This window comes from Nothobranchius furzeri, chromosome 17, assembly GCF_043380555.1.
Source record: "Nothobranchius furzeri strain GRZ-AD chromosome 17, NfurGRZ-RIMD1, whole genome shotgun sequence".
Classification (NCBI taxonomy): domain Eukaryota; kingdom Metazoa; phylum Chordata; class Actinopteri; order Cyprinodontiformes; family Nothobranchiidae; genus Nothobranchius; species Nothobranchius furzeri.
The window spans coordinates 38,336,300-38,583,475 of NC_091757.1; the positions used below are offsets into that span (position 1 = coordinate 38,336,300).

General features: G+C 42.5%; 8 protein-coding genes and 1 long non-coding RNA gene across 22 annotated transcripts; 6 read left to right on the top strand and 3 right to left on the bottom strand.

Annotated features, from left to right (window-relative positions):
* Positions 1-13,066: 13,066 nt before the first annotated feature.
* LOC139063766 (uncharacterized) lies at positions 13,067-14,280 on the bottom strand. The gene is made up of 2 exons (XR_011517112.1): positions 14,182-14,280; positions 13,067-14,064 (listed from the first exon to the last, which is right to left on the bottom strand). It is a non-coding gene; the product is annotated as an uncharacterized lncRNA (long non-coding RNA).
* Positions 14,281-24,613: 10,333 nt separating this feature from the next.
* On the top strand, positions 24,614-38,322 carry LOC139063593 (uncharacterized). Of its 2 annotated transcripts, XM_070545932.1 has the most exons (8): positions 32,716-32,872; positions 34,958-35,132; positions 35,268-35,344; positions 36,698-36,878; positions 36,983-37,231; positions 37,314-37,485; positions 37,676-37,821; positions 37,917-38,322. In XM_070545932.1, exons 2-8 carry the CDS (start codon positions 35,114-35,116, stop codon positions 38,027-38,029), a joined length of 957 nt encoding a protein of 318 aa, XP_070402033.1. In that variant the 5' UTR covers positions 32,716-32,872; positions 34,958-35,113; the 3' UTR covers positions 38,030-38,322. The 2 variants fall into 2 exon arrangements, with proteins under 2 accessions (XP_070402032.1, XP_070402033.1); XM_070545931.1 differs by lacking the exons at positions 35,268-35,344; positions 36,698-36,878; positions 36,983-37,231; ... (1 more) ...; positions 37,676-37,821; positions 37,917-38,322 and adding exons at positions 24,614-25,061; positions 31,682-31,805; positions 32,046-32,280 and having other exon boundaries at positions 32,602-32,872; positions 34,958-35,118.
* Positions 38,323-40,816: 2,494 nt separating this feature from the next.
* LOC139063795 (beta-microseminoprotein-like) lies at positions 40,817-41,774 on the top strand. Its single transcript, XM_070546614.1, has 4 exons — positions 40,817-40,936; positions 41,133-41,214; positions 41,287-41,395; positions 41,500-41,774. The coding sequence occupies exons 1-4, from the start codon at positions 40,934-40,936 to the stop codon at positions 41,624-41,626; spliced, it is 321 nt and encodes a 106-aa protein (XP_070402715.1). The 5' UTR covers positions 40,817-40,933; the 3' UTR covers positions 41,627-41,774.
* An 11,504-nt stretch (positions 41,775-53,278) lies between these two features.
* On the top strand, positions 53,279-154,622 carry LOC139063594 (zinc finger protein 665-like). 9 transcript variants are annotated; one of them, XM_070545935.1, is made up of 6 exons: positions 82,498-83,940; positions 84,024-84,134; positions 125,957-127,136; positions 128,203-128,288; positions 147,361-147,436; positions 151,474-154,622. In XM_070545935.1, the coding sequence occupies exons 4-6, from the start codon at positions 128,220-128,222 to the stop codon at positions 153,450-153,452; spliced, it is 2,124 nt and encodes a 707-aa protein (XP_070402036.1). In that variant the 5' UTR covers positions 82,498-83,940; positions 84,024-84,134; positions 125,957-127,136; positions 128,203-128,219; the 3' UTR covers positions 153,453-154,622. The 9 variants fall into 9 exon arrangements, 5 of the variants coding, with proteins under 5 accessions (XP_070402037.1, XP_070402036.1, XP_070402035.1 ...); XR_011516973.1 differs by lacking the exons at positions 128,203-128,288; positions 147,361-147,436; positions 151,474-154,622 and adding exons at positions 53,279-55,005; positions 56,076-56,161; positions 75,500-75,575 and having other exon boundaries at positions 80,736-84,134; positions 125,957-126,682; XR_011516972.1 differs by lacking the exons at positions 128,203-128,288; positions 147,361-147,436; positions 151,474-154,622 and adding exons at positions 55,058-55,920; positions 56,076-56,161; positions 75,500-75,575 and having other exon boundaries at positions 80,736-84,134; positions 125,957-126,682.
* On the bottom strand, positions 108,455-110,179 carry LOC139063730 (general transcription factor II-I repeat domain-containing protein 2-like). Its single transcript, XM_070546430.1, has 3 exons — positions 109,828-110,179; positions 108,812-109,768; positions 108,455-108,663 (listed from the first exon to the last, which is right to left on the bottom strand). Exons 1-3 carry the CDS (start codon positions 110,177-110,179, stop codon positions 108,455-108,457), a joined length of 1,518 nt encoding a protein of 505 aa, XP_070402531.1.
* Positions 111,319-115,652, top strand: LOC139063790 (uncharacterized). The gene is made up of 9 exons (XM_070546607.1): positions 111,319-111,346; positions 112,772-113,251; positions 113,370-113,598; positions 113,706-113,866; positions 114,066-114,172; positions 114,267-114,413; positions 114,523-114,749; positions 114,863-114,990; positions 115,082-115,652. The coding sequence occupies exons 1-9, from the start codon at positions 111,319-111,321 to the stop codon at positions 115,504-115,506; spliced, it is 1,932 nt and encodes a 643-aa protein (XP_070402708.1). The 3' UTR covers positions 115,507-115,652.
* Positions 154,623-168,853: 14,231 nt separating the features above from the next.
* Positions 168,854-239,679, top strand: LOC139063599 (zinc finger protein 585A-like). Of its 3 annotated transcripts, XM_070545952.1 has the most exons (5): positions 168,854-170,071; positions 196,151-197,330; positions 200,008-200,093; positions 232,508-232,583; positions 236,615-239,679. In XM_070545952.1, the coding sequence occupies exons 3-5, from the start codon at positions 200,025-200,027 to the stop codon at positions 238,507-238,509; spliced, it is 2,040 nt and encodes a 679-aa protein (XP_070402053.1). In that variant the 5' UTR covers positions 168,854-170,071; positions 196,151-197,330; positions 200,008-200,024; the 3' UTR covers positions 238,510-239,679. The 3 variants fall into 3 exon arrangements, with proteins under 3 accessions (XP_070402053.1, XP_070402052.1, XP_070402054.1); XM_070545951.1 differs by lacking the exons at positions 168,854-170,071; positions 196,151-197,330 and adding an exon at positions 199,047-199,849; XM_070545953.1 differs by lacking the exons at positions 168,854-170,071; positions 196,151-197,330; positions 200,008-200,093 and adding an exon at positions 199,048-199,849.
* LOC139063731 (uncharacterized) lies at positions 181,016-185,325 on the top strand. The gene is made up of 9 exons (XM_070546432.1): positions 181,016-181,043; positions 182,445-182,924; positions 183,043-183,271; positions 183,379-183,539; positions 183,739-183,845; positions 183,940-184,086; positions 184,196-184,422; positions 184,536-184,663; positions 184,755-185,325. Exons 1-9 carry the CDS (start codon positions 181,016-181,018, stop codon positions 185,177-185,179), a joined length of 1,932 nt encoding a protein of 643 aa, XP_070402533.1. The 3' UTR covers positions 185,180-185,325.
* On the bottom strand, positions 232,015-234,573 carry LOC139063622 (uncharacterized). Of its 3 annotated transcripts, XM_070546016.1 has the most exons (3): positions 234,139-234,573; positions 233,795-234,023; positions 232,015-233,723 (listed from the first exon to the last, which is right to left on the bottom strand). In XM_070546016.1, exons 1-3 carry the CDS (start codon positions 234,322-234,324, stop codon positions 233,698-233,700), a joined length of 441 nt encoding a protein of 146 aa, XP_070402117.1. In that variant the 5' UTR covers positions 234,325-234,573; the 3' UTR covers positions 232,015-233,697. The 3 variants fall into 3 exon arrangements, with proteins under 3 accessions (XP_070402117.1, XP_070402116.1, XP_070402115.1); XM_070546015.1 differs by having other exon boundaries at positions 232,015-234,023; XM_070546014.1 differs by having other exon boundaries at positions 233,795-234,573.
* Positions 239,680-247,176: the final 7,497 nt, after the last annotated feature.

A 247,176-nucleotide genomic window follows, 5' to 3' on the forward strand; every position in this document is an offset into this window, starting at 1 on the left:
CTCTCGAGCATCGGGGCAGGCTTTGTTCAAGAAGATGTTGAACTCAGCAGGTGAGTTGGAATAACCAAAAGGACACCGGGTGAAGGTGTACTGTCGGTTGGCAAAGGAGAAGGCAAGTTTGTGTTGGTCCGATTCGTGGACGGGAATCGTCCAAAATCCGGACGCAATGTCAAGTGTGGAAAAGTACTTAGCATCTTTCACTCGTGGAAGCTCCTGCTCCAGGCGTACCATAGGCCACCTAGACAAGGGAACCTGTTTGTTGAGTTGCCGGTGGTCAATGGTTAGCCGCCACTTACCATTGGGCTTCAGTACCGGCCACAACGGAGCCGAGTAGGTGCTATTGCAGGGTCGAATGATCCCGTTAGCCAAGAGGCTGTCAATGATTTCCTGGACGGGTCCTTGGGACGCCAGGGGAATCTTGTATTGCCGCACAAAGGTCGGCGGTGCATCTGGCCTTGTAGGAATCCGGACTTCATGGATGGTGGTCAGACCACAGTCCAAGGAGTCAAGCGAAAGAAAATCCGAGTACTTCAGCAAAAGTTGTCGTAGTTTGTCTCTCTCGACCTCGTTGGTGAGAGCATCAGCTTGTTCTATGACATTCTCAATCTGGGACAGAACTTCAGGTGGCTTTCCGGGTGGCTTTGAGCGTGGTGGTGAGCCCGTAGTCGCGGCCTCACCCGAAAGACTGGCCACAGAGTAGTGGAAGTCCTTGTCGGGCGGCGGTTTGTACGGCTTAGGCTTTCTCACACGCGCAAACAGTTCCCCGGACTTGTAGCTGATTTTAGCGTTAAGGCGCCGTAGACAGTCCAACCCTATGAGCATGGGAATGGGCATGTTTTCATCGATGTACACGGGGTGTTTTAAGGACATGGCCCCTATAGAGATGTTCACCTCAGTCTTCGAAGACGCGGTTGCTGGAGCGCCACCGAAATCAGTGAAAATCATCGGGCCTGTAATGGGGGGGGGGGGGGGGGGGGTGAGAGGCCCTCCCCCCTTTTGTCGCACATGCTGTTGTAAAAACCTCCGCTCATGAGCGTAATGTCCGCACCTGTGTCCAATAACGCGACACAGCGATGTCCCTGATGTACAGTGACCTCAACTGCGGGCCTATCAGACCCCGTCCTCACAACCAGAGGTGCGAGCAAAACTTTGTCAGTCACGGCGATAGCGGTACCGGGGTCGTCGTCCATGGGTGCATCGCCTAACATCGCCACGGATGGAACGACCGGTGAGGTGTTGTCGCTTTCCTTTGAGGTGTTGTTTGTTTCCTGCGAGTCAGAACCTGTGAAAACATCAGCCTGCAGCATCTTCGTCTCATCCGGCGGCTTATCGGCCAAACACGTGGTTGCTGCCCGTGTCGCCCGAAACTCACGCACAGACTGTTTGACGCCCTCGACGTCCTGCTGAAGAGTGCTGAACATGTTCATCATGTTCCTCATCTCAGTCATCATCGGTAGGAAAGCACTTTGCATCATCGGTAGGAGAGCACTTTGCATCGCCGCCTGAAGTTGGGATGGTAATTGCATCGTGTCCTCTGAGCCCATCTTCCAAATCAGTAATGTGTTCTTTAAAGAGCAAGTCACCCCCAAATCAACTTTTTTTTCCTGATAAACTACATAAGTGTGTGTCTAATCGTGCTGCAGACACGTGTAGTCAATAGTTTTGCACTTTAGTGCATTTTAGTTAGAATTTTAATTTTCTACCTAAAACTGTCAGTGTTGTGCTGTTGTCAGGTAAAAACTCTTAACTGCATTTGAATTTAAATCTGCCACCGCTATTGGCTAAGAGGTATGCTATGATGTAAACTGGTACATTATGATGTCACAATGCCGTTGTGAGCCTGTGTGTGTGTATTTATTAGTGGCTCCACCCTCTCGGTCTGCTAGGCAACAGCATTTGTTGCATTTTTCAAACATGAAGAGGGAGTGAAGTAAGTTTCTTGTAGGGGGTGACTTGCTCTTTAATTTACTAATTTCCAGAAACAACCTTACCTGTAGACTTATTAAAGGATCAGTTACAGGGAAGCTTGGCTTTTGAATGAATATTTTGGGCAAACTCGTTTAGTAATGCCAAAAATAACATTCTCTTTTGACCTACCCAAGATGGCGGGTCGAGCTACGTGTCGGGTTACCTAAGATGGCGGATCGCCGCGCATGCGCCATCCGTGACTCGGCGTTTATCCCGGTAGCAAGATCACGGTTTTACACACCGGAGCGGTTGACAATAGTCACCGCGAACGTAACCCACTGTACTCCGAACCGGAAGGTTTAGCGGATTTTAGGACGCAGAATCGCTGCGTCGGAACGGTTTTGACAGCTTATCGGGAGGCGTACCCGAGGCCAAACCGAGGTGGCTAGTTAGCTCGTCGGCTAATGCTAGCTTTTGTCTGGAGCGACCAGTACTAAAAAAATGCCCGATTAACCAAACGTCTTTAGTACGGTAGTAGTCGGCAGGAGATCGCTCATTCCAGGCCGTCGCTCCTAAGCTCTGGAATGAGCTACCTCTGTCTTTACGCTCAATCGACTCAGTTGATGTTTTTAAGAGCAATCTTAAAACCCATTTGTTTCTCCAGGCATTTTAAACTTAGTCTCATTCGGATTGGTTGTATTTGACACTATGTATATTGTGGCTGTATTTTACTGTATTTATATGTTGTTGCCTTTTAACTTGTGAAGCACTTTGTGACCTTTTTGTCTGTGAGAGGTGCTATACAAATAAAGTTACTTACTTACTTACTTAAGCGACGAAGTAATTAGGGACTTTAACAACTGCACTCCTGTGTGCAGAAGAGGCCTGCGGTTTCTAACCACGGCTTACAGCGGATAATATTAGCAAGTTAAGCTAACTATTTTGCTAGCGCGGTCACCGGAAAAGGATAAGTGTTTTTTTTTTTTGTTGTTTTTAGTAAATTTACAAACAAACATGGCACCTTGACAATGTTAAGTTCAAAACTTAAATTCAAAAGGAGCAGTTAATATAACATTTGTAAGTATCCAGTAAAACAGAACAACAAGAGACAAAAGAACATGAAGAACAAGTACAGCTTTCAATGAGGGTACAGCATATATCATACAGAATTATGAAATCACTTTGGAAGTTCAGCTAACATGTTATATAGATTTTCACTATATTTGTTGAGTTGTTTCAGGGATTTTAAATATAATTGAAATTCTATTAAAAAAACATTGAAGACAGGGGATGATTGCAAAATTCGTTGTTTATGGATAAAATAATTTGGCTAAACAGAGGATGATATTATAGCAGAGTTCTTTATCTTTATTATTGAATATAATCCCAAATATTATCATATCTTTAGTGATGTGAACTGGGAGTGGTATTTTAGTTCTGATCCACATCTCTAGCTTTTTCCAGAACAATTGTGTTTTCTGACATTCATAAAATATATGATCTATAGTTTCTTTGTGATTTTCGCAAAAAGAGCAGTTGTTGCTATCAATATTAAAACGAGCTCTTAACAACTCTTTTGAAGGATAGATTGCATTCATTATTTTAAAGTGGGTTTCTTTAGCTTTCGGTGGTATAGGTAATTTTAGGTAGATAGTTCTTATTTTCTCAACAGATATTTTATCAAATTTGTAAATTATGTTATTTTTGTTTGTTTTTACAGGAAAAAGAGATTCATTTAAGGCTGATCTTATTGTAAGATTGTTGCATTTTCTGTCAGTTAACAGAAGACCTTTAATAGATAAGATAGGAAGGATTGGAATAGAACATTGATGTTTTAGATATTCTTGGGCTTGGATGATAAACTGTTTTGGAAGTGCATTATGTAACCTGTTAAAGTCAAGCTCAGAAGCCTTAAAATTGTATCTTCTGCAGAAATTGTCATAATTCAAGAGCTGACCATCTACATCCATTAAGTGTATAATAGACCATATATTGTTATCTAACCAATCTTTATAGAATAATGATTTGTTTCGGTGCAATATAAATTGATTGTTCCAAATGATTATAGAGTGTGGTGAGTAGTTATGTACATATATCATTTTCCAATACAATAAAATTTGTTTATGGAACTCTGAAAGTTTAATGGGGAGTTTGTTTATATTGTAGTCAGTTAGGAGAAGAATTTTTAAGCCACCAATTTTGTTAAAGATGTAATTGGGGATACTATACCAAAAGACGTCTGGGTGATTTAACCAAAATTTTAACCAGTTAATCTTTAGGGTGCCATTAAGACATTCAAAGTCAATGGCCTTTAAACCTCCATCTTTTATTTCTTTAGTCATATGAGCCTTTTTAAGGTAGTGTGGTTTGTTTCTCCAAATAAAGTTAAAGTTTGTTTGATTTATTTTTTTAATTAGGTCGTTTGGTAAGGCAAGGTTACAGGTTGGGTAAACTAATCTTGATAGACATTCCATTTTGGTGAGATAGATACGACCTAGAATAGAAAGGTCACGTTGGAGCCACAGGTTAAGTTTAGAATTTCCTTCTTTAAGTTTATTTTCAAAGTTTAAGACTGAATTAAGTTTAGGGTTTTTGTTAATGGTCACTCCTAGATATTTAACCTCAGATTTTATAGGGATATTATGTATTTCTTTTAACATTGTGTCGTGAATTGCTAGAAGTTCACATTTTTTTAGATTTAGGTTCAGACCTGAGGCCTCAGAGAAGAGTTGAATCTTTTGGATGGCTATAGAAATTTGTTTAGAATCCTTTAAAAAAAGCGTGGTGTCATCTGCAAGTTGACTTATAATTAGATCAGTGCCTAGAACATTTAATTTTGCAATGTTATCACAGTTTTTTAAGTACAATGCCAACATTTCGGTAGCCAGAATGAATAGATATGGTGAGATTGGGCAACCTTGTGGGATTCCAACATTAATATTAAATCTAGGGGTGGTGTTTTTTGGTAGGATGACACAGCTGTTTATGTTGTCATATAGGCCTTTAATTAAGTTGATAAAGTTGGTACCAAAACCCAGGCGTTCTAAGACTGAGAAGATGAACTGATGTTCTACAGAGTCGAAGGCTTTGTAAAAGTCTAAGAAAAGTATGAATCCATTGTCAGTAATCAGATCTTTGTATTCAATTAAGTCCATTACCAATCTAATGTTATTATGGATCGATCTGCCTTTTAGAAAACCGGATTGTGATTCACTGACAATATCTGAAATTCCTGACTGGAGGCGTAAGGTAAATATGGAAGTAAGCAATTTATAGTCCGAATTTCTAAGTGTGATGGGTCGTCTGTTTTCAATATTTCTTGAGTCTTTGCCTGGTTTGGGGATAGATATGATGATGCCTTGTCTCATCGTGGGTGGAAGAGTAGAATTATTAAAGATTTCCGAAAAAACTTCAAAGAGTAAAGGTTTTATGTCCTCCCAGAAGTGACGGTAGAAGTTACCTGTAAGGCCGTCTGGGCCAGGTGCTTTATTAATCGCTAATCTTTTGACTGCCTTATCTAGTTCGCTCATTGTAATTTCCTTTTCACAGGTATTTTGGAAGGAGTCATCTATTTTAGGGATGAAGGAATCAATATGGTTTAGAAAAGCATTAGAATTAGGGGCTGAAAATTTAGAAGTATATAAATTTTGGTAAAAGTTGAAAATTTCTTGTCCTATTAATTTTTCATCCGTGGATTCAACATTATTTATTAGTAAAGAGTTTATAGAATTTCTTTGTTGTCTTCTTTTTTCTAGGTTACAGAAATAAGCAGTGTTTTTCTCACCTTCCTCAATCCATTTGGCTCTCGATCTAATGAAGGCTCCTTTAGTTTTTTGTATGTACATGTTATCCAACTTTATTTGAAGGGTTAGGACATTTTGCTTGTCTATCTCAGATGGATTAGGTTTATTGCAATATAAGTTTAATTTTTGTATAATGTCTAATTCTAAAACCTGAAGTTCGTTTTTAAGTTGCTTACTAAATGAAATGGAAAGTTGTCTGATTTTGTACTTTAAAAATTCCCATTTAGTGGTTGGACTGTTTAACTCTTTTGAGTTTACAATATCTGTAATAAGTGACTTTATTTTTTTACAGTAATGGTCATTTTGGAGAAGGCAAGAGTTAAATTTCCAATATTTGTTTATTCTATAAGTGTTGTTTTTCGGCTTAATTTTAAGTGATATAAGGTAATGGTCCGTTAGTGGGGCAGCAGATATATCAGAGATGAAGTCATATAATAAAAGTAAGTCATTAGTAATAAGCCAATGGTCGATCCTTGATTTATTAGTTGAATTAAACCATGAGAATTTCTGAGTGACTGGGTTAAGGTGTCTCCATATATCCATAAAATTATGTTCAAAACAGAAGTTGGTAAATAATGGATTTGGGTAGCTTATCTCATATTTAGATGGCCATCTATCCAGAAATTCATCCTGAACAAGGTTGAAATCTCCTCCAATAAGGACATTATTGGTGGAATGTTTGGCTTTTAGATGGTCTAACCGTAAACCTATTTCTTCCAGCAATATTTTATTTTGAGTTAAGGTATTATATCCATAGAATTTTCTATGTTTATGGTAAGAATTAACCAACGGCCAACAATATCATTCTCAATAGAAGTAATTTTACCTCGAAAGTTTTTCAACAAGATGGCAACCCCAGCTGACCTTGAAGAGCCATGAGAAAAAAAGGCTTCATCTCCCCATTGCTTAGTCCAAAAGTTGCTGTCTTCATGTGTTGAATGAGTTTCTTGTAAAAAGGTAAACACAGAATTTTTCCCTTTGCAGAATAAGAAAAGGCTTTTCCTTTTAGTGATATCTCTCAACCCTCTTGCATTGATAGAGATTAACGAAAGTTCGCTGTTTATAATAACCATATAATGAACAAAAAAGAACAATATAGGATGAGCTAACCTAAAGCAATAAGAGAACCTAGGTAGCAATCCCCAAAAACTATAATCTGAGTGAACAACATTTATAACATTTGCGGATCTGTATCCTCATACAACTACAACTACATACATATGTAAATAATCATAAGTGGTCTCATTTTCACTTACACAGGTTTATGTTAAACTGGCTAGGGTGTAACCCGCTGTCCATTGATGAAGGCATATGGACCTTTAAAGGTGGTTTTCAGCCCTGCTTTTCTCGCTTGTTCCACCCTAGGCCATACCGCAAGACGTGCTTCACGGTCCTCCTTGGTGAGGTCCTCGGCGAATCGGATGTTGAGCTCTCTGCATGTGGGATGTTGTTTAGTGGATCTCCAAAGTTCATCTCTGTAGAAACGGCTGGTGAATTGTATGATGACTTGTCTTGGGTGATCAGGGTTTTTAGGGCCGATACGGTGAACAGAATCCAGAATGAAGTTAACCTTCTCCTTCCAGCTGGGTTGGATCTTTTTAATGATGTCCGATACACTTTGTCTTGTGTCCTCCTCTTTGTCCTCTTTTAACCCTTTGAGCCGTAGGTTCCATTTTCTTTGGTATCGGTCAAGGTTTGAAGCTTTGTTTTCCAAGTTGTCAACTTTTTTGGTTAACACTTCATTTGTGGTTTTCAGCTGAGTTATTTGCTTTTCCATCTGCTTATTTTTCTCTTTACAGTCTTGAATTTCAGCGCTGTTAAATTCAACCGCTTTGGCAATGTTAGAGATGGAGAGTGTATTTTGTTTGAGGTCAGCGCCAAACACTGCTGGACTGACCATAGGGCATAGCGGGCAACTGCCCGCTGGGCCGACCCTTTCATCTTTTATGGGCCAGTGTCTGTTTTTTTTTTTTTTTTTTTTCCCTAGTCTCTAGTTGTTGCGGACAACTTGTCCGCGCCGCCCCACGCGACGCCTCGTAAAAGTTGGTGGATTGGCCAATTGGTAATAATACACTCTGGGCTGGACCAATAGCCAGAGGTCTGATGCACCCGCCAGTTGTTTGTGAATCTCAGTAAACAGACAGACGAGCTTTACAAAATGGAGAACAAAAAACGGAAAGCAGGAGCGGAGAAAATTCGACTAAAAAAGAAACTGACCCTTCAGGCTGATGCTGGCACATGTGTTAAAATCTCACAGTTGTTTGGTAGTGAAGGTTCAAGTAAAATCAATTTAGGAAGTGATGGAGCCTCAGCCCAGCGACAGGTTAGAGAAGAAAAGAGGGAGGAGGAGGAGAAACCCGAGCCGGTGTTGTGCCATTAATCGTTTCGCTGCCAAAAAATGATTAGCCACCGCGGGATCGCGCACGGTTAGGTAATTGCATTTCTAGACAAAATTCCCCAGGATTTCGCCCTAAAACTCAGCATATCTAGCAATATGGACATTCAGAAAGCAAAGATAACCTCTTCCGGTACTTAAACAGATGTTTATCGCGGATATTAGTGTGGCAGTGTTTGTGGCACCCTGCGCGGGAGCACGAGGACGTGCTTGTGGAAAGAGGGAGGAAGATGTGGCAGTGAGCATCCTGTCACAATGTCTTGATTGATCTTGCGCCCTGGCTACTTGGCCAAGGGGATGTCCATTTGGCTGACTGGTTAGAGCGTATGACTCTCACCCCAGAGGTCTGGGGATCGAATACAACCCGGGCCGTCGTTTATCCACCTTGCCACGTTAGTTTTTCCAGTTCGGAAGTTGTTTTAAGTGTTGCTAATTGTCTTAAACGTTCACAATGAGGATATATTAATCCTTTTTGCAATATTTGCGATTGAAAGATGGTTTGTGGTAAGAACTGGCTTTCTTTATGTTACAGCCTTGATACTAAAAAAATAAATAATGTAAAATGGCACCCTGTATTGAATGTAAACGTTGTATAAATGTAAATAAACAATTCTCCAGCGATTTAATTTTTTCCCCTTCCTTTCTTTAGTCCACTTGACATGGAGCCACAGTTAACTAGTTTGGGGCACATTTTTACTTGGAAAAATAGTATTTAAACTGATCAAGCTTTGGCTTTACAATGACACTGTGTAGGTTACTATCTATACATTACGTTGCTCTATTTAAAAGTAACAAGATAAAAGCTCTTCAGCACATACGATTAAGATTGGTCACTTGCCAAATAGACTACACCCTCCCGTTTACCTATAAGAAACGCCTCAAAATATCTTTAAATTCTTTATTGATGATTTAATTGTAGACAACTAAAATGGCATTTTACTTGCCAAAAAGTGATTGAATCGCTCAGATTTTCATGGAGGCTAAAATTGACCAAATAAGGGTTTTATGTATTATCTGTTGATGTTACTGTACTCATACTGCCTACTGTGTCATCAAAACACCCCAAAAATGGCAACAAAAAAAAAAGATAATTTCCCTTGCCAAAAATTGATTACAGTGTCCTGGTCACCTGTAAAGGGTTACATTTACCTAAATATTACCTTATTTATTATCTCTTGATGTTATTAGTGCCATCACAGGTTGCTGGGTCTCTTCATAAACACCTCAAAAATGGCAACAAATGATCATTTCCCTTGCCAAAAATTGATCACAGAGTCCTGGTCACCTGTAAAGGGTTAAATTTACCTAAATATTACCTTATTTATTATCTCTTGATGCTATTAGTGCCATCACAGGATGCTGGGTGTCTTCCACATTCATAAACACCTCAAAAATGGCAACAAATGATAATTTCCCTTGCCAAAAATTGATCACAGTGTCCTGGTCACCCATAAAGGCTTAAATTGGCATAAATATTACTTCATTTATTATGATGCTGGGTGTGTTCCACAATCATATTCGAATAAACATGAAAATATTCCGTCCGAATATCTGTTTCTTGTTATAAATATAACAGCTAGAAGGATTTACAGTTAAAATAGGAGAAACATTTCAGGGAACTATTGTCAATTAACCACAGAAATAAGGACTAATAACATCAAGAGATAATAAATAAGGCAATATTTAGGTAAATTTAACCCTTTACACTTGACTCCCCAGGAAGGGTCGTAACACCACTTGCCTCATGCACATAAGTGACCAAATCAAAGCAGCATGGAGACACTCCGTCTCCAACCACCTCTCAGGCAGCAGCCTGCACTCCCAAGTTCTACACGTCACCAGAACATAAACAACCGCAACACAATAAAAGCAGTGTTATACAAAATGGAAGGCCTGTAGTGTTTATTCTCTTACAGTAACAACTTATCAATTTTTTGGAGGAATTTATTTAAGATTTTTTGGTTTTTATTAATTGTGCAATAGAAAAATAATCGCTAGATTAATCATCTAAATAGTCATTAGAATAGTCAACTATTCGATAAAAGAATCGTCAGAATAATCATTTTAAAAATAATCATTTACCCCCAACCCTACTTTTTTAGAATACCAGGATAGGAAGGATGGTGTAGGTTTACGTTTATTAGATTGATACATAAATATTACCAATAAGAAAGTGTACGTTGGTGTGTGTCAGAAACAGCGTAAGGCTTAATGTCTTTTCCAAAAAAACCAGGTGATGGGCCGGTCTCCAATCAAAATGCCCAAGCTGAATTTTTGTCCCAGTCCAGCCTGGCGCCAAAGCTTTCCATCATTTTTTGTAGACCTTCAATGGCGGCTAGTAGCGCACTGTTGGATACATTAGAGTCGGTTTCTTCTTCTCCTTTTTGTTTTTTGTGTGATGTTGTGGCTTTGCAGGGTGATGAAAGTGGGTTTTTATTACCTCTTGAGTTGGTGTCCATATTTTCCGAACCAAGGTAGTCGTGAGTTAGCAGGGCTTTGTGAGCTTTGCTTTTAGCTTTAGCCATTTCTTCGTGTTTCACGTATGGCCTCATCCACTCTTGTTTAGCTAATACCAGTACTAGTTGTAGAGGGTAGTTTTATATTCCTGATGAGATTTTTCATTAAACATTAAGTAATAATAGTTCTTAAATTAGACCATTCTTTGAGGTTGCTACCGGAGCTCCTTACAGAACGTCTGCTCCTTCCACCATCTTGCCTCCCTCCGAAAAGGATAAGTGTTGATCAGTCGCCTACCGAGCGGAAGTAATTCCGACGGGGATTAACATCTCCGATTTCACAAAAAACGTTCACACAGTGTCACAAACACAGCGACAAACAATAAAATAGACAGTTTTCAATGTACCAAGACAGGAAAAATATACCTTCATATGTAGGCCTCAAGATGGCCGCTAACCACGTCAGCTTTAAGGTGTTTTGATGAAACAGCGCCTCCTTTGGAGGGTGATGAATGTGCAACCCCCCTTCAAGATAAAAGCTGTCTCTAAGCTGAAGGAGGAAAAGCTCGCCTTTTCCTTCCACTCTGAACTCACACTGAACAAAAATCCCAAATATGTCTCAAAATCGGCACAAAGTGTAATAAACTGTGCAGATATCAGGCTTAGCTCGCCAAAAGTAATGATCTGAAGTTGTATATTTATACACTGTAATTAGATAATGTAATGATCTGATTTTGTATATTTATACACTGTAATTAGATCTAAGTAAATAATCAGAAGTGGTCGTTTTTATCATCAGGGAGTTTACTCAAACACTCTGTATTGATTAAGAGACAAGAAAAGAGAGAGTTGGGATCGTTTAAGAATCTTTAATTTCTATAATTATAAATTCTTACAATCTACCAGGACTATCTCAATGATGAATGCATATGGATTTGGATGTTTCATGTTGGTGTGTGTGTGTGTGTGTGTGTGTTGTTCAGAATCTCTAGGCTGACGTAGCGAATCTGGTTGTTGTGACTAGGCTACCACGAGGCTTCAGAAGCTGATGACATGAGCCGCCATTTTGTGCCGTGACCACGTACCTACAGAGTCTCCCGTGTAGTTCAGGAAATGCCAGGTCCTAGGACCTCGAATGTACTGGAGCTGGTGAAACAGCGGTCGCAGCACTACAAAGCCCGTCTGTGGGTCGGCTCCGGTAGTAGTCGCCAGGCGTCGGCAAGTTCACTCTTATTTTGAAGGAACGTCGTCTCGTTGATTCAAACGACGGAAATCTCCAGCTTGCCAGTTCTCAGCTTAAAGTAGAAAGTGTACTGGCCAGCTACACTTCTCTTAGTGATGACGAATGAGAGCTGGTGGAAATACTACGTTGGGAGTATGATGTAACTCCTTAGGAGCTCGGATCAAACAGAGCTGATGTTAACGTGGAACTCTTAACGTGGAACTGAATATAAAATGGCGTTGCCTTCTTTTATATGTCCTAATTGTTTACCAATCTTAGTAAACCGGATTGGACACATTAAGTAAACATCCCAGATTCTCTCTACGACAGACGAAAGTTCTGACTGGTTGAAAACAATGTGTCATGCGTTTCCATGGTGATGTAGATCAGTCTGTCTGGTGCAGCCCTGTTTATTCATTTAAACACATAACTCATGACATCTTTATTTCACAGATCATTCACCTGATTATTAATGATCAACATATGCTTTGATTAGCTTATCACAAATAAAGTACTTTGATTAATCAATGAAAAGCGTTCTTCTTCTCTTCTTCTGTCTCTTCTCCTGGAATGTAAACATACTGAACCAAGCGTCCGACCTTGGTGATGTTACTGTGTGAAGGGGCAGCTGTTAAGGCAGACCATTATAAGATTCATAACGGTACAACCTATATAAGTCAGACACCCATTTTTCTCAACAAAAAAACTGCTAAAAATATATTCAGCCTTGATTGTACACAGCAAGATTTATTATTTACAGTGATATAATTAATAATGCTCGATAACGATCAATACTAGATGTCATTTTATTGTGTTCAATGTTATATTACGTTTATTTATTACAATTATTAATAGCTTTTGTTTCATTTTTGTTCTCTGATGATTTATTTGGAAATGACTGATTTTTGGTTTGTGTTCTCAAAGCTACATAAACAAATTATATCTTGTAAAACCTCCCATAATTCAGTCAGATTCAAAACATTTCATTTCAAGGTATTTAGTAGATGAAGAGTTTTTTTTTCTTGTATGGTGCCTTCAAAAAGGTGCTTCACATTAATAATCTCACAGTAACTTATGTTACATTAACAGACTAAATAACAATGCTTCAACCTGCCCAGCATCAACAACAATCTATACATTTTTACTGATTGATATATATAATTATCATTATGTGGAAAAACAATGTGTTTATCACCAAAAATAGCCTTTTTATATTCCTTCGTAATAGTACTGATAGAGAAGAGAGCCTTAAAGGCCCAATGTGTGATATTTCATCTTATAAGTTATCAAATTTCTTGTATCACATTCTCAAATTTGTTTTTTTTAATGATAATTCAAACAAGCATTTATTCTAAGCATTATTATTAGCTTTATATTTTAATATTTTAGACAAAAGAAGCAGACCGGTGCTCCATATGGCATGCGCCATCTTAAAATACAGTGACCTTTTAGGGACATACAACCTATTAAGCTTCGCATTTGATGTTTGCGTTTTTAAATGATGTAACCTCAAAGAAACAGCAGGGGGCAGAAGTGCGCCTTGTAAGCATGCAGTCTGACATATTTAATGATTTAACGATCGCTACCACACCGCTCGTTTTTGGAGATTACCGCATGCTCCGTGACCGTGACGAGCAACCAGAACAGAAACACAACATTATCGGCTGCCCGCTCCAATTACACAACACACTTTGTGTAATCATTGTCACAGGTTCGTTACCGACGGTCACACACACAGAACTAAAATGGCAAATAGAAATATAACATTTCTCAAATAAAATGAACAAAATATTGTCATTTTTTGTAGTCAGAAGTCATCACTAACTAGCTGCCGTTTGCTATTAGCAAACATAACTGACATAAAAAAGTTTTTCTTATTCAAAACCTATTTAGATTAAATTAATAAAATAAGTTAGATGAAAACAACTAACCTGTTCGCTGACTTGAAAGCTGGAATTAGATGATGACATGCTGCCGTTTACAGCAACACGATTTTGTATTGTATTTGTTATATTTGTTAATAAAGTTTTAAATAATGATAAAAAAAAAACCCTTTTTGATCCTCGGGGGCTCCAATAGCTGCAATACCGACTCTAAACTGCGTGGTGCTAAAGAGTCGGATCTTTTTACTATGATTTCTGTGAATTTCACACACGGGGCCTTTAAGTGATTCCCACAGACCCCCTTAAATGAGGCTGCTAACTAACATGCTACATTCACCTTCGTGAGGTTCATTGGGTTGTGAGGAGACACCTGCTGACATATCACCAGCTGCTGATTCTATAAGGACAAGGACAGCAACCCATTTACCATAATTAGACGAAACATAGTTCCTCTCATTGTGGATATCAAAGCTAGCTAACAGGTTGAATTTAACCAATCACTAACTAAACCCACCTTCCTTTGAGAATAACTGTGCGACATACTGACGCTCTCTCTTCTGCCTGTCCTCTTTCTCCTTTCATTCTTTCCTTTACTGTGACCCAGACGCGTTGCCCCGCCCGCGTTGCAGCCTGCGGCCATGCGCCTCATATGGCAAGCCAAACCCGCCACAATACGCCACTTTCCCAACCCGTCTAGTTAAGAAATGGCGAAAAAAACGCCGTTTGATGTGCCAAGACGTCGTAAAATACGGCGAAAACTCTGCCAGAACGCCGTAATTTACGCCGTTCTGAACGGTCCCGTAGAACGCCCGTAAAATACGTCGTTTTTTCCGGACATTGAACGCCGTTTTTTACGTCACCCTAATCCCAGACGCGTTCTCTGTGTGGGTGGCGTAAAATACGGCGTTTGGTACGGACATTGAACGCCGCTTTTTTCGCCGTTCTGTGACATAAAACGCCGCTTTTAACGCCACTTTGTGACAGTTTTAACGCGTTTAAAATTCAACTTTACTCTCATTTATGCAGAACCCTCCCCATGGGTTTCTCATCCACTTAATTTAAACTCCAGTGACCCAATGAAAGACGAGGAGGTTGAGGCAGCACTAATTCATCCCAGATTCGCCGGGCTGTCGGGCTGTGCGGATTGCTGTTTTCTAATACAACTCGGCTCTGTTTCAACTAATTTCACTGTATTGAAAAAGCCTTGAAATGTAGTAATATTATCAACAATGTGTCAACATTATTATTTTTTCTGTCCACCTGTAAAAGGCAGAAACGCTGTTTCAGTCAGACCTGATGATTACTTAAAAGTGTGGCTGCCGTATCAGTCTGTCCTCGTGGCTCGTGAGTCCAGCTGGAACATCAGTGCTCTTTCTGTCCAAAACTCCATTCTTAAGTTCATCCACTTTCAGTATTTACTATTGTGACAGTGTGTGTGTGCTGTCACAATGTCCCGATTGATGATGCGCCCTGGCTATTTGGACAAGGGGATGTCCCTTTGGCTGACTGGTTAGAGTGTATGATTCTCACCCGGGAGTCTGGGGATCGAATCCCGCCCGAGCCCTCGTTTATCCACCTGGCCACACTATTGTTTTTTTTTTTTTTAACGACTGTTATACTTGTCTTACAGGAGCTTCTGAGGATGTTCTGTCTTGCTTCTCCATCATCACTCTCCAGCTCCTCAGACCAGCCACTCCAGAACCTTCCCAGACCCAGGATCAGAGCACTTTAATTAAAGTTTGAAACATGTCTGCTTGTTGTTCTCCTATAGAAGTCTTAAACTAGAATTTGCTAATGAGCTTTCTTGGCTAAAATATGCTCTTAAATGTTTTTATTTACATAATCAAGAAACACGTTTTTCATTGCTGCTTCACCAAGACATGACTGAAAATGTTCTCATGATCCTGAAACGCTGGTTAAAACAAATTACTTTTAACCTCTTATAAAACAAACGTGTCTGTTGATGATTATGCCCACTACAATACTGAAGCACCTGCATACTTGCTACCGATTTGCTAACTTTCTGTAATATTTTGATATTTAAGTTGAAAACATGAACTGCTGTAACACAAATTCCAAATGTTCTAGTTGAGCACTTGTTTCTAATCAACTAATCATTATTTCTGTGATTAGTCAGCTTTTTCCTTTTCAATAAACACATGGAAAAATTACAATTATCTCACTGAAAAATGGTTTAACAGTGTTGCACATGTATAATAATCTGCACTGGTTTTCACAGTTACGGCATTCTTCAAACTATAATAATAAAATAAAGTGAAAAGATATCTACAATTGATTACTTCTAGTTCCTACTATTTACATTTTATGCATCGGTACTGTAAATGGCTGTTTACTAAGGCATACAAAGTCAGTGCCTGTACTTTTATTGGACTGGCTTAGTGTCTGCTGCAGAAGCAGAACAGATCGACTGAAGCAACTGTCTCTTTAGGTTTTGAGCACTACAATTTATGAAAAATATTTACAAATTTATAATTAGATATAGATTTAGGAAGACATCGAATGAATGCAACATATCAGCTGGAGTTGTTCCTTCTGTAAGAATCTCTGGATGTTAATTAGGTTTCTCGTGTTTGCACCTTATGACACAAAGCAGATCAGACTGTCAGGTCTTTGAAGTGATGCTTTTGGGCCTGGTCCCTGGTGGTTTCCAGACATGATTTAGTTTACAGATCTTTAGCTGCACATGGAATGTTCTCATACGGGTTCTTGCCTAGTAAGCAGGGGGTTGCCTCCTGTAAAAATGGAGATGATCAGCCTCATTGTTGTCTTTCAGCACACTCCGTAAAGTCCTAAATTTAAAAAATGTGGTTTGTGGGAGAGGCTCATCTACTTTCTAAGGCTAACACTTTTAAACTCCTCTTAAGCACACACTCAACTTGTTAATAACTAAAAGGATTGTTCAATACCTGCTCAAATAAACAAGGCAATTCTACAGACTCGTGGATTTGTAAGTAGCATTAATGAAGAATACAGGATCATATAGAACAGAAATATGTAGATTTACAAGCAAACTACCTGTGTACAGGCACTGACTTTTATAGTAAACAGCCATTTACAGTATCGATGCATAAAATGTAAATAGTAGGAACTAGAAGTAATCAATTGTAGATATCTTTTCACTTTATTTTATTATTATAGTTTGAAGAATGCCATAACTGTCAAAACCAGTGCAGATTATTATACATGTGCAACACTGTTAAACCATTTTTCAGTGAGATAATTGTAATTTTTCCATGTGTTTATTGAAAAGGAAAAAGCTGACTAATCACAGAAATAATGATTAGTTGATTAGAAACAAGTGCTCAACTAGAACATTTGGAATTTGTGTTACAGCAGTTCATGTTTTCAACTTAAATATCAAATATTACAGAAAGTTAGCAAATCGGTAGCAAGTATGCAGGTGCTTCAGTATTGTAGTGGGCATAATCATCAACAGACACGTTTGTTTTATAAGAGGTTAAAAGTAATTTGTTTTAACCAGTGTTTCAGGATCATGAGGACATTTTCAGTCATGTCTTGGTGAAGCAATGAAAAACGTGTTTCTTGATTATGTAAATAAAAACATTTAAGAGCATATTTTAGCCAAGAAAGCTCATTAGCAAATTCTAGTTTAAGACTTCTATAGGAGAACAACAAGCAGACATGTTTCAAACTTTAATTAAAGTGCTCTGATCCTGGGTCTGGGAAGGTTCTGGAGTGGCTGGTCTGAGGAGCTGGAGAGTGATGATGGAGAAGCAAGACAGAACATCCTCAGAAGCTCCTGTAAGACAAGTATAACAGTCGTTAAAAAAAAAAAAAAAAAAAAAAAATAGTGTGGCCAGGTGGATAAACGAGGGCTCGGGCGGGATTCGATCCCCAGACTCCCGGGTGAGAATCATACACTCTAACCAGTCAGCCATAGTAACATCCCCTTGGCCAAATAGCCAGGGCGCATCATCAATCGGGACATTGTGACAGCACACACACACTGTCACAATAGTAAATACTGAAAGTGGATGAACTTAAGAATGGAGTTTTGGACAGAAAGAGCACTGATGTTCCAGCTGGACTCACGAGCCACGAGGACAGACTGATACGGCAGCCACACTTTTAAGTAATCATCAGGTCTGACTGAAACAGCGTTTCTGCCTTTTACAGGTGGACAGAAAAAATAATAATGTTGACACATTGTTGATAATATTACTACATTTCAAGGCTTTTTCAATACAGTGAAATTAGTTGAAACAGAGCCGAGTTGTATTAGAAAACAGCAATCCGCACAGCCCGACAGCCCGGCGAATCTGGGATGAATTAGTGCTGCCTCAACCTCCTCGTCTTTCATTGGGTCACTGGAGTTTAAATTAAGTGGATGAGAAACCCATGGGGAGGGTTCTGCATAAATGAGAGTAAAGTTGAATTTTAAACGCGTTAAAACTGTCACAAAGTGGCGTTAAAAGCGGCGTTTTATGTCACAGAACGGCGAAAAAAGCGGCGTTCAATATCCGTACCAAACGCCGTATTTTACGCCACCCACACAGAGAACGCGTCTGGGATTAGGGTGACGTAAAAAACGGCGTTCAATGTCCGGAAAAAACGACGTATTTTACGGGCGTTCTACGGGACCGTTCAGAACGGCGTAAATTACGGCGTTCTGGCAGAGTTTTCGCCGTATTTTACGACGTCTTGGCACATCAAACGGCGTTTTTTTCGCCATTTCTTAACTAGACGGGTTGGGAAAGTGGCGTATTGTGACGGTTTTGGCTTGCCATAGCCTCATTCTGCGCATGCGCGTTCCGAACGGAACAACAACGCAGAGGTGTCATGGCGTCGTGCAGCACAGTGGCTCAGAAACAGAAACACAACTAGCTGGCTCAGAAACAGAAACACAACTAGCTAAGGTTCATTTATTATGACTCGCAGACCGTGAATAAACATAGAATAAAGACCCCGGAAGAAGAAATCAGGTAAGGATCTGGAAAAAGTTTAAATATCACTTTTTCTTCTCTAATGATGAAGGTTAGCGAACTAGTGCTGTATCATTATGTCCACGTGCTGGCGGTTTGTTCATTTCTAGCTGGAATTAAGTATTTTTTTCGTAGTGGGACGGTAGATAAGAGAAACGAAAACCAGTTTAACCGTAGGAAAGTTTTCAGTGGTAACCAGTAGTCTGACTGCAAGTGAAGAAAGTTCTGTTTCGTTCCCTCCTGACTGCCAGTGGCAGTAAACAGAGTGGATGTATCTCCTCGCGCTCTGCGCAGGTCGAGTACTAATGTAAACTAAGTCACGCACGTGACACGTAGCGCACCTGGTCGCGAGTCTATAAATTACGCGCCGATAGCTACGTTCGGGTCTCTTTGATCTTCTCGCTGTTGGCCTGGCGTGCTTCGCTGGTCAATCGCTCCGTAAGTCCGTGATTCGGATCTTATCGGTCTTGAGAGGTGAGTACTGTTTTTACTTGGCGTCTTCCTGCCCGGGACCGTGTGGTCGGAGCGCTCGAAGGAGCCCTCTGGGGCGGTGGATTGACGTTGTTATTTATCTGCTAATTGTTACCGAGCGCGGGTGGTGCGGCCGGCTGGCGCCGTTCGGACCGCCGCTGCCGGCTCGGATAGGGCTCGCTGGCGGTCGCAGGTTTTCCCCTGTGGAAAGGGGAGGTGGGTGCGGCCGGCGAGCGCTACAGGTAAGTGGGGCTGGACGTTCTGACCGTGGTGGTGGCACGCTCAGATTACCTAGCCGACACACACGCACGTGTGTTGTTTTACAACGTTACCGGTGAGTGGGGATGGACGTTCTGACCGTGGTGGTGGCACGCTCAGATTACCTAGCCGACACACACACACGTGCGTTGTTTTACAACTCCAGGACTGAATCGCGTTCTTCAGTTTTCCTCGAAGTCCTCGCTCAGTTCCTGTGGAGTCGCTGGCGTCTCCCACACCGGTAAGGATGTTGGAGTGTACGTCATGCGGGGCTCCCCTCCAGGTGGAGGACGGCCACGACTTGTGTCCTAAGTGCCTGGGCGTCGGTCACCTCAGAGAGGCGCTGACTGACCCGTGCATGAACTGCAGCATTTTGCCGCTGGCGGTGCGGGAGGACAGGCTACGTCAAGTGGAGTGCCTCCTGTTTGAGTCAGACCTGCCGCCCTCTGGTGTCCCTCGCCCGTGTTCCGGGAGACGGAGGGATAGACCGGCTGAGGAACGCGGCAGCCCGAGGCGCAAGAAGCGGCGTGTGGCGCAACCCTCTCGCCAGGAAGTGGACTCTTTGCGGGCGGAGGTGGAACAGCTCAAAGCGCTGCTGACCAGAGCCCCGGACGAGGGGGGCCCGGACGACCTGATCTCTGTGAGGGCCTCAAATTCGGAGTTTCAGTCCCTCGAGGAGGAGGGCCCCTCTCCTGGCCGTAGTCAGGGGCTGGTGATGGAGCCCCCGGGCCTGGGAGCTCACGGTGACTCGGGGATGTCTCTCCATAGCTCAGCAAGCTCGGAGCTGGCGGAGGACCCCTGTCAGTTGCGGGCGATTTTGCGAGCGGCACTGGCCAGGATTGGACTGGACGACGTGCCGGTGGCCCGTCCGGCGGGGAATCCCTTCTTCCGCCGGGCTCCGGCGGCGCCCCCGTTTCAGGTCCCACCATCGCCAGCCTTTGTGGAGGAGCTGCAGCGGTGCTGGGGGGACCCGAGACAGCTCTCCCACCATGGTAGGGATGCCAGGACCCTGGCATCGATGCGGGAGGCAGGAACCTACGGGTTGGACCGCATGCCCCCGGTGGACCACTGCGTTGCCTCGCTGGTGCTCTCCCCGGATGAGGCATTGAGGGACAGGGTCCGCTGTCCGAGCACCCAGTGTCGGGTGACCGACAGCTTACTGTGCCGGGCTTACGACATCGGGGCACGGATGGCACGCACCAGCAATTCGCTGTCGGTGCTGTTGCTAGCCCAGTCCCAGATGCTGCAGTCGGGCGCAGCGGGGATGGCACTGGGCGATACGAACGACGCAGCCCTGCAAGCATTTGGGCTGATGTCCAGGGAGCTTGGTCGGTTGTTGGGCACGCTGGTAGTGGCTCGCCGTCAGGTCTGGTTGGCGCAGGCTCCGGTGTCGGATGATTGCCGACAGAGCCTGCGCGGTCTGCCCGTGGTGCCGGGCCAGTTGTTCGGGCCCGAGGCTGAGCGGGCGTTGGAATGTCGGCGGCAGTCTAGACAAGCCGCAGAGGCCTGGAGTGGGCGGAGCGGGGTAGGGGTCCTCCCCATGCCACAGTCCAGGCCACGAGGGGCACGGGACCCTCGGCGCCGGTTTCGTCCGGCCGCCCCCGTGCAGGTCGCCCAGCAGACCGCGGCTGCGGCAGGGACTTGGAGACGCTCGGGGGCACGTCAGGCACCGCCCCGGGGATCCTCGGGGCAGGACAGGGGCCGCCGCCCCCCCCAGGGCCCCAAACAGGCGTCGGGACACGGCCTGAGGGCTGTGGGCCGGCGGCGGGCAGATTTACACCACAGTACCTGGCCCTCTGGGAGGCCCAATGCGGAGACGCTTGGGTGGTTCGAACTATGTCCCAGGGCTACAGGTTGCAGTTCCGCCGTCGGCCCCCACCCCCTTCGGGGGTCAGGGTGACTTCGGTCACAGATCCTGCACGGGTCAGCATCCTGATGCAGGAAATAGATGTGCTCCTGGACAAACGGGCCATAGAGGTCGTTCCGCCGCATTTGCAGGCGGACGGCTTTTATTCGACGTATTTCTTGGTGCCCAAGAAGGACGGGCCCCTGCGGCCGGTACTGGACCTCAGGGGTCTCAATCGGTTCCTGAAGGTGCTGCCCTTCCGCATGCTTCGGACTCGCGATGTCCTTCAGGTGGTTTGTCCGGGAGAGTGGTTTACGACCATAGACCTCAAGGATGCATACTTCCATGTCCCGATCCATCCGGGGCACAGGAAGTACCTGCGATTTTCTTTCCTCGGGAGGGTGTACCAGTTTCTGGTTCTGCCATTCGGCCTGTCTCTCGCCCCCCGAGTTTTCACGCGGTGCGTGAAGGCAGCCCTGAGCCCCCTGTGTCGGGCGGGGTTGAAGGTCCTGCCATATCTCGACGACTGGCTCGTCTGCGCGCCGTCGTGTCGCGAAGTGGGTCTGGCCACGGCCAGGGTCCTTGCCCACGTCGAGGCGCTGGGGATGACGGTGAACCTGCAGAAGAGTTCTCTGGTTCCGACTCAGCGGGTGGATTTTATCGGCATTGCCATAGATTCTGTGGCCATGCGGGCGAGGCTGACCGAGCAGAGGAGGGTCCGGATTCGGTCCTTGCTCCGGGCCTTTCGCCTTGGGGCGGCACCCCCGGTCCAGGTGTGGCTGCGACTGTTGGGGATGCTGGTCTCGGCTTCTGCACTGGTGCCTCTCGGGCTGCTCCACCTTCGGCCCTTGCAGAGGTGGTTCAACGGCTTCCGCCTGGATCCCCGGCGACACAGGCGGGTCGAGCTGGAGGTCACGAGCAGCTGTGTGGCTCTTTTGCGTCGTTGGGACGATGTCCCCTACCTGAGTCTCGGCGTCCCGCTTGGCGCGGTTCCCGCCAGACGGGAGGTGGTCACAACGGATGCGTCACCCCGGGGGTGGGGGGCGCATTGGCAGTGCAGGTCGGTCCAGGGGTTGTGGAGCCCCCGTCAGGCACGGCTTCACATCAATGTCCTGGAGTTGAAGACCGTCTACTTGGCGCTGAGGCGCTTCTTGCCCTTTCTGCGGGGCAAGCACGTGCTCATCCGAATGGACAGCACCTCAGCGGTGTTCCACATAAACCATCAGGGGGGCACCAGGTCGTTGCGATCGTTGAGGGAGGCTCAGACGCTGCTGACCTGGGCTTACCCTCGCTTGGCCTCCATCAGGGCGCTGCACCTTCCGGGGTGGAGGAACTCGGTGGCGGATTGCCTGTCCCGGCGGGGTCTTCCCCCGGGCGAATGGAGGTTGCACCCTCAGGTGGTGCAGAGGGTGTGGCATCAGTTCGGAGAGGCCCAGGTGGATCTGTTCGCCTCGAGGAGCAGCACACATTGCCCTCTGTGGTTCTCCCTGGCAGAGGCCGACGCCCCTCTGGGGATGGACGCCCTCGCCAATGCCTGGCCGTTGGTTCGGCTGTACGCTTTCCCGCCGTCTCCGTTGCTCTTACCAACCCTCCATCGGGTGAGGGACTCGTCACACGAGGTCCTTCTGGTGGCGCCAGACTGGCCCATGAGGCTCTGGTTTCCATTGCTTCTCAGTCTGCTGAACGGGGAGCCGTGGCGGTTGCCGGCGAGACGGGACCTCCTGTCTCAGATGGAGGGGAGGATTTGGCATCCGTCCCCAGATCATCTTCGGCTCACGGTGTGGCCATTGAAGGGGGCAGGCAGCCCCCAGTCGGCTTAGAGCCCTCCATCCAGCAGGTGCTGGATAGTGCCAGGGCTCCATCTACAAGGGCCACGTACTCTCGCTGTTGGCAGCGGTTCTCTACCTGGTGTTCCGGCAGGGACGTGGACCCTGGTTCTTGTTCCCTGCATGAGGTTCTGCGGTACCTCCGGCAGCTGTTTGACAAGGGCCGGGCTGCCTCGACCCTTAAGGTACACCTGGCGGCTATTTCGGCCAACCACCTCTTGGTGGATGGCAGGAGCATTGGGGCTCACTGTTTGGTGACCCAGTTTCTGCGGGGCGTGAGAAGGTTGCGTCCTGCCTTGTGCAGGCCGGCACCTGCTTGGGACCTTCCCCTGGTCCTGCGGGCCCTGTGTGGGCCACCCTTTGAGCCAATGACTACCGCCCCGTTGGCAGTGGTGTCTGTGAAAACCGCCTTTCTCTTGGCAGTGACGTCGGCTAAACGGGTCAGTGAGCTGCACGCACTGGACATCAGCCCCGCCTGCCTGCGGTGGAAGGCAGATGGGTCGGGGGTGACGCTGTGGCCCAACGTCGCCTTTCTTCCCAAGGTTCTGCCCGCGGGCTACGTGAATGCCGCAATCGAGCTGGGGGCGTATTTCCCTCCCCCATTTCTTTCGGAGGAACAACGGCGGGCGAATTTGCTGTGCCCGGTCCGGGCACTGCAGCTCTATATTTTGGCCACAAACACTGTCCGGCAGTCGAACCAGCTGTTTGTCTGTCACGGAGGAGTGAACAGGGGTCGGGCCCTCTCGAAGCAGAGGCTGTCGCATTGGGTCGTGGACGCCATTGCGATGGCTTACGCGGCAGTGGGTGCCGTGGCTCCCCCTGGGATCGTGTGCCATTCCACCAGGAGTGTTGCTACATCCTGGGCGGCGATGAGAGGTGTGCCACTGGCGGACGTCTGTGCTGCGGCGTCCTGGGCAACTCCGTGCACGTTTGCACGCTTCTACCGCCTCAACGTTGGCCACGGGTCCACGCTCGCTTCGGCGGTGCTGCCTCTGGCGGCTACCTCCTGAGTGACGGTGAGTTTTATGTTCCTCGTGACATTTCTGGCATAAGTCATCCACTCTGTTTACTGCCACTGGCAGTCAGGAGGGAACGAAACAGAACGGACGTTACGGTGTAACTATGGTTCTGTGAGTTCCTGGATGACTGCCAGTCACAGGGGTCACTCGGAACTTCTCGGGCGAGAAGATCCCGGGAGACCCGAACGTAGCTATCGGCGCGTAATTTATAGACTCGCGACCAGGTGCGCTACGTGTCACGTGCGTGACTTTGTTTACATTAGTACTCGACCTGCGCAGAGCGCGAGGAGATACATCCACTCTGTTTACTGCCACTGGCAGTCATCCAGGAACTCACAGAACCATAGTTACACCGTAACGTCCGTTCTCCAATGTTGGGAACGAACCGGAAACATACGAATGGGTTTCAAACAAACTGGCAACCCACTGAGTGGCGCTCTTAGACAATGCTGGACACAAACTGGATTACTGGAGCTCACAGAAGGAATGCTGTTTCTTTAGCGATGAGAAATCAGTGATTCGTGTAGTTGATGGAATTATTATAATTGACGTTATTTAATTATTTGGTGGTTTAGTATTTCCTAGTGTTTAATTTCCTGGTTCCAACTCCAGTATGTGGCGATAATGCACCTTGAAGTTGCTAGCCAAAATCTATGCAGACCGATGCAGACTCGTCTCGTGGCTAACCGTTAGCATTACTGGGTTTGCAACACAAACATATGTCTATAGTTTGCAATATGGCTGAACGCGCACGGGCTTGTATTATTTGCGGAGATCAAAAATCTACGTTACATTCTTTACCAAAGTCAGAAGAGCTGAAGAAGAAATGGCTGGAATTTGTCTTTGGAAAACCACCAGTGCTTTACAGCGGTGGAATAGTGATTTGTTCAAATCATTTTTACGAGAGTGACTTTACCAACTACGGGGCCTACATTGGTGGTTTTGCTTCAAAGTTATGCTTAAAACCTGGATCTGTACCGTCACGACGATCGCCTACCAGCGCACAGGCTGTAAGTGCAAAATAAACCTTTCACCTTTTTCTTCTTCTGCCTGTTCTAACTCCTCATGAGGGCATGCATAAACCAACACAATCAACGGCCCAGGCTGCTATCAACACAAGGGTTATTGCTAAATTACGGAGGGGTTAGTTTGGTTTTTGCTGCAGGATTAAAACGTGCACAAACTGCGTTAGCGAAAATGTACTTGCTGCATATTCAAGCTTCTACTGTTTTCAAGACAGTGCTCCCTAAAGGAAGAATGTTTAACTTCAACTGTAGATTCAAAACATGCCTTTAGGTCAACTTAAAAAAAATAAGTAGATGTTAGAAATTCAAATGTCGAGTCATCGCCTGCAACTTTCACTTGAAAAAATGTATGAAATGGCCTATGGATTTTCCACTGACTGATACCTCACTGACATTTTTTATGTCCACTTCTTCCTCGCTACGAATTAGCAAGGAGGGTGGCATGGTGAGACACTCGCTCCTGCTACTCAGAGAACTGGGGTTACATTAGTAACCTAAAGTTCTTTTTCATAGCATTCATTCCATGTGTCACTATGGGAAAATACTGACTCTCAGATTGCGAGGCAGAACATAATCCAGAAACCGATTATCCCAAATAACATAACACAACATAACATGCACACAGCTCAGACAGCACCAATTGAGCACCAAGCGAGCCAATGAAGGTGTTGTAACATCCAGGTTGTAGAACCGAACAAATGTGAGAGGGGAAGTCCAGCTCGCCGGATCACATATTACCAGGGTAGACAGCGCCCATGAGGAATGGGCACGAAGGCCCTCAGGTGGTCGAACCCCTCTGGAGCCGTAGGCTAAGAGAAGGCTCCCACAATCCAGTGGGAAAGTCCTTTTTAGAGATGGGCTTTCCCAACCGATTTTTGGCCCAGGACTGCTCTTTCGCAGATTATCCGTCCTGTCCATATATATGCGTAATGCACACACTGGACAAAGCATGTCCACCAAAGAGAAAGGAGGAGGGCAGAAGGAAGCCAAACAAATAGGGGATCATGCTCCCAGCACCTTTGGCATAAAGGTGGGGTTTGGGAGCAATGTCACCTCAGTGTTCCTCAGATGTATAACGAGTGAATAAAAAGTGCATGTATTTCACCCGTACGTTTTGCTGAGGCAAACGCAAACACACCATTTTCAAAGTAACCACCTTCAAATCCACCTGCTCCAGTGGTTCAAAAGGAGAAGTAATTAGGGCCTCCAACACCAGTGGGAGGTCCCATGTGGTGTGGGAGGCCCCATGGTGGGCCAGATATTTGGAAACAGGCCTTCGCCTTCTCACTCCCCTCAAATCCACACACAAGAGGAAGTTTTCCAACCGACATCCCCATAAAACCAGTATGGCAAGCCGATATTGCAGCCAAATATACCTTAATAGTGGAGATTGCCTTCCCTTTATCCATCAGGTCCTGTAGGAAGGCCAGTATGACCACCACTGAGCAGCACTCAAAAGAGATTTATTGTTTCTCTTCACACCACCTTTTGAAAATAGACCACTTACAGTCATACAGAGATCCGGTCAAGGGAGCTCTGGCATCCTGAATGGTCTCAATGACACTTTGCGGAAGACCTACAGCCTCTAGGCTGGACTGCTTACGGGCCAGGCTCAGAGGGACAACTTCTCTGGGTGAGGGTGGAAAATCTCCCCTTGTGCCTGATATAGCAGGCCTCTGCGTGGGGGCAGGAGCCATGGTTCTCCATTGAGCGTGGGGGCTTAGGCTTGAGACAGGGGTTTTTGAACACCAGGTGGGTCTCGTTTCGCTTGAAAAATGAGCCACCGCCCCCTGATTCATTGAACTTTTGCTTTCAACTTTTTTAGCTGCACCGTCGGCAAACTGCCTGGATGCGACAGTGTAACAGAATGAAAGACTGTTTTCCACCAAAAGTCATTTCCCCCTCTCCTCTGACACAGGACTAGTCTGCATGAGATATGGCCTCAAGGTCTCATGCATTTGCTTATAAACTGCTTCTTTTCAGCTCAACAGAAGAATGAAGAATGGAGTATTTTCTTTTAATTAATCAAAGAACTCTATTTTAATAAAGCTAATCACGCAAAGTCAATAAATAAGATGTGACCAATCTGTGAAATCAAAATATTAATTACTTTATTATAAATTACTATAGAATATAATGAGTAATATGTCTTTAAATGTTCCAATAGGACTGATCTCACATAGTGTTAAAAGACATGACACATTGCTTTCACTGATCCAATCAGAATCTGCCAGATCTGATGGAGGCGTGGTTTTGGTGGTGCTTGGTAAATCTGTCATCTTTTCATTCAACCATAAACCAAAACATCCGAAGTATAAAACTATGCCCACGTCATCTCTAACGCCAGTTCAAAGCGTTCTAGAGAAGTTGTCGGAGCGGCCAATCCGTAACTTTCCTCTTCAGCCGAAAGAACCAACGACAAGCTGGATAAAATCTGTTGCTGTTCCAACTGCTGCAACGGTTACTTTCAGAATAAAAGCTGAACCATCAAGACCCAGGTTTGGGTCTCGCTAGACGCCAACAAAATCGTCGTGACCCGGAAGTATCTCACAGACTGGTCTGGTCAGCAACCACTGCTTTTCCTACCGGCTTCGGTTCCTGTTCTAACGGGGACTTCCGCTAAGGGTATGTAGGCCGGCAAAATGGCATCAAATGTGTTTATGAATCTCCTAATCAAAGCTTAGCGCGAAGATATCACCTTCAGTTCCCATCAGAACTAATCGCTTTGCTGGTTCTGAGCAACATTACACCTCACCCTATTCTCCGTCTCATCCCCCTTAGTTACACCATACATTTAGTGTTTAAAGTCAGTCTAGTTTAATTTGTTTTAATAAATCTTTAAACTTTTAAACGCGACTCTCTCTCTTCTGTTGTCTCTGAGTGAATACGAAGCTGTTATCTAATCCCTGCATTAAAAAGTTCCAATCTTCTGGTTTAAAATAACCTCACATATCCTTAAGGTGGATTTCATATTTTCCTATGGAATCCTACACCTTATGGGTTATTAAATAACATGTAATTTAAATCATTACAACAGCTTTAACAATTTTAATGTTTTTTAACATAAAACCATGCTAGAGTGACATGTCACCAGGCCACCTTGGTTGCCTATGGGAAGAACACACCGTCTTTTTGGGGCGCGTGGAGCAGGTTCTAACATCCCCTCTTTCATGCATCAAACTTCCAAGCACTCAGCTGGTGGCAGCTTGCTCTCCGTGTCCTCGGAAGCTGTCAGGTTAATTGCTTCCTTCTCCTCCCCATCTGAGTGGAGGCTAATTCGAGATGGCAGCATTGGGCCACTTTTTTCCACAGTCCTTTAGCAGGAGCTAAATGAGATGCTGTAGGAGCAGACTGTGGGTTCTCCACCTTCAGGGTCTTGAAGGTGGAGGGCAGACGTGCTGCAGCTTGGACCAAATTTGGCGCTGAGGGGGAGGAGTGGTTACTGGATGCACCAGTACTGGTTTGGGGAGGCATAATTTCAGGGCCTCATCATCCCGTTTCTTTTCCTTGCATCTTTTCTGCATCGTGTGATGAGAGGAGTTGTTTCCTGACCCGTTTCGCCTTCGGCAGTTTCTTCCATCATAGCGAGAGCATGCCAATTCCACTTGGACCTCGGGCCACTGGATGTTAAGCTTTTCTGCAGTGAGTTTGCACACGTCCTGCAGGTCCAGATCCAGGGCAGGCGACACCAACTCCCCGTCGCTGGCGCGGCCAGTGCTCAGGGGCCATCTTGGGACCGTCATAACAGCTAGCGCTAACCTGGTGTGTGTAGGTGGGGGAAGCATTGTGGCTCTGCTCTCTGTAGCTGGTTTAACGGTAGATATGTTGGGAACTTTCGTTTGCTAAATGGACCGCTATAAGGTGTGTTGCTACTCCTCACAGTCGGCAACTCACACCACTGCTTGGAGACAGGTTAGTGTGAGGCTTTCCCTCGTGTTAAGTTGTAAGCCCAGAGCAAAGCGCCCAGCGGTAGAGTTTGCCCTCCTCCTTTGGACAGTTTAGCTAGCTCCAGTCAGAGTCAGCAAGTGAGAGTTTTGGGAACTTCTGTTTGTAGCCAGAAGAGGTTTTAGAATAAACTTTCTGTGAGGACTCGGCCCAATGTATAGGGGGAGGGTTCCCACCTCCTGCACACTGATGGGTTTGTTCCAGCCAATCAGAGCTGGAATAAGAGCTTCTGATGAGGTCACGTCTAGGGCGTTCCCATAATGAGACTCGAAACGAATGCAATCAAAGAGAGCAGACCTGCTCCACACACACAACTCCCCCCGAAGACACTCACCTGTCTATGGGACTTTGGAACTGCTAATCAGCTGTAAACAAAGCAGACTTCATTACCGCATATGCAAACCACCTGTCACTCGATGCACTGGCTTTCACTGAGACCTGGATCAAACCATGTGACAATGCTACACCATCTGCTCTCTCAGTTAACCACACTTTCTCCCACACTTCTTGTGCATCTGGCCGAGGTGGTGGAACGGGCATGTTAATTTGTAACAAATGGTATACAGTCAGTTGCTACCCATCACCCGGGTAAGGCGCACACGGTTGTCCTGTGTACTCATCTTTAATAACCTCAATGCTTGAGAGCCAAGAGATAAAACAGTGTGATAAATGCAACAAGATTTATTATAAGTGCACATTTTATGTTTTTCAGTTTTTTTAATTAAAGAAACATAAAAAAAACTTTTGCAAAACACTACAGAATGGTTTTTACAGCGCTAAGTTCTCTTTTTCTTTACAAAACTTGCTAAATGAAATTGCCAATTTTAGTAAAGCCCTTCTAGCCAATCAGAGGCGAGAAAGGCGGGACCTTCCTTGGGCTTCCAATGATTCCAAATGATGCTGCCCATCGCATTTTGGAGAGATACTAAAGCGAAATCTACGGTGTCAACACCCCAGCTTCCTTCAACCAATCAATAAGCCTCTCATTTGCATTATCACGTGTGCTCTTGCGAGAAAACATATCCTTTACAGAAAAGGGTCAGAAAAGCACTTTTTAATTTATTTTTCCAATTCAAATGATTTTTATGGCCAAAAAGACGTTAATATGATGTAGATATCCACAGTAGTAACAGGCGATGACTCCTTTAACATGTATGCTTATTAGGGTTGTCACGATACTAAAATTTCAAACTCGATTCGATACTGGGGGGGGGGGGGGCTCGATACTCGATTTCGATACTATTTAAAAACACCAATTTATTGAACAAGTTTATTCAAAAAATAACATTCCTCAATTTATATTGCAAAAATTAAATGTTAAGAATTAAGTGTGTAAAGTGCTTAAACCTTTCAAGTATCAGCATTTTTTAAAACGTGCATACAAAAACTGGCGAAAGTTAACACTTTAAATCATGAATTGTCTCACTATATATACACTATTTGCAGAGTGATGTTTTGCTGCTTAAACTCTGTTTAAGGTGCATTTTTGTCATAAGATGTAATGCCATATGTTTTGTTCTGTACTTTTGAACAACTCTGTTGGTCAATAAAGGGAGAAAACGAATTTCTCCACAGTAGGACAAAGGTACATCTACCGGTAATCTTAATAAAAACAGATTGGCGCACGGCAGTGACGTCATTAAAAGCGCCGGTTAGATTAGCCGCGGCTAGTCTGTTCACGCCTAGAAATCCCAGACCCGCTCCAAACGAACAGGGGAATCATGTTAATGATTCCTAACAAAACCTTTCGACATTGAGATGTTTTGGTGCAGATAATGTCTTCTTTCGAGGCTGCACCATGGGTGCCCGTCCGCACCCGTTATATGGATATACACTGATGGCGATTCGCCGATGGATGTAAATACCCCGGGGAATCCAAGTAGCACCAAAGTTGTCAGCGGGAGTAAACAAACGTACTGCATGCTAGAAATTAAGTCCGGGTTGCAATAAACGGGAGTTTCCTTTAAGCACATAAGCGTGAATATACAACTACGTGTCAGACTTGGTATGCTAATTAAGTTGGTCTGTGAAGCGCCTCCCAAATTCGCTGTTTATGTTTTTGTTTATTTATTTGGCAGACAAAACTTGGATCAGAGACAACTCGCGTGGGAAAAAGCAACGTAGCCATGCGGCGTCTGCTTCTTCTGTTTGTCTGGGAGGCGGAGGCTGCTTTACGGCATCTGGCTGTCGTGCGTGTCGGTGTACTTGAAGAAGGCTGTGTATAATAGTCCATAATATCGATACCACAGGGATGGAATATCTAATTTAGATACCACGTTTAGTATCGATTTATATCTAGGTATCGATTTTTTTGACAACACTAATGCTTATCTGTAAAGTTCTGCAGCACACACAATTCAATTTATTACTTACTGTTTGAACAGAGCCTTTCTTTAACTTTAGCTTTTTATGCAATAAAAATGAATCTTTAGTCTAAAGTAAACTAACTTCTTTATTTCTGTCAGAAAATAAGAACAATTTCATTCTTTTCATCCACAGTTAAAGTAATACTTTGTTTAATTTGTCAAAAAATGAATGATATAATCTGACTAAGCTTGCAGTTCTGACCTGTTATTTCCAGTCCTAGCGTAGCCTACATGTGGTGATAGATTGCATCAACTGACTTAAACTGCATGTTATTTTATGTTTCTTATATTTAGAGCACATCCGAAACACTGATGACATCCCGCCTTCATACCAGCACACAAACAGACTCACCAGACCGTTCGACACGAGCAACACAGCTTTCGATGGGTACATTGGGTCATCGTTTTCGAAGCAAAGGTTTGTCACGTAACTCATTTTAATTTCAAATGTGATGTTTTGTAGTTCTTTTCCGATGAATGCACATGTGCTTATGCAATATGCATTACAAATTGAATAATATGTGTGCTACTTTGTTATTTTTAGAGTTCTCAACAGTCATGGACTTGCTTTTCATTCAGTCATTGTGGTTTTATGTGAAATCCTGGAAAGCTCTTATTATCTTTGTAAAGTCGCAGTAACACATTTATTTTAATTTAGGTACCAAAACAGAATTCTACATAACAAGGAAGAGCGTTGCCACAAGCACTGCTGATGCACCATGGGGGCCTGGTACTCCAACGCCTGTCAGGCCTGTTCATCTAAGGCCAAGTAAAAGACCTCGGTTAGATGAAGAGGATGAAAGTGAAATCTCCACATTAACACCTGAACCCCATGACTCCATCTATGATCCAGCACCCTCAATGAGCAATGTTGCTGAATCCTCAGAGCCCACGTATGTTTTTGCTTCTAACTTCATCTAAATATAAATGTTTTATTTTGACATAGATTATGTTTAATTATATATGTTAAAGTAACCTTGTACTATATATATATATATATATATATATATATATATATATATATTTATATATATATATATATATTTATATATATATATATATATTTATATATATATATATTTATATATATATATATATATTTATATATATATATATTTATATATATTTATATATATTTATATTTATATATATATATATATATATATATATATATATATATATATATATATATATTTTGTCATTTCTCTAAACAGTGATACATCTTCAGGATACAAAGACTCCAAGTACATAGTATTTGAGAAAAACCTCATGGAACTTTTCGAAACATGTCCAGTATGCAGCCGCATGTCGGAGGTGAAGACCTACAGACGAGGAACCTTTCTTTCTGTCCACCAAAAATGCCATCACTGCAGTTTTTCAAAGAAATGGAAGAGCCAGCCAGTGATGGGGAGCACCCCTGTAGGAAATATCCAGCTGTCTGCTGCCATATATTTCACCGGCTCTTCTTATTTTAATTTGCAAAAGGTAAACTAATGTATATTCTAACACAATGTTTTCTACCAGGGAGGTGTCCAGGAGGCATTTTAGCCAGGTGCCCAAGCCATCTCAGCTAAATAGCAAATCTACTCCGAGCTCCTTCCGGATGACTGACCCTCCCACCCTATCTCTATGGAAGAGCCCAGACATCCTGTAGAGAAAACTAATTTCAGTCACTTGTAATCACAATCTTGTTCTTTCGGTCACTACCCAACGCTTGTGACCGTAAGGGTAGAAACATAGACCAACCGGTAAATCAAGAGCTTCACCTTCCGGCTCAGCGCTGTCTTCACTACGAAAGACCGGTACAACACCCGCATCACTCCAGACACAGACCCAATCCGCCTGTTGATCTCTCGCTCCATCTTTCCCTCACTCATGAACAAGACCTCTAGGTACTTAAACTCCTCCACTTGAGGCAGGACCTCGCCCCTGCCCTGGAAAAGCCGTTCTATCCTTTTCCGACTCAAGACCACGGTCTCGGATTTCTTTTTGTCATATTTATGCATAATGATGATTGGACTGACTCAGCGTCTGTCAGACCTCCACGAAATGGCGCTCATATTCAGAATCAGAATCAGCTTTATTGCCAGCGCTCCAGCGACCCAGAGCATAGGAACTTGACTCCGCGAACACAACCTGACCAAGGTTAAACACACACACATGTAGACAAAAACAGGTACAGGCAGTCACGAGAGCAGCCATAACGGCGCTCATTTCATTAGATGAAAAGGGTGTTACATGAGGATAATTGGGGTAAGGTAAAAAAAAAAGGCATAGCAGAGTTAGACCCAGCGGGGAGTAACTCTATAATACAAAAAAACTCCTCAACATAGAAGCACGAACATCACAGATACAAAACATCAGAGTCCGATGGGGAGGTGGGGTTGGGCGGGATCCTGAATCCTCCAACGGGAGCTGTCATTACGGCGCTTCACCAGCTGCAGTCGACAGGTGGGAGGGAGAAATGAGGAACAGAGAGCGCATTGAGTTCCTGCAGGTCGATGACCTCGAAGCCAAAGTCACAATCTGAAGGCGGGGGGAAGGTCGGGACACAGCATCTGTTAGCATTCCTCCTTTCGTGGGGGTGAGTTGAAGGCAGCCTTGGAGGCTGCTTGGCGTCAGATAAGGATAAACAAGACTTTGTTTAGGGCAGACAGAGATAATTTTCCTCTCTGCCTTGGAGTCTATTAAGTGGTCATTCATGTCCACCAGTGAAGCCAATTTATGCGTTCTAAACATCCCCACACCGCCCGGCGAGATGACATCCATCTTGCGCACTAACACAGGCAACGCCGCGAGGATATTGTCCAGCTTACGGTTCACCTCGAGTAACGTCCCGGTCTGTGAGGTCACCGCCCGGGCGGCACATTCCGTGGGTGCGGGTTGCACTCCAATCGCTCCCGTCTTCCCAAATTTCCAGAAAACCAGATATCCTCGCACTCCAATCTGAAGAAATCCAGTGATCATCAGGCCGAATATCCACAAATCTTCCACGTCCTCGATGGACAACTGAGAGAGGCACACGATACGCCAGACCACCCAAGAATCGAGTGCATATCCCGCTGTGAATGTCCCCTCGGGACAGGTGGGAGCCCCCTTCTCCATTCTCATCGTATAAAAAATCTTATCAATCGCATTGAATGACCAGTTAATTAAGTCCATATTTCCAAAAAAGAGTAGTGATTTCAGGAGAAATGCAGAGAAGTGCTCTGTAGGCAGACAGGACAAGAGCCTTGGGGAAGCAGATAAGGGAGCTGAAGAAAAAGCGTCTGTGCTCTCTGAGTGCTGGAGAAGAAAAAAAATCGATTCGCCTCTCGCTTTATCAGAAGAGTAAAGCTGCGAATAAATGCTGTCACAATTTGACAGCTATGACTAATATATGTGGTTCTGTGTCAGAGAGGCAAAGGCAGAGAGGATTTGTTGAAATAGGCACTTTGATGAGGACTACATGAACTCTGATGGAAAATTGAATGTTGTCATCTGTTTATTACTTGGACTAAATATTGACAACCAACACTCCTGGTTGATAGTGTTATATATTGAGCCCTTGCAGATTATTTTATTTCGCAGGTGTTTCAAGCCATGCATCTGCAAAATATGAGCTACTAAGCTTTTCAGAAGCTTTCTAACAGTTATCTGCAACCAGCTGTGATCCACAAATGGCAGCAGTACCAAGAAGAACAACTACGAATCCTGAGCCAAAAAAGAGTCAAGGTTGGAGGGGACATGCGAGCAGATTCAGCTGGTAATGCTCTGTTTTATAAGAATTTTTATACAGATTAAATTGTGTCAGATTGTGCTTTAACACAGTAACAGCATGCTAATATAACAAACATTAACATGACCTATTTCTAGTAATTCATCTCTACTGTATTTGAAGGTCACTCTGCAAAGTATGGAAGTTATAGTTTGATGAATCTGGAGAACAACAGCATAATCGACATTCAGCTTGTACAGGTGAGTGCGTTCAAACACGTCTGACAATCAGTGTTGAGAGTAACGTGGTACAAAAGTAATAAAATTACTGTAATGCATTGCTTATTGCTGTAATGTGGTAATGTAAGGCATTACAGGGAAAGAAAATGGTAATATTTACTCGGTACAGTTGTCAGTAACGCTGTAATTACAATGCATTTTTAAACCCAGAATCAAGACGTGGATTTCTTAAAAATTCAAAAAAGATCCAGTATCCACATATATTACGTCATTTATGTACTCGGCTTTGCGGGCATTCTATGAGCAGAGAGGACGCAGTGCACAGCAGTAATGGCTCAAATATTCCAGCTACGTCCTGTGCGCGGCCGCTGTAACAGTCACAAAATCGCTCCACCAAAACATAATAATTCACTTGCGATCGTTCATATCAGCCCATATTCTCTGGTACTTTCTGTGCTTTTCTGACCTGCTTTGCCTCAGCTGAGTTCATAATCTGTGCCCCGGTTATTTCAACTCATTGCTGCTGGAGTGCATATTAAGCTTTTTTTGCGTTCAGTAGATCCCTTTGTCTGATTAGTTAGAAAGTAGGAAATCTAGGAAACTGTTTTTCTGGAAGACGGAGAAAACATGCAGCATGCAGGAAGGTTTGAGAGAGAAAGGGCAGGAAATGATTCAATTAAAACCAAGAAAACAAAACAAAGTGCTTGAAAAGAATAAAAAGTTGGTAGATTTATTCCCAATACACATTTTACCAGTGAAAAACAATAATATATAAGCATTTAATATTTATACATGTGATAGAATCAGATCACCCCAGAAGTCAGTCCCACATCCAGGGCCGTATCAAGGCATTTGGGGACCAAGGCAAAATAGGCTTGGAGCCCCCACCACCTCACTCCCTGCTCAGTTAATATAAGATGGCAGCATGCTGAGAGAACAGTTTGCTGTATTTATTTAATAAACAATCATTTTAAAGAATTGTTATCATATCTGACTGTTTTTAACAGCAATCCTAGCTCAGATACCATATCCCTTTCAACTGGATGTGATTACCAGATTCATATTGAAGTTGTTTTGGTGAAAGTAACAAAGTAGTGCAAAAGTAGTGTAATGCCTTACATTTTAAAATCAGTAATATTGTAATGTAATGAATTACTTTCAAATTAGGGTAACAAGTAATAAATAATGCATTACAGTTTTGAAGTAACTTGCCCAACACGCCTGGCAATTCAGAGCAGTATTAGTGGCTGTTTTTGTTTCACTCTCACAGCAAAATGTCATTTCCTCCATAAATTCACACACACCAAAACGTGGTGTCCATCAACTGCCTGACAGTGTGTGGGTGTTTGTTTTATTTTATTTTATTTTTTACAGAGCAATGAGGTTGGTGGAAGCCACAACATGGCGAAAGAAGGACTCTCAAGGAGCCTTGGGCTTTTGGAGTCAAAGGGTGTGGCAGTCGATTACATTGTCACAGACCATCATCCCCAGATCCAAAACTTCCTCCAAGAGAAAAAGATAACACACTACTACGATGTCTGGCGTTTAGAAAAAAGTATGTTTGATTTATGCAGTTGAACTATTGGGAAGCAAGTATACATAACAAAATAAAAAAGATGTACACATCATGTTTTTTTAAACCACTTATATGACCTCCAGGTATTTCTAAGAAACTGGCCAAAGTGGCTAAAGATAAGGACTGTGAGGTGGTGAAGAAGTGGCAGTGTGGAATCAGCAACCACGCGTATTGGTGTGTGACATCATCGTCCTCAGGGCCAGAGAAAGTTGCCAAATGGACTTCCATGGTGAACCACATGCAAGACATCCACGTCCACGACAACCCTCTCTTCCCACGATGCCAACATCCAGTCCGCCGGAGCACAGATCGCAAGAAGTGGTTTCAACCAGGTTTGTACCTGACCGGTTTACTCAATGTTTAGTGGCAAAATAACTTTGGAAGTTTTATTAACTTTGTGCTTTGTGTCTGTAGGTTCAAAAGCACTTTTCAAAGTGGAGAAAATCTTGACTAATAAGAGGGTTCTCACAAATGTTGCACGGCTAATCTCGCAGTACCAGACCTCAACGCAGGAGGCTTTCCACAGCGTAGTGCTGCGCTTCATGCCCAGAAACGTGCTAATTCCGCTCACTGGGAGGCTGTGCAGGTAGGTTTAGTCACATCTACATGTGCTACCATGTGGGAAGCAGAGACACTTTGGTTTTTAAAGGAGCTCATTTAAGTAAGAGAGGTATAGTGTTCTGCACAGTAATGTGCTACCATGTGTGATGTAGACAATCTGGATGCAACCAGTAAATGTAGGAAGCAAAATTCTCATCCTATGCTTTTTTTGACAGATTATATCTGGCAGCGATGCATTTTAATGAAAATTCAAGTCACATTCAGGCAAGAAAAGCTACAGGGAAACGGAGGTATGCCATACGTCTCCCTAAAGCAAAGAGAGGACACACTGTAGAGCCGGTGGAGATGCCAACAACACAATGTAAGTTACTCAATAAAAAATGTAAAAAAAAATTGTGTTTATGAAATGTAGAAATGCATTATTAAATATCCATATTTGCACTCAATTTCTTCCAGGCTATGTGCAAAGCCTGATTGCTGATGTCTTTGAAGAGATTGTCCCCCACCCCCAGCCGTATTTAGAAAGGATCCAACACACCTGTCATCAACATTCTACCATCCTCCACTGACAGACGCTGGGGCTGGGCTGCATACAGGTCTCGCTTTAGGCAGGTGCATCTCTAAAGCCAACAGACTGACCATCTGTGTCTGGGAGTTCGCTTTGGATCCGCAGGACAGCACAAGCTGGAACATGTGACCCCTCTCCCCATAAAACCCCAGCACCGACTCACAAAGCATCTGTAGGCCAGATGTTTGTGTCGCCTGGAGAAAAGAGGACATTTAAGAGATTGTAGATAGCTTTGAAGAGCACATTGTGTTTTAAATTTATTTTAAATAAAGTAGATTATAGATTCCAGATTAATTTTTCATATTGCCTTCAGACAATTTATTTTCCTTTTAATTATCAGACCAGAGGTTTGCATATTGTCAATATATATTCACAATATATTTCAACCCCTGCAGCACTGGTGTCTAGAAACTGGAGTACTGGTGTTGGTCAGTCTTCTAATTACCTGAGGGGTAACAAGTGAATGTCAACCATTTTTCCTAAGAAACAACAACAGCTACCAACTTTCTCATTACCTGAGGAAACTTCCAGCACACATTCACTGCCTCTTTTGGCATCGTGGTGCAATTCCTGTACATGCACCTATAAAACGTACATTAGTGTGTTTTTTGTGTATGTCTTATAATTCATGCATCTTATAAAATATGATACACAATACAGATGAAAACTTTAGGATAAGGTGCTGAACTTAATTTATGTCAGTAATTCATCTAAAAAGGTTAAACTAATGATTGAGACAGATTCATTACAGATATTTTAGGCCTTTATTTGTTAAAGTGGGGATGATTATGGCTCACAGCTTTTGAAAACTCCACATCCAAACTCAAACAATTTGAATATCACATGAAATCAATAAAACAAGGATTTGAAGTAGAGATGACATCTGAATTCCACGCATGTCATGCATATGTACTCAGTTCTTGGCTTGGGATCCTTTTGCTTTTTCAGGAATAAATTAACTTTTGCACCATATTCGAATTTTTTGAGTTACACTAGTGAAATCATTAAAATAATTATTGATGACATTTTTATAGAATTATGGGCTGAAATTAAGAATACAGCTACAGCAGTTGTAGAAAAGTTAGACATTTCTTTTGAACTGATCTGTCAATGGTGAAATTTTATGGTTTCAAATAAAATAAACGAATAAAAGCAAAAAATGTGTATATGTGTCTATATACTGTATGTACATATATACACACACACACATATACATATGTATGTACCGTATATATTAACACACACACACATATATATGTGTGTGTTTGGAAGAGGGAGTAGATGTATGGTGGCCTCCTGGAACAGCTGTTACCTACATTTAGGTAAGAGTTTGGATCATCCTTTCTCGTCTGCTTATCCAGGCTTGAGTCCCGGGGGCAGCAGCCTAAACAGAGGCCCAGACTTCCCTCTTTCCAGCTACACTGTAAAAAAAAAAAGTCCAGTGAACTTAAAAAGTAAAGCAACCAGTTGCAATACAATTTTAAGTTCAGTCTACAACTATAACTGTTTTTTCTGTATTAACTTAACATTTTGCAAGTTAAAACGTTCAACTGACTTAAAACTTTAAACTCTCCAAACAGATTGCAAGTTGGATTTTTAACTGTGTACTTGGGCCAGCTCCTGGAGAAATCCTAAGGCGTTCTCTGGCCAGCTGAGAATAGTCCTTCCAGCGTGTCCTGGGTCTTCCTTTGGTCTTCCTCCAGGTTGGATGTGCCCAGAAAAATTTCACCAGGGAAGTGTCCAGAAGGCATCCTAACCAGGAGCCTGAGCCCCTCCCAAATGATCGAGCTTCTCACCCTATCTCCAAGGGAGGGTCCAGCCACCCTGCGGAGAAAACTCGTTTTGGCCACTTATATTTGCAATCTCATTCTTTTGGTCATTACCTATTAGCTCATGACCATAGATAAGGGTAGGAACCTAGATCGACCGGTAAATCGAGAGCTTGCTAGCTCAAAGGCCTTCTAGCTCAGGCCTCACAACTGCAGACAGGGCATCAATCTGCTTATTGATCTTGTGCTCCATCTTTCCCTCACTCATGAACAAGACCCCGAGATACTCAAAGTCCTCCACTTGGGGCAGGACCTCATCCCATGAGCTATTTGTCATCCCAGCTGCTTCCTGTGCGGCTGCGAACTGCTCCAGTGAAAGCCTGAGAGGATGATCTGATGAAGCCAACAGAACCACATTGTCTGCAAAAAGCAGAGACCTGATCACATTTGGACCATTCAACTTTAAATTTAGTGCAGAGTTAATGGAATGTTTTAAACTAAATATTTTCATTTTAAATAAGACACCAAGACTACACATGTCTGCAGCGCTAATAGACACTCATTTATATAGTTGGTCAGTAAAGAAAGTTGATGGGGGTGACTCGCTCTTTGTTTCTTTGTTTGATTTTTCTAAAGTAGCTTAAAACTGTTTTTGAAGAAGGTTTTGGCTCGACACACAGATGACCAATGAAATTAACCCTTAAGGACCCATAGTGACACTTGTGTCACAACCCATTTCAAACATCTGTATAATTGCTTCTTGAGTCAAATATTCAAGATTGAAAACCCCAAGTGGCATTTTATCCATACATATATCTAAAATGATTCTACTTCTTCATTTTATTTAATTCATTTCTACATTTTGATATATTTATTCCAATCTGTTTTCTAATTCAAAGGGTTTGGACTTTAAAGGGTTAAAGTACCCCCAGCACGCACGCACGCACACACACACACACACACACACACACACACACACACACAGTTGTGATACCTATTCAATTAAGTCCTAGTGTAATTGCCCCTTGCTGTCCAATAGTCCAAACGCCCCCCCTGTGCTCACAACCTTTAAAAGAGACTGTCCCAAAACACCCAGCAGAGTGTTTGACCTGAACTCTGCTAGAAGGACAGCCACAATGGTGAGTTGTAACTGACAAATAGTGTTTAGTTGATGACAAGATGGAGAGGAACTGTAGAAAATGTGTTAAATGTAACCATAGTTTAAGCATTTTTAACAAAATTGTTTTTTCCAAACTATTTTGAACTTTTGGACTCAAAAACGTTGCACGCTCCAACTGTCTGCTGAGTAATTCTTGTGATTTCATTCCTGTGAAGAAATATTTGGCTCCAGCTTTGCTGCTCTGGTGTTTGGTGTCACTGTCAAACGCTCAGTGCTTCTTCAAGCCCTTGCCCCCTGGTAAAAGACACACACACGCGCGCACACACACACACAATGACAGTGATTTATTTTTTCTTGATGCATCGACAGGTGATCAGACTCATTGTCAGGATGATGTAGATATGACGTGGCATCCACTTGGTTCACATTGGAGAAACAGTAAATGCATGGACTGTGACTGCTCTTCATGTTGTGCCGCGTATGTATAAGAATCACAGTTCCATGGGTCAAACTCAGTTTGATGATATTCAGTGTTTTGTTCATTTTTCTTAATAAAATGCTATTTTTTGTGTGTAACTGCAGGTATTATATCCCAACACAGTTCCCCAGTGACTGTGTGTCTGTGTTTGACCCAACGGCATGTGAATACATCGTGCACAAGAAGAACGACCCATCAGAGATTTGTCCAATTTACTCTGCTGTGGGATAACAGCTGATGATGATGGTATTTGTCCATTAAAATAAAGTTTGGAAGGTTCATGTTTATTTTGTCAATCAGAAATCTAATCATTGCTTTCAGTTTGCACCTTGCAGCAAACATGAATGCACTTGGACCTGCAAATAAAAGACCAAAGTAACGGTGGTGGTGTAATTTTGTTGTCAAATAAAATGAAGTAACTGCAACAAAACTAGGGCATCTTCTTTGATGTAACCTTTGACCCTCTTTCTTTTTTTGAGGTTTTATTTTACATTAGTAAAGAGGGGTTAGGTGCTTTGATAAACTTCAGATAGACTCCAGATGTGAATATTCAACACATGCAGACACATTTCTTTCTTTCCTGTGTGTCTCGTAAAAACATGACTGCAGATAATCACATATGTTCTCAGAGTTAAAAGCAGGTATACACCACTAGGTGCATACCACTAGGTGGTGTGTAGAGGTAGGTAACTCTTGTGTTTCGGCAACATTCTTCATCACTCTTCCTACTCAGAAGCAGAGAGAAAACACAAGCTAGGGACGTTCTGCAGACTCATTCAGGGTTTGAGGATCTTTCTGTTTAGATGACTGTGACATAAACAGAAATCAGGATCAGACGAATGATTGTGGACCTCCTCTCATCTTTGTTGGACCTCTGCTGCACACATCCCTTAATGTTTGAGTTCAATGGTCCAAACACCATCATACTCACAACCTTTAATAAACTGTCCCGAAAAGTCCACCTTATAATTTGTGGTCAAAAACAGCAAAAGTGCTTCTTGGGTGTCAAACATTATAAGACCCTCTGGCGTAATTCAGATGAGGGATCCACAGAAAAAAAGGGGTCAGAGGCACTCAGGAGGACGATAATTAAAAAGCCTTCATTATTCCATCTGAAGGACAAGAGGAGTCTGAATGGGCGCGTATTTTAATGTGCATGCTTAATTTCGGATTGTTTTTGACTCTCCTTGTCTAAATTTCTTTTTAGGGTTTTCAACGTGACATTCCCTCCCTTTGAGCGCTTTCAATATTTGCTCTGCTTTCTTTTTCCTGTCAGTGCTCCTGAGCTTTAGCCTTAGTTATTTTTTTTTTCTATTTTCCATTCTGGTCTATCCCTTGAAACATTTTCCATTGTCTTTCCTTCCTGTTTCCTTTTGATGTTTACATAGAAAAACGACGTCACTTTCAGAAGTGAAAATTAAAGCTTTTATGAAGCAAGCTGCTTCTTTCTCTTATTGGAGCCACTAGGATAACTCCATTTCATGCTTCATGTTTTGACTATCGCTTCGAGTTTGTTACGAATGCTCCCGCCTCTCTTCTTCTTATTATTTGCGGTTTTATGACACTTGGCAAACAACCATTTGGTGCATTACCGCCACCAACTGGATTGGAGTGGAATGACTACCAATCACTTCCAGTTTGTGCATCGCCGTCTTAATAACCCTCTTATGACCATAATTATAACAGCCGCCTAGTATTATTTGAATCTTATGGCTGTAAAATTGTTTGAACCTTGGTATCTTTTTAGCAGTTTTTAAGACAATTTATTTTTGTAAACTTTCAGATGTTTTTATTTGATGTGGTAGGCCTTGAAGCAGTTTCTCTCCAGCTGCAGGCAGAGCGCAGCTCTCACGGCCATGGGGTGCTTCTGTCACGATGGTCGACTGGGTAGGGAGTTGAACTTGGTAAAGATGTTTGATATCTGGATTATTCGGTAGAATTACGGACCAGATTGTAGGCGCTCCGGAGGTCCAGCCTGGGAGATGGCGTCCAGGGCAGATGTGAGGAGTGGTAGAGGACGGTCTTTGACTGTGATTTTGTTCAGACCTCGGTAATCGATACAGGAGCGGAGATCACCCTCCTTTTCCTGACAAAGAAGAAGCCTGTGGCACCCGGGGAGGAGGAAGGTCGAATGAAACCCTGCTGGAGGGCCTGGTCAATATATTCCTCCATGGCTCTGGACTCGGCGGGAGAGAGAGAAAAAAGGCGCCCCCGGGGTGGACTGGTTGCTGGTTGCAGCTTGATTTCCATGTCGTACGGGCGGTGAGGCGGCAGTGTGGTGGCGCGCCGCTTGTCGAACACTGCAGCCAGGTCCCGGTAGGGCAGTGGCAGATTGGGCGGTGTTTGGCCGGTGTCACCGTCCGGGCGGTCTGGCATGGATGTAGGAGGAGAGAGGTGGGCCTGGCACTGGGTCCCCCATTCCAAAATGCGGCCCTGGGACCATAATCCGGGGGTCGTGGAGACGGAGCCAGGGAAATCCCAGGATTAGAGGAGAGGAGGGAGCACATATGATCAGGAACTGGAGGGTCTCTCGGTGGCCTTGGACAATCTGGAGTGGCTGGGTTCGGTTTTGGATCGGATAGGGTTGGAGGGGCCTACCGTCCACCGAGGTCACTGGCACAACTCTCTCCAAGGGGGTCATGGGGATCCGTAGGCGCTTAGCCAGATCCATGTCCATAAAATTGTCAGCGGCCCCCGAGTCCAACAGCGCGTGCATCTGAAGTGAGGTCTCACTATGAAGGAGGGTAACATGAAGAAGGAGTCGATTTGAAGAGGCGGGGGCTGAAGGTGACCCAGGCTGAGCGACCCCGACACTCAGTGGGTTCCTTCGTTTCCCAAACGTAATGGACAGTTCAGGCGTGTGGTGGGAGGAGCCACAATAGGCACAGAGACTCTCGCGCCACCGTCGCTGTCTCTCCTCTGGAGGAAGGTGGCCTAATTGCATAGGCTCATCAGTAGAAGCGGGTCCGGGAGCAGGCGTGGGGGAACGACGAAGAGGTCCAGGCGCCCTGGATGGGCGAGTGAAGGGCTTGGGCCGAGCCAGAACCCGCTGATCCATGCGCAGCGCCAAATCGACCACTTCATCCAGGGTCTGGGGCAGTTCCTTTTCTGCCATCTCATCACGGATGTAGGTCGCCAGTCCCTCCAAGAAGACGGCTCGGAGGGCAGAGTCATCCCACCGCAGCTTGGCAGAGATGGTGCGGAACTCCGACGCATAAGCGCACACCGTGCGCTCCCGCTGGCGGAGCTTTAGGAGTTGTGTTTCTGCTCCCACTTCGCTGCTGGGTGGAACAAAAGTCTTTCTGAGGGCGGACACAAAAGCAGCATAGTCATTGCAAGCCGGTGATTTGGAATTATAAAGCGCAGCGGCCCACTCAGCCGCGCGTCCGGAGAGCAGGGAGGTGAGATGCGCCACCCGAGAGCGCGCAGTGGGGAAGCGCCCTGGCTGGCACTCAAACTGCATGTCGAGGGTGGCGAACAGACCGTCTGGGCTCCCCGTCTCTCCGTTCCACCTCTCTGGGAGACTAAAGTGCGGCCCCTCTGTTGGTGGAGCGAGGGCTTGCTGCTGGAGAGCATGGAGGGCTGTCGTCTGGGAGTTTTGTTTGGTGTGGAGCCGATCGATCAGGGCGTGGAGCTGAATGAGTTCATTTTCCAATTGCTCCGTCTTTCTTTTCATGCGCTCGAACTCCGCTGGATCTACGGACTCTGTCATCCTGTTACGATGGTCGACTGGGTACGGGAGTTGAGCTTGGTAAAGATGTTTGATATCTGGATTATTCGGTAGAGAACTCTGATCAGGGGTTTCAATGAAACGATGACTGAGTGAAGAGCCGGTGCGGCGTCTTCCATATATAGGCTTGGGTGTGACTGGGAGAATGCCGGGAGTTCCCGCGAGGAGCATGCTGGGAAATGTGGTCCAAGATGGAGGCCGGTTAGCTGGGAGAGGCCGGTCTGGGGGCTTGGGTTCTGACAGCTTCTCTGGCACACCGTGCACTGTTATACCAAAAACTTTTGTTTTAGCAAATGTAATTATTTATTGTAAAAAGATAAATAATGCTGGAATGAAGCTGAATCTTACAATTAGCAAATAGTTGAGGGTTGTTCAACTAAAAAAATAAAAAATAAAGACTGAACAAACCTTCATACCCTGTTCACTGGAGATCTGTCCTTCTTTCGTGGTCACTGTCTTCAGATATAAGCCTTCTGGGACACCTAATGGATCGTGTTGATTTTCTTTGAGGCATTTCCACAATTTCATGCTGGCTTTGTAGCTTCCCCATTCCGTTGTCCGCTTTCACCATGGCGATGCGCTCCGTTTCAATCAGGCTGTACAGCAGGATTTCCCCTCGTAGGCAGCGATATTTTTCATAACTCCGATTGCTTCATGCTATAGATCGTTGGAAAGCTGCTTTTATGTACTTTTATGAACCATTGGAATTATTTGAATCTGATAGCCATTCAAAAGTTATAAAACGGAGCATTTTGGATGACAAACTCAGCACGTCTCTGAATCTGTGTTGTGATTTGTTGCGCTCAAGACAGGGAATCCCGGTGGCTACCGTAATGTATTGTATATGCTGTCATGGTCTGTGTCGGCGTCTCATCTCATGTGTCTCCTTTTGTCCTCCATTTGTTCTCTAGGTGCTCCTTTTGTGTCCTCTAGCGCCCTCATGTGTCATGTCTGCGTCTCTATATGGTGTCTTCTGTTTGTAGACCTTTTTATCATCCCCTCAGGTCCAGTGTTCATTTAGTTATCCTCTGTGCCCCAAGTTGCAGCTCCAGCCTCTTTGTCCCCAGCTGTGTGTGGGTGTGTGTCCATTCCCCAGTTCATTGTGTGTGTGTGTGTGTGTGTGTCCATTCCCCAGTTCAATGTGTGTGTGTGTGTGTGTGTGTGTCTGTGTGTGTGTTAATTCTTCCCGCAGCCATTAGGTTTAGTTTGCCCTCTGTTTCTGTTTGCCCATTTTGATTATTAGGTTCACCTGTCTTCCCTCCAGCTCTCACTCCACACACCTGCCGCCATTTTCCCTAATCACTTCTCCCTGTGTATATAAGCTCTGTCTTGTCTGTGTCTGGTGTCGGTTCATTGTTGTATGTTGTCAGCGTTGCTCGTGCTCTGTTCTGAGCTTTTGCCTTCAGGTCTTCGTGCTCTTGGTTGAGCTGTGTCTCCAGGTTTTTGTGCTTTAAGAAGAGCTTTGGGTGTTCCTGTTCCCCAGGACTTATTGGACTTTGGCTCGCTGCCTTTGGATTACTACCTTAATAAAGGATTTTTACTTTATCCTCCACCTCTGCCTCATTCATCTGGTATCTGCATTTTGGGTCCTAAAACATCCTCCTACACCAACTCATGACATATGCATGCAAAGCCCCATTTTTAGTCTTTTCAGCACTTTTGGAATTTTAATGATATCTTGAACGGTTCAGGAATTATGGTAATGAGAAGTGCGCATGTCCAATCCCGTCTGCGGCCACTGGTTGGTAATAAGAATATTGTGGCATTAACAGAGGGGTGTCGGCGGTCAGGGCTAGGGGGCCCCCCAACACAAGGGGGCCCCAGGCGGCTGCCTACCTATGCCTAATGGCAAGGCCGGATTAACCATACGGGCAACTGGGCAATTGCCCAGGGCCCACGATCTCTAAAGGGCCCAGGGCAGCAAGGGCACGAGCAAAATACTGTAGGCCTATCTGTAATCTCCCGCTTTATATTAAACTAGGGTGACCGTACGTCCGGTTTTCCCCAGACATGTCCACTTTTCACTTTCTGTCCGGGCGTCCGGACTGGGGGTTCTTGTATTGATGAAAATGTCCGGCTTTTCATCCAGGAGCAGGGATCGAATTATGGGGGAGTTAGATATCCTACACATCCAGGGGAGCCGGAAAAAAGTTTTCTACTGATATTACATCATTTATGGACTCTTCTGAGCAGAGAGCGGCACAGCGCGTTGTTGCGCAGCGCTCCAGGCAGCTGCTTCCAGCGCACGGTCCATTCTCAAAGTGGCGCAACCAAAAAAAAACTATAATTAGCACACGATCGTTCATGTCCGCACATGTTCTCTACTTTCTGTCTTATTTGCGCCTGAAGCGCTCTGTTCCTGCGGACCTCATCACCTGTGCTGCGGAGATTTCACCTCACTGACGCAGCATCGAAACGCGCTCTCCGCTTTGCGGTCAGGAGATCCCTTTGATCTGCTCAAAAATAACTGATGTGGTGAAAAAGTAAGAATCCAGGCAGCAGTTTTTCTGGAGAGTTTAGAGGAGATGCAGGAAGATGAGAGACAGACAGGACAGGAAAATAGTTCAATAAAAACAAGAAAACAAAACAAAGTGTTGAAAAGTAAACTGTAGGTAGATCTATCTCCACTACACGTTTTTACCTGTATAAAGCAATAAGTTATACACATGTAGTATTTATACATCTGATACAATTCAGATCACCTTCAAAACTCAGTCACACACCCAGGGCCGTTTCAAGACATTTTGGGGGCCAAGGCAAAATGACCCCACCCACCCCCACCCCCCATAACTGGGCTCCCCAGAAGCCTCTGTGTAATTCATACCCTGTCCAGTAGTGTTAGTTATACAGTGTTTATAAAAGCTCCTCAGACATTACTGACATGTTATCAGATGAAAAACTAAATTATCAGACATGCTGTCTCATCTGCTGCTTTTCTAAACTTGCAAAAAGTAACAAAACCATTTGAAAGCCACTTTGTGGATTCTCTGAAAGTTTCCATGGAGTGTGTGACAACTTATTTTATCATTGATCCTATCGTCTAATCTCACAGCTGAAACAAGCATCCTTAATAATCTGTGCACAGGAAGCTTACCGATGCTGTAGTAAAACTAAAGGTATAATAATTTATTATTAATAAAACCTTGTTGCAGCACTAAAGCAGAAAAATGAGATTTAGCAATAAATATGCTAAACATTTACATATGAATTGTTTTGGAGCCCTTTTATTGGCAGAATCTGATATCAATTTAGTTCTTACAAAAAATGAGTCCCAACGTGGTTTGTGTGGCGTTGCCATAGTGTGACGTCATAGGCACAGATTTCCTGTCCTCTTGTTTGGAAATGGAAATATGATCACCCTATATTCAACAAACTGTCCACCCGGGCTTTTGCACTGCACAGAGACGCTTCGCTGCCTTAGACTTTAAACGTCAGTTGAGAGTCAGTCTCATGCAGACTGACCAATGAAGAGAGGGCCTCAAGTTAAGACCCTCTCCTCATTGGTCAGTCCACACGAGGTGGGTCAAAGGTTACCCTGAGCGAGTTACGTGATGTCAGGCATTCAAGTATTGAGTATATTTACTGCATATTGCAGTAAAATATTCTGTATGTGACCATATTATGGTGATCCTTGGGTCGTGATGATGGGGCCCTTGAATATTGTTGCCCAGGGTACAACAAAGTGTTAATCTGGCCCTGCCTAATGGTAAAACCACCTCTGATACACAGTCAGAAAAATAAATTACGCTGAGAGAGGTGAAGTACCCGAGTCACAGGCTGTTCCTTCTCCAAATGTGCATTTCGTCCATCACTGTGTGACTCAACGTGGTCTGACACAGCAGTGTGTTGAATTTTGACAAGCCTGACAGATGAATCAACGTTGTCATTTGACTATGCAAATATTTCACCCACTTGGTCTGTGTTCAACAGATACTTGGGAATTGGTGAGGGCACCATTTCCTGTCAGCGCAGATGACAGCAAGCCTCAAGCCCAGCCTCCATTTGCATCATGTTCAAGCAAAATCATTTACGTCAGAGGGGTAAAGGCAGGAACAGTCATCCACCGACCTTTAAATATTCGTACAATTAAGTAGTTTCACAGCAGTAGAGAAGAAGATTTTGAGAAAGAAAAGCCTAACATGCCACTGAAAGGCATTCAGCTGTTAAGACGGCTTCATTTAGCTGTCTTCTGACTTTTTACTTTGTCCATATTCTATGTTTCAACAAACCTACATAAAAAAATATTGTGAGTTTATAACTATTAGAAGAAATGCAACATGCACATCCACAACACTGAGCTCTGCCCAGAAGAAACCCACATACACTTCTGTAACAGAAGGATACCCCTGATGGGTTTCTTCTGTTTTCAATGTTGTCAGAATTAAATGTTTCAGAAATTCAGTTTCAAACAAATATAACCTGAACAAATACAAAAAGCAGGTGAGACGGGCCTTCGTACCTTTTGGTAATAAAGCTCTACAGTGGAAAGAGTGATTGTCCCTGCCCACTTGGCCAGAACAGGAATGGTAGGCAATTTGCCCTGATGTGTGTGTGTGTGTGTGTGTGTGTGTGTGTGTGTGTGTGTGTGTGTGTGTGTGCGGCACAGCTCCAAGAGCCGCTCAAGTCACCGCGTCTCGTTATTGGCGCTATTTAAACCAATGTTGTAAAATTACTTCTGCTCAGCCCAGATGTGCTCACTTGTGCACCCGTGAGCCGTGATTCCACTGGAACGCGTCTGACCTTTGACAGACGCACTCTGAACTTCAGATCTTCAGCTCGCTGTTAATAGCCTGAATGGGAATTATTTCTTGATTATTTTGTTACATCCACAATGTTCTGTGTGTGAGGTTTACAATGTCAGAACACCTGCATGAGACAGGGTGTTAATTATAATCTGCCAGAATGACTCACCACCTTCAGATTTCTCCAACACCGTTAAAAAAGATCAAATGCGGAACATATCGGCGTGCGCAGGCCAGAGTGCTGAAGCTCGGCGCACTGTTATTATGAAGCTAGGGCACATGCGGAGGACACGCGCGCAACAATATACTTGTTTTCAATTACATTTATTGTGCCAACTTACTTTTTCTTAGGCCCACCCACAAATGAGTTTCTGGCTACGCTAATGGTGACATATGACAGACTTCTCTGAGCTCTGCAGCCATTACACTTTTCACCTCGCGCACCCCCTAGCGGCAGCTCGTGCACCCCGAGGGGTACGCGTACCACACTTTGGGAATCCCTATCAGGGATTTTTATTAGTAAACCTGCTAATATGTTTCCCCTGCTAAATTCTCACCCCCTTACACTTATGTGTCAAAAAAGCAAATACTGCTGCTTTTCCTCTGCAGTCTAATCATGTCCAAACTCACTTCAATAATCTCCTCTGGAAAACATTTCGACCGTCTCTATAAAAATCCCTGCCTCTGCATCATTTCATCAGTAAAATGGAGTCAAATCCACATTCTGTCATCTGCTAAATAAGGAAATGTTGCAACAAATACATGATCCAACATCCACAATGAGGTACACAAGCATGGAGCTGCAGAGCCGAGGTCAGCACTTATTACCCAGAGACAATCAGCACTTGTCATTGTTTTTCATACTCAAAGAGCATAACGTGACTTCCACTAATCCACAAAGTAATTACCAAGAAGCTTTTCACAGGTGCCAAGGATCGCGGCTTACATTTTAAATAAAATATAAACAAGGGAAAAATATCAAACCCATTAATCTTTCATTAAGCTTGCCGGATAAAAAAGAATCACTTAAAGTATCATTCGCTACCATCACTGCAAGGGCAGAAGCCCCCCGCTAACATCAAAGGCTTCTCAGAGAAACAGAGCGGGAGCGAGTGAGTCAGTTAGCTGAATTTGGCTGAGAACCAGCTCCTTGTTGGCTTTTAATGTGAACGCACTCATAATGGCAGCAGAGAAGGCACCAGCGCTCTTTAGTGGGCTTTGTGGCACACCAAACAATTCACTGTTGTTGTTCAAAGAACAGCTGATTCAGGCTGAATGTTGACAAAGGTGGAGGACTCGTCTTCAGCTGGGGCCCATCTTTGTGTCGCTCAGAGATCAGAGGCTTCTCATGGCCGAAGAATGGGAAGACTTCGTTTGAAACACACACACATATATACACACACTTGTGGCGCAGCAGGAGGAGTGGCTGACATATTTGTCGGGCCTATGTAAAAGCACCCTCTGACTCATTTGTGTGTCTGGGTGGGGCATTTCCAAACTATTTAGCAACTCTTAAACGTAAGATGAGGCAGTGGTTTTCTATCGTACGTATTAAACTATCGGATGGTTTGACTTTGCAGATGTGGCTGCTGTGGTTAACGACAGCAAGGCCACAGACCACCTGACAGGAACACAATGCTGGCACCGACGTCCCATCTTCTCAATAAGTCTCTCACAGTTGTTTAAATTCGCTTTATCATCCTGGCGGTGATGCCAAGTAGGTTAATAACATGCAGTGGATTAAGGTTGTAGCATTGGCAACGCCGCTAGACCGAAGAACGGGTTCAGCGGGGAGGAAAATAAAGCTATCACAATAAATGTTCCTAACAGGCCTGTGCTGCAGTGCTTCGCTTTCAGGATCCAGTGGCATGTTCGTTTCTGTCTCCGTGTACGCTACACAAAACAGGTGATGTGCTTCACAGGCCCGCTACATTACATGACTTAGTCATGGCTCCCACTGAATTAAACACAGGGAAAGACTTTCTTTTTATCTTCTGCCAAAGAGCTAAATCTGACCACTGCAACCGACGCTCGCCCTCCCCTTTGATAGTGAAAGCATAGGAGCCTCACACGTATCAGCTCAGCCTCGTTGACAACAACAACAAAAGTAAAGCAAAGAGAGGATTCCCCCTGCAGAGCAAACACTCCACATTTACACGGGTGTTCTGTTTGCTGCACAGGTGAGCAGCTTCCTGGTGTAAATAACTGGACTGGACGTGTGTTATCCGTAGCTGGATGCAGCGCCTCGGCTCAGAGAACACACCAGAATGTTTTTCTGGGTTTGAGCGACTCATCTTTGCTTGTGGGGCATTGTGATATTCTTGGACAAGTAGGGATGAAAGTCTAAGGTCCTGTGGCTAATGAGACACTGAGGCAGTGGGAATGATGGTTTTAATTACTGCCCAGGACTGGTCCACAGGGGGCGATTGCTGAAGAGCATGCTGAGTGTCCTGGGTTGGGAGTTCAGACTGATGCCAGTCATGCTGCGCCTGGCTGCCTTTGATGCTCACTTCCCTCTGCTTTATTCCCACATTGTGCTTATTAGATTCTTTGCTGCAGATGCTTCACTGCACCTTTGCTCAGAGCGACGCTTTGGACAAAGAAGGGCATGGTGACTGAGAGTTAAACTTTAAAGCCCCGGAAAGTTTCAGCGATGCATGACATAATCTGCTCTGGATTGCAAATCTGCATTGTGTCCATTCAACTGTGGATGTGTAGTAGAAAAAAACGCATCAAAAAACAACTACAACAATCTGTAAATGACATAGTAGAAGGTCAGATATGAGGCTAGAGGGGGTACTGTCTGTTTCTTCAGCTGCTGCATGATCTCTGTCGCTGTTGTCCTGCAGCTCAGCTGTGGACCAACCCTTGTTGACTTTTCAGAGATCACAGTGAGGCATCCTCATGTGTGTGTGTGTGTGTGTAAGTGTGTGTGTGTGTGTGTGGGGGGGGGGGGGGGGGGGGGGCTCTGACTCCACTGTGGTCAGACACCCCCACACACACACCTTGACCTCATACCCCTTCAAAATAAAATAAACAGTGTGGCAGACACATTTTTTCCGATCATCTATAAACGTATGATTTTGTGAAGATTCCTTGGACAAAACTTCTCTTGCCTTCCACATTTAGGTGAGCTTTTCAGTGCTCTTTTTTATATATATTTATATATATTTTTTTGCATTTATTCAGCCTGTAAACACAAGCTCTGCACCTCAAGGCCATCAGCTAGTTGGTTTTGTTTTCAGCAGAGCAGGAAAGTTAAAGTTAAAGTCCCATTAGTCGTCACACACACTGATGTGTGTGCGAAATTTGTTCTCCGCATTTGACCCATCCCCTGGGGGAGCGGTGAGCTGCAGACACAGCCGCGCTCGGGAACCTTTTGGTGGTTTAACCCCCCAATCCAACCCCCTTAATGCTGAGTGTCAAGCAGGGAGGCATTGGGTCCCATTTTTTTAAAGTCTTTGGTATGACCCGACCAGGAATCGAACCCTGATCTCCCAGTCTCAGGGCGGACACTCTACCACTAGGCCACTGAGCTGGTATGTTTGCAGAGCTGCATGGGAACCCACTGGAACTGTGTCCTCGGTGCTCGGATTGTCAGGAAGTGAAAGATAAGGGCTGAAGCATTTCTAAAAAGGAGGATTGATACTTTTACACCAACATGGTGGAAAAGGGAAACTCCTGATTTTATGCCATTGTGGGATTATTTGATGATATCTAGCTGTCAGAAGTGAACGTCTGACACATTTTCAGGCTTTTTTCAGGTGTTTCTAGAGTACAGATCCCCACATTCATGAAATACGTGTTAGTGCAAGTAAAATACTCAAATTTAATGTTTTAACATGAAAATCCAATGAAAAAAAAAACAAAAATATTGGGAAAATCTTTGTTTGTTTTAGGTTTTTCACTAGGAATGGAAGGCAGATTGAACATAATATATATATTTTTTTTTACAGCACAATGGGCTCATTAAGCACGCTTCCACAGCAACCAAAGGATGTAATTTAAATTTTTATCTTCTTCCCTTTCTGTTTTTAACCCAGTAGCTGAAAGCAGCATGCTTATCCCTCACAGAGGACAACATTTCCTCTGCAGTGTTTGTCAAAGGAAGTGATCTCCACCTTCTGGTGCAGGATAGCCGTGATCCTTCTCCACCATCACTGGCAAAGTCAAGCTGCACAACAATAATGTCCCTATAATTGTAGCTCCAGCTCTGGCCTATATTCTATTGGAAACGGCGTGCGTGTTTGATGTAATGGCTGTGTTGTGTTTGTGGGGAACTCTCTGATGCCGAGCAGATTAGGTTCCACAAGAGATTAATCTAATTTTCGTAACCCGCTTACTGATACCGCGATGGAAGATCTTTATTTTTTGGAATTCCCTCTTGCTCTGGATTTGCAATCAGGGGTTCAAGCTTAATGGAGTCACTATGAATTAAGTAAAACGAACGCTTTGATCTAGTTTTGTTTTTAATGAATGAAGCAGGAAATTAGGTTGAAAACAAATGCCATGGATCCACACAGAAACGTGTTGGTGAGAAGTGTGTATTTTGGGGAATATGCAGCCAGTTTGATATACTAACTGTGTGCCATGTTTCCTTTCATCAGCTTTGGGCCGTAGTATCTCACAGAGCGTGATTAGCGTAAGCGTGGAATCCGTGCTGCTGGAGGCTGTGGGGCAAGCTTGAAGCCTGAAGCGCATTCATCAACGTCCCTGGCTGGGTGCACCTTTCTCAGCCTCACACCACTCAGCTTGCAGTCCTCTCACTGACACCATTTTCTTCTTTTTCTTTCATTTTTAATCTTTTTTTCCCAATAGTCTTTGTTGTTGTCTCCTTCTGTTAGAAATAGCTTTACTTTGAAGAAAACATTCTCCCTTTTCTATCAGAGCTTTAAAGGTGCAGCACCATTGTGGAGGTGGCACATTGTTCTGTGTGGAATAATGCTGAATGCTCTCTGCATGCACAAAAAATGTCACTGTACATTTTTGCTTCAAGCTTTTGCTCCTTATCTTCCTCCTTTTTTATGCAACAATCCGGCTTGATGACATTCATGTTCTGCTGTTTGCTTCATCTCTCCACAGTCTTCCTCCTGCAGGTAACAGTGACTAAAACAGATCCTCCCAGAACCGTCCCCCAGGTCTGAATTTATAATCACTCTTAGATCTCAGACATGAAAGACTTGCATGCATCCTCCTAAAATGCCCTCTGAGGTGGCAAGTTCTTTTTTAAATAACAGAATGTAGAGTTTGGCAAAAAATTGCAACTATTTGTGAAGCTTCTCTTGAAAGAATGGCATAAAATGCATTTCTGACTTTGTGAAATTATTTCATGATTAAACTGTTAAGTTAAATTCTCACAAAGTCTCCATAGGTTGGAACCCTTCATGTTTGCTCCAGATCTGATGACAGTGACTTTCATTTTGTTTCTCAGAGTTTAGCTCAAAATGGCATAAAGAAAGTCTTGAAAGTATATCATGTGACAAATAAGAGACCACTGCATCATTTATTAATTAATAACACTTTATTTTAACAGGAATCAGAGGTCATTTAACAATGAGAAGCATGTTCACTAGGTTTTTAAGAAACTCAGCAAAACTGCTGTATTTGGTCGAGGACACGTCCTGTGAACTGAAGTATTTACCTCCATCTAGTGGTCATAGTGGAGATTGCACCATATAAAAGAAAAAAACGGGAAAAGGAAAATGTGCCCTACGTAAAATGAAATCACTGCGCCATGAAAAGTAGTACCAAAGATAAATCTTATTTATTTGTCAGGAAGTCAAATAAATAATATACATACAATTATTGTTTAAAGTATATACTTATAAAATAAACATTTTTACCAAATAAAGTAAAATACTATCAAAGAAGGCTGATCAATTTGTGAAGGCGTAGGAATTTGTCAGTTGACTTTATTGAACAATAGCTCGGCGGTAACTACGTCGTTTGGTCTTTTTCTGCCGCCTGAAACTGGTGCTGGGAAGTTTCATCGATTAGAACGTGTAAATATCCAAAACATACGACTTTTCTGTTAAAGTGGAGTAAGGGATACCGTAAGTATATATTAAGTTACATCTTTTTTTGGGACTTACACGTGCTTTTGATAACATTTGAACGGCCAGCAAATGGTAGCCATTTTATCTAACATTTTTTGTTTTAAATTTGAATAAAGCGCGTGTTTTTTATTCTATTTATTTTTACTTTTCAGTTGAAAACCGTTGGAAAATGACTGGTCGGGCACGAGCAAGGTCACGTGGAAGAGTACGTGATCAGGAGACTGCAGTTCCAGGAGCGGTAAGTAAAGCTAATATGATACAGGTTATAAGCAGGCATTTAAAATGTTTGCAAGTTGATCCGCCATTTAACCGGAAAGGAAGGAGAAGAAGAAGTTTGCAAGTTGATTTCTCTAGTTGCTACACCACTCCTGACGGGGCAGGTTTAGATCGGTCTCATTGACATGTATACTGGACAATTCGTTTCCATAGGCTCCAATAAGTTTTTAAGGCAAAATGGGAGATGGCCACCACCGCCATTTTGACCGTGTCACAGATTCTGTTAAGCACAGACAATTCCAAAAAAAGGGAAGAGAGTTGCAGCTGAGGGTGGGGCTGTAAGGCTGGGATCAAATGACGACACCCATCGAACTGAAGCGATGTGGCTACAAGCTAACTCAAAGCTAACGCGGAGGTGGAAGCTAAGCTAACGGAGGTAGCAACCTAGCTGCAACCGTAGTCCTAGCTGCAACCGTAGTTAACTGTGCACAACACCAGAGCTTCTGAGTCACAGATACGCTGGGCTGACCGCTGGGTAAAACCGGGTGGAACACAGAGGTCTCCCGAGAGCTCCACAAGCCGGCATCCGCGCAGCAGACTAGCGATCAGAGCTGCCGCTGGGAGTGGTTTCGATCCGAGAGCTCCACGATCAAAGATGCGGGAGGGGACCATACCAATAGTCGGAATCCAGCTCCTCCCAACATGTTATATTTCAACCCATTTTCTAAAATGCAGCGGTATGTTAAATGCATTGGGTTTTACCCTATTACATTTAAGTTTCATGGTTAAACAGTACATGTTAAAATCTAAGCTCAGCTAGTGCAAAAGAGGCAGTGACCTAAAATACATAAATATAATTTTACTTACCGAAAAAAATGAAGTGGAGACTCATTGGACGCTCTATTAGTGCAATTAATACCACAGCAAGTCATTTTGTCCAACAATTGCACAAATAATATCCAAAAAGAATGCACAAACGCTACAACTAATGGTCTAAGTTGAGAGACTTAAAATCGCAGAACAGTTTTCAGGCGAGGCCGAAGCTCAGACTGAGCCTTTCCCCGTGGTCTGATGCTCATTAATTATTCAGAATTTTAGGCATTTAATATGCTTAAACAGAAGAGTGACAAAAAAATTCACCCCCTCAGAGTTGTCATGAGTGTAAACTAGATCTATTAAACCTAAAACATGTTTTGGAACCAGGCTGTAAACATGTTTATTTCTGCAGTGAAATTGGTATTTTTAACATGGGAGTCGATGAGGATTTGCTCCCTTCTGACACCAGCCTCCAGCGAATGAGGATGGAACTGCAATTTTTGCCACTTCCATGTTGGCTTAAATTTCAGACCCGAATTATGGGGTCTTGGATCAGTCTCTTAAGAGTGTGTCGGCGTCCAGGGGCAGGATGCTGTTGTAAGCATGTCTTAATGGCTAAAAATTGATAAAGTAGGGCTGCAGCTATCGAATATTTTTGTAATTGAGTACTCTATCAAATCTTATCGATTAATCGAGTACTCTAATAAATTAGTCTTTTGTGTTTGTAAACCATTATATCAAATAGCATGTTATAAAATATGAAAGACCTCTTAAAATGAGCAAGCCAGTTAAGTTTTATTCAAAATTAGTTTTCAAAACTTCAGCGCTTCAACTTTATTTCACAGTAAACCAATGCGAGCGGCTGCGGCCCAAACGGCACCTGAACCGCTCACGGCACATGCGCAAACATTTCTCGCTAGCTATTTCCCTATTAACACATGTCCGTTTTAATTTCTACACTTTTTTTTCTCACACAATAACAAGGATTGCCGAGAAAGCATGTTTGCCATGGTCATGTCAAGCTATACTGATCACAAAACATTAATTTACTTTTGTTTTCCTCTGCCACTCTCATAAATACCCGTGTCCTCCTGCAGCAATCCCGAGGGACAACAGACATCAATAACAACACAATAAAAAGTCAAGATGTGTAAAAACTGCTATTTTTAGCACATTTTAAGTCTGACGTATTGCTACCAGATGCACAGTGTGAGCTGAAACTGAGTGCTACAAATTAAAAAGTCGCACAGTGTACAGAGAATATATAGAAATACAGGCTAAAATGCATTATCTTGTAGAGGCTCTGAGTCAGCTTGCATAAGTGACATTTACATGTGGATGTCAGGTGCTGCAGCATCGAGGATGTGGTGTTGTGGTAGGCTAAATCCATTTTACAGTATTTACACTGGACGACGTTTTCTGCCTTGGTCCCACACCTTTGACATCTTCTGTCTTTTTTGCGCTCTACCAGTGTCCACGTTGTTCGCCATGGCTTAAGAGAAAGTTAAGTTACATTCGCTACTCGTGTGTGCATTCAGTGCAGTGTGTATGTGCATCACTTATTTCGGTCCAGGTGAAACATGACCCCGGGCGATTGCAAAGCTATGAATTTATTAAGCATGAATTAAACGAAGCCTTGAGGCAGAGAATTTCACTCAAGGATTTTTTGTACTCAAATTATTCGAGGTACTCAAGGAATTGTTTCAGCCCTAATGACAAGCACTTACAGTTTGATTTAATTAAAGGTTTACGACCCTAGTCACAAATAAAGTACATTTTTCCCCATGTTTTTTAATCACTATAAATTTAATGCTTACAACTTAACCTGTTTTGTTTGCAATGCTTAGCCTACATCTTTATTAAATGTGTTTAGCTGTAACTTATAATTCTCTAACATGTACACAGGTTGAAATCAGTTCTGCAGAGAAATTCTCAAGATCAGTCTGCTTTGTTTACAAATGTAGTTAAATCTTACCTGCATTCTAAATAAATACCATAAGGTTAAACCCAAAATGAAGGAAGGATTTAGCCAAATAAAAAGCATGCTGGGTCATCCTTTTACAAGTAGAAGATTTTGTCCTCCAATGACTCAAGTGTATCGTAAATTAAAGTGAAGCCTGAGGATTAAATAATGCTCCCAAACTTTTGAGCTACTTTGCCGACTCACCATGTTTTCTTTCTCCGATGATGAAGGCTGATCTGGATGGCTACTACTGCGCATGCTGCTCAGCAGCAGAGGCGGGAAGCAGCTGCCAAATGTGCAGCAGCAGGCAAGACTAAAAAAAGTTTGTAAAATATAAAATGTGTCGACTATTAAATCAACTACTATGTTGACGTTGCCTTGGCGAGTCATGGCAGCCCTATTGCGTAATCAACCCGGCCAGGCTGGGCAGAGTGGAGAGGAGCAAACCCGATGCTAGAGCTGAAGTTGAAATCTTCATCCAGCTTTTTTTCATTCGCACTAGGGCTGGGTGATGTGGCCTACATTCAATATTACGATATATTGACTATTTCACCACAATAACGATAAATGGACTATAACGACTGGTATGCACAGAAACCAAAGTTGTCCACTAGATGGAGTTGTCACATTTATTACGTTGAGTCACATTTCTACGTGACTCTCTAATTTCTCTCCAATAATTAAAAAAACTCAATCTAAGTTAAATCAGTGGTTACAAAGAGATTTAAGTTTAAGAGGACGAGTGTTGCTCTCCAAAGCAGAAGGTTTGTCTCGCCTGACTTATGCTGCCATATCTCTGCATGTGGACAACAGAACTTGTGGGGAAATTGACCGAATGCTCTTCAACTTCTTGTGGAAAAACAAAACACATTATATTAGAAAGAGTGTAATAATGAACGACTATCAACATGGAGGACTCAATATCTTGGACTTCACTACCTTAAACAACACATTTAAAATTAACTGGGCAAAACATTTTCTTAAAAATCCTGTCTCCATTTGGAATTTTATTCCTCACTATATTTTCTCTAAATTTGGTGGTCTAACTTTTATCCTGGGTTGTGACTACCATGTAGGAAAGCTTCCAGAAAAACTTTCAATGTTTCACAAACAAGTTCTATTAGCCTGGTCACTGATTTATAAACATAATTTTACTCCCCATACATACTTGATCTGGAATAACAGGAACATAGTGTATAAAAATAAGTCATTGTTTTTCTCTAATTGGGTTGAGAAACAGATCATTTTTGTGAATCAGTTGTATAATACTAATGGACAGCTTATGTCTTACACAGAACTCCTAAACACATATAAATTTCCGGCAACTCCCAAAGAATATGCCATACTGTTTGCTGCAATACCTATGGGTGTTAGAATGCTTTTTAAAGGTGTTCTACCAGTTGTACCACCTATTTCTCTTCCCGACCCTGTGAACACATACGTAGGAAAAGTTTGTCTTATCGAGCATAAAAACAGTAATAGGAATATTCGTGCTTTATTTCAGAGAGAATCCTTATCTGTTCCATATGTGATTTTTTATTGGAATTCCTTTGTCACTGACATCAGTTGGGAAAGAGTATGGACCATTCCTAATAAGTATTTTGTGACAAATAAGGTCAAAGAAGTTTCATTCAAAATACTTCATAAGTGTTACCCAGCTAATCACTATATGACAAAGTTTAAGAGGGACATTGATGTGAATTGCTGTTTTTGTGGAAGCCACCCAGAGACCGTTCAGCACCTCTTCTGGATCTGTTCACATGCTACAACGTTTTGGAAAGACTTTAGCAGATTTATTATCGGACAGCTCTGCAAGGACTTTGTTCTAAAATGGGAAAATGTTGTATTTTGTTTTTTTCGCAAGCACAGAAAGGAAGATGTATACTTTGTTATAAATTTGTTAATTATTCTAGCTAAATTCTATCTCCACAAATGCAAATATAGTAAACAAAAACCTAATTTCAAGCACTATTATAGTGACACTCTATATTACATAAAATTGATTAGTGGATCACTAAACAAAAAAGCTTTAAAAACTGTAACTATTTGCACCACCTATAAGTTATTTGGATGTGTGTAACATTTCTGTAGTACACCCCCTGGCATATGTTTCATCTTTGTTCAATTTTGTATGCAATCTGATTGTATACTTTCACCTTGTTCAATAAAGTTTAAAAAAAAAAAAAAAAAAAAAAATTCAATATTACGATATATTGACTATTTCACCACAATAACGATAAATGGACTATAACGACTGGTATGCACAGAAACCAAAGTTGTCCACTAGATGGAGTTGTCACATTTATTACGTTGAGTCACATTTCTACGTGACTCAAGGTGGTAACTCCTTTTAAAGGGACATGAATGTTGCCAACATATACACATCTTTTCTTTATCAAATTTATTGACACAGGGAACATTTTCGATAAGTCAGAAATATTGATAACAATAAATTTTCGATTAATTGCCCAGCCCTAATCCACCTTAGTGATGTGCGAGTCATGAACAAATAATTAAATACTCGAGAATCACTTAACTGACTAGTGAATCACGATTCACTGCCCCAACTGACTCATGCCTGTTACTGTTGGCAAACTAATTTCATAAGTAGAAATATATCTGGCTCATCATTAAAATTGTTACAAAAAACAAGAGCAAGTTTAACAAAAGCATTTTCTTACCTTTTCTGGGCTGGGAGCTCATTAATTCACAGTAGCAATGCTTTTCTAACAGCACGTTTGAGTCACTCCTGCCCTGTCTGAGAGCTAGCTTGCAGTGCTAATTGTAGTGTGACAGTGTGAGCATCCTGTCACAATGTCCCGATTGATCATGCGCCCTGGCTACTTGGCCAAGGGGATGTCCCTTTGGCTGACTGGTTAGAGTGTATGACTCTCACCCGGGAATATGGGGATCGAATCCCGCCCGGGCCCTCGTTTCTCCACCTTGCCACAGTAGCATGATCAAGTAGGGCTGCTCAATTAATCGAATGTTGATCACGATTACGATCTGAGTTTTGAACGATTATAAAAAACAAAACAAGCCGATTATTTGCTCCTCCCGCTTGCGCTGCCCTGAGTTGCAAATGAAGCGCTCCTCCCACAGTGTTGCCAACTTAGCGACTTTGACGCTATTTCTAGCAGCTTTTCAGACCCCTTTCTTGACTTTTTAATCCTAAAAGTACCTAGCGAACATCTCAGAAACATCGCTGGTAACCCTTAGCTACTTTCTGGATAAATGTCGTCGACATTTCCTGCAGGTTAGCTAAACACTCCGCCTGTGCTCCGGACCGTTCTTCACAACATTAGGAAAGGGAATGATGCAGTGATGTGTCGGTCGCTAAAGACAGCTCTCGGAGCCGGCTCGTTGTTGGATTAACCAGAGTGACACACACACACCGCACCTGCGGACTCCTGAGCAGCTAAAAACAGCTAAATGTGCGCGTGCAGCGTGCTAAACACACGTGCATCTTGCCCGATTGCTGTGAGACCGGGTTGGGGGGTGGGGGGGTGCAGCAGTGGTTGGGACAATTACTACATTAACTGATGGACTTGTAAATAAATAGTTTATAAATAAGGTAGAAATAAGTTCCTCACGCTGATAACTAATAACTAATCTCTCTGAAGACACGGTGCTAGTGCACGCTCCTACAGCATCTTGACACGACTCAATACATGTTATGCAACATTTTGTGAACATCAATTTATTTGCATTTATTTGTTATAAATGCCACTGTGTAATTCTTACTGTCAGTATTTGCAAGATATTGGTATTTGGGTCTGTACTGGTTAGACTTAAATGAGTTAAACCAAGGTCTATAGCCCTTGGGTCATAGACTATGAGCTAAAAGTAAATTGGTCTTTTTATCCTGGGAATCAGGAGTTATTTTAGTGATCATCTTGTTTCTTATTTTTGTCCTGATTGTGCCCTGAGCAGTTTTATGACTGAATAAAAACAAATAAAATCAACATAAATTGAAAAATCGTCCTAAATAATCGTGATCTCAATTTCAGTCACCATAATCGTGATTATTATTTTTGCCATAATCGAGCAGCCCTATGATCAAGTCACTATTACTCTGTAGCTTGCCTCACTCAGAGGACAAATAACTCACTCACCCCCTCCCTCACGTATTTCAGCTCATAGGAATCACTCAGTGGAAGCTTGCGGTAGTACACGACTCAAAAACCCCTAACTGCTGTCTTATGAGTCATGACACATGCCAGCCTGGCCTGCCAGACTTCTTTGTTTATTTCTGCACAGAGAAAGGGTCTGGGAACTCTCCTATTCAAATAACCCCACCCCGTGAGAATTCTAACCGAGCCAATCAGCGCTGAGTAGCATATGTCACACCATAATGCTGAGTTTGTCAAACATGGCAACTGAACCGGAGTTTGCTGCGGCTTTCCTCTGTTCTAAATGACTTGAAGTCCTTTAAAACCACATGTAGAAGCGCTAAAAGCCTTTCTTGTAAAGGAAGATGTTTGTGCAGTTGCCAGACGCCTTTTTTTTATTTTTTTACTGCAGCTAAAAAACTACATCACGCGGTTCAGTCGGCATTTCCGTCTTTTTTTCTGATTGGTTATTTTTGAGCTGCCTAGTCCAGCCCCTCATGTGCCTCTCTGCCTGTAAGTTACCAGACTCTTTCTCTGTGCAGAATTAAACTGAGGACGAGTCTGGCAGGCCAGGCTATCCCTCTGTAGGTTTAAGTCTTCCCTCAAAACACACTTATTTTAGCCTGGCTTATCCCACGACTGTCTTCATACTTCAGCGTGACACTTCTCTATTAGTGGCAGCTTGTGACATTCTTCTGTACTTTTTACCTCACTAACATTGCTCATTTAGTTTTTACTTGTTTCTCTGTCTCTTTCTCTATGCTATTTTTAAATGTGCTTTATAAATAAACTGGTATGGTATGGGATAGGAGTCACCCAGTGGAAGCTCGCAGTAGTACATGACTCACTAACCCAGTTTTCAGGTCATGACACACAACTCACAGTACGAATCACTATCACCCCCCACCGGGTTTCAGCTCATAGGACTCACCCAATGGAAGTTTGCAGTACTACACAACTCATTCTCCCCTCCCTCACGGCTCTCAGCTGCAGAAATTCAGTTTTGTAGTGAAATGAACTTTGCCCTGTCTTAATTATAACCAATGAGATGTGATGATTCCATATGAATATAACATATCAACCTGATTGATCTTTGAATGTTTATTCAGAAGATTATAGTGTTTTTCTCTTTCCCTCAAAAAATCTTAATTTTCTCCTGGTTTGGCCCAGCACAGTTCACTTCCCAATTGTAGCAACAGCCTTTTATCATAACCACATAAGTGGAGAAAATGTTCTGTAGCAGTGAGTGAATTTGCTGTTGCATTTAAGTGATGCTAACTATTGTTTAACATTTGAACTTATTTTCTGATTTTTTTAAATTTATTAAAAAAAACAGGTATGGGATGTTTTTCTGTTTTTGGAGCATCAGAAAATGTTTTATGGTGGAGGTGATGCTTTAAAGTCACTGAGAAACAGCATGCATGCAGTTTGTTGTTTTGCTGCTAATACAGCAGCAGGTGCAGCTGCATATTTTTTCAATAAAAACAGAATGTTGTAATGGAATTCATGCATTAGTTTTTGTTTACTTTGAACCCAGAGCAGACATCACACGACAGACAACATCAACACTGCATACTTTAGTATTTGTTTGTTTATTGCGCGCAATATCGATATCGCAATATTAAGCAATGTTATCGAATATTGCAGGTTTTCATAATATCATGCAGCCCTATCAGGAAGTAGTTCTTGTTTTAATAAACTCATTGTTTATAAATTTTGGCAAATCAGGATTTGAGGGCTTTACTAAAAATTCATCAGAAGACACGCCTTAAGATACAAAGGTGTTAACACTTTGTGAATGAAAGTGTTAAAAACTCTTATGTGAGTTGAATATTAACATTTAAAAGTATCTTATTGTAATGTGTATGAGTGTAAACATTGATTAACTTGTTAAATCAACATATACTGATCTGGTGTATATATCTGAAATGGAACATTGTAAGAACAATATTAATTTAAAATTAATTGATTTAAGCACAGATTATTCAAACATTTGATTTAAACATCTTGTTCATTAAACACTTGATTATTTAAGCTTATGAGTTGTAAAGTCATGTAGGCTTCAAGTAGGTTCACTTTATTCAGAGTGAGGAATGTTGCAGTCTGACTTTACGCAGAGTAGGGATGGGTACCGAATTCGGTACTTTATAAGGTACCGACCGATAGGGATGGGTACCGAATTCGGTACTTTTTAAGGTACCGACCGAATTCCACAGTACCGACCGAGCACCGATTCACGTCATTTCAAACGGTGCCTCGTTTCGGTACCCGTCCTTCTTAACGAGAACTTGCCAAGACAACTGCGCATGCGCAAGAGCGTTATGTCGTCGGTCCCTGCGAGCGAGTTGTAAACAGAGCAGCATGGTAGAAAGAACGAACGCTAAAGCTTGGGTCCACTTTACTAAATGTGATGGGTAACTGGGTGATGATGAAACCAGCGACAACGATCTAAGTGAAACATCCTCATCTTAATCTTCTCCGGTAGGCAAATAAAATGTTTAAGATAACGTTAGCTTGATTTGTTAGCTTCTGTTTCACTAATGGTGCGTTCGCTTTCTCCTTGGAGCTCCGAAATTCCGACTAGAAGAACATGAACGCGCACTAAAGTTTGGCTTCACTTTACTAAATGCGACGGGTGATTGGGTGAAGATGAAACCAGTGACAACGATTTAAGTGTGAGGCATCATCGTTTAAATCTGCTCCAGCAGTTAAATAAACTGTTTAAGATAACGTAGCTTGATATGTTGGCTTCCTATGCCACCATTGTTATCATCTAATGGTGCGTTCGCTTTCTCCTAGAAAATTCTAACTTCCCAGTAGGAAAAATCAATTGAAAAAGGACGGTAAAGGAATGAAGATACACAGTAAATTTAGTTCACAGTAAAGATGTTTGCTTCAGTTTAATTATCAGCTTATAAAACTACAAGGACGATGTTAAAATACAAACAGTTGTATGTTATTTATCGTGATATTTATCAAATATGGTTATAAATTGAGAAAAATATATATCTAATTATAAAAGAGAATTAAAATATTAAACACTCAAAAGTATCGAAAATTGGTACCGTTAAGTACCTGTATCGATTCGTAGGTACCAGGAATTAGTACTGGATCGATTCAAATGTCAAAGGTAACCATCCCTACGCAGAGATTGCAGGACATTTGCAGGAGATCTTGAGTGAGACTATATGTCTCTGTGGAAAAATAATTGTGGCAAAGGTTTGTTTTGGGAATTTGGGCCCAGACACGGTGTTGTCCTGTCTGTACATGAAAGGTTATCTTGTGTCAGTTAGATGGTAAAAAATTGACCACTTGGATACGTAACAGTTTCAACTTTTTTTTTTTCTCCAGAACAAATTCAAATCCTTTTACTGTTAAATGGAGTTGAATTAGAACTAATTGTGCAAAATATATTGTCTGTTTACTAGGGCTGGGCGATATAGCCTAAAATCAGTATCACAATATATTGAGGGTTTCACCTCGTTAACGATAAATGGACAGGTATGCGCAGAAACAAAAGTTGTCCGCTAGATGGAGCCGTCACATGTATTAAGTCATATTTTTGCGTGACTCAGTGTGGTACAGCTTCGTAAGGAGACATGAATGCTGCAAACCTACAAACATCTTTTCATTTTTTTATTATCAAATTTATTGACGTGAGAAAAAATTATAACAATATGAGTCAAAGATTTTGATAACAATATATTTTCGATTTATTGCCAAGCCCTACTGTTTACAAATATTTGTTTAAGTTTTGATGCTCCTTTTATTCCATGACTTCTAGGGCTGTAGTGAAGCCTCGATGACGTCGACGGCTCGATTCTAAAAATTTGTCGACGTCAGATCTGGTAGTCGACGCACCACACCCACTTGTTACATCCCCAGGAGTTTGTAAATAGAGGTGGAATCTGCTAGCCTGGCAAGCCAGACTAAATAAATGTATTATTTAGTCTGGCCACGCTCCATTGACAGCTCTCGGTTGTGGGGCGGGTTCTACCGTTGTCTTTCAAATGATCTCCGCATTTCACTGGACAATGAATGTGACATACTCTTGTTTCACTCTGTTGCATCATCCCACCCACCAGGCATATAGAGTGCCCTGATTGGCCCACAAAGCGGATAAAGCTCTGTGATTTGTTCACTAAGCAGATAGAGCACTATGATTGGCCCACCATTATGGACCAATCACAGCTCTTTATGTGTTTGAAACCCCTCTAGAGAGCTGTGATTGGCTAGCCAGAGTCCTGGTAGGAGCTGCTGAGGTTCCAATGGAGCATGCCTAGACCATTCTTTGCAAAGCAAGAATTTGGTCTAGTTCACTAGGCTAGGAATCTGCCTGTTTTTCCTGTAGTTCGCCCTCTTCTCCGCCTTCACTAACATCTCCGCCAAATACCGAAGACCCGGAACAACGTCCGTCCGCTACTAGAATCCTTTCCTGTTTTGCCCGTCTTCGTCTCCCGGCAACGGACAACAACTTCCGGGGTCTGATACGCTGCTCAGTCTCTTATCGCAGATGTGGAAAATCACCGGGAGCGTTTTCATAAAGAAGCTTCTTTCAGACATTAGGAAAGCTGTATTTGTGGTAGCAGTCTCTCCTCCATGCTGATCTGTTTGCTGGGTGGTGTTTGTTTATTTAAACTTGGTAACTTGAACTTAACGTTGGTAAAGATACTGTTATCATTTCTGCTAACGGCTTCTTGCGTTTGGATAAGCTGTTACGTTTTGGTTTAGAGTTAATCTTTTTTATGGTGTAGATCTCCCTTTTATTACGTTTAGAGTGTTGTGGGTTTTCGGTTTAGTTAAAAATATCACCTTGAGTTTGGTTTAACCACCCAGTTTAGAGTTTGGACCTTTGGAGATCCCAGTGGGACATCCCTAGTTATTTGTACTTTTGTTTTAATTCCCCACAGACAGAATTATTATTATTCCCACCTCTGGATGGAAAGATTTGTTTTTTTTGTAGTTGTAAATAAACCTGATCATCATTTTAACTTTTAAATCCCGTGTTTGTTAATGTCCCTTCCTTTTTGCACACGAGCCAAACTCGCCAGGAAGGGTTGTAACTAGGGATGAGCGAGTACACCACTATCTGTATCTGTATCTGTTCAACCAACTAAATTATCTGTATCTGTACTCGGAATGGGCGTGGCATAACCCGGAAGTGGGCGTGATTTAACTGGAAGTGGGTTTGGTTTACATCAATATATTATTTTAAGTCTGAAATTGATATGGATTGATCAGAAGTTGCTTTGTGTATTGTTTATTTGAAAACTATTTACAGAGCAACCTCAGAATTGAGATTAAATATTTTTGATCACAATAGTGAAGGAACTATTTCAGAACAAGTGTTTCAACAAAATCAGAACATTAATATTTAAGTGCATGGATTAATAAATCTGAACTCATGCAGTAGGAACTAGAAAATATGAAATGCTTGAACCAGACACAACTTTATGTATATTTTTTAATTTTAATTTGATTAAACTGATTTTTTTCTTAACGTTCTTGGCATTTTCCCACACAAAGTTAAACAAAGCAATGTTGATTAATGTGTGTGTGTGTGTGTGTGTGTGTGTGTGTGTGTGTGTGTGTGTGTGTGTGTGTGTGTGTGTGTGTGTGTGTGTGTGTGTGTGTGTGTGAGAGAGAGAGGGAGGGAGGGAGGGGGAGAGAGTGAGAGAGAGAAGGGGGGGGAGAGAGGGAGAGACAGGGAGTTCAAAAAAATAAAAAACCCGACCAGAGCGGAGGTAGTGACAACAGCATGTCAGCTCTGTCTTGTCAAATGCACCATGTCAGTTACGAAAAACGTAACTTTAAATATTCAACCGAAAAAGAGGCGAGCTGAAGAAAACCTAGGGAAAACTGAAGAAACGTGAGAAACAGTGAAGCCATCACAGCGCGATCCATTACTGTCTGTGTGTGTGCGTGGATGAGCCAGACGGACTGCGCTCCCGGCCGGCTAGAGCAGGGGTGTCAAAGATGCGGCCCGCGGGCCGCATCCGGCCCGCAAGTGGGTTAAATCCGGCCCGCGAGATGGTTGTGTAAACTTTATTTTCATACTTTACAGTGTAGAGTGAAAATAAACTTATCATTGTGAGCAAGTTTTCTCTAATGAGTATAAATAAAACAAAGCTGCACTCAAGGCTCACACAAGAACTTGAATCACATCCTGAAGTTGGCCGCCACTCAGGATGTGACTTCTGATATTGATGTGCTGGTGAAAGCTAAAAGATGTAAAGTAAAGTGAGTCGAATATACTTTTAAGTGCTACGTGAAACTGATCTTGCCATGTGATCTGTAAGCTCTTTGAATCACTAAGGAATGTTTTTTTTATTTGTTGATTTTTTTAATTTTTTTCAAATTTTCAAGTGCACTTCAGGTGTGGTACTCATACTACTACACTGTCCTCAGGCTCCAGCCTTGTTTTATATTGATTGTATTAAAACAAAGAAAACAATCAGAAGTTGTTTTTTTTCCCGGTCCGGCCCACTTGGGACTAGATTTCCCTCAATGTGGCCCCTGAGCTAAAATGAGTTTGACACCCCTGGGCTAGAGAGTTTTGTAAGTAGGGAGGGGCGGGCGCTCTATGTGACTGGCCAATCACAGAGCGTGAAGACAGTCAGTTACCCAATGAAGTTTTTCCTTCAGCACGATTACAGATATTGACTCGTTTTACTCGTTTCACGCTCGTATTCGACAAAAATGCTTTATCCGTACCGGATACTCGTCTGAAACGAGTATCCGGCTCATCCCTAACTAATAACTCCATGGTGCATGACCCATGTGATCTTCAGTAGATGCAATTACATCATCGTACATTTAGCTTAACATGATGGATTTTTTTTCTCTGGACAAGACCTATACAATATGGGCCACCTCTAGATGAAATTTAAATAATTTTACATTAATTATAAATATATAATTAAAAAGTGCCTGTGGGACATTTGATACTCCTCTGGCTCTCAACTGTGTGTGTGTGTGTGTTTGTGTGTGTGTGTGTGTGTGTGTGTGTGTGTGTGTGTGTGTGTGTGTGTGTGTTAGCAGACAGCTGTACCTGTGTTACTGAAGCTCAGACTGGTAGAGAATAGGCACTACGGTTAAAGTTTGACCAGAATCAATACATTTTTATGCATTTAACCTACTGATTTATTCATATAATTTCTCAAGAGCTTGAAGTGAGTTAACTTGTCAACAGTTTACAGGAGGAAAAATATCGAGATATATTTCGTATATCGGAATTCAGCTTAAAGATATCGAGATATAAGTTTTGGTCCATATCGCCCAGCCCTACCTCACGCACATAAGTGACCAAAACAAAGCAGCATGGAAACACCGTCTCCATGCTGCACTCCCAAGTTCTACACGTCACCAGAACATAACCAACTGCAATACAATAAAAGCAGTGTTATACAAAATGGAAGGCCTGTAGTGTTTATTCTCTTACCAATTTTTTGGAGGAATTTATTAGATTTTTTGGTTTTTATTAACTGTGCAATTGAAAAATAATCATTAGATTAATTGTCTAAATAGTCATTAGAATAGTCGACTATTCGATAAAATAATCATCAGAATAATCGTTTTGAAAATAATCGTTAGGCGCATCATCTTCAAATCGGAAGAAGAGGCTGAGGACTACATTAAAAAAAATAAAATGACAACCAGCGACAGACAACGGGGCTGACTGAGTTCGGGGACTGCCTGGTCTTATCCCTGTCTCTCCCCCTCTGAGAGGGGAGTGGATCACACAGTGAGGCAAGAACCGAACACTATATTATTGGTTATGGTGGTTCTAAAAGCAAGTAAGGTTCTATTTTATTTTATTTGATTATTTCTATAAGAGTTCTACGTTATGAATCCTATTTTGTTATCTCTTACTTATATCCCGTTGAATTATATACCGAATGGTTAAGTCTTTTATTACTATCATAATTATTGTTGCACTGATCAGGGATCTCCTGTGGGGGGCGATATGGAACTCTGGTTTTTTTTTTTTTTCCCCTCCTGCTGGCTGATGCTGACTCTTGGGGGAGTCTACTGTAGAGACGAGCACACCGGAGCTGATATTAGCAGTTGTACGCTACCCCCACTGGGGATGGAACGTCTTAAGTAACCCGAGGTCTTAGGTTTAGAGGGTTTGGAGCCACGTTTTGTTTGGGGAAACGTGGGGGGGGGGGGGGGGGGGGGGTTGCTTTAGAAACTTCACTCAGTATGATTTAAATCAAGAGTCTTTACTCAATATGAAAGCGAAAGTCAAAAAGGTGCAGCCACGATCCTTTGGCACTATCATACTAAAATTAATCATGATGGGTAGATCTGCTATAACAGTACTTACGTGGAATGTGCGCGGTTTAAATAACATGGTTAAACTTAAGCAAGTATTAGGCAGAATAAAACAGTTAGGGGCCACAGTATGTCTTTTACAAGAAACACACCTGTTGGAGAAAGATATCAACCGAGTAAGAACCAGATGGCCTGGACAAGTATTCTCCTCTGGATTCTCCTCCCACTCTAGAGGGGTCATAATTCTGGTTCATAAGTCGATTCCGTTTCAGTTAACAGAGAAGTATTAGATCCCTCAAGGAGATTTATTATACTGAATGGCACTATAGTTTCAACTCTAGTAAATCTGGTTTGCTTATATGCCCCTAATGGAGATGATCCTACTTTTTACCAGCATTTCTTTTTAACTATTTCCTCCTATACTGACCATTACATAATAGGAGGTGATTTCAACTGTGTGATTAACCTTGTGGTTGATAGATCAAACACCCATGTTACTCCCTCTCACCAACAAACTAGAACAATGATTGGGAAATTTATTAAGGACCTCAACTTGATGGAGGTGTGGAGACTATTACACCCTAATAAAACTGAGTTCTCGTGTTTCTCTAGCACCCATAAAACATATTCACGTATTGATTTTTTCCTGATCTCAACAAATCTAATGTCTCTGATACAAAAATGCTGGTATGAAGCTATTTTACTTTCCGATCATGCCCCAGTCATTTTATCTCTTCTACTGCCGAACCTTTTACTCCAGCCACTCCCATTTCGTTTCCAAGCAAAATGGTTGAGATATACAGAGTTCGTAAAATTCATAGATGGGAAGATAAATGATTATTTCACTTTTAATACGAACCAAACAAATGCATCAATAAAATGGGAAGCCTTTAAGGCCTATATAAGGGGAGAAATGATAAGCTATATTAGGAGCAAATCCAAAATCCATTTGAACAAACTAAAGGAACTTGAAGAACAAATTAAAGACTTACAAGACCACTTATATCACCACAATGATGTTGGAAAATACAAAAAACTCCTTCTGTTAAAGTCAGAATATAATGAACTCAGCACAAATAAGATAGCTACAAATCTAATGTGGTTGAAGCAGTCCTATTATGATCAAGTGGAGAAGGCAGGGAAGCTCTTGGCTTGGAGGCTAAAAAAATACAATCAGAAAGAACCATAAACTCAATTATATTGGACGATGGAATAGAGATCACGGATCCGGAAAATATAAATAACACTTTTGCCAACTATTATGAAAATTTATATAAATCAGAATACCCTGAGAATGAAAATGAAAATGCACAAAACCAGTTTTTAGACCGATTGGAATTTTCGACCCTTCCCGAAGAAGCCAAACAGGCCCTTAATGCTAAGTTGAGCATAGAGGAACTCAGAGAAGCACTGGGTCTTATGAACAGCGGCAAAGCCCCAGGTCCGGACGGACTCCCAATTGAAATACATAAACATTTTCTGACAAATTATTGCCACACCTGCTTGAAATGTTTAATGAGTCCTATGAAAGAGGCATTTTGCCACCATCTCTGAGAGAGGCATCTATTTCAGTCATTTTAAAACCTGGTAAGGGCCCAACAGATATGAGCTCATACCGTCCCATATCACTAATGTCCTGTGATACTAAAATATTGTGTAAGGCCCTAGCTCGTAGGATTAATTCATACATTCCAAAATTAATTTCTGATGATCAAAATGGATTTGTTATGGGCCGCCAGGCCTTTTATAATACTCGTCGGCTTCTGAATATACTGTGGGATAAGCAATCTGCTACTGACCATGCCTTTTTATCATTAGACGCTGAAAAGGCGTTTGATAGAATAGAGTGGAGATACCGTTTTGAAACCCTTAAGAGATTCGATTTGGGAGGAGAATTTCTGAAATGGGTCCAATTGTTATATACGGAACCGATAGCCAAAATCGTAACAAACAATCAGATATCAAGGCCTATACAACTTGGTAGGTCTACTCGACAGGGCTGCCCACTCAGTCCGTTATTGTTTCTTTTGGCCATTGAACCACTTGCTATGGCGATACGCAATTCCTCTGAATTAACTGGAATAAGAATAGGTCAGGTCGAACATCGGGTATCATTATTTGCAGATGACATTCTGTTTTTAACTAACCTAGAGAAGTCGGTTCTGGCAGTGGGCGATATTCTTCAGAATTTTGGGTACTTCTCTGGGTACAAGATTAATCAGAAGAAAAGCTCCCTGTTATTTCTAAATAAAAACAATCCTCATATCCGGACACAATTCACCAGTACCTGTGAAGGCTTTACCTACTTGGGAATACAGATTGTCCCTGACATAAAGAAAAATGTTCCCATTAATTATGACCCCTTGATACAAAAAGTTTCAGAGCTATTGGTAAGGTGGGATGGGATGCCGATTTCTATGATAGGTCGCATTAATATGTTGAAAATGTCAATTCTACCAAGATTTCTCTACTTATTTCAGTCCATCCCCCTATATACCCCAGACTCTATGTTTTCATCACTGAATAAACTTTTCTCCAGTTTTATTTGGAACAACAAACGACCCAGGCTACGCCTCTCCCTGCTATACTTACCTTATGAGCGTGGAGGGCTTTGGAGTGCCCAATATGAAGATGTATTATTGGGCAGCCCAGTTAAGGGCAGCTACTTGCTATTTTCCAACTAGGGAGACTCCTTCCTGGGTTAAAATTGAGAATACAGGGTATCCGCGGGTCCTTAAAAAGTCTTAAAACGTCTTAAATTTGCTTTTCAAAATTTAAGGCCTTAAAAATGACAAATAATCCTTAAATACAGTTTCCAAAGGTCTTAAATTACCAAAGGCCCACCAAACAAGATTCTTTTATTTCTATAAAAGTTTCGTGAATTTCTAGTTAGTGTTCAGCATTTTTTGTGTATGATGTTGGCGTAAGCGGAACCGTACACATTCAGCTGGTTGTGAAAGGGGGCTATTTTTAGATGAGCACATTAGCTGGTTAAGCTAGTGGGAGTTTGCGCCATGGGGAATTTTAATGGTATAACTGGATGGCTAATCCCACGTTCGCGATGTGGTTAGCACCAGTTCCAGGCAATAGCTGGAAATTAGAGCTTAAATTTAATTTTTTAAATAGCTTAAATTTGGTCAAAGTGGCCTTAAAAAAGGTCTTAAAAAGTCTTAAATTTGGCTCCCATAAACCTGCAGATACCCTGGAATAACAACATAGGACTGCCATTACAATCTTCTGTTTATTCAGATACAGCTAAAAGAATACTGAAAAATACAAAAAACCCTATGGTTAGAAATACGATTTCAATCTGGCACCAAACACATATAGCTTTAAATGAAGAGTCACAACTGTCAGCTTTGTCGCCGATGTGTGTGTGTGTGTGTGGGGGGGGTTGATGTTTTTTGTTCTGTTTTAATCTGAAAATCATAAACATATTTTGGAAAAAAAAGGAAAAATAATCGTTTACCCCCAGCCCTAGTTTGCCTTTCACTGTTCTTTATTTATTTATTTTTTTTAAATACATGCCCTCTCGGTTCTTTTATTATAATTTATGTTGTCTGTTTTTGTTGTCCTAACAAGCAGTCTAAAAAAATACTCAGTTCCACCACTATTTAAAAATAAAAAATAATTTCTGTATGTCAAATTTTTTTTTTTTTTTTATCACTCAGTGGTACGATGTACAAGGAAAGAGAAGCAAATTAGGTTTGAGTGATTTTATTTTATTTTGCACTGACTAAGACTCAAATGAATAAAAAAACTTGAATAATTTTGGTGAGTGACTCAAACTCAATTTAATAAATTGAACAGGGTTTTCCCCAGAAAATTTTATAAGCCACACGTTCCGCTGCTGTTTCTCACAGTATCAGCTGATGGAGGGCTCTAGTTTCATTGCGCCATTCGTGTCAGCGGACACAGTAGGGTCGGGGAGGGGGCGGGGCATGACTCTTATCCTGGCGGGTGGCCAAGCAAAGCCTAGTGATCTGCCAGGCATATAAAGCACTGGGGGAAACCCTGATGAATCAATTTTTACCGTCACTAATCCAAACAACTAATCTAAAGTGAGCTCAAACTTAAGAATAGAAACTTGCTGGTGGATTTCGTTTTCTCACCTTTTTCACTATTGACACATTTTCATGTCTGGTAGTTTGTCCCACCCATATTGATTAAACTGTTATATTTTTCATTGCAGAGCAAGGCTAGTGAGCCTGCACCTGTACCGGCTCCCTCTGCTGAAGCGGGGCTGGTTGGCAGAGGCACTGAAGAAGGTAAAGGCAAAAATCTAATTCGGATGTATGTCTTGCGTGAACGACCTCAAACAAAATGGTTTGAAATAAACAAATAATACTAATAAGCCCACATAAGAATTATTAATCTATATTCTTTAAAACATGTGTTGTACATGTAGAGGTGTAGTCTGGTTACTTTTAAAAAGACATTAAAGCAAGCAACATTTTGAGGAAAAAAGATTTCAAAGATCCGACCACTTTCTTTAGGATGCCTCCTAGAGCAGTGGTTCCCAAACTTATTTAGCCGCGCACCCCCTTCTATAGGGCTGCTCAATTAATCGAATTTTAATCACGATTACGATCTGAGTTTTGAACGATTATAAAAAACAAAACAATCCGATTATTTGCTCCTCCCACTTGCGCTGCCCCAAGTTGCAAATGAAGCGCTCCTCACAGTGTTGCCAACTTGGCGACTTTGACGCTATTTCCAACAGCTTTTCAGACCCCCTTCCTGACTTTTTAAATCTTAAAAGTACCTAGCGAACGCCTCAGAAACATCTCTGGTAACCCTTAGCTACTTTCTGGATAACTGTCGTCGACATTTCCTGCAGGTTAGCTAAACACTCCGCCTGTGCTCCGGACCGTTCTTCAGGACATTAGGAAAGGGAATGATGCAGTGATGTGTCGGTTGCTACAGAAACAGCTCTCGGAGCCGGCTCCTTGTTGGAGTAACCAGAGTGAGTGACACACACACTGTACCTGCAGACTCCTGAGCCGCTAAAAACGGCTAAATGTGCGCGTGCGGCGCGCTAAACACACGTGCTGTGAGACCGGGTTGGGGGGTGCAGCTGTGGTTGGGACAATTATTACATTATCTGATGGACCTGTAGATAAATAGTTTATAAATAAGGTAGAAATAAGTTCCTCACGCTGATAAATAATAACTAATCTCTCTGAGTTCACGGTGCTAGTGCACTCTCCTACAGCACCTTGACCTGACTCAATAAATGTTATGCAACATTTTGTGAACATCAATTTATTTACATGTATTTGTTATAAATGCCACTGTATAATTCTTGCTGTCAGTATTTGCAAGATATTGGTATTTGGGTCTGTACTGGTTAGACTTAAATGAGTTAAACCAAGGTCTATAGCCCTTGGGTCATAGACTAGGAGCTATAAGTATATTGGTCTTTTTATACTGGGAATCAGGAGTTACTTTAGTGATCATCTTGTTTCTTATTTCTCTTTGTCCTGATTGTGCCCTGAGCAATTTTATGACTGAATAAAAACAAATAAAATCAACATAAATAGAAAAATCGTCCTAAATAATCGTGATCTCAATTTCAGTCACCATAATCGTGATTATTATTTTTGCCATAATCGAGCAGCCCTACCCTTCTATGTCCCGACCATGTCGACACACCTCCCCAGCCCCCACATCAGGGCATGGCTATATATATATATATATTTCAGCCATCAAGCTAAACAGACAGGGTTAAAAAAAATATGATCGACCTTTTCCCCCATCACTTTAATTTTTTAATAAGGGGGATGCGCGAGGTGAAAAGTGTAATGGCTGCGGAGCTCAGAGAAGTCTGCCATATGTCACCATTAGCATAGCCAGAAACTCATTTGTGGGTGGGCCTAAGAAAAAGTGGGCACAATAATTGTAATTGAAAACAAGTATATTGTTGCGCGCCTGTCCTCCATATGTGCCCTAGCCTCATAACAGTGCGCCAAGCTTCAGCACTCTGGCCTGCGCACGCCGATATGTTCCGCATTTGATCTTTTTTAACGGTGTTGGAGGAATCTGAAGGTGGTGAATCATTCTGGCAGATTGTAATTAACACCCTGTCTCATGCAGGTGTTCTGACATTGTAAACCTCACACACAGAACATTGTGGATGTAACTAAATAAATCAAGAAATGATTCCCATTCAGGCTATTAACAGCGAGCTGAAGATCTGAAGTTCAGAGTGCGTCTGTCAAAGGTCAGACGCGTTCCAGCGGAACCACGGCTCACGGGTGCACAAGTGAGCACATCTGGGCTGGGCAGAAGTAATTTTACAACATTGGTTTAAATAGCTCCAATAACGAGACGCGGTGACTTGAGCGGCTCATGGAGCTGTGCCGCACGCGCGCGCACACACACACACACACACACACACACACACACAGATTCAATAGGCGCGCACGCTGCGCAAACTCCGGCAGCTTGAATGTAGCTGAGTTCTTTCATAAAGGGAGCCGGTGCAGGAAATCTGTGGACAGATGGGAGTTAGATCCAACTCGAGGGGGAAAACAAGGAATCTGAATTGTGCGGGGGACTTACAGTCTGTAGAGGGGGGAAAGTAGCTTGAGGGAGGAGTGGTCCGGTCTGGGCTGAGAGGGGATTCCTGAGACTGAGATCCAGAAGGGGAGACGTGGAGGGAGCTGAGTTTGCTGAGATCCAGGGAGCTTAGGTGGGCAGCTGGAGGTGGTTCTGGCCAGGGAGAAGCTGAGAGACAAGCAGGTTGGAGTTCCAGAGAATAGCCAGTCGGGGATGAAGGTGGAGGTTTGATCTGGTGAACGAGAGCAGGAAGGGTAAAATGCTAAATCCAAAATCCAATACACATCTAAAATCTCAAAAGGTCCTAAGAGCTCGAAAATACTGTGACGAGGTGGCTTAGAAGGTACCCAGGTAGAGTAATCATCCAGCGAAGTGTAGGAGTCTCTCAGCTGCTTAAATACCCCTGGCTGGCTGATGAGCAGATCTGCTGCAGCTTGGTTAACCTCCAGACACACCTACCTGCAGAGGGAAAACTCAAGAGAAAGGGAGTGACAGCAGGAATACACCTCAGACCGTGACACACGTGTTTTCATTTGGTAGACACAGCCACATTTTCACATGACACACATACCATTCATTGCTTAAACACAAGTAGCCTTTGGGTGAACACTACCAAGCATGGAAAGAACACTGAAGAGCAAAACTGAAAACACAATTGTCGAAAGGCAACACAAGGAATTACACACTGAATGTATGACAGTGCCCACTTTTCTCTGAGAGAAACATTAGACATCACACAAATTTTGAGACAAAACATTAATTTTTACAGTTAACACCCCCCCCTCCCACACACACACACACAAATTTTGAGACAAAACATTTTATTTTTACAGTTAACCCCCCCCCCCCACACACACACACACACAAATTTTGAGACAAAACATTTTATTTTTACAGTTAACTCCCCCCCCCCCCCCCCCTTCCCCCAAGCATAATCATGGGGCATCATGCCGCCGGTCTCTCTCTGGCCAGAGGGCCTCATCAACATCACAGGCGATGTCCTACTGGTCCAAACAGCTCTGGAAGTACCGCCTCGAGTGCCTCATGAAGCCCTGACAAGCCTCAAAGGCCACATCTCTACAAGGCTCCTCCATGGCTTGAAGCAGTGGGACCTTGCTCTGTGGATTCCTTTCGAACACCTTCCACCTCCAGGCTGAGAACAACTCCTCAGTGGGATTGAGGAAGGGGGAATAAGGTGGATGTTATAAAATGGAATACCGTGGGTGGTCCTGAAACCACTCATACACCTGGGTAGCCTTGTGGAAACTTACTTTTATGCTGCAGTCCTTGATTGCAAATTGCTCGCCAGACCCGAAAGTTTGGAGATTTGAATATTTGTGTGTTGTTGATTGAAGCTTTGAGAATTTATGTGGAAAGTGTGTGTAAACCTGAAAATTGTGTGTTGTGTTTTGACAGCAAGGTAATGTGAAATTGACATCAGAGTGTAAAGGAGGAAAATCAGAGTTCTAATATGATAAGGAAATCTTAAGTAGTGATAAATTGAGTCAAGCAATTGGGAACAGAAGTAGAGGTTGTGAAAATTGTGCCTCATTTTTGCTTTTTGAATTTTAGCAATCGAAAAAAACTGCAACTGCTACAAGTTCTGTGTCCAACGTTTCAATTTCACAGTCTGCCAAAAATAAGTGAAGCTAACAGCACTTGCTTTATCCAGATGTGTAGCAATACACGTTTTAACTTGTTTATGAATCTGGGGTATGGTCTTGTTGACAATGGAGTGGCGGCTGGGGGCATTACGTAGCGAGGCTCGAGGTGTTCAATTAAGCATCTAAACCCGACATTACTCACCACCGACGGGCTAGTCATCAAGCACAATAAACTGGCATATCTTCTCTGTTAGGGTTAATGCCTTTTTGGTATCTCTCGGGAGATTCTCATGCTTTGCAAAGGTTTCAGGCAGCGTTTGTTGTTTAACGCCAGGGAATTGTTTCTTCGCCTCCGTGGTCTTGTGAAAATCCTCATGCAGCTTTGTGTGATGCTTCTTCAAATGCGCAATGAGGTTCGATGTATTAAATGTCCCTGGGTCTGTCCCACAACGGGAAACTTCTCCATGACAAGTGTTGCACTGAGCAACACTGTCTTTTTCATGCTTCAGTGAAAAATACAGTTACAGTTTTGACACATTTTAACGAGCTTCCTCCGCGCCGTGTACAGCACTCTCACAAAGGTTCAGCAGATATGTTTACATTTTTGCCGCTGCGCGCCTTCAGTGTTAGGGAAAGGAAGGGAGGGGCTGATGCGATGCTGCTGTCAGGGTCTGTCATGGATTTTATCAATATGTTTATCAATAACCCATTTCCTGTAGTTGGAGGGAGGAGACAATGATCAACAAGTCAAACAGTTATAACTGTGGCAAGATGCACGAGGGGGGGGTGGGGGAAGAGAGGGGGGGGTGAGAGAGAGAGAGAGAGAGTGTGTGTTTGTGTGTGAGTGGCTTGTGTGGGTGTGTCTGAATGAGTTCTGAACTAGTGGGCATGCAGAGAGGAATAGAGAAATACATATTACATTCATTTGATGGAGTCCATGATCAAGAATTAATAAACATAATTTTATCTCTAGGCTCCACAGTAGCAGCGACGGACGGCTGGTTTGACTGGCTCTGAGAAGCGTTAATCAGAATTTGCAGTTCGCGTTTTTTTTCCTTCTACCAATCGCATAGTGATGTCTGGGCTTAAAAGCAGCTCATTAGATTCATAGTTATTTGTAAAAGTAATGCATTACCATAAATAGTAATGTGTTTACCAACATTGGTTATGTATACTACTGATTGCAAAAACACCCCTAGGTATTTTGTCTTCTCTTTTTACTGAATATTTTTATGTTATATATTTCTGCTTGGTTCACTGCAGTTTCAAGGAAGAGAGAAGAGACGGATGAGAAACCTCTGCTCTTACATTTCCACAACCATCAAATGAAAGATGGAGGTGTCCCAACCAGCAGCTTGGCTGGGCAGATGACAGCAAAAGTTGGTGGAGGAGCAGAAACTAGCAAGAACCTAGATCTGGACCCTAATGAAAAGACGTCTGATTCTTCAGAGATTGAAGTTGGTGGAGAAGATGAAGATGATGTGAATCTAGACTCTGAGCATTCAGACTCTGGGCCAGAACCTGGAAACGGAGACCATGGCTGTAATGAGAACAAGTCTTCGAAGTCAGATATTAAGACAGTCAACAAATCATTTAGCTGCCCTGTGTGTGGTATACGGTTCCTCCACAAGTGGTCTCTTCAGAAACATGTGAGAATGACAAGTCATTCAGCAGTAAAGTCTTCAGAGTGTTCGGATAATACAAAATGTGTGAAAGAGAAGCAACATGGAGGCTCATGCAGAAAAGTCATGAAACAACCAAAATCATTTTGTTGTGATGACTGTGGAAAAAGATTTAGCCATAAGTCCAATTTAACCCATCATATGAAAGGCCACACCGGACAGAAGCCTTTTGCCTGTGAGCTCTGTGGATACAGATGTACCCTAAAGGCAAGTTTAAACAAACACATGAGAGTTCACACAGGAGAGAAGCCTTTTGCCTGTGAGCTCTGTGGATACAGATGTACCCAAAAGGCAAGTTTAAACAAACACATGAGAGTTCACACAGGAGAGAAGCCTTTTACCTGTGAGCTCTGTGAATACAGGTGTACCCAAAAGGCAAGTTTAAACAAACACATGAGAGTTCACACAGGAGAGAAGCCTTTTGCCTGTGAGCTCTGTGGATACAGATGTACCCAAAAGGCAAGTTTAAACAAACACATGAGAGTTCACACAGGAGAGAAGCCTTTTGCCTGTGAGCTCTGTGAATACAGGTGTACCCAAAAGGCACATTTAAACACACACATGAGAGGTCACACAGGAGAGAAGCCTTTTGCCTGTGAGCTCTGTGGATACAGATGTTTCCAAAAGGCACATTTAAACGAACACATGAGAGTTCACACAGGAGAGAAGCCTTTTGCCTGTGAGCTCTGTGGATACAGATGTACCCAAAAGGCACATTTAAACAGACACATGAGAGTTCACACAGGAGAGAAGCCTTTTGCCTGTGAGCTCTGTGGATACAGATGTACCCTAAAGGCAACTTTAAACACACACATGAAAGTCCACACTGGAGAGAAGCCTTTTGCCTGTGAGCTCTGTGGATACAGATGTACCCTGAAGGCACATTTAAACAGACACATGAGAGTTCACACAGGAGAGAAGCCTTTTGCCTGTGAGCTCTGTGGATACAGATGTACCCTAAAGGCAACTTTAAACACACACATGAAAGTCCACACAGGAGAGAAGCCTTTTGCCTGTGAGCTCTGTGGATACAGATGTACCCAAAAGGCAAGTTTAAACACACACATGAGAGTTCACACAGGAGAAAAGCCTTTTGCCTGTGAGCTCTGTGAATACAGATGTACCCAAAAGGCAAATTTAAACACACACATGAGAGTTCACACAGGAGAGAAGCCTTTTGCCTGTGAGCTCTGTGGATACAGATGTACCCTAAAGGCAAGTTTAAACAAACACATGAGAGTTCACACAGGAGAGAAGCCTTTTGTCTGTGAGCTCTGTGGACAAAGATTTCACCAAAAGACACATTTAAAGAGACATACGAGCATCCACACAAGTGTGTGTGTGTGAGTGGGTGGAGGAGTGTTGTGATGGGGTTTTTATTGTCAGGCTGTTTTTAAAATTCTGGGGATGGGAGGGTATGTGGGGCCTTTTTAATTTGTTAACACTTTGAGTTGCATGTATTACAGGATTAAGTGGTGTATATAAATAAAGTTGATTGATTGAAATGCAGGGCCATGAACGTGAATACCAAAATCAACAATATGGTGTAACCATCAAGCTTGGAGCAGATCTTTATCTTCACCAGGTTTGAGACATGAGTACCTATTGTTACCATCACGCCATTGAAGCCGGACTTCATTGTGCTCTAATAGCAGTTAGTCGATGATGAGCTTGCAGTGGGATAGATGAATCCAAGATGGCCTCTCGGCAATCTTTACAGCAGTGGGGTGGTAAGGAGAACTTGAAACGGGCCTTCCCACTTCAGGCAGCGCCAGTTGTCTCATTTCAGCACCTTAATCAGAACCCAATTTCCTGATTTCATTACCTGTGAGGGCGATTAAGCACACGAGGGTTCTGGGAGATCATTGTTTATTTTGACTTGTTTATCAGTAAACAATTTAACCATCCAATCTGCTAAAGTATTTTCTCTGCCACTGTGGACCACAGGATTCATGATATGGGGAACAGGAAATCTTCCATAAACCACTTCAAATAGTGTTGGTCCACCAGAGGGAGCTGTTACCCTCATCCACAGTTTTACTAGTGAGACACACTCTGGCCATGGACAGCCTGTCTCAGCCACTGTTTTCGCCAATCTATTTTTAATCGTTCCGTTTGTACGTTCAACCAAGCCGGCTGAAGAGGGGTGATAAGAACGATGTTTCAGCTCAAACCCTAATGTTTCAGAGCACCTGGTCAATACCTCATTCACAAAATGTGTCCCATTATCTGATCTAATAACCAATGGAATTCTGTAAGTTGGAAAAAAAATGATTGCACAACACCTTTGCCACTGTTAAAGCGTATTTTTTCTTTGTGGGATATATATTTCTGGCCACCTGGATAAAGCATCTATTACCACTAAACAATATTTTGTTTCTTGCATCTTTGATAGTTCAATAAAGTCCATGTGTGAAATGGATAATCAGGTGTTGGGAAGTGTCCCCGTTTTGTTCTTAATCGCCCTTGAGTAGGAATGGGTACAGAATTCGGTAGTTTTTAAGGTACCGACCGAATTCCATAGTACCGACCGAGCACCGATTCACTTCATTTGAAACAGTGCCTTGTTTTGGTACCCGTCCTTCATATCGAGAACTTGCCAAGACAGCTGCACATGCACAAGAGCGTTATGTCGTCGGCCGCTGCGAGCGAGTTGTAAACAGAGCAGCATGGTAGAAAGAACGCACGCTAAAGCTTGGGTCCACTTCACTAAATGTGATGGGTAACTGGGTGATGATGAAACCAGCGACGATCTAAGTGAGACATCCTCATCTTAATCTGCTCCGGTAGGTAAATAAAATTTTTAAGATAACGGTAGCTTGTTATGTTAGCCTCCGTTTCGCTAATGGTGCGTTCGCTTTCTCCTCAGAACTCCAAATCACTGACTAGAAGAACATGAATGCGCTCTAAAGTTTGGCTTCACTTTACTAAAAGCGACGGGTGACTGGGTGAAGATAAAACCAGCGACAACGATCTAAGTGTGAGGCATCATCGTTTTAATCTGCTCCAGCAGATAAATAAACTATTTAAGATAATGTTAGCTTGATATGTTAGCTTCCATTGCCACCGTTGTTATCAGCTGATGGTGCGTTCGCTTTCTCCTCGGAAATTCTAGCTTCCCAGTAGGAAAAATCAAATGAAAAGAGACGGCAAAAGGAATGAAGATACACAGTAAATTTAGTTCACAGTAAAGATGTTTGCTTCAGTTTAATTATCAGCTTATAAAACTACAAGGACAATGTTAAAATACAAACAGTTGAATGTTATTTATCATGATATTTATCAAATATGGTTATATATTGAGAAAAATATATATTTAACCCTTACCTCACATTAGAGCATTTTTTTGTGCTGACACGTGTATTTTTGTGAATAACTTTGGCTATGTTAATGCAATTTATCTAATTTTTATGGAGGATGTGTATTTTGGAAGGAATTACAAAAAAAAGTTTGAAAAAATATTCAACCTACTTTTTTAAAACGTGGAAATCATTTTGTACAGTTAAGCAAATTGAAGCATTTTTTGTGCCATTGACTTTCATGTAAATCATATATTTTGAATTAGCATATATATTGGCATAATTTTAAAAAATTATGATTGTGCCCATGTATACAGTCTCATCACAAATGTAAGAAGCAGTTTTTACCGTTTTTCACTACATGGCATACTTTCTCCATATATAGCAGGGCAATGGCTGACCCAGCATTTAAACTGAATGATTTAGCTGTATTTCTTTACCTCTGACTGCCCATTATATTACATATTTTGCAAAAAAATGGTTTGTGTGTTATTTAGAGATGCCATACAATAGTTTGCATGTGTGTGTTCTGAATTTTTTTGTAATTGTGCTTTTTCAGTGTTCTTTCAAAAAATAAGCCTGACTGAATGTACAAAATTAGCTCATTCTGCAAAATAGCATTTTGACATGTGTTCCTTTGTGTGTGATTGTGCAGGCATGCGTGTATGTAGGTATCCAAGCACTTTACAGATCTTCAAAAGACAGATCTGTGATCATTATCTGGAGTGGTTGAGCAGGTGTGGGCAATGGGAGTGTATGGGGGGGGGGGGGGCACAGGTTCTCACACTCTGTTGACTTCAGGATTTTCTGCTAAATTTCAGATACTCATTCATGATTTTACTTTTGCAAAATGTTATTTCAATAAGTACAAAGCATTTGCATGGATGAAAGCTAAGATGAAGGCTGAAAAACTTCAAAGGCGTACATTTGTTTTTCAAAACAAATTCCTGCAGAATCGAATTTTGTTTACATTCAGTAGGGGCAGCTTACACAGGTGCACCAATTGACTAAAAGTACATATATGAGACTCAGATCAGGATTCATTTCTTTGAACCGCAACCATGAGAAGAAGATTCAACGTGAATGAAGCCCTGGAGGTGTTTCAGCAGCTTGAGGAAGAGGGAGAGTCAGCCTCATCCTCATCCACGGATGACAGCTGTTCTTCGGATGAAGAGGCTGAAGATCAGGCCTTTACCCCAGGGCCTGATTCAGGGGAAGAAATGGAAGAAGGTTCAGATGAGGAGGTGGTTGCCGCAGAGGAGAGATGGGACCATCCTTTGTGGCAATCAAAGAGCGGGATCGCCTGGTCCCCGACACCAGGATTCCCTTTCGGGCTCCAGACGTCCGCCATTGTGGGATCACCCGCCTCGCTGTCAGCTACATCCAAACTATTGAGGACAGCTCGCTGGTTCTTGGAGAGGAGCTGCTAAAAAAAAATCTGTCTTGTGGGAACAGTTAGGCGCAACAAGCCAGAGTTGCCCCCACAGCTGCTCCAGATGCAAAGCAGAGCGGGTCTGTCCTCCCTGTTCGGCTTCACCTCCACCGCCACCGCGGTGAGCTACTCCAAAGCGCCGGCAGAACATTCTGCTCCTCGGCACCAAACCCCATCAGGTTCAGATCCAGGAGGGACCGCAGCAGAAGCCGACCGTAATCATCGATTACAACCGCTGCAAAGGGGCAGATGACAACTTGGACAAGGTAATTTATTTATTTTATTTTGTTTTATTATAATTTACCAACCTAATTGCATATGTAATTTATTTATTCATTTATTTTTATTCCAGCTCAGCTGCCGCCGCAAGACCAGACGTTGGCCCATGTCGCTCTTCTGCAACATGTTAGATGTGAGCGCCTACAATGCCCTGGTCCTGTGGCTGTCTGGAACTGGCCTGGAACCAGCAGAAGAGGAGCATCTGGAGCTCCATGGTGAGACCAGCCCAGGCGAGGTGCACTCGCTTGCCGCGGTCCAGCAGCGCTGCAGCTTTGTTGCAGGTGCAGCACCAGCCCAGGAGCAGACAAAGAAAAATGCCACCTTTGCAGAGGGAAGAGGAGCGTGCATGCACGCTTTTGCCAAGCATGTGGTCAGGCTGTGTGCAAGGAGCACTCAACAGTTGTGTGCTCAGCCTGCAGCTGTTAGCTCACTCCCCTCTGTGTTTCTCTCTCTTTCTCTCTCTCTCTCTCACACACACACACACACACACACACACACACACACACACACACACACACACACACACACACACACACACTTTTTCTTTGTTCGTGTGCTTTAATAAAGTGTTCAACTGGTTATCTTTGTAAGTGCATTTTTTTGTGCTCTAATGACTTTAACGTGAGTATTTTAGAAAATATGACATTACACAAAAACTACAAAGTGAGCAAAAAATATTTTTATGCCTATTTGTGACACTCCAAGGCTGTGAAAACTTACCCACAAAAAAGGTCATCTGGACATAACACACAAAAAATGATTTGATTTTTTCATTTTTTGTACAGTTTTCAAACTTCGGGTTTTGCTCATAAACCTGGCAATAAAGGGGTTAAATCTGAGAAACACACACATATTTTATTATATTTTGTTAGGGCTGAAGCCAAGGATGAAATTCATGTAAAAAAATTGGGAATTATGAAATATTATATAATATTTCTAAAGGAAGCTTTCTAAGTGCATTTTTTTGTGCTCTAATGACTTTAACGTTAGAAAATTTAAACGTTGGGTAAGGGTTAATTATTAAAGAGAATTAAAATATAAAACACTCAAAAGTATCGAAAATTGGTACCGTTAAGTACCGGTATCGATTCCTAGGTACCGGGAATTAGTACCGAATCGATTCAAATGTCAAAGGTACCCATCCCTACCCTTGAGCGTTGTTTTTCATACAGATTAAACATTTTCTGCAATAGTCATTTGCAAAAGTAGAAAAATGAATAGTGTGGAATGTACTATTGATTAACTGAGCCATCCCCCCCTTCGAGACATGAGATACATGACTCATAAGAACAGCAGTGGGAAACAAAGACCTAGGTAAACTAGGTTTGTTATTTACATGCAACACATCATCACTATTTACAGGTTTAAATCTAAGCCAGGTCCGCTGTTCCTGATCAGGAACAGAAGTCTGTGTCTCACGGAGGATGTCATAAGAAAGTGTTTCGGAGCAGTAACATGAAGCTCCAAAGGTGAGAAGCATGAAGGCTGCAGCCGTAGCTGCTTTATCTGCAAAATTATTGCCTCTCGTAGTGTCAGAGTCATCTGTTTGATGTGCAGGGCATTTGCACAGCGATAACTTGCATGGGAGTTGCACAGCATCCAGAAGCTCCAAGATCCTTGAAGCGTGAGTCAGCTGTTTACCAGTGGAGGTGACCATGCCTCTGTTTTTCCAAATCTGGGCAAAGTGGTGCACTGAAGAGTGAACATACTATCAGTGAAAATGTTTATGTCTTGTCCTGAGTGAAGCTGGCAGGCTCTAGTCACAGCTGCTAATTCAGCCACCTGGGCAGAGCAATGAGAGGGCAATGGTTTAGCTTCAATGACTGATGTCTGAATGGTCACTGCATAACCAACTAAGTTTTTTCGAGACGCATCTTTTTTAGCTGAACCATCAACATAAAGAGAGATATAGTCAGGCTGAGGAGTGTCTAAAACAAGGCTGCCAACTCGTACGCACTGAGCGTGAGACACACGCATTTGACCCTCTTCACACGCTCTCACGCCACACCCCTGTGGAAAGCCAAAACCATCACAATACGCCACTTTTCCAACCCATCTAGTTAAGAGATGGCAAAAAAAACGTCGCAAAAACTCTCCCAGAACGCCGTATTTGACGCCGTTCTTAACGGTCCTTGTAGAACGCCCGTAAAATACGACGTTTTTTCCGGACATTGAAAGCCGTTTTTTACGTCACCCTAATCCCAGACGCGTTCCCTGTGTGGGTGGCGTAAAAAACGGCGTTTGGTACGGACATTGAACGCAGCTTATTTCGCCGCTCTGTGACACAAAACGCCGCTTTTAACGCCACTTTGTGACAGTTTTCACGCGTTTAAAATTCAACTTTACTCTCATTTATGCAGAGCCCTCTCCATGGGTTTCTCATCCACTTAATTTAAACTCCAGTGACCCAATGAAAGAAGAGGAGGTTGAGGCAGCACTAATTCTCTATATAAAAGTGTTTCAGAAAAAAATCACTAATGCGCTAACAAACTATGTCTTAAACGTTCAAATTTGAAGTACAAAATCATCGCAAGTTGTAAAAATATAAATCTGTCTTTACCTGAACCATCATTTCCATCTGTTGCAACACGCATGCGAGTTCTCGTCTTCGTACATGCACGCGTGTTTTGTACATAGGGGTGTGTTTGGCCGGGGGCTGTGTTTTGTACATGGGGCGTGTTTGGCCGGGGCTGCGCCTGCAGCTAGGTATTATTGGCTGTGTTCGAGATGAGCCAGCTCTGCGCAGATTCGATCACCGGTGATCGGCGCGTAGTGCATGCCGGTTAGATTTGTGTCCAACTTGACGCCGACTTGCTCTGACATCATGCATACGTAGGCAACGATATACTCGTGAGATCAAGGCGGCCGCAGATTTTGGAGCAAGGCATTGCAGTTGCTCTCCACCGGCTGCAAAACCTAGGGGATGACGGGAAACGCCTGGCTCTCACCTGATCTAAGATCTGATTGGTTCATATTTTGATCCAAACATCCGGTGGTAGAACATGAAATGTTAGTTGGTCACATGTATTCTGTAAATCATGTAACGTTGATGATGACAACTATATAGGCCATAAAGAGGAATATGTTTTGTGTTCTTTTGTCACATTTCCTATGAGCACACTAAACCTGCAGCTGATAACCTTTACTTATTATTACAGTCATGTCTTCATATGCAATATATGATATCCAGAAGCACATGAGGATGTGTTTCAGCTGCTAACAGGCACCATAATTACAATTGAAAATTAAACAAGTATGAACTCTTAACGCGATATCTTCATCCATCGTCACCCGTGAGCTACACATGTAGGGAAATCTGTCCGACTTAAACGCCGGCTTTCAGCCACTCCCCCTGCTGCTTCCGTCTGCTCTCGTCTGTTTTCCAGGTGAGGCGCAGCTCAACTCGAACACGGCCATTGCCTCTATAACCAGGTTACTGGTACGGAAGCCTGGAAAGGCCAAAATTCCTCAAACGTTTTTCCCCCTACTGGCTGATATGAATTAATATAATACAATAGAGTAAATTATATTAGTCCCACAGTGGGGACATCCACTCATTACAGCAGCACACACACTTAGAGACACAGATTACAGTAAAACTGACTGCAGCCATGTTTGATAACTTCAATAACTTCATGCTGATGACCACATGAACATAATCCTGTGTTTAATGGATGCAAGTACATCATGAAGTTAGCTTAACATGATAGATTGTTTTTCTTGGAAGGAAATAATAACGGTTAATGTTATGAATGACATGATATTGCCCACCCCTAGATGGCATTTAAAAATAATTACATTAATTATCATTTAAAGTTCCTGTGTGACATTTGTGACATGTAGCTGTAACTCTTTACTGCAGATAGATAGATAGATAGATAGATAGATAGATAGATAGATAGATAGATAGATAGATAGATAGATAGATAGATAAATAGATAGATGGATAATGTGAAGAAGTTCAGGAGAGTTGGATGTTAAATTGTCCTCACGAAAAAAAAATTTGTGTTAAACAAAGGTCAGTTCCCTCTGTAAAGTCAGAGGTACGGAAGAGGATTAGGGCCACTGAAAAGAAAAAAAAAGAAAAGAAAGAGAATTCTGACTTTTTCCCCTCAATTCCCTGTCAGAATTCTGAGATTAAAAGTCATAATTTTGAGAAAAAAAGTCAGAATTCTGAGAAAAATGCAAGAATTCTCTTTCTTTGATTTTTTTCTTGTCAGTGGCTCTAATCCTCTTCCATACAGAGTAGAAATGAAAAAATAAAATGTAGAGCACAAAATGACCCCGTCTCACTCTTTGAAATGTTCAAAAGTTGGCAGCCCTGGTCTAAAATGTCAACACGTGGTTTTATCATTTCATTCGTGAGTGTTTTGCAGCAATAGTGTTCTCCATCCATGTCAGTAGGTAAAAGTGAAGCTGGGTTCAGGCTTCCACAGCGCACTATTTCAATATGTGGCTACGACAACGATGTAGAGACAACGCCTTCATGTGCCTCTCTGCTGCATCCACAGAGAGAAAAAAGTCTTTGGAGTAGTCAGGCAAGGATAGAACAACATTTGTTTGTAGAAGTTTTCTTTTACTCCACAAAAGCCTTTTCTGCCTCAGGAGTCCAACTGATTTAGTCATATAGAGCTAGGTCTTTGCCATAAATGATAATCTGAAGTGGCGACACCACGAATGCATAATCAGGTATCCAGGTTCTGCAAAAGTTGCAGAGACCCAAAAATGACATCATTTGTTTCTTTGTTTTAGGTTTAGCTGCGTCTTGAATAGCAGTTTTCCGAGTATCTAAATAAGCTTTTCCTTCACCGGAAAGAGTGTGACCAAGATACGTCACTGAAGGTCTCCACAACTGCAATTTTGAGAGTGAAACCTTGTGGCCTTGTTCATAGAAGTGTTGCAAGACCTGTAATGTGCTTTCTTTACAGTGAGCTTGTGTGTCAGATGTGATCAGTATGTCATCTACATAAAGTATCATCTGAGTGTGTGCAGGAGGTACACAGCTGGACATGGGATGCCCTGAGTGCTTGTGTGTATTCATGTGGACTGTTAGCATACCCCTGAACTAACCTTGTGAATGTGAATTTTTTCCCTTTAAACATGAAACCGAACCAATGTCAAGAGTCTTATGTAAAGGTACTGAGAAAATGCGTTACTTAGATCAATAACTGAACCATTGTTTGTCTGGGGTAATTTGGCTCAGAAGTGGAGGACTTGAATGATCAGTTACAGACTTTAAGGCAGAGAGGAAAATTATCTCAGCCTGACCCAAACAAAGTCTTGTTATCCGAATCTGACGCCATGGCAGCCTTCAAGATGCCAACAACAAACCCCCACGAAGGAATGCAGACAGATGCTGTGAACCCCCCCCCCCCCCCCCTTCGGATTGGTGGACTTCAGCCTAGCGAGGTCATCAACCTGCAGGTGTCAATGTGCTTTGCGCTCCTCCCAAGATCTCCCTCCCACATGTGACTACAGTGGCTGAGCGCCATACAGGGCTGCTTCCGCTTGGGAAACAGGATCCCAGCCCCCCCGCCTCCCTATCGAAGTCTCATGTTGTGACTGTTGATGTTCGTGCTTATATGTTTGAGGCAGTTTTTTTTTTTTTTTTTGCATAGCAAAGCTAAGCCCTGCCGGGAGTAACTCTGGTATGCCTTTTTTTCCCTCCCCCAATTTATCCTCATGTAATTCCCTTTTAATCTAAATGAAATGAGCGCCGTTCTGGCTGCTCTCGTGGACTGCCTGTATCTGTTTTGTCTACATGTGTGTGTGTGTGTAACCTTGGTCAGGCTGTGCTGCGGAGTCAAGTTCCTATGCTCTGGGTCGCTGGAGCGCTGGCAATAAAGCTTTTTCTGATTCTGATTCTGAACTGTGTGTGGGTTGGGCACATCAGATGCCACTCGGACTATTGACTGGTTCACGAGTCTCAGGTCCTGTACAAGCCTCCACTCATTCCTGCCACTTTTCTTAACAGGAAAGATAGGAGTATTACATGTTGACTCAGGAGAAAGTCTGATGATTCCTGGCTCAAACATGCTTAGAATTACTGGCATTATACCGTCTTCAGCCTCTTTGCTGATTGGATACTGCCTTATTAGTGGTCTGTAGTTTGATTTTGCATGCACTTGAACAGGTAAACAATCCTTAATCCTACATCCGTAGGACCATTGGACCATAAGTCAGAAGGAATATTTTCAAGTTCAGGAAAGTCCTCCAAAACTGTTGCATACAGGAACGTATCGACGTCTCATTCATGCAGGTGTGTTTGGGGAGAAACCTTCAACTTCCAGCCTAGTGTAAATCTACATGTACCAGATAGTGAACTGCTCTTCCAGCCATCAGAGTCATCATTATCAAGGTCTGTGTCCATCGCACAAGCAAGGACATGACCCAAGCTTTTCCAAGGGCGGTTTGGTTCTTTCAGTATAGATAAATGTGCGGGTGTGACGTGGGAGAGATTGCGTTGTTCCGGAGACAAGATAACTGAACAAACAGCATTCCCGGTTGGTGTGACATACAAGTGCTGGAGGGTGATAGAATAATCTCTCTTCTTGTGGAACTTAGTGTCATAGGTCATGTCAGGTCCAGGTTCTTTTTTGTATCTTGAGTGTAACATGGAACTCCTCAGGTGGCATAAGATGAGATATTCCAAAACAGTCATAATTCTTCTCTTTTGATTTGTCAAATGCCAGCTTAGTTAACTCTTTAGCTACAGAGGTGGATGTGAGGTCCAGAGACCACCAATAGCAGGGTGGTCCATCACCCTTTAAGACAAATATGTCTTGTGCGTCAGGTGGGTTTATTTCAGAAGTCATGCCCTTAGGTGTGCAGACAATTGAAATACCCATTTTCACCATGAGATCCCTACCAAGAAGATTGACAGGGCAGGTAGGATCAATTAGAAGGGCTACTTGTGCTTTCCTCCACGTTACTTTGTGTTAAACATTTACTGGATTTGTTAATTTGTGCTGTTTTGCATGGCCAGCTGCAGTTTTTATGAGAATCTTGTCAGATGAGAAAGCAGCTTCAGGGGGAGTTGATGTAAGAACCGTTCTGCAGGCCCCTGTGCCACATAAACAACTATAAGGCTTTCCATTAAACAAGATAACGCATGTGGGAGCCTTGGAGAAATCCGACCATTTTTTGAGTGCAGCAAAAATGTCAACGGTCATGTCATCTTCACCTCCTCCCTCAGTTACAATGTCATCTGGCTTTGGAACTGTATCCCATGTCAGCCTCTGAGTCTAGCCATGCCTGAAACCCAGGATAACGATTATTAACACTGTTTGGGTTATCAATAATCTTGTCATCCGTGACATTTGATGAGTTGTGCATGCAGTTACGGCTTAGATGTCCCTTCTTGTGGCAGATCCAGCAACTAATATCTCTGCCATTATAGAATCCTCTACCTTTGCCTCTGGGCCTAGGATTTTTTCTGCCTCTTGATGCATAACGTGACTGATATCCTGCAAATGCTAATGTGTCATCTGAGCTAAGGAATGTGTTGTTTGTACTGGTCGAGGTCATGTTTTTCGTAGCGTGTGTAGCTTTCTCCACTGTGTCTGCAACAGAACCTCTTGGTCTGTGGACCCAATATTTCTCTACAAATGTATGAACTGGGGGAAGCAAACCGTCCAAAAATGGCTTTTTAAATTCCTGCTGATAAGCTTCTCTCTCGTCAGCATTAAAAGGGATGCCTGAATTGTATTCGAACACAGGTTCCAACCTGCTTAGAAAATCTGACGGGGTTTTATCAGGTTTCTGCTTAACTTCACTAATTTTACAATAATCAGCTGTTTTTCTGAAAGCTGTCTTTAACCTGTCTAGTAAACAGTGTTGGGCAAGTTACTTCAAAACTGTAATTAATTATTTATTACTTGTTACCCTCATTTTAAAGTAATTCATTACATTACAATATTACTGATTTTAAAATGTAAGGCATTGCACTACTTTTCCATTACTTTAAGTTACTTTCACCAAAACAACTTCAGTATGAATCTGGTCATGTGACACTCAGTGAGCTCATGACATATATGTGGAAGGTGATGTGGTATCTGAGCTAGGATTGCTGTTAAAAACAGTCAGATATAATAACAGTGCTTTAAAATAATTGTTTATTAAATAAAAGCAACAACAATCTGTGCTCTCAGCACTCTGCCATCTTATATTAATTGAGCAGGGAGTGAGGTGGTGGGGGCTCCAAGCCTATAATTGCCTTGGTCCTCAAATTCCTTGATACGGCCCTGGATGTGGGACTGACTTCTGGGGTGATCCTATTCTATCACTAGTATAAATATTAAATGCTTATATATTATTGCTTTTCACTGGTAAAAATGTGTATTGAGGATAAATCTACCTACTCTTTTTGTTTTCAAGCACTTTGTTTTGTTTTCTTCATTTTATTTGAATAATTTCCTGCCCTTTCTCTCCCTAACCTTCCTGCATGCTGCATGTTTTCTCCGTCTTCCAGAAAAACTGTTTCCTAGATTTCCTAGTTTCTAACTAATCAGCCAAAGGGATCTACCCAACGCAAAAAAAAAAAAAAGCTTAATATGCGCTGCGCTCCAGCAGCAATGAGTTGAAATTACTGGGGCACAGATAATGAACTCAGCTGAAAAGTACATGAAGTACCAGAGATTTGGGCTGATATAAACGATCGCAAACAAATTACTTTGTTTTGGTGGAGCGATTTTGTGAATATAACAGCAGCCGTGCGCAGGATGCAGCTGGAGTATTTGAGCCATTACTGCTGCGTCCTTTCTGCTCATAGAATGCCTGCAAAGCTGAGTCCATAAATGACGTAATATATGTGGATACTGGATCTTTTTTCAGGCTTCCCGCAATTTGAATTTTTAGGAAACCCACATCTTGATTCTGGGTTTAAAAATGCATTGTAATTACCACGTTACTGACAATTGTACCGAGTAAATATTACCATTTTCTTTCCCTGTAATGCCTTACATTACCACATTACAGCAAAAAGCAATGCATTACAATTAATTACATTTGTACCGTGTTACTCCCAACACTGCTAGTAAACCATCTAGTTGTGTAGTGAGATCTGCAGATCCAGCAGGTAATGGTTTCCCTTGTGCATCAACACCTGTATACCTTCCTGCTACCCTGCCCCAACGGTGCCCTAAAGCAGTTTGGACAACTTTCATGATTTCTAGACCCTTTAGACCAAAGCTGTTTCTCAACTCGTGTAAATCAGAGCAGAATTGTTCAACATCATTATTATATGGGGTCAAACCTTTGGCTGCCTGCTCTGTATCAGTCTTGAGTCCAAGGTCGATAAACAGATATTGTCGGACGATTGTCCTCTCCTACACCGAATCTGGGGTTAGCTACTTCAACCAGAGGGTAAATCCCTGCCGATGAAGTATCGTCTTTAATTTGGTCAGTGCTTAATTCTTCATCTTTATTTCTAGTTACATAACCTTCAGGCCTCAACTGTTTTGCCTACAAGGTCCTGAGCTCAGCAGCTGTTGTTTTTGGTCGTGTGACAGCAGGCACGTGCAGGGGGGGGGGCTTGCTTGAGACCCTGCCCCTTTTGTCCGAAGTGCCCAAAGTGCCCTTTTTCCGGTCGTTCGTCAGATTTTACCATACAAAACTGTTATACTGTGATACAAATTGGGCACTAGGACCATGCGGAGGCAGCCGCCTCAAGCTGAAGGCTATTTTCCCTTAGACCCACCTACAAGCTCACTGATTGGCTCTGCCGCATCATACTAACGTGTGATTGGTTGTCCTTACTGTCGCTCTACCTTGTAGCCATGGAGACGACAGACCGGTGTTTTCCCTGCGGACAGGAGTCTGCGTTCATCTAACTGTAAGTTTTTTTTCTGCCTGCTTCACGTCAGCTGGATAGATTTTAATATCAGAGCTTTTGTTTACGTGCGTTTGAGTCCGTGGTTAGTGTGTGTGGGGCAGAGTCAGGTAGCTGCATGTCTGGGACAGAAAATGAGACATGAGAGAGACTTCTCCTGAAGTGTTGAAGAAACTCACAAAGAATCACGGATGTTTCTCACTCTAGATTCTCCGGGTCATAACTTCTGAATTACTAATCGAATAAGAATAATTCAAACGGTTGCTAAAAATACATAAAACCAGCTTTCCAACGAGGTATCACATGATGTAATTCATTTTACTCCAAAAATCGCTATTAGAGGGAAACCAGCTTTGCAGCGTCACTGAAAGAAACGGAGCGAACCGCGACGGGAGAGCAGAGAACCAAAAGGAGGAGAAAGTCTGATCATCTTCAACAGCAGCTTTTATAAAATTATGGAAACGTCACAAATAAAGCCCACCTGGTTGGTCAGGTGTCCCAGAAGACTGTTTCTGTAGATGGTGACATGAGGAGGGACAGTTTACAGTCACACTGGTTTTTATTTGAACACTCAACTGTTTACTAAATGATTCAGCTTCATTCCAGCATTATTGTGAGGTTGTTCTGAAAAAAGGAGCAGAGTTACAAACATTTTACACTTTATTACAATTTTAAAGCCATAAAACAAAAGAAAATACTTGTTATATTTATGGTCATAAGAGTGTTAAACATGATAAATTTTCTGCCTCCCACAAAGAGATGGTAAAAGTGAATGTGAGCATAATTATATACGTTTTATTACTTTATTATGTATTTTTTATTATTGACTATTACTCCAAAGAGTTCAGATGAAGGCAACTGGACTTCTTTGGTTTCTTTAAAACATTTCACTTCTCCTCTGAGGAGCTTTGTCAGTTCTAACTGGAATATGGGAGAGTCAAGCTCATAAGCTGTAGCTTTCTGTTGTTATTTAAAGAGCAGAAACTACTCTGAGTACCCCGCCTCTTCATCTCCTGATGAGCCTTTAGCCTCTATTGATGGTGAGTCATCATGTTGATTAGATGCAGGAAGATGTGACCTAGACTGAAACTGAATGAGATTCAAAAAAAAGTTTTAATCTTTTAAACAACGCTGTTGGTCCACTTGGTCCTTGTTCTGGTTTTCTAAAACCCTGTGTTAAAAACCTTGGTGTGTTTTTAGACGGTTCTTTTAATCTTTACAGACAGGTGAGTGCAGTGGTCCAATAAGGTTTTTATCATTTAAGGCAGATAGCAAAGGTGAAGCCATACCTTCCTGCTAATGTCCTCGAACATGTCATCCACCTGTTCGTGTCTTGCCGATTGGACTACAGCAACTCCCTGTATTCTGGCCTGGACCAGTCCTCCCCACACCGACTTCTGCTGGTCCAAAATGCAGCGGCTCGCTTGCTGACTGGAACCAGCAAGTGGGATCACATAACCCCGGTTCTGGCCTCTCTCCATTGGGCTTCCTGTCTCTTACAGGGTCCGTTTCAAAATTTTATTTTTTGTTTTTAAATCCCTTCATGGCCTGGCCCCAGTTTACATCTCTGAGCTGCTGTCCGCTTACGTCCCTGCCAGAACCATTAGGTCCAGTTCTCAAGCTCTTTTAACAGTTCCAAAAACCCGCCACAAGACTCGCGGCGACAGAGCGTTCTCTGTGGTTGGTCCCAAACTGTGGAACAAGCTACCTCTCAACATCAGGACCACACAGAATCTAGAGCATTTTAAATCCCTTCTTAAGACGCATTTTTTTGATTTGGCTTTTAATGCAGGTTTACTTGAGCATCTTAATAGTTTTTAACAGTTTTTATCATAGATTGTGACTGTTGTGTGCTTATCTTATTTTAGGTTTTTATTGTTGATTTGTTTTACCTTGTACAGTGATTTGGTGTAGCTTTGCTGCTGTAAATGCGCTCTGTAAGTAAAACTGACCTTGACCAAAGCTGCATTATTGGTACTGGAAAGGTGAAATCTAAGCCCCGCCCCTATTTAAAGTGGGCTTTTCATGTTTTTACATAGATAACTTCTTTTACTCCTCTCTCAAATCATCTATCTTCTCTGTCCAGAATGCGGACTTTGTCATCTTCAAAGGTGTGTCCCTTGTCCTTCAGGTGAAGGTGGACTGCAGAGTTCTGACCTGAAGAGGTGGCTCTCCTGTGTTGTTTTATGTTCTTGTGTACTTGTTTAGTTTCTCTAATGTAAACATCTGGACAGTGTTCCTACAATGGACTGCATAAACGACCCCACTGAGATTCTGTTTGGGTGTTTTGTCTTCTGGATGGACCAGGTTCTGTCTGAGGGTGTTGTTGGGTTTAAAGTTTACCGGGATGTTGTGTTTGGAGAAGATTCTTCTAAGTTTCTCTGAGACTCCTGCCACGTATGGGATGATGGTGCCTTTGTGTAAAGGATGTTGTTGTTAGGTTGGTAGCAGAGCTCTCATGTTTAGTGTTAAGTTCAGTGAGATCATGGAATGGGATCAAGAATTTTCTCCTGACAGGAAAAAGATCTCAGCTAACATAGCTGTAGATCACACTGGCTAACTCTCTGTGGTTGCATTTATTTTACATTTATTTTACTACCTCTTACTAGAGCTGTCTTTAGTAGGCACAAAATATCTTTGGTTGTACACCTGTGCAATAGCAATAAAGTATCTTGATTTCTGTTAAATGTACTTCCTGAATGAGTGACCTTTTCAGGCTAAAATAACAAAATGACAAATACAGACAGAAGGACGACCTATTTCTTCTTTTATAATGCGTTGCATCACCACCTGGTATCAGAACAGGACTCAGTATTGGAAGATAATCAAAAATCAAACAACTTGGACTCGGATCAGGGGCAAAAATGTGGTTGTAACATCTCTAGATATAAGTCAGCTTTATAAACTAAAACTATTATTTATGAACTAACATTAACACTAATGACACTAATTTATATATTTTTATTATGTTGTTTGAACCCAAGGGTCCCATTATCTGAATTTTCTAACTTGTTGGATTGCTCTATAAGTGCCCCTTTTTTTACTTTGAGCACCCGCCCCGTCAAAGGTCTCTGCACGGCCCTGTGTGACAGGCTGTAACTCAGTCGCTGCTGTGCTCACATGCAAGGTGGACAGAGGTTGGCCTACTTGTCATCTATATTATTAAATCATGATCACTTATTAAAGGCTTTTATTTTGTTAGGAGTTGGGAGTTTTGGAGCCATTCTACATTTTCCTCTGTTTCCATCTCTTGCCCCTCCCCATTTCTGCCTCCTGTTTGTCCTTTTAAACGCTTTGAGAGTAGAAATGAACTCTGTCACGTAAATCAAAGTAAGCGTGTAAAGAGTGTGTGCCAGGGGCGCTTCTAGCATCAGAGGTTTAGGGGGACTGAGCACGCAGAGAGCTAAAAACATTTTCTTCTACAGTAAAATACTGACTTCAGCACCATTTTTAAACGTAAAAATAACAATAAACACACCTTCTTACTGTAAAAGAAAAAAAATACCTGTAATTTTACGGAACTATTTCGGCAACCCCGGCTGTCGCCGTTTTACCGTAAAATCTACGTTTTTTTTTACAGTGTAGATGATGAAAGATAACCAATAAGAGGGGAACCACCACCAGAGAAAGACAGGGGTCAAAGGTCATGGATACAAAAGGGGACATGGAAGGAAACAGGAGGTCATGGACAGGACAGGACAAAGACATGTTGTCGTTCTTTTTTAAAAACAAGATACATGGAATTAGAAGTAACGCACAGCAAGAACACACCTAAGATGTTCAAAGAGGACAAAGACAACATGACAGGATCAGAAAAGAAAACACTAAGAAACCTGATTGTGTTTCTGGTTTTGTCAGAGCAGACGCCTGGTGGCTGTTAGGTTTCCTGAAACAAGGATCAATTTAGGATCTGGTCTGGATTCTGATTCTGTACTTCTCTCATTGGTTTTGATCAATTTAACTGAAAGAAAAGTTGAGTTTTTACAAGCAGGTGAAAAGCCAACGAGTAAAAAAAGGCATCTCATCTAGAGACTAAAGCTAAATAAACACACATTGTTTCTGCCTCTTTTTTTACAAATGCTCCATATTTATTAGCTGTAATCATTTCTCCATCACAACTGCTAAAAGCTACATGCTGGTCACTGGTCGAGTCATTAACCCAGGTCTGACCTCTGGATTTAATATAAATCGAGGAATTTGACAGGGATGCCCTATATCCCCAAAGATTTTTTATATCGGCAACTCAACTTTTAACATCACTAATTAAAAATTCTAACTCCATTAAAGGAATATCAGTCTTCGTCTTCCTCCACTTATCCGGGTCCGGGTCCGGGTCGCGGGGGCAGCATCCCAATTAGGGAGCTCCAGGCCGTCCTCTCCCCGGCCTTGTCCACCAGCTCCTCCGGCAGGACCCCAAGGCGTTCCCGGACCAGATTGGAGATGTAACCTCTCCAACGTGTCCTGGGTCGACCCGGGGGCCTTCTGCCGGCAGGACATGCCCGAAACACCTCCCCGGGGAGGCGTCCAGGAGGCATCCTGACCAGATGCCCAAACCACCTCAACTGGCTCCTTTCGATCCGGAGGAGCAGCGGTTCTACTCCGAGTCCCTCCCGAATGTCCGAGCTCCTCACCCTATCTCTAAGGCTGAGCCCGGCCACCCTACGGAGGAAACTCATTTCGGCCGCTTGTATCCGCGATCTCGTTCTTTCGGTCATTACCCAAAGCTCATGACCATAGGTGAGGATTGGGACGTAGATCGACCGGTAAATCGAGAGCCTGGCTTTCTGGCTCAGCTCCCTCTTCCCCACGACAGATCGGCTCAGCGTCCGCATCACTGCAGACGCCGACCCAATCCGCCTGTCGATCTCCCGATCCCTCCTACCCTCACTCGTGAACAAGACCCCGAGATACTTAAACTCCTCCACTTGAGGTAGGACCTCTCCCCCGACCCGGAGGTGGCAAGCCACCCTTTTCCGGTCGAGAACCATGGTCTCAGATTTGGAGGTGCTGATCCTCATCCCAGCCGCTTCACATTCGGCCGGGAACCTACCCAGCAAGAGCTGAAAGTCAGAGCTGGATGAAGCTAGGAGGACCACATCATCCGCAAAAAGCAGAGACGAGATTCTCCTGCCACCAAACTCGACACACTCCACACCACGGCTGCGTCTAGAAATTCTGTCCATAAAAGTGATGAACAGAACCGGTGACAAAGGGCAGCCCTGGCGGAGTCCAACCCGCACTGGGAACAGGTCCGACTTACTACCGGCTATGCGGACCAAACTCACGCTCCTCTGGTAAAGGGACTGAATGGCCCTTAACAAAAAGCCACCCACCCCATACTCCTGGAGCGTCCCCCACAGGGTGCCCCTGGGGACACGGTCATAAGCCTTCTCCAAATCCACAAAGCACATGTGGATTGGTTGGGCAAACTCCCATGCCCCCTCCATCACCCTTGCAAGGGTATAGAGCTGGTCCACAGTTCCACGGCCAGGACGAAAACCACATTGCTCCTCCTCTATCTGAGATTCAACTATCGATCGGACCCTCCTCTCCAGTACCTTGGCGTAGACCTTTCCAGGGAGGCTGAGGAGTGTGATCCCCCTATAGTTGGAACACACCCTCAGGTCACCCTTCTTAAAGATGGGGACCACCACCCCGGTCTGCCACTCCCTAGGAACTGCCCCCGATGACCACGCAATGTTGTAGAGACGTGTCAACCATGACAGCCCTACAACATCCATAGCCTTGAGATACCCAGGACCAACCTCATCCGCCCCCGGGGCTCCGCCGCTGTGTAGTTGTTTGACTACCTCAGCAACTTCTGCCCCCGAGATCGGACAGTCCATCCCCAGGCCTCCCAGCTCTGGTTCCTCCTCGGAATGCGCATTGGTGGGATTGAGGAGCTCCTCAAAGTATTCCTTCCACCGTCCGACTATAGCCTCAGTTGACGTCAGCAGCTCCCCATCCCCACTGTAAACAGTGTGAGCGAGTTGCTGCCTTCCTCTCCTGAGGCGCCGGACAGTTTGCCAGAACCTCTTTGGAGCCGATCGATAGTCTTTCTCCATGGCCTCACCAAACTCCTCCCACGCCCGAGATTTTGCCTCGGCAACTGCCACTGCTGCACCCCGCTTGGCTATCCGGTACCTGTCTGCTGCCTCCGGAGACCCACAGACCAGCCACGCCCTGTAGGCCTCCTTCTTCAGCCTGCAGCTCGCCGAACCTCTGGTGTCCACCAGCGGGTACAGGGGTTGTCACCACGACTGGCACCGGCCACCTTACGACCACAGCTAGCAACAGCCGCCTCGACAATCGCAGAGTGGAACAAGGCCCACTCGGACTCAATGTCCCCCACTGCTCTCGGGATGTGGTCAAAGCTCTGCCGGAGGTGGGAGTTGAAGACCGTCTTGACAGGTTCTTCTGCCAGGCGTTCCCAGCAGACCCTCACTATGCGTTTGGGTCTGCCAGGTCTACGCGGCATGTTCCCTTGCCATCTGATCCAACTCACCACCAGGTGGTGATCAGTTGACAGCTCCGCCCCTCTCTTCACTCGGGTGTCCAAAACATACGGCCGCAGGTCAGATGATATGACTACAAAATCTATCATCGACCTGTGACCTAGGCTGCCCTGGTACCAAGTGTACCGGTGGGCATCCTTATGTTCGAACATGGTGTTCGTTATGGCCAAACTGCGGCTTGCACAGAAGTCCAATAACAAAACACCGCTCGAGTTCAGATTAGGTGGGCCGTTCCTCCTGTAAGGTTATGAAGTTCATTGTTTTCAACTACATACAGCTGCCCCTGGGCACAATAACACCGTGTAGAAAAACCAAGGTCGGTTGTTCCTCAGACTGTTTACATTCCAGGAGAAGAGTCCGAAGGAGAAGAAGAAGCTTTACTTAATCAAAGTACTTTATTTGTGATTAAAATTATTAAGCAAAACAGATGTTGATCAACAATAATCAAGTGAATGATCTGTGAAATAAATATGTCATGAATTATGTTTAATGAAACCAGGACTACTGCACAGACGTACTGATCCTCATCTCCATAGAAACGCATGACACATTGTTCCAACCAATCAGAGCTTTCGGCTGCCGCAGGAGAATCTGGTGTTGACTTCAAGTGTCCAATCTACTTTACTGAAACTTATCAACAAGTCAGAGATATAAAAACAAGGCAACGCCATTTTAGGTCAGTTCCATTTTGACTTCAGTTCTATTCACCATCATCCTAAAGACAAGCGCAGCCTGGCCGGATGCGTTTTCTTTAAACTAAGAACTGTGAAACGGGAGATTTTCGTCGTTTAACAACCAGACGACGTCCTTTCAAAATAAGAGCACCTGCTGACGCCGCTGAACGGTACCGGGCCGACCCTCCAGACGGGTTTTGAAACGTTGTGATCGCTGCACCGACAGCTCCACCGTACATCCGAGGTTTCCAGACCTGGCAATTCCTGATCTACTTGGGAGACCCCCACTGGGTACGTACACGGCAAAATAGCGGCTCATGTCATCACTTTATAAGCCTCGTGATATCTAGTCATAACAAAGACGACCAGATTCGATTACGTCATCCTAGAGAATCTGAACCATACACACACACTCACACACACGCACCAACACAACATCCGAATCCATTCTCATCCATCACAGAGTAGTCCTGGTAGATTGTTTAGAATTTGTAATTCAGAAATTAAAGATTCTCAAACGATCCCATATCTCTCTCTTTTCTTGTCTCAAAGTCAATACAGAGTGTTTAATTAAACTCCCTGATGATAAAAACAGCCTATTCTTCTGTTTATAAAAAGTGAACTACTTACAGTGTATTAAAATACAACACCCCTCCAGGTCAAGCTGTCATTGCCCACGTGAGCACTGAAGTCCCCCAGCAGGACAATGGAGTCCCTTGATGGAGCACTATCTAGCACTCGTCCCAGGGACTCCAAAAAGGGTGGGTACTCTGAACTGATATTTGGCCCATAAGCACAAACAACAGTCAGGACCCATTCCCCGACCCGAAGGCGCAAGGAAGCTACCCTCTTGTCCCCCGGGGTAAACCCCAACACACAGGCAGAGAGTCTCGGGGCTAACAAAAAGCCAACCCCAGCCCTCCGCCTCTCACCCGGAGCAACTCCAGCAAAGTAGAGTGTCCAACCCCTCTCCAGGTCTCAGGTTCCAGAGCCAATGCAATGTGTCGAGGTGAGTCCGACTATATCTAGCCGGTACCGCTCAACCTCTGCCACAAGCTCCGGCTCCTTCCCCGCCAGCGAGGTGACGTTCCATGTCCCAAAAACTAGTTTTCTTGTCCGGGGATTGAACCGCCAAGGCTCCCGCCTTGGTCTGCCACCCGATTCGCATTGCACCGGACCCTTCATGTTCCTCCTGCGGGTGGTGGGTCCACAGTTGGACGAGCCCATGTATCCGGTTCGGGCTGGGCCCGGCCGGGCCCCATGGGCGAAAGACCGTCCACCAGGCGCTCGCTCACGGGCCCCAACCCCAGGCCTGGCTCCAGGGTGGGACCCCGGTAACCCTCCGGGCCGGGTACTCCGACTCTTCGTTTTAACCGCCATGAAAGATCCTTCGAACCGTTCTTTGTCTCACCCTTCACCTAAGACCAATTTGTCATGGGAGACCCTACCAGGGGCACTAAGTGCCCCAGACAACATAGCTCCTAGGATCATTAGGGCACTCAAACTCCTCCACCACGATAAGGTGACGGTTCAAGGAGGAGAATTTCAATCTTTAATAAAGAATTCAAAATAAGTCAGTTTGCGGACGACGCATGTATTTTTCTTAAAGATGAATCTGTGGCTGAAAAAACTATCAATATTATCTCTTTTCTCTAAAGCATCTGGACTATCTCTTAATTTGAAAAATGTGAACTTCTACCAATTCACACAAGCCCACACTCCTCAATTGCTTCGATTAAAGTTGAATCAGAAGTCAAATACCTAGGCGTGTTACTTTCCACAAACTTAAGTAAAAGAGAAGATTCTAATATCTCTGACTGTATTTTAGATTTGAAGAAAACACTCAATCACTGGCTGACTAGAGATCTCACCATTTTTGGAAGGAGCCTTCTTGCTAAAACTGAGGGCAACTTGAAACTGATTTTTCCCTGCTGCTCTTTATATATTCCCCCAAAAAATATTACTAAAGCTAACCAAATAATTTACCAATTTTTGTGGAGAAACAAAACACACTACATTAAAAGATCTCAACTAGTGAAGGAATATAGTAAAGGTGGTATCAACGCTCCAGAATTTGTATCTATGATTGCTACCCTTAGAATTAAATGGTTAAAGTCATGTTTATCTCATTTAGACTCTATGTGGTTCCACATTCCTAAATCTATATTCAACAAAGTGGGTGGTTTGGACTTCTTCTTAAAATGTTATTTTGAGGTTAATAAGATTCCAGTTAAGCTATCCAACTTTCACAGACAGACCTTACACTTTTGGAAAATGATGTTTACCCACAATTTCTCTCCCCATAACTCCACAATATGGAACAATAGGGTCATGACGCTTAATCGTAAATCTATGCTTAAAAGTGAATGGGTTAATAAAAAGATTCTATTTGTATCAGATCTTATGGATGTGAATGGTATTCTCTTAAGCTACACAGAATTTTTAAAATAATTTAATTTAAATTGCTCGCAAAAAGAATATAGTAAATTATGTAAGTTAATCCCACCACCTCTACTTAATTTGATAAAAAAAAAATTATGATACACAACAACCTCTCCCCAGTATTGCCAAATCTAATGCTAGGACACCGCCATCTGCTGGACAAAAAATGTAATAACAGTTTCATTAGTAATTCCTTTAAAGTTTAAACTAAGGTATGGTATTTCACAACTTTGGAATAAAAGATACTAAAAGTGATTTAAGTTTGATTGCTTCCAATACAGTTAATGCTTTCTCAAAGTATACAAAATGGCCTATTCTACCCAAGGTGAAGGAAACACATTTTAAAATCATTAACAAAGTTTATCCGGTGGCAGAATTTCTAAAAAAGAGATTTGGCTTCAAAGTAGAACAATACTCTTTCTGTACTAGCGAAGATGAAACACTTGAACATGTGTTTTTTATATGTGCTATTACTCCATACTTCTGGTGTGACTTAAAAAACTGGATTTCCTTAAAAATTAACAATATGCCCTCATTTCAATCAAATGACATTCTTTTGTACTGAGATTATCCTGCATTGTTTGTCACCGACACTATCAACATATTAATTCTGTTGGGTAAATCTCATATTCATTGTGCTAAATGGAGGAGTGCTAAGCCATCTTTCTCAGGCTTCTTAAATGAATTTAAGATGTTTTTCTCATCACTTAAAAGCAGGGGTGTCAAACTCAAACTCACACTGGGCCGAAATGAAACTCTGGGACGGAGTCGAGGGCCAAACTTAATATTTTTTGAAAAAGTGACGGCAAATTTGCACATTTTCTTTATCAACATATATGCAATTTTGAAACTTTAAATTTGGAAACAAACATATTTCTTCATTAACACTGAATGTGGAATAACCAAATTACACACGAGCAAGTCAGTTTTAAATAAAAGGCATCAGTGGTATTCATTATTTGTGGTATAAGCAGCATTTTTAAAATCTATTCAGGATTTATGTTTTCTTGTTCATTCATTTTTCTTATTTTTTATTGTCCTTTTTTCTCCTGTAATAAATGTCATCGCTGCTGTGACGTCTAGCTTTCCCCACTGAGGAACAATAAAGGGATTTACTATTCTATTCATCTATCTGCAGCCTTTCCACTTCCTGTTCAATCTTTTCTCACGGGCCAACAACAAAATAAAAGTATTATTTTATCTTAAATGAAAATGCAACATCTCACCTGTCAACTTTCATGTTTTGGAACAGAAAAAGAGCATAAAACCAACATATTTAAAGCTCAGTTTGCTCCACTGATTTACTGTGATGCTCACCTGTTCCAGCCAGATACCTGCATCATGGGGTTGATCTGAGCTGAGGAGGAGACTCCTGTTGTTTTGTTCATCTTCATCATAATAATGACAACATTAGATGAAAACAGGTGCTCACATAGGTTTGTGCTGATGAACATGTCTGAGCAGCTTGACCACGTTGTTGTGTGTCGGGGAGGAAACACAACGACAGCAACCACAGAGTCGTGCTGGTTTGAGCGTGTCGCTGCTCGCTGGAGTTATATCAGCTCTGTCTGGAAGTTAGTTGGAAAACTTTCTCTTTCAGTCGTAAACACATTATTGAGCAGCTAGAATCTCCGTTTCTGGGCTTCAACGTCAGAAAATAGCTGAGTGCACTCGGTGCTGAGTGAGAGGAGTGTTTAGTTTGTCGAGACAGCAGAGCTGCAGACACCGGCAGCAGGCGCTAGAAAAAACACAAAGGAGGGGGCACTTTGGCTCTGCGCTAACGCCGCAAAGCATCATGGGAGTTGAAGTCTTTGCAGTAAAATCGGCCAGCGGGCCAGTTTTAATATATTTTTGATATTTATCTCGCAGGCCACATAAAAATGCTCCGCGGGCCGCATCTGGCCCGCAAGCCTTGTGTCTGACACATGTGTTCTACATCTTTCAAGACATTCAGCTTATTTTGACAGTTTTGCTTTGTTTCAGCTTCAGTTCAGCTGTTCAGCAGCTTCAGTTCAGCTGTTCAGAAGCTTCAGCTTACAGTTTCAGCTATCCAGCATTCAAACAGCATTTGTGCAATAAATGCAAATTTTCTAGTTCTTATTGCAGTGAAAAATTTGGTCCTAAATTAGTAAAAAATAAACTAAAACCTAGTTTATACTTCATCAGCAAGTTTGCACACACACACACACACACACACACACACACACACACACACACATAGACGTAGACATTTTCCTTCGTTCATCCACTGGTGTCAGTATTGTGTAGCAATTCTCCACCAGGACAACAGAGGGCGCAGCAATTTTGTGGAGTATCCTGCCACCAGTGAAGTCGTGTCTCTAGAGCAGGGGTCACCAACCTTTTTGAAACCGAGAGCAACTTAAAGGGTACGGAGTAATACGAAGGGCTACCTGTACATGACACACTTCTGAAAACTTAGTTTATTTTTATTTTTAATTCAATGTTGATATGTCTGACAACATTTAATTTGCTTCTCAAATAATAATAATGATTTAAGGCAGGAAACAGATAAATCTCAACATGTAACACTTACTTTTTTTTATCTCAGTGCATTTCAGTTGTCTCTCATATTCAAATAATCACCTCTGCAACATTTCTTGGAAAAACATGTCCCATTTTTACTAACTACTTCTGAAACAATCTTAATCAGACTAGGTAAAATGTCAGTTATGTAACCTTTCAGTCCTGCAAAACACAACTTTTTACCACTAAATCTTTAGCATTTTTAACTAAATCTGTACATAACAGCTTGAATATGTTGGAACTTTGCCATGCAGCTGTTTAGCTGAAAACATCTGGCACATTTCTATTAGTGGGAAACCTGGCACCAGATTGCTGTAATCTGGGGTGTAACTGATACTGCAACTCTGACTGAGTCATGTAGATGAGCATCAGTAAGGCGTGTTCTGTGTTTGCTCTTTATGAAGTTCATGTCAGAAAAGGCTGATTCACAGAGATAAGTTGAACCAAACATGCAGGCAACCTTCATAGCTGCTGTGCACACACCTTTGTACTTCTCTGTATCCACAAGGCACCAAAAGTTTGGTTCACTTTGATGGGCTTTGAGATGGAGGTCGTTTTGCAGTGTTATAATTTCTATCTCCACCTCCCCAGCATTCAAGCTGAATGTTGCACTTAGCTGCTCAGCAATGCATGCAATTTCTACTTGCACAAAAGTATTGGGAGATGAATGACACACATGGCTCAAGTTGATCAAAGTCACGAAACCTATTCTCAAACTCTTGTCCAAGTCTGTTAATGACTTCAGGGTATTTGTCCACAACTTTGTCAAAAGTCTCAGATGCAGAAGCATGGTCATTCATCACTGACTGCACATAAGGAAAGTGCAGCACCCTTTTTTTCTGTAAATGCACAGAGAAAATGTTCATCTTGGCTTTGAATGCATTTACAGCACTTATCATGTCAGCAACAGTTTTACCTTTGCCTTGCAGCTCACAGTTCAAATGGTTAAGTTTCCCAGTGATGTCCGTTAAAAATGCAAGGTCAAGAATCCATTCAGTGTCCTCCAGCAACGAGATGTCTTCACCTTTGGATTGCATGAACTTCTTGATTTCACACAAAAGTGAAAGAAAAAAACGTTGCAAAACCCGTCCCCTGCTGAGCCATCTGATTTCTGTGTGTAGTAACAGGTCGCCATATTCTGCTGACAGCTCCTCCAATAGTAGTTTGAATATCCTGTGCTGTTTGGCTTTGGAGTGGATGCTATTTATGATCTTCACAACAGGAGTCATCACATGCTCAAATCCGGTCACTTTTGAACATATCGCCTGCTGATAAATGATGCAGTGGTAATGTAGAAATGTTGGGAAGTCTGTGTCACCTTTGCAGGGCGCGATGAAACCTGTATGCCGGCCGATCATGGACACTAGCTTTTCTAGTGGTACTTTTTTTTCCATAAGAAAACTCTTAACTGCGTTGTATATATCAACTCCCCTTGTAGTTGTCTGGAGGGGCAGTAATGTCAGAAGTTCCTCTTTTGTGGAGAAGTCATCAAAAACCATACGAATAAAGACCATCAGCTGTGCTGAACTGCTGCAATCCACAGACTCGTCACACTGGATGCTAAACCACTTGCATGTTGCCACATCCTGCTCCAGCTGCTCTGTTAAGTTCTCATAGTGAGACATAGTGACATAGCCGTCACTCTTCATACCATTGTACTTGCACCCAGTTGGACGTTGGAGAGAGTGGAGATGACATTGGTTCCATTCTTCTCATCTTTAAATACAGTCTTTGCGATTATCATCATTGCTTCTTTGAAAACTTCTCCATCTGAAAATGTCTTCTTGTTCTTAATCAAAAAATGTGTGGCTCTAAATGACGCTTCTGTCGTTTTTTGTGACTTTTCCACCGGCTTCTTGAATAAAGACTGCTGTTTGCCCAAAGCTGCCTTTAACTCACATGCTTTTTCTTTCCATAGTGCACTGCTAGGTGGGTAGCTAGCATTGTAGCTTTTATGACAAGTACTGAAGTGTCTCTCCACATTGTGCCGCTTTGCTGTCGCCACAGTCATACCACAAATGAGACACACACATTTTTCTCTCACAAGTGTAAAAAAGAACTCCTCCTCCCAATCACTATGAAAATTATATGTTTTCTTTCGTTTTTCAGCCATTTTCGGTTGGTATCCAGCTCCTCATTGGAACAGCACCTGCCGCCCGTTAGCTTAACGCCGAATCGAACTAGTAGGTCAAAGAAAGTTCATGTTTACATCTTCTACGGTTTTTAATGGCAGCTTGCAGCCTGTGTGATTGCACTACTGCCACATTCACGTACGGTAAAGTACTATTTATATGTTGATGGTAAAATATAAAAACATACAAAATATAAAATATTTTTGTTCTTAAAAATTATTCGTTAATAGTTTCATTTTCAAATAAGCATTGATGCAACTGTGACTCAAAAAGAAAAGCAACACAATAAAAAAAGGAGATATAAAGTCAAGTTCAGTGGTGACTAGTGCTATTTTTAGAACATAGCCTGCGGGCACCCCGTGGTTACCCCGAGAGCACCTTTGTGCCCGCGGGCACCACGTTGGTGACCCCTGCTCTAGAGTATTTATAATGTGTGTTTATATTGTATTTATGTATTTCAGAAGTTTTTTTGAACACTGACAAATGTGTCTCTCATTCTCCTCCACCTCTTCATGCAGTCACCACCTCCAAAGCCAAGTTTCCTGTAATTTCCTTACACAAATAAAAGTCTGTTGTACTCCTTCAGTCACGGTTGTATTAACGTTTATATCGCCGCACTTTTACTGCGTAACAGTCTTTAATGGGGAATGGTGGTGCTTTTGGTGAAGGTAAAGGAAGCAGAGTCCTGACCAATCACAGGCTTGCATATCTCCGTAGCTTTCAGCAGATAGTTAGAACATTGGGCTCTGTCTGTACTTGCGTGCCTGTTGGAAAGCCCCTGAACCACAGATAACAGTGTTGCATGACTCTGCACCAACGCAGACACAGAAGTATAAACTAAGCTAAAGTTGAAGGTAAAAATAATTTAAAACGCTGTTATCGGGACTCCACAGCCAGTATTCGTGATCCTGCTGGAACATCCCTACGATCAATGGTTTGAACAAGCTTAAATTAAAAATGTAACACTTTTAATGCAGTTGCCAAGCCTAGCTGGGAATTTTGAAAAACATCTTCCTAAATGATCTTGAGCAGTGAAGCTGAAAAAGGTAGAAGGGTTTATCATGTAAAATCACACGAAGAGCTGTGATTTGTTGCTGAACAGATCTGTTTAAAGATGGCAGCATTGCAACGTGGTCTTGACTGACCTCGACCTAGCCATTAGCTTATCAACCCTGCTGAGTATGAATAGAATCTCTGAACCGAGGGTGTTTTCCTTTTTGGTTCAGTTGTTACTGCCGCTCACTGCAGCCTCTAACAACAGCAGTAAGTTCCTATCTGCAGTGATCGAAGCAAACAGAGGCAGGTTTTAGAGGAGAAACCCTGTCAAGGACAAGCAGAACCAAGTAAACAACAGCCTGAAGACAAGTCACGTCAGAGATCAGCTGCTTTTCTCATTCCATAACATAAACCACACTCAGACCTGCATCAATTGCATCCTGTCAGTTTTATCATTACCAGTACCAGCTTAATATTTTCATTGGTATTCCCATTCACATCCATTGATCCTTCAATCCAGAGCCAATAAGAGCCGACTGAGCCTGCAGCTGATCAATCTGAAGGACAAGAGGAGTCTGAATGGGCGCGTATTTTAATGTGCATGCTTAATTTCGGATTGTTTGTGACTCTCCTTGTCTAAATTTCTTTTTAGGGTGGCGCTGCGCTGCGCTCCGTTTCAATCAGGCTGTACAGCAGGATTTCCCCTCGTAGGCAGCGATATTTTTCATAACTCCGATTGCTTCATGCTATAGATCATTGGAAAGCTGCTTTTATGTACTTTTAGGAACCATTGGAATTATTTGAATCTGATCAGCCATTCAAAAGTTATAAAACGGAGCATTTTGGATGACAAACTCAGCACGTCTCTGAATCTGTGTTGTGATTCGTTGCGCTCAAGACAGGGAATCCCGGTGGCTACCATAATGTATTGTATATGCTGTCATGGTCTGTGTCGGCGTCTCATCTCATGTGTCTCCTTTTGTTCTCTAGGTGCTCCTTTTGTGTCCTCTAGCGCCCTCATGTGTCATGTCTGCGTCTCTATATGGTGTCTTCTGTTTGTAGACCTTTTTATCATCCCCTCAGGTCCAGTGTTCATTTAGTTATCCTCTGTGCCCCAAGTTGCAGCTCCAGCCTCTTTGTCCCCAGCTGTGTGTGGGTGTGTGTCCATTCCCCAGTTCATTGTGTGTGTGTGTGTGTGTGTGTGTGTGTGTGTGTGTGTGTGTGTGTGTGTGTGTGTGTGTGTGTGTGTGTGTGTGTGTGTGTGTGTGTGTGTCCATTCCCCAGTTCAATGTGTGTGTGTGTGTGTGTGTGTGTGTCTCCCGTTTTGGCCGGGAAACTACCGTATTTTACTTTGCTTTCCTGCCGTCCTCCCGAATTATTATTTTCCCGTAAATCTCCCGTATTTTTAAAATTCCTCTGCCTCTTTAAAATTATCTGTAGCCTCGCGAGAACTGGTTGTCGCGAGATTTGTGCAGACAGCGGGAACATAACAGGAACAACAAACGAGAGCGATGATGGAAGTGAACAAGGCATTCCTGCCAAAAAATCAAAGAAATCGTGTAAATATCTAGAAAAATGGGACAGCGAATTTACTTTTCTAAAGAAGAGCAGGATGGGACAAAGTCACGCTTTTTGTAAGATTTGCAGTTGCGACTTTAGTGTCTCCCACGGGGGAAGGAATGATGTCAGTCAGCATGAGAAATCAACCAAGCACAAGCGCTGGCTAGAAGCACAGAAACATGCCCAGACGATGTCGGCATTTGTAACTAGGAATACCACAGAGGCTGACCAGGTCATAAATGCGGAGGTTAAAATGGCAATGCTGTGTGCCAAAAACAATGTTTCTTTCACCTTCTGTGACGACTTCAACAAGTGTGTAGCTGAGATGTTCCCGGACTCTGCTATTGCACGAAAATATTCTGCGGGGAAAACCAAATCTACGCAACTTATCAAAGGTAAGTTGATTCAAATTAAGTATGAATATTATGAAAGCGTATACATAGTCATAATCATGTCCAGCAGGCATATTGGTGGCAAATTGCTAGCTAACGTTACTGGGCATTCACTCAACAGGTGCCATAGCAGCAGAGCTAGATGATGAGTTGGCCAGAACATGCCGATCTCAGCCCTTTTCATTGATGTGTGACGAGTCGAACAACAGAAAAACGGACAAAGAATTCGTCATCCTGACCAGACTCTACGATGAGGCCACTCTGCAGGTCGCTACAAAATTCATGGAGATGCCCATATGCAATGTGGGAAATGCAGAAAATCTGTATGAAAAGCTGAGTGAAGCATTAAGGTAGGGGAACTGCAATGTGTTGTTGACGTGTGTAGTAATTTGCATTTAATTATAATCTTACATTTAGTGTAAGACATTTTATGGCATTTTTTTCATATTTCCAATAGAAAAAGAGGAATTCCATGGGAGAACCTGATAGCCTTTAACTCTGATAACGCCAGTGTCATAAAAGGCAGACACAACTCTGTCATCAGCAGACTGAAGACCAGCCAGCCCCATGTCCAGGACCTTGGCTGCATCTGCCACCTAGCACAACTGGCCACTGGCTGTGCCATCAAAGCAGCACAGGTACCAGTGGAAGACTTCCTGGTTGGGATATACACCCACTTTGATAAAAGGTAAATTATTATAAATAAATAGGCCTGCAGTTGATACTCTTCAGACATACACATACATTTCCATCCACTAACTAAATAATTGTCTATATTACAGTGCAAAAAGATGTGAAATCTATAAATAATTTGTAGATTTTACCGATTCAGACCACCTGAAGCTCCTCAGGTACTGCAGCACCCAATGGCTGAGTCTGTTAACCTGTGTCCAGAGAGTGTTGAACCAGTGGGACGCACTGCAGGTAAGGATGGTAACTCCAGCAGATACATACAGCTTACTATTCTGTGTTTTCCTTTTATTTAACTATTGCCACCCTGTTTCCCTATGTACTCTAGGCCTACTTCAACAGTCATGAGGAGGTGGAGAGGAGCGCCAAAATACATGATTTAGCCAGCCATCTGCGTGATCCAGTCATGAAGATCTACTTCATGTTCCTGACTGCTGCCCTTAAATCTTTATCTGATTTTAATATTGCCTTCCAGGTGGGTATCAGTGTTATTGAATGTATGTGTAAATATTAAATTTGATTTTGCTAATTGTAGCATTCTTAATTCACTGATATTTTGTTGTGACCCATGATATTTTCTACAGTCAGAGGAAGTACAAATTCACAGACTGGAAGAGGAAATGTGCAGGCTGATTAGGAGGATCCTGGGCTACCTCATACCAGCCAGGACCATCGTAGGTATACCTCTCAGGGAGGTGGAGTATGGACAAGGACATCAGTTGGCTGATGAGGAGCTCTTTATTGGAGCAGACACAAAGGCCTTCATGAAAAGCGTAGAGCTTCCCATGTCCACTGAGAAGAAAATCTTTCAGTGAGTATATTACCCAGCTGTTTTATAATGGTCATCATCAGTATGAGAGAATATGCTGTACTGTGCCTAAAATGCTGCCACTAATGCAGTTTTTTACTCTTACGCTGTTGTAGATCTGTGAGAAGGTTCTATGAAGCAGCGCTTCAGAAGATGTTCTCCTCCTTTCCCCTTGACCATCCACTCCTGAGGGACTTGAAAGTGCTGGACCCTGCTGCTCGCCTCGACATTCCTCCAGGGGCAGGTAGATGTTAGGGCAGTTCTCCATTGATAGAATGATTGAATTGATTAAATATTGCATGGTTTAGATTTGCAACACTTTCTTTATTTTCCAGTGGAAAGGCTAGGGGACATGTTTCCTCAGTTGAGCTTAAGTGAAGATAGGCTGAGAGAGGAACTCGTTGACTACCAGGTGACAAATAGCAAGCAACTCCCCCAAGAAGACAACATTGACAGATTCTGGGGCCTGATAGGGAAGGATGTGAGGTTCAGTGAGCTGCCAAGATTAATGAAGGCTTTACTCTGCATTCCCCACAGCAATGCCAGTTCTGAAAGGGTGTTTAGTATGGTGAGAAAGATTGCTACAGAGAATAGGATGTCATTAGACAACAGCACTGTTTGTGCTTTACTGTCATGTAAAATCAACCACTCTGGCCCAGCCTACAAATACACTCCTTCCAAAAAAGTGTTAAAGAATGCTAAATCTGCAACACATTTGTATAATAAGTCATTAGTGAATGTCAGAGAGCCACATGAGTGAACATGATACATCTAAAGAAAATGTGTAGTGAAAATAAAATGTAAATGTTTAACTTAAAGACAAGCAATGTGAAATAAACATGAAGTAATGTGTTGACTTGTATATAAAATGAAAAATGTAAAATCAATAAATATGCTTCATTTCCCCTTTTGTGTTTTCATTTAGGCTGTATTATAACAGAATGTTCACAGCATTTCAATGTCAACAAAGGTATGCCTCAGATTCTGATCACTGAATTGTAGTAAGTGGTTGAAAAGTGGTTATTATAGATTTTTTGTACACCTATCTTACAATGTAAGATATACTAGCGCTCGGCTGTGGCGGCGGGTTGGCTCGCTGCCGGTGTTGTAAATTTTCCCTTATTTTCAAATCCAAAAGTTGACAGGTATGGTGTGTGATGGTGTGTGTGTGTGTTGTGTGTGTGTTAATTCTTCCCGCAGCCATTAGGTTTAGTTTGGCCTCCTCTGTTTCTGTTTGCCCATTTTGATTATTAGGTTCACCTGTCTTCCCTCCAGCTCTCACTCCACACACCTGCCGCCATTTTCCCTAATCACTTCTCCCTGGCTGTGTCCGAATCCAGGGGTAGGATGCTTGTGAGTACGGGTCCTCGCCGGTCTAGCAAGGCCTGGTCCTTGCAAGACCGCTAAAACCGGAAGTCAGTGGCTCTGAATTCGGACAGTACTAGCCTCGTTGTTATTCCCGCCCCCAGGTCAAGTTGCCTAGCTACCGTGACGGCAGCAAACAGGCTAACAAGCTAGTAGCGACGTTGAAAATGGATCCACAGCAATATTTCATTTTATTTGTGGCTTTTGAGGAGCTGCGACGGCTCAATAAACGTCACCGGCCTTTGTATTTAAAGTTTAAAAATCATTTAGTCCTGTTATCTGCTAGAGTTACAAGTATTATACTCATGATCTCCTTTTTTGCATATATCTGAATGTTAGTGATGTGACAGCCGTCGATTGAGCCAGCCCAGCAAACCCTTTTGATGGACGATGCAGTGGTCAGTGAGATGAGACATCCAGAAGCACCCTCTGCAGACCACTCTGTCTGATGTTCCACTTGCCAACCAGAAACGTTCAGCCACGGATCTCGGTTCCTGCACTCCATCCACCTCGATCCATGTTTAGTAGATTTAGCAACACCACCAAAGACTCCCTGCTTTCCAAGTTTACTGTATATATTTTACTTTTATCTTTACTTTTATTCCTTACAGTGTTCCCTTACAATTTATTTACTATGTTGTTACTTGTTAAAAACTGAATAATAAAACTGTTAATGATCAAAAAAGAGTTATCAATTAATAGAAATTTTATTACATTTAAACAAATAACAAAAACATTCAAACACATATATAGAACCTGAACCAGAAGAAACTAAAAGAAAAAAAAACAATTTCTCTGCCATCCTTTCCATCAATGCTAAAAATCTGTCCATCCTTCTTTCTCTCCTCTCCTCTGCTTCCCTCTGTTGTCTCATGTCCTCCCTGATCAGGTCAAGGAGCTCATCAGCCCTTCTCCTTTTTCTCCCTGATGAGGAGTCCGGCTTCCTTCCACCACTTTCCCTGTCCTCTGTCTCACCCACTGCTGCACTTGGCCCTGGAGTGTCCTCGGGAATGGAAGCAATAAGGACAGGAGGCATAGTGGAAGGCCTCTGTCCCAACACCTCGTCCATGGGGACAAACCAGGGCCAGGTTTCAGCAGTGGGCTTTCCACTGACTCCCTCTCCTGACCCTGGATACTTGCAGTCCTACAGACAAAGGGAATTAGAATTACAAGGCTTTATTGTCATTTAACAACAGAGAACACTGTGGGCATAATGAAATTACAGATGCTCCTTAAAGGTACTGGTTCTGGATGAGAATAGAGAGGAATAGAAGAACAAAGTCAGATTATAAATCATAGTTGATAAAACATGCAATAAACAATATTTTAATTTATCAACATGGGAGATGAAAATTGTGTTCTGTGTTTTTTTCTGCCTAAAATGAAATTAAAAACATTAAATCAGTAATGTGGTTTCTTAAAAATTAACTTAAATAAACATTAAACTTAGTTTTCGTTATTTTTGGCGTTCGTTACATGATTACATAAGATGCAAGCTCTTTTACGGTGAGTTTTTTCCTATTAGACTTTCAAGCAAGTTTACGGTGGGGTGTTAACCTTAAAACAAATGATGAGAAGCTTTATTCGCTAAATAAACACACACACACGGGAATTATGACGGGACCACCATACAAGCTCGTTCTCGCTGATTTCTGCTTAAAATGTACTTATACAAACGAAAAATGTCTATAAACAGAATCGCTTTCAGCTTAGTTTTCTACCGCTATTTTCTTTTAAAAAGCCTGCTGGGATCAAGCTAGTTTACGGTGGTTTTTTCCTATTACACATTCAAGCTGGTTTTCGGTGGGGCATGTTTTAGCCTTAAATTACATGAAAAAAACAATTTGCGGTATTAGATCGTATATAAAAAACAAACCAAAAGTGCCCAAACACGTATTTTATTTTTTTGACCGCTATTTTTTTTAACTAACTTACATTTTAAGCTGCACTGCTGTCCCGCTCCGTCCGCCGTTGTTGCGAGTGTCGAGTCCAGCGGCCGGCGCGCAAAGCATGCTGGGATACCCTTGCTCCTGTGAGGATCCATCAGACCCATCCTCGAAATGTGGGTAGAGCCAGGACGCGTTTGAGGACGCGAGAATGAGGATTCTTGGAATTCGGACAGTACTCGTCACTGCGCTTTGACGTCATCGACCTCAAAATGCGCACTCACAAGCATCCTACCCCTGGATTCGGACACAGCCCCTGTGTATATAAGCTCTGTCTTGTCTGTGTCTGGTGTCGGTTCATATGTTGTCAGCGTTGCTCGTGCTCTGTTCTGAGCTTTTGCCTTCAGGTCTTCGTGCTCTTGGTTGAGCTGTGTCTCCAGGTTTTTGTGCTCTAAGAAGAGATTTGGGTGTTCCTGTTCCCCAGGACTTATTGGACTTTGGCTCGCTGCCTTTGGATTACTACCTTAATAAAGGATTTTTACTTTATCCTCCACCTCTGCCTCATTCATCTGGTATCTGCATCTTGGGTCCTAAAACATCCTCCTACACCAACTCATGACATATGCATGCAAAGCCCCATTTTTAGTCTTTTCAGCACTTTTGGAATTTTAATGATATCTTGAACGGTTCAGGAATTATGGTAATGAGAAGTTCGCATGTCCAATCCCGTCTGCGGCCACTGGTTGGTAATAAGAATATTGTGGCATTAACAGAGGGGTGTCGGCGGTCAGGGCTAGGGGGCCCCCCAACACAAGGGGGCCCCAGGCGGCCGCCTACCTATGCCTAATGGCAAGGCCGGATTAACCATACGGGCAACTGGGCAATTGCCCAGGGCCCACGATCTCTAAAGGGCCCAGGGCAGCAAGGGCACGAGCAAAATACTGTAGGCCTATCTGTAATCTCCCGCTTTATATTAAACTAGGGTGACCGTACGTCCGGTTTTCCCCGGACATGTCCACTTTTCACTTTCTGTCCGGGCGTCCGGACTGGGGGTTCTTGTATTGATGAAAATGTCTGGCTTTTCATCCAGGAGCAGGGATCGAATTATGGGGGAGTTAGATATCCTACACATCCAGGGGAGCCGGAAAAAAGTTTTCTACTGATATTACATCATTTATGGACTCTTCTGAGCAGAGAGCGGCACAGCGCGTTGTTGCGCAGCGCTCCAGGCAGCTGCTTCCAGCGCACGGTCCATTCTCAAAGTGGCGCAACCAAAAAAACTATAATTAGCACACGATCGTTCATGTCCGCACATGTTCTCTACTTTCTGTCTAATTTGCGCCTGAAGCGGTCTGTTCCTGCGGACCTCATCACCTGTGCTGCGGAGATTTCACCTCACTGACGCAGCATCGAAACGCGCTCTCCGCTTTGCGGTCAGGAGATCCCTTTGATCTGCTCAAAAATAACTGATGTGGTGAAAAAGTAAGAATCCAGGCAGCAGTTTTTCTGGAGAGTTTAGAGGAGATGCAGGAAGATGAGAGACTGACAGGACAGGAAAATAGTTCAATAAAAACAAGAAAACAAAACAAAGTGTTGAAAAGTAAACTGTAGGTAGATCTATCTCCACTACACGTTTTTACCTGTATAAAGCAATAAGTTATACACATGTAGTATTTATACATCTGATACAATTCAGATCACCTTCAAAACTCAGTCACACACCCAGGGCCGTTTCAAGACATTTTGGGGGCCAAGGCAAAATGACCCCACCCATCCCCACCCCCCATAACTGGGCTCCCCAGGAGCCTCTGTGTAATTCATACCCTGTCCAGTAGTGTTAGTTATACAGTGTTTATAAAAGCTCCTCAGACATTACTGACATGTTATCAGATGATGAGAGATGAGAGACGCTTCGCTGCCTTAGACTTTGAACGTCAGTTGAGAGTCAGTCTCATGCAGACTGACCAATGAAGAGAGGACCTCAATTTAAGACCCTCTCCTCATTGGTCAGTCCACACGAGGTGGGTCAAAGGTTACCCTGAGCGAGTTACGTGATGTCAGGCATTCAAGTATTGAGTATATTTACTGCATATTACAGTAAAATATTCTGTATGTGACCATATTATGGTGATCCTTGGGTCGTGATGATGGGGCCCTTGAATATTGTTGCCCAGGGTACAACAAAGTGTTAATCTGGCCCTGCCTAATGGTAAAACCACCTCTGATACACAGTCAGAAAAATAAATTACGCTGAGAGAGGTGAAGTACCCGAGTCACAGGCTGTTCCTTCTCCAAATGTGCATTTCGTCCATCACTGTGTGACTCAACGTGGTCTGACACAGCAGTGTGTTGAATTTTGACAAGCCTGACAGATGAATCAACGTTGTCATTTGACTATGCAAATATTTCACCCACTTGGTCTCTGTTCAACAGATACTTGGGAATTGGTGAGGGCACCATTTCCTGTCAGCGCAGATGACAGCAAGCCTCAAGCCCAGCCTCCATTTGCATCATGTTCAAGCAAAATCATTTACGTCAGAGGGGTAAAGGCAGGAACAGTCATCCACCGACCTTTAAATATTCGTACAATTAAGTAGTTTCACAGCAGTAGAGAAGAAGATTTTGAGAAAGAAAAGCCTAACGTGCCACTGAAAGGCATTCAGCTGTTAAGACGGCTTCATTTAGCTGTCTTCTGACTTTTTACTTTGTCCATATTCTATGTTTCAACAAACCTACATAAAAAAATATTGTGAGTTTATAACTATTAGAAGAAATGCAACATGCACATCCACAACACTGAGCTCTGCCCAGAAGAAACCCACATACACTTCTGTAACAGAAGGATACCCCTGATGGGTTTCTTCTGTTTTCAATGTTGTCAGAATTAAATGTTTCAGAAATTCAGTTTCAAACAAATATAACCTGAACAAATACAAAAAGCAGGTGAGACGGGCCTTCGTACCTTTTGGTAATAAAGCTCTACAGTGGATAGAGTGATTGTCCCTGCCCACTTGGCCAGAACAGGAATGGTAGGCAATTTACCCTGGTGTGTGTGTGTGTCTGTGTGTGTGTGTGTGTGTGTGTGTGTGTGTGTGTGTGTGTGTGTGTGTGTGTGTGTGTGTGTGTGTGTGTGTGTGCGGCACAGCTCCAAGAGCCGCTCAAGTCACCGCGTCTCGTTATTGGCGCTATTTAAACCAATGTTGTAAAATTACTTCTGCTCAGCCCAGATGTGCTCACTTGTGCACCCGTGAGCCGTGATTCCACTGGAACGCGTCTGACCTTTGACAGACGCACTCTGAACTTCAGATCTTCAGCTCGCTGTTAATAGCCTGAATGGGAATTATTTCTTGATTATTTTGTTACATCCACAATGTTCTGTGTGTGAGGTTTACAATGTCAGAACACCTGCATGAGACAGGGTGTTAATTATAATCTGCCAGAATGACTCACCACCTTCAGATTTCTCCAACACCGTTAAAAAAGATCAAATGCGGAACATATCGGCGTGCGCAGGCCAGAGTGCTGAAGCTCGGCGCATTGTTATTATGAAGCTAGGGCACATGCGGAGGACACGCGCGCAACAATATACTTGTTTTCAATTACATTTATTGTGCCAACTTACTTTTTCTTAGGCCCACCCACAAATGAGTTTCTGGCTACGCTAATGGTGACATATGACAGACTTCTCTGAGCTCTGCAGCCATTACACTTTTCACCTCGCGCACCCCCTAGCGGCAGCTCGTGCACCCCGAGGGGTACGCGTACCACACTTTGGGAATCCCTATCAGGGATTTTTATTAGTAAACCTGCTAATATGTTTCCCCTGATAAATTCTCACCCCCTTACACTTATGTGTCAAAAAAGCAAATACTGCTGCTTTTCCTCTGCAGTCTAATCATGTCCAAACTCACTTCAACAATCTTCTCTGGAAAACATTTCGACCGTCTCTATAAAAATCCCTGCCTCTGCATCATTTCATCAGTAAAATGGAGTCAAATCCACATTCTGTCATCTGCTAAATAAGGAAATGTTGCAACAAATACATGATCCAACATCCACAATGAGGTACACAAGCATGGAGCTGCAGAGCCGAGGTCAGCACTTATTACCCAGAGACAATCAGCACTTGTCATTGTTTTTCATAGTCAAAGAGCATAACGTGACTTCCACTAATCCACAAAGTAATTACCAAGAAGCTTTTCACAGGTGCCAAGGATCGCGGCTTACATTTTAAATAAAATATAAACAAGGGAAAAATATCAAACCCATTAATCTTTCATTAAGCTTGCCGGATAAAAAAGAATCACTTAAAGTATCATTCGCTACCATCACTGCAAGGGCAGAAGCCCCCCCGCTAACATCAAAGGCTTCTCAGAGAAACAGAGCGGGAGCGAGTGAGTCAGTTAGCTGAATTTGGCTAAGAACCAGCTCCTTGTTGGCTTTTAATGTGAACGCACTCATAATGGCAGCAGAGAAGGCACCAGCGCTCTTTAGTGGGCTTTGTGGCACACCAAACAATTCACTGTTGTTGTTCAAAGAACAGCTGATTCAGGCTGAATGTTGACAAAGGTGGAGGACTCGTCTTCAGCTGGGGCCCATCTTTGTGTCGCTCAGAGATCAGAGGCTTCTCATGGCCGAAGAATGGGAAGACTTCGTTTGAAACACACACACATATACACACGCACACACACTTGTGGCGCAGCAGGAGGAGTGGCTGACATATTTGTCGGGCCTATGTAAAAGCACTCTCTGACTCATTTGTGTGTCTGGGTGGGGCATTTCCAAACTATTTAGCAACTCTTAAACGTAAGATGAGGCAGTGGTTTTCTATCGTACGTATTAAACTATCGGATGGTTTGACTTTGCAGATGCGGCTGCTGTGGTTAACGACAGCAAGGCCACAGACCACCTGACAGGAACACAATGCTGGCACCGACGTCCCGTCTTCTCAATAAGTCTCTCACAGTTGTTTAAATTCGCTTAATCATCCTGGCGGTGATGCCAAGTAGGTTAATAACATGCAGTGGATTAAGGTTGTAGCATTGGCAACGCCGCTAGACCGAAGAACGGGTTCAGCGGGGAGGAAAATAAAGCTATCACAATAAATGTTCCTAACAGGCCTGTGCTGCAGTGCTTCGCTTTCAGGATCCAGTGGCATGTTCGTTTCTGTCTCCGTGTACGCTACACAAAGCAGGTGATGTGCTTCACAGGCCCGCTACATTACATGACTTAGTCATGGCTCCCACTGAATTAAACACAGGGAAAGACTTTCTTTTTATCTTCTGCCAAAGAGCTAAATCTGACCACTGCAACCGACGCTCGCCCTCCCCTTTGATAGTGAAAGCATAGGAGCCTCACACGTATCAGCTCGGCCTCGTTTTTTAATGATTCTCCCGCAAACGTTGACAAAAACAACAAAAGTAAAGCAAAGAGAGGATTCCCCCTGCAGAGCAAACACTCCACATTTACACGGGTGTTCTGTTTGCTGCACAGGTGAGCAGCTTCCTGGTGTAAATAACTGGACTGGACGTGTGTTATCCGTAGCTGGATGCAGCGCCTCGGCTCAGAGAACACACCAAAATGTTTTTCTGGGTTCGAGCGACTCATCTTTGCTTGTGGGGCATTGTGATATTCTTGGACAAGTAGGGATGAAAGCCTAAGGTCCTGTGGCTAATGAGACACTGAGGCAGTGGGAATGATGGTTTTAATTACTGCCCAGGACTGGTCCACAGGGGGCGATTGCTGAAGAGCATGCTGAGTGTCCTGGGTTGGGAGTTCAGACTGATGCCAGTCATGCTGCGCCTGGCTGCCTTTGATGCTCACTTCCCTCTGCTTTATTCCCACATTGTGCTTATTAGATTCTTTGCTACAGATGCTTCACTGCACCTTTGCTCAGAGCGACGCTTTGGACAAAGAAGGGCATGGTGACTGAGAGTTAAACTTTAAAGCCCCGGAAAGTTTCAGCGATGCATGACATAATCTGCTCTGGATTGCAAATCTGCATTGTGTCCATTCAACTGTGGATGTGTAGTAGAAAAAAACGCATCAAAAAACAACTACAACAATCTGTAAATGACATAGTAGAAGGTCAGATATGAGGCTAGAGGGGGTACTGTCTGTCTCTTCAGCTGCTGCATGATCTCTGTCGCTGTTCTCCTGCAGCTCAGCTGTGGACCAACCCTTGTTGACTTTTCAGAGATCACAGTGAGTCATCCTCATGTGTGTGTGTAAGTGTGTGTGTGTGTGTGTGTGTGTGTGTGGGGGGGGGGGGGGGGGGGGCTCTGACTCCACTGTGGTCAGACACCCCCACACACACACACCTTGACCTCATATCCCTTCAAAATAAAATAAATGGTGTGGCAGACACATTTTTTCCGATCATCTATAAACGTATGATTTTGTGAAGATTCCTTGGACAAAACTTCTCTTGCCTTCCACATTTAGGTGAGCTTTTCAGTGCTCTTTTATATATATATATATATATTTATATATATATATATATATATTTTTTTTTTTTTTGCATTTATTCAGCCTGTAAACACAAGCTCTGCACCTCAAGGCCATCAGCTAGTTGGTTTTGTTTTCAGCAGAGCAGGAAACTGTATAAAGTTAAAGTTAAAGTCCCATTAGTTGTCACACACACTGATGTGTGTGCGAAATTTATTCTCCGCATTTGACCCATCCCCTGGGGGAGCGGTGAGCTGCAGACACAGCCGCGCTCGGGAACCATTTGGTGGTTTAACCCCCCAATCCAACCCCCTTAATGCTGAGTGTCAAGCAGGGAGGCATTGGGTCCCATTTTTTCAAAGTCTTTGGTATGACCCGACCAGGAATCGAACCCTGATCTCCCAGTCTCAGGGCGGACACTCTACCACTAGGTCACTGAGCTGGTATGTTTGCAGAGCTGCATGGGAACCCACTGGAACTGTGTCCTCGGTGCTCGGATTGTCAGGAAGTGAAAGATAAGGGCTGAAGCATTTCTAAAAAGGAGGATTGATACTTTTACACCAACATGGTGGAAAAGGGAAACTCCTGATTTTATGCCATTGTGGGATTATTTGTTGATATCTAGCTGTCAGAAGTGAACGTCTGACACATTTTCAGGCTTTTTTCAGGTGTTTCTAGAGTACAGATCCCCACATTCATGAAATACGTGTTAGTGCAAGTAAAATACTCAAATTTAATGTTTTAACATGAAAATCCAATGAAAAAAAAAACAAAAATATTGGGAAAATCTTTGTTTGTTTTAGGTTTTTCACTAGGAATGGAAGGCAGATTGAACATAATATATATATTTGTTTTTTACAGCACAATGGGCTCATTAAGCACGCTTCCACAGCAACCAAAGGATGTAATTTAAATTTTTATCTTCTTCCCTTTCTGTTTTTAACCCAGTAGCTGAAAGCAGCATGCTTATCACTCACAGAGGACAACATTTCCTCTGCAGTGTTTGTCAAAGGAAGTGATCTCCACCTTCTGGTGCAGGATAGCCGTGATCCTTCTCCACCATCACTGGCAAAGTCAAGCTGCACAACAATAATGTCCCTATAATTGTAGCTCCAGCTCTGGCCTATATTCTTTTGGAAACGGCGTGCGTGTTTGATGTAATGGCTGTGTTGTGTTTGTGGGGAACTCTCTGATGCCGAGCAGATTAGGTTCCACAAGAGATTAATCTAATTTTCGTAACCCGCTTACTGATACCACGATGGAAGATCTTTATTTTTTGGAATTCCCTCTTGCTCTGGATTTGCAATCAGGGGTTCAAGCTTAATGGAGTCACTATGAATTAAGTAAAACGAACGCTTTGATCTAGTTTTGTTTTTAATGAATGAAGCAGGAAATTAGGTTGAAAACAAATGCCATGGATCCACACAGAAACGTGTTGGTGAGAAGTGTGTATTTTGGGGAATATGCAGCCAGTTTGATATACTAACTGTGTGCCATGTTTCCTTTCATCAGCTTTGGGCCGTAGTATCTCACAGAGCGTGATTAGCGTAAGCGTGGAATCCGTGCTGCTGGAGGCTGTGGGGCAAGCTTGAAGCCTGAAGCGCATTCATCAACGTCCCTGGCAGGGTGTGGAGGTTCCTCCAGCCATTTCTCAGTGTTAGTATTATTTAAATATATTTTTCTATATACTGATTTATTTCATTTTGGCAATATTGTAAGATGTTTACTAATGGGTGCACACATTTAGTAATTTATCTTACACATAGTTTTTTTGATCATTAACTATTTTCATTTGTATTCTGAGATTGGATGAACTGGCAGAGAGAGGGGACACGCCCAGTGTAACTCCATGCAGGAAGTGGAACATTCCATCTGGCTCCTGGAAGCAGGGAGCGTGATAATGAAGAAACCAGAAACCAGACGTTCTGAAGCTCTATTGAGTTTACCAGATTTTGTTAGGATGTATTAGTTAAACTCTTTTTGTGGTAGTTATATTTTGTTGACTTAGTTTCCTAGGTTTATTTACTATTTGTCTTAGTGTTTCCCTTGTCTCTCCCCTCCTCGTTGTCTGTAGGCTAGCCTTTGTATATAAATTCCCCTGTGTGTCTCAGTTTTTGGAGAGTCTTGCTTGTTACTTTTAGTTAAGGTTATTTTTGTGGCCATTTTTTCCTTTGGGCCCGGTTTTGCTTTGATTTTGTTTAATTCTTTATGAAATAAATGGAGAAAATATTCTTTTTATACCATTGTCCTGGAGTTTTACTGCTCGGTCCCTGACACAGGGTGCACCTTTCTCAGCCTCACACCACTCAGCTTGCAGTCCTCTCACTGACACCATTTTCTTTTTCTTTCATTTTTAATCTTTTTTTTCCCAATAGTCTTTGTTGTTGTCTCCTTCTGTTAGAAATAGCTTTACTTTGAAGAAAACTTTCTCCCTTTTCTATCAGAGCTTTAAAGGTGCAGCACCATTGTGGAGGTGGCACATTGTTCTGTGTGGAATAATGCTGAATGCTCTCTGCATGCACAAAAAATGTCACTGTACATTTTTGCTTCAAGCTTTTGCTCCTTATCTTCCTTTTTTATGCAACAATCCGGCTTGATGACATTCATGTTCTGCCGTTTGCTTCATTTCTCCACAGTCTTCCTCCTGCAGGTAACAGTGACTAAAACAGATCCTCCCAGAACCATCCCCCAGGTCTGAATTTATAATCACTCTTAGATCGCAGACATGAAAGACTTGCATGCATCCTCCTAAAATGCCCTCTGAGGTGGCAAGTTCTTTTTTTAAATAACAGAATGTAGAGTTTGGCAAAAAATTGCAACTATTTGTGAAGCTTCTCTTGAAAGAATGGCATAAAATGCATTTCTGACTTTGTGAAATAATTTCATGATTAAACTGTTAAGTTAAATTCTCACAAAGTCGCCATAGGTTGGAACCCTTCATGTTTGCTCCGGATCTGATGACAGTGACTTTCATTTTGTTAGAGTTTAGCTCAAAATGGCATAAAGAAACTCTTGAAAGTATATCATGTGACAAATAAGAGACCACTGCATCATTTATTAATAACACTTTATTTTAACAGGAATCAGAGGTCATTTAACAATGAGAAGCATGTTCACTAGGTTTTTATGAAACTCAGCAAAACTGCTGTATTTGGTCGAGGACACGTCCTGTGAACTGAAGTATTTACCTCCATCTAGTGGTCATAGTGGAGATTGCACCATATAAAAGAAAAAAACGGGAAAAGGAAAATGTGCCCTACATAAAATGAAATCACTGCGCCATGAAAAGTAGTACCAAAGATAAATCTTATTTACTTGTCAGGAAGTCAAATAAATAATATACATACAATTATTGTTCAAAGTATATACTTATAAAAGAAACATTTTTACCAAATAAAGTAAAATACTATCAAAGAAGGCTGATCAATTTGTGAAGGCGTAGGAATTTGTCAGTTGACTTTATTGAACAATAGCTCGGCGGTAACTACGTTGTTTGGTCTTTTTCTGCCGCCTGAAACTGGTGCTGGGAAGTTTCATCGATTAGAACGTGTAAATATCCAAAACATACGACTTTTCTGTTAAAGTGGAGTAAGGGATACCGTAAGTATATATTAAGTTACATCTTTTATTGGGACTTACACGTGCTTTTGATAACATTTGAACGGCCAGCAAATGGTAGCCAATTTATCTAACATTTTTTGTTTTAAATTTAAATAAAGCGTGTGTTTTTATTCGATTTATTTGTTTTTACTTTTCAGTTGAAAGCCGTTGGAAAATGACTGGTCGGGCACGAGCAAGGTCACGTGGAAGAGTACGTGGTCAGGAGACTGCAGTTCCAGGAGCGGTAAGTAAAGCTAATATGATACAGGTTATAAGTAGGCATTTAAAATGTTTGCAAGTTGATTTCTCTAGTTGCTACACCGCTCCTGACGGGGCAGGTTTATATCGGTCTCATTGACATGTATACTGGACAATTCGTTTCCATAGGCTCCAATAAGTTTTTAAGGCAAAATGGGAGATGGCCACCACCGCCATTTTGACCGTGTCACAGATTCTGTTAAAGAGCAAGTAACGTCTAAATTAACTTTTTTTTTGCTGATGAACTGTATAAATGAGTGCCTAATAGTGTTTTAAATGTGTGCATTCTTTATTTTAGCATTTTGGTGCATTTTCTTTAAAAATTAAAAATTCTGTCTAAAAACCACAGTAATGCGCCACCTTCAGCTGAAAACATAGAATTTGAGTCATTTTGAATAAATTTTAGCCAATGGCTAAAGAGTAAAGTACTACGTAAACCAGTAGAGTACTACGTAGCAGCTCCGTGCCAAAGTTATAAAAGCAACGAGCGTCTCGGCCACGCCCTGTGGCGAGTGGGAGATGGATTTGCAAGCAAGCTTAGGAGGTCAGCGGTAGTTCAGCATTAGCATATAGCATTAGCATATCCTAGTCTTTAGCATATCTTTTAGTGTTATAAATACTTATTTAGTGTTAGCTTGGCTGTTGGATATTGTAGTTTAGTTAGTGTTTGGCTGTTAGTGTAATTGGGAAAGTATTTCGGGTTTAGTGTTCCATATCGTCTTAGTATTGGTGATTAGGTGTAGTGTAGTATGGTTGCGGTGACTCTGTAGGCATTTTACCCGCGATTCTGCACGCCTCCGTTTGAAGAGGGAGGCTGCCCACCGTGGCTCCTCTGCGATTTAGATGCAGCCCACCGACTCTGCTCCCCCACCACGGCGGGCTCCAGTCTGAGGTGAGTAAGCTAAATAAACGTTTTAACATCTTCTAAAGACAATTCCCTACCTAAATGCAAAGTCTGAGAGACGTGGTTCACTTCCTTTAGCTAGTCAGTCGGCAATTCTGCAACAGTGTCTCTAACTGACGCAGCACTAGTTGACAGACAGCATTACAGCGTGAAATCCAGCTTGTGACCCGGTTCTGTAAGGAATTCTGTTCAGGAGGTCACATTTCAGGCTCTCCACATCATGTGTGACTGACTTTTACGTTATAACAATGATCACACACTAGGAATGTTATAAAGCGCCTATATAGGAGATTCTTTTGTATATTATCTGACTTTCTAAACTCCCAACAACAATGTGCTTCTATTTTTTTTTTTCAGGCTAAATCTACCCAAGACACTGGCTGTCAGACTGATTTAGCTGCAAGAATGTACTTGTCCAGGCTGATGCACAAACGCTACAACTAATGGTCTAAGTTGAGAGACTTAAAATCGCAGAACAGTTTTCAGGCGAGGCCGAAGCTCAGACTGAGGCCTTTCCCCGTGGTCTGATGCTCATTAATTATTCAGAATTTTAGGCATTTAATATGCTTAAACAGAAGAGTGACAAAAAAATTCACCCCCTCAGAGTTGTCATGAGTGTAAACTAGATCTATTAAACCTAAAACATGTTTTGGAACCAGGCTGTAAACATGTTTATTTCTGCAGTGAAATTGGTATTTTTAACATGGGAGTCGATGAGGATTTGCTCCCTTCTGACACCAGCCTCCAGCGAATGAAGGTGGAATTGCAAGTTTTGCCACTTCCATGTTGGCTTAAATTTCAGACCCGAATTATGGGGTCTTGGATCAGTCTCTTAAGAGTGTGTCGGCGTCCAGGGGCAGGATGCTGTTGTAAGCATGTCTTAATGGCTAAAAATTGATAAAGTAGGGCTGCAGCTATCGAATATTTTTGTAATTGAGTACTCTATCAAATCTTATCGATTAATCGAGTACTCTAATAAATTAGTCTTTTGTGTTTGTAAACCATTATATCAAATAGCATGTTATAAAATATGAAAGACCTCTTAAAATGAGCAAGCCAGTTAAGTTTTATTCAAAATTAGTTTTCAAAACTTCAGCGCTTCAACTTTATTTCACAGTAAACCAATGCGAGCGGCTGCGGCCCAAATGGCACCTGAACCGCTCATGGCACATGCGCAAACATTTCTCGCTAGCTATTTCCCTATTAACACATGTCCGTTTGAATTTCTACACTTTTTTTTTCTCACACAATAACAAGGATTGCCGAGAAAGCATGTTTGCCGTGGTCATGTCAAGCTATACTGATCACAAAACATTAATTTACTTTCGTTTTCCTCTGCCACTCTCATAAATACCCGTGTCCTCCTGCAGCAATCCCGAGGGACAACAGACATCAATAACAACACAGTAAAAAGTCAAGATGTGTAAAAACTGCTATTTTTAGCACATTTTAAGTCTGACGTATTGCTACCAGATGCACAGTGTGAGCTGAAACTGAGTGCTACAAATTAAAAAGTTGCACAGTGTACACAGAATATATAGAAATACAGGCTAAAATGCATTATCTTGTAGAGGCTCTGAGTCAGCTTGCATAAGTGACATTTACATGTGGATGTCAGGTGCTGCAGCATCGAGGATGTGGTGTTGTGGTAGGCTAAATCCATTTTACAGTATTTACACTGGACGACGTTTTCTGCCTTGGTCCCACACCTTTGACATCTTCTGTCTTTTTTGCACTCTGCCAGTGTCCACGTTATTCGCCATGGCTTAAGAGAAAGTTAAGTTACATTCGCTACTCGTGTGTGCATTCAGTGCAGTGTGTATGTGCGTCACTTATTTCGGTCCAGGTGAAACATGACCCCGGGCGATTGCAAAGCTATGAATTTATTAAGCATGAATTAAACGAAGCCTCGAGGCAGAGAATTTCACTCAAGGATTTTTTGTACTCAAATTATTCGAGGTACTCAAGGAATTGTTTCAGCCCTAATAACAAACACTTACAGTTTGATTTAATTAAAGGTTTACAACCCTAGTCACAAATAAAGTACATTTTTCCCCATGTTTTTTAATCACTATAAATTTAATGCTTACAACGTAACCTGTTTTGTTTGCAATGCTTAGCCTACATCTTTATTAAATGTGTTTAGCTGTAACTTATAATTCTCTAACATGTACACAGGTTGAAATCAGTTCTGCAGAGAAATTCTCAAGATCAGTCTGCTTTGTTTACAAATGTAGTTAAATCTTACCTGCATTCTAAATAAATACCATAAGGTTAAACCCAAAATGAAGGAAGGATTTAGCCAAATAAAACGCATGCTGGGTCATCCTTTTACAAGTAGAAGATTTTGTCCTCCAATGACTCAAGTGTATCGTAAATTAAAGTGAAGCCTGAGGGTTAAATAATGCTCCCAAACTTTTGAGCTACTTTGCCGACTCACCATGTTTTCTTTCTCCGATGATGAAGGCTGATCTGGATGGCTACTACTGCGCATGCGGCTCAGCAGCAGAGAGGCGGGAAGCAGCTGCCAAATGTGCAGCAGCAGGCAAGACTAAAAAAAAGTTTGTAAAATATAAAATGCGTCGACTATTAAATCAACTACTATGTTGACGTCGCCTTGGCGAGTCATGGCAGCCCTATTGTGTAATCAACCCGGCCAGGCTGGGCAGAGTGGAGAGGAGCAAACCCGATGCTAGAGCTGAAGTTGAAATCTTCATCCAGCTTTTTTTCATTCGCACTAGGGCTGGGTAATGTGGCCTAAATTCAATATTACGATATATTGACTATTTCACCACAATAACGATAAATGGACTATAACGACTGGTATGCACAGAAACCAAAGTTGTCCACTAGATGGAGTTGTCACATTTATTACGTTGAGTCACATTTCTACGTGACTCAAGGTGGTAACTCCTTTTAAAGGGACATGAATGTTGCCAACATATACACATCTTTTCTTTATCAAATTTATTGACACAGGGAACATTTTCGATAAGTCAGAAATTTTGATAACAATAAATTTTCGATTAATTGCCCAGCCCTAATCCACACTAGTGATGTGCGAGTCATGAACAAATAATTAAATACTCAAGAATCACTTAACTGACTAGTGAATCACGATTCACTGCTCCAACTGACTCATGCCTGTTACTGTTGGCAAACTAATTTCATAAGTAGAAATATATCTGGCTCATCATTAAAATTGTTACAAAAGACAAGAGCAAGTTTAACAAAAGCATTTTCTTACCTTTTCTGGGCTGGGAGCTCATTAATTCACAGTAGCAATGCTTTTCTAACAGCACGTTTGAGTCACTCCTGCCCTGTCTGAGAGCTAGCTTGCAGTGCTAATTGTAGTGTGACAGTGTGAGCATCCTGTCACAATGTCCCGATTGATCATGCGCCCTGGCTACTTGGCCAAGGGGATGTCCCTTTGGCTGACTGGTTAGAGTGTATGACTCTCACCCGGGAATATGGGGATCGAATCCCGCCCGGGCCCTCGTTTCTCCACCTTGCCACATTTGGCGTTGTTGGCAGGATCCATGTAGTACTGTCAAGTAGGTCCATGGATGTGAAGTTTGTGGCACCCTGCGCGGGGAGCACGAGGACGTGCTTGTGGAAAGAGGGGGGAAGATGTGACAGTGTGAGCATCCTGTCACAATGTCCCGATTGATCATGCGCCCTGGCTACTTGGCCAAGGGGATGTCCCTTTGGCTGACTGGTTAGAGCGTATGACTCTCACCCGGGAATGTGGGGATCGAATCCCGCCCGGGCCCTCGTTTCTCCACCTTGCCACAGTAGCATGATCAAGTCACTATTACTCTGTAGCTTGCCTCACTCAGAGGACAAATAACTCACTCACCCCCTCCCTCACGTATTTCAGCTCATAGGAATCACTCAGTGGAAGCTTGCGGTAGTACACGACTCAAAAACCCCTAACTGCTGTCTTATGAGTCATGACACATGCCAGCCTGGCCTGCCAGACTTCTCTGTTTATTTCTGCACAGAGAAAGGGTCTGGGAACTCTCCTATTCAAATAACCCCACCCCGTGAGAATTCTAACCGAGCCAATCAGCGCTGAGTAGCATATGTCACACACCATAATGCTGAGTTTGTCAAACATGGCAACTGAACCGGAGTTTGCTGCGGCTTTCCTCTGTTCTAAATGACTTGAAGTCCTTTAAAACCACATGTAGAAGCGCTAAAAGCCTTTCTTGTAAAGGAAGATGTTTGTGCAGTTGCCAGACGCCTTTTTTTTTTTTTTTTACTGCAGCTAAAAAACTACATCACGCGGTTCAGTCGGCATTTCTGTCTTTTTTTCTGATTGGTTATTTTTGAGCTGCCTAGTCCAGCCCCTCATGTGCCTCTCTGCCTGTAAGTTACCAGACTCTTTCTCTGTGCAGAATTAAACTGAGGACGAGTCTGGCAGGCCAGGCTATCCCTCTGCAGGTTTAAGTCTTCCCTCAAAACACACTTATTTTAGCCTGGCTTATCCCACGACTGTCTTCATACTTCAGCGTGACACTTCTCTATTAGTGGCAGCTTGTGACATTCTTCTGTACTTTTTACCTCACTAACGTTGCTCATTTAGTTTTTACTTGTTTCTCTGTCTCTTTCTCTATGCTATTTTTAAATGTGCTTTATAAATAACCTGGTATGGTATGGGATAGGAGTCACCCAGTGGAAGCTTGCAGTAGTACATGACTCACTAACCCAGTTTTCAGGTCATGACACACAACTCACAGTACGAATCACTATCACCCCCCACCGGGTTTCAGCTCATAGGACTCACCCAATGGAAGTTTGCAGTACTACACAACTCATTCTCCCCTCCCTCACGGCTCTCAGCTGCAGAAACTCAGTTTTGTAGTGAAATGAACTTTGCTCTGTCTTAATTATAACCAATGAGATGTGATGATTCCATATGAATATAACATATCAACCTGATTGATCTTTGAATGTTTAATCAGAAGATTATAGTGTTTTTCTCTTTCCCTCAAAAAATCTTAATTTTCTCCTGGTTTGGCCCAGCACAGTTAACTTCCCAATTGTAGCAACAGCCTTATATCATAACCACATAAGTGGAGAAAATGTTCTGTAGCAATGAGTGAATTTGCTGTTGCATTAAAGTGATGCTAACTATTGTTTAACATTTGAACTTATTTTCTGATTTTTTAAATTTATTAAAAAAACAGGTATGGGATGTTTTTCTGTATTCGGAGCATCAGAAAATGTTTTATGGTGGAGGTGATGCTTTAAAGTCACTGAGAAACAGCATGCATGCAGTTTGTTGTTTTGCCGCTAATACAGCAGCAGGTGCAGCTGCAGATTTTTTCAATAAAAACAGAATGTTGTAATGGAATTCATGCATTAGTTTTTGTTTGCTTTGAACCCAGAGCAGACATCACACGCCAGACGACATCAACACTGCATACTTTAGTATTTGTTTATTTATTGCGAGCAATATCGATATCGCAATATTAAGCAATGTTATTGAATATTGCAGGTTTTCCTAATGTCATGCAGCCCTATCAGGAAGTAGTTCTTGTTTTAATAAACTCATTGTTTATAAATTTTGGCAAATCAGGATTTGAGGGCTTTACCAAAAATTCATCAGAAGACACGCCTTAAGATACAAAGGTGTTAACACTTTGTGAATGAAAGTGTTAAAAACTCTTATGTGAGTTGAATATTAACATTTAAAAGGATCTTATTGTAATGTGTATGAGTGTAAACATTGATTAACTTGTTAAATCAACATATACTGATCTGGTGTATATATCTGAAATGGAACATTGTAAGAACAATATTAATTTTAAATTAATTGATTTAAGCACAGATTATTCAAACATTTGATTTAAACATCTTGTTCATTAAACACTTGATTATTTAAGCTTATGAGTTGTAAAGTCATGTAGGCTTCAAATAGGTTCACTTTATTCAGAGAGAGGAATGTTGCTGTCTTACTTTACGCAGAGTAGGGATGGGTACTGAATTCGGTACTTTTTAAGGTACCGACCGATAGGGATGGGTACCGAATTTGGTACTTTTTAAGGTACCGACCAAATTCCACAGTACCGACCGAGCACCGATTCACATCATTTCAAACGGTGCCTCGTTTCGGTACCTGTCCTTCTTAACGAGAACTTGCCAAGACAACTGCGCATGCGCAAGAGCGTTATGTCGTCGGTCCCTGCGAGCGAGTTGTAAACAGAGCAGCAAGGGTAGAAAGAACGCACGCTTAAGCTTGGGTCCACTTCACTAAATGTGATGGGTAACTGGGTGATGAAACCAGCGACAGACAACGATCTAAGTGAGACATCCTCATCTTAATCTGCTCCGGTAGGTAAATAAAATGTTTAAGATAACGTTACCTTGATATGTTAGCTTCCGTTTCGCTAATGGTGCGTTCGCTTTCTCCTCGGAACTCCGAATTTCCGACTAGTAGAACATGAACACGCTCTAAAGTTTGGCTTTACTTTACTAAATGCGACGGGTGACTGGGTGAAGATTAAACCAGCGACAACGGTCTAAGTGTGAGGCATTATCGTTTTAATCTGCTCCAGCAGTTAAATAAACTGTTAAAGATAACGTTAGCTTGATATGTTAACTTCCATTGCCACCGTTGTTGTCAGCTAATGGTGCGTTCGCTTTCTCCTCGGAAATTCTAACTTCCCAGTAGGAAAAATCAAATGAAAAAAGATGGCAAAAGGAATGAAGATACACAGTAAATTTAGTTCACAGTAAAGATGTTTGCTTCAGTTTATTTATCAGCTTATAAAAATACAAGGGCGATGTTCAAATACAAACAGTTGAATGTTATTTATCGTGATATTTTTCAAATATGGTTATATATTAAGAAAAATGTATATTTAATTATAAAAGAAAATTAAAATAATAAACACTCAAAAGTATCGAAAATTGGTACCGTTAAGTACCGGTATCGATTCGTAGGTACCAGGAATTGGTACCGGATCGATTCAAATGTCAAAGGTACCCATCCCTACCGACCGAATTCCATAGTACCGACTGAGCACCGATTCACTTCATTTGAAACGGTGCCTCGTTTCGGTACCCGTCCTTCACAACGAGAACTTGCCTAGACAGCTGCGCATTCGCAAGAGCGTTAAGTCATCGGTCGCTGCGAGCGAGTTGTAAACAGAGCAGCATGGTAGAAAGAACGAACGCTAAAGCTTGGGTCCACTTTACTAAATGTGATGGGTAACTGGGTGATGAAACCAGCGACAACGATCTAAGTGAGACATCCTCATCTTAATCTTCTCCGGTAGGCAAATAAAATGTTTAAGATAACGTTAGCTTGATTTGTTAGCTTCTGTTTCACTAATGGTGCGTTCGCTTTCTCCTCGGAGCTCCGAAATTCAGACTAGAAGAACATGAACGCGCACTAAAGTTTGGCTTCACTTTATTAAATGCGACGGGTGATTGGGTGAAGATGAAACCAGTGACAACGATTTAAGTGTGAGGCATCATCGTTTAAATCTGCTCCAGCAGTTAAACTGTTTAAGATAACGTAGCTTGATATGTTGGCTTCCTATGCCACCATTGTTATCATCTAATGGTGCGTTCGCTTTCTCCTAGAAAATTCTAACTTCCCAGTAGGAAAAATCAATTGAAAAAGGCCGGTAAAGGAATGAAGATACACAGTAAATTTAGTTCACAGTAAAGATGTTTGCTTCAGTTTAATTATCAGCTTATAAAACTACAAGGACAATGTTAAAATACAAACAGTTGTATGTTATTTATCGTGATATTTATCAAATATGGTTATAAATTGAGAAAAATATATATCTAATTATAAAAGAGAATTAAAATATAAATCACTCAAAAGTATCGAAAATTGGTACCGTTAAGTACCTGTATCGATTCGTAGGTACCGGGAATTAGTACCGGATCGATTCAAATGTCAAAGGTACCCATCCCTACGCAGAGATTACAGGACATTTGCAGGAGATCTTGAGTGAGACTATATGTCTCTGTGGAAAAATAATTGTGGCAAAGGTTTGTTTTGGGAATTTGGGCCCAGACACGGTGTTGTCCTGTCTGTACATGAAAGGTTATCTTGTGTCAATTAGATGGTAAAAAATTGACCACTTGGATACGTAACAGTTTCAACTTTTTTTTTTCTCCAGAACAAATTCAAATCCTTTTACTGTTAAATGGAGTTGAATTAGAACTAATTGTGCAAAATATATTGTCTGTTTACTAGGGCTGGGCGATATAGCCTAAAATCAGTATCACAATATATTGAGGATTTCACCTCGTTAACGATAAATGGACAATAACTACAGGTATGCGCAGAAACAAAAGTTGTCCGCTAGATGGAGCCGTCACATGTATTAAGTCATGTTTTTGCGTGACTCAGTGTGGTACAGCTTCGTAAGGAGACATGAATGCTGCAAACCTACAAACATCTTTTCATTTTTTTATTATCAAATTTATTGACGTGAGAAAAAATTATAACAATATGAGTCAAAGATTTTGATAACAATATATTTTCGATTTATTGCCAAGCCCTACTGTTTACAAATATTTGTTTAAGTTTTGATGCTCCTTTTATTCCATGACTTCTAGGGCTGTAGTGAAGCCTCGATGACGTCGACGGCTCGATTCTAAAAATTTGTCGACGTCAGATCTGGTAGTCGACGCACCACACCCACTTGTTACATCCCCAGGAGTTTGTAAATAGAGGTGGAATCTGCCAGTTTTTCCTCTAGTTCGCCCTCTTCTCCGCCTTCACTAACATCTCCGCCAAATACCGAAGACCCGGAACAACGTCCGTCCGCTACTAGAATCCTTTCCTGTTTTGCCCGTCTTCGTCTCCCGGCAACGGACAACAACTTCCGGGGTCTGATACGCTGCTCAGTCTCTTATCGCAGATGTGGAAAATCACTGGGAGCGTTTTCATAAAGAAGCTTCTTTCAGACATTAGGAAAGCTGTATTTGTGGTAGCAGTCTCTCCTCCATGCTGATCTGTTTGCTGGGTGGTGTTTGTTTATTTAAACTTGGTAACTTGAACTTAACGTTGGTAAAGATACTGTTATCATTTTTGCTAACGGCTTCTTGCGTTTGGACAAGCTGTTACGTTTTGGTTTAGAGTTAATCTTTTTTATGGTGTAGATCTCCCTTTTATTACATTTAGAGTGTTGTGGGTTTTCGGTTTAGTTAAAAATATCACCTTGAGTTTGGTTTAACCACCCAGTTTAGAGTTTGGACCTTTGGAGATCCCAGTGGGACATCCCTAGTTATTTGTACTTTTGTTTTAATTCCCCACAGACAGAATTATTATTATTCCCACCTCTGGATGGAAAGATTTGGTTTTTTTGTAGTTGTAAATAAACCTGATCATCATTTTAACTTTTAAATCCCGTGTTAATGTCCCTTCCTTTTTGCACACGAGCCAAACTCGCCAGGAAGGGTTGTAACTAGGGATGAGCGAGTACACCACTATCTGTATCTGTGTCTGTTCAACCAACTAAATTATCTGTATCTGTACTCGGAATGGGCGTGGCATAACCCGGAAGTGGGCATGATTTAACCGGAAGTGGGTTTGGTTTACATCAATATATTATTTTAAGTCTGAAATTGATATGGATTGATCAGAAGTTGCTTTGTGTATTGTTTATTTGAAAACTATTTACAGAGCAACCTCAGAATTGAGATTAAATATTTTTGATCACAATAGTGAAGGAACTATTTCAGAACAAGTGTTTCAACAAAATCAGAACATTAATATTTAAGTGCATGGATTAATAAATCTGAACTCATGCAGTAGGAACTAGAAAATATGAAATGCTTGAACCAGACACAACTTTATATATATTTTTAAATTTTAATTTGATTAAACTGATTTTTTTCTTAACGTTCTTGGCATGTTGCCCCACACAAAATTAAACAAAACAATGTGGATTGTGTGTCTGAGAGAGATAAGAGAGGGTGAGAGGGAGAGAGAGGGAGTAAAAAAAATACCCCGACCGGAGCAGAGGTGACTGATGCAGCACGTCAGCTCTGTCTTGTCAAATGCACCAGGTAAGTTACGAAAAAAGTAACTTTGAATATTCAACCGAAAAAGAGGCGAGCTGAAGAAAACCTAGGGAAAACTGAAGAAACGTGAGCAACAGTGAAGCAATCACAGCGAGATCTGTTTCTGTCTGTGTGTACGTAGATGAGCCGGACGGACTGCGCTTCCGGCCGGCTAGAGAGTTTTGTGTGTAGGGAGGGGCAGGCGCTTTATGTGACTGGCCAATCACAGAGCGTGAAGACAGTCAGTTACCCAATGAGGATTTTCCTTCAGCACGATTACAGATATTTACGAGTTTTACTCGTGTCATGCTCGTACTCATCAAAAATGCTTTATCTGAAACGAGTATCCGGCTCATCACTAGTTGTGACACCAATCGCCTCACGCTAGGGCTGGGCGATATATCGATATTCTTTAAATATCATTATAATTTTTAAACAAGATATAAGATGACTTTATATCTTTATATCGATATAACTGGCCAAACTGCTATGCTAGCGATTAGCCGCTATGCTAGTGACATGTTGCTCAGTCTGAGAGCCTCTGGGTAAATGTGCTGCTCTGAACTTTGCATTTGGCCTCCTGGTTTTTAATTACTTGGGGACGTTCAATGCCAACGGAGTTCTGTTTTCCATCCTGCTTGTGCGGAGAAACGAGCCAAACCCCTCCCTCCCCTGTGTAATGAGGAAACGGCTATGGAAAGCCGGAGTGGCCAAATGACCTGAAACATATTTAAAGGTTTGAATAGTAAACTATAGGGTTACCGTTGTTGGGGTTATTAGGAGCGAACAATTAGTAAGCTTCAACTTACTTTTGGATTCTTCAATAAATTCTGTAAATACGAGAATATTTACTGATTTATTAATTAATTAAGATATTCTTAGACATCTCCGGGGCACCACCCTTTAATTAGAAAGGGAAATGAATCCAAAACCTTATCAGTCTTTCTTGAAGTTCGTATAATCCTTGGAGCAGAGACTTCTCTTCGACACAACAAAGCTACTGGACACAAAAATCTGAATTTTATAACATTTAATTAAACAATTTGTTAAATGAATAAACAATGGAACAAATGAATAACAACCATGTGATATAATTGAAGATAGATGTGTTTGCGTGTGATGGAGGATGTATGAATGGGGTCCTTTGTTCTCACAAAGGAGTAGTGTGTGTGTGCGTGTGTATGGATTGAAAATGGAGTCTTGAATACAAGATGGCTGACCCCTTTGTCTGGCTAAAGTGTGGGTGGCAACTTGCACTTTAACTTCCAAGGCACTTAGAATCAGTAGTAACTTAACCTTAAATCACTCAAAACATTTCAAAGGATCATGAAACAACACAAAAGATTAATCACAAGTTAATATCTTTTAGTTTCACCACTTGGCCATAGTAGGAAACATTTAAAGATATTCAAACAATGATAAATAAGCAGTTTATTCTTTCAAAATGACCCGACGGACGTGTTTGGGACGAAAGAGGAAAACACGAAGCTACTTTTTAAGCAATAGCGCGGTTTTATTGCTTATTCTGGACTATAGAGGAAACGGAAGAAGAAGGAGAGAAAGAGATGAGTGTCTGATCACCAGAAGAGCGAGGCGTCCCTCACTCTTTGAGTTGACGGTTCTCCGTGTTTCTCCACAGTTCTCGGCGTCGTCCGTCGGCTTGATGGCTTTCTCCGCTGTTTTCGCGTTCTCCGTGAGTTTGACGGAGTTGCTGATTTTTCCAGCCCGGTTCTGTGTTCTTCCCTTCAGCAGCTAGAGCAGCGAGCGGTTGAACAGACCTGATGGCTTGTAGTTTAGTTTTCCAGCGGTTGCGTGGCTCAACTTGGGCACTTAGAGCTTCCGCGTGCTCAAGGAAGTCGGAGCGTTCGACAAGCGTGTCCTTACCGCCAGGTATCCTGGGCAAAAGAACAAAGTTTTCTTTGTTCCGTTAATGATTTATAGCTTGAGTTCGCGGGAAAGCGTCCATGAGCTCCCGCCTCCCGCAGAACGTGTTTCTGGTATTAGGCGGTGACATCATCCCAATGCTTCCGTGTGCAAAGCATCATGGGAAATGAAGTTTCTTGGCGCTGATGTGATTATTTGCTTTTCAGAGCAATTTAAGCACAGTCATTTTGGAGAAAATCACTGCATAGTAATTTCCTCATGAGGTCAGACCCTCAACACCGTTTTATTTTAAAGGCGAACTCAACGGGTGAGAATTGTTGTTCCGGTTCCGTTTTTTTCCGCTCTGATTTGCTATGCTAGTAAATACTCCGTTACGAGTGATTCTGATGAAAAAGTTGAGTTTGTAAGGTGTGGGTTATGGCGACAGTAGCCCGAAAATAACACTCATAAAAGAGCGACCAGAGACTCTGAATCATTACAGTATAATCGCTGATATGAGCCAACACTGCTAACTAATAACTAACAACTAGTTAATAACTAGTTTTTCTAATAACTAATAACTCCATGGTGCATGACCCATGTGATCTTCAGTAGATGCAATTACATCATCGTACATTTAGCTTAACATGATGGATTTTTTTTCTCTGGACAAGACCTATACAATATGGGCCACCTCTAGATGAAATTTAAATAATTTTACATTAATTATAAATATATAATTAAAAAGTGCCTGTGGGACATTTGATACTCCTCTGGCTCTCAACTGTGTCTGTGTGTGTGTGTGTGTTAGCAGACAGCTGTACCTGTGTTACTAAAGCTCAGACTGGTAGAGAGTAGGCACTACGGTTAAAGTTTGACCAGAATCAATACATTTTTATGCATTTAACCTACTGATTTATGTATATAATTTCTCAAGAGCTTGAAGTGAGTTAACTTGTCAACAGTTTACAGGAGGAAAAATATCGAGATATATATCGTATATCGGAATTCAGCTTAAAGATATCGAGATATAAGTTTTGGTCCATATCGCCCAGCCCTACCTCACGCACAGAAGTGACCAAAACAAAGCAGCATGGAAACACCGTCTCCATGCTGCACTCCCAAGTTCTACACGTCACCAGAACATAACCAACCGCAATACAATAAAAGCAGTGTTATACAAAATGGAAGGCCTGTAGTGTTTATTCTCTTACCAATTTTTTTGAGGAATTTATTAGATTTTTTGGTTTTTATTAACTGTGCAATTGAAAAATAATCATTAGATTAATTGTCTAAATAGTCATTAGAATAGTCGACTATTCGATAAAATAATCGTTTTAAAAATAATCGTTAGGCGCATCATCTTCAAATCGGAAGAAGAGGCTGAGGACTACATTAAAAAAAATAAAATGACAACCAGCGACAGACAACGGGGCTGACTGAGTTCGGGGACTGCCTGGTCTTATCCCTGTCTCTCCCCCTCTGAGAGGGGAGTGGATCACACAGTGAGGCAAGAACCGAACTTTATATTATTGGTTATGGTGGTTCTAAAAGCAAGTAAGGTTCTATTTTATTTTATTTGATTATTTCTATAAGAGTTCTACTTTATGAATCCTATTTTGTTATCTCTTACTTATATCCCGTTGAATTATATACCAAATGGTTAAGTCTTTTATTACTATCATAATTATTGTTGCACTGATCAGGGATCTCCTGTGGGGGGCGATATGGAACTCTGTTTTTTTTTTCCCCCTCCTACTGGCTGATGCTGACTCTTGGGGGAGTCTACTGTAGAGACGAGCACACCGGAGCTGATATTAGCAGTTGTACGCTACCCCCTCTGGGGATGGAACGTCTTAAGTAACCCAAGGTCTTAGGTTTAGAGGGTTTGGAGCCACGTTTTGTTTGGGGAAACGTGGGGGGTTGCTTTAGAAACTTCACTCAGTATGATTTAAATCAAGAGTCTTTACTCAATATGAAAGCGAAAGTCAAAAAGGTGCAGCCACGATCCTTTGGCACTATCATACTAAAATTAATCATGATGGGTAGATCTGCTATAAAAGTACTTACGTGGAATGTGCGCGGTTTAAATAACATGGTTAAACTTAAGCAAGTATTAGGCAGAATAAAACAGTTAGGGGCCACAGTATGTCTTTTACAAGAAACACACCTGTTGGAGAAAGATATACACCGATTAAGAACCAGATGGCCTGGACAAGTATTCTCCTCTGGATTCTCCTCCCACTCTAGAGGGGTCATAATTCTGGTCCATAAGTCGATTCCGTTTCAGTTAACAGAGAAGTATTAGATTCCTCTAGGAGATTTATTATACTGAATGGCACTATAGTTTCAACTCTAGTAAATCTGGTTTGCTTATATGCCCCTAATGGAGATGATCCTACTTTTTACCAGCATTTCTTTTTAACTATTTCCTCCTATACTGGCCATTACATAATAGGAGGTGATTTCAACTGTGTGATTAACCTTGTGGTTGATAGATCAAACACCCATGTTACTCCCTCTCACCAACAAACTAGAACAATGATTGGGAAATTTATTAAGGACCTCAACTTGATGGAGGTGTGGAGACTATTACACCCTAATAAAACTGAGTTCTCGTGTTTCTCTAGCACCCATAAAACATATTCACGTATTGATTTTTTCCTGATCTCAACAAATCTAATGTCTCTGATACAAAAATGCTGGTATGAAGCTATTTTACTTTCCGATCATGCCCCAGTCATTTTATCTCTTCTACTGCCGAACCTTTTACTCCAGCCACTCCCATTTCGTTTCCAAGCAAAATGGTTGAGATATACAGAGTTCGTAAAATTCATAGATGGGAAGATAAATGATTATTTCACTTTTAATACGAACCAAACAAATGCATCAATAAAATGGGAAGCCTTTAAGGCCTATATAAGGAGAGAAATGATAAGCTATACTAGGAGCAAATCCAAAATCCATTTGAACAAACTAAAGGAACTTGAAGAACAAATTAAAGACTTACAAGACCACTTATATCACCACAATGATGTTGGAAAATACAAAAAACTCCTTCTGTTAAAGTCAGAATATAATGAACTCAGCACAAATAAGATAGCTACAAATCTAATGTGGTTGAAGCAGTCCTATTATGATCAAGGGGAGAAGGCAGGGAAGCTCTTGGCTTGGAGGCTAAAAAAAATACAATCAGAAAGAACCATAAACTCAATTATATTGGACGATGGAATAGAGATCACGGATCCGGAAAATATAAATAACACTTTTGCCAACTATTATGAAAATTTATATAAATCAGAATACCCTAAGAATGAAAATGAAAATGCACAAAACCAGTTTTTAGACCGATTGGAATTTTCGACCCTTCCCGAAGAAGCCAAACAGGCCCTTAATGCTAAGTTGAGCATAGAGGAACTCAGAGAAGCACTGGGTCTTATGAACAGCGGCAAAGCCCCAGGTCCGGACGGACTCCCAATTGAAATACATAAAAAATTTCTGACAAATTATTGCCACACCTGCTTGAAATGTTTAATGAGTCCTATGAAAGAGGCATTTTGCCACCATCTCTGAGAGAGGCATCTATTTCAGTCATTTTAAAACCTGGTAAGGCCCCAACAGATATGAGCTCATACCGTCCCATATCACTAATGTCCTGTGATACTAAAATATTGTGTAAGGCCCTAGCTTGTAGGATTAATTCATACATTCCAAAATTAATTTCTGATGATCAAAATGGATTTGTTATGGGCCGCCAGGCCTTTTATAATACTCGTCGGCTTCTGAATATACTGTGGGATAAGCAATCTGCTACTGACCATGCCTTTTTATCATTAGACGCTGAAAAGGCGTTTGATAGAATAGAGTGGAGATACCTTTTTGAAACCCTTAAGAGATTCGATTTGGGAGGAGAATTTCTGAAATGGGTCCAATTGTTATATACGGAACCGATAGCCAAAATCGTAACAAACAATCAGATATCAAGGCCTATACAACTTGGTAGGTCTACTCGACAGGGCTGCCCACTCAGTCCGTTATTGTTTCTTTTGGCCATTGAACCACTTGCTATGGCGATACGCAATTCCTCTGAATTAACTGGAATAAGAATAGGTCAGGTCGAACATCGGGTATCATTATTTGCAGATGACATCATTCTGTTTTTAACTAACCTAGAGAAGTCGGTTCCGGCAGTGGGCGATGTTCTTCAGAATTTTGGGTACTTCTCTGGGTACAAGATTAATCAGAAGAAAAGCTCCCTGTTATTTCTAAATGAAAACAATCCTCATATCCAGACACAATTCACCAGTACCTGTGAAGGCTTTACCTACTTGGGAATACAGATTGTCCCTGACATAAAGAAAATTGTTCCCATTAATTATGACCCCTTGATACAAAAAGTTTCAGAGCTATTGGTAAGGTGGGATGGGATGCCGATTTCTATGATAGGTCGCATTAATATGTTGAAAATGTCAATTCTACCAAGATTTCTCTACTTATTTCAGTCCATCCCCCTATATACCCCAGACTCTATGTTTTCATCACTGAATAAACTTTTCTCCAGATTTATTTGGAACAACAAACGACCCAGGCTACGCCTCTCCCCGCTATACTTACCTTATGAGCGTGGAGGGCTTGGAGTGCCCAATATGAAGATGTATTATTGGGCAGCCCAGTTAAGGGCAGCTACTTGCTATTTTCCAACTAGGGAGACTCCTTCCTGGGTTAAAATTGAGAATACAGGGTATCCGCGGGTCCTTAAAAAGTCTTAAAACGTCTTAAATTTGCTTTTCAAAATTTAAGGCCTTAAAAATCCTTAAAAATGACAAATAATCCTTAAATACAGTTTCCAAAGGTCTTAAATTACCAAAGGCCCACTAAACAAGATTCTTTTATTTCTATAAAAATTTCGTGAATTTCTAGTTAGTGTTCAGCATTTTTTGTGTATGATGTTGGCGTAAGCGGAACCGTACACATTCAGCTGGTTGTGAAAGGGGGCTATTTTTAGATGAGCACATTAGCTGGTTAAGCTAGTTGGAGTTTGCGCCATGGGGAATTTTAATGGTAACTGGATGGCTAATCCCACGTTCGCGATGTGGTTAGCACCAGTTCCAGGCAATAGCTGGAAATTATAGCTTAAATTTAATTTTTTAAATAGCTTAAATTTGGTCAAAGTGGCCTTACAAAAGGTCTTAAAAAGTCTTAAATTTGGCTCCCTTAAACCTGCAGATACCCTGGAATAACAATATAGGACTGCCATTACAATCTTATGTTTATTCAGATACAGCTAAAAGAGTACTGAAAAATACAAAAAACCCTATGGTTAGAAATACGATTTCAATCTGGCACCAAACACATATAGCTTTAAATGAAGAGTCACAACTGTCAGCTTTGTCGCCGATGTGTGTGTGTGTGTGTGTGTGTGTGTGTGGGGGGGGGGGGTGTTGATGTTTTTTGTTCTGTTTTAATCTGAAAATCATAAACATATTTTGGAAAAAAAAAAAGAAAAAGAATCGTTTACCCCCAGCCCTAGTGACCTCCGTGTTTGCCTTTCACTGATCTTTATTTATTTATTTTTTTTAAATACATGCCCTCTCGGTTCTTTTGTTATAATTTATGTTGTCTGTTTTAGTTGTCCTAACAAGCAGTCTAAAAAAATACTCAGTTCCACCACTATTTAAAAATAAAAAATAATTTCTGTATGTAAAATTGATTTATTTTTTTATCACTCAGTGGTACGATGTACAAGGAAAGAGGAGCAAATTAGGTTTGAGTGATTTTATTTTATTTTGCACTGACTAAGACTCAAATGAATAAAAAAAACTTGAATAATGTTGGTGAGTGACTCAAACTCAATTTAATAAATTGAACAGGGTTTTCCCCAGAAAATTTTATAAGCCACACTTTCCGCTGCTGTTTCTCACAGTATCAGCTGATGGAGGGCTCTAGTTTCGTTGCGCCATTCGTGTCAGCGGACACAGTAGGGTCGGGGAGGGGGGAGGGGCATGACTCTTATCCTGGCGGGTGGCCAAGCAAAGCCTAGCGATCTGCCAGGCATATAAAGCACTGGGGGAAACCCTGATGAATCAATTTTTACCGTCACTAATCCAAACAACTAATCTAAAGTGAGCTCAAACTTTGGAATAGAAACTTGCTGGTGGATTTCGTTTTCTCACCTTTTTCACTATTGACACATTTTCATGTCTGGTAGTTTGTCCCACCCATATTGATTAAACTGTTATATTTTTCGTTGCAGAGCAAGGCTAGTGAGCCTGCACCAGTACCGGCTCCCTCTGCTGAAGCGGGGCTGGTTGGCAGAGGCACTGAAGAAGGTAAAGGCAAAAATCTAATTTGGATGTATGTCTTGCGTGAACGACCTCAAACAAAATGGTTTGAAATAAACAAATACTAATAAGCCCACATAAGAATTATTAATCTATATTCTTTAAAACATGTGTTGTACATGTAGAGGTGTAGTCTGGTTACTTTTAAAAAGACATTAAAGCAAGCAACATTTTGAGGAAAAAAGATTTCAAAGGTCCGACCACTTTCTTTAGGATGCCTCCTAAAGCAGTGGTTCCCAAACTTATTTAGCCGCGCACCCCCTTCTATGTCCCGACCATGTCGACGCACCCCCCCCAGCCCCCACATCAGGGCATGGCTATATATATATATATATATATATATATATATTTCAGCCATCAAGTTAAACAGACAGGGTTAAAAAAAATATGATCAACCTTTTCCCCCATCACTTTAATTTTTTAATAAGGGGGGTGCGTGAGGTGAAAAGTGTAATGGCTGCGGAGCTCAGAGAAGTCTGTCATATGTCACCATTAGCGTAGCCAGAAACTCATTTGTGGGTGGGCCTAAGAAAAAGTAAATGGGCACAATAAATGTAATTGAAAACAAGTATATTGTTGCGCGTGTGTCCTCCACATGTGCCCTAGCCTCATAATAACAATGCGCCGAGCTTCAGCACTCTGGCCTGCGCACGCCGATATGTTCCGCATTTGATCTTTTTTAACGGTGTTGGAGGAATCTGAAGGTGGTGAATCATTCTGGCAGATTGGAATTAACACCCTGTCTCATGCAGGTGTTCTGACATTGTAAACCTCACACACAGAACATTGTGGATGTAACTAAATAAATCAAGAAATGATTCCCATTCAGGCTATTAACAGCGAGCTGAAGATCTGAAGTTCAGAGTGCGTCTGTCAGAGGTCAGACGCATTCCAGCGGAACCACGGCTCACGGGTGCACAAGTGAGCACATCTGGGCTTGGCAGAAGTAATTTTACAACATTGGTTTAAATAGCGCCAATAACAAGACGCGGTGACTTGAGCGGCTCATGGAGCTGTGCCGCGCGCGCGCGCACACACACAGATTCAATAGGCGCGCACGCTGCGCAAACTCCGGCAGCTTGAACGTAGCTGAGTTCTTTCATAAAGGGAGCCGGTGCAGGAAATCTGTGGACAGATGGGAGTTAGATCCAACTCGAGGGGGAAAACAAGGAATCTGAATTGTGCGGGGGACTTACAGTCTGTAGAGGGGGGAAAGTAGCTTGAGGGAGGAGTGGTCCGGTCTGGGCTGAGAGGGGATTCCTGAGACTGAGATCCAGAAGGGGAGACGTGGAGGGAGCTGAGTTTGCTGAGATCCAGGGAGCTTAGGTGGGCAGCTGGAGGTGGTTCTGGCCAGGGAGAAGCTGAGAGACAAGCAGGTTGGAGTTCTAGAGAGTAGCCAGTCGGGGATGAAGGTGGAGGTTTGATCTGGTGAACGAGAGCAGGAAGGGTAAAATGCTAAATCCAAAATCCAATACACATCTAAAATCTCAAAAGGTCCTAAGAGCTCGAAAATACGGTGACGAGGTGGCTTAGAAGGTACCCAGGTAGAGTAATCATCCAGCGAAGTGTAGGAGTCTCTCAGCTGCTTAAATACCCCTGGCTGGCTGATGAGCAGATCTGCTGCAGCTTGGTTAACCTCCAGACACGCCCACCTGCAGAGGGAAAACTCAAGAGAAAGGGAGTGACAGCAGGAATACACCTCAGACCGTGACACACGTGTTTTCATTTGGTAAACACAGCCACATTTTCACATGACACACACATACCATTCATTGCTTAAACACAAGTAGCCTTTGGGTGAACACTACCAAGAATGGAAAGAACACTGAAGAGCAAAACTGAAAACACAATTGTCGAAAGGCAACACAAGGAATTACACACTGAATGTATGACAGTGCCCACTTTTCTCTGAGAGAAGCATTAGACATCACAAAAATTTTGAGACAAAACATTAATTTTTACAGTTAACCCCCCCCCCCCCCCCCCCCCCACACACACACACACACACACACACAAATTTTGAGACAAAACATTTTATTTTTACAGTTAACCCCCCCACCCCCCCACCCCCCCCACCCCCTTTCCCCCAAGCATAATCATGGGGCATCATGCCGCCGGTCTCTGTCTGGCCAGAGGGCCTCATCAACATCACAGGCGATGTCCTACTGGTCCAAACAGCTCTGGAAGTACCGCCCCGAGTGCCTCATGAAGCCCTGACAAGCCTCAAAGGCCACATCTCTACAAGGCTCCTCCATGGCTTGAAGCAGTGGGACCTTGCTCTGTGGATTCCTTTCGAACACCTTCCACCTCCAGGCTGAGAACAACTCCTCAGTAGGATTGAGGAAGGGGGAATAAGGTGGATGTTATAAAATAGAATACCGTGGGTGGTCCTGAAACCACTCATACACCTGGGTAGCCTTGTGGAAACTTACTTTTATGCTGCAGTCCCTGATTGCAAATTGCTCGCCAGACCCGAAAGTTTGGAGATTTGAATATTTGTGTGTTGTTGATTGAAGCTTTGAGAATTTATGTGGAAAGTGTGTAAACCTGAAAATTGTGTGTTGTGTTTTGACAGCAAGGTAATGTGAAATTGATATCAGAGTGTAAAGGAGGAAAATCAGAGTTCTAATATGATAAGGAAATCTTAAGTAGTGATAAATTGAGTCAAGCAATTGGGAACAGAAGTAGAGGTTGTGAAAATTGTGCCTCATTTTTGCTTTTTGAATTTTAGCAATCGAAAAAAACTGTAACTGCTACAAGTTCTGTGTCCAACGTTTCAATTTCACAGTCTGCCAAAAGTAAGTGAAGCTAACAGCACTTGCTTTATCCAGATGTGTAGCAATACACGTTTTAACTTGTTTATGAATCTGGGGTATGGTCTTGTTGACAATGGAGTGGCGGCTGGGGGCATAACGTAGCGAGGCTCGAGGTGTTCAATTAAGCATCTAAACCCGACATTACTCACCACCAACGGGCTAGTCATCAAGCACAATAAACTGGCATATCTTCTCTGTTAGGGTTAATGCCTTTTTGGTATCTCTCGGGAGATTCTCATGCTTTACAAAGGTTTCAGGCAGCGTTTGTTGTTTAACGCCAGGGAATTGTTTCTTCGCCTCCGTGGTCTTGTGAAAATCCTCATGCAGCTTTGTGTGATGCTTCTTCAAATGCGCAATGAGGTTCGATGTATTAAATTTCCCTGGGTCTGTCCCACAACGGGAAACTTCTCCATGACAAGTGTTGCACTGAGCAACACTGTCTTTTTCGTGCTTCAATGAAAAATACAGTTACAGTTTTGACACATTTTAACGAGCTTCCTCCGCGCCGTGTACAGCACTCTCACAAAGGTTCAGCAGATATGTTTACATTTTTGCCGCTGCGCGCCTTCAGTGTTAGGGAAAGGAAGGGAGGGGCTGACGCAATGCTGCTGTCAGGGTCTGTCATGGATTTTATCAATATGTTTATCAATAACCCATTTCCTGTAGTCGGAGAGAGGAGACAATGATCAACAAGTCAAACAGTTATAACTGTGGCAAGATGCACGAGGGGGGGGTGGGGGAAGAGAGGGGGGGTGAGAGAGAGAGAGAGAGAGTGTGTGTTTGTGTGTGAGTGGCTTGTGTGGGTGTGTCTGAATGAGTTCTGAACTAGTGGGCATGCAGAGAGGAATAGAGAAATACGTATTACATTCATTTGATTGAGTCCATGATCAAGAATTAATAAACATAATTTTATCTCTAGGCTCCACAGTAGCAGCGACGGACGGCTGGTTTGACTGGCTCTGAGAAGCGTTAATCAGAATTTGCAGTTCGCATTTTTTTTCCTTCTACCAATTGCATAGTGATGTCTGGGCTTAAAAGCAACTCATTAGATTCATAGTTATTTGTAAAAGTAATGCATTACCATAAATAGTAATGTGTTTACCAACATTGGTTATGTATACTACTGATTGCAAAAACACCCCTAGGTATTTTGTCTTCTCTTTTTACTGAATATTTTTATGTTATATATTTCTGCTTGGTTCACTGCAGTTTCAAGGAAGAGAGAAGAGACGGATAAGAAACCTCTGCTCTTACATTTCCACAACCATCAAATGAAAGACGGAGGTGTCCCAACCAGCAGCTTGGCTGGGCAGATGACAGCAAAAGTTGGTGGAGGAGCAGAAACTAGCAAGAACCTAGATCTGGACCCTAATGAAAAGACGTCTGATTCTTCAGAGATTGAAGTTGGTGGAGAAGATGAAGATGATGTGAATCTAGACTCTGAGCGTTCAGACTCTGGGCCAGAACCTGGAAACGGAGACCATGGCTGTAATGAGAACAAGTCTTCGAAGTCAGATATTAAGACAGTCAAATCATTTAGCTGCCCTGTGTGTGGTATACGGTTCCTCCACAAGTGGTCTCTTCAGAAACATGTGAGAGTGACAAGTCATTCAGCAGTAAAGTCTTCAGAGTGTTCGGATAATACAAAATGTGTGAAAGAGAAGCAACATGGAGGCTCATGCAGAAAAGTCCAGAAACAACCAAAAATATTTAGCCATAAGTCCAATTTAACCCATCATATGAAAGGCCACACCGGACAGAAGCCTTTTGCCTGTGAGCTCTGTGGATACAGATGTACCCTAAAGGCAAGTTTAAACAAACACATGAGAGTTCACACAGGAGAGAAGCCTTTTGCCTGTGAGCTCTGTGGATACAGATGTACCCAAAAGGCACATTTAAACACACACATGAGAGTTCACACAGGAGAGAAGCCTTTTGCCTGTGAGCTCTGTGGATACAGATGTACCCAAAAGGCAAATTTAAACACACACATGAAAGTTCACACAGGAGAGAAGCCTTTTGCCTGTGAGCTCTGTGGATACAGATGTACTCGAAAGGCACATTTAAACACACACATGAAAGTCCACACAGGAGAGAAGCCTTTTGCCTGTGAGCTCTGTGGATACAGATGTACCCGAAAGGCAACTTTAAACACACACATGAGAGTTCACACAGGAGAGAAGCCTTTTGCCTGTGAGCTCTGTGGATACAGATGTACCCAGAAGGAACATTTAAACAGACACATGAGAGTTCACACAGGAGAGAAGCCTTTTGCCTGTGAGCTCTGTGGATACAGATGTACCCTGAAGGCACATTTAAACAGACACATGAGAGTTCACACAGGAGAGAAGCCTTTTGCCTGTGAGCTCTGTGGATACAGATGTACCCTGAAGGCACATTTAAACAGACACATGAGAGTTCACACAGGAGAGAAGCCTTTTGCCTGTGAGCTCTGTGGATACAGATGTACCCAAAAGGCAAGTTTAAACACACACATGAAAGTCCACACAGGAGAGAAGCCTTTTGCCTGTGAGCTCTGTGGATACAGATGTACCCAAAAGGCAAGTTTAAACAGACACATGAGAGTTCACACAGGAGAGAAGCCTTTTGCCTGTGAGCTCTGTGGATACAGATGTACCCTGAAGGCACATTTAAACAGACACATGAGAGTTCACACAGGAGAGAAGCCTTTTGCCTGTGAGCTCTGTGGATACAGATGTACCCAAAAGACAAGTTTAAACACACACATGAAAGTCCACACAGGAGAGAAGCCTTTTGCCTGTGAGCTCTGTGGATACAGATGTACCCAAAAGGCAAGTTTAAACACACACATGAGAGTTCACACAGGAGAGAAGCCTTTTGCCTGTGAGCTCTGTGGATACAGATGTACCCAAAAGACACATTTAAACACACACATGAGAGTTCACACAAGAGTGAAGCCTTTTGTCTGTGAGCTCTGTGGATACAGATGTACCCTAAAGGAAAGTTTAAACAAACACATGAGAGTTCACACAGGAGAGAAGCCTTTTGTCTGTGAGCTCTGTGGATACAGATGTACCCTGAAGGCAAATTTAAACACACACATGAGAGTTCACACAGGAGAGAAGCCTTTTGTTTGTGAGCTCTGTGGATACAGATGTACCCAAAAGGCAAGTTTAAACAAACACATGAGAGTTCACACAGGATAGAAGCCTTTTGTCCGTGAGCTCTGTGGACAAAGATTTCGCCAAAAGACACATTTAAAGGGACATACGAGCATCCACACAAGTGTGTGTGTGTGAGTGGGATTGAGGAGTGTTGTGATGGGTTTTTATTTTCAGGCTGTTTTTAAAATTCTGGGGATGGGAGGGAATGTGGGGCCTTTTTAATTTGTTAACACTTTGAGTTGCGTGTATTACAGGATTAAGTGGTGTATATAAATAAAGTTGATTGATTGATTGATTGATTGATTTAAATGCAGGGCCATGAACGTGAATACCAAAATCAACAATATGGTGTAACCATCAAGCTTGGGGCAGATCTTTATCTTCACCAGGGTTGAGACATGAGTACCTATTGTTACCATCACGCCATTGAAGCCGGACTTCGTTGTGCTCTAATAGCAGTTAGTCGATGATGAGCTTGCAGTGGGATAGATGAATCCAAGATGGCCTCTCGGCAATCTTTACAGCAGTGGGGTGGTAAGGAGAACTTGAAACGGGCCTTCCCACTTCAGGCAGCGCCAGTTGTCTCGTTTCAGCACCTTAATCAGAACTCAATTTCCTGATTTCACGACCTGTGAGGGCGATAAAGCACACGAGGGTTCTGGGAGATCATTGTTTATTTTGACTTGTTTATCAGTAAACAATTTAACCATCCAATCTGCTAAAGTACCACAGGATTCATGATATGGGGAACAGGAAATCTTCCATAAACCACTTCAAATAGTGTTGGTCCACCAGAGGGAGCTGTTACCCTCATCCACAGTTTTACTAGTGATACACACTCTGGCCATGGACGGCCTGTCTCAGCCACTGTTTTAGCCAATCTATTTTTAATCGTTCCGTTTGTACGTTCAACCAAGCCGGCTGAAGAGGGGTGATAAGAACAATGATGTTTCAGCTCAAACCCTAAGGTTTCAGAGCACCTGGTCAATTCCTCATTCACAAAATGTGTCCCATTATCTGATCTAATAACCAATGGAATTCTGTAAGTTGGAAAAAAATGATTGCACAACACCTTTGCCACTGTTAAAGCGTAATTTTTCTTTGTGGGATATATATTTCTGGCCACCTGGATAAAGCATCTATTACCACTAAACAATATTTTGTTTCTTGCATCTGTGATAGTTCAATAAAGTCCATGTGTGAAATGGATAATCAGGTGTTGGGAAGTGTCCCCGTTTTGTTCTTAATCGCCCTTGAGTAGGAATGGGTACCGAATTCGGTAGTTTTTAAGGTACCGACCGAGCACCGATTCACTTCATTTGAAACGGTGCCTCGTTTTGGTACCCGTCCTTCATAACGAGAACTTGCCAAGACAGCTGCGCATGCACAAGAGCGTTATGTCGTCGGCCGCTGTGAGCGAGTTGTAAACAGAGCAGCATGGTAGAAATAACGCACGCTAAAGCTTGGGTCCACTTCACTAAATGTGATGGGTAACTGGGTGATGAAACCAGCGACAACGATCTAAGTGAGACATCCTCATCTTAATCTGCTCCGGTAGGTAAATAAAATGTTTAAGGTAACGGTAGCTTGATATGTTAGCCTCCGTTTCGCTAATGGTGCGTTCGCTTTCTCCTCGGAACTCCAAATTACCGACTAGAAGAACATGAATGCGCTCTAAAGTTTGGCTTCACTTTACTAAAAGCGACGGGTGACTGGGTGAAGATAAAACCAGCGACAATGATCTAAGTGTGAGGCATCATCGTTTTAATCTGCTCCAGCAGATAAATAAACTGTTTAAGATAACGTTAGCTCTATATGTTAGCTTCCATTGCCACCGTTGTTATCAGCTGATGGTGCGTTCGCTTTCTCCTCGGAAATTCTAGCTTCCCAGTAGGAAAAATCAAATGAAAAGAGACGGCAAAAGGAATGAAGATACACAGTAAATTTAGTTCACAGTAAAGATGTTTGCTTCAGTTTAATTATCAGCTTATAAAGCTACAAGGACAATGTTAAAATACAAACAGTTGAATGTTATTTATCGTGATATTTAACAAATATGGTTATATATTGAGAAAAATATATATTTAATTATAAAAGAGAATTAAAATATAAAACACTCAAAAGTGTCGAAAATTGGTACCGTTAAGTACCGGTATCGATTCCTAGGTACCGGGAATTAGTACCGAATCGATTCAAATGTCAAAGGTACCCATCCCTACCCTTGAGCGTTGTTTTTCATACAGATTAAACATTTTCTGCAATAGTCATTTGCAAAAGTAGAAAAATGAATAGTGTGGAATGTACTATTGATTAACTGAGCCATCCCCCCCTTCGAGACATGAGATACATGACTCATAAGAACAGCAGTGGGAAACAAAGACTTGGGTAAAATAGGTTTGTTATTTACATGCAACACATCATCACTATTTACAGGTTTAAATCTAAGCCAGGTCCGCTGTTCCTGATCAGGAACAGAAGTCTGTGTCTCACGGAGGATGTCATAAGAAAGTGTTTCGGAGCAGTAACATGAAGCTCCAAAGGTGAGAAGCATGAAGGCTGCAGCCGTAGCTGCTTTATCTGCAAAATTATTGCCTCTCGTAGTGTCGGAGTCATCTGTTTGATGTGCAGGGCATTTGCACAGAGATAACTTGCATGGGAGTTGCACAGCATCCAGAAGCTCCAAGATCCTTGAAGCGTGAGTCAGCTGTTTACCAGTGGAGGTGACCATGCATCTGTTTTTCCAAATCTGGGCAAAGTGGTGCACTGAAGAGTGAACATACTATCAGTGAAAATGTTTATGTCTTGTCCTGAGTGAAGCTGGCAGGCTCTAGTCACAGCTGCTAATTCAGCCACCTGGGCAGAGCAATGAGAGGGCAATGGTTTAGCTTCAATGACTGATGTCTGAATGGTCACTGCATAACCAACTAAGTTTTTTCGAGACGCATCTTTTTTAGCTGAACCATCAACATAAAGAGAGATATAGTCAGGCTGAGGAGTGTCTAAAACAAGGCTGCCAACTCGAACGCACTGAGCGTGAGACACACGCATTTGACCCTCTTCACACGCTCTCACGCCACACCCCTGTGGAAAGCCAAAACCATCAAAATACGCCACTTTTCCAACCCATCTAGTTAAGAGATGGCAAAAAAAACGTCGCGAAAACTCTCCCAGAACGCCGTATTTGACGCCGTTCTTAACGGTCCTTGTAGAACGCCCGTAAAATACGACGTTTTTTCCGGACATTGAAAGCCGTTTTTTACGTCACCCTAATCCCAGACGCGTTCCCTGTGTGGGTGGCATAAAAAACGGCGTTTGGTACGGACATTGAACGCCGCTTATTTCGCCGCTCTATGACACAAAACGCCGCTTTTATCGCCACTTTGTGACAGTTTTCACGCGTTTAAAATTCAACTTTACTCTCATTTATGCAGAGCCCTCTCCATGGGTTTCTCATCCACTTAATTTAAACTCCAGTGACCCAATGAAAGAAGAGGAGGTTGAGGCAGCACTAATTCTCTATATAAAAGTGTTTCAGAAAAAAATCACTAATGCGATAACAAACTATGTCTTAAACGTTCAAATTTGAAGTACAAAATCATCGCAAGTTGTAAAAATATAAATCTGTCTTTACCTGAACCATCATTTCCATCTGTTGCAACACGCATGCGAGTTCTCGTCTTCGTACATGCACGCGTGTTTTGTACATTGGGGTGTGTTTGGCCGGGGGCTGTGTTTTGTACATGGGGCGTGTTTGGCCGGGGCTGCGTCTGCAGCTAGGTATTATTGGCTGTGTTCGAGATGAGCCAGCTCTGCGCAGGTTCGATCACCGGTGATCGGCGCGTAGTGCATGCCGGTTAGATTTGTGTCCAACTTGACGCCGACTTGCTCTGACATCATGCATACGTAGGCAACGATATACTCGTGAGACAGGGGCGGCGTTAGGCCCGGCTACTTGGGCTGAAGCCCCGGATCTTTCATGATAAGCCCCGGATCTAAATCGCGGAAGTAACATGCAGTACCAAAGTCCAACAGAGAGAGCGCAGCTGGCAGTAGTTTGTAAAGTCCCATTTAGTCTCCGTATTTGACCCATCTCCTGGGGGAGTGGTGAGTTGCAGACACGCTCGGGAACTATTTGGTGGTTTAACCCCCCAATCCAAACCCTTAATGCTGGGTCCCATTTTTCTCAAAATCTTTGGTATGACCCGACCAGGAGTCGAACCCCTGATCTCCCGGTCTCAGGGTGGACACTCTACCACTAGGCCACTCAGTCGGTATACAGCCTGCCTGAGTCTCCACCACTGAAGAAAAGCCCTTCAGCAGCTGGCTTCTTCTACAGTCTCTGTCTGAAACGCATGAGTGAAGATGGACATAAGGACGTTTTTTAGACCAAAAGTACGGCGACAGAACCCCAGCTCTGATGAGACTGGTGTTGACTCAGGTTTGTGAGTCTTATTTGAAAATATTTGTTGTGCTGCTGGTTTGCCTAAAGTTAGCTTACTATCAGGTAAAGTTGTTGGAGAAAGAAGGGAATATTTACTATAATCTCACACTAAACACTAACAGGAACAATACTCTGCCCTGAATATGCTGAATATGTAGCTTCAGATTAAACATTATGTGGTACAAGATATATATATATATATATATATATATATATATATATATATATATATATATATATATATATATGATGTTGACTAGTGCGTGTCACGTGTGTGCGCGCATGCGTGTGTGTGCGCGTGCGCGCGCGCGTGTGCGCGTGTGTGTTAAGCCCCAGATCTTCTTCAGTCCTAAATCCGCCCCTGTCGTGAGATCAAGGCGGCCGCAGATTTTGGAGCAAGGCATTGCAGTTGCTCTCCACCGGCTGCAAAACCTAGGGGATGACGGGAAACGCCTGGCTCTCACCTGATCTAAGATCTGATTGGTTCATATTTTGATCCAAACATCCGGTGGTAGAACATGAAATGTTAGTTGGTCACATGTATTCTGTAAATCATGTAACGTTGATGATGACAACTATATAGGCCATAAAGAGGAATATGTTTTGTGTTCTTTTGTCACATTTCCTATGAGCACACTAAACCTACAGCTGATAACCTTTACTTATTATTACAGTCATGTCTTCATATACAATATATGATATCCAGAAGCACATGAGGATGTGTTTCAGCTGCTAACAGGCACCATAATTACAATTGAAAATTAAACAAGTATGACGATGGATGATATCTTCATCCATCGTCACCCGTGAGCTACACATGTAGGGAAATCTGTCCGACTTAAACGCCGGCTTTCAGCCACTCCCCCTGCTGCTTCCGTCTGCTCTCGTCTGTTTTCCAGGTGAGGCGCAGCTCAACTCGAACACGGCCATTGCCTCTATAACCAGGTTACTGGTACGGAAGCCTGGAAAGGCCAAAATTCCTCAAACGTTTTTCCCCCTACTGGCTGATATGAATTAATATAATACAATAGAGTAAATTATATTAGTCCCACAGTGGGGACATCCACTCATTACAGCAGCACACACACTTAGAGACACAGATTACAGTAAAACTGACTGCAGCCATGTTTGATAACTTCAATAACTTCATGCTGATGACCACATGAACATAATCCTGTGTTTTTAATGGATGCAAGTACATCATGAAGTTAGCTTAACATGATAGATTGTTTTTCTTGGAAGGAAATAATAACGGTTAATGTTATGAATGACATGATATTGCCCACCCCTAGATGGCATTTAAAAATAATTACATTAATTACCATTTAAAGTTCCTGTGTGACATTTGTGACATGTAGCTGTAACTCTTTACTGCAGATAGACAGACAGACAGACAGACAGACAGACAGACAGACAGACAGACAGACAGACAGTGTTCTCCATCCATGTCAGTATGTAAAAGTGAAGCTGGGTTCAGGCTTCCACAGCGCACTGTATTTCAATATGTGACTACGACAACGACGTAGAGACAACGCCTTCATGTGCCTCTCTGCTGCATCCACAGAGAGAAAAAAGTCTTTGGAGTAGTCAGGCAAGGATAGAACAACATTTGTTTGTAGAAGTTTTTTTTTTACTCCACAAAAGCCTTTTCTGCCTCAGGAGTCCAACTGATTTAGTCATATAGAGCTAGGTCTTTGCCATAAATGATAATCTGAAGTGGCGACACCACGAATGCATAATCAGGTATCCAGGTTCTGCAAAAGTTGCAGTGACCCAAAAATGACATCATTTGTTTCTTTGTTACAGGTTTAGCTGCGTCTTGAATAGCAGTTTTCCGAGTATCTAAATAAGCTTTTCCTTCACCGGAAAGAGTGTGACCAAGATACGTCACTGAAGATCTCCACAACTGCAATTTTGAGAGTGAAACCTTGTGGCCTTGTTCATAGAGGTGTTGCAAGACCTGTAATGTGCTTTCTTTACAGTGAGCTTGTGTGTCAGATGTGATCAGTATGTCATCTACATAAAGTATCATCTGAGTGTGTGCAGGAGGTACACAGCTGGACATGGGATGCCCTGAGTGCTTGTGTGTATTCATGTGGACTGTTAGCATACCCCTGAACTAACCTTGTGAATGTGAATTTTTTCCCTTTAAACATGAAACCGAACCAATGTCAAGAGTCTTATGTAAAGGTACTGAGAAAATGCGTTACTTAGATCAATAACTGAACCATTGTTTGTCTGGGGTAATTTGGCTCAGAACTGGAGGACTTGAATGATCAGTTACAGACTTTAAGGCAGAGAGGAAAATTATCTCAGCCTGACCCAAACAAAGTCCTGTTATCCGAATCTGACGCCATGGCAGCCTTCAAGATGCCAACAACAAACCCCCACGAAGGAATGCAGACAGATGCTGTGAACCCCCCCCCCTCGGATTGGTGGACTTCAGCCTAGCGAGGTCATCAACCTGCAGGTGTCAATGTGCTTTGCGCTCCTCCCAAGATCTCCCTCCCACATGTGACTACAGTGGCTGAGCGCCATACAGGGCTGCTTCCGCTTGGGAAACAGGATCCCAGCCCCCCCGCCTCCCTATCGGAGTCTCATGTTGTGACTGTTGATGTTCGTGCTTATATGTTTGAGGCAGTTTTTTTTTTTTTTTTTTTGCATAGCAAAGCTAAGCCCTGCCGGGAGTAACTCTGGTATGCCTTTTTTTCCCTCCCCCAATTTATCCTCATGTAATTCCCTTTTCATCTAAATGAAATGAGCGCCGTTCTGGCTGCTCTCGTGGACTGCCTGTATCTGTTTTGTCTACATGTGTGTGTGTGTGTAACCTTGGTCAGGCTGTGCTGCGGAGTCAAGTTCCTATGCTCTGGGTCGCTGGAGCGCTGGCAATAAAGCTTTTTCTGATTCTGATTCTGAACTGTGTGTGGGTTGGGCACATCAGATGCCACTCGGACTATTGACTGGTTCACGAGTCTCAGGTCCTGTACGAGCCTCCACTCATTCCTGCCGCTTTTCTTAACAGGAAAGATAGGAGTATTATATGTTGACTCAGGAGAAAGTCTGATGATTCCTGGCTCAAACGTGCTTAGAATTACTGGCATTATACCGTCTTCAGCCTCTTTGCTGATTGGATACTGCCTTATTAGTGGTCTGTAGTTTGATTTTGCATGCACTTGAACAGGTAAACAATCCTTAATCCTACATCCGTAGGACCTTTGGACCATAAGTCAGAAGGAATATTTTCAAGTTCAGGAAAGTCCTCCAAAACTGTTGCATACAGGAACGTATCGACGTCTCATTCATGCAGGTGTTTTTGGGGAGAAACCTTCAACTTCCAGCCTAGTGCAAATCTACATGTACCAGATAGTGAACTGCTCTTCCAGCCATCAGAGTCATCATTATCAAGGTCTGTGTCCATTGCACAAGCAAGGACATGACCCAAGCTTTTCCAAGGGCGGTTTGGTTCTATCAGTATAGATAAATGTGCGGGTGTGACGTGGGAGAGATTGCGTTGTTCCGGAGACAAGATAACCGAACAAACAGCATTCCCGGTTGGTGTGACATACAAGTGCTGGAGGGTGATAGAAGAATCTCTCTTCTTGTGGAACTTAGTGTCATAGGTCATGTCAGGTCCAGGTTCTTTTTTGTATCTTGAGTGTAACATGGAACTCCTCAGGTGGCATAAGATGAGATATTCCAAAACAGTCATAAATCTTCTCTTTTGATTTGTCAAATGCCAGCTTAGTTAACTCTTTAGCTACAGAGGTGGATGTGAGGTCCAGAGACCACCAATAGCGGGGTGGTCCATCACCCTTTAAGACAAATATGTCTTGTGCGTCAGGTGGGTTTATTTCAGAAGTCATGCCCTTAGGTGTGCAGACAATTGAAATACCAGTTTTTACCATGAGATCCCTACCAAGAAGATTGACAGGGCAGGTAGGATCAATTAGAAGGGCTACTTGTGCTTCCCTTCACGTTACTTTGTGTTAAACATTTACTGGATTTGTTAATTTGTGCTGTTTTGCATGGCCAGCTGCAGTTTTTATGAGAATCTTGTCAGATGAGAAAGCAGCTTCAGGGGGAGTTGATGTAAGAACTGTTCTGCAGGCCCCTGTGCCACATAAACAACTATAAGGCTTTCCATTAAACAAGATAACGCGTGTGGGAGCCTTGGAGAAATCCGACCATTTTTTGAGTGCAGCAAAAATTTCAACGGTCATGTCATCTTCACCTCCTCCCTCAGTTACAATGTCATCTGGCTTTGGAACTGTATCCCATGTCAGCCTCTGAGTCTAGCCATGCCTGAAACCCAGGATAACGATTATTAACACTGTTTGGGTTATCAATAATCTTGTCATCCGTGACATTTGATGAGTTGTGCATGCAGTTACGGCTTAGATGTCCCTTCTTGTGGCAGATGATCCAGCAACTAATATCTCTGTCATTATAGAATCCTCTACCTTTGCCTCTGGGCCTAGGATTTTTTCTGCCTCTTGATGCATAACGTGACTGATATCCTGCAAATGCTACTGTGTCATCTGAGCTAAGGAATGTGTTGTTTGTACTGGTCGAGGTCATGTTTTTCGTAGCGTGTGTAGCTTTCTCCACTGTGTCTGCAACAGAACCTCTTGGTCTGTGGACCCAATATTTCTCTACAAATGTATGAACTGGGGGAAGCAAACCGTCTGTTACGGACGCTGTCCGTTTTGTGGCCACAAGATGGCCTCAGCGCTCCTCCTGTTCTCCTGGCTCCAGCTGAGCCAGGTGTCACTAATCTTTCAATCAGGGAGCTTCCCATAAAAGTCAGCTCCCTCTGTCATTCGGGGAGGGAAGCTTAGCAGAGGCCTGTGCGTTAAAGCGAGTGATCCTCTTTTTCCCTCCTAGTAACCCAGACCATAGAGTCTTCGATTTGATTACCTGTGTGGTACACTTCCTAGTTCAGAGCTCGATTTTTGTCTTCGTTAGAATACTCGTTAAAGAGTTCAGCTCACCCTTTTGGTGGAGCTTTTTGTGTTTAGCTCATTCCTTTAGTTTCCCGGATTAGTACCGGCGTTTTGTGTTTATTAATATTATTGTTATATACCCAGTATTGGAGGATCCTTGTGTTTAGTCTTATTAGTAATTCCCCTGTGTGGATGTCCTTTCGGTTTTGTATTAGTTGTCTTTGCCTGCATAAAGCAGTGATTTTTAGTTAATAAACTCCTCTAAGAGAGTAAATCTTGGTTTGTCTGGTATTTCACATATATTTCTTTACGCCCCCTTCACCATCATCTCCTAGACGAGCTGGGGGCCGTAAAAGAGTGGGGGCTCGTCCGGGATTTTTGTCATTTTTTGTACATTTATTCCCGGTTTAACATCTATTTTGTGTTTTCTGGACTAACCTTGTTTCCTCTCTTGGAGGTGGAGCGGACGTCACCATGGCAACCTTTGACTTGCGGGCTTTTGTGGAGGCTCCCTCGCGCCGGCTGCTGGAGCGTTGCAGAAAAGCCGACCCGCAGGAAGTAGCTGCCCACTTCGATCTGGTTGTCCCGAAATCGCTCCCAAAAGACACTCTACGGAAGTTCGTTGTGGACTATTTGGAGGCTGAAGAGATCCTTCCGCCTCCTTCCGAAACCGGCTCACGCCCTTCATCGCCTCCGGTGACTCCAGACAAAGAGGTCAAACCAAAAGAATCCTCTTCCGGCTCACCGTCACCAGATCAGAGTCCTTCGACTTCTCCACTTAGTGGAGCTCGCCTGAAACTCCGGCTCGCTCGCCTGTGCATTGAGGCTGATGAACGCGCTCTCGAACGGCGGTTACGCCATGAGTTGGACTTAAAGAGACTGGATGCCGAAACTCAGCTTAAGATGCTCGAGATCGAGCTACGCAACAAGAAGCCCGTTCCTGACGCGGCTTGGACTTCCTCCCAGGAACCTGATGACTCGTCTGCCTCCCATGCGGGGGTTCACCCAGATCCAGTGACACCCGCCAGTTCGTCGTTGAGAACAACACCCTTTGATGTCAGTAAATGCATCACGCTACTGCCCCAGTTCCGGGAGACAGAAGTGGACGGCTACTTCCTTGCCTTTGAGCGGATCGCTGCGACGCTGCAGTGGCCTCGCGAGGTCTGGCCTCTCCTCTTGACTTGCAAGTTAACAGGTGGTATCCGCTCTGTCTCCAACAGATGGTGCAGATTACGACAAGGTGAAATCCGCTGTGCTCACAGCATATGAACTAGTTCCTGAAGCCTACAGGCAACGGTTCAGATTCGAGGAACCTAAGTTAAATCAGTCGTATGTTGAGTATGCTCACTTAAAGTCTGTGTTGTTTGAGAAATGGTGTTCTGCTTCTCATGTCTCCTCATTTGCTGAACTAAAGGAGCTTATATTGATTGAAGAGTTCAAGCGACATCTGCCCGAAAAACTGGTTCTTTATTTAAATGAGCAGAAAGTGAATTCTTTCTCTGAGGCTGCTCTCCTCGCCGATGAGTTCTCCCTCACTCACCGGGTCAGAGAGACTCGTACGGACGCGAACCGTGCATTCAGACCCAGTGTAAGATTAACTCCAAACCCAAATCATGAAAAACCAGAGTGTTTTTACTGCCATAAACGTGGCCACGTCATCCGTGATTGTTATTCCTTGAAACTGAAGAACCGGAGAACCAGAAGTTCTCCAAATAAGGACAGAACGGAAATAGCTTGCTGTGACAGAACTAACGCTGAAAAGCCAAATCTCTGCTTTAAGCCATTCCTTTCAGAGGGTTTTGTCTCTCTTCCGGGTTCTGAAGCCGACACAAAAGTTGTTATCTTGAGAGATACAGGAGCTTCCCTGACTTTAATAAAAAGAAGCTTGTTGCCATTTTCTGAAAATAGCCAAGCCGGCTATTCGGTGATGCTACAAGGTATCGAGATGGGAGCTATCTCGGCCGAAATGCACCACATTAAACTGACCTGCCCCTTAGTCTCAGGTCATTTTCTGGTTGGTGTGTTGGACGAACTCCCTACAAAAGGAGTTGATATAATTTTAGGAAACGATGCTGCTGGAGGTTTGGTCGTACCTCTGCCTGAATTCATTTTAGATCCCGAAGTTCATGATAGTGCAGGCCCTCTGCCTGCTTGTGTGCTGACTAGAGCACAAGCTAAAAAGGATCCGGAGATAACTCTCCGAGATTCTGTGTTATATCCTTTCCTGTCAGACGACACCTCCGTTGCAGATCCCACGGCTGTTATGAAGCCCCAGGTTTCTGTGAACCTCCCTATAAGTCATGATGTTTTAGTAACAGCTCAGACAATGGACAAACTCCTTGTTTTGCACTTGCTGCTGATAACTCTACTCCTGTCACTGACATTCCTTTTTCTTGAACCCCAATCTGTCCCCAGGTTTTACTTTTTCTTAGAAATCTTGTGTTGTGCACCGACCCTGGCTGCTCCTGATCTGTCCCGGCCGTTCAAAATCAAGGCTGATGCCTCTGACGCCGGAGCAGGAGCTGTTCTTCCACAAGAGGATGCTAACGGACCTGATCACCCCGTCTGCTACTTCTCTAGGAAGTTCATCCCCAACGCAACACAAAAGGAAACCCTGGTTTTAATTTGGTCCCTGCAACATTTTCACGTGTATATACACAGTCCTTTCAACACAGTTGTTTTTTCAGATCACAACCTACTGACCTTCCTCCACCGCGTGTTCGAGTTGAATCAACGCTATGAGACGGGCTCTCCTCCTCCAGGAGTTCGACATCGAAGTCCGCCACAAAAAAGGAACAGACAACATGATGGCTGATGCGCTATCCCGATGCCACACCGATTGAGGCTCCCTAGTAGAGATTTTGTTTTTGGTTTAGCTGTAAGGATCTCCTTTAAGGCTAGTGTTGGTAGCGAAAGCTACCATCTCGGGAACACTCCGCAGCACTGAGGGTCAGTGCAGCGTGATTTTATGTGTTTAATCAGCCCGCCTTCCGAGATCCAGGGATTTTAGTTAGTTAGTTAGCTGTTTTTTTTCTAGTTAGTGGGAGCGCTCTTGTTTTTGTGGCAACAACAAAATAATTTTTAGTTGTTGTTTTGAGGGGGAGGGTGTTACGGACGCTGTCCGTTTTGTGGCCACAAGATGGCCTCAGCGCTCCTCCTGTTCTCCTGGCTCCAGCTGAGCCAGGTGTCGCTAATCTTTCAATCAGGGAGCTTCCCATAAAAGCCAGCTCCCTCTGTCATTCGGGGAGGGAAGCTTAGCAGAGGCCTGTGCGTTAAAGCGAGTGATCCTCTTTTTCCCTCCTAGTAACCCAGACCATAGAGTCTTCGATTTGATTACCTGTGTGGTACACTTCCTAGTTCAGAGCTCGACTATTGTCTTCGTTAGAATACTCGTTAAAGAGTTCAGCTCACCCTTTTGGTGGAGCTTTTCGTGTTTAGCTCATTCCTTTAGTTTCCCGGATTAGTACCGGCGTTTTGTGTTTATTAATATTATTGTTATTTACCCAGTATTGGAGGATCCTTGTGTTTAGCCTTATTAGTAATTCCCCTGTGTGGATGTCCTTTCGGTTTTGTATTAGTTGTCTTTGCCTGCATAAAGCAGTGATTTTTAGTTAATAAACTCCTCTAAGAGAGTAAATCTTGGTTTGTCCGGTATTTCACATATATTTCTTTACGCCCCCTTCACCATCATCTCCTAGACGAGCTGGGGGCCGTAAAACCGTCCAAAAATGGCTTTTTTAATTCCTGCTGATAAGCTTCTCTCTCGTCAGCATTAAAAGGGATGCCTGAATTGTATTCGAACACAGGTTCCAACCTGCTTAGAAAATCTGACGGGGTTTTATCAGGTTTCTGCTTAACTTCACTAATTTTACAATAATCAGCTGTTTTTCTGAAAGCTGTCTTTAACCTGTCTAGTAAACAGTGTTGGGCAAGTTACTTCAAAACTGTAATGAATTATTTATTACTTGTTACCCTCATTTTAAAGTAATTCATTACATTACAATATTACTGATTTTAAAATGTAAGGCATTGCACTACTTTTCCATTACTTTAAGTTACTTTCACCAAAACAACTTCAGTATGAATCTGGTCATGTGACACTCAGTGAGCTCATGACATATATGTGGAAGGTGATGTGGTGTCTGAGCTAGGATTGCTGTTAAAAACAGTCAGATATAATAACAGTGCTTTAAAATAATTGTTTATTAAATAAAAGCAACAACAATCTGTGCTCTCAGCACTCTGCCATCTTATATTAATTGAGCAGGGAGTGAGGTGGTGGGGGCTCCAAGCCTATAATTGCCTTGGTCCTCAAATTCCTTGATACGGCCCTGGATGTGGGACTGACTTCTGGGATGATCTGATTCTATCACTAGTATAAATATTAAATGCTTATATATTATTGCTTTTCACTGGTAAAAATGTGTATTGAGGATAAATCTACCTACTCTTTTTCTTTTCAAGCACTTTGTTTTGTTTTCTTCATTTTATTTGAATAATTTCCTGCCCTTTCTCTTGTCGCGTGCCCGTCCCATTTACCGGTTCCTTTAAAACCCAGTTCCGTTAGAACTTATGAGACGGTGCATCCATCAGGGTTCGAGGGGATGTCGGCGAGTATAATTGTACTAGACCCGGGTTTGGACCATCTAATTAGAATCTTGTCTTTTATTTTAAAGGTGAAACGACTTGCACGAATAGCCAGCCCCAGAGTACTACACTTCTTTTAAACTCGTTACCTTTTGGTTAAGATACTAGAGAGAAGTCTGGAGGCAAGCCAAGCCTCTCAGCAATTGTTTGGATTACCCGGAATTAATTGCGCCTCTAACAGCTTATGTGGGAGGTTGGTAACTATAAAATGATTTATGCTAGTTGATCAGGCTATCATAAGTTTATCAATTTATTTATTAATCCAACCTTCCAGCTGATTAGAGACTTTTTCAACCTGCAATCAGAGCCAAAATAACCTCGAATATTCTGCCTTTATCGCCCTTAAGACAACTCGTTACTCGCAAGGAGGGGAAAGTTAAAACTTCCCTTATCTTAAGGTTTCTTTATATTATTCTATTATAAACTGTAAAGTAAGTCCCGATAATTCAGAGACCGATCATCGATATGCTTACCTCTGTGCAATTTATGGCCAGGGCTCCAAACGTGAAGCTTTAGAGAAAACCTGAAAGAATCAGGATTATGTTTCTTTTTCAAAAAAGGTTTATTACAAAATCAAAATACAAAAATGGGTAAATAAAAAACAACTGCTATCCCCCAAGGAGGAATTAGTTCAAAATGATTAAGTAAGAGTTAGTTTACACTAGCTCCTGTCTTCTCAGAATCTCCCCAAAAACCGATTTTTTTCCCGATCTGAGCTGCATCCTTTTATATCATTTCTGAGACTGCTCTAAACAATGTAAGAGTCACAAGTCATTCTCTCCTGACAGTTTAGGTCAAGGGGTCATTTACCAAATACACTTTTTTAGCTCTACATAAGACATTTGGTATCATTTTCACTACATGCAGTATTCACATGAGGGCACAAAAGTTACATGCTGCACTCCTGGAATGAGAACACAGGTCATAAATCTTCATGTTGGTAGCAAATTGTAGATCTTCTTTCAGCATTCCTGAGAACTTCTGGGTCCAGATGGACTGTCCTCACTCCATTCCAGTCCTTCTTTTCCCGCCAGAGGTGGAGTTAGGGGCGGGCCCATGGGTGTGTCCATGGGTGGATCCACAGAAGCCAGCCTGTCTTTTGACCCTTTGCCTAGTTCTGTCCTCACCAGCAAGTCCTGAACTATTGTCCTCTTGACCCTTGTGTGACCCTTGTCTCTGACCACTGTTTCTAAGCCTTGACCGGCTGCTCGGACTTGCAACACTCTCACTAACCTTCCTGTATGCTGCATGTTTTCTCCGTCTTCCAGAAAAACTGTTTCCTAGATTTCCTAGTTTCTAACTAATCAGCCAAAGGGATCTACCCAACGCAAAAAAAAAAAAAGCTTAATATGCGCTGCGCTCCAGCAGCAATGAGATGAAATTACTGGGGCACAGATAATGAACTCAGCTGAAAAGTACATGAAGTACCAGAGATATGGGCTGATATAAACGATCGCAAACAAATTACTTTGTTTTGGTGGAGCGATTTTGTGAATATAACAGCAGCCGTGCGCAGGATGCAGCTGGAGTATTTGAGCCATTACTGCTGCGTCCTTTCTGCTCATAGAATGCCTGCAAAGCTGAGTCCATAAATGACGTAATATATGTGGATACTGGATCTTTTTTCAGGCTTCCCGCAATTTGAATTTTTAGGAAACCCACATCTTGATTCTGGGTTTAAAAATGCATTGTAATTACCGCGTTACTGACAATTGTACCGAGTAAATATTACCATTTTCTTTCCCTGTAATGCCTTACATTACCACATTACAGCAAAAAGCAATGCATTACAGTAATTAATTACATTTGTACCGCGTTACTCCCAACACTGCTAGTAAACCATCTAGTTGTGTAGTGAGATCTGCAGATCCAGCAGGTAATGTTTTCCCTTGTGCATCAACACCTGTATAACTTCCTGCTACCCTGCCCCAACGGTGCCCTAAAGCAGTTTGGACAACTTTCATGATTTCTAGACCCTTTAGACCAAAGCTGTTTCTCAACTCGTGTAAATCAGAGCAGAATTGTTCAACATCATTATTATATGGGGTCAAACCTTTGGCTGCCTGCTCTGTATCAGTCTTGAGTCCAAGGTCGATAAACAGATATTGTCGGACGATTGTCCTCCTACACCGAATCTGGGGTTAGCTACTTCAACCAGAGGGTAAATCCCTGCCGATGAAGTATCGTCTTTAATTTGGTCAGTGCTTAATTCTTCATCTTTATTTCTAGTTACATAACCTTCAGGCCTCAACTGTTTTGCCTACAAGGTCCTGAGCTCAGCAGCTGTTGTTTTTGGTCGTGTGACAGCAGGCACGTGCAGAGGGGGGGGGGCGCTTGAGACCCTGCCCCTTTTGTCCGAAGTGCCCAAAGTGCCCTTTTTCCGGTCGTTCGTCAGATTTTACCATACAAAACTGTTATACTGTGATACAAATCGGGCACTAGGACCATGCGGAGGCAGCCGCCTCAAGCTGAAGGCTATTTTCCCTTAGACCCGCCTACAAGCTCACTGATTGGCTCTGCCGCATCATACTAACGTGTGATTGGTTGTCCTTACTGTTGCTCTACCTTGTAGCCATGGAGACGACAGACCAGTGTTTTCCCTGCGGACAGGAGTCTGCGTTCATCTAACTGTAAGTTTTTTTTCTGCCTGCTTCACGTCAGCTGGATAGATTTTAATATCAGAGCTTTTGTTTACGTGCGTTTGAGTCCGTGGTTAGTGTGTGTGGGGCAGAGTCAGGTACCTGCATGTCTGGGACAGAAAATGAGACATGAGAGAGACTTCTCCTGAAGTGTTGAAGAAACTCACAAAGAATCACGGATGTTTCTCACTCTAGATTCTCCGGGTCATAACTTCTGAATTACTAATCGAATAAGAATAATTCAAACGGTTGCTAAAAATACATAAAACCAGCTTTCCAACGAAGTATCACATGATGTAATTCATTTTACTCCAAAAATCGCTATTAGAGGGAAACCAGCTTTGCAGCGTCACTGAAAGAAACGGAGCGAACCGCGACGGGAGAGCAGAGAACCAAAAGGAGGAGACAGTCTGATCATCTTCAACAGCAGCTTTTATAAAGTTATGGAAACGTCACAAATAAAGCCCACCTGGTTGGTCAGGTGTCCCAGAAGACTATTTCTGTAGATGGTGACATGAGGAGGGACAGATTACAGTCACACTGGTTTTTATTTGAACACTCAACTGTTTACTAAATGATTCAGCTTCATTCCAGCATTATTGTGAGGTTGTTCTGAAAAAAGGAGCAGAGTTACAAACATTTTACACTTTATTACAATTTTAAAGCCATAAAACAAAAGAAAATACTTGTTATATTTATGGTCATAAGAGTGTTAAACATGATAAATGTTCTGCCTCCCACAAAGAGATGGTAAAAGTGAATGTGAGCATAATTATATACGTTTTATTACTTTATTATGTATTTTTTATTATTGACTATTACTCCAAAGAGTTCAGATGAAGGCAACTGGACTTCTTTGGTTTCTTTAAAACATTTCACTTCTCCTCTGAGGAGCTTTGTCAGTTCTAACTGGAATATGGGAGAGTCAAGCTCATAAGCTGTAGCTTTCTGTTGTTATTTAAAGAGCAGAAACTACTCTGAGTACCCCGCCTCTTCATCTCCTGATGAGTCGTTAGCCTCTATTGATGGTGAGTCATCATGTTGATTAGATGCAGGAAGATGTGACCTAGACTGAAACTGAATGAGATTCAAAAAAAAGTTTTAATCTTTTGAACAACGCTGTTGGTCCTCTTGGTCCTTGTTCTGGTTTTCTAAAACCCTGTGTTAAAAACCTTGGTGTGTTTTTAGACGGTTCTTTTAATCTTTACAGACAGGTGAGTGCAGTGGTCCAATCAGGTTTTTATCATTTAAGGCAGATAGCAAAGGTGAAGCCATACCTTCCTGCTAATGTCCTCGAACATGTCATCCACCTGTTCGTGTCCTGCCGATTGGACTACTGCAACTCCCTGTATTCTGGCCTGGACCAGTCCTCCCCACACCGACTTCAGCTGGTCCAAAATGCAGCGGCTCGCTTGCTGACTGGAACCAGCAAGTGGGATCACATAACCCCGGTTCTGGCCTCTCTCCATTGGGCTTCCTGTCTCTTACAGGATCTGTTTCAAAATTTTATTTTTTGTTTTTAAAGCCCTTCATGGCCTGGCCCCAGTTTACATCTCTGAGCTGCTGTCAGCTTACGTCCCTGCCAGAACCATTAGGTCCAGCTCTCAAGCTCTTTTAACAGTTCCAAAAACCCGCCACAAGACTCGCGGCGACAGAGCGTTCTCTGTGGTTGGTCCCAAACTGTGGAACAAGCTGCCTCTCAACATCAGGACCACACAGAATCTAGAGCATTTTAAATCCCTTCTTAAGATGCATTTTTTTTATTTGGCTTTTAATGCAGGTTGACTTGAGCATCTTAATAGTTTTTAACAGTTTTTATCATAGATTGTGACTGTTGTGTGCTTATCTTATTTTAGGTTTTTATTGTTGATTTGTTGTATCTTGATCTGTTTTACCTTGTACAGTGATTTGGTGTAGCTTTGCTGCTGTAAATGCGCTCTGTAAGTAAAACTGACCTTGACCAAAGCTGCATTATTGGTACTGGAAAGGTGAAATCTAAGCCCCGCCCCTATTTAAAGTGGGCTTTTCATGTTTTTACATAGATAGCTTCTTTTACTCCTCTCTCAAATCATCTATCTTCTCTGTCCAGAATGCGGACTTTGTCATCTTCAAAGGTGTGTCCCTTGTCCTTCAGGTGAAGGTGGACTGCAGAGTTCTGACCTGAAGAGGTGGCTCTCCTGTGTTGTTTTATGTTCTTGTGTACTTGTTTAGTTTCTCTAATGTAAACATCTGGACAGTGCTCCTACAATGGACTGCATAAACGACCCCACTGAGCTTCTGTTTGGGTGTTTTGTCTTCTGGATGGACCAGGTTCTGTCTGAGGGTGTTGTTGGGTTTAAAGTTTACCGGGATGTTGTGTTTGGAGAAGATTCTTCTAAGTTTCTCTGAGACTCCTGCCACGTATGGGATGATGGTGCCTTTGTGTAAAGGATGTTGTTGTTAGGTTGGTAGCAGAGCTCTCATGTTTAGTGTTAAGTTCAGTGAGATCATGGAATGGGATCAAGAATTTTCTCCTGACAGGAAAAAGATCTCAGCTAACATAGCTGTAGATCACACTGGATAACTCTCTGTGGTTGCATTTATTTTACATTTATTTTACTACCTCTTACTAGAGCTGTCTTTAGTAGGCACAAAATATCTTTGGTTGTACACCTGTGCAATAGCAATAAAGTATCTTGATTTCTGTTAAATGTACTTCCTGAATGAGTGACCTTTTCAGGCTAAAATAACAAAATGACAAATACAGACAGAAGGACGACCTATTTCTTCTTTTATAATGCGTTGCATCACCACCTGGTATCAGAACAGGACTCAGTATTGGAAGATAATCAAAAATCAAACAACTTGGACTCGGATCAGGGGCAAAAATGTGGTTGTAACATCTCTAGATATAAGTCAGCTTTATAAACTAAAACTATTATTTATGAACTAACATTAACACTAATGACACTAATTTATATATTTTTATTATGTTGTTTGAACCCAAGGGTCCCATTATCTGAAATTTCTAACTTGTTGGATTGCTCTATAAGTGCCCCTTTTTTTACTTTGAGCACCCGCCCCGTCAAAGGTCTCTGCACGGCCCTGTGTGACAGGCTGTAACTCAGTCGCTGCTGTGCTCACATGCAAGGTGGACAGAGGTTGGCCTACTTGTCATCTATATTATTAAATCATGATCACTTATTAAAGGCTTTTATTTTGTTAGGAGTTGGGAGTTTTGGAGCCATTCTACATTTTCCTCTGTTTCCATCTCTTGCCCCTCCCCATTTCTGCCTCCTGTCTGTCCTTTTAAACGCTTTGAGAGTAGAAATGAACTCTGTCACGTAAATCAAAGTAAGCGTGTAAAGAGTGTGTGCCAGGGGCGCTTCTAGCATCAGAGGTTTAGGGGGACTGAGCACGCAGAGAGCTAAAAACATTTTCTTCTACAGTAAAATACTGACTTCAGCACCATTTTTAAATGTAAAATAACAATAAACACACCTTCTTACTGTAAAAGAAAAAAATACCTGTAATTTTACGGAACTATTTCGGCAACCCCGGCTGTCGCCGTTTTACCGTAAAATCTACATTTTTTTTTTACAGTGTAGATGATGAAAGATAACCAATAAGAGGGGAACCACCACCAGAGAAAGACAGGGGTCAAAGGTCATGGATACAAAAGGGGACATGGAAGGAAACAGGAGGTCATGGACAGGACAGGACAAAGACACGTTGTCGTTCTTTTTTAAAAACAAGATACATGAAATTAGAAGTAACGCACAGCAAGAACACACCTAAGATGTTCAAAGAGGACAAAGACAACATGACAGGATCAGAAAAGAAAACACTAAGAAACCTGATTGTGTTTCTGGTTTTGTCAGAGCAGACGCCTGGTGGCTGTTAGGTTTCCTGAAACAAGGATCAATTTAGGATCTGGTCTGGATTCTGATTCTGTACTTCTCTCATTGGTTTTGATCAATTTAACTGAAAGAAAAGTTGAGTTTTTACAAGCAGGTGAAAAGCCAACGAGTAAAAAAAAGGCATCTCATCTAGAGACTAAAGCTAAATAAACACACATTGTTTCTGCCTCTTTTTTTACAAATGCTCCATATTTATTAGCTGTAATCATTTCTCCATCACAACTGCTAAAAGCTACATGCTGGTCACTGGTCGAGTCATTAACCCAGGTCTGACCTCTGAATTTAATATAAATCGAGGAATTTGACAGGGATGCCCTATATCCCCAAAGATTTTTATATTGGCAACTCAACTTTTAACATCACTAATTAAAAATTCTAACTCCATTAAAGGAATATCAATCTTTAATAAAGAATTCAAAATAAGTCAGTTTGCGGACGACACATGTATTTTTCTTAAAGATGAATCTGTGGCTGAAAAAACTATCAATATTATCTCTTTTCTCTAAAGCATCTGGACTATCTCTTAATTTGAAAAATGTGAACTTCTACCAATTCACACAAGCCCACACTCCTCAATTGCTTCGATTAAAGTTGAATCAGAAGTCAAATACCTAGGCGTGTTACTTTCCACAAACTTAAGTAAAAGAGAAGATTCTAATATCTCTGACTGTATTTTAGATTTGAAGAAAACACTCAATCACTGGCTGACTAGAGATCTCACCATTTTTGGAAGGAGCCTTCTTGCTAAAACTGAGGGCAACTTGAAACTGATTTTTCCCTGCTGCTCTTTATATATTCCCCCAAAAAATATTACTAAAGCTAACCAAATAATTTACCAATTTTTGTGGAGAAACAAAACACACTACATTAAAAGATCTCAACTAGTGAAGGAATATAGTAAAGGTGGTATCAACGCTCCAGAATTTGTATCTATGATTGCTACCCTTAGAATTAAATGGTTAAAGTCATGTTTATCTCATTTAGACTCTATGTGGTTCCACATTCCTAAATCTATATTCAACAAAGTGGGTGGTTTGGACTTCTTCTTAAAATGTTATTTTGAGGTTAATAAGATTCCAGTTAAGCTATCCAACTTTCACAGACAGACCTTACACTTTTGGAAAATGATGTTTACCCACAATTTCTCTCCCCATAACTCCACAATATGGAACAATAGGGTCATGACGCTTAATCGTAAATCTATGCTTAAAAGTGAATGGGTTAATAAAAAGATTCTATTTGTATCAGATCTTATGGATGTGAATGGTATTCTCTTAAGCTACACAGAATTTTTAAAATAATTTAATTTAAATTGCTCGCAAAAAGAATATAGTAAATTATGTAAGTTAATCCCACCACCTCTACTTAATTTTATAAAAAAAAATTATGATACACAACAACCTCTCCCCAGTATTGCCAAATCTAATGCTAGGACACCGCCATCTGCTGGACAACAAATGTAATAACAGTTTCATTAGTAATTCCTTTAAAGTTTAAACTAAGGTATGGTATTTCACAACTTTGGAATAAAAGATACTAAAAGTGATTTAAGTTTGATTGCTTCCAATACAGTTAATGCTTTCTCAAAGTATACAAAATGGCCTATTCTACCCAAGGTGAAGGAAACGCATTTTAAAATCATTAACAAAGTTTATCCGGTGGCAGAATTTCTAAAAAAGAGATTTGGCTTCAAAGTAGAACAATACTCTTTCTGTACTAGCGAAGATGAAACACTTGAACATGTGTTTTTTATATGTGCTATTACTCCATGCTTCTGGTGTGACTTAAAAAACTGGATTTCCTTAAAAATTAACAATATGCCCTCATTTCAATCAAATGACATTCTTTTGTACTGAGATTATCCTGCATTGTTTGTCACCGACACTATCAACATATTAATTCTGTTGGGTAAATCTCATATTCATTGTGCTAAATGGAGGAGTGCTAAGCCATCTTTCTCAGGCTTCTTAAATGAATTTAAGATGTTTTTCTCATCACTTAAAAGCAGGGGTGTCAAACTCAAACTCACACTGGGCCGAAATGAAACTCTGGGACGGAGTCGAGGGCCAAACTTAATATTTTTTGAAAAAGTGACGGCAAATTTGCACATTTTCTTTATCAACATATATGCAATTTTGAAACTTTAAATTTGGAAACAAACATATTTCTTCATTAACACTGAATGTGGAATAACCAAATTACACACGAGCAAGTCAGTTTTAAATAAAAGGCATCAGTGGTATTCATTATTTGTGGTATAAGCAGCATTTTTAAAATCTATTCAGGATTTATGTTTTCTTGTTCATTCATTTTTCTTATTTTTTATTGTCCTTTTTTCTCCTGTAATAAATGTCATCGCTGCTGTGACATCTAGCTTTCCCCACTGAGGAACAATAAAGGGATTTACTATTCTATTCATCTATCTGCAGCCTTTCCACTTCTTGTTCAATCTTTTCTCACGGGCCAACAACAAAATAAAAGTATTATTTTATCTTAAATGAAAATGCAACATCTCACCAGTTAACTTTCATGTTTTGGAGCAGAAAAAGAGCATAAAACCAACATATTTAAAGCTCAGTTTGCTCCACTGATTTACTGTGATGCTCACCTGTTCCAGCCAGATACCTGCATCATGGGGTTGATCTGAGCTGAGGAGGAGACTCCTGTTGTTTTGTTCATCTTCATCATAATAATGACAACATTAGATGACAACAGGTGCTCACATAGGTTTGTGCTGATGAACATGTCTGAGCAGCTTGACCACGTTGTTGTGTGTCGGGGAGGAAACACAACGACAGCAACCACAGAGTCGTGCTGGTTTGAGCGTGTCGCTGCTCGCTGGAGTTATATCAGCTCTGTCTGGAAGTTAGTTGGAAAACTTTCTCTTTCAGTCGTAAACACATTATTGAGCAGCTAGAATCTCCGTTTCTGGGCTTCAACGTCAGAAAATAGCTGAGTGCACTCGGTGCTGAGTGAGAGGAGTGTTTAGTTTGTCGAGACAGCAGAGCTGCAGACACCGGCAGCAGGCGCTAGAAAAAACACAAAGGAGGGGGCACTTTGGCTCTGCGCTAACGCCGCAAAGCATCATGGGAGTTGAAGTCTTTCCGGTAAAATCGGCCAGCGGGCCAGTTTTAATATATTTTTGATATTTATCTCGCAGGCCACATAAAAATGCTCCGCGGGCCGCATCTGGCCCGCGAACCTTGTGTCTGACACATGTGTTCTACATCTTTCAAGACATTCAGCTTATTTTGACAGTTTTGCTTTGTTTCAGCTTCAGTTCAGCTGTTCAGCAGCTTCAGTTCATCTGTTCAGCAGCTTCAGCTTACAGTTTCAGCTATCCAGCATTCAAACAGCATTTGTGCAATAAATGCAAATTTTCTAGTTCTTATTGCAGTGAAAAATTTGGTCCTAAATTAGTAAAAAATAAACTAAAACCTAGTTTATACTTCATCAGCAAGTTTGCACACACACACACACACACACACACACACACACACACACACACACACACACACACACACACACACACACACACACACACACACACACACACACACTGACGTAGACATTTTCCTTCGTTCATCCACTGGTGTCAGTATTGTGTAGCAATTCTCCACCAGGACAACAGAGGGCGCAGCAATTTTGTGGAGTATCCGGCCACCAGTGAAGTCGTGTCTCTAGAGCAGGGGTCACCAACCTTTTTGAAACCGAGAGCAACTTAAAGGGTACGGAGTAATACGAAGGGCTACCTGTACATGACACACTTCTGAAAACTTAGTTTATTTTTATTTTTAATTCAATGTTGATATGTCTGACAACATTTAATTTGCTTCTCAAATAATAATAATGATTTAAGGCAGGAAACAGATAAATCTCAACATGTAACACTTACTTTTTTTTATCTCAGTGCATTTCAGTTGTCTCTCATATTCAAATAATCACTTCTGCAACATTTCTTGGAAAAACATGTCCCATTTTTACTAACTACTTCTGAAACAATCTTAATCAGACTAGGTAAAATGTCAGTTATGTAACCTTTCAGTCCTGCAAAACACAACTTTTTACCACTAAATCTTTAGCATTTTTAACTAAATCTGTACATAACAGCTTGAATATGTTGGAACTTTGCCATGCAGCTGTTTAGCTGAAAACATCTGGCACATTTCTATTAGTGGGAAACCTGGCACCAGATTGCTGTAATCTGGGGTGTAACTTGATACTGCAACTCTGACTGAGTCATGTAGATGAGCATCAGTAAGGCGTGTTCTGTGTTTGCTCTTTATGAAGTTCATGTCAGAAAAGACTGATTCACAGAGATAAGTTGAACCAAACATGCAGGCAACCTTCATAGCTGCTGTGCACACACCTTTGTACTTCTCTGTATCCACAAGGCACCAAAAGTTTGGTTCACTTTGATGGGCTTTGAGATGGAGGTCGTTTTGCAGTGTTATAATTTCTATCTCCACCTCCCCAGCATTCAAGCTGAATGTTGCACTTAGCTGCTCAGCAATGCATGCAATTTCTACTTGCACAAAAGTATTGGGAGATGAATGACACACATGGCTCAAGTTGATCAAAGTCACGAAACCTATTCTCAAACTCTTGTCCAAGTCTGTTAATGACTTCAGGGTATTTGTCCACAACTTTGTCAAAAGTCTCAGATGCAGAAGCATGGTCATTCATTACTGACTGCACATAAGGAAAGTGCAGCACCCTTTTTTTCTGTAAATGCACAGAGAAAATGTTCATCTTGGCTTTGAATGCATTTACAGCACTTATCATGTCAGCAACAGTTTTACCTTTGCCTTGCAGCTCACAGTTCAAATGGTTAAGTTTCCCAGTGATGTCCGTTAAAAATGCAAGGTCAAGAATCCATTCAGTGTCCTCCAGCAACGAGATGTCTTCACCTTTGGATTGCATGAACTTCTTGATTTCACACAAAAGTGAAAGAAAAAAACGTTGCAAAACCCGTCCCCTGCTGAGCCATCTGATTTCTGTGTGTAGTAACAGGTCGCCATATTCTGCTGACAGCTCCTCCAATAGTAGTTTGAATATCCTGTGCTGTTTGGCTTTGGAGCGGATGCTATTTATGATCTTCACAACAGGAGTCATCACATGCTCAAATCCGGTCACTTTTGAACATATCGCCTGCTGATAAATGATGCAGTGGTAATGTAGAAATGTTGGGAAGTCTGTGTCACCTTTGCAGGGCGCGATGAAACCTGTATGCCAGCCGATCATGGACACTAGCTTTTCTAGTGGTACTTTTTTTTCCATAAGAAAACTCTTAACTGCGTTGTATATATCAACTCCCCTTGTAGTTGTCTGGAGGGGCAGTAATGTCAGAAGTTCCTCTTTTGTGGAGAAGTCATCAAAAACCATACGAATAAAGACCATCAGCTGTGCTGAACTGCTGCAGTCCACAGACTCGTCACACTGGATGCTAAACCACTTGCATGTTGCCACATCCTGCTCCAGCTGCTCTGTTAAGTTCTCATAGTGAGACATAGTGACATAGCCGTCACTCTTCATACCGTTGTACTTGCACCCAGTTGGACGTTGGAGAGAGTGGAGATGACATTGGTTCCATTCTTCTCATCTTTAAATACAGTCTTTGCGATTATCATCATTGCTTCTTTGAAAACTTCTCCATCTGAAAATGTCTTCTTGTTCTTAATCAAAAAATGTGTGGCTCTAAATGACACTTCTGTCGTTTTTTGTGACTTTTCCACCGGCTTCTTGAATAAAGACTGCTGTTTGCCCAAAGCTGCCTTTAACTCACATGCTTTTTCTTTCCATAGTGCGCTGCTAGGTGGGTAGCTAGCATTGTAGCTTTTATGACAAGTACTGAAGTGTCTCTCCACATTGTGCCGCTTTGCTGTCGCCACAGTCATACCACAAATGAGACACACACATTTTTCTCTCACAAGTGTAAAAAAGAACTCCTCCTCCCAATCACTATGAAAATTATATGTTTTCTTTCGTTTTTCAGCCATTTTCGGTTGGTATCCAGCTCCTCATTGGAACAGCACCTGCCGCCCGTTAGCTTAACGCCGAGTCGAACTAGTAGGTCAAAGAAAGTTCATGTTTACATCTTCTACGGTTTTTAACGGCAGCTTGCAGCCTGTGTGATTGCACTACTGCCACATTCACGTACGGTAAAGTACTATTTATATGTTGATGGTAAAATATAAAAACATACAAAATATAAAATATTTTTGTTCTTAAAAATTATTCGTTAATAGTTTCATTTTCAAATAAGCATTGATGCAACTGTGACTCAAAAAGAAAAGCAACACAATAAAAAAAGGAGATATAAAGTCAAGTTCAGTGGTGACTAGTGCTATTTTTAGAACATAGCCTGCGGGCACCCCGTGGTTACCCCGAGAGCACCTTTGTGCCCGCGGGCACCACGTTGGTGACCCCTGCTCTAGAGTATTTATAATGTGTGTTTATATTGTATTTATGTATTTCAGAAGTTTTTTTGAACACTGACAAATGTGTCTCTCATTCTCCTCCACCTCTTCATGCAGTCACCACCTCCAAAGCCAAGTTTCCTGTAATTTCCTTACACAAATAAAAGTCTGTTGTACTCCTTCAGTCACGGTTGTATTAACGTTTATATCGCCGCACTTTTACTGCGTAACAGTCTTTAATGGGGAATGGTGGTGCTTTTGGTGAAGGTAAAGGAAGCAGAGTCCTGACCAATCACAGGCTTGCATATCTCCGTAGCTTTCAGCAGATAGTTAGAACATTGGGCTCTGTCTGTACTTGCGTGCCTGTTGGAAAGCCCCTGAACCACAGATAACAGTGTTGCATGACTCTGCACCAACGCAGACACAGAAGTATAAACTAAGCTAAAGTTGAAGGTAAAAATAATTTAAAACGCTGTTATCGGGACTCCACAGCCAGTATTCGTGATCCTGCTGGAACATCCCTACGATCAATGGTTTGAACAAGCTTAAATTAAAAATGTAACACTTTTAATGCAGTTGCCAAGCCTAGCTGGGAATTTTGAAAAACATCTTCCTAAATGATCTTGAGCAGTGAAGCTGAAAAAGGTAGAAGGGTTTATCATGTAAAATCACACGAAGAGCTGTGATTTGTTGCTGAACAGATCTGTTTAAAGATGGCAGCATTGCAACGTGGTCTTGACTGACCTCGACCTAGCCATTAGCTTATCAACCCTGCTGAGTATGAATAGAATCTCTTAACCGAGGGTGTTTTCCTTTTTGGTTCAGTTGTTACTGCCGCTCACTGCAGCCTCTAACAACAGCAGTAAGTTCCTATCTGCAGTGATCGAAGCAAACAGAGGCAGGTTTTAGAGGAGAAACCCTGTCAAGGACAAGCAGAACCAAGTAAACAACAGCCTGAAGACAAGTCACGTCAGAGATCAGCTGCTTTTCTCATTCCATAACATAAACCACACTCAGACCTGCATCAATTGCATCCTGTCAGTTTTATCATTACCAGTACCAGCTTAATATTTTCATTGGTATTCCCATTCACATCCATTGATCCTTCAATCCAGAGCCAATAAGAGCCGACTGAGCCTGCAGCTGATCAATCTGAAGGACAAGAGGAGTCTGAATGGGCGCGTATTTTAATGTGCATGCTTAATTTCGGATTGTTTGTGAGTCTCCTTGTCTAAATTTCTTTTTAGGGTGGCGCTGCGCTGCGCTCCGTTTCAATCAGGCTGTACAGCAGGATTTCCCCTCGTAGGCAGCGATATTTTTCATAACTCCGATTGCTTCATGCTATAGATCGTTGGAAAGCTGCTTTTATGTACTTTTAGGAACCATTGGAATTATTTGAATCTGATCAGCCATTCAAAAGTTATAAAACGGAGCATTTTGGATGACAAACTCAGCACGTCTCTGAATCTGTGTTGTGATTCGTTGCGCTCAAGACAGGGAATCCCGGTGGCTACCATAATGTATTGTATATGCTGTCATGGTCTGTGTCGGCGTCTCATCTCATGTGTCTCCTTTTGTTCTATAGGTGCTCCTTTTGTGTCCTCTAGCGCCCTCATGTGTCATGTCTGCGTCTCTATATGGTGTCTTCTGTTTGTAGACCTTTTTATCATCCCCTCAGGTCCAGTGTTCATTTAGTTATCCTCTGTGCCCCAAGTTGCAGCTCCAGCCTCTTTGTCCCCAGCTGTGTGTGGGTGTGTGTCCATTCCCCAGTTCATTGTGTGTGTGTGTGTGTGTGTGTGTGTGTGTGTGTGTGTGTATGTGTGTGTGTGTGTGTGTGTGTGTGTCCATTCCCCAGTTCAATGTGGGTGTGTGTGTGTGTGTGTGTGTCTCCCGTTTTGGCCGGGAAACTACCGTATTTTACTTTGCTTTCCTGCCGTCCTCCCGAATTATTATTTTCCCGTAAATCTCCCGTATTTTTAAAATTCCTCTGCCTCTTTAAAATTATCTGTAGCCTCGCGAGAACTGGTTGTCGCGAGATTTGTGCAGACAGCGGGAACATAACAGGAACAACAAACGAGAGCGATGATGGAAGTGAACAAGGCATTCCTGCCAAAAAATCAAAGAAATCGTGTAAATATCTAGAAAAATGGGACAGCGAATTTACTTTTCTAAAGAAGAGCAGGATGGGACAAAGTCACGCTTTTTGTAAGATTTGCAGTTGCGACTTTAGTGTCTCCCACGGGGGAAGGAATGATGTCAGTCAGCATGAGAAATCAACCAAGCGCAAGCGCTGGCTAGAAGCACAGAAACATGCCCAGACGATGTCGGCATTTGTAACTAGGAATACCACAGAGGCTGACCAGGTCATAAATGCGGAGGTTAAAATGGCAATGCTGTGTGCCAAAAACAATGTTTCTTTCACCTTCTGTGACGACTTCAACAAGTGTGTAGCTGAGATGTTCCCGGACTCTGCTATTGCACGAAAATATTCTGCGGGGAAAACCAAATCTACGCAACTTATCAAAGGTAAGTTGATTCAAATTAAGTATGAATATTATGAAAGCGTATACATAGTCATAATCATGTCCAGCAGGCATATTGGTGGCAAATTGCTAGCTAACGTTACTGGGCATTCACTCAACAGGTGCCATAGCAGCAGAGCTAGATGATGAGTTGGCCAGAACATGCCGATCTCAGCCCTTTTCATTGATGTGCGACGAGTCGAACAACAGAAAAACGGACAAAGAATTTGTCATCCTGACCAGACTCTACGATGAGGCCACTCTGCAGGTCGCTACAAAATTCATGGAGATGCCCATATGCAATGTGGGAAATGCAGAAAATCTGTATGAAAAGCTGAGTGAAGCATTAAGGTAGGGGAACTGCAATGTGTTGTTGACGTGTGTAGTAATTTGCATTTAATTATAATCTTACATTTAGTGTAAGACATTTTATGGCATTTTTTTCATATTTCCAATAGAAAAAGAGGAATTCCATGGGAGAACCTGATAGCCTTTAACTCTGATAACGCCAGTGTCATGAAAGGCAGACACAACTCTGTCATCAGCAGACTGAAGACCAGCCAGCCCCATGTCCAGGACCTTGGCTGCATCTGCCACCTAGCACAACTGGCCACTGGCTGTGCCATCAAAGCAGCACAGGTACCAGTGGAAGACTTCCTGGTTGGGATATACACCCACTTTGATAAAAGGTAAATTATTATAAATAAATAGGCCTGCAGTTGATACTCTTCAGACATACACATACATTTCCATCCACTAACTAAATAATTGTCTATATTACAGTGCAAAAAGATGTGAAATCTATAAATAATTTGTAGATTTTACCGATTCAGACCACCTGAAGCTCCTCAGGTACTGCAGCACCCAATGGCTGAGTCTGTTAACCTGTGTCCAGAGAGTGTTGAACCAGTGGGACGCACTGCAGGTAAGGATGGTAACTCCAGCAGATACATACAGCTTACTATTCTGTGTTTTCCTTTTATTTAACTATTGCCACCCTGTTTCCCTATGTACTCTAGGCCTACTTCAACAGTCATGAGGAGGTGGAGAGGAGCGCCAAAATACATGATTTAGCCAGCCATCTGCGTGATCCAGTCATGAAGATCTACTTCATGTTCCTGACTGCTGCCCTTAAATCTTTATCTGATTTTAATATTGCCTTCCAGGTGGGTATCAGTGTTATTGAATGTATGTGTAAATATTAAATTTGATTTTGCTAATTGTAGCATTCTTAATTCACTGATATTTTGTTGTGACCCATGATATTTTCTACAGTCAGAGGAAGTACAAATTCACAGACTGGAAGAGGAAATGTGCAGGCTGATTAGGAGGATCCTGGGCTACCTCATACCAGCCAGGACCATCGTAGGTATACCTCTCAGGGAGGTGGAGTATGGACAAGGACATCAGTTGGCTGATGAGGAGCTCTTTATTGGAGCAGACACAAAGGCCTTCATGAAAAGCGTAGAGCTTCCCATGTCCACTGAGAAGAAAATCTTTCAGTGAGTATATTACCCAGCTGTTTTATAATGGTCATCATCAGTATGAGAGAATATGCTGTACTGTGCCTAAAATGCTGCCACTAATGCAGTTTTTTACTCTTACGCTGTTGTAGATCTGTGAGAAGGTTCTATGAAGCAGCGCTTCAGAAGATGTTCTCCTCCTTTCCCCTTGACCATCCACTCCTGAGGGACTTGAAAGTGCTGGACCCTGCTGCTCGCCTCGACATTCCTCCAGGGGCAGGTAGATGTTAGGGCAGTTCTCCATTGATAGAATGATTGAATTGATTAAATATTGCATGGTTTAGATTTGCAACACTTTCTTTATTTTCCAGTGGAAAGGCTAGGGGACATGTTTCCTCAGTTGAGCTTAAGTGAAGATAGGCTGAGAGAGGAACTCGTTGACTACCAGGTGACAAATAGCAAGCAACTCCCCCAAGAAGACAACATTGACAGATTCTGGGGCCTGATAGGGAAGGATGTGAGGTTCAGTGAGCTGCCAAGATTAATGAAGGCTTTACTCTGCATTCCCCACAGCAATGCCAGTTCTGAAAGGGTGTTTAGTATGGTGAGAAAGATTGCTACAGAGAATAGGATGTCATTAGACAACAGCACTGTTTGTGCTTTACTGTCATGTAAAATCAACCACTCTGGCCCAGCCTACAAATACACTCCTTCCAAAAAAGTGTTAAAGAATGCTAAATCTGCAACACATTTGTATAATAAGTCATTAGTGAATGTCAGAGAGCCACATGAGTGAACATGATACATCTAAAGAAAATGTGTAGTGAAAATAAAATGTAAATGTTTAACTTAAAGACAAGCAATGTGAAATAAACATGAAGTAATGTGTTGACTTGTATATAAAATGAAAAATGTAAAATCAATAAATATGCTTCATTTCCCCTTTTGTGTTTTCATTTAGGCTGTATTATAACAGAATGTTCACAGCATTTCAATGTCAACAAAGATATGCCTCAGATTCTGATCACTGAATTGTAGTAAGTGGTTGAAAAGTGGTTATTATAGATTTTTTGTACACCTATCTTACAATGTAAGATATACTAGCGCTCGGCTGTGGCGGCGGGTTGGCTCGCTGCCGGTGTTGTAAATTTTCCCTTATTTTCAAATCCAAAAGTTGACAGGTATGGTGTGTGATGGTGTGTGTGTGTGTTGTGTGTGTGTTAATTCTTCCCGCAGCCATTAGGTTTAGTTTGCCCTCCTCTGTTTCTGTTTGCCCATTTTGATTATTAGGTTCACCTGTCTTCCCTCCAGCTCTCACTCCACACACCTGCCGCCATTTTCCCTAATCACTTCTCCCTGGCTGTGTCCGAATCCAGGGGTAGGATGCTTGTGAGTACGGGTCCTCGCCGGTCTAGCAAGGCCTGGTCCTTGCAAGACCGCTAAAACCGGAAGTCAGTGGCTCTGAATTCGGACAGTACTAGCCTCGTTGTTATTCCCGCCCCCAGGTCAAGTTGCCTAGCTACCGTGACGGCAGCAAACAGGCTAACAAGCTAGTAGCGACGTTGAAAATGGATCCACAGCAATATTTCATTTTATTTGTGGTTTTTGAGGAGCTGCGACGGCTCAATAAACGTCACCGGCCTTTGTATTTAAAGTTTAAAAATCATTTAGTCCTGTTATCTGCTAGAGTTACAAGTATTATACTCATGATCTCCTTTTTTGCATGTATCTGAATGTTAGTGATGTGACAGCCATCGATTGAGCCAGCCCAGCAAACCCTTTTGATGGACGATGCAGTGGTCAGAGAGATGAGACATCCAGAAGCACCCTCTGCAGACCACTCTGTCTGATGTTCCACTTGCCAACCAGAAACGTTCAGCCACGGATCTCGGTTCCTGCACTCCATCCACCTCGATCCATGTTTAGTAGATTTAGCAACACCACCAAAGACTCCCTGCTTTCCAAGTTTACTGTATATATTTTACTTTTATCTTTACTTTTATTCCTTACAGTGTTCCCTTACAATTTATTTACTATGTTGTTACTTGTTAAAAACTGAATAATAAAACTGTTAATGATCAAAAAAGAGTTATCAATTAATAGAAATTTTATTACATTTAAACAAATAACAAAAACATTCAAACACATATATAGAACCTGAACCAGAAGAAACTAAAAGAAAAAAAAACAATTTCTCTGCCATCCTTTCCATCAATGCTAAAAATCTGTCCATCCTTCTTTCTCTCCTCTCCTCTGCTTCCCTCTGTTGTCTCATGTCCTCCCTGATCAGGTCAAGGAGCTCATCAGCCCTTCTCCTTTTTCTCCCTGATGAGGAGTCCGGCTTCCTTCCACCACTCTCCCTGTCCTCTGTCTCACCCACTGCTGCACTTGGCCCTGGAGTGTCCTCGGGAATGGAAGCAATAAGGACAGGAGGCATAGTGGAAGGCCTCTGTCCCAACACCTCGTCCATGGGGACAAACCAGGGCCAGGTTTCAGCAGTGGGCTTTCCACTGACTCCCTCTCCTGACCCTGGATACTTGCAGTCCTACAGACAAAGGGAATTGGAATTACAAGGCTTTATTGTCATTTAACAACAGAGAACACTGTGGGCATAATGAAATTACAGATGCTCCTTAAAGGTACTGGTTCTGGATGAGAATAGAGAGGAATAGAAGAACAAAGTCAGATTATAAATCATAGTTGATAAAACATGCAATAAACAATATTTTAATTTATCAACATGGGAGATGAAAATTGTGTTCTGTGTTTTTTTCCGCCTAAAATGAAATTAAAAACATTAAATCAGTAATGTGGTTTCTTAAAAATTAACTTAAATAAACATTAAACTTAGTTTTCGTTATTTTTGGCGTTCGTTACATGATTACATAAGATGCAAGCTCTTTTACGGTGAGTTTTTTCCTATTAGACTTTCAAGCAAGTTTACGGTGGGGTGTTAACCTTAAAACAAATGATGAGAAGCTTTATTCGCTAAATAAACACACACACACGGGAATTATGACGGGACCACCATACAAGCTCGTTCTCGCTGATTTCTGCTTAAAATGTACTTATACAAACGAAAAATGTCTATAAACAGAATCGCTTTCAGCTTAGTTTTCTACCGCTATTTTCTTTTAAAAAGCCTGCTGGGATCAAGCTAGTTTACGGTGGTTTTTTCCTATTACACATTCAAGCTGGTTTTCGGTGGGGCATGTTTTAGCCTTAAATTACATGAAAAAAACAATTTGCGGTATTAGATCGTATATAAAAAACAAACCAAAAGTGCCCAAACACGTATTTTATTTTTTTGACCGCTATTTTTTTTTAACTAACTTACATTTTAAGCTGCACTGCTGTCCCGCTCCGTCCGCCGTTGTTGCGAGTGTTGAGTCCAGCGGCCGGCGCGCAAAGCATGCTGGGATACCCTTGCTCCTGTGAGGATCCATCAGACCCATCCTCGAAATGTGGGTAGAGCGAGGACGCGTTTGAGGACGCGAGAATGAGGATTCTTGGAATTCGGACAGTACTCGTCACTGCGCTTTGACGTCATCGACCTCAAAATGCGCACTCACAAGCATCCTACCCCTGGATTCGGACACAGCCCCTGTGTATATAAGCTCTGTCTTGTCTGTGTCTGGTGTCGGTTCATATGTTGTCAGCGTTGCTCGTGCTCTGTTCTGAGCTTTTGCCTTCAGGTCTTCGTGCTCTTGGTTGAGCTGTGTCTCCAGGTTTTTGTGCTCTAAGAAGAGCTTTGGGTGTTCCTGTTCCCCAGGACTTATTGGACTTTGGCTCGCTGCCTTTGGATTACTACCTTAATAAAGGATTTTTACTTTATCCTCCACCTCTGCCTCATTCATCTGGTATCTGCATCTTGGGTCCTAAAACATCCTCCTACACCAACTCATGACATATGCATGCAAAGCCCCATTTTTAGTCTTTTCAGCACTTTTGGAATTTTAATGATATCTTGAACGGTTCAGGAATTATGGTAATGAGAAGTCCGCATGTCCAATCCCGTCTGCGGCCACTGGTTGGTAATAAGAATATTGTGGCATTAACAGAGGGGTGTCGGCGGTCAGGGCTAGGGGGCCCCCCAACACAAGGGGGCCCCAGGCGGCCGCCTACCTATGCCTAATGGCAAGGCCAGATTAACCATACGGGCAACTGGGCAATTGCCCAGGGCCCACGATCTCTAAAGGGCCCAGGGCAGCAAGGGCACGAGCAAAATACTGTAGGCCTATCTGTAATCTCCCGCTTTATATTAAACTAGGGTGACCGTACGTCCGGTTTTCCTCGGACATGTCCACTTTTCACTTTCTGTCCGGGCGTCCGGACTGGGGGTTCTTGTATTGATGAAAATGTCTGGCTTTTCATCCAGGAGCAGGGATCGAATTATGGGGGAGTTAGATATCCTACACATCCAGGGGAGCCGGAAAAAAGGTTTCTACTGATATTACATCATTTATGGACTCTTCTGAGCAGAGAGCGGCACAGCGCGTTGTTGCGCAGCGCTCCAGGCAGCTGCTTCCAGCGCACGGTCCATTCTCAAAGTGGCGCAACCAAAAAAACTATAATTAGCACACGATCGTTCATGTCCGCACATGTTCTCTACTTTCTGTCTTATTTGCGCCTGAAGCGCTCTGTTCCTGCGGACCTCATCACCTGTGCTGCGGAGATTTCACCTCACTGACGCAGCATCGAAACGCGCTCTCCGCTTTGCGGTCAGGAGATCCCTTTGATCTGCTCAAAAATAACTGATGTGGTGAAAAAGTAAGAATCCAGGCAGCAGTTTTTCTGGAGAGTTTAGAGGAGATGCAGGAAGATGAGAGACAGACAGGACAGGAAAATAGTTCAATAAAAACAAGAAAACAAAACAAAGTGTTGAAAAGTAAACTGTAGGTAGATCTATCTCCACTACACGTTTTTACCTGTATAAAGCAATAAGTTATACACATGTAGTATTTATACATCTGATACAATTCAGATCACCTTCAAAACTCAGTCACACACCCAGGGCCGTTTCAAGACATTTTGGGGGCCAAGGCAAAATGACCCCACCCATCCCCACCCCCCATAACTGGGCTCCCCAGGAGCCTCTGTGTAATTCATACCCTGTCCAGTAGTGTTAGTTATACAGTGTTTATAAAAGCTCCTCAGACATTACTGACATGTTATCAGATGAAAAACTAAATTATCAGACATGCTGTCTCATCTGCTGCTTTTCTAAACTTGCAAAAAGTAACTAAACCATTTGAAAGCCACTTTGTGGATTCTCTGAAAGTTTCCATGGAGTGTGTGACAACTTATTTTATCATTGATCCTATCGTCTAATCTCACAGCTGAAACAAGCATCCTTAATAATCTGTGCACAGGAAGCTTACCGATGCTGTAGTAAAACTAAAGGTATAATAATTTATTATTAATAAAACCTTGTTGCAGCACTAAAGCAGAAAAATGAGATTTAGCAATAAATATGCTAAACATTTACATATGAATTGTTTTGAGCCCTTTTATTGGCAGAATCTGATATCAATTTAGTTCTTACAAAAAATGAGTCCCAACGTGGTTTGTGTGGCGTTGCCATAGTGTGATGTCATAGGCACAGATTTCCTGTCCTCTTGTTTGGAAATGGAAATATGATCACCCTATATTCAACAAACTGTCCACCTGGGCTTTTGCACTGCACAGAGACGCTTCGCTGCCTTAGACTTTGAACGTCAGTTGAGAGTCAGTCTCATGCAGACTGACCAATGAAGAGAGGACCTCAAGTTAAGACCCTCTCCTCATTGGTCAGTCCACATGAGGTGGGTCAAAGGTTACCCTGAGCGAGTTACGTGATGTCAGGCATTCAAGTATTGAGTATATTTACTGCATATTACAGTAAAATATTCTGTATGTGACCATATTATGGTGATCCTTGGGTCGTGATGATGGGGCCCTTGAATATTGTTGCCCAGGGTACAACAAAGTGTTAATCTGGCCCTGCCTAATGGTAAAACCACCTCTGATACACAGTCAGAAAAATAAATTACGCTGAGAGAGGTGAAGTACCCGAGTCACAGGCTGTTCCTTCTCCAAATGTGCATTTCGTCCATCACTGTGTGACTCAACGTGGTCTGACACAGCAGTGTGTTGAATTTTGACAAGCCTGACAGATGAATCAACGTTGTCATTTGACTATGCAAATATTTCACCCACTTGGTCTCTGTTCAACAGATACTTGGGAATTGGTGAGGGCACCATTTCCTGTCAGCGCAGATGACAGCAAGCCTCAAGCCCAGCCTCCATTTGCATCATGTTCAAGCAAAATCATTTACGTCAGAGGGGTAAAGGCAGGAACAGTCATCCACCGACCTTTAAATATTCGTACAATTAAGTAGTTTCACAGCAGTAGAGAAGAAGATTTTGAGAAAGAAAAGCCTAACATGCCACTGAAAGGCATTCAGCTGTTAAGACGGCTTCATTTAGCTGTCTTCTGACTTTTTACTTTGTCCATATTCTATGTTTCAACAAACCTACATAAAAAAATATTGTGAGTTTATAACTATTAGAAGAAATGCAACATGCACATCCACAACACTGAGCTCTGCCCAGAAGAAACCCACATACACTTCTGTAACAGAAGGATACCCCTGATGGGTTTCTTCTGTTTTCAATGTTGTCAGAATTAAATGTTTCAGAAATTCAGTTTCAAACAAATATAACCTGAACAAATACAAAAAGCAGGTGAGACGGGCCTTCGTACCTTTTGGTAATAAAGCTCTACAGTGGAAAGAGTGATTGTCCCTGCCCACTTGGCCAGAACAGGAATGGTAGGCAATTTACCCTGGTGTGTGTGTGTGTCTGTGTGTGTGTGTGTGTGTGTGTGTGTGTGTGTGTGTGTGTGTGTGTGTGTGTGTGTGTGTGTGTGTGTGTGTGTGTGCGGCACAGCTCCAAGAGCCGCTCAAGTCACCGCGTCTCGTTATTGGCGCTATTTAAACCAATGTTGTAAAATTACTTCTGCTCAGCCCAGATGTGCTCACTTGTGCACCCGTGAGCCGTGATTCCACTGGAACGCGTCTGACCTTTGACAGACGCACTCTGAACTTCAGATCTTCAGCTCGCTGTTAATAGCCTGAATGGGAATTATTTCTTGATTATTTTGTTACATCCACAATGTTCTGTGTGTGAGGTTTACAATGTCAGAACACCTGCATGAGACAGGGTGTTAATTATAATCTGCCAGAATGACTCACCACCTTCAGATTTCTCCAACACCGTTAAAAAAGATCAAATGCGGAACATATCGGCGTGCGCAGGCCAGAGTGCTGAAGCTCGGCGCATTGTTATTATGAAGCTAGGGCACATGCGGAGGACACGCGCGCAACAATATACTTGTTTTCAATTACATTTATTGTGCCAACTTACTTTTTCTTAGGCCCACCCACAAATGAGTTTCTGGCTACGCTAATGGTGACATATGACAGACTTCTCTGAGCTCTGCAGCCATTACACTTTTCACCTCGCGCACCCCCTAGCGGCAGCTCGTGCACCCCGAGGGGTACGCGTACCACACTTTGGGAATCCCTATCAGGGATTTTTATTAGTAAACCTGCTAATATGTTTCCCCTGATAAATTCTCACCCCCTTACACTTATGTGTCAAAAAAGCAAATACTCTTGCTTTTCCTCTGCAGTCTAATCATGTCCAAACTCACTTCAACAATCTTCTCTGGAAAACATTTCGACCGTCTCTATAAAAATCCCTGCCTCTGCATCATTTCATCAGTAAAATGGAGTCAAATCCACATTCTGTCATCTGCTAAATAAGGAAATGTTGCAACAAATACATGATCCAACATCCACAATGAGGTACACAAGCATGGAGCTGCAGAGCCGAGGTCAGCACTTATTACCCAGAGACAATCAGCACTTGTCATTGTTTTTCATACTCAAAGAGCATAACGTGACTTCCACTAATCCACAAAGTAATTACCAAGAAGCTTTTCACAGGTGCCAAGGATCGCGGCTTACATTTTAAATAAAATATAAACAAGGGAAAAATATCAAACCCATTAATCTTTCATTAAGCTTGCCGGAATAAAAAGAATCACTTAAAGTATCATTCGCTACCATCACTGCAAGGGCAGAAGCCCCCCGCTAACATCAAAGGCTTCTCAGAGAAACAGAGCGGGAGCGAGTGAGTCAGTTAGCTGAATTTGGCTAAGAACCAGCTCCTTGTTGGCTTTTAATGTGAACGCACTCATAATGGCAGCAGAGAAGGCACCAGCGCTCTTTAGTGGGCTTTGTGGCACACCAAACAATTCACTGTTGTTGTTCAAAGAACAGCTGATTCAGGCTGAATGTTGACAAAGGTGGAGGACTCGTCTTCAGCTGGGGCCCATCTTTGTGTCGCTCAGAGATCAGAGGCTTCTCATGGCCGAAGAATGGGAAGACTTAGTTTGAAACACACACACATATACACACGCACACACACTTGTGGCGCAGCAGGAGGAGTGGCTGACATATTTGTCGGGCCTATGTAAAAGCACTCTCTGACTCATTTGTGTGTCTGGGTGGGGCATTTCCAAACTATTTAGCAACTCTTAAACGTAAGATGAGGCAGTGGTTTTCTATCGTACGTATTAAACTATCGGATGGTTTGACTTTGCAGATGCGGCTGCTGTGGTTAACGACAGCAAGGCCACAGACCACCTGACAGGAACACAATGCTGGCACCGACGTCCCGTCTTCTCAATAAGTCTCTCACAGTTGTTTAAATTCGCTTAATCATCCTGGCGGTGATGCCAAGTAGGTTAATAACATGCAGTGGATTAAGGTTGTAGCATTGGCAACGCCGCTAGACCGAAGAACGGGTTCAGCGGGGAGGAAAATAAAGCTATCACAATAAATGTTCCTAACAGGCCTGTGCTGCAGTGCTTCGCTTTCAGGATCCAGTGGCATGTTCGTTTCTGTCTCCGTGTACGCTACACAAAGCAGGTGATGTGCTTCACAGGCCCGCTACATTACATGACTTAGTCATGGCTCCCACTGAATTAAACACAGGGAAAGACTTTCTTTTTATCTTCTGCCAAAGAGCTAAATCTGACCCCTGCAACCGACGCTCGCCCTCCCCTTTGATAGTGAAAGCATAGGAGCCTCACACGTATCAGCTCGGCCTCGTTTTTTAATGATTCTCCCGCAAACGTTGACAAAAACAACAAAAGTAAAGCAAAGAGAGGATTCCCCCTGCAGAGCAAACACTCCACATTTACACGGGTGTTCTGTTTGCTGCACAGGTGAGCAGCTTCCTGGTGTAAATAACTGGACTGGACGTGTGTTATCCGTAGCTGGATGCAGCGCCTCGGCTCAGAGAACACACCAAAATGTTTTTCTGGGTTCGAGCGACTCATCTTTGCTTGTGGGGCATTGTGATATTCTTGGACAAGTAGGGATGAAAGCCTAAGGTCCTGTGGCTAATGAGACACTGAGGCAGTGGGAATGATGGTTTTAATTACTGCCCAGGACTGGTCCACAGGGGGCGATTGCTGAAGAGCATGCTGAGTGTCCTGGGTTGGGAGTTCAGACTGATGCCAGTCATGCTGCGCCTGGCTGCCTTTGATGCTCACTTCCCTCTGCTTTATTCCCACATTGTGCTTATTAGATTCTTTGCTACAGATGCTTCACTGCACCTTTGCTCAGAGCGACGCTTTGGACAAAGAAGGGCATGGTGACTGAGAGTTAAACTTTAAAGCCCCGGAAAGTTTCAGCGATGCATGACATAATCTGCTCTGGATTGCAAATCTGCATTGTGTCCATTCAACTGTGGATGTGTAGTAGAAAAAAACGCATCAAAAAACAACTACAACAATCTGTAAATGACATAGTAGAAGGTCAGATATGAGGCTAGAGGGGGTACTGTCTGTCTCTTCAGCTGCTGCATGATCTCTGTCGCTGTTCTCCTGCAGCTCAGCTGTGGACCAACCCTTGTTGACTTTTCAGAGATCACAGTGAGTCATCCTCATGTGTGTGTGTGTCTGTGTAAGTGTGTGTGTGTGTGTGGGGGGGGGGGGGGGGGCTCTGACTCCACTGTGGTCAGACACCCCCACACACACACACCTTGACCTCATACCCCTTCAAAATAAAATAAATGGTGTGGCAGACACATTTTTTCCGATCATCTATAAACGTATGATTTTGTGAAGATTCCTTGGACAAAACTTCTCTTGCCTTCCACAATTAGGTGAGCTTTTCAGTGCTCTTTTATATATATATATATATATATTTTTATATATATATATATATATGTATATATATATATATATATATATATATATATTTTTTTTTTTTGCATTTATTCAGCCTGTAAACACAAGCTCTGCACCTCAAGGCCATCAGCTAGTTGGTTTTGTTTTCAGCAGAGCAGGAAACTGTATAAAGTTAAAGTTAAAGTCCCATTAGTTGTCACACACACTGATGTGTGTGCGAAATTTGTTCTCCGCATTTGACCCATCCCCTGGGGGAGCGGTGAGCTGCAGACACAGCCGCGCTCGGGAACCATTTGGTGGTTTAACCCCCCAATCCAACCCCCTTAATGCTGAGTGTCAAGCAGGGAGGCATTGGGTCCCATTTTTTCAAAGTCTTTGGTATGACCCGACCAGGAATCGAACCCTGATCTCCCAGTCTCAGGGCGGACACTCTACCACTAGGTCACTGAGCTGGTATGTTTGCAGAGCTGCATGGGAACCCACTGGAACTGTGTCCTCGGTGCTCGGATTGTCAGGAAGTGAAAGATAAGGGCTGAAGCATTTCTAAAAAGGAGGATTGATACTTTTACACCAACATGGTGGAAAAGGGAAACTCCTGATTTTATGCCATTGTGGGATTATTTGATGATATCTAGCTGTCAGAAGTGAACGTCTGACACATTTTCAGGCTTTTTTCAGGTGTTTCTAGAGTACAGATCCCCACATTCATGAAATACGTGTTAGTGCAAGTAAAATACTCAAATTTAATGTTTTAACATGAAAATCCAATGAAAAAAAAAAACAAAAATATTGGGAAAATCTTTGTTTGTTTTAGGTTTTTCACTAGGAATGGAAGGCAGATTGAACATAATATATATATTTGTTTTTTACAGCACAATGGGCTCATTAAGCACGCTTCCACAGCAACCAAAGGATGTAATTTAAATTTTTATCTTCTTCCCTTTCTGTTTTTAACCCAGTAGCTGAAAGCAGCATGCTTATCCCTCACAGAGGACAACATTTCCTCTGCAGTGTTTGTCAAAGGAAGTGATCTCCACCTTCTGGTGCAGGATAGCCGTGATCCTTCTCCACCATCACTGGCAAAGTCAAGCTGCACAACAATAATGTCCCTATAATTGTAGCTCCAGCTCTGGCCTATATTCTTTTGGAAACGGCGTGCGTGTTTGATGTAATGGCTGTGTTGTGTTTGTGGGGAACTCTCTGATGCCGAGCAGATTAGGTTTCACAAGAGATTAATCTAATTTTCGTAACCCGCTTACTGATACCGCGATGGAAGATCTTTATTTTTTGGAATTCCCTCTTGCTCTGGATTTGCAATCAGGGGTTCAAGCTTAATGGAGTCACTATGAATTAAGTAAAACGAACGCTTTGATCTAGTTTTGTTTTTAATGAATGAAGCAGGAAATTAGGTTGAAAACAAATGCCATGGATCCACACAGAAACGTGTTGGTGAAGTGTGTATTTTGGGGAATATGCAGCCAGTTTGATATACTAACTGTGTGCCATGTTTCCTTTCATCAGCTTTGGGCCGTAGTATCTCACAGAGCGTGATTAGCGTAAGCGTGGAATCCGTGCTGCTGGAGGCTGTGGGGCAAGCTTGAAGCCTGAAGCGCATTCATCAACGTCCCTGGCAGGGTGTGGAGGTTCCTCCAGCCATTTCTCAGTGTTAGTATTATTTAAATATATTTTTCTATATGCTGATTTATTTCATTTTGGCAATATTGTAAGATGTTTACTAATGGGTGCACACATTTAGTAATTTATCTTACACATAGTTTTTTTGATCATTAACTATTTTCATTTGTATTCTGAGATTGGATGAACTGGCAGAGAGAGGGGACACGCCCAGTGTAACTCCATGCAGGAAGTGGAACATTCCATCTGGCTCCTGGAAGCAGGGAGCGTGATAATGAAGAAACCAGAAACCAGACGTTCTGAAGCTCTATTGAGTTTACCAGATTTTGTTAGGATGTATTAGTTAAACTCTTTTTGTGGTAGTTATATTTTGTTGACTTAGTTTCCTAGGTTTATTTACTATTTGTCTTAGTGTTTCCCTTGTCTCTCCCCTCCTCGTTGTCTGTAGGCTAGCCTTTGTATATAAATTCCCCTGTGTGTCTCAGTTTTTGGAGAGTCTTGCTTGTTACTTTTAGTTAAGGTTATTTTTGTGGCCATTTTTTCCTTTGGGCCCGGTTTTGCTTTGATTTTGTTTAATTCTTTATGAAATAAATGGAGAAAATATTCTTTTTATACCATTGTCCTGGAGTTTTACTGCTCGGTCCCTGACACAGGGTGCACCTTTCTCAGCCTCACACCACTCAGCTTGCAGTCCTCTCACTGACACCATTTTCTTTTTCTTTCATTTTTAATCTTTTTTTTCCCAATAGTCTTTGTTGTTGTCTCCTTCTGTTAGAAATAGCTTTACTTTGAAGAAAACTTTCTCCCTTTTCTATCAGAGCTTTAAAGGTGCAGCACCATTGTGGAGGTGGCACATTGTTCTGTGTGGAATAATGCTGAATGCTCTCTGCATGCACAAAAAATGTCACTGTACATTTTTGCTTCAAGCTTTTGCTCCTTATCTTCCTTTTTTATGCAACAATCCGGCTTGATGACATTCATGTTCTGCCGTTTGCTTCATCTCTCCACAGTCTTCCTCCTGCAGGTAACAGTGACTAAAACAGATCCTCCCAGAACCGTCCCCCAGGTCTGAATTTATAATCACTCTTAGATCGCAGACATGAAAGACTTGCATGCATCCTCCTAAAATGCCCTCTGAGGTGGCAAGTTCTTTTTTTAAATAACAGAATGTACAAGTGCTGGCCAGTAAATTAGAATATCATCAAAAGGTTGAAAATATTTCAGTAATTCCATTCAAAACGTGAAACTTGTACATTATATTCATGCAATGCACACAGACCAATGTATTTCCAATGTTCATTACATTTAAATTTGATATTCATAAGTGACAACTAATGAAAACTCCAAATTTGGTATCTCAAAAAATTAGAATATTCTGAAAAGGCTGAATATAGAAGACACCTGCTGCCACTCTAATCAGCTGATTTACTCAAAACACCTGCAAAGGCCTTTAAAAGGTCCCTCAGTCTTGTTTTGAAGGCACCACAATCATGGGGAAGACTTCTGACTTAACAGCTGTCCAAAAGACAATCATTGACACCTTGCACAAGGAGGGCAAGACACAAAAGGTGATTGCTAAAGAAGCTGGCTGTTCGCAGAGCTCTGTGTCCAAGCACATTAACAGACAGGCGAAGGGACGGAAAAAATGTGGTAGAAAAAAGTGTACAAGCTCTAGGGATAACCGCACCCTGCAGAGAATTGTGACGACAAACCCATTCAAAAATGTGGGGGAGATCCACAAAGAGTGGACTGCAGCTGGAGTCAGCGCTTCAAGAACCACCACGAGGAGACTCATGAAAGACATGGGATTCAGGTGTCGCATTCCGTGTGTCAAGCCACTCTTGAACAAGAAACAGCGCAAGAAGCGTCTCGCCTGGGCCAAGGACAAAAAGGACTGGACTGATGCTGAGTGGTCCAAAGTTATGTTTTCTGATGAAAGCAAGTTCTGCATTTCCTTTGGAAATCAAGGACCCAGAGTCTGGAGGAAGAGCGGAGAAGCACAGAATCCACGTTGCATGAGGTCCAGTGTAAAGTTTCCACCGTCAGTGATGGTGTGGGGTGCCATGTCATCTGCCGGTGTTGGCCCACTCTGTTTCCTGAGGTCCAGGGTCAATGCAGCCGTCTACCAGGAAGTTTTAGAGCACTTCATGCTTCCTGCTGCTGACCAACTTTATGGGGATGCAGACTTCACCTTTCAACAGGACTTGGCACCTGCACACAGTGCCAAAACCACCAGCACCTGGTTCAAGGACCATGGTATCCCTGTCCTTGATTGGCCAGCAAACTCGCCTGACCTTAACCCCATAGAAAATCTATGGGGTATTGTGAAGCGGAGGATGCAATACGCTAGACCCAACAATGCAGAAGAGCTGAAGACGACTATCAGAGCAACCTGGGCTCTCATAACACCTGAGCAGTGCCACAGACTGATCGAGTCCATGCCACGCCGCATTACTGCAGTTATTGAGGCAAAAGGAGCCCCGACTAAGTATTGAGTGCTATACATGCACATTCTTTTCATGTTCATTCTTTTCAGTTGGCCAACATTAGAGAAACAAACATTTTTTCATTGGCCTTTAGAATATTCTAATTTTCTGAGATACCAGATTTGATGTTTTCATTGGTTGTCACCTATAAATATCAAAATTAAACGTAATGAATATTGGAAATACATTGGTCTGTGTGCATTGCATGAATATAATGTACAAGTTTCACGTTTTGAATGGAATTACTGAAATATTTTCAACCTTTTGATGATATTCTAATTTACTGGCCAGCACTTGTAGAGTTTGGCAAAAAATTGCAACTATTTGTGAAGCTTCTCTTGAAAGAATGGCATAAAATGCATTTCTGACTTTGTGAAATTATTTCATGATTAAACTGTTAAGTTAAATTCTCACAAAGTCGCCATAGGTTGGAACCCTTCATGTTTGCTCCGGATCTGATGACAGTGACTTTCATTTTGTTAGAGTTTAGCTCAAAATGGCAAAAAGAAACTCTTGAAAGTATATCATGTGACAAATAAGAGACCACTGCATCATTTATTAATAACACTTTATTTTAACAGGAATCAGAGGTCATTTAACAATGAGAAGCATGTTCACTAGGTTTTTATGAAACAGCAAAACTGCTGTATTTGGTCGAGGACACGTCCTGTGAACTGAAGTATTTACCTCCATCTAGTGGTCATAGTGGAGATTGCACCATATAAAAGAAAAAAACGGGAAAAGGAAAATGTGCCCTACATAAAATGAAATCACTGCGCCATGAAAAGTAGTACCAAAGATAAATCTTATTTATTTGTCAGGAAGTCAAATAAATAATATACATACAATTATTGTTCAAAGTATATACTTATAAAAGAAACATTTTTACCAAATAAAGTAAAATACTATCAAAGAAGGCTGATCAATTTGTGAAGGCGTAGGAATTTGTCAGTTGACTTTATTGAACAATAGCTCGGCGGTAACTACGTTGTTTGGTCTTTTTCTGCCGCCTGAAACTGGTGCTGGGAAGTTTCATCGATTAGAACGTGTAAATATCCAAAACATACGACTTTTCTGTTAAAGTGGAGTAAGGGATACCGTAAGTATATATTAAGTTACATCTTTTATTGGGACTTACACGTGCTTTTGATAACATTTGAACGGCCAGCAAATGGTAGCCAATTTATCTAACATTTTTTGTTTTAAATTTAAATAAAGCGTGTGTTTTTATTCGATTTATTTGTTTTTACTTTTCAGTTGAAAGCCGTTGGAAAATGACTGGTCGGGCACGAGCAAGGTCACGTGGAAGAGTACGTGGTCAGGAGACTGCAGTTCCAGGAGCGGTAAGTAAAGCTAATATGATACAGGTTATAAGTAGGCATTTAAAATGTTTGCAAGTTGATTTCTCTAGTTGCTACACCGCTCCTGACGGGGCAGGTTTATATCGGTCTCATTGACATGTATACTGGACAATTCGTTTCCATAGGCTCCAATAAGTTTTTAAGGCAAAATGGGAGATGGCCACCACCGCCATTTTGACCGTGTCACAGATTCTGTTAAAGAGCAAGTAACGTCTAAATTAACTTTTTTTTTGCTGATGAACTGTATAAATGAGTGCCTAATAGTGTTTTAAATGTGTGCATTCTTTATTTTAGCATTTTGGTGCATTTTCTTTAAAAATTAAAAATTCTGTCTAAAAACCACAGTAATGCGCCACCTTCAGCTGAAAACATAGAATTTGAGTCATTTTGAATAAATTTTAGCCAATGGCTAAAGAGTAAAGTACTACGTAAACCAGTAGAGTACTACGTAGCAGCTCCGTGCCAAAGTTATAAAAGCAACGAGCGTCTCGGCCACGCCCTGTGGCGAGTGGGAGTTGGATTTGCAAGCAAGCTTAGGAGGTCAGCGGTAGTTCAGCATTAGCATATAGCATTAGCATATCCTAGTCTTTAGCATATCTTTTAGTGTTATAAATACTTATTTAGTGTTAGCTTGGCTGTTGGATATTGTAGTTTAGTTAGTGTTTGGCTGTTAGTGTAATTGGGAAAGTATTTCGGGTTTAGTGTTCCATATCGTCTTAGTATTGGTGATTAGGTGTAGTGTAGTATGGTTGCGGTGACTCTGTAGGCATTTTACCCGCGATTCTGCACGCCTCCGTTTGAAGAGGGAGGCTGCCTACCGTGGCTCCTCTGCGATTTAGATGCAGCCCACCGACTCTGCTCCCCCACCACGGCGGGCTCCAGTCTGAGGTGAGTAAGCTAAATAAACGTTTTAACATCTTCTAAAGACAATTCCCTACCTAAATGCAAAGTCTGAGAGACGTGGTTCACTTCCTTTAGCTAGTCAGTCGGCAATTCTGCAACAGTGTCTCTAACTGACGCAGCACTAGTTGACAGACAGCATTACAGCGTGAAATCCAGCTTGTGACCCGGTTCTGTAAGGAATTCTGTTCAGGAGGTCACATTTCAGGCTCTCCACATCATGTGTGACTGACTTTTACGTTATAACAATGATCACACACTAGGAATGTTATAAAGCGCCTATATAGGAGATTCTTTTGTATATTATCTGACTTTCTAAACTCCCAACAACAATGTGCTTCTATTTTTTTTTTCAGGCTAAATCTACCCAAGACACTGGCTGTCAGACTGATTTAGCTGCAAGAATGTACTTGTCCAGGCTGATGCACAAACGCTACAACTAATGGTCTAAGTTGAGAGACTTAAAATCGCAGAACAGTTTTCAGGCGAGGCCGAAGCTCAGACTGAGGCCTTTCCCCGTGGTCTGATGCTCATTAATTATTCAGAATTTTAGGCATGTAATATGCTTAAACAGAAGAGTGACAAAAAAATTCACCCCCTCAGAGTTGTCATGAGTGTAAACTAGATCTATTAAACCTAAAACATGTTTTGGAACCAGGCTGTAAACATGTTTATTTCTGCAGTGAAATTGGTATTTTTAACATGGGAGTCGATGAGGATTTGCTCCCTTCTGACACCAGCCTCCAGCGAATGAGGGTGGAACTGCAATTTTTGCCACTTCCATGTTGGCTTAAATTTCAGACCCGAATTATGGGGTCTTGGATCAGTCTCTTAAGAGTGTGTCGGCGTCCAGGGGCAGGATGCTGTTGTAAGCATGTCTTAATGGCTAAAAATTGATAAAGTAGGGCTGCAGCTATCGAATATTTTTGTAATTGAGTACTCTATCAAATCTTATCGATTAATCGAGTACTCTAATAAATTAGTCTTTTGTGTTTGTAAACCATTATATCAAATAGCATGTTATAAAATATGAAAGACCTCTTAAAATGAGCAAGCCAGTTAAGTTTTATTCAAAATTAGTTTTCAAAACTTCAGCGCTTCAACTTTATTTCACAGTAAACCAATGCGAGCGGCTGCGGCCCAAATGGCACCTGAACCGCTCATGGCACATGCGCAAACATTTCTCGCTAGCTATTTCCCTATTAACACATGTCCGTTTGAATTTCTACACTTTTTTTTTCTCACACAATAACAAGGATTGCCGAGAAAGCATGTTTGCCGTGGTCATGTCAAGCTATACTGATCACAAAACATTAATTTACTTTCGTTTTCCTCTGCCACTCTCATAAATACCCGTGTCCTCCTGCAGCAATCCCGAGGGACAACAGACATCAATAACAACACAGTAAAAAGTCAAGATGTGTAAAAACTGCTATTTTTAGCACATTTTAAGTCTGACGTATTGCTACCAGATGCACAGTGTGAGCTGAAACTGAGTGCTACAAATTAAAAAGTTGCACAGTGTACACAGAATATATAGAAATACAGGCTAAAATGCATTATCTTGTAGAGGCTCTGAGTCAGCTTGCATAAGTGACATTTACATGTGGATGTCAGGTGCTGCAGCATCGAGGATGTGGTGTTGTGGTAGGCTAAATCCATTTTACAGTATTTACACTGGACGACGTTTTCTGCCTTGGTCCCACACCTTTGACATCTTCTGTCTTTTTTGCACTCTGCCAGTGTCCACGTTATTCGCCATGGCTTAAGAGAAAGTTAAGTTACATTCGCTACTCGTGTGTGCATTCAGTGCAGTGTGTATGTGCGTCACTTATTTCGGTCCAGGTGAAACATGACCCCGGGCGATTGCAAAGCTATGAATTTATTAAGCATGAATTAAACGAAGCCTCGAGGCAGAGAATTTCACTCAAGGATTTTTTGTACTCAAATTATTCGAGGTACTCAAGGAATTGTTTCAGCCCTAATAACAAACACTTACAGTTTGATTTAATTAAAGGTTTACAACCCTAGTCACAAATAAAGTACATTTTTCCCCATGTTTTTTAATCACTATAAATTTAATGCTTACAACGTAACCTGTTTTGTTTGCAATGCTTAGCCTACATCTTTATTAAATGTGTTTAGCTGTAACTTATAATTCTCTAACATGTACACAGGTTGAAATCAGTTCTGCAGAGAAATTCTCAAGATCAGTCTGCTTTGTTTACAAATGTAGTTAAATCTTACCTGCATTCTAAATAAATACCATAAGGTTAAACCCAAAATGAAGGAAGGATTTAGCCAAATAAAACGCATGCTGGGTCATCCTTTTACAAGTAGAAGATTTTGTCCTCCAATGACTCAAGTGTATCGTAAATTAAAGTGAAGCCTGAGGGTTAAATAATGCTCCCAAACTTTTGAGCTACTTTGCCGACTCACCATGTTTTCTTTCTCCGATGATGAAGGCTGATCTGGATGGCTACTACTGCGCATGCGGCTCAGCAGCAGAGAGGCGGGAAGCAGCTGCCAAATGTGCAGCAGCAGGCAAGACTAAAAAAAAGTTTGTAAAATATAAAATGCGTCGACTATTAAATCAACTACTATGTTGACGTCGCCTTGGCGAGTCATGGCAGCCCTATTGTGTAATCAACCCGGCCAGGCTGGGCAGAGTGGAGAGGAGCAAACCCGATGCTAGAGCTGAAGTTGAAATCTTCATCCAGCTTTTTTTCATTCGCACTAGGGCTGGGTAATGTGGCCTAAATTCAATATTACGATATATTGACTATTTCACCACAATAACGATAAATGGACTATAACGACTGGTATGCACAGAAACCAAAGTTGTCCACTAGATGGAGTTGTCACATTTATTACGTTGAGTCACATTTCTACGTGACTCAAGGTGGTAACTCCTTTTAAAGGGACATGAATGTTGCCAACATATACACATCTTTTCTTTATCAAATTTATTGACACAGGGAACATTTTCGATAAGTCAGAAATTTTGATAACAATAAATTTTCGATTAATTGCCCAGCCCTAATCCACACTAGTGATGTGCGAGTCATGAACAAATAATTAAATACTCAAGAATCACTTAACTGACTAGTGAATCACGATTCACTGCTCCAACTGACTCATGCCTGTTACTGTTGGCAAACTAATTTCATAAGTAGAAATATATCTGGCTCATCATTAAAATTGTTACAAAAGACAAGAGCAAGTTTAACAAAAGCATTTTCTTACCTTTTCTGGGCTGGGAGCTCATTAATTCACAGTAGCAATGCTTTTCTAACAGCACGTTTGAGTCACTCCTGCCCTGTCTGAGAGCTAGCTTGCAGTGCTAATTGTAGTGTGACAGTGTGAGCATCCTGTCACAATGTCCCGATTGATCATGCGCCCTGGCTACTTGGCCAAGGGGATGTCCCTTTGGCTGACTGGTTAGAGTGTATGACTCTCACCCGGGAATATGGGGATCGAATCCCGCCCGGGCCCTCGTTTCTCCACCTTGCCACATTTGGCGTTGTTGGCAGGATCCATGTAGTACTGTCAAGTAGGTCCATGGATGTGAAGTTTGTGGCACCCTGCGCGGGGAGCACGAGGACGTGCTTGTGGAAAGAGGGGGGAAGATGTGACAGTGTGAGCATCCTGTCACAATGTCCCGATTGATCATGCGCCCTGGCTACTTGGCCAAGGGGATGTCCCTTTGGCTGACTGGTTAGAGCGTATGACTCTCACCCGGGAATGTGGGGATCGAATCCCGCCCGGGCCCTCGTTTCTCCACCTTGCCACAGTAGCATGATCAAGTCACTATTACTCTGTAGCTTGCCTCACTCAGAGGACAAATAACTCACTCACCCCCTCCCTCACGTATTTCAGCTCATAGGAATCACTCAGTGGAAGCTTGCGGTAGTACACGACTCAAAAACCCCTAACTGCTGTCTTATGAGTCATGACACATGCCAGCCTGGCCTGCCAGACTTCTCTGTTTATTTCTGCACAGAGAAAGGGTCTGGGAACTCTCCTATTCAAATAACCCCACCCCGTGAGAATTCTAACCGAGCCAATCAGCGCTGAGTAGCATATGTCACACACCATAATGCTGAGTTTGTCAAACATGGCAACTGAACCGGAGTTTGCTGCGGCTTTCCTCTGTTCTAAATGACTTGAAGTCCTTTAAAACCACATGTAGAAGCGCTAAAAGCCTTTCTTGTAAAGGAAGATGTTTGTGCAGTTGCCAGACGCCTTTTTTTTTTTTTTTACTGCAGCTAAAAAACTACATCACGCGGTTCAGTCGGCATTTCTGTCTTTTTTTCTGATTGGTTATTTTTGAGCTGCCTAGTCCAGCCCCTCATGTGCCTCTCTGCCTGTAAGTTACCAGACTCTTTCTCTGTGCAGAATTAAACTGAGGACGAGTCTGGCAGGCCAGGCTATCCCTCTGCAGGTTTAAGTCTTCCCTCAAAACACACTTATTTTAGCCTGGCTTATCCCACGACTGTCTTCATACTTCAGCGTGACACTTCTCTATTAGTGGCAGCTTGTGACATTCTTCTGTACTTTTTACCTCACTAACGTTGCTCATTTAGTTTTTACTTGTTTCTCTGTCTCTTTCTCTATGCTATTTTTAAATGTGCTTTATAAATAACCTGGTATGGTATGGGATAGGAGTCACCCAGTGGAAGCTTGCAGTAGTACATGACTCACTAACCCAGTTTTCAGGTCATGACACACAACTCACAGTACGAATCACTATCACCCCCCACCGGGTTTCAGCTCATAGGACTCACCCAATGGAAGTTTGCAGTACTACACAACTCATTCTCCCCTCCCTCACGGCTCTCAGCTGCAGAAACTCAGTTTTGTAGTGAAATGAACTTTGCTCTGTCTTAATTATAACCAATGAGATGTGATGATTCCATATGAATATAACATATCAACCTGATTGATCTTTGAATGTTTAATCAGAAGATTATAGTGTTTTTCTCTTTCCCTCAAAAAATCTTAATTTTCTCCTGGTTTGGCCCAGCACAGTTAACTTCCCAATTGTAGCAACAGCCTTATATCATAACCACATAAGTGGAGAAAATGTTCTGTAGCAATGAGTGAATTTGCTGTTGCATTAAAGTGATGCTAACTATTGTTTAACATTTGAACTTATTTTCTGATTTTTTAAATTTATTAAAAAAACAGGTATGGGATGTTTTTCTGTATTCGGAGCATCAGAAAATGTTTTATGGTGGAGGTGATGCTTTAAAGTCACTGAGAAACAGCATGCATGCAGTTTGTTGTTTTGCCGCTAATACAGCAGCAGGTGCAGCTGCAGATTTTTTCAATAAAAACAGAATGTTGTAATGGAATTCATGCATTAGTTTTTGTTTGCTTTGAACCCAGAGCAGACATCACACGCCAGACGACATCAACACTGCATACTTTAGTATTTGTTTATTTATTGCGAGCAATATCGATATCGCAATATTAAGCAATGTTATTGAATATTGCAGGTTTTCCTAATGTCATGCAGCCCTATCAGGAAGTAGTTCTTGTTTTAATAAACTCATTGTTTATAAATTTTGGCAAATCAGGATTTGAGGGCTTTACCAAAAATTCATCAGAAGACACGCCTTAAGATACAAAGGTGTTAACACTTTGTGAATGAAAGTGTTAAAAACTCTTATGTGAGTTGAATATTAACATTTAAAAGGATCTTATTGTAATGTGTATGAGTGTAAACATTGATTAACTTGTTAAATCAACATATACTGATCTGGTGTATATATCTGAAATGGAACATTGTAAGAACAATATTAATTTTAAATTAATTGATTTAAGCACAGATTATTCAAACATTTGATTTAAACATCTTGTTCATTAAACACTTGATTATTTAAGCTTATGAGTTGTAAAGTCATGTAGGCTTCAAATAGGTTCACTTTATTCAGAGAGAGGAATGTTGCTGTCTTACTTTACGCAGAGTAGGGATGGGTACTGAATTCGGTACTTTTTAAGGTACCGACCGATAGGGATGGGTACCGAATTTGGTACTTTTTAAGGTACCGACCAAATTCCACAGTACCGACCGAGCACCGATTCACATCATTTCAAACGGTGCCTCGTTTCGGTACCTGTCCTTCTTAACGAGAACTTGCCAAGACAACTGCGCATGCGCAAGAGCGTTATGTCGTCGGTCCCTGCGAGCGAGTTGTAAACAGAGCAGCAAGGGTAGAAAGAACGCACGCTTAAGCTTGGGTCCACTTCACTAAATGTGATGGGTAACTGGGTGATGAAACCAGCGACAGACAACGATCTAAGTGAGACATCCTCATCTTAATCTGCTCCGGTAGGTAAATAAAATGTTTAAGATAACGTTACCTTGATATGTTAGCTTCCGTTTCGCTAATGGTGCGTTCGCTTTCTCCTCGGAACTCCGAATTTCCGACTAGTAGAACATGAACACGCTCTAAAGTTTGGCTTTACTTTACTAAATGCGACGGGTGACTGGGTGAAGATTAAACCAGCGACAACGGTCTAAGTGTGAGGCATTATCGTTTTAATCTGCTCCAGCAGTTAAATAAACTGTTAAAGATAACGTTAGCTTGATATGTTAACTTCCATTGCCACCGTTGTTGTCAGCTAATGGTGCGTTCGCTTTCTCCTCGGAAATTCTAACTTCCCAGTAGGAAAAATCAAATGAAAAAAGATGGCAAAAGGAATGAAGATACACAGTAAATTTAGTTCACAGTAAAGATGTTTGCTTCAGTTTAATTATCAGCTTATAAAAATACAAGGGCGATGTTCAAATACAAACAGTTGAATGTTATTTATCGTGATATTTTTCAAATATGGTTATATATTGAGAAAAATGTATATTTAATTATAAAAGAAAATTAAAATAATAAACACTCAAAAGTATCGAAAATTGGTACCGTTAAGTACCGGTATCGATTCGTAGGTACCAGGAATTGGTACCGGATCGATTCAAATGTCAAAGGTACCCATCCCTACCGACCGAATTCCATAGTACCGACTGAGCACCGATTCACTTCATTTGAAACGGTGCCTCGTTTCGGTACCCGTCCTTCACAACGAGAACTTGCCTAGACAGCTGCGCATTCGCAAGAGCGTTAAGTCATCGGTCGCTGCGAGCGAGTTGTAAACAGAGCAGCATGGTAGAAAGAACGAACGCTAAAGCTTGGGTCCACTTTACTAAATGTGATGGGTAACTGGGTGATGATGAAACCAGCGACAACGATCTAAGTGAGACATCCTCATCTTAATCTTCTCCGGTAGGCAAATAAAATGTTTAAGATAACGTTAGCTTGACTTGTTAGCTTCTGTTTCACTAATGGTGCGTTCGCTTTCTCCTCGGAGCTCCGAAATTCAGACTAGAAGAACATGAACGCGCACTAAAGTTTGGCTTCACTTTACTAAATGCGACGGGTGATTGGGTGAAGATGAAACCAGTGACAACGATTTAAGTGTGAGGCATCATCGTTTAAATCTGCTCCAGCAGTTAAACTGTTTAAGATAACGTAGCTTGATATGTTGGCTTCCTATGCCACCATTGTTATCATCTAATGGTGCGTTCGCTTTCTCCTAGAAAATTCTAACTTCCCAGTAGGAAAAATCAATTGAAAAAGGACGGTAAAGGAATGAAGATACACAGTAAATTTAGTTCACAGTAAAGATGTTTGCTTCAGTTTAATTATCAGCTTATAAAACTACAAGGACAATGTTAAAATACAAACAGTTGTATGTTATTTATCGTGATATTTATCAAATATGGTTATAAATTGAGAAAAATATATATCTAATTATAAAAGAGAATTAAAATATAAATCACTCAAAAGTATCGAAAATTGGTACCGTTAAGTACCTGTATCGATTCGTAGGTACCGGGAATTAGTACCGGATCGATTCAAATGTCAAAGGTACCCATCCCTACGCAGAGATTACAGGACATTTGCAGGAGACCTTGAGTGAGACTATATGTCTCTGTGGAAAAATAATTGTGGCAAAGGTTTGTTTTGGGAATTTGGGCCCAGACACGGTGTTGTCCTGTCTGTACATGAAAGGTTATCTTGTGTCAATTAGATGGTAAAAAATTGACCACTTGGATACGTAACAGTTTCAACTTTTTTTTTTCTCCAGAACAAATTCAAATCCTTTTACTGTTAAATGGAGTTGAATTAGAACTAATTGTGCAAAATATATTGTCTGTTTACTAGGGCTGGGCGATATAGCCTAAAATCAGTATCACAATATATTGAGGATTTCACCTCGTTAACGATAAATGGACAATAACTACAGGTATGCGCAGAAACAAAAGTTGTCCACTAGATGGAGCCGTCACATGTATTAAGTCATGTTTTTGCGTGACTCAGTGTGGTACAGCTTCGTAAGGAGACATGAATGCTGCAAACCTACAAACATCTTTTCATTTTTTTATTATCAAATTTATTGACGTGAGAAAAAATTATAACAATATGAGTCAAAGATTTTGATAACAATTGTTGAGGGTCTGACCTCATGAGGAAATTACTATGCAGTGATTTTCTCCAAAATGACTGTGCTTAAATTGCTCTGAAAAGCAAATAATCACATCAGCGCCAAGAAACTTCATTTCCCATGATGCTTTGCACACGGAAGCATTGTGATGGTGTCACCGCCTAATACCAGAAACACGTTCTGCGCATGTGCGGGAGGCCATGGAGCTTTCCCGCGAACGAAGACCATAAATCTTCAGCAAAGACAAAGAAACCTCGTTCTTTTGCCCAGGATACCTGGCGGTAAGGACACGCTTGTCGAACGCTCCGACTTCTTTGAGCACGCGGAAGCTCTAAGAGCCAAGTTGAGCCCACGGGACCGCTGATCTGCTCGTTTCTGCTCCCCTCCAGCTGATGTTTGAGGACACAGAATCAGCGGATGAAAGCAACAACTCCATCCAGCTCTCAGAGACGCTGTAAGTGTCAAACTCAGCCCAAAAGAAACTTCGTTTTCTTTGTGTCCAGCTCGTGGAGAAACACTCACGGAGAACGCGAAAACAGCGGAGAAAGCCATCAAACCGACGGAGAACGCCAAACTGCGGGGGACGCTTTGCTGTTTGGTGATCAGAAACTTATTTTTCTCTCTCCTTTCCTTCTTCCGTTTCCTCCATAGTCCAGAATAAGCAATAAAACCGCGCTATTGCTTAAAAAGTAGCTTCGTGTTTTCCTCTTTCGTCCCAATTCGTCCGTCGGGTCATTTTGAAAGAATAAACTGCTTATTAATCATTGTTTGGTATCTTTAGATGTTTTCTGCTTGGCCACGTGGTTAAACTAAAAGATATGATTCGTGATTAATCTTTTGTGTTGTTTCATGATCCTTTGAAATGTTTTGAGTGATTTAAGGTTAAGTTACTACTGATTCTAAGTGCTTTGGAAGTTAAAGTGCAAGTTGCCACCCACACTTTAGCCAGACAAAGGGGGTCAGCCATCTTGTATTCAAGACTCCATTTTGAATCCATACACACACACACACACTACTCTTTTGTGAGAACAAAGGACCCCATTCATACATACATACACACAAAACACCTTGAACATTATTTTGAATATACATCCCTTTATTATATCACATGGTTATTATTCATTTATGTCACTGTTTATTCATTTGACAAATTGTTAATTAAACGTTATAAAATTCAGATTTTCGTCTCCAGTAGCTTTGTTGTGTCGAAGAGAAGTCTCTGCTCCAAGGATTCTACGAACTTCACTCAAAGACTGATAAGAGTTTTGGATTCAATTTTTCCCCGGTTAAAGGGGAAATGGTGCCCCGTATATCTAAGAATATCTTAATTAATTAATAAATCAGTAAATATTTACATATTTACAGAATTTATTGAAGAATCCAAAAGTAAGTTAAAGCTTACAAATTGTTCGCTCCCAATAACCCCAACATTAATTGGTGCAGCCGTGTGAGGCTTGGATACACAGAGATTTCTATCCGGCACAAACAAACAAATAAATCTTAGCTTGAATTAAAATAATCAGTTGTTCAGCCTTGAACCAGCAACAGAGTGGTGCTGATTTCGCTGAGCAGGAAGCTGCATCGAACTCTCACCAGTAACTCAGTGCTTCTTTAAAGGTGCAACGTGTAAATTAATTCTGGTTGACCTTTTAGGTTAAAAAAAAAATTCAGTTTTTCCTTAAAGGTGCAACGTGTAATTAATTCTGGCTAACCTTTTAGGTTAAAATTCAGTTTTTCCTTAAAGGTGCAACGTGTAATTAATTCTGGCTAACCTTTTAGGTTAAAATTCAGTTACTCATTAAAGGTGCAGCGTGTAAGTAATTCTGACTAACCCTTTTAGGCTAAAATTAACTGCTAATTTAGCGACTTTAACTCACAGTGGCTATTGTAACTAACTGAAACCTTCACTCAAAGACTGATAACACCCTGTTTGCTAATATTCTGAAAGGAATAACTAGCACATTTAACACTGCAAGTGTTGTAAGACGTTGCTACGGCAACGCACCAGCTTTTGCTAAAATACTGAAAGGAATAGTATTTTAAGCGTCAGTCACGGCCTTCCGTGCAATCTTAAAACGCTAAAACCTGTGCGCACAAAGGTTAATTTAGTGTTTTTCTGCTACAAAGCTAGCAGTTGCTGCCAAAAGGTGCAGTTTTGAGCTATCTGCAGAAGCTCTACTAGGCTATTTTGGTTCGGTTGTTAAAATGGAGGATCAGAGTAGTGAACTGACCAACTCCCAGCAACCAGGTGGCGCTGCGGCCCACGACTATGAACCTGGCCTACTTTCTGGACAATTTTTGTCCAAACTGGTCGCGGTTGCTCGAGAACCCGACTACCCTTCTAGGGATTTCACTGAAGAACAGCTTGACGCTGTAATCGATCAAATAGAAAACCCGGATGGTACAAAACCAATCCAGGTGTCCTTGGCTAAGTTAGCCCTGATCCTCTATCAGAGAGAACTCCAACATGATCGAGAGATCATTAACCTCCAGAGTATGCTAGCTGAAAAACAGCGAAATGGAAGTCTGAAGGATGAGGAGGAGGACGACGCCAGCACCGATTCTGGAGAAGATGGGGAGAAGACCCCGCCCCCTTCTGCTGATGACAACAGACAGTGGGAAGGGGGGAAACACCATGACTCTCTGGACGGACGCACGCTGCAGGGGAGAGATGAAGCTCATCTGTCCCAACCTGTGGCCCCGTTCTCGACACACACTATAGGGCATTCAGGACCACCTAGGGGCCGAGGGCAGTTCGCCCTCGAACCCCAGGTTGGACCACCACCCTCATCTTCACGGCCTTCTCAATCAGTGAGAAGTCGACCAGCTGAGCGGCACCTCTATTTAGACCGCTCCCCCAGTCCACGAAGGGTGCAAGGTGCCGGCTGGGATTATCCACAAGCCCAACCTGCACCTCAACCATCCACCCATCCTAGCTACTCCGGTATTCGGCATGCCGATAACCAGCTGCAGGACAAAGCATCATACGCCAGTCCGTACCCGGACAGAGCGTATTACGCAGAAGCCCCAGTTGAAAGACGCAGGCTGCATTACGCAGACGTGCCCCGGGAAGAGGACCTCCCAGGACACCCACGTGACGTGCCAGCAGCCCGCCACAACATGCCGGACCCCGATTTGGGCCCCAGGAGTCAACATTGGGAGTCCAGAGCACACCAGCGATATCCAGCGCCCTCTGAGACAGACCGTGGGTCAGAGTCAGAGGATGACGCGCCGTACCGTGAGTCAGGGCTCCGTGTACGTCAAATTGAATCGCTAGCTAAAGACATAGAACGCTTGGATCCTAACACCAATGAATCCAATGTCGACGATTATCTCAGGGAGATAGAACGTTGTCTGCTTGATCTTCCAGCACCCTCTTCAAGGGAAAAGCTCAAGCTAATTTGGAAAACCACATCTAGAACGGTGCACGGTTTCATGGAAACTCTACCACCTGACATTCGAGATCGGTACTCCTCGCTCTGCCGAGCGTTGAGAGATGAATACGCCACGTATGCAGACTCTGCGTCAGCTACCATGGGGGCCTTCTCCATCAAACACGGGAGGAACGAACCCCCCAGAGAGTATTATCGCCGACTCAAAAGTGCTTATTTCCAAGGTCGAAACGGCCCTGGGCTCGAGGAAGACCCTGCCTTCAGATCTCTGTTCATTCACAACCTGCACGAGTGTGTTCGCTCCGAAGTCTCAATGTATTGTCGGATAAAAAAACTGACAACTCAGGAGATTAGGAGATACGCTCAACAGGCTTGGGAAGCCGGCGGAAAGCCCCAAAAGCCTGACGCACATCACCGCGTCATGCACCTAGCTCCCGACGCCGAGCCGCGTTTGGAGCTCGAAGGCACAGAAGCTCCACCCACTAAGCCAAAATCTGCCAAACCTAGACCTGCTAAACCGCGAGAGCAGTCCCAATCTCCTCAACAGGGGAAGGGGGGTGCTGATTGGCCGCCTAGGTCTGGACGATCAGACAGGAAGTGGCCCAACCAAAACCAACGGCAGGCAGGTCGGAACAATGGCAGGTTTAAGGAGCGCCGCCCACAGGTAGGTCCCAAACGCGAGTCCACAGGTGAGTACTTGACTAAGGCCGACCTCCAGGAAATGTTTCAGCAGTTCCTAGCAAAACAGAAGGAACAGCTGAGATCTGCAGACGAGACCCCTGCACCAAAGTCTGCTTCTAAGAAGCCAGACCCAGAGCCAACGTCCGCATGACTAGGCGTGGCTCAACCCCCCAGCGTGGCCAGGACCTACCTGATCAGCTGGGGGAACACTACTGGTAGAACACAGGAATCTCCTGAAATCTACCCCCCAGAGAAACCAGATACTAAATTTCTGAAGTTCCTTGGTGACTTAACAAACCATGATCATGCTCGCCGTTTGTACTGCAGCACCAATCTAGGTGGATGCATACAAGTTGATGCTCTGCTGGATACCGGCTCAGAAATCACCCTGATGTGCACCACACTGTTCCATCGCGTGTCTGACACCATGCGGTCGCTCGGGAAACCAGTCCAGGTTGAACCTTGTGACCTGAAAATCACCAGCTACACCCAGACCCGGGAGTGTATCACTCACCGGGCGTGGCTGGACATCACCTTCCAAGACATGACTCTGGTTCACCCGTTTTATGTCTGCCAGCTAGACACTGAACCACTTCTCGTTGGTCAGGACCTGCTTGAACGTCTAGCTCCCCTCATCGACTGCCAGAAGGGTCAACTGTGGGCCCAGGTGAACACACCTAAGCCCTGGAACCCGGATAGCAGCCGACCATCCTCCATTCTTGAAGTCAGCATAAGTGAGCAGCAAAACCCTTGTTCCAAGGTCATGCCCCTCCCTACGGCTCCCACAGACGATGTCCGCCTGCAAAGGCACGAAACCGCTCCTGGAACTCCTCTCCGCACACATTCATCTTTTCTCTGCTCGCTGAAGAACGTCAGCCTGCAGCCATATGCACCACACATAGTTGGTGGTCTCACCATCAACTGCACCCACATCTCAGATGCTCGCCTTGCTCTTTGGTCGGAAAAGTCAGCCATCAGCCAGCAGACGTTTGAACGCCTGCGTCAGAAGGACCCCCTTCTGGTCAGTGTGACACGTAGCCATCGGCTCTTGTCACCTACTTGGCCGCAGAGGCTCCTGAAAGCGCCAGAGGCCTGCTCCCTGACTATCCAGCTTGGAGCAAGACAGCTCACACATACATTCAGCATCATACCACGGCTTGATCCACCTGCACTCATTGGAGCAGATCTGCTGGTTCGACTCGGTGCCCAGCTGGACACTTGCAATCAAGTCCTTTGGGCCCGGGCCACACCATCCTCTGAGCCTCGCTCAGAAGGCCCTGAACACTTGCTGTCCGGACAGACCATTCCACAGGCCTGCCGTGCAGTGGTTGAGGCCAGCACGGTTCTGCCCCCACTGGTCAAAGGAGTGCCTGTTCGTCTGACTCTGATGAAGCATCAGAAGCTGCCAGGCACACAGGCCTTCTTCCAGCCATCACCACACTTCTTGGAGCTCAACTTAGCCTTCTGTGGCACGCCACTCTTGGAGCTGAACAATCGTTCTGCCTACTTGTTGGTCGAAAATCCGACCCGGAGTCCTATCCACATGCCGGCAGGAAAGCCCTTGGGCATGCTGATAGATAGCTCATTCCATGACTTCGAACTTTCAGTCCCCGTGATCGGACAACTTCCGTTGTTCTTGAACGACAGACAGGTTGGTGTAGACACATTCAGTACTTTCCCTTCACAAATGATTACCATCAAGCGGCATGAAGCCCTTCCTGAGGAACCCATTTGCAGTGCAACCTTAGATACTGACGGCGGTCAGTGTCTAACGGTTTTTGCAATAAATACTCAACCCTCTGAGTCACCGGTTGAAAGCCCGGAACACCAGAGACCCTCCTCCTCTGAACCTTATGACGGCTTCGAGGCCGAAGTCAGCCAGCAGCTTGACAAAGCGGATGCGCTGGAGTCAGAGGAGCAGAGAGCAGCGCTTAAAAGCCTGTTCTATGAGTTTCAGTCCGTCTTATCCAGGGACTCCCTGGACTGTGGACTCACAAACCTGCACACGGTTCGCATTCCAACGAACCCGAATGCCCCTCCTACTTTTGTACGTCAGTACAAGATTCCCCTCGCTGCTTATGAGTCGATCCAGGAGATCCTCGATCAGCTGAAGGAGAAAAACATCATCAGAGAGTGTAACTCCACTTACAACTCTCCAATCTGGCCGGTTCTGAAACCGACTGGGAAATGGCGTCTCACCATAGACTATCGTGCACTGAACAAACAAGTACCTCTCTCCAGGTGGCCTATGATCCATTTAGATCAAGAGCTAGCCAGAGTCAGAGATGCCCGTTTCTTCTCTACGGCTGACGTAGCCAACGGCTTCTGGACCATGAAGGTTGAGCCGGCGGACCAGTATAAACTGGCTTTCTCCTTTGGAAATCGCCAATATACTTGGAACCGCTGCCCCTTTGGCTACTCTAACTCACCTGCAGAGTTCAACATCTTCCTCCACAAAGCCATGTCAGATGCTGCTTCCAGAGGGAACCTCATATATGTCGATGACATCTTGATGAGAAGTCGAACCTTCGAGGAGCACCTGGCCGAACTCCGTCACGTGCTGCAACAGCTCGCTGACGCCGGAGCTAAATTGGCGATTCTCAAGGGACAGTGGTGTCGAACCAAAGTGGAGTATGTTGGACTGCTGGTTGGCCCTAATGGAGTCGAGCCCCAAGCGGGACGCATTAGAGCCATTCAGGACATCAAAGCCCCAGCTAATCTGACTGAACTCAGGAGCTTCCTCGGAGTCTGCAACTACTCCAGGCAGTTCATTGAGGAGTACGCTGAAACAGCGAGGCCCCTCACTAAGCTGCTTCGGAACGACACACCTTTCGTGTGGGACAGACCCCAAGAACTCTCCTTCCAGTTCCTAAAACAGAAGTTGGCGTCCGCACCCTGTCTGGCTTACCCAGACAAGGATAAAGAGTTCTACATAGAGGCTACTTTCTCCTCTCACTGCCTGAGCGCTGCTTTGAAGCAGAAACACGATCAGGACATGAGAGTTGTGGCATATGCCAGCAAGCCTCTGAGCAAGGTGGAACTCCAATTCTCAGACTGCGAGAGAGCTCTCCTCTCTACAGTCTGGGCCGTCGAACACTTTCGTAGTTACATCGGTGGACAGAAAGTGATCATTGAAACGTGTCATCAGCCTGTCACCTTCCTAAACAGCCAGCGTCTGCGCGAAGGAAGAGTGTCAAACAGCCGCATTGCGACGTGGATGATGGTGCTCCAAGGATACAACATTGAGGTCAATTATGGTCAGAACACCAAGCTAGCGCTAGGACAAGGGCTAGCTGGCTGCCAGCACTGTGACTCTGACTCCGTCATGGGCCCCCTGGACACACCTGCCGCAGTCTACCCAACCGCATCCAATCATCGCTACTTTGATGAGAATGTTTGCCAAGGGCTTCCGAAAGTTTACACTGACGGATGCGCCTACCTTCACGAAGGCCAGCTCCGTGCCGGGGTTGGAGTCGTTTGGGTGGACTGTGACACTAAGCAACCAAATCACTACCGGTTGGGCCAAAAGTCTAGTCAGTATGCCGAAATCGCTGCAGTGTTGATAACCCTCCAGCAGGCGGCAGCCTTGGACATCACTCAAATCGTCCTTTGCTCTGATTCAAACTACGCTAGACACAGCTTCATTTCTCACTTCCCCATGTGGGAGGAGAACCACATGAAAAATGCCAGGAACAGAGACGTGAAACACTCAGAGTTATTTCTAGCGTGTGATCTGCTCACCACTGAGAAAGGCATAATGGTCTACTGGAAAAAGGTCAAAGGTCACTCCAGGACCATAGGTCCGGAGAAAGATGGTAATGACGAAGCGGACCGCCTTGCTAAGCTCGGTGCTGACCAGGGAACCTGTTGGGAATTCAAAGACGAGTGGCTTCCACCCAAGGCCGTTCACGAGGTCTGCGCGATTACTCGTTGCCATGCTAAACAGGCAGACGAACCTCGGACCGTTGAGGTACCCGTGTTTCTAGGCAGAAAACCACAGGACGCGGACCTAGTCACCATGCAGGAACAAGATCCTGACCTGAAGCTCATCCGCGAGCTTCTCCAAAAGGGCCCGATGCCTGAACAACCGTCACCACCTACTGGTGCAAGCCGAGATTTGGTAACCCTGCATCGTCAACTCGCGCACCTGAAACTACAAAACGATTTGTTAGTTTACATGCGTGACGATCACAGCCCGCCGCGCTGGGTTGTTCCACTCGACCACAGAGGAGTGATGCTTGCCTACGCCCACGACACTCCGGTTGGAGGTCACCGCGGAGCAAAAGCTACCCTCGCGTCACTGACAGAAGTAGCATATTGGCCGTCGATGTCCAAGGACGTACACAGCTATGTCCAAGGCTGCCTCATCTGTGCCCAGTTTCAACCCTCCCAGCCGCTTGCTAGAGCACCACTGCAACGCAGGGGAATAACCTTCCCTTGGTCCCACCTGCAGATCGATTGGGTTGGACCGGTTCCCAAATCGGCAGGAGGAAACAAATATATGCTAACTGTAACTTGCAGTTTCACAAAGTGGGTGGAGTGCCTTCCAGCGCCAAACGATACAGCCGTCACAACCGCTGTACTGCTGATTAACCACGTTTTCAGTCGATGGGGACTTCCACTCTGCATTGACTCTGACCGGGGAACTCATTTCACATCCAGTGTAATGACGTCCCTGTTTGAACTTCTGGGAGTGGAAGTGAGATTCCACCTCCCCTATCACCCACAGTCATCCGGACAGGTCGAACGGATGAACCGCACGGTCGTCTCCATGCTCAAAAAGTACGTCTGCTCCACTGGGAAGGACTGGGACGTTAAGCTCCCTCTGGTCCTGATGGCCATACGGTCCACTCCCCAGCGATCCACGGGGGTTACGCCCTTTGAGATGATGACCGGAAGACTGATGACTCTACCACTGCACCTCCTGTATCACCCAGAGGATGTCAGTGTCGCCACTGCCTATACCGCTCATCAGTATGTGGCAGACTTGAAAACACACCTCAGAGCTACGTTCGCGCACGCTCAGAAGACACTGGAGACCAACGTAGAAGGCGCTAAAGCCTACTACGACCAAAAGACAACCAGCCGCGAATACGAGGTGGGTGACAAAGTATTCTACTTTCGGTTCGCCCAACCGGCACGCAAAGCTAAGAAGTTCCTGCCCTGCTGGTCAGGACCATTTGAGATCGTGGCAAAACTCTCTCCAGTTGCATACAGGTTACGCATCACCAAAGCGAGACAGGAGCCTGTCTACAAATGGGTGCATGCGAACCAAATCAAACCCTACGTCAAACCATCCCCGCGGGTACAGAGACCAGACTCCCCGCAGGAGGTAGACGTAGTCTCTACATAGTTCTATGCATGGAAATGGAAAAGGGGGGAAGTGCACGTTTAACCCACTAACATGTACTAACCGACAAAGGACCAGGCCCCCCCCCCCCCCGCCGTCACTTTCACTAACCATGAGAAACTCCTCCTAGACCTCTAACAGGATGTACTCACTAAAACCTTACAGGGTACTCTTGTTACTGTCAACCTACACTCTGCTCTGATTAATGAATCTCTACGTGCAATCAAGACTTTGTCTGAAACCATACCTCAGGATATTGTGTACACACGAGTGGTGAGAGATTTGATGCAGGACCTGCTCAGGGAAGTAAGTTCCACGCTAGACAGCTTGGTTGAAAGTCGTATTTCCCCGCACTTGGTACCACTGGACCTGCTCAAAGTTAGCTTGACAGCTGCTACCCCTCTACTGTGCACCTTTCACAAATCCACCTAGCATACAGCTTAGGTACTGCAATTCCCATTCACGTTGATGAAAAAAAAAAAAAAAAATAAAAATTAGAACTCGGTTTCCTGTTAAACGTTCCCATAATTGTGACACCTCACATCTATAGGTTTAGGTCGATGCTGAACATTGGTATTTGAAAGGACGGTAGGCATTTCCACCTTGAACTAGAAACCTGGCACTCCATCATCTCAACCTCGAAAAGCATGACTCAGAGATTGAGATCATGGACGCTTTCCAGGGTTATAACTTTGCCTTCGATTTAGAAATTGACCAACAATTACTGATTGAAGGAACCAAATTTGTTAAGTTCACACAAACCCCGCGTGAACTTACTTTGACGCCCAAGACACATTGACACAGATTATACGACTTTAATCTGCACATTGGTCGCCCTGGGGATGGGATGGCTCATCACGGCCGTGATTGCTTATTCCGCCTACAGGCGTGTTAAGGAACTCCAAGATAAGATGCACTTGCTCACCTACGGTGTGCCTCGTAACCGCGTTCGAGGAGACTCCAAGCGTGAATGTACCACACCTGTCTAAAGGGGGTGAGCAACATTTTCTTTGTTATTTTGTAACCCTACGAGTAGTTCTCACTTTAGTCTACCTCACATTTTTATCTGAGTGTTGCATTATGACACATTCTTTATAAGCTACACACTGAATGTATGACCTAAGAATGTATTTTATGAGACCTCAAGGTTGCTATGAATTTTCTTGGATGTTATATGTTTTTATTTTTTTTTTTGGGTTTTCTGTATTTTTGTTTCTTACTTGGTCACATATTAACTAGTGGTTATGTGCCGGCCCAGCTCAGTCTGTCAATGACTCTGTCTGACGCACCAGCACATTGTAGTACCTCTTAGTTTTATGGTCCTTGTTTTAGCCCAAAGACTGTCCTGATCCACCCTTTGGACCAAAAAGGGGGGAATCTTGGGACCACCTAGGTCAATGCGCGTTTGCGAACTATGGACCTCGTACATCACCGCGTGCTCCATAAACTGAACTGTATGGCCGGCGGTGAGATGCCTTTGTGTCCCCTCGTGGAGTTAACCACCCACCGACCTTCCTCCTTCTACACTACTACCTCTCGCATGGACGACATCATCATTGCGTACCACCTGCGTGAGTGGCTTCTTCTCGTTATGCGCTTAGGGGACTATCCCGTTTCCTATCCTCTTTTGTTTTGTGCCTGACCAGGATCCAAGACAAAGACAAAGACCAAAGGCGCCAGGATCCAAGACAAAGACCAAAGACAAATGCGTCCAAGGAGACCAACGTCCTAAGGGACAAACCCACCTGTGCTTCCGACAATCAAGTCGACCTACGTTCATGAGGAACAAACCCATCTGTGCTTCCGACGATCGAGCTTCGGGCGCGATCCCCGAAACCAAAAGGGGGAATGTTGAGGGTCTGACCTCATGAGGAAATTACTATGCAGTGATTTTCTCCAAAATGACTGTGCTTAAATTGCTCTGAAAAGCAAATAATCACATCAGCGCCAAGAAACTTCATTTCCCATGATGCTTTTCACACGGAAGCATTGTGATGGTGTCACCGCCTAATACCAGAAACACGTTCTGCGCATGTGCGGGAGGCCATGGAGCTTTCCCGCGAACGAAGACCATAAATCTTCAGCAAAGACAAAGAAACCTCGTTCTTTTGCCCAGGATACCTGGCGGTAAGGACACGCTTGTCGAACGCTCCGACTTCTTTGAGCACGCGGAAGCTCTAAGAGCCAAGTTGAGCCCACGGGACCGCTGATCTGCTCGTTTCTGCTCCCCTCCAGCTGATGTTTGAGGACACAGAATCAGCGGATGAAAGCAACAACTCCATCCAGCTCTCAGAGACGCTGTAAGTGTCAAACTCAGCCCAAAAGAAACTTCGTTTTCTTTGTGTCCAGCTCGTGGAGAAACACTCACGGAGAACGCGAAAACAGCGGAGAAAGCCATCAAACCGATGGAGAACGCCAAACTGCGGGGGACGCTTTGCTGTTTGGTGATCAGAAACTTATTTTTCTCTCTCCTTTCCTTCTTCCGTTTCCTCCATAGTCCAAGATAAGCAATAAAACCGCGCTATTGCTTAAAAAGTAGCTTCGTGTTTTCCTCTTTCGTCCCAATTCGTCCGTCGGGTCATTTTGAAAGAATAAACTGCTTATTAATCATTGTTTGGTATCTTTAGATGTTTTCTGCTTGGCCACGTGGTTAAACTAAAAGATATGATTCGTGATTAATCTTTTGTGTTGTTTCATGATCCTTTGAAATGTTTTGAGTGATTTAAGGTTAAGTTACTACTGATTCTAAGTGCTTTGGAAGTTAAAGTGCAAGTTGCCACCCACACTTTAGCCAGACAAAGGGGGTCAGCCATCTTGTATTCAAGACTCCATTTTGAATCCATACACACACACACACACTACTCTTTTGTGAGAACAAAGGACCCCATTCATACATACATACACACAAAACACCTTGAACATTATTTTGAATATACATCCTTTTATTATATCACATGGTTATTATTCATTTATGTCACTGTTTATTCATTTGACAAATTGTTAATTAAACGTTATAAAATTCAGATTTTCGTCTCCAGTAGCTTTGTTGTGTCGAAGAGAAGTCTCTGCTCCAAGGATTCTACGAACTTCACTCAAAGACTGATAAGAGTTTTGGATTCAATTTTTCCCCGGTTAAAGGGGAAATGGTGCCCCGTATATCTAAGAATATCTTAATTAATTAATAAATCAGTAAATATTTACATATTTACAGAATTTATTGAAGAATCCAAAAGTAAGTTAAAGCTTACAAATTGTTCGCTCCCAATAACCCCAACACAATATATTTTCGATTTATTGCCAAGCCCTACTGTTTACAAATATTTGTTTAAGTTTTGATGCTCCTTTTATTCCATGACTTCTAGGGCTGTAGTGAAGCCTCGATGACGTCGACGGCTCGATTCTAAAAATTTGTCGACGTCAGATCTGGTAGTCGACGCACCACACCCACTTGTTACATCCCCAGGAGTTTGTAAATAGAGGTGGAATCTGCCAGTTTTTCCTCTAGTTCGCCCTCTTCTCCGCCTTCACTAACATCTCCGCCAAATACCGAAGACCCGGAACAACGTCCGTCCGCTACTAGAATCCTTTCCTGTTTTGCCCGTCTTCGTCTCCCGGCAACGGACAACAACTTCCGGGGTCTGATACGCTGCTCAGTCTCTTATCGCAGATGTGGAAAATCACTGGGAGCGTTTTCATAAAGAAGCTTCTTTCAGACATTAGGAAAGCTGTATTTGTGGTAGCAGTCTCTCCTCCATGCTGATCTGTTTGCTGGGTGGTGTTTGTTTATTTAAACTTGGTAACTTGAACTTAACGTTGGTAAAGATACTGTTATCATTTTTGCTAACGGCTTCTTGCGTTTGGACAAGCTGTTACGTTTTGGTTTAGAGTTAATCTTTTTTATGGTGTAGATCTCCCTTTTATTACATTTAGAGTGTTGTGGGTTTTCGGTTTAGTTAAAAATATCACCTTGAGTTTGGTTTAACCACCCAGTTTAGAGTTTGGACCTTTGGAGATCCCAGTGGGACATCCCTAGTTATTTGTACTTTTGTTTTAATTCCCCACAGACAGAATTATTATTATTCCCACCTCTGGATGGAAAGATTTGGTTTTTTTGTAGTTGTAAATAAACCTGATCATCATTTTAACTTTTAAATCCCGTGTTAATGTCCCTTCCTTTTTGCACACGAGCCAAACTCGCCAGGAAGGGTTGTAACTAGGGATGAGCGAGTACACCACTATCTGTATCTGTGTCTGTTCAACCAACTAAATTATCTGTATCTGTACTCGGAATGGGCGTGGCATAACCCGGAAGTGGGCGTGATTTAACCGGAAGTGGGTTTGGTTTACATCAATATATTATTTTAAGTCTGAAATTGATATGGATTGATCAGAAGTTGCTTTGTGTATTGTTTATTTGAAAACTATTTACAGAGCAACCTCAGAATTGAGATTAAATATTTTTGATCACAATAGTGAAGGAACTATTTCAGAACAAGTGTTTCAACAAAATCAGAACATTAATATTTAAGTGCATGGATTAATAAATCTGAACTCATGCAGTAGGAACTAGAAAATATGAAATGCTTGAACCAGACACAACTTTATATATATTTTTAAATTTTAATTTGATTAAACTGATTTTTTTCTTAACGTTCTTGGCATGTTGCCCCACACAAAGTTAAACAAAACAATGTGGATTGTGTGTCTGAGAGAGATAAGAGAGGGTGAGAGGGAGAGAGAGGGAGTAAAAAAAATACCCCGACCGGAGCAGAGGTGACTGATGCAGCACGTCAGCTCTGTCTTGTCAAATGCACCAGGTAAGTTACGAAAAAAGTAACTTTGAATATTCAACCGAAAAAGAGGTGAGCTGAAGAAAACCTAGGGAAAACTGAAGAAACGTGAGCAACAGTGAAGCAATCACAGCGAGATCTGTTTCTGTCTGTGTGTACGTAGATGAGCCGGACGGACTGCGCTTCCGGCCGGCTAGAGAGTTTTGTGTGTAGGGAGGGGCAGGCGCTTTATGTGACTGGCCAATCACAGAGCGTGAAGACAGTCAGTTACCCAATGAGGATTTTCCTTCAGCACGATTACAGATATTTACGAGTTTTACTCGTGTCATGCTCGTACTCATCAAAAATGCTTTATCTGAAACGAGTATCCGGCTCATCACTAGTTGTAACACCAATCGCCTCACGCTAGGGCTGGGCGATATATCTATATTCTTTAAATATCATTATAATTTTTAAACAAGATATAAGATGACTTTATATCTTTATATCGATATAACTGGCCAAACTGCAATGCTAGCGATTAGCCGCTATGCTAGTGACATGTTGCTCCGTCTCTAAGCGGCTATTACGTGTATTCTCACAAGTTTGCTCAGTCTGAGAGCCTCTGGGTAAATGTGCTGCTCTGAACTTTGCATTTGGCCTCCTGGTTTTTAATTACTTGGGGACGTTCAATGCCAACGGAGTTCTGTTTTCCATCCTGCTTGTGCGGAGAAACGAGCCAAACCCCTCCCTCCCCTGTGTAATGAGGAAACGGCTATGGAAAGCCGGAGTGGCCAAATGACCTGAAACATATTTAAAGGTTTGAATAGTAAACTATAGGGTTACCGTTGTTGGGGTTATTAGGAGCGAACAATTAGTAAGCTTCAACTTACTTTTGGATTCTTCAATAAATTCTGTAAATACGAGAATATTTACTGATTTATTAATTAATTAAGATATTCTTAGACATCTCCGGGGCACCACCCTTTAATTAGAAAGGGAAATGAATCCAAAACCTTATCAGTCTTTCTTGAAGTTCGTATAATCCTTGGAGCAGAGACTTCTCTTCGACACAACAAAGCTACTGGACACAAAAATCTGAATTTTATAACATTTAATTAAACAATTTGTTAAATGAATAAACAATGGAACAAATGAATAACAACCATGTGATATAATTGAAGATAGATGTGTTTGCGTGTGATGGAGGATGTATGAATGGGGTCCTTTGTTCTCACAAAGGAGTAGTGTGTGTGTGCGTGTGTATGGATTCAAAATGGAGTCTTGAATACAAGATGGCTGACCCCTTTGTCTGGCTAAAGTGTGGGTGGCAACTTGCACTTTAACTTCCAAGGCACTTAGAATCAGTAGTAACTTAACCTTAAATCACTCAAAACATTTCAAAGGATCATGAAACAACACAAAAGATTAATCACAAGTTAATATCTTTTAGTTTCACCACTTGGCCATAGTAGGAAACATTTAAAGATATTCAAACAATGATAAATAAGCAGATTATTCTTTCAAAATGACCCGACGGACGTGTTTGGGACGAAAGAGGAAAACACGAAGCTACTTTTTAAGCAATAGCGCGGTTTTATTGCTTATTCTGGACTATAGAGGAAACGGAAGAAGAAGGAGAGAAAGAGATGAGTTTCTGATCACCAGAAGAGCGAGGCGTCCCTCACTCTTTGAGTTGACGGTTCTCCGTGTTTCTCCACAGTTCTCGGCGTCGTCCGTCGGCTTGATGGCTTTCTCCGCTGTTTTCGCGTTCTCCGTGAGTTTGACGGAGTTGCTGATTTTTCCAGCCCGGTTCTGTGTTCTTCCCTTCAGCAGCTAGAGCAGCGAGCGGTTGAACAGACCTGATGGCTTGTAGTTTAGTTTTCCAGCGGTTGCGTGGCTCAACTTGGGCACTTAGAGCTTCCGCGTGCTCAAGGAAGTCGGAGCGTTCGACAAGCGTGTCCTTACCGCCAGGTATCCTGGGCAAAAGAACGAAGTTTTCTTTGTTCCGTTAATGATTTATAGCTTGAGTTCGCGGGAAAGCGTCCATGAGCTCCCGCCTCCCGCAGAACGTGTTTCTGGTATTAGGCGGTGACATCATCCCAATGCTTCCGTGTGCAAAGCATCATGGGAAATGAAGTTTCTTGGCGCTGATGTGATTATTTGCTTTTCAGAGCAATTTAAGCACAGTCATTTTGGAGAAAATCACTGCATAGTAATTTCCTCATGAGGTCAGACCCTCAACACCGTTTTATTTTAAAGGCGAACTCAACGGGTGAGAATTGTTGTTCCGGTTCCGTTTTTTTCCGCTCTGATTTGCTATGCTAGTAAATACTCCGTTACGAGTGATTCTGATGAAAAAGTTGAGTTTGTAAGGTGTGGGTTATGGCGACAGTAGCCCGAAAATAACACTCATAAAAGAGCGACCAGAGACTCTGAATCATTACAGTATAATCGCTGATATGAGCCAACACTGCTAACTAATAACTAACAACTAGTTAATAACTAGTTTTTCTAATAACTAATAACTCCATGGTGCATGACCCATGTGATCTTCAGTAGATGCAATTACATCATCGTACATTTAGCTTAACATGATGGATTTTTTTTCTCTGGACAAGACCTATACAATATGGGCCACCTCTAGATGAAATTTAAATAATTTTACATTAATTATAAATATATAATTAAAAAGTGCCTGTGGGACATTTGATACTCCTCTGGCTCTCAACTGTGTCTGTGTGTGTGTGTGTGTTAGCAGACAGCTGTACCTGTGTTACTAAAGCTCAGACTGGTAGAGAGTAGGCACTACGGTTAAAGTTTGACCAGAATCAATACATTTTTATGCATTTAACCTACTGATTTATGTATATAATTTCTCAAGAGCTTGAAGTGAGTTAACTTGTCAACAGTTTACAGGAGGAAAAATATCGAGATATATATCGTATATCGGAATTCAGCTTAAAGATATCGAGATATAAGTTTTGGTCCATATCGCCCAGCCCTACCTCACGCACATAAGTGACCAAAACAAAGCAGCATGGAAACACCGTCTCCATGCTGCACTCCCAAGTTCTACACGTCACCAGAACATAACCAACCGCAATACAATAAAAGCAGTGTTATACAAAATGGAAGGCCTGTAGTGTTTATTCTCTTACCAATTTTTTTGAGGAATTTATTAGATTTTTTGGTTTTTATTAACTGTGCAATTGAAAAATAATCATTAGATTAATTGTCTAAATCAGGGGTGTCAAAGATGCGGCCCGCGGGCCGGATCCGGCCCGCAAGTGGGTTAAATCCGGCCCGCGAGATGGTTGTGTAAACTTTATTTTCATACTTTACAGTGTAGAGTGAAAATAAACTTATCATTGTGAGCAAGTTTTCTCTAATGAGTATAAATAAAACAAAGCTGCACTCAAGGCTCACACAAGAACTTGAATCACATCCTGAAGTTGGCCGCCACTCAGGATGTGACTTCTGATATTGATGTGCTGGTGAAAGCTAAAAGATGTAAAGTAAAGTGAGTCGAATATACTTTAAGTGCTACGTGAAACTGATCTTGCCATGTGATCTGTAAGCTCTTTGAATCACTAAGGAATGTTTTTTTTATTTGTTGATTTTTTAATTTTTTTCAAATTTTCAAGTGCACTTCAGGTGTGGTACTCGTACTACTACACTGTCCTCAGGCTCCAGCCTTGTTTTATATTGATTGTATTAAAACAAAGAAAACAATCAGAAGTTGTTTTTTCCCCGGTCCGGCCCACTTGGGACTAGATTTCCCTCAATGTGGCCCTGAGCTAAAATGAGTTTGACACCCCTGGTCTAAATAGTCATTAGAATAGTCGACTATTCGATAAAATAATCGTTTTAAAAATAATCGTTAGGCGCATCATCTTCAAATCGGAAGAAGAGGCTGAGGACTACATTAAAAAAAATAAAATGACAACCAGCGACAGACAACGGGGCTGACTGAGTTCGGGGACTGCCTGGTCTTATCCCTGTCTCTCCCCCTCTGAGAGGGGAGTGGATCACACAGTGAGGCAAGAACCGAACTTTATATTATTGGTTATGGTGGTTCTAAAAGCAAGTAAGGTTCTATTTTATTTTATTTGATTATTTCTATAAGAGTTCTACGTTATGAATCCTATTTTGTTATCTCTTACTTATATCCCGTTGAATTATATACCAAATGGTTAAGTCTTTTATTACTATCATAATTATTGTTGCACTGATCAGGGATCTCCTGTGGGGGGCGATATGGAACTCTGTTTTTTTTTTCCCCCTCCTACTGGCTGATGCTGACTCTTGGGGGAGTCTACTGTAGAGACGAGCACACCGGAGCTGATATTAGCAGTTGTACGCTACCCCCTCTGGGGATGGAACGTCTTAAGTAACCCAAGGTCTTAGGTTTAGAGGGTTTGGAGCCACGTTTTGTTTGGGGAAACGTGGGGGGGGGGGGGGGGGGGTTGCTTTAGAAACTTCACTCAGTATGATTTAAATCAAGAGTCTTTACTCAATATGAAAGCGAAAGTCAAAAAGGTGCAGCCACGATCCTTTGGCACTATCATACTAAAATTAATCATGATGGGTAGATCTGCTATAAAAGTACTTACGTGGAATGTGCGCGGTTTAAATAACATGGTTAAACTTAAGCAAGTATTAGGCAGAATAAAACAGTTAGGGGCCACAGTATGTCTTTTACAAGAAACACACCTGTTGGAGAAAGATATCAACCGATTAAGAACCAGATGGCCTGGACAAGTATTCTCCTCTGGATTCTCCTCCCACTCTAGAGGGGTCATAATTCTGGTCCATAAGTCGATTCCGTTTCAGTTAACAGAGAAGTATTAGATTCCTCTAGGAGATTTATTATACTGAATGGCACTATAGTTTCAACTCTAGTAAATCTGGTTTGCTTATATGCCCCTAATGGAGATGATCCTACTTTTTACCAGCATTTCTTTTTAACTATTTCCTCCTATACTGGCCATTACATAATAGGAGGTGATTTCAACTGTGTGATTAACCTTGTGGTTGATAGATCAAACACCCATGTTACTCCCTCTCACCAACAAACTAGAACAATGGTTGGGAAATTTATTAAGGACCTCAACTTGATGGAGGTGTGGAGACTATTACACCCTAATAAAACTGAGTTCTCGTGTTTCTCTAGCACCCATAAAACATATTCACGTATTGATTTTTTCCTGATCTCAACAAATCTAATGTCTCTGATACAAAAATGCTGGTATGAAGCTATTTTACTTTCCGATCATGCCCCAGTCATTTTATCTCTTCTACTGCCGAACCTTTTACTCCAGCCACTCCCATTTCGTTTCCAAGCAAAATGGTTGAGATATACAGAGTTCGTAAAATTCATAGATGGGAAGATAAATGATTATTTCACTTTTAATACGAACCAAACAAATGCATCAATAAAATGGGAAGCCTTTAAGGCCTATATAAGGAGAGAAATGATAAGCTATACTAGGAGCAAATCCAAAATCCATTTGAACAAACTAAAGGAACTTGAAGAACAAATTAAAGACTTACAAGACCACTTATATCACCACAATGATGTTGGAAATACAAAAAACTCCTTCTGTTAAAGTCAGAATATAATGAACTCAGCACAAATAAGATAGCTACAAATCTAATGTGGTTGAAGCAGTCCTATTATGATCAAGGGGAGAAGGCAGGGAAGCTCTTGGCTTGGAGGCTAAAAAAAATACAATCAGAAAGAACCATAAACTCAATTATATTGGACGATGGAATAGAGATCACGGATCCGGAAAATATAAAAAACACTTTTGCCAACTATTATGAAAATTTATATAAATCAGAATACCCTAAGAATGAAAATGAAAATGCACAAAACCAGTTTTTAGACCGATTGGAATTTTCGACCCTTCCCGAAGAAGCCAAACAGGCCCTTAATGCTAAGTTGAGCATAGAGGAACTCAGAGAAGCACTGGGTCTTATGAACAGCGGCAAAGCCCCAGGTCCGGACGGACTCCCAATTGAAATACATAAAAAATTTCTGACAAATTATTGCCACACCTGCTTGAAATGTTTAATGAGTCCTATGAAAGAGGCATTTTGCCACCATCTCTGAGAGAGGCATCTATTTCAGTCATTTTAAAACCTGGTAAGGCCCCAACAGATATGAGCTCATACCGTCCCATATCACTAATGTCCTGTGATACTAAAATATTGTGTAAGGCCCTAGCTTGTAGGATTAATTCATACATTCCAAAATTAATTTCTGATGATCAAAATGGATTTGTTATGGGCCGCCAGGCCTTTTATAATACTCGTCGGCTTCTGAATATACTGTGGGATAAGCAATCTGCTACTGACCATGCCTTTTTATCATTAGACGCTGAAAAGGCGTTTGATAGAATAGAGTGGAGATACCTTTTTGAAACCCTTAAGAGATTCGATTTGGGAGGAGAATTTCTGAAATGGGTCCAATTGTTATATACGGAACCGATAGCCAAAATCGTAACAAACAATCAGATATCAAGGCCTATACAACTTGGTAGGTCTACTCGACAGGGCTGCCCACTCAGTCCGTTATTGTTTCTTTTGGCCATTGAACCACTTGCTATGGCGATACGCAATTCCTCTGAATTAACTGGAATAAGAATAGGTCAGGTCGAACATCGGGTATCATTATTTGCAGATGACATCATTCTGTTTTTAACTAACCTAGAGAAGTCGGTTCCGGCAGTGGGCGATGTTCTTCAGAATTTTGGGTACTTCTCTGGGTACAAGATTAATCAGACGAAAAGCTCCCTGTTATTTCTAAATGAAAACAATCCTCATATCCAGACACAATTCACCAGTACCTGTGAAGGCTTTACCTACTTGGGAATACAGATTGTCCCTGACATAAAGAAAATTGTTCCCATTAATTATGACCCCTTGATACAAAAAGTTTCAGAGCTATTGGTAAGGTGGGATGGGATGCCGATTTCTATGATAGGTCGCATTAATATGTTGAAAATGTCAATTCTACCAAGATTTCTCTACTTATTTCAGTCCATCCCCCTATATACCCCAGACTCTATGTTTTCATCACTGAATAAACTTTTCTCCAGATTTATTTGGAACAACAAACGACCCAGGCTACGCCTCTCCCCGCTATACTTACCTTATGAGCGTGGAGGGCTTGGTGTGCCCAATATGAAGATGTATTATTGGGCAGCCCAGTTAAGGGCAGCTACTTGCTATTTTCCAACTAGGGAGACTCCTTCCTGGGTTAAAATTGAGAATACAGGGTATCCGCGGGTCCTTAAAAAGTCTTAAAACGTCTTAAATTTGCTTTTCAAAATTTAAGGCCTTAAAAATCCTTAAAAATGACAAATAATCCTTAAATACAGTTTCCAAAGGTCTTAAATTACCAAAGGCCCACTAAACAAGATTCTTTTATTTCTATAAAAATTTCGTGAATTTCTAGTTAGTGTTCAGCATTTTTTGTGTATGATGTTGGCGTAAGCGGAACCGTACACATTCAGCTGGTTGTGAAAGGGGGCTATTTTTAGATGAGCACATTAGCTGGTTAAGCTAGTTGGAGTTTGCGCCATGGGGAATTTTAATGGTAACTGGATGGCTAATCCCACGTTCGCGATGTGGTTAGCACCAGTTCCAGGCAATAGCTGGAAATTATAGCTTAAATTTAATTTTTTAAATAGCTTAAATTTGGTCAAAGTGGCCTTAAAAAAGGTCTTAAAAAGTCTTAAATTTGGCTCCCTTAAACCTGCAGATACCCTGGAATAACAATATAGGACTGCCATTACAATCTTATGTTTATTCAGATACAGCTAAAAGAATACTGAAAAATACAAAAAACCCTATGGTTAGAAATACGATTTCAATCTGGCACCAAACACATATAGCTTTAAATGAAGAGTCACAACTGTCAGCTTTGTCGCCGATGTGTGTGTGTGTGTGTGTGTGGGGGGGGGGGGGGGGGGGGTGTTGATGTTTTTTGTTCTGTTTTAATCTGAAAATCATAAACATATTTTGGAAAAAAAAAAAAGAAAAAGAATCGTTTACCCCCAGCCCTAGTGACCTCCGTGTTTGCCTTTCACTGATCTTTATTTATTTTTATTTTTTAAATACATGCCCTCTCGGTTCTTTTGTTATAATTTATGTTGTCTGTTTTAGTTGTCCTAACAAGCAGTCTAAAAAAATACTCAGTTCCACCACTATTTAAAAATAAAAAATAATTTCTGTATGTAAAATTGATTTATTTTTTTATCACTCAGTGGTACGATGTACAAGGAAAGAGGAGCAAATTAGGTTTGAGTGATTTTATTTTATTTTGCACTGACTAAGACTCAAATGAATAAAAAAAACTTGAATAATGTTGGTGAGTGACTCAAACTCAATTTAATAAATTGAACAGGGTTTTCCCCAGAAAATTTTATAAGCCACACTTTCCGCTGCTGTTTCTCACAGTATCAGCTGATGGAGGGCTCTAGTTTCGTTGCGCCATTCGTGTCAGCGGACACAGTAGGGTCGGGGAGGGGGGCGGGGCATGACTCTTATCCTGGCGGGTGGCCAAGCAAAGCCTAGCGATCTGCCAGGCATATAAAGCACTGGGGGAAACCCTGATGAATCAATTTTTACCGTCACTAATCCAAACAACTAATCTAAAGTGAGCTCAAACTTTGGAATAGAAACTTGCTGTTGGATTTCGTTTTCTCACCTTTTTCACTATTGACACATTTTCATGTCTGGTAGTTTGTCCCACCCATATTGATTAAACTGTTATATTTTTCGTTGCAGAGCAAGGCTAGTGAGCCTGCACCAGTACCGGCTCCCTCTGCTGAAGCGGGGCTGGTTGGCAGAGGCACTGAAGAAGGTAAAGGCAAAAATCTAATTTGGATGTATGTCTTGCGTGAACGACCTCAAACAAAATGGTTTGAAATAAACAAATACTAATAAGCCCACATAAGAATTATTAATCTATATTCTTTAAAACATGTGTTGTACATGTAGAGGTGTAGTCTGGTTACTTTTAAAAAGACATTAAAGCAAGCAACATTTTGAGGAAAAAAGATTTCAAAGGTCCGACCACTTTCTTTAGGATGCCTCCTAAAGCAGTGGTTCCCAAACTTATTTAGCCGCGCACCCCCTTCTATGTCCCGACCATGTCGACGCACCCCCCCAGCCCCCACATCAGGGCATGGCTATATATATATACATATATATATATATATATATATTTCAGCCATCAAGTTAAACAGACAGGGTTAAAAAAAATATGATCAACCTTTTCCCCCATCACTTTAATTTTTTAATAAGGGGGGTGCGTGAGGTGAAAAGTGTAATGGCTGCGGAGCTCAGAGAAGTCTGTCATATGTCACCATTAGCGTAGCCAGAAACTCATTTGTGGGTGGGCCTAAGAAAAAGTAAATGGGCACAATAAATGTAATTGAAAACAAGTATATTGTTGCGCGTGTGTCCTCCACATGTGCCCTAGCCTCATAATAACAGTGCGCCGAGCTTCAGCACTCTGGCCTGCGCACGCCGATATGTTCCGCATTTGATCTTTTTTAACGGTGTTGGAGGAATCTGAAGGTGGTGAATCATTCTGGCAGATTGGAATTAACACCCTGTCTCATGCAGGTGTTCTGACATTGTAAACCTCACACACAGAACATTGTGGATGTAACTAAATAAATCAAGAAATGATTCCCATTCAGGCTATTAACAGCGAGCTGAAGATCTGAAGTTCAGAGTGCGTCTGTCAGAGGTCAGACGCATTCCAGCGGAACCACGGCTCACGGGTGCACAAGTGAGCACATCTGGGCTTGGCAGAAGTAATTTTACAACATTGGTTTAAATAGCGCCAATAACAAGACGCGGTGACTTGAGCGGCTCATGGAGCTGTGCCGCGCGCGCGCGCACACACACAGATTCAATAGGCGCGCACGCTGCGCAAACTCCGGCAGCTTGAACGTAGCTGAGTTCTTTCATAAAGGGAGCCGGTGCAGGAAATCTGTGGACAGATGGGAGTTAGATCCAACTCGAGGGGGAAAACAAGGAATCTGAATTGTGCGGGGGACTTACAGTCTGTAGAGGGGGGAAAGTAGCTTGAGGGAGGAGTGGTCCGGTCTGGGCTGAGAGGGGATTCCTGAGACTGAGATCCAGAAGGGGAGACGTGGAGGGAGCTGAGTTTGCTGAGATCCAGGGAGCTTAGGTGGGCAGCTGGAGGTGGTTCTGGCCAGGGAGAAGCTGAGAGACAAGCAGGTTGGAGTTCTAGAGAATAGCCAGTCGGGGATGAAGGTGGAGGTTTGATCTGGTGAACGAGAGCAGGAAGGGTAAAATGCTAAATCCAAAATCCAATACACATCTAAAATCTCAAAAGGTCCTAAGAGCTCGAAAATACGGTGACGAGGTGGCTTAGAAGGTACCCAGGTAGAGTAATCATCCAGCGAAGTGTAGGAGTCTCTCAGCTGCTTAAATACCCCTGGCTGGCTGATGAGCAGATCTGCTGCAGCTTGGTTAACCTCCAGACACGCCCACCTGCAGAGGGAAAACTCAAGAGAAAGGGAGTGACAGCAGGAATACACCTCAGACCGTGACACACGTGTTTTCATTTGGTAAACACAGCCACATTTTCACATGACACACACATACCATTCATTGCTTAAACACAAGTAGCCTTTGGGTGAACACTACCAAGAATGGAAAGAACACTGAAGAGCAAAACTGAAAACACAATTGTCGAAAGGCAACACAAGGAATTACACACTGAATGTATGACAGTGCCCACTTTTCTCTGAGAGAAGCATTAGACATCACAAAAATTTTGAGACAAAACATTAATTTTTACAGTTAACCCCCCCCCCCCCACACACACACACACACACACAAATTTTGAGACAAAACATTTTATTTTTACAGTTAACCCCCCCCCCCCCCACCCCCCCACCCCCTTTCCCCCAAGCATAATCATGGGGCATCATGCCGCCGGTCTCTGTCTGGCCAGAGGGCCTCATCAACATCACAGGCGATGTCCTACTGGTCCAAACAGCTCTGGAAGTACCGCCCCGAGTGCCTCATGAAGCCCTGACAAGCCTCAAAGGCCACATCTCTACAAGGCTCCTCCATGGCTTGAAGCAGTGGGACCTTGCTCTGTGGATTCCTTTCGAACACCTTCCACCTCCAGGCTGAGAACAACTCCTCAGTAGGATTGAGGAAGGGGGAATAAGGTGGATGTTATAAAATAGAATACCGTGGGTGGTCCTGAAACCACTCATACACCTGGGTAGCCTTGTGGAAACTTACTTTTATGCTGCAGTCCCTGATTGCAAATTGCTCGCCAGACCCGAAAGTTTGGAGATTTGAATATTTGTGTGTTGTTGATTGAATCTTTGAGAATTTATGTGGAAAGTGTGTAAACCTGAAAATTGTGTGTTGTGTTTTGACAGCAAGGTAATGTGAAAATGAAATCAGAGTGTAAAGGAGGAAAATCAGAGTTCTAATATGATAAGGAAATCTTAAGTAGTGATAAATTGAGTCAAGCAATTGGGAACAGAAGTAGAGGTTGTGAAAATTGTGCCTCATTTTTGCTTTTTGAATTTTAGCAATCGAAAAAAACTGTAACTGCTACAAGTTCTGTGTCCAACGTTTCAATTTCACAGTCTGCCAAAAGTAAGTGAAGCTAACAGCACTTGCTTTATCCAGATGTGTAGCAATACACGTTTTAACTTGTTTATGAATCTGGGGTATGGTCTTGTTGACAATGGAGTGGCGGCTGGGGGCATAACGTAGCGAGGCTCGAGGTGTTCAATTAAGCATCTAAACCCGACATTACTCACCACCAACGGGCTAGTCATCAAGCACAATAAACTGGCATATCTTCTCTGTTAGGGTTAATGCCTTTTTGGTATCTCTCGGGAGATTCTCATGCTTTACAAAGGTTTCAGGCAGCGTTTGTTGTTTAACGCCAGGGAATTGTTTCTTCGCCTCCGTGGTCTTGTGAAAATCCTCATGCAGCTTTGTGTGATGCTTCTTCAAATGCGCAATGAGGTTCGATGTATTAAATTTCCCTGGGTCTGTCCCACAACGGGAAACTTCTCCATGACAAGTGTTGCACTGAGCAACACTGTCTTTTTCGTGCTTCAATGAAAAATACAGTTACAGTTTTGACACATTTTAACGAGCTTCCTCTGCGCCGTGTACAGCACTCTCACAAAGGTTCAGCAGATATGTTTACATTTTTGCCGCTGCGCGCCTTCAGTGTTAGGGAAAGGAAGGGAGGGGCTGACGCGATGCTGCTGTCAGGGTCTGTCATGGATTTTATCAATATGTTTATCAATAACCCATTTCCTGTAGTCGGAGAGAGGAGACAATGATCAACAAGTCAAACAGTTATAACTGTGGCAAGATGCACGAGGGGGGGGTGGGGGAAGAGAGGGGGGGTGAGAGAGAGAGAGAGAGAGAGAGAGTGTGTGTTTGTGTGTGAGTGGCTTGTGTGGGTGTGTCTGAATGAGTTCTGAACTAGTGGGCATGCAGAGAGGAATAGAGAAATACGTATTACATTCATTTGATTGAGTCCATGATCAAGAATTAATAAACATAATTTTATCTCTAGGCTCCACAGTAGCAGCGACGGACGGCTGGTTTGACTGGCTCTGAGAAGCGTTAATCAGAATTTGCAGTTCGCATTTTTTTTCCTTCTACCAATTGCATAGTGATGTCTGGGCTTAAAAGCAACTCATTAGATTCATAGTTATTTGTAAAAGTAATGCATTACCATAAATAGTAATGTGTTTACCAACATTGGTTATGTATACTACTGATTGCAAAAACACCCCTAGGTATTTTGTCTTCTCTTTTTACTGAATATTTTTATGTTATATATTTCTGCTTGGTTCACTGCAGTTTCAAGGAAGAGAGAAGAGACGGATAAGAAACCTCTGCTCTTACATTTCCACAACCATCAAATGAAAGACGGAGGTGTCCCAACCAGCAGCTTGGCTGGGCAGATGACAGCAAAAGTTGGTGGAGGAGCAGAAACTAGCAAGAACCTAGATCTGGACCCTAATGAAAAGACGTCTGATTCTTCAGAGATTGAAGTTGGTGGAGAAGATGAAGATGATGTGAATCTAGACTCTGAGCGTTCAGACTCTGGGCCAGAACCTGGAAACGGAGACCATGGCTGTAATGAGAACAAGTCTTCGAAGTCAGATATTAAGACAGTCAAATCATTTAGCTGCCCTGTGTGTGGTATACGGTTCCTCCACAAGTGGTCTCTTCAGAAACATGTGAGAGTGACAAGTCATTCAGCAGTAAAGTCTTCAGAGTGTTCGGATAATACAAAATGTGTGAAAGAGAAGCAACATGGAGGCTCATGCAGAAAAGTCCAGAAACAACCAAAAATATTTAGCCATAAGTCCAATTTAACCCATCATATGAAAGGCCACACCGGACAGAAGCCTTTTGCCTGTGAGCTCTGTGGATACAGATGTACCCTAAAGGCAAGTTTAAACAAACACATGAGAGTTCACACAGGAGAGAAGCCTTTTGCCTGTGAGCTCTGTGGATACAGATGTACCCAAAAGGCACATTTAAACACACACATGAGAGTTCACACAGGAGAGAAGCCTTTTGCCTGTGAGCTCTGTGGATACAGATGTACCCAAAAGGAAAATTTAAACACACACATGAAAGTTCACACAGGAGAGAAGCCTTTTGCCTGTGAGCTCTGTGGATACAGATGTACCCGAAAGGCACATTTAAACACACACATGAGAGTTCACACAGGAGAGAAGCCTTTTGCCTGTGAGCTCTGTGGATACAGATGTACCCAAAAGGCAAGTTTAAACACACACATGAAAGTCCACACAGGAGAGAAGCCTTTTGCCTGTGAGCTCTGTGGATACAGATGTACCCAAAAGGCAAGTTTAAACAGACACATGAGAGTTCACACAGGAGAGAAGCCTTTTGCCTGTGAGCTCTGTGGATACAGATGTACCCTGAAGGCACATTTAAACAGACACATGAGAGTTCACACAGGAGAGAAGCCTTTTGCCTGTGAGCTCTGTGGATACAGATGTACCCAAAAGACAAGTTTAAACACACACATGAAAGTCCACACAGGAGAGAAGCCTTTTGCCTGTGAGCTCTGTGGATACAGATGTACCCAAAAGGCAAGTTTAAACACACACATGAGAGTTCACACAGGAGAGAAGCCTTTTGCCTGTGAGCTCTGTGGATACAGATGTACCCAAAAGACAAATTTAAACACACACATGAGAGTTCACACAAGAGTGAAGCCTTTTGTCTGTGAGCTCTGTGGATACAGATGTACCCTAAAGGAAAGTTTAAACAAACACATGAGAGTTCACACAGGAGAGAAGCCTTTTGTCTGTGAGCTCTGTGGATACAGATGTACCCTGAAGGCAAATTTAAACACACACATGAGAGTTCACACAGGAGAGAAGCCTTTTGCCTGTGAGCTCTGTGGATACAGATGTACCCAAAAGACAAATTTAAACACACACATGAGAGTTCACACAAGAGTGAAGCCTTTTGTCTGTGAGCTCTGTGGATACAGATGTACCCTAAAGGAAAGTTTAAACAAACACATGAGAGTTCACACAGGAGAGAAGCCTTTTGTCTGTGAGCTCTGTGGATACAGATGTACCCTGAAGGCAAATTTAAACACACACATGAGAGTTCACACAGGAGAGAAGCCTTTTGTTTGTGAGCTCTGTGGATACAGATGTATCCAAAAGGCAAGTTTAAACAAAGACATGAGAGTTCACACAGGATAGAAGCCTTTTGTCCGTGAGCTCTGTGGACAAAGATTTCGCCAAAAGACACATTTAAAGGGACATACGAGCATCCACACAAGTGTGTGTGTGTGAGTGGGATTGAGGAGTGTTGTGATGGGTTTTTATTTTCAGGCTGTTTTTAAAATTCTGGGGATGGGAGGGAATGTGGGGCCTTTTTAATTTGTTAACACTTTGAGTTGCGTGTATTACAGGATTAAGTGGTGTATATAAATAAAGTTGATTGATTGATTGATTGATTGATTTAAATGCAGGGCCATGAACGTGAATACCAAAATCAACAATATGGTGTAACCATCAAGCTTGGAGCAGATCTTTATCTTCACCAGGGTTGAGACATGAGTACCTATTGTTACCATCACGCCATTGAAGCCGGACTTCGTTGTGCTCTAATAGCAGTTAGTCGATGATGAGCTTGCAGTGGGATAGATGAATCCAAGATGGCCTCTCGGCAATCTTTACAGCAGTGGGGTGGTAAGGAGAACTTGAAACGGGCCTTCCCACTTCAGGCAGCGCCAGTTGTCTCGTTTCAGCACCTTAATCAGAACCCAATTTCCTGATTTCACGACCTGTGAGGGCGATAAAGCACACGAGGGTTCTGGGAGATCATTGTTTATTTTGACTTGTTTATCAGTAAACAATTTAACCATCCAATCTGCTAAAGTACCACAGGATTCATGATATGGGGAACAGGAAATCTTCCATAAACCACTTCAAATAGTGTTGGTCCACCAGAGGGAGCTGTTACCCTCATCCACAGTTTTACTAGTGATACACACTCTGGCCATGGACGGCCTGTCTCAGCCACTGTTTTAGCCAATCTATTTTTAATCGTTCCGTTTGTACGTTCAACCAAGCCGGCTGAAGAGGGGTGATAAGAACAATGATGTTTCAGCTCAAACCCTAAGGTTTCAGAGCACCTGGTCAATTCCTCATTCACAAAATGTGTCCCATTATCTGATCTAATAACCAATGGAATTCTGTAAGTTGGAAAAACATGATTGCACAACACCTTTGCCACTGTTAAAGCGTAATTTTTCTTTGTGGGATATATATTTCTGGCCACCTGGATAAAGCATCTATTACCACTAAACAATATTTTGTTTCTTGCATCTGTGATAGTTCAATAAAGTCCATGTGTGAAATGGATAATCAGGTGTTGGGAAGTGTCCCCGTTTTGTTCTTAATCGCCCTTGAGTAGGAATGGGTACCGAATTCGGTAGTTTTTAAGGTACCGACCGAGCACCGATTCACTTCATTTGAAACGGTGCCTCGTTTTGGTACCCGTCCTTCATAACGAGAACTTGCCAAGACAGCTGCGCATGCACAAGAGCGTTATGTCGTCGGCCGCTGTGAGCGAGTTGTAAACAGAGCAGCATGGTAGAAATAACGCACGCTAAAGCTTGGGTCCACTTCACTAAATGTGATGGGTAACTGGGTGATGAAACCAGCGACAACGATCTAAGTGAGACATCCTCATCTTAATCTGCTCCGGTAGGTAAATAAAATGTTTAAGGTAACGGTAGCTTGATATGTTAGCCTCCGTTTCGCTAATGGTGCGTTCGCTTTCTCCTCGGAACTCCAAATTACCGACTAGAAGAACATGAATGCGCTCTAAAGATTGGCTTCACTTTACTAAAAGCGACGGGTGACTGGGTGAAGATAAAACCAGCGACAATGATCTAAGTGTGAGGCATCATCGTTTTAATCTGCTCCAGCAGATAAACTGTTTAAGATAACGTTAGCTCTATATGTTAGCTTCCATTGCCACCGTTGTTATCAGCTGATGGTGCGTTCGCTTTCTCCTCGGAAATTCTAGCTTCCCAGTAGGAAAAATCAAATGAAAAGAGACGGCAAAAGGAATGAAGATACACAGTAAATTTAGTTCACAGTAAAGATGTTTGCTTCAGTTTAATTATCAGCTTATAAAACTACAAGGACAATGTTAAAATACAAACAGTTGAATGTTATTTATCGTGATATTTAACAAATATGGTTATATATTGAGAAAAATATATATTTAATTATAAAAGAGAATTAAAATATAAAACACTCAAAAGTGTCGAAAATTGGTACCGTTAAGTACCGGTATCGATTCCTAGGTACCGGGAATTAGTACCGAATCGATTCAAATGTCAAAGGTACCCATCCCTACCCTTGAGCGTTGTTTTTCATACAGATTAAACATTTTCTGCAATAGTCATTTGCAAAAGTAGAAAAATGAATAGTGTGGAATGTACTATTGATTAACTGAGCCATCCCCCCCTTCGAGACATGAGATACATGACTCATAAGAACAGCAGTGGGAAACAAAGACTTGGGTAAAATAGGTTTGTTATTTACATGCAACACATCATCACTATTTACAGGTTTAAATCTAAGCCAGGTCCGCTGTTCCTGATCAGGAACAGACGTCTGTGTCTCACGGAGGATGTCATAAGAAAGTGTTTCGGAGCAGTAACATGAAGCTCCAAAGGTGAGAAGCATGAAGGCTGCAGCCGTAGCTGCTTTATCTGCAAAATTATTGCCTCTCGTAGTGTCGGAGTCATCTGTTTGATGTGCAGGGCATTTGCACAGAGATAACTTGCATGGGAGTTGCACAGCATCCAGAAGCTCCAAGATCCTTGAAGCGTGAGTCAGCTGTTTACCAGTGGAGGTGACCATGCCTCTGTTTTTCCAAATCTGGGCAAAGTGGTGCACTGAAGAGTGAACATACTATCAGTGAAAATGTTTATGTCTTGTCCTGAGTGAAGCTGGCAGGCTCTAGTCACAGCTGCTAATTCAGCCACCTGGGCAGAGCAATGAGAGGGCAATGGTTTAGCTTCAATGACTGATGTCTGAATGGTCACTGCATAACCAACTAAGTTTTTTCGAGACGCATCTTTTTTAGCTGAACCATCAACATAAAGAGAGATATAGTCAGGCTGAGGAGTGTCTAAAACAAGGCTGCCAACTCGAACGCACTGAGCGTGAGACACACGCATTTGACCCTCTTCACACGCTCTCACGCCACACCCCTGTGGAAAGCCAAAACCATCAAAATACGCCACTTTTCCAACCCATCTAGTTAAGAGATGGCAAAAAAAACGTCGCGAAAACTCTCCCAGAACGCCGTATTTGACGCCGTTCTTAACGGTCCTTGTAGAACGCCCGTAAAATACGACGTTTTTTCCGGACATTGAAAGCCGTTTTTTACGTCACCCTAATCCCAGACGCGTTCCCTGTGTGGGTGGCATAAAAAACGGCGTTTGGTACGGACATTGAACGCCGCTTATTTCGCCGCTCTATGACACAAAACGCCGCTTTTATCGCCACTTTGTGACAGTTTTCACGCATTTAAAATTCAACTTTACTCTCATTTATGCAGAGCCCTCTCCATGGGTTTCTCATCCACTTAATTTAAACTCCAGTGACCCAATGAAAGAAGAGGAGGTTGAGGCAGCACTAATTCTCTATATAAAAGTGTTTCAGAAAAAAATCACTAATGCGATAACAAACTATGTCTTAAACGTTCAAATTTGAAGTACAAAATCATCGCAAGTTGTAAAAATATAAATCTGTCTTTACCTGAACCATCATTTCCATCTGTTGCAACACGCATGCGAGTTCTCGTCTTCGTACATGCACGCGTGTTTTGTACATAGGGGTGTGTTTGGCCGGGGGCTGTGTTTTGTACATGGGGCGTGTTTGGCCGGGGCTGCGTCTGCAGCTAGGTATTATTGGCTGTGTTCGAGATGAGCCAGCTCTGCGCAGATTCGATCACCGGTGATCGGCGCGTAGTGCATGCCGGTTAGATTTGTGTCCAACTTGACGCCGACTTGCTCTGACATCATGCATACGTAGGCAACGATATACTCGTGAGATCAAGGCGGCCGCAGATTTTGGAGCAAGGCATTGCAGTTGCTCTCCACCGGCTGCAAAACCTAGGGGATGATGGGAAACGCCTGGCTCTCACCTGATCTAAGATCTGATTGGTTCATATTTTTATCCAAACATCCGGTGGTAGAACATGAAATGTTAGTTGGTCACATGTATTCTGTAAATCATGTAACGTTGATGATGACAACTATATAGGCCATAAAGAGGAATATGTTTTGTGTTCTTTTGTCACATTTCCTATGAGCACACTAAACCTACAGCTGATAACCTTTACTTATTATTACAGTCATGTCTTCATATACAATATATGATATCCAGAAGCACATGAGGATGTGTTTCAGCTGCTAACAGGCACCATAATTACAATTGAAAATTAAACAAGTATGAACTCTTAACGCGATATCTTCATCCATCGTCACCCATGAGCTACACATGTAGGGAAATCTGTCCGACTTAAACGCCGGCTTTCAGCCACTCCCCCTGCTGCTTCCGTCTGCTCGCGTCTGTTTTCCAGGTGAGGCGCAGCTCAACTCGAACACGGCCATTGCCTCTATAACCAGGTTACTGGTACGGAAGCCTGGAAAGGCCAAAATTCCTCAAACGTTTTTCCCCCTACTGGCTGATATGAATTAATATAATACAATAGAGTAAATTATATTAGTCCCACAGTGGGGACATCCACTCATTACAGCAGCACACACACTTAGAGACACAGATTACAGTAAAACTGACTGCAGCCATGTTTGATAACTTCAATAACTTCATGCTGATGACCACATGAACATAATCCTGTGTTTAATGGATGCAAGTACATCATGAAGTTAGCTTAACATGATAGATTGTTTTTCTTGGAAGGAAATAATAACGGTTAATGTTATGAATGACATGATATTGCCCACCCCTAGATGGCATTTAAAAATAATTACATTAATTACCATTTAAAGTTCCTGTGTGACATTTGTGACATGTAGCTGTAACTCTTTACTGCAGATAGATAGATAGATAGATAGACAGACAGACAGACAGACAGACAGACAGATAGACAGATAGATAGATAGATAGATAGATAGATAGATAGATAGACAGACAGACAGACAGACAGACAGACAGACAGACAGACAGATAGATAGATAGTGTTCTCCATCCATGTCAGTAGGTAAAAGTGAAGCTGGGTTCAGGCTTCCACAGCGCACTATTTCAATATGTGACTACGACAACGATGTAGAGACAACGCCTTCATGTGCCTCTCTGCTGCATCCACAGAGAGAAAAAAGTCTTTGGAGTTGTCAGGCAAGGATAGAACAACATTTGTTTGTAGAAGTTTTTTTTTTACTCCACAAAAGCCTTTTCTGCCTCAGGAGTCCAACTGATTTAGTCATATAGAGCTAGGTCTTTGCCATAAATGATAATCTGAAGTGGCGACACCACGAGTGCATAATCAGGTATCCAGGTTCTGCAAAAGTTGCAGAGACCCAAAAATGACATCATTTGTTTCTTTGTTACAGGTTTAGCTGCGTCTTGAATAGCAGTTTTCCGAGTATCTAAATAAGCTTTTCCTTCACCGGAAAGAGTGTGACCAAGATACGTCACTGAAGGTCTCCACAACTGCAATTTTGAGAGTGAAACCTTGTGGCCTTGTTCATAGAGGTGTTGCAAGACCTGTAATGTGCTTTCTTTACAGTGAGCTTGTGTGTCAGATGTGATCAGTATGTCATCTACATAAAGTATCATCTGAGTGTGTGCAGGAGGTACACAGCTGGACATGGGATGCCCTGAGTGCTTGTGTGTATTCATGTGGACTGTTAGCATACCCCTGAACTAACCTTGTGAATGTGAATTTTTTCCCTTTAAACATGAAACCGAACCAATGTCAAGAGTCTTATGTAAAGGTACTGAGAAAATGCGTTACTTAGATCAATAACTGAACCATTGTTTGTCTGGGGTAATTTGGCTCAGAACTGGAGGACTTGAATGATCAGTTACAGACTTTAAGGCAGAGAGGAAAATTATCTCAGCCTGACCCAAACAAAGTCTTGTTATCCGAATCTGACGCCATGGCAGCCTTCAAGATGCCAACAACAAACCCCCACGAAGGAATGCAGACAGATGCTGTGAACCCCCCCCCTCGGATTGGTGGACTTCAGCCTAGCGAGGTCATCAACCTGCAGGTGTCAATGTGCTTTGCGCTCCTCCCAAGATCTCCCTCCCACATGTGACTACAGTGGCTGAGCGCCATACAGGGCTGCTTCCGCTTGGGAAACAGGATCCCAGCCCCCCCGCCTCCCTATCGGAGTCTCATGTTGTGACTGTTGATGTTCGTGCTTATATGTTTGAGGCAGTTTTTTTTTTTTTTTTGCATAGCAAAGCTAAGCCCTGCCGGGAGTAACTCTGGTATGCCTTTTTTTCCCTCCCCCAATTTATCCTCATGTAATTCCCTTTTCATCTAAATGAAATGAGCGCCGTTCTGGCTGCTCTCGTGGACTGCCTGTATCTGTTTTGTCTACATGTGTGTGTGTGTGTGTAACCTTGGTCAGGCTGTGCTGCGGAGTCAAGTTCCTATGCTCTGGGTCGCTGGAGCGCTGGCAATAAAGCTTTTTCTGATTCTGATTCTGAACTGTGTGTGGGTTGGGCACATCAGATGCCACTCGGACTATTGACTGGTTCACGAGTCTCAGGTCCTGTACGAGCCTCCACTCATTCCTGCCGCTTTTCTTAACAGGAAAGATAGGAGTATTACATGTTGACTCAGGAGAAAGTCTGATGATTCCTGGCTCAAACATGCTTAGAATTACTGGCATTATACCGTCTTCAGCCTCTTTGCTGATTGGATACTGCCTTATTAGTGGTCTGTAGTTTGATTTTGCATGCACTTGAACAGGTAAACAATCCTTAATCCTACATCCGTAGGACCTTTGGACCATAAGTCAGAAGGAATATTTTCAAGTTCAGGAAAGTCCTCCAAAACTGTTGCATACAGGAACGTATCGACGTCTCATTCATGCAGGTGTGTTTGGGGAGAAACCTTCAACTTCCAGCCTAGTGTAAATCTACATGTACCAGATAGTGAACTGCTCTTCCAGCCATCAGAGTCATCATTATCAAGGTCTGTGTCCATCGCACAAGCAAGGACATGACCCAAGCTTTTCCAAGGGCGGTTTTGTTCTTTCAGTATAGATAAATGTGCGGGTGTGACGTGGGAGAGATTGCGTTGTTCCGGAGACAAGATAACCGAACAAACAGCATTCCCGGTTGGTGTGACATACAAGTGCTGGAGGGTGATAGAAGAATCTCTCTTCTTGTGGAACTTAGTGTCATAGGTCATGTCAGGTCCAGGTTCTTTTTTGTATCTTGAGTGTAACATGGAACTCCTCAGATGGCATAAGATGAGATATTCCAAAACAGTCATAATTCTTCTCTTTTGATTTGTCAAATGCCAGCTTAGTTAACTCTTTAGCTACAGAGGTGGATGTGAGGTCCAGAGACCACCAATAGCGGGGTGGTCCATCACCCTTTAAGACAAATATGTCTTGTGTGTCAGGTGGGTTTATTTCAGAAGTCATGCCCTTAGGTGTGCAGACAATTGAAATACCAGTTTTTACCATGAGATCCCTACCAAGAAGATTGACAGGGCAGGTAGGATCAATTAGAAGGGCTACTTGTGCTTCCCTTCACATTACTTTGTGTTTAACATTTACTGGATTTGTTAATTTGTGCTGTTTTGCATGGCCAGCTGCAGTTTTTATGAGAATCTTGTCAGATGAGAAAGCAGCTTCAGGGGGAGTTGATGTAAGAACCGTTCTGCAGGCCCCTGTGCCACATAAACAACTATAAGGCTTTCCATTAAACAAGATAACGCATGTGGGAGCCTTGGAGAAATCCGACCATTTTTTGAGTGCAGCAAAAATGTCAACGGTCATGTCATCTTCACCTCCTCCCTCAGTTACAATGTCATCTGGCTTTGGAACTGTATCCCATGTCAGCCTCTGAGTCTAGCCATGCCTGAAACCCAGGATAACGATTATTAACACTGTTTGGGTTATCAATAATCTTGTCATCCGTGACATTTGATGAGTTGTGCATGCAGTTACGGCTTAGATGTCCCTTCTTGTGGCAGATCCAGCAACTAATATCTCTGCCATTATAGAATCCTCTACCTTTGCCTCTGGGCCTAGGATTTTTTCTGCCTCTTGATGCATAACGTGACTGATATCCTGCATATGCTACTGTGTCATCTGAGCTAAGGAATATGTTGTTTGTACTGGTCGAGGTCATGTTTTTCGTAGCGTGTGTAGCTTTCTCCACTGTGTCTGCAACAAACCTCGGTCTGTGGACCCAATATTTCTCTACAAATGTATGAACTGGGGGAAGCAAACCGTCCAAAAATGGCTTTTTTAATTCCTGCTGATAAGCTTCTCTCTCGTCAGCATTAAAAGGGATGCCTGAATTGTATTTGAACACAGGTTCCAACCTGCTTAGAAAATCTGACGGGGTTTTATCAGGTTTCTGCTTAACTTCACTAATTTTACAATAATCAGCTGTTTTTCTGAAAGCTGTCTTTAACCTGTCTAGTAAACAGTGTTGGGCAAGTTACTTCAAAACTGTAATGAATTATTTATTACTTGTTACCCTCATTTTAAAGTAATTCATTACATTACAATATTACTGATTTTAAAATGTAAGGCATTGCACTACTTTTCCATTACTTTAAGTTACTTTCACCAAAACAACTTCAGTATGAATCTGGTCTTGTGACGCTCAGTGAGCTCATGA

Coding starts and splice junctions, on each gene's coding strand:
- LOC139063593 (XM_070545931.1), top strand. CDS start 24,771: ATGTCTATAGTTTGCAATATGGCTGAACGCGCACGGGCTTGTATTATT. Junction 31,806..32,045: donor TCATCGTTTTCGAAGCAAAG/GTTTGTCACGTA, acceptor ATTTTAATTTAG/GTACCAAAACAGAATTCTAC. Junction 32,873..34,957: donor CTTATTTTAATTTGCAAAAG/GTAAACTAATGT, acceptor TTTATTTCGCAG/GTGTTTCAAGCCATGCATCT.
- LOC139063795 (XM_070546614.1), top strand. Junction 41,215..41,286: donor CTTCAAGCCCTTGCCCCCTG/GTAAAAGACACA, acceptor ATGCATCGACAG/GTGATCAGACTCATTGTCAG. Junction 41,396..41,499: donor TGCTCTTCATGTTGTGCCGC/GTATGTATAAGA, acceptor GTGTAACTGCAG/GTATTATATCCCAACACAGT.
- LOC139063730 (XM_070546430.1), bottom strand. CDS start 110,179: ATGACTGTGGCGACAGCAAAGCGGCACAATGTGGAGAGACACTTCAGT. Junction 109,769..109,827: donor CAACGTCCAACTGGGTGCAA/GTACAATGGTAT, acceptor AGAACTTAACAG/AGCAGCTGGAGCAGGATGTG. Junction 108,664..108,811: donor CTCCCAATACTTTTGTGCAA/GTAGAAATTGCA, acceptor TTGTGGATACAG/AGAAGTACAAAGGTGTGTGC.
- LOC139063790 (XM_070546607.1), top strand. CDS start 111,319: ATGATCTTGAGCAGTGAAGCTGAAAAAG. Junction 113,252..113,369: donor ATCTACGCAACTTATCAAAG/GTAAGTTGATTC, acceptor TTCACTCAACAG/GTGCCATAGCAGCAGAGCTA. Junction 113,599..113,705: donor AAGCTGAGTGAAGCATTAAG/GTAGGGGAACTG, acceptor TATTTCCAATAG/AAAAAGAGGAATTCCATGGG.
- LOC139063594 (XM_070545936.1), top strand. CDS start 128,220: ATGACTGGTCGGGCACGAGCAAGGTCACGTGGAAGAGTACGTGGTCAG. Junction 128,289..147,360: donor AGACTGCAGTTCCAGGAGCG/GTAAGTAAAGCT, acceptor TTTTCGTTGCAG/AGCAAGGCTAGTGAGCCTGC. Junction 147,437..151,473: donor TGGCAGAGGCACTGAAGAAG/GTAAAGGCAAAA, acceptor GGTTCACTGCAG/TTTCAAGGAAGAGAGAAGAG.
- LOC139063731 (XM_070546432.1), top strand. CDS start 181,016: ATGATCTTGAGCAGTGAAGCTGAAAAAG. Junction 181,044..182,444: donor GAGCAGTGAAGCTGAAAAAG/GTAGAAGGGTTT, acceptor AGATTTGTGCAG/ACAGCGGGAACATAACAGGA. Junction 184,087..184,195: donor ATTTTAATATTGCCTTCCAG/GTGGGTATCAGT, acceptor TATTTTCTACAG/TCAGAGGAAGTACAAATTCA.
- LOC139063599 (XM_070545952.1), top strand. CDS start 200,025: ATGACTGGTCGGGCACGAGCAAGGTCACGTGGAAGAGTACGTGGTCAG. Junction 200,094..232,507: donor AGACTGCAGTTCCAGGAGCG/GTAAGTAAAGCT, acceptor TTTTCGTTGCAG/AGCAAGGCTAGTGAGCCTGC. Junction 232,584..236,614: donor TGGCAGAGGCACTGAAGAAG/GTAAAGGCAAAA, acceptor GGTTCACTGCAG/TTTCAAGGAAGAGAGAAGAG.
- LOC139063622 (XM_070546014.1), bottom strand. CDS start 234,324: ATGAAAACACGTGTGTCACGGTCTGAGGTGTATTCCTGCTGTCACTCC. Junction 233,724..233,794: donor CTTTCCCCCCTCTACAGACT/GTAAGTCCCCCG, acceptor ATCTGTCCACAG/ATTTCCTGCACCGGCTCCCT.